General features: G+C 37.2%; 10 protein-coding genes, 3 long non-coding RNA genes and 4 other non-coding genes across 27 annotated transcripts in view; 11 read left to right on the top strand and 6 right to left on the bottom strand.

Annotated features, from left to right (window-relative positions):
• Positions 1-2146: 2146 nt before the first annotated feature.
• On the bottom strand, positions 2147-8208 carry LOC149703713 (uncharacterized). 5 transcript variants are annotated; one of them, XM_089866962.1, is made up of 9 exons: positions 8118-8202; positions 6738-6788; positions 4499-4797; positions 4304-4434; positions 4051-4236; positions 3474-3839; positions 3123-3179; positions 2596-3063; positions 2147-2535 (listed from the first exon to the last, which is right to left on the bottom strand). In XM_089866962.1, the coding sequence occupies exons 2-9, from the start codon at positions 6744-6746 to the stop codon at positions 2420-2422; spliced, it is 1632 nt and encodes a 543-aa protein (XP_089723088.1). In that variant the 5' UTR covers positions 6747-6788; positions 8118-8202; the 3' UTR covers positions 2147-2419. The 5 variants fall into 5 exon arrangements, with proteins under 5 accessions (XP_089723088.1, XP_089723091.1, XP_089723089.1 ...); XM_089866965.1 differs by having other exon boundaries at positions 6727-6788; positions 8118-8136; XM_089866963.1 differs by lacking the exon at positions 6738-6788 and having other exon boundaries at positions 8118-8208.
• A 5384-nt stretch (positions 8209-13592) lies between these two features.
• Positions 13593-47171, top strand: Myo31DF (Unconventional myosin ID). The gene is made up of 13 exons (XM_089866960.1): positions 13593-14480; positions 36649-36857; positions 36946-37039; positions 37923-38088; positions 38960-39433; positions 39540-39968; positions 40032-40177; positions 40260-40764; positions 40830-41198; positions 42247-42348; positions 42433-42546; positions 42625-42776; positions 44044-47171. Exons 1-13 carry the CDS (start codon positions 14392-14394, stop codon positions 44207-44209), a joined length of 3015 nt encoding a protein of 1004 aa, XP_089723086.1. The 5' UTR covers positions 13593-14391; the 3' UTR covers positions 44210-47171.
• On the bottom strand, positions 47079-109225 carry LOC149703710 (integrin alpha-PS2-like). Its single transcript, XM_089866959.1, has 27 exons — positions 108931-109225; positions 96813-96934; positions 96622-96728; positions 76537-76657; positions 64393-64454; positions 62918-62966; positions 61847-61933; positions 61453-61541; positions 60166-60272; positions 59979-60081; positions 58121-58223; positions 57851-58039; positions 57277-57322; positions 57100-57207; positions 56197-56398; positions 55928-56133; positions 55564-55711; positions 54009-54104; positions 53840-53925; positions 53674-53763; positions 50478-50580; positions 50242-50403; positions 50030-50182; positions 49846-49959; positions 49667-49768; positions 49477-49602; positions 47079-49068 (listed from the first exon to the last, which is right to left on the bottom strand). The coding sequence occupies exons 1-27, from the start codon at positions 109143-109145 to the stop codon at positions 48970-48972; spliced, it is 3195 nt and encodes a 1064-aa protein (XP_089723085.1). The 5' UTR covers positions 109146-109225; the 3' UTR covers positions 47079-48969.
• Positions 72606-72678, top strand: TRNAK-CUU (transfer RNA lysine (anticodon CUU)). Its single transcript has one exon. It is a non-coding gene; the product is annotated as a tRNA-Lys (tRNA).
• Positions 109226-111843: 2618 nt separating the features above from the next.
• LOC149703708 (uncharacterized) lies at positions 111844-124071 on the bottom strand. Of its 2 annotated transcripts, XM_089866968.1 has the most exons (7): positions 121817-124071; positions 121461-121705; positions 118680-118954; positions 116888-117215; positions 115382-115639; positions 112541-112853; positions 111844-111904 (listed from the first exon to the last, which is right to left on the bottom strand). In XM_089866968.1, exons 2-6 carry the CDS (start codon positions 121493-121495, stop codon positions 112589-112591), a joined length of 1161 nt encoding a protein of 386 aa, XP_089723094.1. In that variant the 5' UTR covers positions 121496-121705; positions 121817-124071; the 3' UTR covers positions 111844-111904; positions 112541-112588. The 2 variants fall into 2 exon arrangements, with proteins under 2 accessions (XP_089723094.1, XP_089723093.1); XM_089866967.1 differs by lacking the exon at positions 111844-111904 and having other exon boundaries at positions 112583-112853; positions 121461-121754.
• TRNAK-CUU (transfer RNA lysine (anticodon CUU)) lies at positions 112068-112140 on the top strand. The gene has a single exon. It is a non-coding gene; the product is annotated as a tRNA-Lys (tRNA).
• Positions 124072-131423: 7352 nt separating the features above from the next.
• LOC149703707 (uncharacterized) lies at positions 131424-139440 on the bottom strand. 2 transcript variants are annotated; one of them, XR_016381926.1, is made up of 3 exons: positions 139299-139440; positions 133439-133984; positions 131424-131819 (listed from the first exon to the last, which is right to left on the bottom strand). It is a non-coding gene; the product is annotated as an uncharacterized LOC149703707 (long non-coding RNA). The 2 variants fall into 2 exon arrangements; XR_016381925.1 differs by lacking the exon at positions 139299-139440 and having other exon boundaries at positions 133439-136632.
• Position 139441: 1 nt separating this feature from the next.
• On the top strand, positions 139442-145764 carry LOC149703706 (uncharacterized). Of its 2 annotated transcripts, XM_089866942.1 has the most exons (4): positions 139442-139584; positions 139652-139718; positions 143418-143480; positions 143952-145764. In XM_089866942.1, the coding sequence occupies exon 4, from the start codon at positions 144027-144029 to the stop codon at positions 145521-145523; it is 1497 nt and encodes a 498-aa protein (XP_089723068.1). In that variant the 5' UTR covers positions 139442-139584; positions 139652-139718; positions 143418-143480; positions 143952-144026; the 3' UTR covers positions 145524-145764. The 2 variants fall into 2 exon arrangements, with proteins under 2 accessions (XP_089723068.1, XP_089723069.1); XM_089866943.1 differs by lacking the exon at positions 139652-139718 and having other exon boundaries at positions 139499-139584.
• A 6522-nt stretch (positions 145765-152286) lies between these two features.
• LOC149703705 (uncharacterized) lies at positions 152287-159895 on the top strand. 3 transcript variants are annotated; one of them, XM_089866947.1, is made up of 3 exons: positions 152287-152468; positions 157969-158031; positions 158497-159895. In XM_089866947.1, exon 3 carries the CDS (start codon positions 158572-158574, stop codon positions 159457-159459), a length of 888 nt encoding a protein of 295 aa, XP_089723073.1. In that variant the 5' UTR covers positions 152287-152468; positions 157969-158031; positions 158497-158571; the 3' UTR covers positions 159460-159895. The 3 variants fall into 3 exon arrangements, with proteins under 3 accessions (XP_089723073.1, XP_089723074.1, XP_089723072.1); XM_089866948.1 differs by lacking the exon at positions 152287-152468 and adding an exon at positions 154856-156307; XM_089866946.1 differs by lacking the exon at positions 152287-152468 and adding an exon at positions 154856-156307 and having other exon boundaries at positions 157969-159895.
• A 5776-nt stretch (positions 159896-165671) lies between these two features.
• Positions 165672-169705, bottom strand: LOC149703704 (uncharacterized). Its single transcript, XM_089866941.1, has 2 exons — positions 166940-169705; positions 165672-165861 (listed from the first exon to the last, which is right to left on the bottom strand). Exon 1 carries the CDS (start codon positions 169648-169650, stop codon positions 168832-168834), a length of 819 nt encoding a protein of 272 aa, XP_089723067.1. The 5' UTR covers positions 169651-169705; the 3' UTR covers positions 165672-165861; positions 166940-168831.
• An 8718-nt stretch (positions 169706-178423) lies between these two features.
• Positions 178424-181290, top strand: LOC149703703 (uncharacterized). Its single transcript, XM_089866944.1, has 9 exons — positions 178424-179289; positions 179362-179401; positions 179469-179545; positions 179608-179674; positions 179756-179917; positions 179978-180137; positions 180204-180433; positions 180503-180819; positions 180888-181290. Exons 1-9 carry the CDS (start codon positions 179195-179197, stop codon positions 181183-181185), a joined length of 1446 nt encoding a protein of 481 aa, XP_089723070.1. The 5' UTR covers positions 178424-179194; the 3' UTR covers positions 181186-181290.
• A 3088-nt stretch (positions 181291-184378) lies between these two features.
• On the top strand, positions 184379-184451 carry TRNAV-CAC (transfer RNA valine (anticodon CAC)). The gene has a single exon. It is a non-coding gene; the product is annotated as a tRNA-Val (tRNA).
• Positions 184452-184516: 65 nt separating this feature from the next.
• TRNAV-CAC (transfer RNA valine (anticodon CAC)) lies at positions 184517-184589 on the top strand. Its single transcript has one exon. It is a non-coding gene; the product is annotated as a tRNA-Val (tRNA).
• An 11452-nt stretch (positions 184590-196041) lies between these two features.
• On the top strand, positions 196042-202906 carry LOC149703700 (uncharacterized). Of its 2 annotated transcripts, none has more exons than XM_089866949.1 (2): positions 196042-196141; positions 199769-202906. In XM_089866949.1, the coding sequence occupies exon 2, from the start codon at positions 200097-200099 to the stop codon at positions 200946-200948; it is 852 nt and encodes a 283-aa protein (XP_089723075.1). In that variant the 5' UTR covers positions 196042-196141; positions 199769-200096; the 3' UTR covers positions 200949-202906. The 2 variants fall into 2 exon arrangements, with proteins under 2 accessions (XP_089723075.1, XP_089723076.1); XM_089866950.1 differs by lacking the exon at positions 196042-196141 and adding an exon at positions 197114-197132.
• Positions 202907-203308: 402 nt separating this feature from the next.
• LOC149703697 (uncharacterized) overlaps positions 203309-243793 on the top strand; it is a 40855-nt gene continuing 370 nt past the window's right edge. Inside the window, exons 1-9 of the mRNA XM_089866945.1 lie at positions 203309-206170; positions 207034-210359; positions 233875-233983; positions 234309-234403; positions 234472-234517; positions 234580-234759; positions 234904-235224; positions 235483-235745; positions 242606-243793. The exon at positions 242606-243793 is cut by the window's right edge and continues 370 nt beyond it. Of these exons, the coding sequence (XP_089723071.1) occupies positions 233945-233983; positions 234309-234403; positions 234472-234517; positions 234580-234759; positions 234904-235224; positions 235483-235745; positions 242606-242870 (1209 nt within the window). The 5' untranslated portion in view covers positions 203309-206170; positions 207034-210359; positions 233875-233944 and the 3' untranslated portion in view covers positions 242871-243793. The remainder of the gene's footprint in view (positions 206171-207033; positions 210360-233874; positions 233984-234308; positions 234404-234471; positions 234518-234579; positions 234760-234903; positions 235225-235482; positions 235746-242605) is intronic.
• LOC149703699 (uncharacterized) lies at positions 217653-220506 on the top strand. The gene is made up of 2 exons (XR_016381924.1): positions 217653-218606; positions 218673-220506. It is a non-coding gene; the product is annotated as an uncharacterized LOC149703699 (long non-coding RNA).
• LOC149703698 (uncharacterized) lies at positions 224770-225564 on the bottom strand. Its single transcript, XR_016381927.1, has 3 exons — positions 225342-225564; positions 224928-225063; positions 224770-224858 (listed from the first exon to the last, which is right to left on the bottom strand). It is a non-coding gene; the product is annotated as an uncharacterized LOC149703698 (long non-coding RNA).

Raw genomic sequence — 243793 nt, 5'->3', positions numbered from 1 at the left:
TGTGGGGTGGGGTACCTCTTAATCTGTGGGGTCGGATACTTTTGAATTTTTATCTGTGGGGTCGGATACTTATGAATTTGTATGTTTGGGGTTTTTATATTTATTTCCTTTTTATTTATGTGCTAATTAAATAGATAACGATTTTCCCCGTTTCATGTGTTTCGTTCTCGTTCGGTAGCTATCGTCATCTATGTTATGTTTGACTGGAACGTTTTGGCGGTTAATTCAAATGTGCGTTTAGATAGAGCTAACATAGTGTTAAATGAGCGTTATGCGTTTGATCATTTTAGCATTGCAAAAGGTAATTCGAGGGGATAATCACTAAAATGCGTAATCACTATAACTAAACTTTCTCTTTCAAAAGTTTCTGGGCATAAGTCCTTGTTTGAAATTTATAAGATGCGATAAGTGTGCATCGGCATAAGTCTATGTTGTAAACTCATCGAGGGGATTATCACTAAAAACTATCTGTTCTTCGATTCGCCGGAATATTAGAATTACAGCATAAGTAAATTTATACGGTTATAATTTAATCACTGTTTAGACTTTAGAGTAGGGAATCGAGGGGCTATTCACTCTGATTTTATGCACGGTAAATCATTTAAGCATTGAAAAAGATAGCGCTATTCACTCATTAGGGTAAGGTATAGAGGGGTTATCCACTCATTAGGGTAGGGTATAGAGGAGCTATTCACTCGTACGATATGGCTACTATTACGAGCCCTTGGGCCGTCTTGTTCTTTTTCTTTTTACCCGTCCTCTTGGGTTTTCGGTAAGGACGTTGACGTCGGGGTTTTTATTTGCTAACATTTATTTTTGTTGAAAAGGTAACTTTCCATACAGGGGGACAGTGATTTTTGAAAAAGGGATTAGATCGGGAGTTAGGGAAGCCCTGGCCAGTAACTTTCCTAGATCTCCGGACCACCAGGGTTGACAGCAGCTAACACGTCTGAACAATGGCCAGCATTGAATAGGCGTGAAGTGGGTTTTTGAGAAGAGGAAGAATATTATTTAAATGAGAGTTTGAATTTAAATAGTTTAATTTTGAAATTTAAGAATCGAATTGGAATTTGTATAATTTAGCGTTACAAGTTGTGAATGTAGCTATGAGTACATCGGGTAAACAGCTGAAGCGTAGACAATTGGGCCTTTACAAACACATAAAGGTTATATCTCTCCAAAATTTATACACTTCATTTCCTGTTCTTTTCCCCTTTGACTGATTTCCATGTGTCCAAGATTTATCCGTATTTGATGTAAAATGTTGTCTGTTTAACTGTATATTCGCAATGCTTGGAATACTGCTTGAATAATTCGTAAATTTTTACTTAAAAAAAAAGAGAAATAATTCCATATCTAGGTAAATAAGTTTGTAGTAGTAGACCTCTTTACTCCTAGACGTAATATTTTCTTTTTTCCAACTTGTAAATAATCAGGTTTAGATTTTATAATGGAAGAAAAGATCATGGTAGCAATTAGATCAGTGAAAGGGCTAATGGTAAACGGGTAGTAGCTACGGAGTTTCCATTCTTTTTATGGTGCGAATGGACTATCAGTGCCTCTAACCACAAATCAGCTCTGGTGTTATTTAACGTTATCACTCATATTGGCAAACTAAGAATATTGTTGAGGTGAGGCGAGACGATAGCGTTTACACTGCAAACCACTTCAAAAAAAGAGAAATATTTCCATATCGAAGTTTGTAGTAGTAGACCTCTTGACTCGGAGTGGTAATATTTTGGTTTTTCCAACTTGTATAACCTACCAAGGTAGTTCCAATGTTTATTACGTAAGGGCGCGAGTTTGTAGAGTTCAACTGGTAAGGAAGTAATGGAACGAATATACTGAAACTTTTGCCATCTTGTAGTAAAAACGGAAAGAAAATAAATGTCTTTAGCTAACTTATTCTTTTCCAAAGTTTTCACGATTAATAGGTATAAAGGTGGAATAGTTTGAAGCGCTCCACACAAAAAATGGTTCTGGTCATAAAACTGGTGGAAGTCAGGGACAATAGATAAAAAACAACAGGGTATCAGCACATTATCTGCGTTGGTTAATATGTAACCACACGTAGGCAATAAAGAATGTAACGTCAAAGTAGCATTATAAGTTCAAAGGTATCGTCAAAGTAACTTTGTAACATTCCTCAATTGAAAATGAATTTATTTATTTCGTACAGTATTTGAATAAATTTAATAAGTATATTTTTACTTTTCCTGAACATTTTTGAATCATTTCTGTTTACTTTCAACAATTTTTTTCAACACTTTTTTTACGAATTTTTCAGCACTATTTTAACATTACTTTTTAAACATTACTTTTTATAACACTACTTCTTAAAATTTGGAATTAATACCGAACTTTACTTTCAACCATCCCTTTCAACTCTATTTTACCTATTTTCAACACTTTTTAAACATTACTTTTTAAAGTATGGAATTATTACCGAACTACACTCTGAGTCGGAATTTTCACTCTCCCTTACTTCATCGCTAAATTCACTAACACTATCTTCGTCCTCTATGAGATTATCCTCTATATACAAAGAAAAAAATTAGGAAATAATATTTATAGCACTAAGAATTTTACCCTTACCTTTAGACTCTTCCTTGACATTTACTTCCTTAACACTGAAATTTTCTTCCTCCTCTTGTGCTTCTTTACATTTCTCTATTTTTTCCTTTTCCTGTTTCTCAACTTTTGTCGTTTCTCCTCTTTGGCCTTTTGTCTTTTCTCCTCTTATAACTTTTCTCGTTTCTCCTCTTGTAACGTTTCTCGTTTCTCCTCTTGTAACTTTTCTCGTTTCTCCTCTTGTAACTTTTTGTCTTTCCTCCTCTTCTAACTTTTTTGTTTTCTCCTCTTTGGCCATTTCTCGTTTCTCCTCTTCTAACTTTTTTCTTTTCTCATCTTCTAACTTTTTCCTTTTCGTCTTAAACTTGGATTTTTCACTTTCATTGTAATTGTGAATTTCATTTTTTCTTTTTTTGGCGGCTTCGCAAGAAGCCGACGCTTTTCTTTTCCCTTGTATGGGCGTTGAACAGCTTGGTTCGTCAAAACATTCATCTTTAAAAAATACAATTGTTAACGTATTTTTAATTAATAATAGAAAGAAAATCACCAACCTTCGAAACGTCTTCCAGGAGTAGCTGGAGCGGACGTATCATCTTCACTTTCATTTTCTAGAAGAATAAATATAATTGAAAGAATAGAGAGATTAGAGAGTTTAAGTATCCGCTGAACGCGTACGTGTAGGTACCTTCCACAGTGCATTAGACCAATGAACTGTCTAAGCTACACGTACGCGTATAGGCAATGCTTAGTATAAAGTTTAAGCATCACCTAAAGGCGTACGTGTACCTTCAACATTCAACATTGCATTGGTCCAATGCATTGTCGAAGCTCGAACACGTACGAGTTTTGGGGATGCTTAAACCCTCTAATAACCGCCAATGTTTTTAATGTTTGATACCAACCAGATTCAATATGAACTCCTCTTTGCAAAGCTATTTTTTTTAGGGACTCGCAAACGTCTTCGTCCCCAAAATGAGTTTTTATTCGTCCTAATATGTCCAATACTTTTGATAAATTGGAAGGTGACATGGTCTGTCTCACGGCTTTCCCCAACCTCTCGTTTTCCTTTTGTTCGGCTACTTTTTGTTTTAAACGGTTAATTTTAATTACGTTCGCTTCAATTTTCTCCTCTAATAATTTTATTTCAATTAAATATTTTCTCCTGTTTTCTTCGAGAAATGCGTTTTCGATTTGTAAAGCATCAATTAAGCCTGGTAACCGGGAATAGGGGCCGGCTACGTTAATCTCATCTATTTTCTTGATTCCTCCTATTTGCGTAAAATTATTGTTAACGTTTATGAGATTTACCTGGGTTCGCAAAGGCGCTGAAAGCTGCTGAAGCTGAAAGATCAATCTCATTTTGAGGTTTCTTCTTAAGGTTAATAAACCTGAATGAATGAGGTCCATCTTTCAGCTTCGGCTTTCATTTTCAACTTTCATCGCCTTTGCGAACCCAGCAATTAATAAAGCATATCTAACCTTGAACGCCAAAACGTGGTTCCAAATGCGAGGAATCTCCGCAATTCGGGTACATTTTAAGATAGATGGATGGTATACATAATGGTTTCGTCCATAACGCCTCTTTTTTGCACGTGCTTTCAAAGCATCTGACCGCGCTTTCAGGTAAAATTTCACAAAGGTCAAACCCGTCTCCCTTGATCCCTTCTATAATTTTAGTGTAGGTAGCTCCGTACATGTTCCGTATTTATTATAAAATACTTAAAATACTTACGAAGAAGCTTTGCAATTACGGCTACGATTATGTAAATAAAGGTTTTGGGCTGGAGTTCTTGATTTTCGTTTAAAGCAAAAAGGATCGAAAATTTTTTGGCGAAGTCAGAAATGGCTTTGAAACGCAAATTCCTTTGATAAATCATATATTAAATATTTAAAAAAGTCATGAAATATTACAATAAGAAGCACTCACGGATTGTCCTGAAAAAATTCTTTTTGGGGGGAAATTGCTTTTCGAAATATGTCTTTCCAAAAAAGACAATTTCGCTCGATTTTACAATAATCTTTTTCGACGTTTTCTCTACTTAAAAATAACTTTAAGGAGCACTGTTTACTTTCATTAAACTTTTCCCCAAAAGCATCGACCAAACCGTCAATAAGATCCGAACTGGTAAAATACTTGCTCACTGGTAATGGTTTCTTGTACATCTCGACGACAATATCCTTTACGGCCGCGATTGTTAAGAATGCCATCTTGTTCCAAGTACCGTCCTGTGTGGAGCCAAATTGTATAATGAGCAGATCAAGGACAATGAGCTAGAATGTATGTATTAAGCCTAGAGTCACAAAGTGGGATCTCGAGATCGACGTTTCGCGATACACTTTTTGTCAAGCATGAATCTTTATCAAATACGGGTGGCGCCACCTACTAATCACTTGAAGAACTTTTCTATTACCGTCTGCCGCTATAATCTGTGTAACAAGCCGAGGGGTCCGTCATTGCCAAAAAATCCCGTACGCTCGGGGAAAAATCCAAAAACAAATCCAAAATTCCAGTGAAAATACAAAAAGAATTTTGTATTTTTTGAAAAATCCGAAGATCTTTCAAAAGTTTCAAAATATATAAAATTATGTAAAAAATCCAAAAATCCACCGAAAATCCAGAAAAAAATCCAAAAATCCACCGAAAATCCAGAAAAAAATCCAAAAATACCGAAAATTTTTAAGAAATCCAAAATAACATGTTAAATCCGGGAGTGTGTTCGAATTTTTTTAGAAATCCAAAATTTTGTGAAAATCCACAAAAAAATCCAAAATTTTGTGAAAATCCACAAAAAAATCCAAAATTTTGTGAAAATCCACAAAAAAATCCAAAATTTTGTGAAAATCCACAAAAAATCCAAAATTTTCAAATTCACAAATCCAGAAAGACGATAAAAATTACAGTTATAAATACAAAATCCTAAAAAAAATACGAAACCCCAAAACAAATTACGAAATCCCGAAAAAATACAAAATCCCCGAAAAAATACAAAATCCCCGAAAAAATACAAAATCCCGAAAAAAAATACAAAATCCCGAGAAAAAATACGAAATTCCATGAAAAAATTCAAAAATACAACGGTTTTTTTGAAAATCCTACTGGATTTTGGATTTTTATAAAAAATTGACAAATCCATATAAATAAAAAAAATACGTAAAAATCCATAAAAATCCCGTACGTTTTTTTTTCGAATGACGGACCCCTCGTAACAAGCTGTCAAGATAGCTTCTTAAACATGTTAAATAAAATACGCGAGTTAAATAATAAAAACTCTAGTCCTTTTTAATCTAATAAATAGATGAAATAAAAATCATATCGATGCAAATAAGCAAGTAAAAGTTGTAATTAGTTCCGCTAGAGGCTCACAGATGGCGCTGCCATGTTTTGATAAACGTGCTTGATAAAAACAATGTGTTTCGCGGTAAGCCGATTTGAATTGTAACTCGAGGTTTAATACATATATTCTATCTCATTGATCACGGATTCAACAATTTTCAAAGAATTTTCAATTCACCCAATACTGGGCGTGTCTACATCTAAACCTATTGCACAACACGTTACGTAACCCGAGAATTATACTTAATTCCCCTATGTGGACTCTGCTTCCTTCTGCATCACTCTCCCCATCAGTTTTCAACCTCTTTTGAAATCACAGATCCGACCCTATTTTCCCCCACCCTATTTATTTAAAACTTATTTTTCTCGAAACAATGGTAATACTATTGCCAAAAGTTAATAATATTACGTAGGCCTACATGTATGTAATATTATTAACTTTTGCTATTGCGAACGTATTACCTAAACACTCAAATTACATTAGGTAACGTCATTAGGTAACGTCAAAGTAACTATGATACCTTCAACTTTGTTAAGACACGACCAAAGAATTCTCTCGTTTTGGTGAAAAAGTAACTTGAAAGTAACTGGGTTACTTTCCGCTAACTCGAAGCGAAATATTTTTGTGTTTTAAGCTAGCTGAAGGTAACATAGTTACTTAGATGATACTCTTGTTCGATAAGTGCTTCCTTAAAGAAATGCTAATCAAAAGTAACGTCAAAGGCGAAAATGTCATTTTAGTCAAATAGTAAAGAAGAATCTGTGTTTTATTTTCATAGTCATTTGAGTTAAAAGGTAAGGTATGGGTAATGCAATATTACCTATATATTACCTTTTTCATCCATACTATTGGCCAAAAATGTTATTTGAGTCAAGATTGATCCTGGAAATATTACCTATATATAACCTTTTCACCCAAGCGATTCTTTCCAAAGGGATTCCTCATAGTAAAAAACTGGAACTATCTATGTTGCTATAGGGACTTGGCAATTCGGGCTTAACTCCGCCCCCAGCGCCATTACGGTATGTTTTTTTTTACAGAATGAAAGCTATATAAGCCCCTCCTCATGGTGTGTTTTTTAGCACTAGAGGAAGGTAACTTGACGTTTCATGACGTACTAATGCCAAGTCCCTATACTAGCGTTGCCCATATATATAGTAACAAGAATCCATACAGCTAAGAGGAATCTGTAGCCATTTTCTCGCTGTATGCGGGCTTCGAGGGAGGGGCAAGACGAATTTTACGTCACGAATTATCTCGCCTCGCGCTGAACCTTATAGACTAGTGGCGGTAGAGAGGGGCGTAGACAGTGTATCCCTCCATCTGGGCGCGTTATAGTGAGAGGGGATACTGTGCGCTCCCAGTAGGCGGATGACACTGAGCTAAGAGATAGAAGGGTATGACGTTTGCATACGTAGTACTGCCATTACTCTATAGTACTAAACTGAGCCCAGTCCACAAAACTCGCATAGATATTAACATGGAAGATATGGTGCTCAATGATTCAATTTAGCTGTAGGGATTCCTCATAGAGAGCTTTCAGATGGGATAGTAGTATGTCACAATAATAATAATAATGTTTATTGACGGGTAAAAAGAAAGCCAGAGGCTTATTGTGGCCCCACTCATGCCCTCCCAAGTCTTACCGCTGTTCTGGTAGCCATATTGGGTGGTCTCAGCTTCATTCCTGCTTTAAACCCACCAATATGGCAGCGTAAATTATGTCACGAGACTCAGCTCCTCCTCCAACTGAAAGCTCTCTATATATATACCACTACAGAGTGCTGTCAGAAGCGCCGGTGTGACGTCACCCATGCTGTTTTAACATAAAGAAAAAACGGTAATTGTCATGGCCGCCCATTGCTAAAGGCAGACTCGTGACGTTTAACCTTGGATCTGACGTCACAACTGACAGCACTCTACTAATGGGGAGGAGGTGATGATAAATACCATAGACATTATAATAACACTACTAATAAATACTTCTGCAGAAATTCGAATTCAAACCAAAATTTTGGAATAAAAAGAGTATAAAACAAGCGTTCAATATAAAACTATTTCATTTTTTCCCGAGGGACCGAACATTCTCAAATAAAGAAATATAGCTTACACCATAGAAAATAAATTTATTTAAATTTATTTTCTATGCTTACACCTTCATTTGAGTTTAGAACTTTAGACCATCTAAATAATAAAAAAAACCATCCTTACACAATACACAGCATGAAGTCTTAGAAGAATGTTATTAAACAACAGCCCGCGCCCTCAAACCTTCGTCTGCTACTCTGCTCTAAGTCTAAGCCAGCGTGGGAAATAAGGCGGTGGCACAGGGCAAATGACCAGTTTAAAAATTGCCCGGACCAGTTTAAAAATTAAATCGGAGGGGGGTCAGTGGTCCACAGGACCACTAAGAAAATTCAATGGTTTCCAGAATCCAGACATTAGCTTATATATTTTAATCATCCACTTCTTCAATTTAGCAGACGATGCGCCCTGGTCAGTGGTCATGGACCAGTTTATTTATTCCAGGCCAGAGGGGTCGCTGGCCCAATGCCCAGTTTAAAAAAATTCCTTATTTCCCACCCTGGTCTAAGCTGTTAAATGGCAACTTATTTCCAGCACTGGTACAAAACAAAATGGTCTGAATCTGATAATAAACCAACCTTAAAAATTATAGGTGGCAGCACATTCTCTAAATTTTTGAAGCTGGGCGGACAAGTACAACCGTTGCCTACGTTAATCAAGGCCTGTGCGCGGCGCAGATTTTTATTTTTATTTTGGCAATTTAAGTTGCCCGAGGCGCTATTATCTGGACCTAAATAATTTGAATTGTTCATTTTCTCGCGCTTGGAATTTTATTTATTTATTTTTATTTATTTGAATGTGTTGTTCGCAAAGCGTTCATTTTCTCGCGCTTAGAATTTTAAATACTCATTTTCGCGCGTGTTTCGGTCCAGCTATCAATGAAATCTCGCGGTAAAATGAGGAGAAAATAAGTCGCGTTCAGTCGCGCCGCCAGCAGTAGGCACGGGTAGGCACGCGCCTACGTTGGAAAATTTTGGCCTACTTGGAGGGCCTCCAAATTTTTAAAAACGTGCCTATAGAGGCATATTCGCTACACTACGCTTTTGTAATGTACAAGAGAGCATTTTCAAAACCCGTTTTCTTTATATTCTAAAGAACAAGATCCCCCGCTAAAGTGTTGACCATTGACCCCCAGGTTACACCTCTCTTGCATAGAAACTAGAAAGGACACTAGTCGGAAATTCCCCTCCCTACCTAAAAACGGTAGGCGGCATGCGTCGCGGAGAGGACTAAAATTTTCCAACTCTAAACTAGTATCAAGAACACCCAAGATTATACGAGAGTAACTTTTTTTTGGCTGTACCTTGTATGAGCAGTTCCCGGTAGAGCAGTTCTCGAAATACCAACCGCAATTCCAAAAAACAGCGGCGTTGTTCAAAACTGCTGTTTTAGAAAACTACGTTTTTCTGCGATCATTTAATAAGTAATGTGAACCGATCGTGTTTTTGAATTTTTTTGAAGTACACTTAAATATTGTACTATTCTTCAGGCTGTATCAGTTTACATTTCTCATACCAGGATAGAAAAATAATTCGAGAAAGCTTATTTTATTTCGAAAGTAGATAATTGTAAACAGTAAACAGTAATTTTTTGGAAAATGAATATTATTATTAGGGAAGTAAGTCAATGAAGATAAACAACAATACTTTGGAAAAAGCGTAACATTGTTACACTATTTCCAAAATATTACTAACCTGATTTAATACTGTTTAGTTGAAATAATCAACTTTAACCTAACCAAATTATCCATATCTAAACTAGTTCTATTTGAGTTCATTTAACCCAGCTGGGCCAGCTAAGCTTACACCATAATAAACAACTATCGTTTTTCGCATATCTGTTTTACTGCTCTTTAAAGAACTGCTGTAATGGTACGCTGCGTTTACGAGAACCGCTGTATCGGTAATTGTTGTAACGGAATAACTGCCATTTCGGGAAACCGCTATTTATTGAACTGCTGTTATGAGGACCGCTAATATGATATCCACTCATACGGGAATCGCTCATGTGAGAGCTTCCAGTTACGAGTATTTATTTAAAAATATTCCAAAATTATGCATGATAAATTTTCAAAACAAAAGGGAGGGGGGCCTCTAGATCATGCTGTGCCTACGCGAGAAATAATCCTGGCGGCGCTACTGGTCGCGTTTCTTAAAAGTCGCCCCCTTCGAAGCCACCGCGCACAGGCCTTGATTAACGTAGGCAACGGTACAACCGTTTCATTGATAGCTGGACCGAAACGCGCGCGAAAATGAGAATTTAAAATTCTAATCGCGAGAAAATGAACATTTCAAATTATTTAGGTCCAGCTAATAGCGCCTCAGGTGGGAGAATTTGGCAACTTAAATTGCCAAAATAAAAATAAAAATCGGCACCGCGCACAGGCCTTGATTAACGTAGGCAATGGTACAACTCCAGGGGCGCATCGCGAGCAGATTTTCGCTTTAAAACTTTCACCACTAGATAGCGCCAGTAGCACCACGCGCTTCTTAAAATTTAACCAGGGATAAGTCCTTCAAGGGATAAGTAAAAGGTTTAGCAATGATGCGTGAGTTTTGGCGTGAGAGGTGACTCAGGTGAGGTGAAAGCTTGAAGGAGAGAACGGTTATGTTACCTCTTCCAAGGTGAAAGGATACAATTTTCCGAAAAGAGTAGCAAAACACTGCGCCGTGTATTTACAATATTCAATATACTTAGTGGTGTTACCAATCCTCTCGTGAAGGCTCCTTGCTCAGCCTGGGACAGATATAAAGGGTTGTAATTGTAAAACAATTAAAGACTTGAAACAATTAACGTGTGAAAAGAGTCATGATCCAGTATCATCACGATACGCTCATCGAAACCGTTATGTTTCCTTTGTGAAAGATTTGAAAGGAAAGAAAGCAACCGTGCCCAACAAGCGTGAAAAATCCTAAATGCACGCTCCTCGTCAGAGTTTATGGTCAAGGGGTCCGCCACCAGTCTTAATTAAAAAATGAAACCTAAAAGTGAATTCAAAGTTTGGTTCTCGTGCTTTTGAATTTATGATTCGATGGAGTCAAAGAAATGTTTCAACATTCCACACACACACTATATATTTTAAGTTCTTCCTGTTTTCTCCTATAATTTCATGATAATTGCTATATTCTCCTATAATTTCATGATAATTCCTATATTCTTCTATAATTTCATGATAATCCCTATATTCTCCTATAATTTCATGATAATTGCTATATTCTCCTATAATTTCATGATAATTCCTATATTCTCCTATAATTTCATGATAATTCCTATATTCTCCAATAATTTCATGATAATTCCTATATTATCCTATAATTTCATGATAATTCCTATATCTATATGTGTTACCACGAGCTTTGTAGTGACGTCACATGCTCTTATCTCTTACCTTATTTTCAGGCGACCATATTGGAAGTCTCGAGACGTCGTCAGCTTGGGCAATACAAATTCGGGACCCAATATTGACGTCACAGTTTCCTCCCCCCCAGCTTCGCGGTAGCACACTATATCTATATAAGGCTACGTTCAGTAACTGGAAATCGGAAAAAGCCGTTACCGCTACCGATGTGATTTTATCCGAGCGCTACGTCAGAGTGACGTCAGACGTCACTGAACGTTTTTTCTCTCTCTGTTGCGTTTGATGATAGTTTCCATGATGGCGTCTGCTACAGATCTTGGATTGAGTCGAAAACGAAAACTTAACTGTTATTTTTGTTATTAAACGAACTATCTAACGACGATGAAACGGAATTAACTTTAATTCCAGTTGATTTGAAAAGATCTAAAAAGAAAAATGTGTTATTGTTTCGCTAGTGGCTTTGGACTGGATTGTTCACCATGGCGAACTTCAATTAATGACGTCATAAATACGATTCGCATCGAAAAAACCTGCTCTTCCAGCCGCTACGATCGGTGTCCCATCGATGCGTAGCGTGACGTAGAAACCGGAAGTGCGAAAAACCGTACAGTAAAATAATCGGTCTCCGATGCGCGCAGCGCTGCGTACGCTAGCAGTTACTGAACGTAGCCTAAATCAAAGTCCTGACTGACAGACTGACTGATAATCAACGCCCAGTCCAAACCGCTTGCCCTAGAAGGCTGAAAATTTGCAGGAACGTTACTAATAAGTAGTAAGCGCGTACTAAGAAAGATTTTTCCAATCCGCCGCCATCTTAAAAAATGGCGCCCAGAAATGTAAAAAAATCTTCAATATGCAACAAAGTCCTCGCGTTTCAACCGATTTCGCAAATATTTAGTACACTGACTTCCTGTAACCTATAGACGGGCTGAATGATCTTTTGGGTTCGATTTGTTGCCATCTTTTTAAAAGGCGGCCAGAAATTTAAAAACCCTTCTTTATGGAGTAATGTCCGCTTGAAAAGTAATAAAATATGTCCCGACGGGCTGACGGGAAATGCCGAGTGCCTTCGCTCCTAAGGTGCTACAAAAATATTAGTCATCAGTAAAATCTACCCATTCTTTATATCATTTTGATGGAAGTTCTTATTACACGCGAGCGACGCCGCGAGTAACAGCTAGTTCTCATACAGGGCCGTCTTAAGTGCTATATGGGCCCTTGGGCAGTGCAGTATATTGGGCCCGCTAATCCCCTATACAAAACAAATTAATCAAGAAATTAAAATATTTATTATTTCCTTCAAACAAAAGTCTACAAATTTAACAGTCAACGCAAAGTCAGAAACATTTGCGCACTTTCTTCCTTGAAAATTCCTTTACAATTGGATCGAAGTCGATCGTTTTTTAGATCGCCATTACGTAATTCACGTTTGAACACATATTTTGACAAATATCTTGTCTTGGAATACTAATGCTCTCTCCATCTGCTTTATACACTTGGCGTGTCTTGGAAAGGTCGCTCTCATGGTTCTGACAAGATGTCGGCCCATTTCGAATCCAGCAATCAACTGTGTTAGGATTGCCGATTACCCATAGCCCTGCATCTGTTTTTTGGAAGGAAGATGTTTTCGTTTCACATTTAGGCACTTTCACTGGGCACCGCTCAAAGTATTACGTTTCATTTTTGATTTGATCACTACTAATCTCTATTTATAGTTTGTCTAACATCTCAGCCATAATTTTATTCATAACAGGCATTATATTTTAAACAGAGTTGTCTACTTTCAGCAGGGAAAGAAATAGACTTGTACCCCACGTCCCACCAAACAGCGAGAATGAGCGAGAAAATTCCAGGTTTTCTCTCTGCGCATGGGCAAAATGACAGTATAGACTGAGTCTGTTTTAGGGTGAAGGTTTCAAACTAAATAATAAGCCGATGTGCGGTTTTGAAGTGAGGCCATGGGGAGGGGGGATAATGTTAAAGCCTAGGCAACGGGTGACTACCTCATAAGTCTCAGATTTTTAGTTTTACATTTTTCATGTTCGATGGCCAAATTTTTCATTGAAAAGACTGTATGACCGATGGAAAGTAGTTTCTATTTTCTAGTGGTTTTCTTATGACAAGAAATGAAAAATGAGTATTATTTGATAATTATGGGGCCCCTATTCTCAAGGGGCCCCTGGGCCAGTGCCCAACGGGCCCAATGGATAAGACGGCACTGTTCTCATATAATTTCAGTTCGATACGAAAAAGAAGATAAGCTCGTAAATTTAACCAGCCCTAATGAAGGGGGAGAACTAATTCCTTAAAAAACCAAAAACAAATAGTTAATTGTGACACTTTATTGTCACTGATAGATTTTTCGTGATTAAAAATACGGTTTCTTCGTACTTAATATATGGATATCAATTTCTCTAAAAACATTCTGCCTATTTTTCCTATATTTCAGGGATTTTCCTATATTTCCTTTAAAAGTAATTACAATTTTCAGTTGTCACCCTGCATTGGATGTATTCATTTGGGTTTAACGCGGGAAAAAGGGACCCCAGAATATTTTTTAATTCCAGTTATCAGTTTAGAAAAAAAATTGCAACACTTTTATTTACTTTTTTTTGTGCAGAAGCCGGAAGCTATCTTTTAAGAATTTTAAATAGGCTTTATTAAATTATTTCTTAAATAAACTCGTGCAAATACAGCATTGCGTACATAATATTCGACAGAAAAACGAAGTGTTGTACCCCTCATTTTTTAGAGGTAGTACGCTGCCTACGATGACTCAAAAGTTTTCGTCATAACTAATTTTACTCGAGGAGTCGCGTCCAGCGTAATGTTCTAACGGTAAGTGTTGTTCCCGTGCCCGATTCGCGAACCAACGAAACACGAAAGAGAGTTTACCACAGTTTAGAGAGAGAAAGCTTCGCGAGTGGACGGTGCTGCTGTAAACGAATGCCTGTTGAGCCGCTTCGTGTTGTTTAATCAATCAATCCACGAAAATAAAGATTTGAATTTCTGACTGGTGTTCGGTTAATTAAATAGTTAATTATGGCCGCCTTTGATGATGTCGGTATTGGTGATTTTGTGCTCTTGGAGAATATTAACATGGATTCACTCATGGATAATTTAAGAGTCAGGTAAAAACAAAGTTTATTTTGAAATTTTGACCAAGGCTTAAAAGTTTCCATTGAGTTGAGAAAAATACCACTAGAGTGGCCTTTCACCCACAAGGATATAGACCAAATGAACTTTATCACGCGCTTGTGGCGCCATCCCGGTGGAAAAAAGGGAACTAAACGAAAAGGCGGGAAATTTGACGAGTTTCAAGAATACATGTAAATGGCCGAAATTCAAGTTCGTTTTCTAGATGGCGACACCATCGTTTGATAAACTTGGTGGCTGTCCGTCCGTCCCGTTGTTTTAAAAGTGTCCCGCGTTCCCCCAATAGGCAGGTTAACGCAAAGGCCACTCTAGTGGTAATTTTCTCAACTCAATGAAAGTTTCCGCGCGTTTTATGACGGTAGTTTCGGAGAATGAGGCTTACATGGGCGTGTTATGTTCGCGGCTTTTGACTCTTACGTTATTTTAAGGGTCAAAATGAGGTCATCTACTGAAATATCGGGGTAGACATGCCACGTGTTAGGCTGCGGCATAGGTATTATATACCGTTTAGTTTTATGGCTTCTCGATGCAGGCTTTTGCACATTACCAATAAATATTTTAACTATTTTAAAATTTTATTTAGAGTATATGGGTTTTACTTCAGCCTTACTGTTGTGAGATAATTACTACAAAAGTTACATGGTAGTTATTTAATTTTGAGCTTAAGTAGGTTGATTTGTAGGCGCGGCAACTTACTTTCTGTTTAGCCTAGAGGGAATCTAAGACCTGGAGTATCTTGTTTAAAAATTAATCTCGCAAAATCATATCTGACATTGTTTTATTATTATTATTATTATCTTTGCTTATGCCATTACATCTCTTAATTACACATTGTTTTGTTGCTAGATAGACCAAATATTTAGGGAAACAAGATAGCGTCTTGAGTTAGTAAAACGGGCCTTTCTCAAACTAAACTAAAACCTCATTTTGAGTTACGCAATATTACATTAAAAAAACCTTTACGTTAGGCCTAGTTCGAATCAAAGTAGGCCTAGTTCAAAAGTCACACTGTTTAATGTAGTGCGCTTCTCGTACGGTTATTTAGCACGTATGATTTAAGTCTTGACAAGCTTTTTCGATAACATTTTGAAAAAATAGTGATAACTGAGTTTTTAGATGTTTATTTGCGATATCTGTTGTCGATAAACCTTTCAATCATTTAGTTTAAGGGGTTAATAAAAACTGGATGGAAAGCCGCTAAGTATTTCGAGGCCCGTACGGATTTAGATAAGATATTATTAAAACCTGGCTGAACTCAACAGTGCACTTTAAATGTTAAAAGGAACTTATTCATTTATAGTCAAAGTTTAAAAAACCAGTTTTTCATTGAATCTTTTATGTTTACTACTCCGGTATTGATACCAGTTTATGTATATATAGGAATGCTTTAGTCGAGTGTTTATGGAATGTCTAATATAAACCCACTTCCACATGGTTACAGACTTGGTTGGCACTTGCTCGCAATAAGATTGAAGTCTTTGACCCCATTGAGTTTTTTACTTCGAAATTTTACAATCTGGTAGAACGGGCTTTTTTTCGTTGTTACCCGGAATTTTTAGGGAATTTTCATATAATTTTTAATGGTCTGTAATTGGTCTTTTAGTAAAAATATACAGTACATTATTCATTAATTTAATATCTATTAATTTTTGAAACTGTATACAGGGTTTATACAAACCTGGAAAAATCTGGGAAATAAATTGTTGACAAAAACCTCAGGGAAATTTCGAATATTTAGTAAAATTCAGGGAAATTTTCGTCAAACAGGGACCGAGTAATTAAGTAAAATGTTCATAAACATACCCCCTCCATAGGAATAGCCTTATACTAATCTTTGAAGGCTCATAACTCTGGTTCTACTAGAGATACGGGGATGTCCTTCGAGTATGTTATAGTCATATTTCCCCCCTCTTCCTGGAAAACTAAGGGAAGTATATGGATAAAAACCTGGAAATCTCAGGGAAATATGTTTTCCAAATGTTGCATGAACCCTGTATATATTATTATACGTCTTTATTACTAGTGCTTATCGATTTTCAATTAATTTATAGGATATATTATTATGTAAATTTTAATTGGCATTAATTGCGCTGGCTATTATCATAAGTTCATAAAATATATCTTATAATGTTACTCGTATCATGCTGGACACAGTGACATCCTTAACACTTGTCACAACTTTCCAATGATCTCACCCACTTGACTTCGATTATTAAGTATTTCCATTCAGATTCATTCTATGAGCTATTTTTGTTTATTGACCTATGAACCTGAAAATTTCCCCACACCCAAATTATAAGTAGAATTTACCCTTTTTTCTCCATATTTGAGGTTTCTAACAAATTTTTCTGGAGGTCCTAAGAATGTTTTGGGGGTTTCTGGGAATTCTGTTGGGATTTTCCCCTTCAAGCGAGAGAAATATTTTTAAATTTCAAAGTTAGTTAGTTCATATTCAAATTGGTTGAATCTCTCCCCTGACTCAGACGTGTCTAGTATAGCCCCAAGCTTTATTTTATTATGTTTTAGATTAACAGAGACTAAATTAACTTTTTATCAGTATTTATCACTAAAGTGGCTATAGAAAATTACTCATCCTCGCCTGTCCTCGCAGACAAAACTTTATTGTAGTGTTGGCAGGCTCTCGGATAACCATTTTCGGTCGAGTTAGTCTAGTACTGATTTGAACTGAACTGCTAGATTTTCACTCTCATGGATAGAGAAAATTACTCATCCTCGCAGAGTAAACTTTATTGTAGTGTTGTCAGGCGCTCAGATAACCATGTTCGGTCGAGTTAGTCTAGAACTCATTTGAACTGTACGGCTAGATTTTTCACATTTCAATCTTTATCTTCACTAACTTATGAGTTTTAACGGAGGGTGTTCCAAAAAGGACTGAAGTACTTCGGGTTTCTATAGGCGATTTTATGTTCTATGACGTATTGCCATAAGGGCCAACTTGTTCGTGTTATGATTAGAATATTTTACGGATGACCCCTTAAATTTAATTAAGAAACTGATAGACAATGATTTCTAATTTAATGAAGGGGTCATAGCTAAAATACTCCAATCATAACTCGAAAACATTGACCCGGACGGCAAAATGTCATAGAACATGTTTGACTCAAAATCACCCATACTATGCTTTGGCCCTATCACTTTTTTTCTTTTTAATACCCTGTATGTTTAAATCTATATTTGTTTTTATAAAACTGTAAAGTTAAGTACTGTATGTTAAAATTAAATATAGGCTTCCACAGAATATTAAAAAACCACTACAACGGAAAGTGATACAATGGTTTTTTTCTGCTAAAAACGACTTGAAACCCAAAAAGCGGAAAAGTTGTTAGTTAAAATCGTTCAAGCGTGAAAGCTGATTGAAAAACAGCAACGATTTTAATTCTAAAGAAGTTTAACTGGTGTGGGTTATTTTTATGAAGAAAAATTTTTAAATTGATGTTTCCATAACAGTTCTGTTCCAATAATTCTGGTTTCACTCTTTTATTTAAAAAAAAAATAAGATCAATGTCTACTCTATAATTAAATGGAAAATATTTCGGGAAATGTTTAAGCGTAATTTCGTGAAAAACATTTTTTATAAATCTCCATACACTTTTATTTGCGATTTATTGATCGCACTACTAAATGAATATTTCTAACTTAATTTTTAACTGAACTAAATTCCTCATTTAAACAAATTTTTAACAACTCTAAAATCTAAATTTCTTATTTTAAGCGAATTTTAGCTATTCTAAATGAACGATTTTGTTCTAAAATTTGGCTACACTAATTTAACGGTTTTGTTCTAAAATTTGGCTACACTAATTTAACGGTTTTGTTCTAAAATTTGGCTACACTAATTTAGCGGTTTTGTTCTAAAATTTGGCTACACTAATTTAACGGTTTTGTTCTAAAATTTGGCTACACTAATTTAACGGTTTTGTTCTAAAATTTGGCTACACTAATTTAACGGTTTTGTTCTAAAATTTGGCTACACTAATTTAACGGTTTTGTTCTAAAATTTGGCTACACTAATTTAACGGTTTTGTTCTAAAATTTGGCTACACTAATTTAACGGTTTTGTTCTAAAATTTGGCTACACTAATTTAACGGTTTTGTTCTAAAATTTGGCTACACTAATTTAACGGTTTTGTTCTAAAATTTGGCTACACTAATTTAACGGTTTTGTTCTAAAATTTGGCTACACTAATTTAACGGTTTTGTTCTAAAATTTGGCTACACTAATTTAACGGTTTTGTTCTAAAATTTGGCTACACTAATTTAACGGTTTTGTTCTAAAATTTGGCTACACTAATTTAACGGTTTTGTTCTAAAATTTGGCTACACTAATTTAACGGTTTTGTTCTAAAATTTGGCTACACTAATTTAACGGTTTTGTTCTAAAATTTGGCTACACTAATTTAACGGTTTTGTTCTAAAATTTGGCTACACTAATTTAACGGTTTTGTTCTAAAATTTGGCTACACTAATTGAACGGTTTTGTTCTAAAATTTGGCTACACTAATTGAACGGTTTTGTTCTAAAATTTGGCTACACTAATTGAACGGTTTTGTTCTAAAATTTGGCTACACTAATTGAACGGTTTTGTTCTAAAATTTGGCTACACTAATTGAACGGTTTTGTTCTAAAATTTGGCTACACTAATTGAACGGTTTTGTTCTAAAATTTGGCTACACTAATTGAACGGTTTTGTTCTAAAATTTGGCTACACTAATTGAACGATTTTGTTCTAAAATTTGGCTACACTAATTGAACGATTTTGCCCGAAAATTTGGCTACACTAATTGAACGATTTTGCCCGAAAATTTGGCTACACTAATTGAACGATTTTGCCCGAAAATTTGGCTACACTAATTGAACGATTTTGCCCGAAAATTTGGCTACACTAATTGAACGATTTTGCCCGAAAATTTGGCTACACTAATTGAACGATTTTGCCCGAAAATTTGGCTACACTAATTGAACGATTTTGCCCGAAAATTTGGCTACACTAATTGAACGATTTTGCCCGAAAATTTGGCTACACTAATTGAACGATTTTGCCCGAAAATTTGGCTACACTAATTGAACGATTTTGCCCGAAAATTTGGCTACACTAATTGAACGATTTTGCCCGAAAATTTGGCTACACTAATTGAACGATTTTGCCCGAAAATTTGGCTACACTAATTGAACGATTTTGCCCGAAAATTTGGCTACACTAATTGAACGATTTTGCCCGAAAATTTGGCTACACTAATTGAACGATTTTGCCCGAAAATTTGGCTACACTAATTGAACGATTTTGCCCGAAAATTTGGCTACACTAATTGAACGATTTTGCCCGAAAATTTGGCTACACTAATTGAACGATTTTGCCCGAAAATTTGGCTACACTAATTGAACGATTTTGCCCGAAAATTTGGCTACACTAATTGAACGATTTTGCCCGAAAATTTGGCTACACTAATTGAACGATTTTGCCCGAAAATTTGGCTACACTAATTGAACGATTTTGCCCGAAAATTTGGCTACACTAATTGAACGATTTTGCCCGAAAATTTGGCTACACTAATTGAACGATTTTGCCCGAAAATTTGGCTACACTAATTGAACGATTTTGCCCGAAAATTTGGCTACACTAATTGAACGATTTTGCCCGAAAATTTGGCTACACTAATTGAACGATTTTGCCCGAAAATTTGGCTACACTAATTGAACGATTTTGCCCGAAAATTTGGCTACACTAATTGAACGATTTTGCCCGAAAATTTGGCTACACTAATTGAACGATTTTGCCCGAAAATTTGGCTACACTAATTGAACGATTTTGCCCGAAAATTTGGCTACACTAATTGAACGATTTTGCCCGAAAATTTGGCTACACTAATTGAACGATTTTGCCCGAAAATTTGGCTACACTAATTGAACGATTTTGCCCGAAAATTTGGCTACACTAATTGAACGATTTTGCCCGAAAATTTGGCTACACTAATTGAACGATTTTGCCCGAAAATTTGGCTACACTAATTGAACGATTTTGCCCGAAAATTTGGCTACACTAATTGAACGATTTTGCCCGAAAATTTGGCTACACTAATTGAACGATTTTGCCCGAAAATTTGGCTACACTAATTGAACGATTTTGCCCGAAAATTTGGCTACACTAATTGAACGATTTTGCCCGAAAATTTGGCTACACTAATTGAACGATTTTGCCCGAAAATTTGGCTACACTAATTGAACGATTTTGCCCGAAAATTTGGCTACACTAATTGAACGATTTTGCCCGAAAATTTGGCTACACTAATTGAACGATTTTGCCCGAAAATTTGGCTACACTAATTGAACGATTTTGCCCGAAAATTTGGCTACACTAATTGAACGATTTTGCCCGAAAATTTGGCTACACTAATTGAACGATTTTGCCCGAAAATTTGGCTACACTAATTGAACGATTTTGCCCGAAAATTTGGCTACACTAATTGAACGATTTTGCCCGAAAATTTGGCTACACTAATTGAACGATTTTGCCCGAAAATTTGGCTACACTAATTGAACGATTTTGCCCGAAAATTTGGCTACACTAATTGAACGATTTTGCCCGAAAATTTGGCTACACTAATTGAACGATTTTGCCCGAAAATTTGGCTACACTAATTGAACGATTTTGCCCGAAAATTTGGCTACACTAATTGAACGATTTTGCCCGAAAATTTGGCTACACTAATTGAACGATTTTGCCCGAAAATTTGGCTACACTAATTGAACGATTTTGCCCGAAAATTTGGCTACACTAATTGAACGATTTTGCCCGAAAATTTGGCTACACTAATTGAACGATTTTGCCCGAAAATTTGGCTACACTAATTGAACGATTTTGCCCGAAAATTTGGCTACACTAATTGAACGATTTTGCCCGAAAATTTGGCTACACTAATTGAACGATTTTGCCCGAAAATTTGGCTACACTAATTGAACGATTTTGCCCGAAAATTTGGCTACACTAATTGAACGATTTTGCCCGAAAATTTGGCTACACTAATTGAACGATTTTGCCCGAAAATTTGGCTACACTAATTGAACGATTTTGCCCGAAAATTTGGCTACACTAATTGAACGATTTTGCCCGAAAATTTGGCTACACTAATTGAACGATTTTGCCCGAAAATTTGGCTACACTAATTGAACGATTTTGCCCGAAAATTTGGCTACACTAATTGAACGATTTTGCCCGAAAATTTGGCTACACTAATTGAACGATTTTGCCCGAAAATTTGGCTACACTAATTGAACGATTTTGCCCGAAAATTTGGCTACACTAATTGAACGATTTTGCCCGAAAATTTGGCTACACTAATTGAACGATTTTGCCCGAAAATTTGGCTACACTAATTGAACGATTTTGCCCGAAAATTTGGCTACACTAATTGAACGATTTTGCCCGAAAATTTGGCTACACTAATTGAACGATTTTGCCCGAAAATTTGGCTACACTAATTGAACGATTTTGCCCGAAAATTTGGCTACACTAATTGAACGATTTTGCCCGAAAATTTGGCTACACTAATTGAACGATTTTGCCCGAAAATTTGGCTACACTAATTGAACGATTTTGCCCGAAAATTTGGCTACACTAATTGAACGATTTTGCCCGAAAATTTGGCTACACTAATTGAACGATTTTGCCCGAAAATTTGGCTACACTAATTGAACGATTTTGCCCGAAAATTTGGCTACACTAATTGAACGATTTTGCCCGAAAATTTGGCTACACTAATTGAACGATTTTGCCCGAAAATTTGGCTACACTAATTGAACGATTTTGCCCGAAAATTTGGCTACACTAATTGAACGATTTTGCCCGAAAATTTGGCTACACTAATTGAACGATTTTGCCCGAAAATTTGGCTACACTAATTGAACGATTTTGCCCGAAAATTTGGCTACACTAATTGAACGATTTTGCCCGAAAATTTGGCTACACTAATTGAACGATTTTGCCCGAAAATTTGGCTACACTAATTGAACGATTTTGCCCGAAAATTTGGCTACACTAATTGAACGATTTTGCCCGAAAATTTGGCTACACTAATTGAACGATTTTGCCCGAAAATTTGGCTACACTAATTGAACGATTTTGCCCGAAAATTTGGCTACACTAATTGAACGATTTTGCCCGAAAATTTGGCTACACTAATTGAACGATTTTGCCCGAAAATTTGGCTACACTAATTGAACGATTTTGCCCGAAAATTTGGCTACACTAATTGAACGATTTTGCCCGAAAATTTGGCTACACTAATTGAACGATTTTGCCCGAAAATTTGGCTACACTAATTGAACGATTTTGCCCGAAAATTTGGCTACACTAATTGAACGATTTTGCCCGAAAATTTGGCTACACTAATTGAACGATTTTGCCCGAAAATTTGGCTACACTAATTGAACGATTTTGCCCGAAAATTTGGCTACACTAATTGAACGATTTTGCCCGAAAATTTGGCTACACTAATTGAACGATTTTGCCCGAAAATTTGGCTACACTAATTGAACGATTTTGCCCGAAAATTTGGCTACACTAATTGAACGATTTTGCCCGAAAATTTGGCTACACTAATTGAACGATTTTGCCCGAAAATTTGGCTACACTAATTGAACGATTTTGCCCGAAAATTTGGCTACACTAATTGAACGATTTTGCCCGAAAATTTGGCTACACTAATTGAACGATTTTGCCCGAAAATTTGGCTACACTAATTGAACGATTTTGCCCGAAAATTTGGCTACACTAATTGAACGATTTTGCCCGAAAATTTGGCTACACTAATTGAACGATTTTGCCCGAAAATTTGGCTACACTAATTGAACGATTTTGCCCGAAAATTTGGCTACACTAATTGAACGATTTTGCCCGAAAATTTGGCTACACTAATTGAACGATTTTGCCCGAAAATTTGGCTACACTAATTGAACGATTTTGCCCGAAAATTTGGCTACACTAATTGAACGATTTTGCCCGAAAATTTGGCTACACTAATTGAACGATTTTGCCCGAAAATTTGGCTACACTAATTGAACGATTTTGCCCGAAAATTTGGCTACACTAATTGAACGATTTTGCCCGAAAATTTGGCTACACTAATTGAACGATTTTGCCCGAAAATTTGGCTACACTAATTGAACGATTTTGCCCGAAAATTTGGCTACACTAATTGAACGATTTTGCCCGAAAATTTGGCTACACTAATTGAACGATTTTGCCCGAAAATTTGGCTACACTAATTGAACGATTTTGCCCGAAAATTTGGCTACACTAATTGAACGATTTTGCCCGAAAATTTGGCTACACTAATTGAACGATTTTGCCCGAAAATTTGGCTACACTAATTGAACGATTTTGCCCGAAAATTTGGCTACACTAATTGAACGATTTTGCCCGAAAATTTGGCTACACTAATTGAACGATTTTGCCCGAAAATTTGGCTACACTAATTGAACGATTTTGCCCGAAAATTTGGCTACACTAATTGAACGATTTTGCCCGAAAATTTGGCTACACTAATTGAACGATTTTGCCCGAAAATTTGGCTACACTAATTGAACGATTTTGCCCGAAAATTTGGCTACACTAATTGAACGATTTTGCCCGAAAATTTGGCTACACTAATTGAACGATTTTGCCCGAAAATTTGGCTACACTAATTGAACGATTTTGCCCGAAAATTTGGCTACACTAATTGAACGATTTTGCCCGAAAATTTGGCTACACTAATTGAACGATTTTGCCCGAAAATTTGGCTACACTAATTGAACGATTTTGCCCGAAAATTTGGCTACACTAATTGAACGATTTTGCCCGAAAATTTGGCTACACTAATTGAACGATTTTGCCCGAAAATTTGGCTACACTAATTGAACGATTTTGCCCGAAAATTTGGCTACACTAATTGAACGATTTTGCCCGAAAATTTGGCTACACTAATTGAACGATTTTGCCCGAAAATTTGGCTACACTAATTGAACGATTTTGCCCGAAGATTTGGCTACACTAATTGAACGATTTTGCCCGAAAATTTGGCTACACTAATTGAACGATTTTGCCCGAAGATTTGGCTACACTAATTGAACGATTTTGCCCGAAGATTTGGCTACACTAATTGAACGATTTTGCCCGAAGATTTGGCTACACTAATTGAACGATTTTGCCCGAAGATTTGGCTACACTAATTGAACGATTTTGCCCGAAGATTTGGCTACACTAATTGAACGATTTTGCCCGAAGATTTGGCTACACTAATTGAACGATTTTGACCGAAGATTTGGCTACACTAATTGAACGATTTTGCCCGAAGATTTGGCTACACTAATTGAACGATTTTGCCCGAAGATTTGGCTACACTAATTGAACGATTTTGCCCGAAGATTTGGCTACACTAATTTTATGAATTTTAACTTCTGTACACTTTTAGTAACTGTGTTATTTTTCTTGGAATTATGCATATCCAAGTATGAAAAAAAATAATAATAAAAAATGCAGAAACTTTGAAAATACCTTTCCAGTAATAAGTTTGAAATTATTTTAAATTCTGACGGTTGATAGCACGGAGGGCCTCTCTAGTTTTTAACGATACACCTAAAATGCCTTAAACGGCCGTGATGACCAGTCATTAAATTTGACGGGAGTGCAGTTTTGGAATTTTGGGAAAGTACTCAGAAGGGGCAACCAGGCGTATAGTTTTTGAAAATAAGGCGACCGTGCCATTCTAGAAACACATCCCGTTAAATTTCCATATTCACCAGACGGATATCTAAATTAGTTATGATCGTTTTTAAATTTCTTAATGATATTTTTATACAAGAAGATTGCGATGCAAATCAGGCCCAGAATGTCTTCATTACGAGAGAAAAATCTATTTAATTCAAGAAACAAAGTTAAAATTTCATTTTCGTTAAGCGTGCTCTAACACATTGGTACGGTATCATCCCAAAAAATGTGCGTGCAGTTTTTTATATAACCAGGGATATATTTAATTTTAGAAGTAGGAATGGAGAACGGTTAGTATTTACTTCAGTCCGATTCATAGCCCAGTATATAGCTCCTCCCTCCAACACGTAACGAAAATTTTAAATTATTTTATTGGCTCACTTAAACTACGTTTTGATGACGTTGCTGACGGGGACGGTGAAAAATATGTAATTACTTTTTACCTCTGTCGCCATGACGCGCCTCTTCTTTCATACCCGTCCGTCCCGGAAAGGGGGTCCGGGACTTTGACGCGCGCCTAGACTACTCTGTTCTCCATTCCTACTTCAAAAAATTAAATCTATCCCTGATATAACTATTGAGATTTTCTAATGCTATTTTTAACCAGCATTTCCGAAGATTATTGAATAAAGTACTACGCCTAAAATAAGTTTATAAGAATGTTCCATAAGTATGACACTACCTATAGAGTAATTGCGGTACAGAGGGGAGGTGAACTGTGTATCCCCGATGTAGGGGGCAATTTTGTAAGAGAGAATACGTAACTATGTATCACTAAGGTTAGATAAAGAAGGTTATGGCGTTGCCATGGGAAAGAAATGACTCTATACTTCGTAATGCTAGAGGTTTCATGAGAGCTAGTTCAAGAACCACACGGGAATTGACTACACTCAGTTTTGCAGTTCATTAGTCTCTACCATAAGTTTATCATGCCTTTAAGTACACAAATACGGGTTACAACTGGGCATCTTCCGCAGGCTACTGTGACATCAGAACTCGTATAGCGCTAAGATCCGAAGAGAGACAATTTTGAAATTTCTGTCGCGGTGCAGCCACCAAGCGGTCGAGACGATTACTAAATGGGTCACATGATAAAAAATCATCCAATGGAATAAAGGAGATTTTTACGTTTCGTATAGGCAGGCACTGGGGGGGGGAACGAATTTTATTTAAGCAACCCCAAATCCCTCTGTCTCTCGTGAGATAGAGGCGGTTTCAGTCCTGAAACATTCTAAAAGGGATAAAAGAAACGCTAGGCTAGGCAGTACAATTTTGTATTGAAGTTGAGGTGATAAATGATACGGAGATAGTATAGGGTTTCATTAAAGGGAGCCAGACAAACACTATTGCCATAGGAGTAGCAGCCATTTCTCTACTTAGAGGTATTATAAACTTATGTCTCTACTAAGCCTTTGACAGCGCCTCTGACTTTTCACCTACGGCAGTTCATGACAAGCACTCGGTAATCAGTGACAAACTAATGGACCATATCTAATTAATTTATGGTACTAGTTAAAGCATTCTGTAATTTACCGATGATATTGTAGCCGTTATTCTATCTTCCATTATCATATGATAATGTACCTCTTATATTACCTGCAAAGTAATTTGTGTCAATGATTTTGTACTTTTGATGTTCGGAACCCCGAGCAAATTTAAACAAAACGGTCTTCCAAAATTTGAATCGTTAATAGACCCAAAGAGGGAAGCCGGTATAGTCTACTTGATATAGGCATATAGGTTCATAAAATATGTTCCACAAGTTTATCACTGGTTACTGAGAATTTGTCACGAAGTGACTTGAGTGAAACGTCATAGGCTCTCATAAAGCGACGCCTGGTGAGGCGCTGTCAAAGTTTTAGTACAGACTAAATAGGAAGATGGATTGCAAAATCGAATGTAGTCAATTCTCGCTTGTCGTTCTCAAACTAGCTCTCAATAAGTCCTTAGCATTACAAAGTATAGGAAGTGTCATCCTTATGGATAAAGACAACATCCGGTATGTGAATCCAGCGACCTTATTCAGGGCTTGACATTTACCGGTCCACCAAATTCCTTTTGTTTGAAGTCATATCTAACGTCTTTGGATCCACATTCTGGATGTTTAGTCTCAAGAAAACATTGTGGTCAATTACAAGTTTCAATTTTACCCTTGACTTTTGATGGGTTCCCCGTCAAGCGTTTGTCTTGGTAGTGGGAGTATTCGACTAAGTGTCATCCTACCAGACGTTTCCACTATTCATTGACACTCGGCAAAATTCGAATACTTCTTTCAGCCTTCTTGCCTTGGGTCGAATGCCACGATGAACACGGCGGCTAAGAATTAAATAGTCAGTACTTGTGTGGCGCACAGGCTTTAAATAAACAGTGACAAACTTAATCCTCACCGTGAAGGACTTGTTTCATTCATAAAAATTAAAGGATAAGTTCTAGAAACATATGATACCTTAAAATAACGGCCTTTTTTTAAATAATATTGGAAAAATATTAAAAGAAAAAATAATAAATAAATTATCTCTTATTAAAAAATAATTAAAATTTAATTTGTCTTAAAAACGAGGACTATACTGGTTTAGTGGCGTCTGCTAAATCGAACCTCTTACCCTTATGGGACTGCTTGAATTCTCACAGGCTGAGAGAGGTAAGGAAAAGGAAGGGGTAAGAAGTTCGGTCTAGCAGACGCCACTAAACCAATGGCGGTACAGTAATCCTCGTTTTTAAAACTAATTAACTTAAATGATAATTATTTTGATGTTAACTACACTTTTACTTTAAGCAGTTTTTACCTTGCCAAATCAATTATGCGAGAGGTTTGTCATCACAACTTTATTTTAATTCTACGTAATTAAATATTTACATCTCTTAATATGACGTCATTATGAACCTTGTAACCATCACAAAATGTCTGGTTAAGATGTTTTGATTCTTTGACTGAGTGTACCCTGGTCTGACGCACTTTCAACCGCGTTCTATTTTTAAGACGTTGCGTGTTTTAAGCTAACGCAATGAACAACATTTCTTAACATTGCGTGGGTTACGTATTTCAAGGTTATTTGCAATTTGAGTTTTTCCACTGAACGTAGCGGTAATCACGCTGTCAAGATAAGTTGGTTTGAGATACGATGGGAAAGAGAAAGCGACGCTCTTAAAAGATTATTTTTGTCCGCATCGCATGCTTAACTTGGTACGCAAGAAGAAGTGCTCGACGTTTTTCCGTAAAACGCCCACTCGTTTCTTGGAAAATTTATCGCGTAATGAATGTCAAGTGAATTTAGGCTTCGGAGACGAAAGTTCGATTCATACACATACGTTTTCAGATTGCGTAATAAATTAAAAAGTTTACTACTCCTTTCCGTATGTTTAGTCGCATTTTTACCTCTCAGAGTGACTATGACATCACGGAAAGGTATTACACTGGACGTTTCTGTGTGTCTGTCACCTCGCTCACAGTTGGCAAATAGGAGCAAACGTGTTCGCAGAAAGCAATGTTGGTTTCTACTCCATTATCATCGTTAGAGTTAATATTTACGCGGCGCTCGGCTAGGGTTACGAGAAACGTCTAGCCTCCCAATGGCTGGGTTTCCACCAAAGGTTCACTATAAATTATTGTGAATCAATCGCCTTGTTTACCCTAAATTTCCAAAAATGGTCAAGGAGGCATACGCTTGAATTCAAACGTCAACAGTAACTGTGTTTAAAATGATTTTGGGAATAAATTTGTTTCTTAAAACGATTTAACTAGAACTAAGGTAAATTAATGACGATTAAAATAATTAATATCAATAATATTTATTTAATTGTTTAAGAAAAACCTCTTAATTGCGTTTCGACTCGGAGAAGTTTATTTTGGTTTCCCAACTTGTTTAGATTAATGAGTGGGTGTTAAAGTAAGTCTCGGCTGTGATTTAATTTAAAACAAATGGCAGTAGATGCTTCAATAATCCAGAAGTGGAAATGACTGGTATTCTAAGCTTAGCAAAGGCTAGTAAAATTTTAACTCCGCCTTCATGGGCGAGTTCTGATTGGCTTCTGCCTTTGGCAAGGTAAACTATTTGTGTAGAAGATCAGCTAGAATGTTAGGGATGCCACAGGAGCCGACATTTGCTTTAAACAGGAATGTATGGTTTAAACTATTTTATATATGCCAGCAATTGACGTAAGTTGTGATGTAAAATGATTAGAAAATACTGCGGAAGTTTATTTTATAAAGTCTCACCTTCGTTTTTAGAGCTTCGTAATTTAATTACACGCTAGTAGATAGTGTTTAAGGGTCTATAAACAGGGAAGGGTTTCCTGTTCATGTAGATACAAAATAATCTTCCGGCCAACCTTACGAAATAACTACGTGCTGTTGTTTTATTAGAAACTAACTTTTTAAGGAGTTGGCTTTCAAATTCAACAAAACGATGCTTAAAGGGAGGGTGGAGTGGATAATCAAGTGATTTCATATCGATTAAAGACCAGTCTGCATAATGAAACATCCGGGAAATACGAGCTCCGAATGATTTTAAAATTCAAATTAGGTTCAGATTTTAAGGATAATTTGAAATAAGGACCTCTGACCAATCGCGTAACGCCCTACCTCCCTGTTAACAAAATTCCAGTAGCACGCGCAAATTTTATCAAATCTTGCGCTAAATTTCATTTGGCATGGAGCGTGCCACGAGAATTTTGTTAACAAGGAGGCAGGGCATTACGCGATTTTTCAGAGGTCCTTATTTCAAACTATCCATAAAATCTGAACCTAATTTTAATTTTAAAATCATTCGGAGATATTCCTGGATGTTTCACTACGCAGACTGGTCTTATAATACGTAGAAGAATCGATAAAAGATCACTTGATTTTCCACCTCACCCTCCCTTTAATTAGGGGCTAATCATATTTATATCATAAGTTTATAAGATATGTCCATAAGTATGACACTACCAAAAATGCTAGACACATGCTGAGAGCTAGGTCGAGAGCGACGCCAGAATTGGCTACTACGGGTTTTTGCAATCCATCTTCCTATTTAGGTTGTATTAAACCTTCGACAGCGCCTCACCACTCACCAGGCGTGGCTTTAGGCGAATTTATGAGGTTTCACCTACGGAACTTCATGACAAGCTCTCAGTAACCAGTGGCAAACTTATGGAACATATCGCATGAACTTATGCTGTAATGTTATGAAAATGATGTTCTTAGCAGGCTCCGTTTTCCTTTGGGGTCGCCTGAGAGCGCTCCGAGATCGCTCTAGCTCGGAGGACCGAATGTAGTTGCTCCCAATGAAAGACCAAAGTTTTTTGAGAGCGGTTTTTTGGCGTCATCAGGCGCTACATTTTGGTCGCTCCGTCTCTGGAGTCGGAGACTCGGAGCGGTTGGGATCAATCTGGGAGCGAACCGGGAGGGAGCGACTGGGTCTATGTAACACGCTCCACCGTCTCGGAGCAGCTCGTTTTTTCCAATGAAAGACGATTTTTTTTCTTTCGGAACGCTCTCATAGCGCTCGAATCACCTCAAGGAAAAACGCTATTATGGTTTCGCTGACCCAACCTTGAGGATCTACGCCAAAGTCCAAACCCTAAAACCTTCCCTGTAGTGTTGCCAAAAGTGGATCATCCACTTTTGGTGTTACCAGAAGTAGAATCAGGGACTAGAAGTATTGAGGTAACCAAATTCTTCACTTGGCGAAAGTGAATATTCTTGATAACACACCAACGGTTGGCCCTCGGGTAGCGGTTTCTGAGTTTTCCCTCCAAAACGTGAGACGCTCGCGGTGGTAGACGGCCGAACTAGAATCAAGCACACGCGTCCGTGTTCGGCAGCTTTAGGATGAGGGGAAGGGGATAGGTAATGTTTTTGGAACTCGACCAATTTTTTTTCTCTTTAGTGTAGGCGCGATGGAAGCGGCATAAAATCCTCAAATTTGTTCACTAGTGCCAGGATCTATTACCAATGCTAGAGCTCTTTACTTCTAGCCTCATCCTACTTCTGGTGTTACTGATAACCCTCGTGGGTTACTAACAAATAACTTATTCAATGATTCAAGCCGAGATGTTTGAGATAAATCTTTTGTGAACCTTCTTGGGGAAATTGTGGACTACAAAAGAACTGAGAAGTTATATATTTTGTCAATCTTGGGGTGGTCCAATTTTTTGGGTTTTTCGGAATACCAATGAAGGTTAGAGAAGTCATCAAGTGGCTCCCAGAGTTTTCGAGTTTGCGACATTATAATTCAATATTCTTTAGACCATTTCGATGTAACTAAGAGCGAGAGACACGAGGGTAAAACTTTGCCTTCCATGTCGCTTTGTGCGAGGCTTTGTGCCACCTGCGCTGTAGTCTTTTTGAATCGTGAGAGTGCACAGAGACGGCAATGTATCAACCCCTTGTATATCTGAGGGTTGCCTACCCCTTTTTTGCATCGAAAAGGTCGTTCTTTGTGAATTTATTTCTTAGATTTCACTAGCAGAGAAGAATATCTTTTTTCGTTTGACCGTTTGAAATGTTTGGTAAAACTAGGATTAAATTGCCTGTGTAAAACAAGGTCACTAGAAATTATATTTGTAGTCCAAAAATGACTTGAAAGTACCACGTTACGTCTGTTTTCTGTAATAATTTATGTCAATTTTGTCTATGAACTTGAGTTACGGTTTATATGATTCTAAAGTAAAAGTTGATCTGAAAATCCCGCGAGACTGTTTTCAAATGTCAGTAGACCATTCCATCAAGAGCCCATAGTTTAAAAAGAGTCTGCCTCTCTGCGGTTAGCGCGCGCCATGAAAACTAACAACATCTCCCTTAGTGCCTACCCCCCCTTGAGCTGAGGGCCATAGCACATTGAAAAATGCGTTATTCGGCCGCGAAAAGTAGTTCTGCTAGTATACTTAGATTTTTGGTCTTTGGAAGTTATGGTGTTTGGAAAGTCAAAATTTAAAAAAATTTTGCTAAGCCTCGGTATTCCACGGGTATTCCAAGCGAAAATTGCTTATGGTTCGTGGCCGTTGTGAAAGTAGGCGCGCGCGGCGCGCACTCATAACAAGCGCGTCGCTTACGCGAAGCCTGGCCTTTTCATAGGGATGGGTTAGAGAGCTGCAGAGAACAAAATATCTGTGTCCGATCCGTTTCAATTCCGTAGCCATAAGATATTTTTTTCCTTTTTCCGTTCCGTTTCCGAAACTCCTTCATTAGGTATTCCGTTTCCGTTCCGTTTCCACAAAATCGTTCATAAGCTTTTCCGTTTCCGTTCCGTTTCCATAAAATCGTTCATTAGCTTTTCCGTTTCCGTTCCGTTTCCATAAAATCGTTCATTAGCTTTTCCGTTTCCGTTCCGTTTCCATAAAATCGTTCATTAGCTTTTCCGTTTCCGTTCCGTTTCCATAAAATCGTTCATTAGCTTTTCCGTTTCCGTTCCGTTTCCATAAAATCGTTCATTAGCTTTTCCGTTTCCGTTCTGTTTCCGTTTTAATCCGGCGGAACGGAACGGACTCCGCGGAAAACGGGAAAAATTCCTTTCGGTGCAGCTCACAAGAGAGCTGCAGAGAACAAAAGATCTGTGTCCGATCCTATTCAATTCCTTAACCGTGTATAAAAAATGTGCGTGAGGAAATTTCTTTTCACGCTATAGGATAGGCAACTCCCTATCTCGAAGGACAGCTTATTCTGTACATACGCTGTTACAAGATCGGTTATCAGCACGCGCATTGCTAGGTCTCTATGTAACCTAGCTTTGTGCGCGCTGACAAGAGACGAAAAACCTCAGGCCTTAGATTCAAATACGTGCAGTTGGCTGTAGGCAATTTCACACGCATCGAAAACTAAGGCCTTGAGGTCCTTACACTCGCGCTAAAAAAAACTCGCGGATACATTAAATCCTGAAGTTTTTCGTCTCGTGACATCACATACCGAGTTAGGTTACATAGAGACCTAGCTTTGCGGTTGCTGAAAACCGATGCTGTAATAGAGTATATACAGAATAAGCTGTCGTTCGAGATAGGGAGTTGCCTATCCTGTAGAGTGAAAACTCCTCACGGGTATTCTTTATCCCTGCCTTAACCATAACACATTTTTTTTCTGTTTCCGTTCCGTTTCCATAAAATCGTTCATTAGCTCATCCGTTTCCGTTCCGTTTCCACAAATCCTTCATTAGCTCTTCCGTTTCCGATCCGTTTCCACAAAATCGTTCATTAGCTTTTCCGCTTCCGTTCCGTTTCCATAAAAACGTTCATTAGCTTTTCCGTTTCCGTTCCGTTTCCACAACTCCTTCATTAGCTCTTCCGTTTCCGATCCGTTTCCGTTATATAGATCTTTCTTTCTTCCGATTCCGTGTTAAGCCGGCGGAACGGAACGGACTCCGCGGTTAACGGAAAAAATTCCGTTCCGTGCAGCTCTCTAGGATGGGTAACAGCTAAGGGCTTGCAGGGTTGCCATATTGGGCTGGAAAGCCGCCAATTGGGCTTCTTCTCTAAAATATTGGCTGGAAATAAAAGGGTTGGCTGTTGGCTGGAAATTGGGCTTGTTGGGGTTTTTCTTTGGCTTTCTGTGCTTAAAATACCGCCAATGGGAGAAAATCATTAAAATGCCCAAAAAACTGACAAATGGTACTGTCAAACCATTTGTGTTGCCTAAAAATTCGTAAATTTATGGTTAAATAAAGTGGTTTCATTTAGTTTTGGGTGTTAAAAACGGTGTCAGTATGTAATATGCATTGAAATTTCTAAAAGAAAAACTAATTCCAAATATTCACGATAACTTTTTGGCTGGTTTTTGGGCTGGATTGTTTAGATCTTAGTCAGTTTTTGGGCTTCTTTTCGAAGTATAGATTGGCGGTTTTTTGGGCTTGTTTCAAATTTGATTTTGGCGGGTTGAAGGTTTTCAATCTGGCATCCTTGAGGGCTTGCTCAAGTTCAGGCCGTTGTGAAAAGGTGTGCCGGCGCGGATTTTCCAGCAGTCGCAAAACTTAAGCTAAGGATTACTTTACCGGGAAAGGAGAGAGTTTTTCGCCGGAGTGGTAGGAGATTTGCCGGCTTGTGAAAAAGTAGACAGGTGTGCTGGGAGTGTATGAGATAGGGGTGCTAGTATAGGAAGAGGTTGTGAAAGAAAAGACAGGTGTGATGGGATAGTACAAGAACGACTTGAGCGTAAAATAAGCGAGAAATATTAGTTTTTGGTTCCTTTACTTTGAAAAATGAGTTTGAACGATTCAAATTTGGCGTTTGAGTAAAGTGACCATTTATTTTTTACCCCAAACCGGGACGGCTTGTAAACACTAGAAACAAACTAAAATTCGGATTGAAGTAAACACAACTAAGATTTTTCTAAGGGTTGATATTGTCTTTCTTATATTTTTCTGAAGCACAGATTTGTTTATGGAGGTCTGGTGATGATTTTAAGCAGGGGCGCCGATCATTGTTTTTCTCAGGCGGGCTGGGGCCCAAGGCAACACCAGGGAGCTCAGCCAAAAATTTTAATTCCTAATAGAAAATATGAATTATGATATTATTGAAAAGAAAGTGTGTTTTTATAGGAAATATAGTACTAAAAACCCTCATAGGTAAACCTATTTTAGCTTAAACTATGTAGAAAAATCTCAAAAAAACTAATCGGATTTTACTTTGAAAAGCAAAGCCTATTGAAAATATTATGTTTAAAAATTCAGAGCGAGCGAAGCGAGCTCCGCAATTTCGCTGTCTATGAATTTGATCTCGATGAAAGAGCTAAATTTTGATAAACTTGGCGCCTAACTAACTCTTTTGAAGGTTGTCGTTAAATACGCATTTGCGTTTAGGCATTTTGAATAAAAGAAGACTCACTCGTCACTAGAAAAACTACACAAGTCACCTTGACATTGTTCACAGATTTGAAGAAATATTTAGCATAATGCATAATTACATATACCACGCGATAATCAAAACTGGGACAATTTCCAGAAAACGGGACTTTTTAGTGTCCCGAGGCATTCTTCGGGGACACCGGGACATAGTTTAACAAACCGGGACTGTCCCGGCTAAACCGGGACGTATGGTCACTTTACGTTTGAGTGTACCTTTTCCTAAGCCTTGGCACGTCGCCTTGAGTCGACGGGGAAACGAGTCCCTCCCGTACCGGTCGTGAAAAGAAGGTGTGCCGGCGCGGTCGCGGATTTCCAGCTACCGCAGCCTACCGCAAAACTTACGCTAAGCTTCGGTCTTTCTAGGAATATGATGTTTTTTTTAGGATTTTAGTAAAATAAATTCGTTCCTTCATGTTTCTGTTGATTTCATTAAAATAAGTGTGTACCGGCTGTGTTAGTTGTTTAGGCAAACAAAGCTAAGCCTAGGATTCGAAACTAAGCGCTTCATCCTACAGCCGCTTCCAAAGACCCAAATAATAAAGCAGACGATTTTTCTTGAGCTTGACAAAGATTCTACAGGCGTCGCTGATGTCGAGGTACTACTTTTCCAAAAAAATCAATATCTGTTTCCCCTTATTTGATTGGCTAGCTTATATAGGGGGTAAGGGGGTAGATAGCGAAGATGCTAGTTTTCAAGAAACCTATGGTAGAAGGTACGAAAAAGCGTTTGAGACAGACTCTTTTTAAACTATAGGCTCTTGATTCCATTAAAGGACAGTAAAGAAGGCATCGGTGGGTCGGTAAACATTATTTGAAATACGTCACAGGCACCACGTGGAGTGGACTGGAACGTAGTCCTTGTTTTCCGCGAGATTCCTGCACCATTTCTCCAAAGTGGTAGTTTTCGATATAAGGAGAGAGGATAAGACGGTATCAAGATTCCCATAGTGCGTTAAGGTTAGATTAGCTTCCTTTTGCTTAGGTTAGGATTTCATTTTAAGCTTAGGTTACGATTGCTTTTTAGGCTCAGTGGGGATCGGTTTGTTGTCTTCTTGTCCGGAAAAGTGAACAATAGACCATTCCATTATTGACATGGGTGAACAGAACTTAGAGGGCGTAGGGGTGCTTCAAAAAGCACTGCTAGAGGCAGTGCGAGTTGGCTAGCCTTCCGCGTCTAGTGAACTCTGGCTCCATCCGACGTTGCCTCTTGGCGAGTTGAAAGGAACCCCTTCGCCAATGCGCGTTCGTTTCTCAAGAAGTAGTAGGGAGCTAACAACTGGCTAGGGGGAAGACATAGTCTGACGTCACGCAGCCCCCCTCTGGTTGGCATTTTTGCTCGTAGAATACTGTTTCCAACCGTTAGGGGGGATGCAACTCCAGCTAGACTCCAGTAAGAGATAGAAGGGCGTGACGTTTCAGGGTCAGAACTGTTAGCTCCCTATTGCAGTAATGGTTTATAGGCACCAATACGTGTTGACATGCCGTACATTTTAACCATTTTAAAGTCGTTTCAAACTTACAACGCCGGGAACATTTTCTTATATCATATAATTTTTCCCTTTACAGATACAAAGGTGGAAAAATTTACACGTACATCGGGGAAGTATGTGTGTCAGTCAACCCGTATCGAACCATGAATATTTATGGACAAGAATATGTCAACGATTACAGAGGTCGGGAAATATTCGAAAGACCCCCTCACATTTTCGCTATCGCCGACGCAGCCTATAAATCCATGAAAAGGAACGCCAGGGACAGTTGTATTGTTATATCTGGTGCGTTCTCGCTTTCAATTTAAAACAAAACACGATATGGCGTGTTCAATATTGATAACTGTATTTGAATTGAAACAATAATTTATAGGCGAAAGTGGATCCGGAAAAACAGAGGCCTCGAAAATTATAATGAGGTATATCGCCGCAATAACAAATGTCAGCGGCCAACAGGAAATTGAGAGGTATGGTATAAATTATACAAAGAGTTCCAATGAGGGTGGTAGACCTTCGTGAAACACTCTTACCTTGTAGTCGGTGGCTAGTAGAGTTAAATGTCATAAAACCAAAAGTATATAGACAAAAACAAAAAGTACACTTCGTTGAAACTTGCTGGTGCCGTGTAATATGAGAAGCCCTCCTTTATATAAGAATAGTGTCGACCCCCCTATGCGACCGTGGCACAGGGAACAAGCCGTGAATAGGCTCATGAAGTAGTGGATGCTAGTTCTAGTACCGAAAATTAACGCTTGGATTGCCAGCATCATGTACTACTTTCTATAAACCTATAACATTACGTCAAGAAGCTTTTCTCTGATTGGATAGTTCATGTAGGGGGTTGAGAGTAGGGCTGTTTACTTCTCAGTTTATATGTCGTCTATAGGCAAAAGCGACGAATTGTTAATTAAGTGTACTTTTTGTTTTTAGATCTATTTACTTTTGATAGAACATACTCAACTAAAAATCGCCCATAGAACCCACTGTACCTACCAGGCTACCACCCTTTTTGAAACACCCGGTAGATACCAGTCTCATAAGTTCATAAGATATGTACCATAAGTATGACACTATACTTATACTTCGTAATGCTAGAAACTTACTGAGAGCTAGTTCGAGAACGCCGTGAGAATTGAATACACTCTGTTTGCAGTCCATCTTCCTATTTATTATGTACTAAGCCTTTTACAGCTCATAAACAGGGGTCGCTTTACGATAATTTATAATGTTTTACCTACGTCCTACGCCACTTCATGGCAAGCTCTCAGTAACAATTAACAAACTTATGGAACGTATCTTATGAACTTATGCCGGTGTGCATTAATTCAAATGAACGAAATTGAATTATAGGGTGAAAAATGTACTACTTCAGTCGAATTGTATATTGGAAGCGTTTGGTAACGCCAAAACAAATAGGAACGATAATTCTAGTCGTTTTGGCAAATACATGGATATAAATTTTGACTTTAAAGGTGAACCTCTGGGAGGTCACATTAATAATTATTTATTAGAAAAAGTAATTATTGAAAGTTTACTGATTTTATGTTAAGTGAGGGTGAAACGAAAGTGCTGAAATGTCCTTTTTTATTAATTTTTTTTGTCTATAAACAAATTTCATAAATTCAATTTGTTTTGGGATATAATTGGCCGCGATGTTACTATTGGCAAAACGAAAATGTCATGCGTAATTAATGAAGACTTCAATGAACGTTTCGTAGATTGAGTGACGCCAAGGTGACACGTTTTATGGCTTTGTCCACTCAAGAAATAATCCCACTGAAGTATTGTTCCCTTACGCAAATTTGGCAGACATCGCTTGTAACTTAGTTGATCAGCCGGAATTTGCTCACATTTTATAGTTGCCAATTGACAAAAAACCAGATAGAATAGACAAACTATTGTAAAAATACACTTATTTTATTCATGAAGGGCCTTATATTAGCAAAATTTCACAGGTATTCTCAGAGAGTCATTAGACCCTCAAAATATTCCTCATGGCTTCTTCTTTAGCATCGTTGCTTCAACCCAGTAGACGTTCTAGTAGAGTGAGGATATTTTTGAGTTGATGGGAAATTTTGGAATAGGTTTTTCGTTCTAAACTCTTGCAGTTAGGTAAAAATATTTTATTTAGAGGCGCTAAGCAGTTCATAAAAGCGGTACCCTTTACCGGTATTTAAGGTACCAAAGACCGAAAAATTGGCAACAATCTAGATGTGGTTAATGGTTACAACATATGAGGTATCCGCCCAATAAGTCACTTTAAAGGTGTTTTTCTTCGATAGTGTGTTTTTACTGCTTTAAACCTTCCTAGTACTTTACGTTTCACTCTTCCTTGAATTTCAATATATTTAAATATACTAATGATGTTTGAACATCGTCCAAATCAGTCTAGGGTTGTAGCGCAACAAAAAGGGGAAAGAAATTTCCATTCCTTTTATCAACTATTCTACGGATGTCCAGACTCTCAACTATCCAAATTTAAACTAAAGAAAGACCCCATGGCTTACAATTACACTAAACAAGGTGGTAATCCCAAAGTGGATTCCATCAATGATAAGACTGATTACAAGGCAGTCTGCGCCGCCATGAAGATCTTAGATTTTACCAGCGATCAATCTGATTCTCTGTGGAAGGTTGTAGCCGCTGTCGTGACACTGGGCAATATTGAATTCATTACTGACAATGATGAAACCAAGATAAAGGACAAAAAATTGCTTCAGAACTTAAGTCAACTTCTAGGAGTGACTGTCGATGCCCTGGAGAAGACCCTTTGTCAAAGGGTCATTGCCGCTGGTGGAGAAGTTATGGAAAAAGGGCATACGGCAGTTGAAGCCATTTATGGGCGAGACGCATTTGCAAAGGTATTTGCCCTTTACCACATAATAATAACGTATGACCATTCTGGAGCATGACGTGGGTCGTGCACATTCTGTTTTGTTTCTCTACATCGTTCCTTGAACATTATAGGCCATATATGAACACATGTTTTGTTGGATTGTCGAGCGCATTAACAAAGCAATTGAGGTACAAACAAACGGCAGAGGACCAGGGAAAAACACCGTCATCGGAGTCCTGGACATCTACGGATTTGAAATTTTCGATGACAACAGCTTCGAACAATTCTGCATCAATTACTGCAACGAGAAACTTCAACAACTCTTCATCGAGTTGGTCTTGAAGCAAGAACAAGAAGAATATCAGCGAGAGGGTATTGCCTGGCAGAAGATAGACTACTTTAACAACGCCATCATCTGTAGCCTCGTTGACGAACCACATAAGGGAATTATTTCCATTTTGGACGAAGCTTGTCTTAACGTAGGCAAGGTGACCGATGAATTATTACTAGAAACCATGAACAAGAAATTAGCCAGTCATAAACACTATACTAGTAGAATGGTGAGTTATTGTTGATGTCGTTGGGAGTCGAAGGTCGTACCTTACAATAACAAAATCTTTCAGCTCTCTCCGACTGACAAATCTATGGAACACCATAGAGACTTCCGAATTCAACATTACGCTGGCAACGTGACTTATTCCATTGTGGGCTTCCTTGACAAGAACAAAGACACACTTTTCCAAGATTTTAAACGCTTATTGTTCAATAGGTGAGATTAAATAATTGGACATGTCCAAATCCATTTGACACAGGATATTACAGCTAGTGTGCTATGAATAAACTTCTTTCAGTTCGGACCCACTTATAAGCGAAATGTGGCCTGAAGGTTCCAAACACGTTTCACAAGTGACTAAACGGCCTTTAACCGCGGGAACTCTCTTTAAAAACTCCATGGTGGCTCTTGTCCAAAACCTTTCCATTAAAGAGCCATACTATGTACGTTGTGTTAAACCTAACGAATTGAAGTCACCAGCCATGTTTGACGATGAAAGGGTTCAACACCAAGTCAGCTATTTGGGTCTCTTGGAGAATATCAGGGTTCGAAGAGCCGGTTTCGCCTACAGGCAAACGTATGATAGGTTTTTGAGAAGGTACAAAATGATTTCTAAATACACCTGGCCTAATTACCGAGGATCGGATAAAGAAGGGTGCCAAATCTTTATTGACGAAAAGGGGTTTACCGATGATGTCAAATATGGTAAAACTAAAATATTTATACGATCCCCTAAAACTGTTTCCAAGTTGGAACAGTTGAGGGCTGATTTGATACCAGGAATTACCACATTCTTGCAAAAGGTAAGATTGGCATTTAAAGTGAGAAGTTAACCTTACTGGACTTTAATGAAACCGTTTTATTGAAGATGTGGCGTGGTGCCATCGCTAGAATGAGGTACCGTAAAATGAAAGCGGTCCGCACCATTATGTACCATTACAGGCGGTACAAAATCTACTCTTATATCTGCCAACTGCAAAAACTTTTCAAAAACGCTAAGGACTCGAAAGATTTTGGAAAGTCTGTGGCTTGGCCAATTCCTCCACATGTCATGAAGAATTCCGTAGTTAACCTGAAGAAGATACATGATAGGTGGAGAGGATACATGATTCTGCGCAAGATTCCTCGTGAAGAATGGCCTCAACTTCAATTGAAAGTCACTGCGGCTGATGCTCTTAATGGTCGAAGACAGGATGTTGGTCTCAAACGCAAATGGGAAGGGAACTATTTGGCTATGGTGAGTAGAACTTTACGTTTTGTTAGAAAAATAGATGTCTCTTGCACGTCTTAAAATCTATACAAGTTTTCGCAATGGAATAAGTGGTGTGCGAGTCCCGTTTTTTTCGGTTTCGAGCAGAGTCCGAGTATCAAAACTAATTTCATATCGAGAATCAAGCCGAGTATCAAAAATTCTTTTGAGTATATTAGAGTATTTGGATAGGTCAAATTTTGGTTTTTACGAGTAATTATCTAGTCTCAAATATTTACTTGTCGAGTATTGAGTAAATTTCTTAAATAACGAACAGGGTTCGTACACGACCTGGAAAACCTGGAAAAGTCAGGGAAATTGAAAATGGGCCTAAAAAGTCAGGGAAAAGTCAAGGAAATTTAAAATGGAACTAAAAAGTCAGGGAAAAATATGTTGGAGGGAAATTTAAAGTATAAGGGTGACCAGAAAATTTTTGTCTGAGATTTGAGCAAAGCCCCAAATTTGCGGAGCTCGCTTCGCTCGCTCAGGTTATTTATGGTTTACTTTAAATTAAATTTAAACGAATTAATTAGCTAATTTTTATAACTATGACTCGTGCAAAAATTATTTGAGTGTATATAGATTGGTTTTCATATACGTTCGCCATGTACGTTATTGCAAATGGTCAGGGAAATTTGTGGCATTTAGTCAGGGAAAACCTGGAAAAGTCAGGGAATTTCATTCCAAAAATTTTGTACGAACCCTGACGAAGCTGTTCAATTATCTAATATCTAACTAGTTTAAAAGATTGTTAGTGATCAGTTAAACATTAAACGGGTTATTTTCAAAATAAAAACTCACGAGTTCATCGTCTGCTAAAGTTATAAGCCTTGGATTCGAGTATTTGTTCAGTATGTAGAAAGTATAAAAGCTACTCAAACCGTTCTTGAGTATCTTAATGTGTTGTTATCGAGTATCGAGTCAAGTACTCAGCTCGATACTCGAACCGAGTACTCGCACACCACTGAATGACATGCGATTACTGAATTTATTTGTGCTGTAGATTACTCTATTTTCTACTATATTTTCCTTTCAGAGCGCCGAAAATGACAACACTGCCCCATTCATTTCGTCCATCAATAACTTAAAATCAAAAGACAGGTTTCAGAAGGTTCATTTTTCAAGTTTTGTGAAAAAGGTATGGTGTTTTTGAAAAAGTTCCAAGAATTTTTTTTTTTTTTGTAATTGAGTTGAAACAATTTTTTTTCTTGGAACTCCTAAGGTGAACAAGTTCAACAAATGTTCCGATCGTACATTACTTGTGACCGAAAAACACATCTACAAACTAGATTCGAAATCATTTAAACCTCTCAAATCTGCCATACCAATTGCCGATGTAAGCCCGAATTTTGTTATTAATATTTTTTAAGTCGATTTGCAAATTACTTATTATTTTTGAAACGACACTCTTTAGTTGACTGGTCTTAGCGTCAGTCCAGGACCGGATGATCAGCTAGTAGTCCTACATCTTCGTGGTGGCAATGACTTGGTTTTAGCCTTAAATTCGCGTAAACAAGAAACTAGAGTGGGAGAATTGGTCGGAGTACTCATCAGGCTATGGCAAATGTAAGTATTTTTAGCCAATTACTAGAATCAGAAGTGAGATGAGACTAGAAGTACTGAGCTAACCAAATTCTTCACTCGGCGAAAGTGAATATTCTTGATAACACACTAACGGTTGGCCCTCTAGTGGCGGTTTCAGAATTTCCCCTCCGAAACGTGAGACGCTCGCGGTGGTAGACGGCCGAACTAGATTCAAGGAGCCGCGCCGGTGTTCTGCGGCTTTAGGTTGAGGGGAAGGGGGTAAGAAATTTTTTTGGAACTCGACCAATTTTTTTCTCTCTAGTGTCGGCGCGATTGAAGCGGCGTAAAATCCTCAAATTTGTTCACTAGTGCCAGGATCTATTTCCAATGCTAGAGCCCTTCACTTCTAGTCTCATCTCACTTCTGCTAGAATGATACGCGTGGTTAACAGTGGTGTGAGAGTCTAAAAAACATTTTTGTATCGATCAAGTATTGAGCCGAGTATCGAACAGTCTTTAGAGTATCAAGTATTTAGATAAGGCAGGGATCCATGTAATTTTAGAAGCGGGAATAGAGAACGGTTAGCCTTTGTAGTCCATCTCTTAGCCCAGTATTGAGCCCCTCCCTTCAACAAATAACTAAAATTTAAAAATTTTTTATTGTCTTACTAAAACTATGTTTTGATGACGTTGCTGACGGGAACGGCGAAACATACGTAGTTCCTTTTCACCTTTGTCACTATGACCCGCCTTTTCTTTTTTCTCGCCCTCTAAGCTGAGTAACGATGAAGGTTGGAGATACGAGTGTTATTTTTGCCATGAAATCAATAAAGGACTATGTTATAAGTTCCCCACCCCACATCCATGTGTCATGGATCTTTGCGGCATGTTAAGAATTCCCTGTGTCGCTTTTATCATGGATTAACTAACGCTAGGGATTGTTCACTAACTGGGTTTCCCCATGTTATACTATCGCCAACTACATGTTCCGAATTATTCCTTGATTCCCCTCTTCATTCCCCCAATTTATTGGACCAAAACGGATGTAGAATATAGCGCCATCTCTAGGCAAAATAAATCGTTTTTGCCCAATTTAGGCAGGATTTCAATTTTGACATCATCAAACACGTGATATTTGGTCCAATTTTCATCATAACTTTTGTTAGGGATGGTAGCTGCTGCTAGGGGGCGTTTGGAATATGCATGCTTTATCTTTTGGGGGGAACGAAATATCCCTAGCGTTAGTTAATCCATGCTTTTATCATTTGCTAGCATTGCAATGTAAAATGTTTCATATCTCTTTGATACAGTTCCCAAAAACGTGATTTGCGCGTCATAGTCAGTCCACAACTGCAATGTATGCTGGGTAACAAGCCAAGGCCTTTAATTGTGGAAATCAACAATAGTGCCACTTTCCCAACATTCAAGAAAAACGGTAATGTGATCAGTTTGGTATGGCCAGGAGCAAGCAGCTAATTCTGTCAGTATCTCAAATTTTTTGGAGATTTTGGAATTTTATGTGAACTGAACAAGTTTTTCAAATTAACTTGTTGAAAATGAGTCAAATGACTATGACAATTGGATTTTCAGTATTTTTACCAACTTCCAAAATATATATATTTTTATTTTTTAAAAAATACTAATACACTTTTGTAAATCATAGGAACAAATTAAAATTGATTTAATTTTAATTAAAAATTACTTACGAAGCTTGTTATAAAGTATTTTCCATCGTAATTGATTTAATTAAAAAAAAAATTACTTAAGAAACTTGATCAAAATTCAATTTTATTTTATTTAATTTGATTTCTAAAAATTACTTAAGATTTTAAGAAGCTTGATCAAAAGTATTTTGATAGTAATCAATTTAATTTTAATTAAAAATTATATTGATAAGTTTGATCAAACGGCAGTATTTTCAAACGTAATTGCATGTTCTGATTTATAAAAATTACCATTACTTAAGATGGTTGATCAAGAGTATTTCAATTGTAATTGACCTAATTTTACTTATTTAAGAAGCTTGATCAAACGGCAGTATTTCTATTTAAATTTGATTTTAATTATGATGGCAATTTTTAGTGATACTTGAAAATATCTAAAATAAAGTACCACTTTGCTAGTAATTTGATAAATTCTAAAATTTCAGCCACCAATTTTAATGAAGAGTGGTTGATTGGAATTTGGTTAGAGTTAATATTGTTAGTTTTTAGAAAGGTGTTGCCAAGTTAGTGGTTCATAAAAAGATCGTGTTTTTAAAGGGAGGGTGAAGCGGAAAATCAAGTGATTTTTTTATCGATTCTTCTTCTAATTATGAGACCAGTCTGCATAGTGAAACAATCAGGAAATACTTCCGAATGATTTTAAAATTCAAATTAGGTTCAGATTTTATGGATAACTTGAAATAAGGAGCTCTGACCAATCGCGTAACGCCCTGCCTTCCTGTTAACAAAATTCTCGTGGCACGTTCCATGTTGAATGAAATTTATCACGAGATTTGATAAAATTAGGCGCGCGACGTGTCAATCGTGGCGCGAGACATGGAGGACGTGTCAATCGTGGCGCGAGACATGGAGCACGTGCCACGAGAATTTTGTTAACAAAAAGGCCGGGCGTTACACGATTGGTTGGAGGGGCTTATTTAAAATTATCCTTAAAATCTGAACCTAATTTGAATTTTAAAATAATTCGAAAGTATTTCGTGGATGTTTGACTATGCAGACTGGTCTTGTAATTAGTAGAAGAATCGATAAAAAATCACTTGATTTTCTACTTCACCCTCCCTTTAAGGAAACTTTCTAATTTTCTATAAAAGAAAATTGCGATCTTCTGATAATTAATCCCACCCACCCCCTCCCCCTCAAATGCTAATATTAAGTTATCTTGACATATAGTTGTTATTTTTAAACGCAAACCCTAGTCAAAATGTTGAAAACTTGTGTTAGTTTTTGAGAAAATGTAATAATTGCCTGAATTTTTGTACACAAAATATTTGAAGTTATTCATTAACAATGAGGTAATGTTGAAACACTAAAGCTCTCACAATCAATTATTGCATTTAAACTTTAAAGACTTAAACATGCTATGTCCATGATGGTAGAAGAGTAGGTAAGATTTTTTAGACAAGTATTTTGAAGTCACTTTTTATACATATGCATAAATAATGATGAAAATGAGATTAATCCTTGAAATTAATATCAGGAGAAAAAATAGTGATGGGCCCAAACCGATCAGTAACCAATGTCGCAATTTTTCCGATTAATCGGTTCTACCAGAAGTATATAATACTTCTCTTCGAGAGAAGTGTACCAGCACAAAGCGGGGTAAGTGTAACGTCACTCTTCCCAACATCAGAGCATTTAGAGCAAGGTTACTAAACCGAATCACATACACGATAAATAGTTCCCTCATCATTACTCTATTAGCGTTTAAATTTTTGGCAAGACGCATGCGCTTGTGCATTTTGTCCCACATCAAGACAATCAAGGTTTGTGGGATGATTGCTGGGCATTTAGTGCCAAACAGCTGTAGAATTCACCTTACGGTGCGATGCCCATTTGTAATTTGATGAGCGGGAAAGCAAACTAAAAGGGTGAGCCAGGGAAGAATGACGTTATATAACTAAAGCATTAAGAGGATACAGAGTGTCATCCTTCTTTTTTATTATCCCCTTCTGGTTCTACTGATTTTAACCGATAAATGGACTAATCGCGGTTTCATTGGGTTAAATTAAAATAATATGTCATCTCGCTGATTTTAAATAAAGGGTTTTAATAAAATCGATATCTTTAATAGTTAAACTTTGATATCGACATTAGTTAATTTTAATTTACGATGTTGGTCATCGCCAAATAAAATTAATAAAAAAAAATACTAAAATTTTTGAGAAATTGTGCCATTTATAAAAATAAAATAAATAACTTTGTGGCCTTAAAAATAATCCACATATTCGTGTTAAGTTGAAAGTTTATTATGTGGATTTGACATATAAACTGAAGACTATGTCCATATTATCTGGCGAAATATTGCCTCTGTTACAGCAAATTTGCCAGTAAAACCTTGCCTTAAAATATGCAATAAAAATTTCATATTTTATTTGGGCATAACGTTACGTTACGTTTGGATGGTTAAGATTTCTCCGTTCTTTGTTGTTAAAATGTATTCCACTTGGTTTTCGGTTTTTTTGGTCTTCTTCTGAAATTTGTAGGTTAGGGCTTATTGTTATATTGTGTGTTAAATATTTAAACGCAAATTAATTTTATTATCTGTTCTCGTGTAAAATAATTAATTAAACGTGGTCCAACTACTAATTTTTTTTTTTTTTAATATTCCACAAAAAAAAATATTTTTTCTTTAAACAAAAACGTTTTTATTTTTATTTTTTGCTCTTGTATTTCTGTGTTTTTTATACAATAAATACAAACATGGTCGAAATTTACATTGTTTTTGACAGATATAATGATTTTTAGCAAATGTGGATGAGAGGGAAAGTATGACAAGTGCCATAGAGCCTGTGTTAAAAAACGCGGACATCAAAGTTTCGCCAATAACTATTTAGTTTACTAGTGACTGATGGACTTGCAAACTCGCGACTGAAAGCAGTTCAGACATTTATGCTCCTTGGTTTAACCATAGCCCACTCGATCACGCGCATCACGACGCAAGCTGCTTGCGCTATAGCTAAATTACCGAGATTTGTTTTAAACTATGGTTTTAAACGTATCTAGTTTTATGCGCTCTTCTATTGCTTCGATAACCTTACTTAAATCCATATTATACCTTCAAATACCTTTTAAAACATTACCAGCTACTCTGTCCTGACTATAAACACAAATTGAGGAAGTTCTAGCATACAAAATAGCAGACGACGGTAACCGCGAATTAACACAACTTACACAAGACCTATTTTAAGGTAGTGAACAGGTCCAGTATAGCTACGCCAATAGAACGGTCAACTACGGCGAAACTCTGATGACTCGCGACTTTTGGCCATTTTCATACTTTTCCTCTCATCCACTTTTGTTTTTAGTGATAGACCAATAATTAAGTTTGAATTAATAAATTTTTATAATTAAATATTGAGCAGATTTATATTATTATAATTAAAAGTTTCGTAAAAATAATTTAGGGGTGTATCATGTGTAAGTTAATGGAATATTCCTTTTTTTTTTTTTTTACCTTTTTACATTTATTTTATTTTTTTTTTCATTCAATTCAAAATTTAAAACTAAAATTTATTACTAAAATTAGGAAATAAAACCCACAAACAAGCTGTACAAATAATAATAAGACAATTGATTAATTTAAAACGTTAAAATTTAAAGTTTCAGAAAGAAATACAATTTCTTCGGTAAATTTAAAAGTGATAATTATTACCACAAGTTTATAAGATATGTTCCATAAGGATGACATTTCATATACTTCGTAATGCTAGAGACTTACAGCTCGAGCTAGTTCAAGAACCACAAGCGAGAATTGACTACAAGCGATTTTGCAGTCCATCTTCTTATTTATTCTGCACTAAGCCTTTGACAGCGCCTCACTAGGCGTCGCTTTACCTACGTCATTTCATGACAAGCTACAGTTTTTAACCAGTGACAAACTTATGGAACATATCTCATGGACTTATGTTCTTGCAAAATTTCTTCAAGTATTAATTTCAAAACGTTAGAAACCCAATTAACTATTTAACCTTAATTACTAACTTGTTATCAATACAAATATGTTAGTTTAAATGTTTTTTAAATAAATACTGAAAATGTTTTTATTTACCATAGATTTTATACGTTATAGAACCATTTTTGTTTGCGGTGTTAACAGTTGCGTACTTCAACTTCCAAAATTACTTCAAAAGTCCCACGTGTAAGGCACACCATACATAGTTCATTTTTATAACTAATTAATTTAAATCTATGTTACAGTTAGTGTTTTTTTTTTTTTCTTTACAAAATAATTTTCAAGTTTTAATTTCCCTGTGTTAAAAATCCATTGGCAGTGTCAATGAGACACGTGTTAAAAGCGTGCACTGCACCAAAATGTTGGTAACTCGTTATTTCTTGCAAAAGCAGTTAAACGCAACGCAGTTATTTTTCATTGTTTTTTTTTGATTTTCAAAATTGATTCGTTGTTTATTTATTAAGTTGTTGGTACTATCAGATCTTAGTAATTAATTAATACGTTAATTTCCGAAACATTACTACAATACGCAATGTTCAAATTGTAGTCAGTATCGTCTCCTATAATGCTTCGTCACCATTTGCCAACTTGTAACCGTTCTTTTCTGGTCTGGTTAACGGTTCCTCGTCTTGCGGACGTTTCCTCTTGAAGAAGCCCAACTGGAATTTAATTAGTGGCGTTAATTTCATTAAGGTACATATTAAACCTGAGGTTAAGATGGCACCCTGATCCCCAAGGTGTTCACAATGTATTAAGTTAGGTTTTGGTTACAATCAATTGGGATTCAGTTTGCTCTGTCTTCTAGCATAAGTTTATAAGATATGTTCTATAAGTATGACACTTTCTATACTTCGCAATGCTAGAGGCTTACTGAGAGCTAGTTCGAGAAGACGCGAGAATTGACTACATTCGCCTTTGCAGTCCATCTTTCAATTTAGTCTGTACCAGGCGTCGCTTTACGAGAATCTATGACCTACGTCACTTCATGACAAGCTCCCAGTAATCACTGATAAACTTATGTAACATATCTTATGAACTTATGCATCTAGCGATTGACAATCTTTTACCCTCCACAGAAGAAGTGCAAGAAGTCCAAGGACCAATAAGCCACCACATACTGCCAGCAAAATTATCCACAAAGGTATAGACGAATATCCTGTGTCTAGACCTTCAGGATTTACTGTAGTTGTGATCTAATAAATGGTAATTTTAACGTTTTTACTTCTATGGTGACGTTTATGATTACATGATAATTACCCCTAGAGTTAGAACTCCCAGGTAAGCTGGGCTGACGTCATAAGGAAGGGAAGTCACTTTTGCCACTAGTTTAGATGAAATTAATACTTCGCCGAGATTCATCTGAAAATTTTAGATTTTTAAACTTTTTTTTTTAAAGACGAAGTGTTATCCTATTGTACTAAAATTCGAAGACTAACTTTAGTTACAGTCTGAGGCCATAGTCTCGACCTTAACTTAAAGATTACTGGTCTCTCTTTTCTTAAATTAAGTACTGTGCATTTAATTCGGGTACATAAAGTTGGTCCACACGACTGAAAAAGGAAAAAGTTCGTTGTAGATCCCATGCGTTTTAAGAAATTTCAAATTTGGTGGGGGACTTGCCAGCTCATTCTCGAGATCTTGGTCATCGTTGGACAGGGCCCTCCTGCGTCTCAAAAGTGATTCGGCTTCTAACGTTTGTTGCGCCTCCTCCTGGTCCAATGGCGCACTTAATTCGTTGACAGCGCTTGAACCACGTGTTGGCGTGCTTCTTAACTATAAGTAGGGCTAAACTAAATACTTTTGCGACATTTTTAGGCTTAACAGTTACTAACCCTAACACGTAAAGGATTAACGGGAACTTCTTCGCATCGTGCGTTGCCCGTGATTATGGGTTGTTCCAAAAGATATAGCAAGTGTTCTTTTTCTAAGGTGTATGTCGGCCATAAAAGATAGACCACGGCTTCACGAATTACACTTAAGCCTTTGTTATCAACCTGTTGATGTGGTCATTCAAGATTGTGTAAGTTGTTGATGATGTGGTAGTGTTAAAATATTTTGTTGAAATTACTCGGTATGTATGCATAACTTCGGGACCTATGTCTGCCTCGGTATCTTTACGTTCAGGATATATGTCAGTAGCATTGTAGCTGACAACTTTAGGCTTAGAAACTCTGAAACGTCAAACGTCACTTATAACTTTAATCTACTTTCTCACAGCGTTTTCGATTTACAGCTCTTGAGTCTTGACTTTAGAAAATGGCAACGATGCTCTACGGTCTAGAGCATCGTTGCCATTTTCTAAACTCGGAATTACAGAGTTATCTCAGAATTCCTATTGTGACGTCATCCATAGGGAAAAGAGGCACCAAATATGGCCACACATTGCCAAAAAAAGGCGTGTGACGTTTTACTTTTGCCCATACGTTGCAACTGAGATAGCTCTGTACCGACCCTTCAAAATTATATTGATTTTTATTATCGTGCCCAACATGGTACCTTCATAGTGCTCGAGAACAGGGCCGGAAATATGAAAAATTTCTTAAAAAAAACATGTGTCCAGTGAACCCCCCTCCCCCCGGTTTGTTTGGGAAATTCATAAGAAATTGTCTACTGGAGTGTGCATAAATAGTGTCACATCTTCATTGTCGAGCTATCAAGGCTTCGAAAAATTATGTCCAGTGAAGTTCAGTGAACCCTATAGTTTTTAAAAAAATGATGGGACATTTTAAAATTTTATTGGAAAATTTCCTGTGTCCTATCCTTATTTCAGGCCCTCCTCGAGAGCAGTAAATGGAAAAAACCTCGCTTCGGCTCATGGGCGAAAAATTATTTGCATGCCCAATTTCCCATTTGCGATGCTGTCTTTTGTAAGTTCACCAACTCCGAGGCCTTATCACTCATGGACTCCTTATCCTGTCCGAACTAGCTATACAATAGCTTAAACTGTATAAAAGTCTCTGCCCATTCTCATTTCTAGTCCTAGTTGGGGGCTATGGTTTGGAGGGGAGGGAGGGAAACCGTGACGCAAAGTACTCGTCTTTCTGTGTGTTACCGCGAATATAGACTACTAGCTGTTACCCGCGGCGTTGCTCGCGTGTAATAAGAACTTCCATCAAAATGATACAAAGAATGGGTAGATTTTACTGATGACTAATATTTTTGTAGCGCCCTAGGAGCGAAGGCACTCGGCGTTGCCCGTCAGCCCGTCGGGACGTTTTATATTACTTTTCACGCGGACATTATTCCATAAAGAAGGGTTTTTTAGTTTTTGGCCGCCATTTAAAAAGATGGCAACAAATCGAACCCCGAAGACCATTCAGTCCGTCTATAGGTTAAAGGAAACCCGTGTACTAAATATTTGTGAAATCGGTTGAAACGCGCGGACTTTGTTGCATAGAGAAGAGATTTTACATTTCTGGGCGCCATTTTTTAAGATGACGGCGGATTGGAAAAATCTTTCTTAGTACGCGCCTACTACTTATGAGTAAAGTTCCTGCAAATTTTCAGCCTTCTAGGGCAAGCGGTTTGGGCTGGGCGTTGATTATCAGTCAGTCTGTCAGTCAGTCAGGACTTTGATTTATATAGATATAGATTTCAGTGAATTTGTTTTACAGCGAATATAGACTATTTCAGTGAAATTGTGTGTTACCGCGAATATAGACTATTTCAGTGAAATTGTGTGTTACCGCGAATATAGACTATTTCAGTGAAATTGTGTGTTACCGCGAATATAGACTATTTTAGTGAAATTGTGTGTTACCGCGAATATAGACTATTTCAGTGAAATTGTGTGTTACCGCGAATATAGACTATTTCAGTGAAATTGTGTGTTACCGCGAATATAGACTATTTCAGTGAAATTGTGTGTTACCGCGAATATAGACTATTTCAGTGAAATTGTGTGTTACCGCGAATATAGACTATTTCAGTAAAATTGTGTGTTACCACGAATATAGACTATTTCAGTGAAATACACCGCTTTTGCTATAACATATCCTAGCGGGTTTTTTTGGCGCCAGTGCTGTAGACGTTTTGTGTTATGAGAGGCGCACTACCATTGTATGTCCCATTACTGAAGGTTGCCTACCCGTTTTTTTGGGTCAAAATGGCTTATACCCTATTTCCGCTAACGCAATTCAGGACAATGGTATTTCGCCTGAAATGCATTGGTACGGTTGGCTACCTCTTTTTTGCGTCAAAATGGCCTATACCCTATTTCCGCTAACGCGAATCATGGCAATACAGGACAATGGTATTTCGCCTGAAATGCATTGGTACGGTGGGCTACCTCTTTTTTGCGTCAAAATGGCCTATACCCTATTTCCGCTAACACGAATCATGGCATGGCAATACAGGACAATGGTATTTCGTCCGAAATGCATTGGTAAGATAAAGGGTCCATGGTTTTACCAAAGATTGCTTCTCGACAGCACGCGTAACGTTCAATCAGGGATAGATTGGAGAACGGTTAGTTTTTACTTCAGTCTGACCATGAGTTAATAATATGTTAGCTCCCTATAAGTTACTCAGGCTCCATAGGCGTAATGTATCCAGCGATTTCTTCCCATTTCGCCTGCGCGGGAAAAAATCCGAATGCTGCGCTCTCTCTTGTCGAAAAAAAATCCCGCTCGTACGGCTCTTCGACCTCGAGTCGTCGGCTGTTTTTTCACCAAGGGAGTGTTTTAGTCGTGAATGTTTATGTTTTAACAATTTAACATTAAATCATGGCGTATGCGTCAGTACTGAGACAAAAAAAAATGCAGGAACTCAATGCAATTTACCGATATTGATAAAGAATGCTAAAGATAAGAGTCGTTATTGTGATTTGAAACAAGAAAATTAAACTGAGCTAAATCCAATCCACTGTTTTCTTAACCGAGGCTACTGAGCGAAATATTCGGCTGCTTAAATAGCCCCGATATCATTGGCTAGCTTCCACTACACGCGCTTCCGGGGAAAACCGGAAAGAAGAGTAAATAAGATTTTCGTTCACGTGGCGGCCGCAGAGCGTCGCATATAATTTGGAAGCCGGTGGCGCGGGAGAAAACGCTGGAGTATAAAAATGAATTGCCTGAGTAACTTATAGGGAGCTAACATATTATTAACTCATGGTCTGACTCATAGCCCAGTATAGAGCCCCTCCCTCCAAGACGCAACGAAATGTTTAAATTATCTTATTGGCTCACTTAAACTACTCCATTCCTACTTCGAAAATTAAATCTATCCCTGGTTCAGTGTATGAAAGTGCTGATAACTATACATACCCGTCTACGACCATATCAACTTCAACCCGAACTGGTAGAATAACTTCTGCACGATTATCTTCTTGCGTTGTCGCGTTTTCTGTGTTGGTACTTGTAAAGTAAAAGTATCATCACCACCCGCCATTTCAAGCTTATATCTTGACTACGTAATCAGGTTATTAATTACCTGTTTAGTTGAAATTCAAAGACGAAATTTGCCGCCCCGGAAACGGATGTGATCTTAGAAGGCGCCAGCAAAACCTTGAAGTTTAACTGTATCAATTAAAAGGGACGGTGGATTAGTATGATAATGATGAGAGACGTCCTTGAGAGGGAGGTGAAGTATTCCCAATTACCGTCTTGTTCGTTGGTAATGGATTTCCGATATCGCAGTATAGTTCGTTGACTCCCGTTCGATCGGGATCAGCTCCACTACAACTTATTGGAAAGTCCTGTGAATGTAAAACAAAACGTTTAGAACATGTAATTCCAGAATTCTTCATTTCACTATGTAGAAATAGGGTATAAAACAAATCAGCATTAGGCAGACTGTTTCGTACAGTAACAGTAACGATAAAAATATAATAACAGGGAGGAGCGACTTGAGAGGGAGTGATTGGGAGCTAACAACTGGCTAGGGGGAAGAGATTGTCTGACGTCACGCAGCCCCTCTCTGGTTTGCATTTTTCCGCGTAGAATACTGTTTCCAGCCGTTAGGGGGGATGAAACCCCAGTAAGAGATAGAAGGGTGTGACGTTTCAGGGTCAGAACTGTTAGCTCCCTATAATGGTTCGCTTCGTAGCTAAACTCGCTTCTCTCGGGCGCTGGCTCAGTGACTCAGTCACTCGCTGCGTTGTCCGCGCGCATGCGTGAAATTTAAAAACCGGCTTTAAACTGGAATTGGGAGCTGGCGGTAGTATCGAGCGACGCCACTCGCGCGTGCGCGTTAGCTAGAATCGAGGGAGAGAGAGAGATAAAAATTCGTACCCTCCCTTTATTCCCTTCCATTTATATTTAACATTAGACTAACACTTCCTCTCAAATCTCTCTTCCCTGATTACAATACAGCTCCAAAGTTATTACTGATGGATTTGTGAGTTTGATTCTCACAATCGAACGTCTTATCACGGCTGTTTCTAACAATTTTACTGCCCAACGTCAGGCCGATTGTATTGTAAGACCAATTTGAACACCTCAAACCAAGGAAAAATCAAGCCATGTTAGCTTGGTGTAAAGTTATATCTGCACTAACAGGAAGTCACACCCCTCCATGGAAGGGATAATTGGGCCAGTTTCTCAAGTGATGTCTGAGTTAAAAGAGGGATGGGCCAAATAACGTATTAAAACTCTACCTTGGAATCGTTGAAGGCAGACATTTTTTTAACGGGAAAATAAGTAAGATACTGACATCTGTAGACCCCCGCGTAGAGCGGGATTAGGCCCTTACCCTCTTTTACCCCACACATCGCAGTATATGGTGTATAGATTTTCACCCATTCCAAGAAGGGGTATGGGTTCCTGGCACTAACAAGATGCTGAAAAGTTCTTATAGAGTGCCCCGCCCCTAGCTCAACCTCGCTAAATCTATAGGTCCGCGAACGACAAGTTAAGTATAACCGTAAGTGAATAATAAAGTTGAAAGCTAAAGAATTATTTACTTATGTTATTACTCTATACGCCCAAATGACAATTATATTTTTGGCTATAAAAAAGTGAAAACATAATTCAAATGAAAAATGTATCATTTCATTTGAGGAGTGACAACCGACATATGATTAACTATGTCTAAATAGATGGTTAGCGTGAGTTTGTCGATTTATCTCTTTCAAAGTTATCACCGCCATCAATCGATCATGTTTGGAGAATAAGGAAAATGAAAGATATAAATATATATAATGTCATTAATCTTACCAGTTTACTTTTGTCGATATTGATGTAGCTGACTTCTAGGGGCATTTTCAAATACATCATCGCTTCGAAGGCGTCCTCACCTTTGTTTTTAATATGAACGTTAAGTTCTAGTCTTTGATTGGTTCCGATTAAGTACTGATCCATATTTCTAGAAAAGTGTATAAATGTTTTTGTAAGCTAGGCTTAATATCTAAAGCCGCATTTACCCTAGACATTTTGAAACCTTTTTCAGCCTTTTGAAATGTAACATTCTGCTGTTAACCAATTAACCATAGAGATTTTTAGAAAGGATTTAGACCTTTCCAAAACGATTTCAAAGTGTCTCGTGTAAAGGCGGCTAGAAAGCTATTCCCCAACAACTTACGGAGTTACTTCCAAAACTAAATTTGGAATGCAAATATTATCCTGGCCGCAATTTTTCTGTATTGTGATTTGCTTATGTAGTGAATTAGGTTCATCTAGATTTATGATAGGTTGTAGGTAATTGTAATTGTCCCTGGTTTTAGGTCTGGATACTAAGTCGTAAGTGATCTCCACGGAAATTGGACTAAGTTTGTCTCTAAAATCATTCTGTTGGAAATTATGGCAATTATTTAAACGTTTTAAAGAGATTTAGTTATAATTTGTTCATACTCTTAGGTAGGCAAAGACGCTATTGCAGTGTTTGGACTCCTTCCTTAAACGAATTGTGGAATTCTCTACACTCAAAGTCTCCCGAGTGAGAAAATATAGCCTAGGTTTGTCCTTTTTCGAATCAAGTTTGGTTTGATAGGTAAAATCCAGTTCAGTTCCAACGCCTACACCGGAATACTCCAAGCAGAAAGATACTACAATGCTAATGAAAATGGATAAATTAATTTTTTCAACCTTTTGGCTCCGTCTGATACGAAAAGGATTCGGTCTAGATAATCTTTCGCGATAGTCATAAATCCATTTCTGGATCTTATCAGGGAGAAGTAGAACAGGAGCCGTATTTTTTTGTTGAAACGCCACGAGCCTAAACTTCCACAGTGGGAGAAATAGGGTCGAAGGTAACTTGAATTGGCTCCCTCTTGTCACGTGGGTTACTGTTTGTATATTAAGTCTGCTACCACGAATTTTCTCGTGACGTCACACCCTCCTATCTCTTACCTCGGTTTTGGCGACCATATTGGAAGTCGTCAGCTTAAACCATACAATTGACGTCACGTTCCCGTAGCTCCTCCCCTCTCAGTACCACTCTATTGCGCCCTCTGTCCAACACAAAATGTTCTATTTTCAAAAACTTTTTGTACTAATTGCAAAACTACAGCCAATGAACGTTTTTATCCTTATCTAGTTTTTCACGAGAGGGCAGTTTGTAGTGCGAGTTTGAGGGAACTATTATGCCGCTTGTCACATGGTAAGTGATAACAAAGTTTACCAACATATCCCTCTATCTACCGATTTACAGTTGTTGCGCTCAATTTTTTTCTCCTTTTCTACTCGTCCCTGATATTACGGACCCTAACCCGATTCGATCTGTTCAACTATAAACCAATCATTATTGATCCTTACCATGCCACTAAAGTTCCATCCTTCAAACTACACCCTTTATTATTTTCCAAACTAATCTTCTCCGGGTCCAGTTTCAAACTTGAGGTCATTTTGACCACAGGTCGCGACCTTTATGAAAAATAAGTAGTTAAAACAGGCGTGGTGCTTTAATATTTCGACAAGAGCTTGTATACTTACTTTAAAAACACCACTCTGTCAGAAGAATACGCTCCAATGAGTAGATCTACAAGGAAAAAAATATACCAAAATGTCAGCGTGACATATCTTGCAAAAAGTTTGACCAAAAGTATATAGGAGTAAAGACAAAACTTATTTAGTACACTTCGTTGAAACTTGCTCGTGCCAAGTATTATGAGAAGCCCTCCCTTATCCCAGAATAGTGTCGACTCCTCTGCGTATGACTACCTTCCTGACCGTCGCAGAGGGAACAAGCCGTGATAAGGCTCATAAAGTAGCAGACCAAAAATTAACGCTTGGATCGCTAGCTTCATGTACTACTTTCTATAAACCTATGACATCAAGCAGCTCATCCCTAATTGGTTAGTTCCTGTAGGCGGTTGAGCGGAGGGTAGTTTGCTTCTCAGTTTGCATGTCGTCTACAGCCAAAGCCAGGGAATTGTCAATGAAATGTACTTTTTGTTTTTAAACCCATATACTTTTGGTTTGACCAGGAGATTTGCCCCGTGTTAGGTGCGTGATTGACGCATTATTGACGTGGCTACAGGGAAGTAGATTTCGGACAGTTGCCTACCTGGATATTCGTTGTTGTCGGCGTCAATACCTCCTGATAAGGAGAAACCAAACGTTCGCAAATTTTTATCGAAAGCGCTGGCTGGAATAATTTGGGAGGGCTTCGTTCGAATTCCTTTCTTGCTTCCGTGGTATATATAAACGACTCCAGCTTCGTTTTCCCCTGCGTAAGGAGCACCAACCGCGAAATCTGTCAAAAAATATTTCTCACGTCAGGCTCTTTACTTGTAGAAGTTTCGATGTTTTTACGTGAAGTAATCTTAGATAATACCTTCAAATCCGTCTCTGTTGACATCTCTCAAAGAAGCCAAGGCTAATCCGAAGCGACCTTTAGTGACCGTTCCGTCCAAAGCAGTTCGCGTTTTAAAGTCGTGCTATTGTACGAGGTAGGTAGTAATTAGGCTTAATTTGTTAAAGTTCATATACTGGTTGTACGAAACAAAATGGCGGTAGCACCAAAGTACGGTGATTAGCGATTTTGTGTCGAATTCGTTCTATGAAATTGAGCCTTAAGATTACAAGTTATGAATGTTTGATTCAGGTGTAGGAAATTGAAACACAATGATAATTTAATTAAGGGGTCATCCCTAAAACACTCTAAACATAACTTGAAAACGATGGAAATTTGGGCAAAATTAGTTAGAACATTTTCGACTCAAAATCGCCTATAGAATTCATTGTATAACAAGTAACCATTATTTTAAACAAACTGGAAAGCTTTTATGGTAAATGACGTTGTAAGGGGCTGTTCACAAATTGAGTAACTACGAGAGGGGGTGGGTTTTGAGTCAGTGGTTACAAGGGTAAAATGTTACATAACATAAAATGATATTAAGTACATGGACGTCATTAAATCATAATTTAAGTTTATTAAAGTCATTTCCGTCAACTTTCCCATGGGCCATGGTCAAACGAGATTTGACGTTTCGCCTATTTTTCAATGCTTTATAGAAATATACACTAGACTGTATTATTATTATTTAGGAGAAGAACCGGCAACGTGTTTTGAGAATAAGCAGATTATTTTTCATACCTCAGACCTTTTTGTTACGTAATTAAGAGGTGGGAGTCTTCCTGATTGTTACCATAGCACTAATAGAGTAATGGCAGTACTACGTATGCAAACGTCATACCCGTCTATCTCTTAGCTCAGTGTCATCCCCCTACTGGTCTCGTACAGTATCCCCTCTTACAAAAGCGCGTCCAGAGGGAGGGATACACAGTCTACACACCCCTCTCTACCGAAACTAGTCTATTGTCGAAATTTTTTCGTTACATAATTTGTGAATAGCCTCTGAGATGGGCAATATTATCTCTTGCAAGGAAGCACCATGTTCGACCGAAATAATTCCCATAGAAACTCAGCGTAATCATGTTCGCGCAGTCTCATTTCAAATATTGTAAGACACTGAAACGCTAAAATTGAGAATAAAGCCCAAATTTTAGGTGGATCAGCTCCTACAAATATAAGTTGTCCCATAATCATATTATTCCCATAAAACAGATAAGTTTATCATTATCTGCGTACTTCCTCGAAATCTTTAATATTTATCGGAAAACTTGCCAAAAATTAAGGTTTCACTTATTTCCAGAAAATATTTTAGTTTTAGAAGGGTAGATTTAATTTTAGAAGTAGGAATGGAGAACGGTTAGTATTTCAGTCCCGACTCATAGCCCAGTGTAGAGCCCCCTCCCTCCAATACGTAACGAAAAATTTGAATAATCGTATTGACTCACTTAAACTACGTTTTGATGACGTTGCTGACGGGGACGGCTAAAAATACGTAATTTCTTTTTACCTCTGTCGCTATGACCCGCCTCTTCTTTCATACCCCCCCCCCGTCCCAGGGAAGGGGGTCCGGGACTTTGATGCGCGCCCAGATTACTCTGTTCACCATTCCTACTTCTAAAATTAAATCTATCCCTGGTTTTATATTAAATTTTCATATTCTTACAACACCTCACTAAATTTATATTCGCAGTTGCTAATAATTTTAATGAAACTGAACTATAAGATAGTACGGGAGGAGTCGGTTTGCCGTCTTCTAGGCGTGAATTATAAACAAAAGTGGAAAAATTCCGGCCTTCTGATATTAAACTTAACTGTTTTGATCCCACGCAAATCTTACTTCTTTATTTTGGTAAATGACGTTAACTCTTCCAACTTCGTAACTGCCATCCTTAAGTTTAGGATCCGTATATAAGGGAGCACCAGCGATAATATCATCCAACCTTCAGAAAGAAAAAGAAAACCAAACACGAAGGTGCAATTTCAACTAATTATCCTTGCTAATTAACCCGCGCTTTTTTAATTACCCGTCTCCATTAACGTCTGCTACGGCTACGGAGTAACCAAAATATGACCCAATCATTTCGCCCGTTATATTATGCAAATTTGTCATAGTTGCCGTGTATAGAACAACCTGCGTAGGTTAATGGCTTTTAATGTTATACTAAAAAGGGTGTTTCTTATAAGTCTGCCATAAATAAAAGGGCGTGTTCTTAGGATCAAACTGAGTTCAAAAAAGTTCAAAGAACATTGGTCTTAAACATTAGTCTTAATTGGAGATATCGGCTTCCAAACAAGTAAATAGCCACACATGTGGAGTAATTAGCTTTACTTACCAGCATTCGCACACTTATACTTATTTAATAGCAAAAGTATATAGATATAAAAACGAAAGTACACTTCATAAACAATTCCCTGCCTCTGGCGGTAGACGATATTTAAATTGAGAAGCAAACTACCCTCCAATCAGTCTCAACCCTCTAAACGAATTAACCAATCAGGGAAGAGCTTCTTGACGTCATAGGTTTATAGAAAGTAGTACAAGATGCTGGCGATCCAAACGTTAATTTTTCGTACTAGACCTAGCATCCGCTACTTTATGAGCCTATGGGTGGGGTGGCGTACCGGTTAGCGCTTTCGCCTCGCAGCAAGAGGATCGCGGGTTCGATCCCGGACTGTGGCACCGGGTGAAAATCTGGGTACAAATCCTGCGTATAGTTTGCAAGTTCTCTCCCCTCTTGTTTTAAAGAGTTTTCCTCCGCGGTCTAACCCGGTTTCTCCTTTCCATCAAAACTTGTAGAGGTTAACGGTAATAGTTAGTATAGGGCGCTGTAGGCTATCTGTGGCATAGGGGCTAGCCACCACCCCTCTATGCATTGTAAAGGGACCCACCTGTAAACAAGCCACAGGTTTAGTGTGGAAATCCCTTCATAGAAAAAGTTTGGATTATTATTATTCAGGGCTTGTTGCCTGTACCACGATCGGGGAGGTAATCATACGCAGAGGGGGTCGACACTGTTCTGGGATAAAGGAGGGCTTCTTATTACACTGCGCGAGCAACTTTCAACGAAGTGTACTTTTGGTTTTTATAACTATATACTTTTGTTAATAGTACGTTTCTGTTAGATGAGAGATCTATAACGTTCTAAGAGTAAAGACTATTGAAGACTGATATGCCTCACACCTCGTTAGTGGCTATTTACTTGTTGTATACCCCGTGTTCTTTGACACTTTCCACTCGGTTTGACCCTAAGAACACACTCTTTAATTTACGGCAGACACCCTGTATATAGTCTAGGTAACTAGAAACCTACCTGGCCAGTTAGATTATTGCCTTTAGGATGTCCTACAACCACATCCGGTTCGTTGTCCCCAGTAAACTCGCCGGAAGCCACGGAATAGCCTGTTATTTTGTGTGGTGTTATAGACCAATTCCATTAAGTCGTACAGAGAAGTAAACACACAAGAAGTAAGGCCGCCATCTTGGGGTATATTCCTCGCGCCATAAAGCACCGCAAGAGGCAGTGCGAGCTGGATAGCCTCCCGAGTGTAGTGAGCTTAGGCTCAATCTGGGGTTGCCTCGTAGTGCTAGGGAAATGACCTAAGATGGCAACTTTCCTATTGTGCGTTGGTTTCTTTGCATGCAATTAATGGAATGGTCTATTTTTTTTGTTCCTGGATGCGGTTTCTTAATATTTGGAAGAATACCTAGGTAACTGTCGTCGTTGGTTGTCGGCGACTCCTTGGTACTTGCTAGGGACGGTCTGGACAGGAGATCTTGAGAGAATAACTGACCTGTTGAAGGATTTCCAAGAAAGTTCGGGATATTCTATTAGAAACGATGGAGGTAGCTTAAGAATTTAAAATATCGGCCGAAAATAAGGGATCTCAAAATGTTTAATAGGTTTTAATGTTAACACTAATGGATTCGTATATTCTCAGCTACTGATCTTATAAATCTTATATATATTTGAGAAAAATTTATGAACAGTCACAATTTGAAACCGAATTTTACTATACTGCATGGTTGGAATCAGTACACTATAGGGGAACGTTTTAGAAGTGGTTTGGTTGAATTGCACTAGGTTAGGCTTGCTAGCCCCTGGTCATTTAGTCCTATTCTAAACCCGCAACATATCAGCTTTATTAATAACCACTAATGAAGAATTGTTTTTTGAATTAGAAAGTTGTGAAAAATGTTTCTCTTAAAAACGAGTATCATGCAAAGACAACAGAGAGAGGAAATTCTAACTGGTATGCAAGATCGTTATTAACCCTTCTACCTCAAAATGTCTCTAAATTAAACAATGTACAAATTGGCTGTTCATGTTAAAAACATCATAATTTCATAAGATAAGTACCATAAGTTTGTCACTGGTTACTGAGAGCTTGTCATGAAGTGACGTAGGTGAAATGTCATAGATTCTCGTAAAGCGACGCATGGTGAGGCGCTTGTCAAAGTTTTAGTACAGAATAAATAGGAATATGGACTGCAAAAACCGAGTGTAGTCAATTCTCGCTTGTCGTTCTCGAACTAGCTCTCAGTAAGTCTCTAGCATTACGAAGTATAGGAAGTGTCATACTTATGGAACACATCTTATAAACTTATGGAACATTTATGAGAGATTTGGCTTCAGTGCAGAGCTCAAAAAATCACGGGAAGATATTTTAAAGTACTGGAACCTTTATTGCAACAAATTGATCATGTTTTGATTATTAAGTATGTGAGACTATGGGATTGTTTTTGAAGGTAAATTAATGAATAAAATTGAATCATACCTTGCCAATAGTAACTTCCAACAGCCCCTATGAAAAGCCGTCTCCTGTCCTAAGTGAAAAAATGTTTTATGACGAAAAATCTACTGTTGCATCGGTTTTAGTCAGATCTTAAGTTCGAGCTTGCTCTAAAAATATGCTGTGCATTTTTGTAAATGGATTGCAGTTCATTCCAAACAAGCTGGAGCTTATTTTAATTAATTTTAAAGGTAGAGAACCACGCTCTGATTTGCCATTAAAAGCGTTCTTGCTACACTTTAACCCTATTAATACATGGACCCACCCAAGAAAAACTTTGTGACACTACTGGGAAGGAATTATCCGAAGGGTTTATGGGCATTCCAAAATATGGAAAATATTCCAAGTTTGTGAATTTTTGAAAGATGGCCAAAATGTCTACCCACAGAGTGGTGAAGTTACTATGCGTTAATTATTGTTTTATCTTACGTAGAATTGAGGGATCTTAAATGGTTCAAAAACATTTAATTTGTGATAAAATAGGTTCAAAACCATTTACTTTATGATATAATAGGTTCAAAATAGTTTATTTTCTGATAAAATAGATTCTAAAACGTTTATTTTATGATAAATTGGGTTCTTAAACGTTTATTTTATGATAAATTGGGTTCTTAAACGTTTATTTTATGATGAAATAGATTCTAAAACGTTTATTTAATGATAAAATAGGTTCTTAAACATATGATATGTTCTAAAACGTTTATTTTATGATAAAATAGGTTCTAAAACGTTTATTTTATGATAAAATAGGTTCTAAAACGTTTATTTTATGATAAAATAGGTTCTAAAACGTTTATTTTATGACAAAATTGGTTCTAAAACTTTTATTTTATGATAAAATAGGTTCTAAAACGTTTATTTTATGATAAAATAGGTTCTTAAACGTTTATTTTATGATAAAATAGGTTCTAAAACGTTTATTTTATGATAAAATAGGTTCTAAAACGTTTATTTTATGATAAAAATAGGTTCTAAAACATTGTTTTTATTATGAGTTCAAAAACACATATTTTATGCTAAAATAGGTCCATAACGTTTATTTTATTATAAAAGGGTTTCAAAAACATTTTTATGATAAAATATTTTGGAAATCATTTATTTTATGATAAAATAGGTTGAGGAACTTTTATAAAACTGATCATATTATTTCCATTGATATGATTGATTGTCAATGTGATATTAGGCCTGAACGATGGGAAATGAATTGGGTCATTTTCCCGAAAACTCGGATTTAATTAAATGGTGAAATTAATTTCAGATCTCTTAAGCCCTATTTGGCCAACTTTAAAAATCAGTTAAAAAACCATCGGTAATAGTTTGTTCAGTTTTTATAACGTTTTGGAGCATATTTTACCCTTCTTAAGCTAATATTATCAACTTATTCCAACCCTTCACGCTCTCCTTAGCAAATTGTCACTTTCGACTTTAAAAATAGATTATAAAAATAACTTCAAACGTACTTTGGTCACGGCAGCCGAAAAACCAGCTTGGCAAAAACCTTGACGATGCCATCCCCATAGAGCTGCGAAAAATATTAATGAAAAACATTAGCTTCATATAAAATTAAAAACTTTGAAACATAGTCTATTTTATGGAGTTTATAAATTCACCCACTCGATAATATTGTTATTAATGCATCTTGACTCACAGAAAGCTGTGTAATTTACCGTGGTAAATTTTCACTTAATCAAAATAGTTTGCTAGCCCGTCGTATGATGGATCTTTGTTTTTATAAACGTATATTTTAAAACAAGTTGGTAAACCAAAATAAACCTCTCCGAGTCGAGACGCAATTAAGAGGTTTTTCATAAATAATTAAATAATATTTTAATCGTCATTAATTTACCTTAATTATAGTTAAATAGTTTCCTAAAATAATTTTAAATAAAGCTATTGTTGACGTTTGAATTCAAGCGTATGCCTCTTTAACAATTTTTGGAAATTTAGGGTAAATAAGGCGATTGATTCACAGGAAATGTCAATAAAAGCCGCAATTGCGTGAACCTTTTGGTGGAAGCCCTGCCATTGGGAGGCTAGACGTTTCTCGTAACCCTAGCCGATCACCGCGTACTTCTTAATCCTAGCGATTGGAGTAGAAGACAAAAATTGCTTTCTGTGAAGGCGTTTGCAACGATTTGCCAACTGCAAACGCGGTGACAGACACTAACACGAGGACGCGTCCAGTGCAATACCTCTCCGTAACGTCATCGTCACTCGGAGAAGTAATTATATTTTCCAGGACTATTCTGAATTTAAATTTTATGTCGTTGAATTTTCCATCCACACTTAATCGTCCTTGATTTTATACTTTATGGCATACTATCGAACCGACCCGGGGCATAGACCGTGTGTTTTAAAATACTGGAAATAGGGAACAGTCTCCTCCCTATGCATACTATGATACTATACACTAAATGGTCTTTGGGTTCACCAGTAGAAAACTATAAAATATCTGAATAATGTTGTGTTTAAGAAACAACTTTCAAATTCAACAAAACGATGCTTAATTAGGGGTTATTCATAAATCTAAAACGATAAGCCGTTCTTTACAGGTTTAAGATACAGGTTGTTTCTGGAAGGTCTGTCAGATAATAAGGGGAATGTTGTTTGGGCGATTTCGGGTCGAAAATGTTGTATCACATTTTTGCCGTCCGGGTTTACCGTTTTCAATCTAACATTTGAGTATTGTACGAATGTACCCTTAAATTAATTTAATTAAGAAACTGAAAAACAATGCTAATTTAATTAAGGGGTCATCCCTAAAACACTTCAGTCGTAACTCGAAAACAGTGGCTCTTACGGCAAAATGCCATAGAACATTTTCGACCCAAAATCACTTAAAGAAATCCCCCATTAATTTCTGAGAGATAACACACTGCAGGTTTGAACCTTTGAATTCGTATAAAAAGCTATTGTTACTAATGTACAAATTGTGTTTTGCAATGTTAGCTCTGTCAGACAAACAGTATGTACCGTACGTCATATTATACTTTTATAATTAGCTGTGAAAATATGTACATTTTTTTGTCTGTGAAGGAGCTCAATCAGATAATGCATTCAATAGACCCGTTTAAAAATTGGAGGCAAATAGAGTCTGGTGTTTGTCCACCTTGCAAAGACAAAAGGACTTTGGTAACGCCTTTAGATCCACACACCTTATATTTCGCCTTAACACTTTTTTGAAGCAGAAAATGGTCTATTAAATTTCAATAGGAAATTTAATTTATAAAATTTTAGGTTTCAAATAATATCAATTTAACGAAAATGTTACAAACATCAAGAAGTAATTTGTGTAAGACGAAACGGTAAAGATTAGGATCAAATTAGGGTAAGGTTAAGATTAGCGACCTACTCTTACAAGACTTTCGGTACTTCAGAATTTGTTCTTTGCTTGTAAATGAAATTTTCCGTCCATTACAACCCTCTTTGGCATGCAAGATATTTGATCTTAATCTGTTTCTAATGCCTCAAGATGGCCTCTCTTAAAAAGAACGCTAAGTCTATTTTTAAATCAGGGTAAATTATATTTATTTCAAACATTTGCTCTTTAAAGGCCCTTTCAGACTAGGGTAGAATCTCGAGTTCCACTCGGTTGCCTCGTTAATTTTGTTTCGGTCTCGTCGCTATACGTTCATTTTCCTGTTCAAACGTGAGAGCAGACGACTTAAATCTAGTCGCTTATCCCATTCCCATTACCCATATATGGTGAATTTGAAAGAAAACTTAAATTGTCGAATGAAAAATTTTCCATATACCGTCTGCTATGATCGAGTGCGCTATGGCAAAAGAAAAGCCGCAAACGCGGTGGTGCCATCTCGAAGCTGATCGACGAAATTGAAAATTTTCAAATTAAACCCGCGAATTTTTTACGTAGACGTTGCCACGTGTCTAATTAAGCGAGCAAAAGGACTTCACTGACGTGAATATAAGATTCTAGTCAAGTCTGAATGGTTCTTTACACACCGTGTGACAAAAAGTCTATTTAAAACTTTGTTTCCACAAACTAGTATGATTCAATGTTAAACATTTCGCTAAGACTAAAGTTTTTATTGGGAATGTATTGATAGGAACTTCTTAAAAGTTTATCTAGAGGGTAAGATCTATGCCCATCATTTTCATTTCTGTGGGAACCCCTATTTATTTTTCCATTCCTACTTTTGTAGGTGGGGGAGTTTTGTAACGGCAATGTGTGTGTATCTCTTTTTTAGGGATGGCGGGAACATCTTTTGAGTCATCCAAAGCATCCCAAGACGATTTCTCCTCTCTGGAAAAGAGGCGCTTGAGACTTTTCTAAAAGTAGCGTTGACAGATGAAGCCCCGTTATAACTGGCCTACTCTGTAGTACTACCCTTAGCTACATCACTGAAGAATGGAAAATGTTTTCGTGAAATAGGCGCGGAATTTTATGGACTCTTACCCCATAGCTCGTATTTACATTTATTTCCCGGGCTTTTTCCGTGAAACTTAACGGGGTTTCGAATCGTTCATAGTTCTTTATGTTTCCACAAGTAAAAGTGTTGGGCCTTTATGAAAGCACATAGAAAACTTAACTTATCACTTTTTATTTACGAAAAACTTGTTAAGCTACCAGGCGCTTCCAATTTGATTCAAGGGTCTGTAAACCGGGATGACTATCCTGTCTATGTAGACGCTAAACGCTATATGTTTTTGGGGCCACCCCTTTAAATATCCACTTGATAAAGGGTTTTTAAAATAAAAACCAAAATGCAACAAAATTGAGCTTAATTAAGGGTTGTTTATAAAGCTCAAACGAAATGAACGTTAATGCCAGGGGTTCAACCAAACCGTTTTCAAACCCTTCCATGGTGTTATCATAAGTTCATCAGATATGTTCCATAAGTTTATCACTGGTTACTGGGAGCTTGTCATGAAGTGAAGAAGGTGAAACGTCATAGATTCTAGTAAAGCGACGCCTAATGAGGCGCTGTTAAAGGCTTAGTACAGACTAAATAGGAAGCGGGACTGCAAAAACCGAGTTTAGACAATTATCACGTCGTTCTCGAACTAGCTCTTAGTAAGTCTCTAGCATTACAAAAAATAGGTAGTGTCACACTTATGGGACATCTTATAATACCAATTCGGTTAAACATTGTGACAATGCATAAAACAAACATACACTCAAAAAACCATTTTCTCAAATATTTATGAAAACTTTATAAGGTTAAGATCAGAAAATTACTAATGTTAGTATTCGTGTTTTGCAAGGTAAACGATGCCAGACAGATTAAGCTGGTTTGTTTCGAGTATAGGATTGAATACATCTTGATCTTGATTAGATTACAGATCTCATTTGGATTGTTTAAATCGAGATTATACGTAGATTGCCCTACACTAGTGTATACAAATACAGCATTTACTTCAATCGAGGTGGTAGACACTTGAGAACTCAGGTGTACAATGTCTTCGACTCAATGTACTGTCAAAGCTGAACTGTGAGTTCCGAAGGCTTTGAACTCAATGCAGTGTCAAAGCTGAACTCTTTTGAACTCAGGTGTACACAGAGATCCAAAGCGTCTACCCCCTTGACTTCAATATTTCGTAATGACACACGCTGCCATATTTGTAGTTTTATTGAAAATCACAGGTTTGTATGGTGCTTGTTCGAGAACGACAAGCGAGAATTGACTAAACTCGGTTAATTTCGCAGGACTTCCATCTTCCTATTCAGTCTATACTAAGCCTTTGATAGCGCCTCACCAGGCGTCGCTTTACGAGAATCTAGGACTTTTCACTTACGTCACTTCATGACGTGTTCTCAGTATCCAGTGACAAACTTATGGAACATATGATATCGATTAAATACTGATTATATTTATTAAAGCGTGATGCGATTGACAAAAAAGTAATTGAACCATTTTAATTATAATAAATCTTTTCTAGCGATTCTCACCGGCTGAGCTAATGACTATCAGTTTCACACTTTTAAAATCGCTCTAGGTTGATAAAGAGAGTATTGTTCCTACAGCGTGATAAATTCCTAATTTTTTTACTAGAAACCTCTGGTTGTCGACCTAATTATTTCAACATGGGTAATTAGCAAAATTATACCCCTACGCTCAAATTCTTGTAAAAATTTTGCTTTGGGACAGACATGTGGCGGCTGCACCCAAGCACCTTTTCCAAAGCATTAAAACGTGGGCTGCCACCTACCCTTGGGTAGTTGTGGGAAGAATGATAGGCCCAATGATTTACAATGACATTTTATATTGTTTTGAATTTAAGAAAACCCTCGAATGTATTTTTCGATATAACTATAAAAAAGGATGGTGGAAATTTTTCACTGCAGATTCAACTTTCATAAGCCAAAGTGCCCACCCACGTAAGTGGAACCGAGTATATCAGTAACAAAACAAGAACTCTCTTATAGAAACAAGTTAGCACGATATCGTTTTCAGCCTGGATAAAATCATAACCCTATATTCTATTATTCGCAAGTATGGGTAAAAATGTAAGTTCATAAGATATGTTACATAAGTTTGTCTCTGGTAACTGAGAGCTTTTCACGAAGTGACGTATGTGAAACATCATAGATTCTCGTAAAGTGACGCCTGGTGAGGCGCTGTGAAAGGCCTAGTACAGACTAAATAATGGACTGGAAAATTGAGTGTAGTCAATTCTCGCGTCGTTCTCAGTAAGTCTCTAGCATTACGAAGTATGGGTAGTGTCATACTCATGTCATGAAACATATCTTATAAACTTATGGTAGAAAGGTTATTTGCAAGGAGAACTCATCCTTTCTAAAACGGTAGAGTATCGTCTGATGGTGATACCTCTCGACTCTGCTAAGGAAGAACGTCGCACTAGTCTCCAATTTGTTCCGACTTGGAACATGAACTTCAATTTTGTCTCACACGCGCAATGCCAATGCTATAGGTCCCTAATATAATAAGTTTAAAATTGAGAAGTGATATTTCATATACTGAGAAACACTGGTGATACTCTTACTTATGTTTAATTATTGTAGACTAATTTTCCGAATTAACGTTCGTCTATGTAATAGACCCTTTTCAATGGGAGCCAAAACAGAAAATTCGCTAGGCCCTATATGGGTGCAAAGTATAGTTACCAGTCCAAATAAGTTCTTTTGTTTGTAGCCTTATCTAACGTCTTTGGATCCATATACATGTGTGTTCCGTTTTAGAAGAACAAGGCGGTTAAACACCAGACTTTATTTTAATCCGATCTTTGAAAAGGGTATGTTATTTTTGTGCGTAAAGAAAGTGAGGTATTTTGCTACACATTTACCCAGACTTCAATACGAAAACGTATTCTTCCTACTTTAAATAGAATCTTGCAATTTTGTTTTGCTAAATAAGATTATCCTTAAAGCCTAAAGTATCTTAAATGTTTATGAAATGGAAGCCGAGTTATGGTATCGCATTTCATAACTATTTTTTTTTTGCTAAAGCAGACGTCACTGTTTGTTTATTCTAATAAATATCCCCAAATTACGTGATACGTAATTATCGATCAGTTAGGTAGTATGATAGCATCAGATGTTTACTATATAACCTACGCTATAATGATCTTCCCAAGTGTTGAACTTCCGCAATCGTCTTTCGATGCTTCTCCCTATAAACAAGCGCTCTCAAGATTTACAAGCGCAATTTTACCTACTATTTTACTTTACTGAAATTCCTCATACCGATCACCAAATTTTTAGTCACATCGTAACTAGTGGGCTGTTTATATCACGCAATCCGTAGTTGTCGTAGAAATAGTAATAGGAAGGGAAATCAACGCCGCCATTGGAGGCTATTTCCCTCCATACGCGAAGTCCGCGTTCACTCCACGTGGAACGCTGGCAAACGCGCACTGCCTCTTGCGGTGCTTCTTGGCGCGAGGGAAATAGCCTCCGAAGGCCGCACCGCCACTGTGGTGCTTGCTTCTCTTATGGGATTAGTGGAATGGTCTGTAGCGATCACAAAGATCCAAGCGAGCTTTATATGAATTTTAATAATTTGTTACAAATAATAAAATTAAGTATAACTCTTTCACTTCATTGATATTCCTCAACTCTCGTAAGATTTTGGGTTGAAAATGTGCTGTATATTCTACCCTATGGGCCATCGTAAACAAGTTATGAAGGGAGTGTTTTACTAATGACCCCTAGAATTTAAGTAGAAAATTGAAATGAAATTGGATAGGTTTGGAATGACGTGTGGTTAAAATAAAATCTATCGTAAAACTGACATTGACTTTCGATTTCCTAAATAAATTTAATTAGTCATCAGTAAAACACACCCAGTCTCCAATCATAACTTGTTTACGGTTGCCCGGACGGCAAAATGTCATAGAACATTTTCGACTTACCCAAAGAACCCGGTTCTACCAGCCTGAATAATAACAATAAGCATGACATTTCCCATTGCCTTAAGACTAAATTTCTAAAGGATTTCCTATGGCATATATAGGGGTTGGCATGGGGCCAGTTTCGGGTTGCAACTCAACAATAATAATTGTACTCCTTCGTGTTTTAAAAGAATAATAAACTTCGAAGCTTCATCTACACCTATTGACTCTGCCTCACCAGGGGTCGCTTGTACGTTAGTTTTGAGAATTATCAAGTATGTTGCTATAAACCAATTCGTAACACACCTCCATTTAGGTATTTCTTTGAGCGTCAGACTTATTGCTGCTATCTTACTTATGAAAAGCGATTTATCAGTATCTTAAAATAATTTAATTCTGAAGGCTACTGACCCTTTATAATTCTATGGTTGCGAAGTTGAAAAGAACTGCAATGTTTCAATTAAACTCGTATAAAACTTGCGCACGAAATATAGGTTGCGGTGTTGCAGGATAAACGTCATTGGGGTGAAAAAAATAGATCAGTTCTTTTCAAGCAGGAATGTTTAGCATTGGGGTGTGGAGAACTCTAGACTTCTGGACAGTATCACTAGTAGCTGTCAAGATGAAGATGCTACCATATATTCTTGAATTCCCTCTATGGTGAGATAACTGCCTTGCCATCATAAGTTTATAAGATATGTCCCATAAGTATGACACTTCATATTCTTCGTAGTGCTATAGAGACTTACTGAGAACAAAGTTCGAGAACGACAAGCGAGAATTGACTACATTCGGTTTCGTAGTCCATCTTCCTATTTAGTCTGTACTAAACCTTTGACAGCGTCTCACCAGGCGTTCGCTTTACGAGAATCTATGACGTTTCACCTACTTCACTTCATGAAAAACTCTCAGTAACCAGTGGCAAACTTACGGAACATATCTTATGAACTTATGTTGCCATATATAGACTATTTCGGTGGAAGTCTTCAGCTATTTCAAACCTACATTGGACAATACATTTATCTAAGTGGGGATATATTTTTGAAAGCCGAAACTCATTACTGCAAGGTTCATTTCCGTGGGAACTGCACTAGAATGCCTTATCGAATGCTCCACCGACTGGTGAAAATATTAGCGCCATATTTGGTACAGTAGAACAGAGAACGTGTTAAGGAAGGCTTTAGGTCAGACCGTTCAGACGACCCCTTTTCAGCGTTTTGATACAATTCTTATCTCGTTAAAGTTATCTCCGCTTTGCAAGCATTAAAGACAACAGATGGTTGTTTTCCTGTTTTCATTGCGAGATAAAAACTACATGGGAAAATTTTGTTTTAGTTCAACTGGTGCTTATAATTTGCAAGCCCGGCTAGCTCAGTCGGTAGAGCACGAGACTCTTAATCTCGGGGTCGTGGGTTCGAGCCCCACGTTGGGCGCTAGTAATTTTTGTTGAACGAAATACGGTTAAGCGCCAATTGTTTTCTGTTCTGTAGCAAACAAGTCAAAATGAAAAGTACCGTACCATATATCGATACGTTGTAAAATAAATATGCGTAATTTGCATACCGTTATTGTATTATTTTTAGGACCATGTCAAAAATATAGAGCACGTATTAAGTGATTGGTTTGTAAATGATTGACGCGAATAAATTCTTTGTCAAATTAGCTGTATCTTTTACTAAGCTAGAGACTGAATAAATTAGTCATTGGAAATCTGAAAACCCGTTTCTTAAAGTATCTAGCGCCAATTTCCCATAACAATTGTTAATTATTATGTCAAAATGTGGTAATTAGAAGATCCAACGTAAAGTTAAAATTAAAATAAATTTTTAATGCACGTTTTGATGTAGCGATTGCAATTTTCGCTCATAAAGCGACACTTGTCGTAACCTGTGCAAAATAATTTATAAAGAGATAGAGCCACTCTTACGTTTAAAATTAGACATTTAAAACAAAGGCTTGACAACAAAGCACGTGACCATACGACAACAGATTATTCTGCTATAGATAAGTATATAAATATTTATTTTTAAAGAAAGTTGTTTGTTTTTCGATGCAATTCGTTGAGGAAATGGACCAAAACGGAAAGCTTAATAACAAAGGCACTGGTTTGGTTGAGTTCCTCTATAGACTGGGCCCGCGTACTCCTTTTCATAAGCCGTTTTAAAACGTCCTATTCTGAACCAGTAACATTTTGGCTTTAACCAGTAATTAAGCATTGTTTAATTGAATTTAAAAGTTCTAAAATGGTTAGTTTTTACAAATTCAAGCATTTATTTTCTACGGGTGTTTAGTGTCTACGAAGACAGCTAACTCTTGCCGAATTCCAGACCCTTAAAACACAGGTGACACAGGTTCAACACCGGATAGCTTAGCTATAGTTAATAATGGTAATGTTTGATCTCTTAATTACAGGAAAGTTGTGGTAGATGGTATAATAAACGTGCCTAATAAAAGGATACATTGTCACTCGCTGAGTTCGATCTTGTAGTATTTAATTACTTGCCTACCTTCCTTAGTTAAGATTTTGCGTTTATATTAACAGTTCGTGTATACAGTATGTTTCTAATAAGTCTGCCATAAATTAAAAGGTGTGTTTTAGGTTCCATTAGAGTGGAAAAAGTCAAAGAACATGGGGCCCGGGTGTACAACATTTAGTTACAGAGATTCAATCTTTGAACGTTATTTAACCATTATCTGGCAGAAATGTATAATTAAAGGGAATGCGAATTTACAATTTCATATCATATTTTACCACGAAAGTGGTATTTATGTTACACTTTCAAGTCTCTACTTTCAAAATAACAAAGTTTCTATTTTTAAAATCCATTAAAAAATCACGAAAACTCAGTTTCGATATATCAATAATTTTGTCTTGTCGAGCTTGTTCGCCCGTTTGATGACATCACTATGACGTCAGGAAAAAAATCGTGGGAATCCTATACGCGTCTCGAGCTTCACGCCAGTCTAAACTGGGTCTGATAGCAGAGAGAGTGGCACCATCTCACGTGAAAAATATATCTGTGACGTCAGCCTACGGAAACGTTTTAGCCTTTTACAAAAAGTGGATTTCAAATAATTTCGTATGAAGCATTTTCAAATGCATATTGCCTAATAACCAGAAATCGGAGAATTAAAAGCTTGATGTTTTTGAATTCACAGAAATTAATTTTATCTTTTGTTATAAAAATCAGAGGTTTTTCAAACGAAGCTTCTCATTCCCTTCAAATGGGTAGAAGAGTGTGTACGCTGGTAAAGTTAAAATAATTACTCCACATGTGTGAGTATTTTCATGTTTTTTTGGCCAATGTTCGGGAGCCCATATCTCCTTAACTCTAGCTCCACTTAACCTCTGTCGCTATGACCCGCTTCTTCTTTCATATCCCCCCAATCCCGAGGAAGGGGACCGGGACTTTGACGCGCGCCCAGATTACTCTGGTCTCCATTCCTGCTTCTAAAATTACATCTATCCCTGATATTATAAAATATAACAAACATAAAACTTTGCCTGTCTCAGTAACATAGATGGCGCGTACATCTCTATCGCGGTCTATGTATTTTCACGCGCCAGTTTGAAAAATATGACAGCAGCCATGGATTATCGAGCAATTAATTTTAACTAAATTATCAATAAAACATTTTTCGTTGGTCTCAAAACCGGGAAAGTAATAGGATATATTTGAATCAAGGATTATTTTATATAATCCTTGTTTGAATCAAGAAGGAATTTTCCTTCTTGTTGAATATAATTCTTTCTTTGCATATAGCGTTTGCATAGTGTAGAAATTATTTTCAAATAAAAGAAAAAAGCTAATAATTTTTATTGAATAAAAGGCGGCGTAATTACCCCGAACAAACGTTTATAATTTCGATTACTTTCCGCCAAGCGTACAGGTTAACACCGAGTTTTACGATGACCTTCGTTCTTTGTACATACATTACTCACTATCCCAATATCAACATGAATTGAACCGATATAAGTGTAAAGTCACAGGGGGTTCGTTTTCCAATCAACGTTTTATTTATACGTATCCCGAGGGTGGTTAGAGTATGTTTTTATATTGTAGATACTATATATTTAAAATGCTTGATAAAATACTGTAGACGGTATATCTTTAATATATAACGTAGTTTGTTTTTTATAAATAGATCCCACACTATTTAATATCTGAAAACAATGGCATCCTCTATAAAACGACTTACACCAAGCTAGGGGAAAAGGGAGGGAAAATTTTGAGTAACATTTTTGGCACAGTGTAAAACTTAAACTCCCCATTCATTCGGTTACGCGTCACTGGCATGACGAAAGGATATGACGAAGATGTATTAGTTTGCCCGGATTTGAACCCATGACCCCTTCTTCACCCCTCGTGCTAGGCTTTAACATTTAGACGTAGGATCAGGGACGAGTAAAAACGGAGCTGTTTAGTACACGCTTTGTAGACTGACAACCGTAAATCTTAGCTTTCACAACGCAAGAAAAAGGGATGTTAGAAAACTTGGTTATAACTGATCACGTGGTATGCGGCATCCAAGTTCTCGCAACTTTGCACTACGAACCGTACTGGGATGTACAGGGGAGTTGTTTTATTGCCATGTCTGCGCACTCTCTGGACTCAAAACGCCTAGAGCGCAGGCGTCGAAAAGTGAGATGGAAGGCAATGTTTTACCCTCTTGTCTTTCCCTCTTAGTTACGTCGAAGTGGCTTATTAGCGCAATAGAGCGGAAAAAATATCAGAGTTTGTTTTCAGCTAGTGAGGATCACGTGAGTCTGGCTTCTCGGCTCTGCGTCGAGGTAAGTGCGCGTGAGAGAGAGATCGGGTTGTGCCGTTATAGTTACATTCCCCCTTCAATCTTTGACTCTCTTTCGTGCCCACTGTACGAACTGCCGTCTCCTAAAAATCTTGACAAGGTTTAAATCTGTAGATGCGTAATCAGTACTAGACAGTTTTGAAAATAGTTTATTTGTTTTTGGGAGAAGACGCAAAATAGTAACTAAATATACAAACAATAGCCCACGTGTCATAAAGGAAACAAATTAACCTCCTTTCTAACACTATGGGAGTTTATGGTCGCGGGTGTATAGTTCACATGACAAAACACCTCCGTTTCAACACGTCCCTGGACGTACGATGTATTACATTTTCTCTAAAGAAAACTTTGGGCTTTTGCGATTTTCGCCTGTTTAAATTACATTAAGTCTAAATTGAATTATAAACAAACGAGGCATTTTCTAAACACACCATGTTTGGTTTGTCATGTTAGTGAAAGGTATGCGAGGTTTGCGAACTTACAGTTTTTGCAAGGAGAGTATTCTTGGAACCCAGTGAATGATGCTCTCGAAGTCCAACACGTTCCCACTGGTTCACGGCGTTTTTTGTTCGTTGAGAAATAAACGTAACGTGGTGCGCATGCCTGAAACAGAAGTGTTTTAAATTACATCATTGGTATAACTCTAAATATGACAAAAACCTATGCGAACATGACCCAACAATTCCCTGCCTTTGGCTGTAGACGACATGTAAACTGAGAAGCAAACAACCCTCCGCCCAACCACCTACAGGAACTAACAAATCAGGGAAGAGCTCCTTGACGTATAGGTTTATAGAAAGTAGTACATGATGCTTTCGATGCAAACGTTCGTTATTGGTACTAGAGCTAGTATATCTGCTACTATATGAGCCCATTCACGGTCGAGAAGGTAATCATAGGGAGAGGGGGATCGACACTATTCTGGGATAAAGAAGGGCTTCTCGTATTACACGCGAGCGAGCAAATTTCAACAAAGTATACTTTTTGTTTTTATTTCCATATACTTTTGATAATACTGCAAGTTTGTGGGAAGTAGGTTACTTAAAATGGAATAAGTGCATTTCTATTTTAGAGAAACTAATAAATATATTTTAGGAAATTATAGCTGATTCTCCAAGGCACTCTTCGCTGTTCGAACAAGCGAAATTGATCCCAGGAATCCTACCCACTCTTTTTTTTTTTTTTTTTTTTGAAACTTTTAAATTAAATGCCACCCACCAAATCGCGTTTAAATGTCGCTGTTAGATTTGTTTGTTTTGGCTTCCTTTTTGTACGATCTGAGTCAGGAAGGCTGTATGGGAAGCTAAAAAAAAATTAAACTAAACAATCCTGCGCGGCTTTTTGCTATACATACTCATTGCGTGTCAAGACTCTGCTTGCTTTCTAAAAAGAGACAGAATGACTCAAACGTTTCAGGAAGAGAATAGTCCAATATTTTCTAGGGATGAGGATGAGGATCAGGATGTTCGCTATAGCTTAAATCCCACCATCCCACCACCTGTTGATACTTTCTTGGAAAAGCTTTGAAAAAGAAAATGATTCTTGGTTTCTTTTCAAGCGAGGTTATCCCGGGACTGGAAGAGACAGACGTAGATAGATTGGTAGATAAAAATACGAGGGAGGTTTTTGCGCTCTTTAAGAGAACGTGAAACCAGGTGAAACTATATCATTATTTTATCCTTTTAAAGCTCACTTTTCCGTAAGCGTGACGCGATGAAAGCGCCCCTGTTTGAGATCCTCTGCGGGTTTCCCTGTTTCTCAAATATTTTGCAGTTATTTGAGCAACCATAGAGGCTGATATTGCAACAATATTGCATAAAATTCCCTACTCATCCTCGACTACTTTGAATGTTTTGATGGGAATGGCTTATAATTTCAAAACTCACGCTTGCCATCTATCGGCCTTATTCTCTTATATTTTGGGCTTTAAATACAGATATATGGCAAGTAAATAATAATAATAGCACATGTAATGATCATACTAAAATATTAATTTTAGTACAAAGCAAGAGAAACCACATACTTAAAGAAACTACTTTTTTAAAAAATATCAATTAAATATATTCTTAACTTTAAAACTTAATTCCACTAAATCGGGAGTTATATCGCATTGTTGACCGCTTTGTTTTTTACCACTTATGCAATTTACAAACGAATTTTTTAATCAGGAAAATAGAGATAAGAATGACATTTTTGACCATATACATGTTTTGTGGGTGGAACCAAAGTATAAGCAGACGAAGTTTCTCAGGATGGTACCAGAGGCTAAAGCTATGATCCGACGTTCTTAGTAAATAAATTCGTTTTCGCGCAAATTGAGATCTAACCAAATTCTAATATAAATCCTACACTTTGAAGATATAAATGCAGTAAGAAAGATGAAACTTTAACAAACGTTAAACGAGTATCGGAAATATAGATAACTATTGATTATAGAACTATGAAACATATAGCATGATAACTTCAAACCCATATAAAGAAGTAAAATTTCAAGAGATTAGAAGCAATTAAACCGAAATAAACACCTTTAATCCCATAGAAGGCTAAATCCCTTTATTATTAAATTTTCTAACAAAAAAAAAAGCGATGAAAGAGAAACTTTTGAAACTTGACACAGTGATAAAAGACATCAGTTTACTCATCTCATTAAAATTTCCAAAGATTTATAGCAGTGCTTTCTGAATTTAAAGGAATTATTGCCAAAAAAAGGGGGTTTCTTCCATAAACGGCCGGCTTCGATTCTCGACTTATAATGCGAAATTCGCGTATTGGAGCCAATTGGACGGGCCTGCATCATCCAAGAGACTATGGTGTGATTCAGTTAAGCCATAAGTTTATAAAACATGTACCATAAATATATCACTTCCTATACTTCGTAAAGCTAGAGAATTACTGACAGGCTGACAGCTAGTTCGAGAATGACGCTTGAATTAACTACACTCGGTTTTGTAGTCCATCTTCTTAATTAGTCTGTGCTAACGAGATTCTATGACGTTTCACCCACGTCACTTCATGACAAGCTCTCAGTAACCAGTGACAATCTTATGCAACATATCTTATGAACTTATGGTTATAAGCTTATAGAGCACTAGCGGTAACAGCATGAGTGAATCATATACTAGCTCCCTATAAGTTACTCAGTCACACTGGCCTAATGTATCCAGCATTTTCTTCCGAATAGTAGTCGAGAGGAGGGGAGACGGGTGAAAGTGATAGTAGACGGCGCCCTCTCTTAGGGCTTTGAAATTAATATATCGAGAACTTGAAAGTGACGATAGTTCCAAATGGTATTAACGGTTTTGGAGGTTTGACTTCTTGGCGTCACATTCATTCTTTTGCTTATTGAAAAATAATTTTGGTTTCACAACAGGCTTCGTTAAAAATGGGTTGGGCCTTTCTTTAAATTTTTCTATTAGTTCTTTAGACGCATTATTAAAATTGTTTAGTAAGGTTTTCGAGATGACTATTAAGTTGTTGTTTAGCTCTTGTTTTTTGATAAAGTTTGGTTCTCTCACTATAAATAGTTCCTGCCTCTGAATGTTGCCTACGGAATAAAAATTTTTATTCCGTAGGCAACGCTCTGAAGTCTGAATTTAAATGAGTTTCTATCATTTGGGCTTTGTCAAAAAATATCCAAAATTCTGCCATTTTAATGCGAAAAAAATAAAACTTCCTATTGCGCCAACCCTAACCCATTAAAATAATTTCAAAGATAAAATACGACTCTGAACCAACCGTCCGCAAACAATCACAACATTTCTAAAACGTCGTCTGCTTATACTAATTACCTTTCAGTTCAAAGTTTCATTGGTTGATCTCCTTTTCCGGTTTTTTACCGGAAATACGTAAGCGCCGGGAGAAGTGTTATTTTCTCTCACTGTAGGTCGCATATAGGTAACACTTTTTTTGGCGGGAAGAAAACGCTGGATACATTAGGCCATAATAATAATAGTAGCATCTGATCTAACGAATTTTTCTTTGCCATGATCGGGAATTTAATCGGAAGCTACTCATCCACTGCTCCAGTGGATTGCATACCAGCTTTGGTTTAAATATTACACCAAGGAAAAAAGGGCGTCGTAAAATTTTACCAAAAGTATAATTAAGAATAGTGTGAGAATATGACGCTTGAATGATGTATGGTTAAAATATAAACGTCAAAAAACAAGATCTGTTATATGATGGGCTAATTTTCTCGTATTATTATTAAAAGCTATCATTGTGGGCCAAGAATAGAAAAAGTAATAGATAAGTGAACAAAATGGAATGACTGAAGTCACAGATATGTCGTTGGTGGATCACTTATACAATAAGTTCATTCAGAAGGGGATAATAGAAGAAGGATGCCACTCTGTATCCTCTTCATACTTAAGTTATGTAACGTCATTCTTCCCAGGCTCACCCTTTTTGTTTGCTTTCACGCTCATCAAACTTCAGATGGGCATCGCACCGTAAGGTGAATTCTTTAACTGTTTGGTATACTAAATCCTCAGCAATCAACCCACAAACTTCGTCTTGGGGTGGGACAAAATCCACAAGCACGTCTTGCCAAATATTAAGCGCTTATAGAGTAATGATGAGGGAACTATTTATCGCGTATGTGATTCGGTTTAGTAACCTTGCTCCGAATGATCCGATGTTGGGAAGAATGACGTTACACTTATCCCGCTTTGTGGTATACTTCTCTCGAAGAGAAGTATTATATACTTCTGGTTCATTAGATATGTTCCATAATTTTGTCACTAGTTACAGAGAGCTAGTTGTCATGAAGTGACGTAGGTGAAACGTCATAGATTATCGTAAAGCGACGCCTGGTGAGGTTCTGTCAAAGGTTTAGTACGGATTAAGCAAATGGATAGCACAATCGACTGTAGTCAATTCTCGCTTGTCGTTCTCGAACTAGCTCTCAGGAAGTCTCTAGCGTTATGGAACACATCTTATAAACTTATGGCTATAACTGTAAATATATGGCAGACGACTTATACTTATAACTTTATTTTTTTTTACTACCAGAAGGAGATAATACAAAAAGGATGCCACTGTGTATTCTCTTAATACTTTAGTTATGTAACGTCATTCTTCCCAGGCTCACCCTTTTTGTTTGCTTTCCCGCTCATCAAACTTCAAATGGGCATCGCACCGTAAGGTGAATTTTATAATTGCTTGGCATTAAATCCCCAGCAATCAAGCCACACTGACCCTAGCATAGGTAGTGTCATACTTATGGAACTTATCTTATAAACTTATGTCATTGCTGTTTTAATCAAGCAGAATCGTATCATAGCGAACTCTTTTGAATTGTTTAGTGCCTTGTAATCCAAACTTATGTCATTTCGCGTGGAAGTTGTTATGTATGTAAATTTTTTTCTATTTTCGGTTCTTATATATTTCCTCAGGTCAAAATGGAGTTAAGAACTAGTTAGTCAAAGGCGAATTTCCCTTGATGGGAATTAAACGAAACGCTTCAAGAACCACTAGGCCTAACGCAAAATAAGATTATGTTCATAAGTTTCCACTTTATTATAGGAATTAATATATTATCGGAATGGCTGTTATTAAAACGTATTCCATAAATTAAAACGAAAATTTTTTTTGGCTAATTTTCGCAGAATCTAAAGTATATTGCCTTTGTAAGAAAATACGATAATTAATTCCACGTGAGAGCCTTAAACCAATAACTTTGTTTGATAAATCATTTCGTTACAGTTCATATTCCCTTTTAAGATTATATTTTTAAACCATTTTCTTTGGTGGTGAGAAAAACCGGAAGCCCTTCCGTGCACTAAAATAAGAAGTTGGCACCGCGTTTTATTTCTCTGTAGTCTTTAGGGAGCAAGGCAAAGCTCGAGTTGGTCCTGCCAGTGTTACACCAGAAAAATCCCTCTAGCTGCATGGTCCTAATAGAGTTAAATCGTCCGCTAAGATATAAATCCTTCCTGGATGACGATAAGCTATTTCAGACAGTCTAACGGAGAGATTTAGTGGGCTTTTGGGACCCCTTGATGAGGTCAGAAAGTCTTGCAGGAAGTAAGAGTTTTAGTTCACATTTTTCGCGCGTTTCCTGTACCTTAAAAAGGGTCCCTTGGGCGTCATATGGCATTCCGTGGGCACATGTGCGTCAAATAAAAGAAAGATTTCTCAATCTGAACTAAGAGACAAACGCGTTCCTATATAATATGAAGTTAAATTATTTAGCATGCAAAGAGCAGAAACAGTTTTCGTCGTTTCTTGATTAAACTCATGTATTTTAAATCACAGGAATTTTGAACATTAAAATATAAATAAATAATTTTTCAATCAATATTACCATGAATCTATTAATTAACGTAAATATATGCATATATTTATATCATTAGCCCTTATATCATGTTAGCTAGGGATAGGTGGTACTTTTCTAGACTTGCACGCGGTTTACGTAATTGCAGTACCCAATCAGAATCAAAACACCTGGAAGTCCAGTTTTGCAGACGACAATTTTAAGAGAGAGAGTGTGTGTGTGAACATGGATAAAGGATGCTTGGGAGGAAATTTGTTTTCTCGCTTAGAGGATAGGCAACTCCCTATATCCGACGGCAGCTTATTCGATTACAGCTTTGGCTTTCAGTACGCACAAACCTAGGTCTCTATGCTGGAACGGCTTAGCGGTAATCTACAGCGTAGGTTTGAGCGTGCTGACAAGAGACGAAAGAAATACTGATTTTCAGTATTTAAAATCTCGAGATTCTGCTTAAAAAGTCACGAAACTTGACCACATTATCCCTGAATAGGTAGTCAAACTAGTCATTTATATATTCATGATAATTAATAGATTCATGATATAACTTGAAATCTCTTATGAAATCCGACAATAAACTTTAAATCAAAGAAATTTTGAATATAGTGGAATTAAAATATAATTAAACAATTAGTAAAGAATATTACTTGATATCTCAAGCTAAAATTTTCAGAATAAAAAATTATATATATCAAGAGATAAACCAAGTAGAATATGTTTATCTAAACAAGCATAAATTTATAAGATATGTACCATAAGCATGACACTGCCTATACTTAGTAATGCAAGACGACTTCCTGAAAATTAGTATGAGAACGACAAAAGAATTGACACACTTGGTTTTGCAGTCCACCATTATATTTTGCCTGTCCTAAGCCTTTGACGGCGCCTCATCAGGCGTCACTTTACGAGAATCTATGACGTTTTACCTACGTCACTTCATGACCAGCTCTCAGTAACCAGTGACAAACTTACGGAACATATCTTATGAACTTTGATAAAAGTAAAAGTCCTGAATGACGCCCAGTTAAAACCGCTATACCTAGAGGTTTCAGGTTCCTTACTCTTAAATGGTGTCACCGGAGGCTTGTGGGTCCGGTAGCTTTTCAAGAAGTAAAAGTAAGTCCTCCGTTTGTGCATGTACGCATAGAGCTCCCGCAAGCCTGTGGTTGCGCCCTTTAAGCATTACCACGCACTTTGAAAGATTTTTCCAATCCGCTTCCACATTGAATAATAACGGCCAGAAATGTTAAATACATTTTTCAAGGAATGACTTCCAGGCTTTCGAACCGATTTAATTAAAATTAAGAACACTGGATCCATATGTTCTAGAGATGGCCGATACCAGGCTTAACCCGATACCGATCGATACCGGTACAAGCATGAACCGATACCGATCGATACCGATATTTACTCACTATGATCCAAAACCCGATACTTCAACCGATACCGATATGGTATCGGTTCATCCCTAGAGTAGTAGGCGCGTACTAAGAAAGATTTTCGCTTATTAGTTGTTAGATAAACTGAATTCCGGTACTTTTTATATAAATGAGAACTCGTCACGATTGAAATTCATAGAAATGAGATATTATCACCATCATTACGTTACTAAAAGACCTAAAAATGTCATGTAGCGCCATATAACGCATTTAAAACGATTATCGGTTTAGTATCGGTATATCGGGAAACCCCGAGTATCGGTGCCGATACCGATATGGTATCGGTACCGGTTCATCCCTAATATATTCTATAGACGGGATTTACAACTTTTGATATTCGATTGGCAATCATATATTTTTAGCAAACGCCACTAAACCAATGGCAGATGGCGCAGTAGTCCTCGTTTTTAAGACTAATTAAATGTTAATTATTTTGTAATAACAGATCAATTTAGAAAAAAGCCATTTTTAAGGTATATTGTAATGTTACCTGAACTTTAAAATATTGAATGTTATAATAATAATAAAAGAAAAAAATATTGAAATCAATTAATATTAAAAATTTAAAACATCCATAGAAAACATCATAAAAGTCAGAATATGAAATGTTGGAACTAATTTTGAAGCCCAGTACATCGTGTGCTTTTTGTCAAAAGACATAAGTAGTCTTCCGCCAGTTAGATCTTCTATGGGATGAACTTTGTGTTGTCCAAATTCGTTTGGACGACAACGTGATAAATAGACTAGCAACCAAAATATAATCCCATTTGGAACTCGTATAATAAAACCATGGTGTAACTGAATTCTTTGAAAAGGACGCGAAGAATAAGAAAATATGGCTTACAATATTTTTTCAGACAATGAAAGCTGTTGATAAGTTGGTTTCTATTTTCCCAAAATTGGGAGATAGGTCTTCTTCAGAAGGCGGCCTCTTTTACAAAAAGACTCGGACCTTTTTAAGAGTAAAGATGAGATGAATAGCTTTCTTCACTCCCAATTTTTACTGGTTTTTTATGCGCTATTATATTATTTTTTTTTTTCTTAAATAAAGTTACAGTGAAATACTTTACTCCGCTAAAATTTCCCTGCTGCTCTGGACAGTGTGGGAATTTTATATCATATTTTCTTTGCATATAATCTTAAGTTCATAAGATATGTTCCATAAGTTTGTCACTGGTTACTGAGAGCTTGTCACGAAGTGACGTAGGTGAAACGTCATAGATTCTCGTACAGCGACGCCTGGTGAGGCCTTGTCAAAGGCTTAGTACAGACTAAATAGGCAGATGGACTGCAAAACCGAGTGTCGACAATTCTCGCTTGTCGTTCTCGGATTATCTCTCAGTAAGTCAAGTATTCCAAACTATAGGTAGTGTCATACTTATGGAACATATATTATAACTTTATGATATAATCTACATTGCATTTGAGATAATTACACGTAAAGATGAGAAATTATCATGGTGTTTAAAATCAGTAATATACAGAAATGAGAAAAATTAATTATAATAAGTAAACTACACTAACTGTCGTATTTCCAAAAATACGAAAATCAATTAACTTATTGATAACTTCCCCGTAATATGTCGGGTCAATTACCACGGTAAAATACAATATGCTATAAACCGATCATTTAAAGCGTAATTTGGCAAGTAACCAGCTCACATTTCTAGTTGCACCGTTCCTTTAATCAAATGTAAATGATAATTCCAAATAAGGTTGTATTCTATTTGGATTTCGGCCTCAGTAATCAACAACGTTTTCGAGACGTTTCTAATCCAAAACCGTTTATCACTCGTAGATTGAGACATTAACTGTAACCTAGAGTTATATTAATATAAATGGACCATTGTTAACTGACGTTACGCCTTTCAGTGTTTTGCCATCATTTTGAATCCACGCCTTTTCACGTAATGACTTTAATGTCTTAATCTACTCTATACTTAACAATGAAAGTTATTGTTGTATTTATTCCCCTGAAATTTATGTCTAGATGCTTTACTCTTAAATTCGTTGAAAAACATTCCTAGTCTTACCTAAATTGTGACATTTTTACAACATAAAGTTGTTACGTATTTTACACTATAACAAACAGCCAGTCTCGTAACCAAATAAGGAGCTTGTATACTAAAGGTTTTTAAAGGAAAATTTCAGTAACATAACATTATACCTTAATAATGCCTTTTTCTAAATATAAAAGAAAAAATATTAAAAAAATACAAGATCTCTTATTACAAAATAATTATCATTTAATTAGTCTTTAAAAAGTGGACTACTGCGCCATCCGCCATTGGTTTAGTGGCGTCTGCTAGCCAGAGCCTCTTACCCCTTACCTTTCTCAGCCTGTGAGAATTCAACCAATTCCGTATAGGGGTAAAAGGTTCGGTTTAGCAGATGCCACTAAATTAACGGGGGCGCAATAGTCCTCTTTTTAAGACTAATTAAATGTTATTTATTTTGTTATAAGATATCATCATGAGTTAATAATATGTCAGCTCCCTAGGGAGTTAACATATTATTAACTCATGATATCATTTATTTTGTTTAATATTTTTCTTTTTATATTTAAAAAAAGGCCGCTCTTTTAAAGTATAATTTTATGGTACCTGAACTGTTCCTTTAAACATTTTACTGTTTGTGCTTTAATATAAGTAAATTATAATCTGATACCCAGGGAAAAATATTAGTAAGGTTCAAAAACGTGTCTATTTAATCTTAATGTAAAAATCTTGAGAATAATGTTATAGCCGAGGCCATAACCTAAACTTTAAAAAGGCCAATTTGGCTTCAACGCTGTTTTTAAAATGGGGAAGATATGTTTTCTTACATAAACCTTATCTTTGATGTTATAAATATTAGGCTTGATGGCTTTTTATCTGACACAAGAAACTAGCATGATAAATTGCCACTTTTGATAGGAATGGAGTTGAATTCATAGTTACTCGTAAAGGCTGATTTACATGGTTTCTAAAAATCTGCTTGTGCGTGAACTTTTTGCTAGTGACAGAGCTTGAGATTTTTTTATTTACGTTTTTACAGGCCCAAGCGCAAGCTTCAAGCTTTTTGATTTACATGCTTTTAAAAATATATTTTAAGATATAACTTGAAATTGTTCAGATTTTCGTTAGGCCTAATGTTTCAAACTCTTCTTAAGCCTAATGTTTCAAACTCTTCTTAAGCCTAATGTTTCAAACTCTTCTTAAGCCTAATGTTTCAAACTCTTCTTAAGCCTAATGTTTCAAACTCTTCTTAAGCCTAATGTTTCAAACTCTTCTTAAGCCTAATGTTTCAAACTCTTCTTAAGCCTAATGTTTCAAACTCTTCTTAAGCCTAATGTTTCAAACTCTTCTTAAGCCTAATGTTTCAAACTCTTCTTAAGCCTAATTTTTCAAACTTTTGCTAAGCCTAATGTTTCAAAGTTTTGCTAAGCCTAATGTTTCAAAGTTTTGCTAAGCCTAATTTTTAAAACTTTCGCTAAGCCTAATTTTATAAATATGTGTTTGGCCTAATTATTCAAATATTTGTTTGATATTCATAACGTCAATTCGGTACATTTGCCATTTCAAAGAGGCCTAATATCCAGTTAAAATTTTCTCAAAATGATTAAAAACGGAAATTTCATTGATGGCGGTAGCTTTTTTTTTGGCGCTTGCTAGAAAAAACCAAATTCGTTTTGGTTGCGGATTGAGCTTGTTAAAAACCAAACCAAGGAACAAGCGAAGCTACAAGCAGTCATGTAAATGGCCGAGCTTGAGCTTGTGCAGAAAAGATTTCAAATATTTCAAGCAAAATCCTGTTTTTACGAGCTACAAGCGTGCATGTAAATGAGCCTTAAGAGTTCTGTATGGGATAGTACATAGTTTTCAAACTAGGAGGATTCATACCATTTACACAAGGAGTCGAGGCTACTTGCAGGACAAATTAGTCTGCACTTTTAGTCCACAAGTAGCATGGTCTCCTTGTGTAAACGGTATAAATCCTCCTAGCCTAAAAACTATGTATTTTAAAATAAAATATAGTGTAAGGAAAATTCATTTGATATTGTAGAAACATGTTCTGTTATTCAGTCATGATTTATAGAATCAATAGTATTGCGTACTTTTGAAAAACATAAAATTGAGATTTCAAAAATAAGAGCAGGTTTATTTTTTCATTAAAAAGGACAGGGAAAATAGTGAATATTTAAAATAGGAAGCATTTACCAATTACAGTATTAAACAAGGTTTAAGCAATTAAGTTTTCTTAGAGAAAGCTATGCGTTAGGTGTGTCTGTGAAGCAGATGATGTTAGAGGAGCAAAGTATAGCCCACTGTATGTGGCTCTACTGTCATAATTTATCTAAAGCCATTACAGTCATCTACTCTCCATAACATAGCCTCCTTGTGCTATTCAAAGGGTGGGCAGCTTCTGTTTGACATGAAGAAGCGTAACGTGTAGGTTCATTCAAGAAAACTTAATTGCGCACCTTACGTAATATATGGTAGATGAATGCATAATTACAATTTGAAATAATCATTTAAAAGTGAGTACCATCATAAGTGTATAAGATGTGTTCCATAAGTATGACACCACCTATATTTCGTAATGGAGACTAACTGAGAATTGACTATACTGGGTTTTGGAGTCGTCTTCCTATTTAGTCTGTACGAAGCCTTTCTAAGCACCTCACCAGGCGTCGCTTTACTACAATATCTGATATTTCATCTACGTCACTTTATGACAAGCTCACATTAACCAGTAATAAACTTATGGCACATATCTTATGAACTCATAACATTAAAGAAATTTTAGCTTTCTAGATAAGCGGTTTGGACCGGGCGTCGATGAATCAGTCAGACAGAACTTTAATTTTATAGATAAAGGCCCTTCGTGTTGAAATAGATAGACCTCTTGATTAAATTAAAGTTTTTTTTTGAAATAGTGACATGAAACGAATAAAATAAATACTTTTCATGTGGTGTTTATATTGCAAAACTTTTAGTATGTACAATACATACATACTCCACGCCATTTAAATTAAGTACCATGCTTTTTAGACACCCCTTATACTTTCAGGTTAGGGCTTGCCTTGGTTCGAATAGGTCAGTTTCGTTTATAGGGATCAAGTGGGTGGTAGGGGACTGCAAATGTGTTCATAGAAAGTAAACCATTTCCAATGTTAAATATTTTAAAGGCATTTCAATTCAAACATTCAACATTTTCCAAGCGGGAAAATAATTTCGACAACCATTAGGCACCGAATACAACGATTACTGTCAATCATTTTGATTATCAATTTTAATTTAGTATTTGAGATAAAAATGTCCATTCGATACCAAACTTTGCCATGAGTGTAACACAACACACCACGAGCGGTGGTCGCCCGTTTCCGCACAGTTTTATTTTTCACACCTTAAACACCTACAGCCCGTTTCATTTTCATATCCCATTTCCGCACAGTTTAATAGCATGCCTCTATTGTAGCATAACGTAACCTAACCAAACCAAACCTAACCCTAAACGAACCGTTCGAATCTAACCTAATCAACAAAAAAAATAAAAATGTTTTATTTGAAAACTGTGCGGAAATGGGTTATGGTAAAAAATGGTGAACTAAAATTTCAATGTAAGAAATTTACGGAAATGGGCCATAAAAAGTGTGCGGAATTGGGCTATGATTCTTGAAAATTGTGCGGAAATGGGCAACATCGTTTCACCCTCAAACTTTACTAAACCACAACTAACACCAGTTTTTTTGAAATGTTAATGACCGAAAATGGTAATTTACCGATACAGATATCTGATGATTCATATCTCTTCCTAAGGCCATGGCGAACTTTAGTGACCTTTTCAGAGCCTTTTTCACTGTTTTACAACATCCGTTTTTTTCTATCTTCAAAATGGTGCAAAAAAAAGTTCCACCCTCTATTGTTCTAAGAGTACTTGTAAGTGAATCATTATCGACTCGTAGCGGAGATGAAATGATTGAAATCTTGGCGTTTAAACAAATAGATGCCATTAAAAAATCTTTTTCACTTTTGGCACGTCAAACTTTTGAAATGCCTTTTCTTGAAGAGTTGCTTTGAGATTTTGCAGACCGCTTTTCTCTCGACCTCCTCATAACAGCATCAAAAGCTTATTTCCCATAGGTTTTAATGCAGTTAATAGTATCAGGGTGTCATTAGTCTATTTTATCGTTTACACCCTTTTTAAAATGAGGGATTAAAAAGACACTTCCTTTATAAATAAAGTTTATAAATTTTGAAATCTAAAAAGTATAATCTATCACATCTATACAGGGTGTTTCTGATAAGTCTGCCTTAAAGGGAGGGTGAAGTGGAAAATTAAGTGATTTTTTATCGATTCTTCATCTAGTTCTATGATCATTCTGCATTGGGAAACATTCAGGAAATATCTCCGAATGCTTTTAAAATTAAAATTAGGTTCAGATTTTATGGGTAATTTGAAATAATGGCCTCTGACCAATCGCGTAACGCCCTGCCTTTTTGTTAACAAAATTCACGTGGAACGCTCCATGTGGCACACTCCATGTCTCGCGGCACGATTGTCACATCGCGCACAAATTTTGTCAAATCTCGCGATAAATTTCATTCGACATGGATCATGGTACAAGAATTTTGTTAACAAAAAGGTAGGCCGTTAAGCGATTGATCGGAGGTCCTTATTTCAAATAATCCCTAAAATCTGAATCTAATTTGACTTTTAAAATTCTTCGTAGGTATTTCCAGAATGTTTCACTATGCAGACTGGCCTTATAATTAGAAGAAGAATTGATAAAGAAATCACTTGATTTTCTACTTCACCCTCCCTTTAAGGAACGTGTTCTTGGAGTCAAACTGAGTGTAAAGCTTCAAAGAACATGGGGCCTACAACATTAAGTCACGGAGATATGAGCTCCCAAACATTGCCCCATAAAACAAGGAAATAGTCACAATCAGTTTACTTAGGTCTAACTTTTATCAATGCAAAAATAAATTATGGTTTTGAAATTAAGTTAGGTGGGAGATCGATTCGAAACTCTAAGCTGTGCTTTTCATGATCGTATTGCCATAAATATAATTTATGGGAAATTTCAACCTCGAAATTACGAACTTGTTGCTTTGTCAGACCAGCCTTTTTTCGCACCAGCTTAGCGCTTCATTCAATAATTGTTTTGTGTGTTTTAGTACTGGAACTTCATACGGAAGTATTCGAGACTCTTCAAAAGGTTTTCAAAACACTTGAGAATTCTCAGGCAAAACTATCAACCCCGATATAATAATAAAACCTTGTGTGGGTGTGATTTAATGGAGTCGATCTTACGCAATAAATTGGTTTACATTCGAAGGCTTAAGATTACGCATTTTTAGTGTGCTAATGAAAGCAGTGTTTCCCAAAGTTTTTCTTTCCCCTGATCATAAAAATATGTCACCAGAAGTATATAATACTCCTCTTCGAGAGAAGTGTACTGCAAAACGGGGTAATTGTAATATGATTCTTCCCAACATTATTTTACATTTGGAGCCGGGTTACTAAACCGAGTAACATACGCGATAAATAGTTACCTCATAATTACTCTATTAGTGCTCAACTATTTGCCAAAGCATTTTTGTGGATTTTTGTCACACGTCAAGACGAGGTTAGCGGGTTGATTGCTGAGGGTTTAGTACCAAACAGACACAGTTATAGAATTTCACCCCATCTGAAATTTGATAAGCGGGAGAGCAAACAAAATGGGTGAGTCTGGGAATTAAGAATCATGTAACTCAACTAAAGTATTAAGAGGATCGAAACAGGGTCTCATTCTACTTCTATTATCCCCTTCTGATGTCACATAATAATTTCCGTGTGAATTTTAATTTTTTTTTATTTCACAAAACATTATTTTGTAGAATTTCCATATTTGGCTTTGGTGAAAATGGTTTATAGCCTATGTTATACCAAGAAGTGATATCTCGTTTATAAGGGAGATGGTATAAGATGCCTAAGTATTCGCGCTCCATAGTCCCAGTCCCCCTTTCAAAATACAAGGGGGGGGGCGTAAAAGGAGGCAGGGCTATTTCGCCTCTCCTCAGTCGGAAAATACGTAATTTTCGTCATTCGCGTCGAGCTGACGTGAGTTTTCAAGAACCAATGAGATGCTGGTGGTAATTTAGAGACGGGGATTAACTCCGTACCTACGTTTGTACTGGAGATAAGCTGGAAATGTGGCGAATTTAAACCTTTTCCCTAATAAACTAGATATCACTTCTTGGTTATACAAAGATACAATGCTAGACTCCTAGAAACAGCGAGATTATTTGTAGGCCAATAATGTATTCAAACTACAACGTTGTATGCAATTTTAATATGGTCTATGAACCCAATTTAGAATTTTTTGACTCGAAATTTGAAAGCTCACAACACAGTTTTCACAAGGATTAACTAACGCTAGGGATTGTTCGTTCGCCCTAAAATTTAAAGTATGAATGTTCCAAACACCCCCTAACTGGAAGTTATAAGAAAATTGGACCAAATATCAAGTGTCCTATGACGTCAAAATTAAAATCCCGCCTAAAATTGGGCGCTGCCATCTTTAAAATCCGCAAAAACGATTTATTTTTCCTAGAGATGGCGCTATATCTTCATACATCCGTTTCGGTCCAAAAAATTAGGGGAATGAAAAGTGGAATCAAGGAATAATTCGGAACATGTAGTCGGCAATAGAAATACATGGGAAACACGGTTAGTGAACAATCCCTAGTGTTAGTTAATCCATGGTTTTCAAATCTCACGACACGCCATTTGGGAAACACTGAATACACCCTTTCGACCCGGAAAGAGGGGTAGGCAACCCTTAGTATCGGGAGATACAAGGGGGTTGCTCCAGTGCCTTATTTGCGCACTCTCAGAACCAAAACGCCTACAGCGCAGGCGCTAAAAAGCGAGATGGAAGGGAGAGTTTTATCCCCGCGTCTTTCCCTCTTAGACTCGTCGAAAGGGTGTATTAAAGAATCACCGATTTTAAAATTATATGAAATTTATATGCTAAACTGAGACATCAACGCTTTAATGTGGCTAACCATATCTGGATAAAGAAACTTCTCGCCTTAAACGTAGCGTGCCAAGTAAATATGAAACGGTTAATTCTTTTTTCTCTGGCGCATGAGGTTACAGGTGGGGGGGGGGATTGTTTATAATATATTCCTGGCGAGTTACCTAACATCTGCGTCAATTTGTTTGAAATAGAAGAAGAAGAATAATTTAAAAGCAGCGTTCCACGCCTTTTTCTAATAAAATAATTCGCGTAACAAACGCGAAATTCGTGCCTCAAGCGGCGAGAATTTAAAGAATACCGAATTTAAACTTCGTGTGGACTTTCTTTCGCCCCCTTTGATTTTTGAGCTTTAATCGTATAAGATCGTTCTAGCTTCCAGGTTCTATGACCATTCTTGCACGCTTTGAATTTATCTTCAAAGTTTGTCGTGCACCAAATCTGAGTTCTAAGTCGCGATGACTTTCATTTTAATGTTTAATATATAAAATATTTTAATTGGTATTTTTAGCAAAAAAAAAATCATGTTGTTACTTTTTTTAAAAAAAAATATCACTTGAAGCATTTGACAATGCTATTCTCAGCCACAAAAATTAAATAGCTTCGAGCTGATCGCTATCAATTTCAAAATCTTTCAAGATTTTTTGAAAGCATCAAAACTATTCTCGTACAAGAAAGATACGTATTTCGTAACACAAATCGAGTTTCTATCCAGTTTGGATAGAACAGCTCTGATATTAATTCATTAATTGACTTTATCTAAGGATATCTCTACGTGCTGATCAAAAGGTCAATTGGAAATTTACCATGGTCTCTATATAGACTGACCATTGCGACGTAAAACGGTAAGAAAGGCGGTAAGCAAATTAAAGCTACCGTCAAAGCACAGGCGACAGAAAGTGATTCAAAGGGAGGGTTTTAGCCCCTTGTTTTATCCTCTTTATTACATTGGAATTGTCTATTGTAAACAGACTTTCCAAGTATTGAAAAAATTTATATATTATTTAGTCGAAATAGTTGGTAATTGTTTGTAAACCCAAGAATTAAAAAAAGGCGTTTAAGGAAGATGGTCTAGCCCATAATTTAGCCACATCTTTTACGTACTCGCTCTATCCCTATTTCAATAAATTTACTTCTAGTGAAATATCTCTTAGCGTACTATTAGCTCTGCAATTTGTCGACCAGTGTCTGTAGCCGATACAATATGGTATCAGACTGTCAGACGAAAGTTCCTCGGTTCGAATAGCAGTGAGGGGAAGATATACGCAAATTGCATTTAAACGATTTTGGGCATTACAACCAGGAATCTAAACCATTCTGAGTACTATTTATGTGGCTGAAATGTAAAACAAATTCGAATTTTTTGCACAGAGACACGTGTGCGACGGGCTTAAGGGAATACGTTTAAGAAACACAAAGACTTCGGTTACAATTTTGAAAATAAAGCGAGATTTTAAGCACCAGAAGTTTATTGAGTATTTGAGTTTCCTTATTCGATTGCTTAATTCGAATACACCTGTTCTCTTTGTACAAAGGAATCACGACGTAATTGAATGAAGAATCTCGATTATTTTATGCGTAATTTTTAACCCAAAATGCATGATAAAATTGTTATCACGATAGTATACAGTACAACATATTGGAGAGCCATTTATACAGGCGACCAGTATCCTAACGCGTACATGCAGTTCTTCTGCGGGGGTAATTTGCACCTGATTTACAGGCGTTAATATAGAAATTAATTGAGTACAGTCGCAATACGTAGAGTCATGAATTTATTTACTAACATCAAAAATATATAATACTAGCTGTTACCCGCGGCGTCTCTCGCGTGTAATAAGAACTTCCATCAAAATTATATAAAGAATGGGTAGGTTTTACTGATGACTTATATTTTTGTAGCACCCTAGGAGCGAAGGCACTCGGCGTCGCCCGTCAGCCCGTCGGGACATTTTTTATTACTTTTCACGCGGACATTATTTCATAAAGAAGGGTTTTTAAGTTTTTGGCCGCCATTTAAAAAGATGGCAACAAATCGAACCCAAAAGACCATTCAGCCTGTCTATAGGTTAAAGGAAAACAGTGTACTAAATATTTGTGAAATCGGTTGAACCGCGTGGACTTTGTTGCATAGAGAAGATTTTTTACATTTCTGGGCGCCATTTTATAAGATGGCGGCGGATTGAAAAATCTTTCTTAGTACGCGCCTATTACTTATGAGTAACGTTCCCCGTTCCTGCAAATTTTCAGCCTTCTAGGGCAAGTGGTTTGGGTTGGCGTTGATTATCAGTCAGTCAGGACTTTGATTTATATAGATATAGATTTTTGCTAACATCAGAAGTAATATAAGAAACCTCCCTCCCGAAGGGAGGTTTCTTATATTACTTTTGCTAACATGAATTACTAACAACATAAATTGATAAGATACGTTCCATAAGTATGACACTACATATACTTCGTAGTGCTAGAGACTTAGAGCTCGAGCTAGTTCGAGAACGCCAAGCGAGAATTGACTATACACTCGGTTAATTTTGCAGTCCATCTTCCTATTTTGTTTGTACTAAGCCTTTAACAGCGCCTCACCAGGCGTCGCTTTACAAGAATCTACGACGTTTCACCTGCCTTACTTCGTACCAAGCTCTCGGTAACTAGTGACAAACTTATGGAACATATCGTACACTCTTATGGTCTTATAACTAGTAGAAGAATTGACAAAAAATTCCTTGATTTTCTTTTCCGTTCTCTTTAAGGTTTCTTAAAGGAAAATTTTAAGCTATAATATTTTATTTTTTTTAAATATAAAATAAATAATAAATAATATGTGAAATTGAAACCACATATCCATCTTTAATATTAAAGAAGATACGAGTAATTAAGTATTTTTACAGAAGCCTACGAGTTGGGCATCTCTGTAAGGCTGTGAAGCAGATAACGTCAGGGGACTAGGGTTACCAGTACAGTCTTTATAGCCCCCAGACGGATTTGCTTCACAGAGAGGCCCAACACGCAGGCTCTCGTAAGAAAAATAAATTGCTCGTATCTTCTTCAATATTATCAGGGATAGATTTAATTTTAGAAGTAGGAATTGAGAACGGTTAGTATTTACTTTAGTCCGACTCATAGCCCAATATAGAGTCCCTCCCTCCAACACGTAAGGAAAATTTTCAATTATCTTATTGGCTCACTTAAACTACGTTTTTAATACAATAGTGAAGGGGACGGCGAAAAATACGCAATTCCTTTTTACCTCTGTCGCTCTGACCTGCCTCTTCTTTCATGACCCTCCTCCGGGGAAGGGGGTCCGGGACTTTGACGCGCGCCCAGATCACACTGTTCTCCATTCCTACTTCTAAAATTAAATCTATCCCTGATATTATATAAAATACATAATTCCAATTTGAAGTGCTAATTATTTTACGTGCTGCTCTTTCGAACAAAAAATAAAACATTTTAGCCTGAAATGTTTGTTTGATTATAGGGAAAATAAAGGCTTAAAATGAATTTCTCATTTCTCACATGTAATACAAAATAGAAACATCTCAAACTTTTAAACGTACTGGCATTTGAAACCATACAACCTTGCCTATAGTTATTAGTACTTTGGAGAGAAAATAACCAATGCAGGTTTCTCAAATCATTCCATAATTTACCTCTTGTTGCATGGTATTTCACGAATTAATCTTATCTTTAGAAAACAAATGCTAATTTCCATACTGATACCTAAGGACGTTCCCAGTCAAAAAAACGCGAAAATTATGTTTCGCGGCAAATGTTTGGGTCACTGCATGCATTTACTCGTAATTCGAAACTGTACTTCTTTAAAAAATGTGTATGAACTCACCACTATGACTCCATTCTCGCCTGAACTATGAACAGTGGCGCCAAACCATTGTTCTGTCTTATTGTCAATCTGTTCTATTTCGTCTAGACTTCTTATGGTATTTGAACCTGTTGGTAACACGTAACAAACAAGAGTACTTGATTGAAGTTTTTGACATAATTTGTCATCTTTTTTATTTAACTTTTATATACCTGTTGGGTCGAAGGGTATTTGCTGACATTGATGTAAGGATTCAGCGTAGCAACGGTACACCGCTCCACCTCGAACTACACCGGGCTGCCCCGTTTCTGCAAAAGGTGCACCAACAAGTAACCTGTAAAGTTCAAATTAATTTTAGTTAAATTTGTGTTTTATAACCAGAACTAAGAACTAGTAGAGGATTTGGAGAATTTTTTTTTTGCGCTTCTTGTTTAATTTTTTCTGCTTTAGCGCCCTTCTCTTTATTTTGGCACATCGCCCTGTAGTGATCTTGAAAGATGCTAAATTAAGACACATATCCTACGCTAGCCCGCTTTCACTCTCGACTGACACTCGCTACTTCATTCACGAAAAGAAGTTCAAGCCCACTTTTACAAAAATACAAATTTTTAGGTTTAAGAGAAACTGAAACGTATGACTAAGTTTTAATTTTGAAAGTTTATTGGGATAACTCTGCCAATAGCAAGTCAGTCTCATTGCATATTACCCTATAATGAGTCAAGCCTACTTAAGAGACCAACGAAAAAGTAAACATCTCTACCAGTCAACCAATAGAGCTATCTCAGAACCCCATAGTGTGACGTCGTCACCCATGCTTTTTCTCCCTTAGAACCAAAGCGGTACCAAACATGGCTGCCCACTGCCAAAGCTAAGACCATGACGTTTTACCTAGGCACTGACGTCACAACTGAGGTAGCTCTATTTCAGATACGATCATTTCTCTGATTTCCTTTTTATGACAAATTTCATATTTATGTTTGAGTATGATTGTTCTTGAATATTTATGCTCACACTGTCTCTAGCGGTGCTAATTGGCAACTTGGGGGAGAATACACCAACGGCAGCCTCTCCCCTGGGTGTTGGTTTCTCTGTCTGTAATTTCCGTATTGGTCTATTTAGTGTTTAGAAAATTTAGTCTCGTCATTAGAAAACACTGTTTCAAGTCTCTTAATTGTAAACGCTGTATTTTAACTTTCCCATTGCTGCAATGAACTTCCGATTTGGAACCTTCCCAGTGTCGTACCCGAAGATTACTCACGTTTAATTTTATATCCCATTAAATAATTTTATGATTCATTTTAACTCTTTTCAAGTTGTTTCTAACTCCTACCCCTTCCCGAGATCGTATAACAAACACTTCAAGAGGTAATTAAGGTAACCCACGCTTTGTTTTCAAAAGCCCTAACCAATATCAAATCCAGGTACTGTACTACCAAATTTCTAGTAATTTATTTCCTGTTTAGATGCTATGAAAGAATTCAAAATAGTTTTTATCTAAGGAAAAAAAAACCTTAGAAAAAATAACATTAAAAAGTGGGCTACGAGAAAATATTCTTTTACACCTTAGAGATGGCCTCAGGGCCTTCCCCCACACCCCTAGACCTTGCTTTCGTAGTTTTTGGAGATTCTCCAAAAGATGCTGCTTCTCGATTTGGGGTATTTCCTCGCGTCCTTCTTCAACCGTAGCCAGAGCGTTCTGGAGCATCACCCTACACGCGCGGTTTTATAAATAAATGCACGTGATTCCCCGAGACCCTGGATTATTCTCTTGTACCAAGGAGTATTGAATACGGGAGAGATTGCCTTGTGTTAACCCATCTAAGGAGACGATCACAGGGAAGAAATGGCGATTTTAATGTGAGAAACATATTTGGCCACGCATGCCCTTGACCTCCGTGGTCTTGTGTTACGATAATAATGCCTGGATACGTTCAGTAACCAAAATATTGAGAGACATCGTTGTAGGGTCTTGCGATAATTTTTATGGATAATAATCTATGTTGCAAGTTGCTGTACTTTCATTTTCGGTAATCCCACAGAAATAATGAAATTACAAATTTTTAACTAATTTTCATTGATAAATATACTGTCGTTGCAAGTTGTCGGTAATTACACTGTATATAGAAATAATGATTTAACGCCATTTTTAACTTATGAGATAATTCATTAAAATATCAATATATTTTATGGGCCATGTTTCATTCGCTAAACTACCCAAAGTAACACTAATCTACGCTTTCCATAATTTCCATCACTTCCATCACAAAAGCCTTTTCATTTCTCAATGATTTTTCTGATAGGCATCAGAAGATCACCATGACGTCACGAAACACTGAAAATAGTACAGCTAGGATTTGGTAACACAATCAGTGATTTTGACCAACGTTGCTTTCACTTAAACCCCTACGATGACTAAAAACACGTTAAGTGCATGCACCCAAATCCATGGTGCATGCGGGAATATCAGGGAAAGCAATGCAGAAGGGTAAATGAAAAATAAAAACAATAAAATTAAGTTGGCCGTTTCTCTTATCTTCGTACCACTCCCGGGTATCGATACTCTTTGGTAATACTCCTAGCTAATCCGATGCAGTTTTGTAGCTATCCCAACCTCACACGCTTTCACTTACGTACATGCCTTGCACATCAAATCTAAGCGCAAACATACTAGTCTCGCTTGACATTACTAGTTTAATTTAGAATTCATTATACAAAGGGTACGTGTAACTGATGGGGCGAGCTCTACTGTAACGCTGCCAACCCACACTAGTTGATTTTGGGAATGATAAAATAGTACATCTCCTCCCCCGAATGTTATATATTAACTGCGGGTACCTCGTTGCGTGCATGCTAAAAGTCTTAGTTTTGTAACTGGGACAAGATTAGTTTAGATACAGTCTCCATCCTTACCTATCACCCGAGAATTCTGTTCGCACTACAGTGAATTGACACTAGTCTTACAGTTCCTAAGTTTGCCACAAAACGCCATTTATCTTATGTGGGCATTTTTTCTTAGTTGGACAACTTCGTGTTTCTCATAGATGCACAAAAACTAAGGCCCACATGTCGCAAAATATTTTTAAAGGCCGACTTCCAATTAACGAAAAGGGTTTTTACGAACTGAAAACCAAGCATCGGGACTAACAATGGGGCGACCGTGCTCAAGCTAATTTTTAAACTGAATTGTAACTAGAAAAGCCCATTGGTTCGGACATAGGCCTAATCAAAGGAAGGTATTTTTTTTGCTAAGTTGATGAGTTCTTGCTAACCTTACTCGGACAGGATAAACGTTGTTCTTAATCTTCTCACGGCAACACATTTATTATAATAGTCCATAAGCCTTATTTTTACTTTTGTTTCCTTTCAATATAAGCCTCTTTTGAAATTTGGCGTGCTTTAAAGGGAGGTGAAAAAGAAAAGAATCTATAACTTTTCACCTACGTCACTTCATGACAAGCTCTCAGTAACCAGTGACAGACTTATAGAACGTATCATATGAACTTATGGTAATATCTAGATGAACAATTGATTTACTTGTGATCTGCTGTATAGCGGTCATTTTCCACCGTATCAAACCAAGGGTTTTGTGTTTATCTTTAAAAACATTTAGGACTCCAGAAGGGCAATTGCTCTTTGTGTAATTATGAAATAAGCTTGAAATTAGATTGCAAATTTCTCCTGATAAAACAAATAAACAGGCGCGAATCGTCTCTAGATTTACCTAATGATAAATCGTCCACAGTTATTTAATTTCAACGAAATATTTCGTCTCCTTGGTGAGAATTAACTGTTGTTGAAAAATTTAGATGGTCAAGTTAAAATGTCTCTGAAATATTTACATGGAAAAAGAGCTATTGTATTTCATAACCATAGACAGATAATGACTTTTTATAGCCGTGTGGCGCGACCATTTATCATGGTACACCTATGAGGAAGTATGATAAATCGAGAATGTATTTCAATAACTAAACATATCAATGGTGTCTCGTACGTAGAATATTAGAAAAGAATCACTGCGAAAGCAAATGAATATTAAAAGCTAACGTCAAAATCAAATTAAAAGAGCTAGATCTAACCATTAAGCCAAAAAAGAAACCGCCGCCGCCATCAGTTAGAGGAATTTCTCCTTTTTCTTTTGCCTTAAACTATGTCGTTAGACGTTAACAATTAACATGGTGTACAATTACGAAAAGAGAGAGAGAGAGCCACGCTACCCACACGCCATTAAACCGAAAAAAATAAAAAATAAAAAATACACGTCGGAAAAATCTTTTGAGCAATTTTTCTAGCACTACTAGTAGCTGTGCCATAAGGCTCGGGTTTAGTTTCAAAAGACTTTTTTTCCTCTAATGTCGCGGGGGTTCTCTCGAAGTCATCACGATAGGGCTAGTTGCGATTTTGATAAAGAACTTGGCCAAGAAATTCGTCTCCCTTCTTATCACAGCATAAGTTCTTTAGATATGATACACAAGTTTGCCACTTGTTACTGAGAGCTTGTCATGAAGTGACGTAGGTCATAGATTCTCGTAAAGCGACGCCTGGGGAAGTGGTGTCAAAGGCTTAGTACAGACTAAATAGGAAGATGAACTGCAAAATTAACCGAGTGTAGCCAATTCTCGCTTGTCGTTCTCGAACTAGCATTACGAAGTATTGGTAGTGTCATACTTATGGAACATATCTTATAAACTTATGTTATCACCCACTCTTAAAATTAATTTTATATGACTTGGGGATTAAGTCTTCGAAGCTAAAGATTTAATTCCATAAAGATTGCTGGCCACGTGTCCGCCATATTATCAAGTTTATCAACTCTAGAGTCATATCACTACCAATACAAGTTGTATTGAAATACAGTGTTAACATCGGTGCACAGTTAAAGCATTATAGCAAACAATAAAACACGGATCTCTGTTATTGCTCCGTCTTCAACCATGTTTTTTCGACCTCACGGCGGAGACCTCCCTGAGGTTACCATGTGGCCAACATTGTAGGCCATCTCACGAGGAATGATCAACACGTTCATCTTGATGATTAACGCTGATGAGAAGTGAGGATAATCTCTAGTGTTATTCGGGTTTCTCGTTGGGATGGTTGCATTAGGGGTGGAAGGGGTCAACAAAGTCATTTCCGGAATTGTCCAAGAAATTATTCCTTATGTTTCAGCCTTAGAATACTTATTTTACTTGAGATTTTGGATAGCAAAGCAATCTTGGATAGCCAAAGCTTAAAAACGGAGTCAGTCTTAATCTACATTGAAATCAATTAAAATTAGCAGATGACGTATTGAAAAACTGATTTCGGAATAAGTAGCAATCAATAGATAGTTTGGGAGGTCTGAAAAACAGGATTAGAAGAAATTTTGTGATTTCAGTAATAATTTCAGGTGAAAACTTTTGAATCTTTAGTTATCAAGGTTCAGTTCAACATTTATTTATATTTAGAAATATTGGAATAGACCCTTAAGATTCAAAAGTCTATATAAAAAAGTCTATACGTAAAATGGCTCATAATGCTGAAACACAACACATAGGGATCCCTACGTTGTTTGGAATTACATGAAATTCTGCCCATACCATATCTAACTTGCATACCATATGTAGAATTTCTCTTAAAAGGTTTAGTTTCATGAGACTTGTCCCATGCATAGTTTGCAATAAGTATTTAAAGAAACACACCCCATTTAGGAACTAAACATTTTGCCTAGAATCTATGGTCTCCACATTGTAATTTTAAATGGAATGAACTGTTAGGTGTTTCGAGACCAAATTCTACTGGAGTGAAAAAGAGGAAGTAGGTTTTTCGGACGATGAGTCCAATAGCTTCCCGTTAAGTTTCATCTTACCATAAAAATAGCTGGTCCTTCATATACATAAAATCGGAGAAATCTGACGCCAGATTGGTTTCTTCAAGAAAACGTTTCCCTAAGTTCCAAGAGAGGAAGATCTTGAATTTTATGGACCATTGTTGGTAATAGTAACTGCAACCCTACACTCGTTTGGCCCCTCACATGTCGTAAAAACATTATAAAATGCTATCCAGGATTGCCTTCCTTCGACAATAAATTGTAAAATAAAATTTTAGGCGTTGACTTGCTTCGATAAAATCAATGGGACAGACTCTTTGCAAAAGTTGGAGGCGAAAAATGGAGCTTGTTGTTTGACCGCCTTGTGGATCAAAATACGTTAGATATGGCTTGGAACAGAACTTCGGTGGACTGGTAACTTTGAAGCCCTGTATAAGGTCTTTGGATCCTCATAGCGGATGTATTAACCCTATAATAAGTAAACGATGTTGCGACCCTTTTGGAAAATTTTGTAAAGAGATTTGACAATATTGCGTCATGCAACCTCACGCTAGCTTCCACTCTAGCTAGAAAAGATACCAAGATGGGGCGGAAGAGGGACGGAAATAGCTTCTACTAGCTCTACAGAAAGAATGGCGGCAGGGGGCGGAGCAACACCCAAATTACCAAGTCCCTAATGACAGGGCCGGAAATAAGAACAATTTCTTATATTACATATGTCCAGTGACCCCACATTTGACTGGAAAATTTACGGGACATTGTCCACTGGAGTGTGCAAAAATAGTGTCGCATCTTCACAGTCCAGCTACCAAAACTTGAAACAAATTATTGGTCAAAATGCCCAGTGATCCCCTAGTTTTCAAAAAATTATTTGGACATTTTAAAATTTTATTGGACAATGTCAAGTGTTCTGGGCTTATTTCCAGCCCTGCCTATTTATACGATCTTTGGAAGCTCCCTCTAGACTCGGGCCAAAATGATACGAATATTTAACCTCTAAAGGTTTAACTGGAAAACACAGGGGCATTAAGTTTAAATATGGTTTGAAACGGAAGTTATTTTGGTTAAAGTTCTAAATCCGAGAATATTTTGAGCTGTGGAAAAAACGCGAGGGAGTACGTGGGTGTTCGACTTTTGGTTGGTGCCAAGCAGGAGGGGGCCTTGAAGTAACTTTTGTGGGGTTTTGGAAAATATAATAGGCCATTCTTTATTCATTGACTTCAAGTACCTACTTTGGTTTGCTAATTTTTCTTCAGAGGAAAGCTGAAAAAGGCGCGAAAAAACACTACTGAAATTCAATACGAAAATATATTCCAAGAAACTGCGGGAAAACGTGTCAAAACAAAGCCAAAGGACAATGTTAAATTAGCGTCGTGATGAAATAATGTCTCAGTTTGTTTGTGAGATCTACTACTGAGTGATCAATGTATCTGGAGCACCCCTTGAAAAATACAGTGCTGTATCCAGTTTTGTAATATAGGAAAGTTGAGGGTCACTAAGATAGTTTTAAAACCATGGCCATCTTAAAAAATGGCGGTAATAAATTATTTTTTAGCATACAGTTCGAAGTACACCAACTAATTAAATGCCTGACCATGAAATGTTTATAAATTTCAATATATGACAACTCATTAAATGTGTTCGAGATTTTATAATTATCATTGACTAAATTCAGTCAGTTTTTTAATATCTTGAAAATTATTTATATCGAGAAATTTGCTATTATTATCTTTCATTCATATTTAGAAGAACTATCAGATTTTATAAAAATATTTGCCTCCGTGTTCATATTGAGAAATTCTAAAGCGTTTAGAAGTTACTTAAGATTTTTTCTTTTAATAAACCCAAATATAATCAAGAATAAACATTGTCCTTGGTCACCTGAGACGCAGAAAAATCTCAGATATCAAATGTAAAATTGTCGTTTTGCCTTGATATAGTTTGTCTGACTAGCTTGCATATCTGAATGTCTCAATAGTTAGAAAAATTATCATCTTACATCGCACCTTTGAACTATATGTTGCCGTGAGTCTTGGCCTTGATTTTTACATTTTAAGCATAGGCGTCTGATATTAAAAGACAGTAAAAATAGCCTAATGAATGAGGAGGTGTAGCTTCTACCCAGACTTAATTCACATAACCATATTAATTCAGTGGATCTGTTTATAGAAAACTGAAATAGCGTCTTTCCGGGGAGTGTTGGTCTCCCATCAAGAACCCATATAAGAACCAAGAACGTTGGAAGATGAAATTAACCTGTTTTCCTTAACTTTTTCGCGTTCTTTCATGAATCTCCGCCATACTGGCAAGCGTATAACCACAACAAACCAGTGCAAATGAACTCACGGGATCTTACGATGTATGTTCTCAAGACTTAAATGAGTTCTTGGTTCCAGCATATTTCTCGATACAAGATTAGAAATACACAGGGACCTTTGGTTTCAATACCAGGCCATAGGAGATGCACCGAAAATAAATTCATCTATCCTTAAATATTCCCGGGATGCAGGGGCTGATACGAGTTAGCTATGCCGAATGATTATGTTTCTAGTTATTTACATCCAGGTGTATATAAAAATAACTTCTAGCGCCCTTCTAACGGTATATAATTTTTGGCCCCTTTGAATAAGGGTCCCGTTTCCATCAGCGAGAGATTGGACACATACCAATATAGTCCAAAATTTTTTACCTTGAATGTTTACCTAAATTTCAATGGAGTGGACTGAAATTATTTACTTTCGCGTTATTTTTTTTAAAACGGCGGGAAAATTAAACTTTTTAAAATTTATATTATAGAAATAACTTCTTAATTTCAACAACTTTAAATGATTTTTTCTACATTGTGTCATTATATCCTATAGAAAATAGTTAATTAATACAAAATTAATGTACTGTTATTTGTTGGGTCATAGACTGCCATAAACTTGGCCCAAAGACGACTCGTTCATTAAACAAATTAATTATTGTACCCTGAATTGATATGAAGATTGGTAGCACCTTGCGCAAGATAACTTAATTGATTTTAAAAACAACGATTTTTCAAGTGGACAAGGAAAATAGTCGAGTTTTTGAATAAAGTATTTTTCTTATGCACTTGAAAAATCGTTGTTATTTCAAAAGATTCATCTGGATTCTTTAAAGGCCGACTTCCAACGAAAAGGGTTCTAGCGAACTGAAAACCGAGCATTGAGACTAACAATGAAGCGACCGTGCCGATTTTCGAAGCCCCCCTGGGTCAAAAGTTGGAAGGGTTCTAGCTAACTGAAAACCGTGCAATGTGGTTCTAGCGAACTGAAAATCAACAATAGAAATCCTTTTAAATTTATTTCCTCTCGAATTTTTGCTTTCCCCTGAAGGAAATTCTCTATTGTGTATCTTCAGTTCGCTAGAACCACATTGCATGGCTTTCAGTTAGCTAGAACCCTTCCATCTTTTACCCCAGCGGGGATTCAAAAATCGGCAAGGTCGCTCCATTGTTAGTCTCGATGCTCGGTTTTCAGTTCGCTAGAACTCTTTTCGATGGAAGTCGGCCTTTAACTTTTGATCTACCCATAATTTCATTTGCAACTGATACCGATATTAATTGATGCTTATTTATAATAGAAATACATTTTTAATATAATTTACATTGATTTACAAAACTACCAGCGAAGTGAGTGCTGCCACTTGGTGCTGCTAATTCCCTAAATTATGGACCTTTTTCAAGGAGTGGGGTGGAGAGGGTTGAAGTATCGACTGCTTGATATATGGTTAAAACGCAACATCCGGTATGTGGATCCATAGACGTTATATGGGGCTTCAAACTTACCAGTCCACTAAACTCCTTTTGTTTCAAGCCTTATCTAACGTCTTTGCATTGATTAAGGTCTTGAGAAAACGACTATTTCACAACCGACGTTTGGAATTGGTCTATTCCAATATTTCTAAATATTTTCCAATTGTCAACCAGTGTTGAACTCCTCGGATAATTAAAGATTCAAAATGTTTTTTTTTTTCGGAAATTACAACTGATATCATAGAAAAAAAATCTCTTCTTGAACTTTCTTATCCTCCAAAGTTTCCATTTTCCCAAACAACCTCGAATGCTTTCGTTTTAGAAATAAGTTTTTCCAAACGTTAACTGTCCCATCCCTCTTGTTAATTTCTTTATCCAATATCTCAGGATGCTATCAGAGTGTATTTCGAGTGCAAAGAAGTAAGTGAGTTTAAATATATCTTGTCGCAAGCAGGGGTGAATAATATTTCCTACGCAATATCCGGTTGCTTTCTCAGCTCTTCATCTCGAGTTAGTTTTTAAACGGAAAATTAGTTTTAGCTCTTTTTTTCAGTGCCCTATTAGGACAGCGCATTTTTGTTATTAATGAGAAAAGCCTGTGAAATTATTAGTCTATGCGGTTGATGTGTAGCAGCTTGACTTTCTTTCTTTTCGAGGAAGATTTTAAAGTTATATAGGAGCAGTAACATCTGGGATTCGTTTTAGACTAAGTTCTGGATTGACGCCTTTATGAAACTGTATTGAAAGTATAAAGTTAAGCCTTATGGTGGGTAACGGTGTGGTCTTTTTAATTAAAGCACCTTATGGAAATGGAGAAGATGTTGAAAGGTTTATTCTAGTTTTAGCCTTTAGGTCATTAGGTTTAGTTCAGGGTTCAAAAAACCCGGTTTTTTTAAACCCATTGGGTATTTGGGTTTTTTATCTTTGGCAGTTGCGTGCATGGTAGAAATTGTCATTCAAAAGTAACTGTTTAGTAAAAAAGTTTTAAAATGTTTCATAAAAAATAATAAATATTATTAAATAGTATTTTTGAAGTTGAAACAACAAATACCTTAAACTATCTTTGAAATGAAATTATTCTTGCATTCAAATTCATCAAAATTGAAGATCTTAGTGATGGGTTTTATTAAATGGGTTTTTTTTGGTTAAAACCCAATAAAACCCACGGGTTTTTTGGGCTGGTTTTTTTAATTCGAACCCTGGTTAAGATATTTTTGTTTAAAATAAGCTCAAAAAGTAACGTTTTAGATAAGATCAGTATAAGCTAATTTAGGGTTAGGGTTTAAAATTGTCAACCTTCTTAACATTTACGATATCCGGTTAGGAAATTTCCCGGAAATTTGCAAAATTGAAGATATTTCCACTTCTTTCATGTTTAGGGGTTTTTTTTAGGTTTTTGTAACAAATGCAAAATTTTGGGAATATTCTATTTTCTTGTTGCATCAAATATACAATAAACAGTGTACTTATGTTTAAAAATGTAATACCAATAGATGACAAGGTAGAAAAATTGAGGGTGATTAGATTTTTAGTGCAATATAGTAATGTAGCCTTCATAGTTAATATAATATTTTCCTAGCTGTTCCAAATATATTTTTTTTGGTTATATATGAATAGTAATACCAACAAATAAAGGTATTTGCCTCGATATCATAATTGTGGGTACTGGGTGGTTCGATTATTGTTGCAATATAGTAAAAAGGGAGCAAAATTTAGTGTTCATAGTTAATGACTATGTCTAACTTAATTAAGTCAAACAACTTAAGCCGCGTTTACACGAGACACTTTGGAACCGTTTTCATACGTTTTTGAAAGGCCTAATCTTTTTTGAAAAATAATTTTTGCATTTTATCGTGGAAAACCTCTGTTTCTTACAGCATGAAATTCCTTTTTGTACTTTCCAAAACGGTTTCAAAGTGTCTCGTGTAAACGACGCATAAGTTGTGTAAACAAAGGATATAAACGGTAAAAAAAAATCAACAAGCTACAGTTATTTCGTCAGGAAGTTATAAAAGTAACTTGTCCCACGAATTAAAAAAATATTTTTGAAAGTGAGCTTCTGATCACATTAATTTACAAAACTATAGCTTCAGCATTATAGAGACGTTTATCAGTAATTGAATTGATTTGACAATTATTATATATGCATAACTAGATAAAAACGACTGAAAATTGCTTCCCATTTTCCGAGGAACTGACAGTAAATTCCAAAAAACCTATGCTTCTACATACAGAGCTCATGAAGACATATTTTGTAAAAGACTTTATATGGGTATAGTATTTGATCTGAATTAGATGAAAAACTATACAGAAGACGCGAGCAGTTTAAATGCCAAAATCTGTGAATAATCCTTAATAAACTAATTATTTAATTAATTAAGTGTGCAGGTATAAGTTAAGTTTTCAAAATTGTAACGATTATTTAGATCACGATCCATGCAATCAACTATTGTTAACGCTAATTTTCAGCTTGAAATGTAATCTCTAATGATTTCCATCTAAACATAGCTACATGAGCTACCTCTCCTCAAGAGTCAATTTGCTCCTTGAAAAGGTGTTACGAGAATCAGTTTTCTTTGGTCCCATGCCAAAATAATAGACATAAATTTAAAAAGAAAGAGCTCAAAAACCTCATAAACTTTTAAAGCAACGATGTAAAAAAAAACTCAATTTTGAAAAATCCTCCCTAATCATAAAATTTAATTATAAATAACCGAATAATTTAAACTTAAACAAGATCTTAAGATCTTACCAACTGTTTCCATTATCCTTGTGTTGTGAAACCGCGAAACCGAACATACTTCCATCTGGTCCTCTGTGAATTAACGCGCTATCAATATCCATGTTAAAACCGTGACCACAACCGTAATACTGGCAAATGACCATTAATATCGCTATAATCCTGGTCAGTAATGTCCGGCTTGTAGGAGATGAACTCCGTAAGTGCACATTCATATTTTCCATCATTAGTCCACTTTGTTTGTGGATGAATTAAAATATTTTTAATAATATTAATTAATTAATAAATAAATATTGCTCAGCGACTTTTCCATTCATCTGAGATGTTCTACTCGCGAATAAACGCCGACAAATCCAAGTTAGGAGGCAAATGTAACGGTGAAACGGAGGAGTGTTCGAGAACGAACTGACTGGGAGAGAGGAGAACTGCCTCTAGTCTCTCTGTGAGGAAGAAACGTCCCGATCCCGACTTGGACCTCTTCCCAAAACTCTCTCTCCTCCTTGGATGTTACAGGATTAAACTGTCTTAACTTCGTGTCCGCGTAAAAACGGGAAATCTTTCTCAGTAGTTTTCAGTTTTTCACCCTCTTTGGTTTTATAAAACTTTGATATGTTCTCGCTGATAAAAATTAAGGATTCAAGAACCTATTTTATTTTTTATCATTCAAAAATTTCCCATGACGTATTTTATGTTTTTGGTAGAAATCTTTCGCAGCATAAAATTTGACTTTTCTTCTTTGTGTGATATTATTTTAAATTTATTTTTATTATAACAATAATACGAGTATAGTCTGGTACCATGAGTTTATAAGATATGTCCCATAAGTATGACACTACCTATATTTCGTAATGCTAAGGAGTTACTGAGAGCGAGAGCAGACCCTCGGTTAATTTTACAGTCATCATCCTATTTAGTCTGCATTACTAAGCCTTTGACGGCGCCTCACCAGGCGTCGCTTTACAAGAATCTGTGACGTTTCACCTACGTCACTTCAGGACAAGCTCTAACTATCCAGTGACAAACTTATGGGACATATCTTATAAACTTATGAGTCTAATTGCGGAAAATAGTTAAAATTCATAACAGAGGCTAATAAATACTGTCAATTAAAATGATTAAAATGTTAGCCTTTCTATTTCTCGATCTTCACTCGAAACGTTTCTAATATACTCTAATCTAAAATTGTTTCTGTCGATTGAGAATAAGATCTTGGAAAAAATAATGTACATGGAAAACCAAGTAGAGCGTTTTGTTGTTATCCGAATGAAGAGATTATTTTAATCCTAGATAGTTGAATATCAAAATGTATTTATTGTAAACTTTCAACATTTATTAACAAGAATTCACATAGGCCTAACACTGTTTTTAAGAAAATTGTGCTTAAATTTTCAGACTAATCGGTGTATTATCTTTAATTGTAAAAAAAGATAGTTTAAGGGAGTGTGAAGACGATATCAGATTATTTTTATCGCCTCTTATACTAATTCCAATTAATCAATTTCTATTACCACTTGATATATCGAGGAAAATTCAGAGAGAGATGTAAAAACAATACACTCGGCTCCGAAAGTTTTCTAAGCTGGACAGCAGCAAGGCGTTAAGCGATTGGTCAGGGGTCAGAGATCCAACTAGGATATAATTACTAGATATTTCGCCCATGGGGGGGGGCTAGGAGGGTAAAATAGAGCCTGGTGTTTGAGCACCTTGTTTTTTTAAGTTGGAACATCAGGCGTATTGTACAAAGACGTTAGATATGGCTACAAACAAGTGGACTTTGATGCGGGACTGGTAACTTTGAAGCCCCATCAAACGTCTTTGGATCCAGATAGAGGATATTACGTCATAGCCCTATTTCAAGCCGACGACACTTCGACCCCTCTTTTGAATAAGGGTTTGTTAGTAGAAAAATCGAATTTCCGGTTTCAAAATTTGTAGACCTGGTGTGTACTAAAGGGGCTAGAGAAATTACCTCCCACCCATTTGTTAACTTTAACTGCATTTCAGGGCTGCCAGTAATTTGTGAGAGCTTCTCAGGTTTGGAAGTGAATGATCACTGAATCGAACAGAACTACAAGCTTTTAAGTCTGTTAAATTGCATTTACAAATGACTGGCAACACTTGCCTACACACTATCTATATAAAACAGTTTTCAGTAGCGAGGGAGTTAGTACGTTTTGAACTCGTAGTGTATTTCGCGACCTCTTCACGGGGACTCCTAACAGAAGGATACAATTATACAAGGAATAGTCTTATTTCCTAGACTGTTTTCTGGCTTGACTGGCGACGATGAGAATTTTTTTTTACTGGTGGGGGTTCTTTTTGACTCTTTCCAAAAATTTTCGGCAGCGAAAAAAGAAATTCGTTTCCTTTTACAACCAAACTCGAAATGTCATTTCTTCCCCCGTCGCTCTCTAGTTTCCTCGCATGGCTTGTTTCCATATATGCTCTCTTTTAGTTAATTATATGGGTGACGCTTAATTGTTTTAATTTTCCAAGCTAGCAATGTACGATACGCCTATTAGGGCCCCAGATTTTGTAACATTCATAATTAGATTAAATAAGCGTTAAAGAACAATGTTTATATATTTTATGGTCATATTTAGGGCCCAAAAAAAAAAGAAAATTTTGTGTTTGAGCAGCTAGGAAGAGATTACATTAGAGGCTTCGAAACCATTTTGGAATTTCGAATAAAATTTTCAAGATAATAATTGCAATTTCAGGTCAAGGATATCAACAGATGATCTGAAACAATAGGAAGGTCAAACAAGGAATTGACAGTGACTTCAAGTTTGTTATTAGCAAAAGCACATCTGCTTTTTTTATTTTCAAATTAGGCAAGTTCTCATGAAGTTAATTAAACGTCTAGGTTTCTACGCATGCATTTTTATTAGTTTCTCATGCTCAAGTTTCCTACTCTGTTTAGAAGTGAATTTTGATCCATACCAAGTCGGCAGCGGCCAAAATAATTGTGTATTTTACCAATTTCCTAAATAAAGCAATTTGAAACATAAAGAATAATTAGCACTTAAATATAGTACACTCCTTCAATTTGAAAAGGCATCGCTAAGCCAAACACCTCCGTTACCAAATTTTGTGGTCGTCAAATAAAGGTCTTTGTTTATATTTACTAAATAGCGGCAACGAAACAAGCCCGGCTAGCTCAGTCGGTAGAGCACGAGACTCTTAATCTCGGGGTCGTGGGTTCGAGCCCCACGTTGGGCGCTAGTAATTTTTTTTAATTATTTGTTTTCATTTCAATTTTATTTAACGTTTCTTTTTTCATTAAATACAAATACCGCAAGAAGATATTTTATAATTAAATGATTATGATTTTTTTTAAGTAAATAAATTAAATATGAAAATTAAAGGGAACGGGAAGTGCTTGTTATTAGTTTAAGGGATTTAACATTAAATTATTGTAATTTTATTTTAAATCTAATTTAGTTTCCAAAAAAATAAAATTAATGTTGATTAATGCATGTAAATTATGTTATTACTCGGGAAATAAGAATAAAATTGTAGAGAATGTCAACGTCATTTGGCATTTCACTATCCCTTTAATATATAAATATAATAAATATATAAATAACGATGAAGTATTAAATATATAACTTAAGTGTACTGTTTTAATATTGTTAGGAAATGGAGCTTATTTAAAATTTTGGCTTCGTTATTTGGCGCCCGCAAGCAAGTTTTTACGTTCCTCGTCGTCGTCAGCGTCCGTCCATTGATTAGAATGATAATTAGGGTTAGCTGCCTTTTCCGATCGATTAGAATCTCGAGTAGAATTGACGCTGCTGGCTCCATCTATCGTGGCGCATCGATAACGATTTGAACACGAATTTTCGGATTGTCGACCAAATTGAACTGCATTTTTCAATCGTCTTTTAAATGAACGAGGGATGAATTCGTTGTGTAAAATGTGGCCCAGAAATCTAAATAATTAAAATTTAAATTTATATTTCACTCTGCCATAGGTGGCGCTAAATACCAGCCCAAACTGCCCTTAACTTAAAAAGTGGCGGCAATATGATTTTTGAGAATACTAGCATGGATAAAGAATGCGCTTGAGGAAATTTTTTTCACGCTATAGGATAGGCAGCTCCCTATCTCGAACGGCAGCTTATTCTGTATATACTCTGATACAACATTGGTTGTCAGCACGCGTCAAGCTAGGTCTCTATGCAACGTAGCTTTGTACGTGCTGACAAGTGACCAAAAACTTCAGGATCTTTAGGATTTAAATTAGGCGGGAGTTTTTTTAGCTCGAGTGCTCTCTAGGCTTTAGTTTCAAATACGTGTAGTAGTCTGGAGGCAATTTCACATGCATTTGAAACTAAGGCCTAGAGGTCCGTGCATTCAAGCTAAAAAACTGGCGCATATTTTAAAATCCTGAAGATCCTGAAGTTTTTTGTCTCTTGACAGCACGTACAAGGCTAGGTTATAAAGCGACCTAGCTTTGAGTGTGCTGACAACCGATGTTGTAACAGAGTATATACAGAATAAGCTGCCGTTCATGATAGGGAGTTGCCTATCCTGTAGAGCGAAAACAAATTTCCTCACGCTCATTCTTTATCCATGATACTACTGTCTAGTTGTAATACTGCACTCAGGATAGCTCTGTATTTCAGCTCAGTATTAAAACCACCAGGGAACATGCAAAGTAGGGGTATTAATTTTTCAAGGATAATAAATACATAAATAATTTTTTGTCCAAAATTTGGAATTGGTAAACTACTGCTTTAGAAACTGTCGAGACACACTGCCATTTATAAACCCACCTCAAACCTTTACAAGATAGAAATATACTGTGGTAATAAAGGACAACTTTACATTAATCCCCAATAGGGACTTGACAATTCGGCCCTAACTCCGCCCCCAGCGCCATTATGGTATGTTTTTTTTACAGAATGAAAGCTATATAAGCCCCTCCCCCTGGTATGTTTTTTAGCACTGGTTGAAGGTAGCCTGATGTTGCATGACGTAGTAGTTCCAAGTCCCTATTGCAAGTAATAAAATAATTAGGAAATAGGCTTCAGTAGATTGAGATAGAGGTCTAACGGAAGGGAAATAGAGGTTGGGCTCTATTAATTTCCATTTTAACCCTGGATGAGCAGCGTTTTAGTAATCAGAATGGCGGCTCCTCAACTTAATGCTAATTATTTTGAACAAAGAGAAAATTTATTTTTTCAATATTTTTTCTTTTATATTTAGAAAAAGCAGCCGTTCTTTTGGGTGTACCTCGTATGAGCAGTTCCCGGTAGAACAGCTCTCGAAATAGCAGCCGCGATTCCAAAAAGACAGCGGCGTTCTTCAAAACTGCTGTTTTAGAAATAGCGGCCGCTGTTTTAGAAATAGCGGCTGCTATTATGGGAAATAGCAGTGTTTGTCTTCAGTTTCGAGTATTTCTTAACAATACAGTTATATTCGTGGTTTTCGAAAACTACCTTTTTCTGTGATCATTTAGTCAGTAATGTGACCTACTAACGGATCGTGTTTTTAAAGTACACTTAAATATTACACTATTCTTCAGGCTGTATCAGTTTACAATTCTAATACCAGAATAGAAAATATTTCAAGAAAGCTTATTGTATTTCGGAAGTAGATAATTGTAAAGAGTAATTTTTTTGGAAAAGGTATATTATTATTTGGGAAGTGAAATATAACAAACAACAATATTTTGGAAAAGGCGTAAAATTGTTACACCTTTTCCAAAATATTACCAACCTAAGTCTAACCAATCAAAACAAAACCTAAAAAATCCAACCGAACCCAACCTAACCTAACCAAACCAAACCAAACCAAACCTAACCAAACATAACCTAGCCTAACCAAACTTAACCAAACCTAACCTAACCAAACCTAACCTAACCAAACCTAACCTAACCTAACCTTACCTAACCTAACCAAACCTAACCTTACCTAACCTAACCAAACCTAACCTAACACTATTGGGGGTTCAAATAATCAACTCGAAGCTAACCATATCTGACCTAGTTCTATTTAAGTTCATATAACACAGCGTACACCATAAAAAAGAGCAGTCGTTTTTCGCATTCCTGTTTTTCTGCTCTTTAGAGAACTGCTGTAATGGTACGCCGCGTTTACGAGAACCGCTGTAATGGTACGCCGCGTTTACGAGAACCGCTGTATCGGTAACTGTTGTAACGGGTAAACTGCCATTTCGGGAAACCGCTATTTAGGGAACTGCTGATATGAGGACCGCTATTATGGAATCCGCTCATACGGGAACCGCTCATCTGAGGGCTTCCCGTTCTTTTAAGGGATAATGTTATATTACCCGAACTTTTCCTTTAACACTGCTTATTCATACGCGTCATATTTCCCCCATTTTATCAAGTGCATTATTAGATCTATTTTCTATTTCTTTTTTTTTTAGAATAGAAGAAATGATGTTTTTCTTCTTTTTCAGAAGTGACCCTAAAACAATTGTTACGCTTACATGGACGTGACGGTTTTCTCTAACTCTTCGATCTTTCTCCTTTGGTCAGGTTTTTTCTTCCTGAACTCGCAAGCCAACCTTTCGAGGCAGTGTTCGTCGGACGCCAACATTCCCTGGCACTGCAAGTAATTGGCCAAAAGACGATGCTGTTGCGAGGCATCATAGCTGACCTGTCTCAAGTAATCGCCAACCAATTGCATCTCTCGGATCTTCAAAGCCCGCGCAATGTCCGGTTGTCCGTTACTGACCGCCCTTCGCCTATTAAAATCATAATGCCAGTTTTAGAAAAAGTATTACGAAAAGTAAATCATGGTTATAAGGGGTTATTGAGAGTCCTTGATCCTATAACTACTAATTTATTTCCATCAACTAATTTCATTGTTAAAAAGAATGAAAATTTCAAATTGAAACCAGCATCCATCTCTGTTACTAAAGATGATACAAGCACTTAACTTCCACGAGCCTCAGTGTGAATCAGGTGAAGTTAGCTAACAAATTCTAATGGACGACTAGTACTACTTCACGGATTTTCCGATGTCTGCATTTCAGATTAGCGTAGGCTAAATTATCTTTACTTAATTGCTCGTATATTAATTATCAATTTTTAATATTCATCTATATCTATTATGACTGACTGATAATCAACGTCTCGCCCAATCCGCTTTACCTTGGAAGTTGAAAATTTGGGGTTCGCAATAAGAGAGATGGTGGCCAGAAATTTAAAAGAGAACTAGAAATTGGCTGCTTCATTCATCATAACTTTCAAAATTATGCGACAACAGAATTACAGTTTCGGTTTGATAGTTCACGTGCTAAGGGTTGACACTTTCATTTTTCCGCTATATATCTAGCAGTAAATTTGCACTTGCTAGAGATTCATTGAAAAATATCATCGCATTATAGACTAGTGGCGGTAGAGAGGGGTGTAGAATGCATATCCCTCCCTCTGGGCGAGCTCTGGTAAGAAGGGATACTGTAATAATAATAATCTAGGCTTGGTCTATGAAGAGATTTCCACACTAAGCCTGTGGCTTGTTTACAGGTGGGTCCCTTTACATTGCATAGAGGGGTGGTGGCTAGCCCCTATGCCACAGCTAACCTACAGCGCCCTATACTAACTATTACTGTTAACCTCTGCAAGTTTTGATGGAAACGAGAAACCTGGTTAGACCGCGGAGAAAAACTTTTTTTAACAAGTGGGGAGAGAACTTGCAAACTCTACGTAAAAGGATTTGTTCCCAGATTTTCACCCGGTGCCACAGTCCGGTATCGAACCCGGGATCCTCTTGCTGCGAGGCGAAAGCGCTACCCGCTACGCCACCCCACCTATGTACATACTGTACGCGCCCAATAGGGAATGACACAGTGTATCCCTTTCCCTGGGCGCGCAAAAGGGGATCCCAGAAAGGGGATGACACAAGAGTTTGAAGGGTATGACGTAGAACTGCCATTACTCTATATGGCCTTGCCCATTATGATTCTAAACAGATTGCATTGGCCAATTACCTTCTCCCATTGGTGATAAAGTTGCTATTTAATCCACTGGATAGTCCGGCGGTCGTGATGAAACTAGTCGAACCACCACCATTGACATTGTTGATGAAACCAGTACCATCATCTATGGTTGTACCACCGTTGACGGGTACCAGTACTGGCATGGTCATTAGCATGGTGATTAAGGGCATCATGATCAGGGGGAGTCCAGCAGCCACCATGGCGGCCGGAAGAAAGGGTGGAGGGGGTGGTGGGTAGTGCTTCTTCTTTTTCTTCTTGTAGTGGTATGTACCTTTGTATTCCCAAACTTCTGGTTTCTTTTTGCTCCACTCGTCATATCCTATTTAAAGACAATATCGAAAATATTCGGCAAGTCAATATATAAAAGAGAGATTCGTGTTGAGAAAATGTAATTGATGCGTCAAAAGTAGGGACAGAATGTCTCAAATCATCAACGATAAATGTACACTCAATTTGTGCAACGTAGAAATGAGTTAAGAAAGCTAAGCTACATTAACAGTCATAAAACATCGATTAATGGTTACTTAAACTACGTTTTGATGACGTTGCTGACGGGGACGGCGAACAATACGTAATTTCATTTTACAACATGTCGCTATGACCCGCGGGATTTGACGCGCGCCCAGATTACTCTGTTCTCCATTCCTATTTCTAAAATTAAAACTATCCCTGATATAACTTAAGATCTGGTTTATTTTGCAATTTTTCGTACTCGCTTATCGAGATATTTCTTAAAATTTTCATAAAAACATTTAGCATTGGCCAAATGTTTTTATTATTAATCTATAGAAGGAGTATTCAATTTCGGCTTGAACTTACTCTTCCTAATTTTACTTTAAAAAAAGTTTCTCGATTAGGTTAGTCTTAAAGGGTCTGTAAATCATGCATCGGCGGGTGGATAAAAGTTAATTGAAATACGTCAGAGGCACGTGACCAAGGAGAGCCGTAGTTAAAAGAAGCTTAGTTCGTTTTATTTCGAAAACTAGCACTTCGAGGAAATGGCGCTGCAATCTTGCGAAAAACAAGGACTAGGTGTCCAGTCTCGCTCCATATGTGGAGCCTTTGTATCTTAAGCTCACGTGGTGCCTGTGATGTGATTTAAATAATTTTTACTCACCCGCCGACACCAACTTGACAGTCTCTTTAAAGCCAAATACCGTGTTAGAATTGTTTTTACAAAAGAACATAAAAAAATAAATAATTAAAATTGATAGGTACCATGTATCCAACAATTTACTTATTTATTATGACACCGGCAAATAAGTCTTTTGAATGAAGCCTAATATTTAGTTCTCTCCCCAAGGATAACGAAAAAGAGTTACGCAATTCCATAGGACAACCTTACCACCTTGACGAAATTTGTCCAATAGACTTTCATAGCCCTCTTTCGTCACTTACAGAGGAGTAGGTACAATAGGAAAACTTAATTGAGCGTATTTTTTAAATATAGAGAATGTTTAAATTTCAAATATTCAGAATTTTATTTGCTTTTCAAATATATATAAAATAACTAACAAGAAACTTTCCTATAGGCAATCAACAGAAGTGGATTTTAAGGCCTTTTCAGACGATACAACATTTTGACTCATTTAGATGAGTCAACTTGAGTTCAGTGAACAGAAGTTGGACAAGTTGAATCACCAAAATAAAAATTGTTCACTGTTCACTTTTTCTGACTCAACTTATTGACCTATCTAGTTGAGGCAAAAGTTGTATAGTCTGAAAAGGCCTGTAGTCGGAATAGATATTTTTTACAGCATGCAAATGTCATGAATTATCAAACCTGGTTTGTGATGTTTAACGTAATATTCCGATACGGGTACGTAGTGTCCTTTCTTGTACTTTGGATGTGGAGGATGTATAGGATAGTAATAGTCTTCGTACAGTCCTCTAGGTTTTCGAGATAGTGTCTCGTCGAAATCGTTGAATTCCTCAACAAAACCCTCAATACTATGAGGTCTAGCTAACTGATTGGTGTCATTCGATGACTGTTCGGCGGTGTCCGATAAGCTAGTCAAGGCAGTCAGGATTATAGCCCACAACAGGATATGACAAAAGCTAAAGATTTGTTAGAAAAATGAATGGTTATCAAACACTTATGTTCATGAGCTTTACTAGACTGATTGATATCTCCTTTGGCAACTGGCGTCGTTCGTATTCGTAATATAACATTAATATTTATAATTATACGACGTCTGGCATATTTTTACAGATATAACCATAAGTTGATATGATGTGTTCCATAAGTATGACACTTCCAGTACTTTGTAATGCTAGAGGCTGAGAGCTAGTTCGAGAACGACGTGAGAATTGACTACACGCAGTTTTTGCGGTCCATCTTCCTATTTAGTCTGTACTAAACTTTTGAGAGCGCCTCACCAGGAGTCGCTTTACGAGAATCTATGACGTTTCATCTACGTCACTTCATGACAAGCTCTCAGTAACCAGTGACAAACTAATGGAACATATGTTGTGAACACACGAGACAAGTTAACTTCGAACTAGCGCCATTAACTCAAGTGATTCTGGTCTTTTAAGTTATGAAATTTCTGTTTGTATACATGCTAATTCACATGTACTGTTACAATTTAAACTGAGGCGTATTTCGTAGCCTAGAATTGTTTTATTTTCCCAAGGGGCTAATCACTCTCAGATTTTCTGTACAGAATTGTTTTATCCCTATCATTATTAATACTTTCAAAGATTATGCGTTATCATTTTAAGAAACTCAAAGGTACAGCGTGTACATTGAGTGGCTGCTTCCCCCGAGTATGCCAATTACACCAGGAGGTGAGGCTACTTGGTGCTGCACTTTATCCGCCAAGTAGCCTCGCCTCCTGGTGTAAATGTTACCATAAGTTAATAATGCCTCTAAGTACACAAATACGGGTTAAAACTGGGCATCTTCTGCAGGCTTCTGTGACGTCAGAACTCGTATAGCGCTAAGATCCGAAGAGAGAAAATTTTGAAATTTCTGTCGCGGTGCACCACCAAGCGGTCGAGACGAAAAAAAATCATCCAGTGGAATAAAGGAGATTTTTACGTTTCGTATAGGCAGGCACTGGGGGGAACGAATTTTACTTGAGCAACCCCAAATCCCTTTCTCTCTCGTGAGATAGAGGTGGTTTCAGTCCTGAAACATTCTAAAAGGGATAAAAGAAACGCTAGGCTAGGCGGTACAATTTTGAATTGAAGTTGAGGTGATAAATGATACGGAGAGAGTATAGGGTTTCATTAAAGGGAGCCAGACAAACACTATTGCCATAGAAGTGGAAGCGATTTGTGTACTTAGAGGCATAATTAACTTATGATGTTACCAATTCTCCCAGTCTTAATACTATGTATTCCACCTTACCAGAAGTGGATCATATTACAGCTCCCTAGAAGTACAGGACGATATAACATCGCTGTGCATCAGCATTGTCTCCTAGCACTGAAGAGAAAAGGGTATATGCGAAACGCAGCGGCGAATTTGTGAACTAAACCAGAGGAATGATTTTGGCGCGAAAGAAATTTTTAATAAGCGGGGCAAGCAAACGGAAGTAAGTGGTAGCCAATGAGGAAAGGTTTGAGAGAAGAGCGCGGAAGAAAACAAGTTGTTCCATACAAAGTGTTGGGTTGTGAATATAATAGTAGAAGTCCACTTTATTTTTCCAATTTTAAAAAAAATTGGCAGTCTATAGGTATTTTTTAAACGCTTGTGTTGAAAACGAAATTAATATGAATTCAAATGATTAAAATAGCCTTCTTCATGCTAGAATATTTTTAAAGTATCTCTAGTACAGCACCGTTCTAAAGGTTTTTAGCGGGGACAGTTGGACCGATTTATTACTAATTAAAGGTTATGTGCGTCGACATAGAAATTTGTTTTCCTTTTTTAAGTGTACAAATTTTTTCAATGCTTTAACGTTTTCCGTTTGCGAAAGATGCTGGTCAATATTTTTCAGTTTTACAAAGCGTGTTAGTCGCTTACGGTTAAGTGCTTTTAATATCACATAGATCGTGTTCAGATGTCGCTTTAATTTGGGCATGCAACGATTGCAATTAGTTACATTGATTCTAGGCGTTTTTCCTAATTAGCAAAGAAACATAAGCCATTCTAAATCAAAATTATAACGCGATAACAAGCTTCACACTAATCACGACACTGACGGCGGTCTGACAGCTATTATTATCAACCGGAACTTCCGTAGGTTAACCTAACTCAAGATCCGGGTTAATGGGAAAACTATACTTGTAAAACTGAGCTATAGATGGCGGGCTTGGATGTCTTGGAAGAAAACGCTGTTTACAAAAGCATAACCTACGTCCAGTACTTATAGGGAGCTGTAATATGATTCACTTATGACCTTACAAATATCCCCAGTTTCAGGTAAAAAGAATCCGGAAACGTACATTGTTATGTTCCATTAAAACCTTCTGTACATATTATTAATAGCGAAAGAACAAAGTCAATTCTAAGCGACATTAAGACCAGGTACTCAATATTTTTTGATATTTTCGAAGATTAACCACCACATGTTTTAGTATAAAATTCGTAAATATTTGAAATAAAAAGACTTACTCGATTAGACTTCTAAACTTAGTCTCCATAATCATATAAGTAGTGTTAGCTGCTCAGTTGATATAATTCCCATGTTGGTCTATAGCGTTAAACATTGTCACTTGGACGAACAAATAACTCCCTTCCCGACTGGATCTCGACTTTGGAATGATTCTGTTTAGTTGTCTAAAGCGTCTTCTTAACTTGCATTTATCTTTTTGATCGAGAAAGGCGCTTGAACCGATGAAGGTCGACTTACTGACCAACTACATTCAATTACGAGTAATGGCAGGCGGTTAGAGTTAACAATACAATCTTGTATGAATAAGAAACGTTAAAGCCGTTATCTTTTGTTATAAGAAGTATTAGGTATGTACCTCTATTTTTTTAGCAGTTCCGGTCTAACGCCATTTTTGGGTACTGGGTCACTCTTGTCCACTTAACCCTCGGAAGCTGTAGTTATCATGTAGTATGGTGTCAAAATCTGGTACTAGTTTTTTGGGTAACATTTTGTCGTTTCGCAAGGAAGGTTTTTCTCGTAAATTTGTAGTAATAATAAAAGCTTGTTCATTCTTTTCAATGAAATGACCGTTGTGGAGTTAGCCATGCGTTTTATAAGACTGGTTTTCTCTACAGAAATTGTCTATTTTATTTGCATCTCTAAGCCTCTTTTAACATTAATTCTTTTTGTTTAAGATTTATGGTCAAGGTTTTTTATTGTTCTGGGTCGACGGGTTTAAGTACCGTTTGAACATGTCTTTAAATTAATCATTAACGAGCAATTTATTTCCAATGATGGTAGAAGGAAATAGTTAAATGAAAAGTACGGTAGTGGTTAAAGTTTTTTGCATTATATTAACAAATTTTTAACTATTCTATTAAAGAGTTGTTTAGGCGTCATTAGATTTTGAAATTACTTAACACCCCAGAGTATATTTGAACTACCGATCTAATGCTCTAACCATCTGAGCTACTAAGGCTAGTCACTATTGAGCCACAAAAGTAACGTCACTGAGATAACTTTCAAATTTATCATCGGCATATTTGCTCGTTATTGGCTTGTCCATTAAAGTCAACAGTTATTTAACATGGGTAGGCTTCATTAGCCGTATTTTTAAAGAACCCTGAGGTAAAAGTAATTAATATCTCAGAGTGCATTTTAACCACCGATCTTAGGTCCATGTCCCAATGCTCTAACCATCAGAGGCTCACTATTGAGCGGAAACAGTAACATAAATGATATAAGGTTATCATCTCACGTTTGTTCCGTATTGACTTGTCCATTCAAGTCAACAGTTATTTAGCATGGATACATTATAATTTTTTCTTACAGAACACTGAGGTGAAGTTACGTAACATCGCAGAGTGGATTTGAATTACCGACCTTGGATTAAAAAAGAAATATTTAACTATTTTAAAATGGTTGAAAATACGGAAATAATCCTGTCATTATGACTGAGTTACTTTTGACAATTAAACGAAAAAAAAACACACACATCGCTAGCTTAGATCATTAACCAGTTTAATGAATATCAGTTGAAGGGTTTAAAATGTAGAGATATGGTCAAGTCATGATGTGTTTGCTACTTCTCTGGCAGCCATTTTTAAAGATGGCGTACCAAAAACATACAGACCAGGGCCGGAATTAAGAAAAATTTCTTATTGGACATGTGTCCAGTGACCCCCCTGTTTGACTGGAAAATTTATAGGACATTGTCTACTGGACTGTCGCGACTTCATAGTCAAGCTCTCAAAACTTCGGAAAAATTTACTGGTCAACCGTCCAGTGACCCCCTTAGTTTTTAAAAAAAATTATGGGTCAATTTAAAATTTTATTTGACAATGTCCAGTGTCCTGTGCTTATTTCCGGCCCTGATACAGACCGTCTATAAAATTAATTAATGATCAAGTATACGAAATATCAGCCAAATCTGTTGAAATTTGAAACATACACAGGATATTTCTGGCCACCAAAATGGCCACCGATTGTAAAATAAATCTTTATTATTAAGCTAATATCGTTCAAAAAATGGCTGGACATAGCTGAATCGATCAGTCAGTCAGGCATGTAGATGTGCATCATGAAATATCGAATATTTAGATTAACGTTATTTAAATCCCGAATTTATGTTTGAGTTGCACAAATATTCGAGTTAATTCTACCATAAGTGAATCATATTACAGCTCCCTATAAGTACTGGACGTAGGTTATGCTTTTGTAAACAGCGTTTTCTTCCAAGACATCCAAGCCCGCCATCTATAGCTCAGTTTTACAAGTATAGTTTTCCCATTAACCCGGATCTTGAGTTAGGTTAACCTACGGAAGTTCCGGTTGATAATAATAGCTGTCAGACCGCCGTCAGTGTCGTGATTAGTGTGAAGCTTGTTATCGCGTTATAATTTTGACTTAGAATGGCTTATGTTTCTTTGCTAATTAGGAAAAACGCCTAGAATCAATGTAACTAATTGCAATCGTTGCATGCCCAAATTAAAGCGACATCTGAACACGATCTATGTGATATTAAAAGCACTTAACCGTAAGCGACTAACACGCTTTGTAAAACTGAAAAATATTGACCAGCATCTTTCGCAAACGGAAAACGTTAAAGCATTGAAAAAATTTGTACACTTAAAAAAGGAAAACAAATTTCTATGTCGACGTACATAACCTTTAATTAGTAATAAATCGGTCCAACTGTCCCCGCTAAAAACCTTTAGAACGGTGCTGTACTAGAGATACTTTAAAAATATTCTAGCATGAAGAAGGCTATTTTAATCATTTGAATTCATATTAATTTCGTTTTCAACACAAGCGTTTAAAAAATACCTATAGACCGCCAATTTTTTTTAAAATTGGAAAAATAAAGTGGACTTCTACTATTATATTCACAACCCAACACTTTGTATGGAACAACTTGTTTTCTTCCGCGCTCTTCTCTCAAACCTTTCCTCATTGGCTACCACTTACTTCCGTTTGCTTGCCCCGCTTATTAAAAATTTCTTTCGCGCCAAAATCATTCCTCTGGTTTAGTTCACAAATTCGCCGCTGCGTTTCGCATATACCCTTTTCTCTTCAGTGCTAGGAGACAATGCTGATGCACAGCGATGTTATATCGTCCTTCACTTCTGATTCTACAAAATGTTATTATTATACCAATATTCTTTTGTTATAATTAAAGCTATCAATCTGCTATTGAACACAGTATTGCTAGTTATTACATTTAGCAATTACCTAGCGCTATAGTAAAATTCTAGGCCTGGAATGCCTTATTTCGTCATGGTTCAACAAAAAGATTGCCTTACATTTGGTAGAACCAATGCCAATCCATTAACAAGAACTAACTCCTACCACTTCGTTTTCAAAATAAATTTGTGTCAAATGGCACGCGACCCTTAATCCATATGGAAGAAGTCAAATATACGAGGCAACGAAGTTACCTTGATGTGTGTGCCAGTCTTTTCGAAATTGTGAAAAATATCCTAGCCGATTATAAATATATGACACATTTTTCCGATTTAAGAAAATCATACGTCAACAATTTTTATACCCAATTTTGACCAATGCTTCGAAAATTGTTGGTGAATATATGTCTTTATGGTCTGTGTTAAATAAAGTCACTACACTAGACTCCTGGAGACAGTTATATGTTATTTTTAGGGCAATTATGACTTAAACTATCTCGTGGGCATACACTTTGTATGAAATATATCATACGTTAATAAGATATGTTTCATAAGTTTGTCACTGGTTACTGCGAGCTTCCGATTCCTGGTGAGGCGCTGTCAAAGGCTTAGTACAGCCTAAATAGGAAGATGGACTGCAAAACCGAGTGTAGTCAATTTTCGCTTCTTTCTCGAACTAGCTCTGAGTAAGTCTCTAAACATTACTAAGTATATTAAGTGTCATACTTATGGAACATATCTTATAAACTTATGAATATATTATGTAAGTTTTGTCAATGATCCCTAATTTGACTAAAGATTTGTTGAATTCGGAAAAACTCGCGACACACTTTTCAAATCTTACCACAGAACGTTTCGGAAGCCCTGAACTTCTAAAAAAATACGGTTTTTGAAAAGAACTGTTATTACGATCATCATAATCAGCCTAATAAGCACACTTGTATTCAAAACGATATGAAAAATCTCCTAATTCTCTTCCAGATATGCCCATGGCGTTACCCATATTCTTTCTTCACCAAGAGACACGCAATAGAGGTGATTATAGTAATTATCTTTTGAAACGTTACTCCCATCATATATTCCCTTAACATTGGGTATATCTGGTCCCCTGATTATGATCTACGAGAAAGGATGATATATCTAGCCAGCACTTCAAGCGGATAATTGCCAAATACGTTTAAATAATGAATAAGAGACTATACTAGGTTTAACACGCTTCGAATTATCTCTCTCAGCAGCAGATTAAACTAAAGTTCTTAAACTTACTCCATTCGTTGTAAGAAATTTTCATGAAAATGAAGTATTTTGCTTCGGAAAATTTAGAGGTTGGGAACGGAGCCTCCGAGATATCTAGGCCCGTGCCTATCACGAAGCGAGAATATTTTTTTTAACCAATTTAGTTCGCCGTGTTTTCTCACTTGGGGGCGCTTTTAGTATCGTAAAATAAAAATAAGTTCAGCCTCGTGACCCCGTCGACTGCTACAATATTAGGGCAAGGCATAGACGTAGAGCGGTGAAACCGAGGTCGCTGATAGTAAGAAAATGTTTTAGAAAATTTCCGAAGACCTTTATTAAACAATCATGCCAAAGAAGTAAAGGATAAAAAAGCTAAGGTTAAAAAATGAAAGTTTACGAAGGAGAAAAAAATTTCCTCTTATGGTATAATAAAACTGTGAATTAGCAACTTCAAGAAGTTTTGTTTTACTAAAAAAACAACAATGTTAAAATCTCATAATTAATTTTGTTGTCCACACAATATAACCAAAAGATGCAATGAAATGTTATTAATAGTCCCTAAAACAATTACGTTAATTTAAGGGTGAAACCTTTCTCTTTCATAAAATTTTTATAATTGGCCCCTAAAATATCAACGACAATTTATTTAAGACCCCCTTCGCAACTGTAATAAGAGCGCCATCTAGTACACATATTGGGTGAAAATATTTCCTTTATGAAACTGGATATTTCCCCACAAAAATATCGACACGCACGGGCCTAGCTATCTCGGAGGCTCTGTTGGGAAAGAAGTTTATAAGATGTGTTCCCTAAGTATGAAACTTCCTATACATCGTCCATCTTCTTATTTAGACTATACTAAGCCTTTGACAGCGCCTCACAAGGCGGTCCTTTTCGAGAATATATGATGTTTCACCTACGTCACTCCATGACAAGCTCTCAGTAACCAGTGACAAACTTATGAACTTATTATGATAGATGTAAAGGTTGCATGAAAGGCTCAAACCTGTGTTTGTAAATTTCTTTCTCCTCGTTTTCGTACGTTTTTAAGGGTTGCGGTGTAAAAATAATCGACTGAACTTAGTATTTTTTAAGGCTGAAGACTATTAAAAATACGGAACTTGGTGGTTAGCCAGTAATAGAGGTTGAATCGTTAACCCCTTTATTCAGGGGGCTTTCAATCATTAGATAGGCAATACTAATGTTGAGTCAATTTGAAAAATTGGCGGAACCTAAGACACGTAAATCAGAAATTGGTGGCCTTCTCTTTAGAGAGAGGCAATGCCAAAAAAGCCTATATAATTATGAAAATGTATATATTTAAAAGTGTGACTTTATAAAGTTTAATCACCTCAAATCTTAGGTTACCTCCCATTTCTTAAGAGACTTGCTCTGTCAAGGGTAAGGATTGCGATGCTCCGATTGGAAATGACAGTCACTAATAGAGACGCACCAATAGCTTATGGCGGCGCCCTTAGAAATACCGCTTGAAAACAACGTAAAGAAAACAAAACGCAAGACGCTTAAAATAATTACTTTGCATACCGTTGAATAATCGGGATAGATATATCTCTCTATCTCAGAATGGCAATGTTTTAATAATGCCTGTAGAACTTCAGATAATGAGGGTTTTAAATTTTCGCAGTTTAGAGGACCTAATATCTTCGGTTTAATGGTTCCGCTTCATGATCCTCTTGGGTCGTTTCACTTGGTTGGCACTTCAGTTTAGCAAATAGAACTGAGTGTGTTGAAATGGCGTTTTATTACCTCATTAATATCTTTATTTGGTATTATAGGCTATAGTTAACGCGTCTTTGCCTAATCGTACGATTTGTTTGATTGTCTAGTAGCTTCATTATCCAAGTCGTAAAGTTAGGTAGTATAATTCGCTGATTTTACTGCTGCGACCAAAAACGGATTTATGTACTAAGAACGTCGGATCGTAGCTTTAGTCTCTAGTACCATCCTCGCATACTTTATTGAGAAACTTCGTCTGCTTATATTTTGACTCCACCCACAAATTGTGTATATAGCGAGTTCTAGAGATCGAAAATGTCCTTCTTATCTCTATTTTCGTGGTTAAATATTTTTTCCGAAATTGCGCCAGTGGTAAAAAAGCAAAGGGGACAACAATGCGATACAACTCCCGATTTAGTGGAATTAAAACAAGTTGGGAAACCAAAATAAATCTCTCCGAGCCGAGACGAATTTACATTCCAATCACAGGTCCGCAAGCCAATGAGACAAACCGGAAATACATAGTTCTAATCGGCGAGATATTGCCATGATCATTTGGTTTAAAGCGTTTTAATAATTTCCTGCGTATCCACAATAATTCTAATGAGGACCTAATATCTATCACTTAAATGTGTATTTAACTTTCGGCTCACTCTGAACCGTTAAGACCTCCTATAAGAGGACATGAAACAAGGTCAATTATGGTTAAGATCTAGGTTATCTTATCTCATAGACCCAGTCGTTTCAACATGTATGTAGAGATGAAGTATTAACATCCTTATTATTTAATGAAGCTAAAAGTTACGTTTACACTATATATAAATGTAGTAAAGATGAATTAAAAAGTAAACACAAAATTTTAAATGTTAATATCAAAAGATGTTCTTGTAATATTGAGATGAAACAACTGCTAAAAGAATCGTGATGCCGAAAAATATTTAAGTATTTCCATTTAATATTCTGCAAAAAGAAAATGTTATCGTTTTGTAAGGGATCTTTTCACCCTACTCGCTTTATATTAACTTTGATATGCGTGTACTGTTTCGATTCAGATGCAATCTTCATTACTCGTTCTATATTAACTCTCACTTGTGTCAGTACATAGAAATAAGTTTATCTTAAATAATTAATTAAATATAAACGATAATAATTATTTTAATCGCCAGTAAATAACTTTAAAAATAGTTAAACCGTTTAAAATAAAGTTGTTTCTATTATCTTTCGAAACTTTGCTAATATTGACGTTTAAAGTGAAGGGTACCCCTCTTGCCCGCTTTCTTCAAATTTTGGGGTATATATACGATTCGTTTCCATTATATTAACAGATAAAAACGCATTCGCGTGAACCGATGGTGGAAGCCCTGCCATTGGGAGGCTAGACGTTTCTCGTAACCCTAGCCGATCGCCGCGTATATCTTAAAACCAAACTATAACGATGGAGAAGAAGCCGGTATGAACAAATAACTGAAGATGGTGGTGCATTGAAGCTGGTGTCAATGTGGGATTGACGAAGAACGGAAGATGGTGGTGCTAACGAGCCAGCAAGTACAGGCTAGTGTCCATGTGGGATGGACAAAGACTAGCAGATTGTGGTCCTTAGAAGCCAGTTAGTAAAGACTGGTGTTGGTAGATGAATGGCCAAATTTCCGTGAACCGCGAACGCGTTCCGGAAATCGGGTATTTGTTTGCTCCGATTTGTAAACTGCGAACGCGGTCACGTGGGGTCTGACAGACAGACAGACAGACACACACAGACAGACAGACACGACCGGTGTAATACCTCTCCGTGACATACGTCACTCGGAGAGGTAAAAACTAGATACTAAAAAAAAAAACATCAATTATTTATATTCTTAAGTTTAAAACTTAATTCCACTAAATCGGGAGTTATATCGCATTGTTGCCCACTTTGATTTTTACCACTGGCGCAATTTCGGAAAAAATCTTTAACCACGAAAATAGAGATAAGAAGGACATTTTCGATCTCTGGAAGTCGCTATATACAGAATTTGTGGGTGGAGTAAAATATAAGCAGACGAAGTTTCTCAATAAAGTATGCGAGGATGGGTAGTGAATTTGCTACGTTCAACGTTCAACGTTCTTCTTACATAAATCCGTTTTTGGTGGGATTTAATCAATTGAATGAGAGTAAACATCTTAGAAATACGATGAGCGTTTTTAATGACCATATCGCATCTAAGGAAGTCATAGCTTCTGCCGGAGAGATTTCTTGTCGCTTTAAAGGTGGTAATTCACACGTCACCCTTGAGCTATGTAGCTATTAGTGAGTGGTAACCACATCCTTTTTTTACTCCGTTCTTAGCCCTCCTTGTTATGTGACATCCATCAGTAAATAACCATTTGAGTCTAATATTAAATTAATATGGTTGAAAGAGATTACATGAAGAATTGAACAAGTTTATTGTATTCGATTTAGAATGACATATTAGAACAATTTGGCCTACGGAATTTACGTTTCTACATTTTAATTCCTTAAAGAATTACACGAAAAAATTATTTTGATTTCACTTTTCCACAATAAAATAAATTGAAAACAATTTTATTCATAACAAAGGTTTTTCACAGCTGAAAATCTAAGCAATGAAAATACTATCGAATCATATTTTAGTAAAGCAAAAAAGAAATTACATGATAGGTATCAAGTTAACCTTAAGAACTTCGTACAGGTCAGGGGCCTCTTTCAACCTAATATAATGGCACCCATCATAGTTACCCAAATTTTCAAGTTTTTCCAAAGTAACCGAACATTTTCTAAAACCATTCGAACTGTTTGATGAAGTTGGTCTTTAAAATTTAAAATAATTTTGTTGCGAATATTTGGGTTCATCAGGATCAGATTCAAAAGGAGCTTCTTTTGATTGGTCAAATTCATCAGCACAGTTATTGATGATATTTGTTGTTTGCATAGAATTAGTTGCTCTATTTTCGCTGTGAAAAGTGTTGGAGTCTGATAACTCCATTTCCATGTTTGAGTGATTTGGTTTTTGATTACATTTAACTTTTGTAGGCATTTCGAGTTCATTTTCGACACAAATGTTTTCGTGGAAATTTAAATATCCGCGAGTTTTGTAAAGATTGCCGCAAGTTCGACATTTGTAATGAAAATTCGATTTATCATATTTAGTTTTCCGTTTCGAAGAGATGGTTTTCGTAGACTTTCGTTTCGTACCTGATTGTGAAGGATGAAGGCTGGCGACGAGATTCGTTGATTCTCGCTTTATTTTGACTGAGTAATTGCAAAAAGTAGCTTTGAAAGGGCGTTCATCTCGGTGCCTCGCTACGTGTACTTTCAAACTCGCGCTATGTCGGGTACGGAATTCGCAAAAATCGCATTTGAAAGGGCGTTCCTCACTGTGAGTCGCAACGTGTATTTGTAAATGTATCCTTTCGCGGGAACGGTGTTCGCAAATATGGCATTTGAATGGGCGCTCGTCATTGTGAATCGCTACGTGTGTTTTTAAAGTTGCCCTTGAGCGGGAACGGTATTCGCAAATATGGCATTTTAATGGTCGCTCCTCACTGTGAGCCACGACGTGTATTTTTAAACGTCTAATTGTCCGGGCACGGTATTCGCAAATGTCACATTTGTAAGGACGCTCGTCACTGTGAATCGCTTCGTGTGCTTTTAAATTTCCCCGTGTTCGGGCACGGTAATCGCAAACACCGCATTTGAACGGACGCTCTTCGCTGTGAATCTTTAAGTGTTTCTTTAAATTTCCTCGAAATCGGGTATTGAAATCGCAAATATTGCATTTGTATGGTCGCTCGTCTCTGTGAGTCAAGACGTGTTGTTTTAAATTCTCTCGTGTTCATCCACAGTAATCGCAAATATCGCACTTGAATGGGCGCTCCTCACTGTGAGTCACGACGTGTGTTTTTAACTGTGCCCTTGTGCGGGTACGGTATTCGCAAAGAGCGCACTTAAATGGACGCTCATTACTTGGACGTGCTCCGTGTAATTTCAAATTTCTCTTTGTTCTGGTGCGGTATACGCAAATATCGCCTTCTTTAGACATACCTGTGTTTTAGAACGGTAATGGCAGATATTGCATTTGACCATTATATACTTGTTTGGAATTATTGTTTTTAAACATCCTTGAAGACAAATCGGTTCTTGCATTTGCTACATTGATTACTACTTATGCCCCAATGTTTTAGTTTGACTTATACCGAATACAATTCAAGATACTTGGCCACTTTTCCCTATAGTAAAGAAAAAGATTATAAAGGTTAGAGTCTGCTTGAATTAAACAGAAGAAAATGTTAATTGAGCACAATCGGAATAGCAAATATTATGTTAAACTACTGTTAGTCAATAATTATGAAGGATTTTAGCGGCCAATAACCATCGATTAAAAAAATGTGTAGTCTACGAGTAGAAAGGTGCTACTTCACTCACAAAATGTTGGACGAGACTATATGTAATATCATAATCGTAACAGCCATGAGTTTGTCTTTCACACTAGTAGCTAAAACCTATTACAACTAGATATATAGTGTTTACGAGATCAGACCTTCCTTTATGGACAAGCCCCAATACTGCCAACGGATGACGTAACCATACTAATAAATAAATTTTTGTACAAAAGAAATATTGGGAAATATTCCGATTGTTCATAGAACTTAGGCCTCAAATTCGTGTTACACCCTGTATGAGTTTTTAACTTCAACTTGAACTAGAGTCATAAAAGTCCTGGATTTTAGCTGTTTGTTTCGAAATGCCCCATTTATACCCGTTTTTGTTGTAAAATTTGGAATGAAAACAAATATTTGAAATACGCAATTAAAACCAAATTTTTCATATCGATCACAATTTAAAATCGCAATATTTATATTAAATTTTAATTTCTGGACCTTTGTGGGTTTGAAAAAATTGTTTTTGTTTCGCCAAAGACTGTTTAAAATTGCAGTTTTTTAGGACTGACAAGCAAAGCTCGAGGTAAAGCTCGTTTTTTAATTATTAGTACCAGAAGTGGTATGATACTAGAAGTATTGAGCTAACCAAATTCTTCACTCGGCATTAGTGAAAAGACTTGATAAAACACAAACGGTTGGCCCTCTAGTGGCGGTTTCAGAATTTTTCCCTCCAAAACGTGAGACGCTCGCGGTGGTAGACGGCCGAACTAGATTCAAGGAGCCGGGTCCGTGTTCTGCGGCTTTAGGTTGAGGGGAAGGGGGTAGGAAATGTTTTTGGAACTCGACCAATTTTTCTCTCTCTAGTTTTAGCGCGATGGAAGCGGCATAAAATCCTCAAATTTGTTCACTAGTGCCAGGATCTATTACCAATGCTAGAGCCCTTCACTTCTAGTCTCATACCACTTCTGTTAGTACTAATGCTCAGGTCAAATAATAACATCATATAAAAGCAGGATGTCTATTTCCCATTCAAAATTAAGAAAAATATTATGTTTTACAACGTAGTACTACACAAAAGTGCTGAACAGCCTGAACTGGTACATTATGCGCCGTTTTTATTCCAATATGCTAACACAGAGATGTGAGTCAGGCAATTCACGTATCTGTACGCTTTTCTATACTTTAGTTTTCGTTGAAGCAAATAAAATACTACATTCCAACTTGCTAACATAGTAAAATATGTCATGCTTTTCACGTTCCTATATACTTCCCAACATCATAACATGCTAGAGTTTCCATTTAGAACACAACAAAGAAGGAGGATTCCTACCATTAGCACAAGGAGACCAAGCGTCTTAGAGTGTAAAATCGTCTGCTATTTTACACTCCAAGTTGCCTTGTCTTCTTGTGCAAATGGTATGAATCCTCCTTGCGTGTAAACTATATATAAATCTTAAATTACTTACTTGAATAAGAGGTTTTAGATTTAAAATATAATACTACATAAAAAATAAAAGTATATTTTCGTTGTATTTCTTATACGAGCGTAACCGTATGTACGCAACGGTACAAGTAACAAACAACTAACAAGAATTTCAGTCCGAAGAAGAAATACGCCGTTGCCCGTTAGTAGCATGCTTGCTGCATTTGCTATAGTAAATGAATGATCGCAGCCAGGGCCGGAAATAAGAAAAATTTCTTATGGGACACGTGTCCAGTGACCCCCCCCTATTTCACTGGAAAATTTATTGGACATTGTCCACTGGCGTGTGCGTAAATAGTGTCGGATCTTCATAGTAAAGCTATCAAAACTTTGGAAAATTTATTGGTCAAAATGTCCAGTGACCCCCCTTAGTTTTTAAAAAAGTTATGGGACATTTTAATATTTTATTGGACAATGTCCAGTGTCCTGCGCTTATTTCCGGCCCTAATCCCAGCGGACGTTTCGCCATCATGTAGTAAAAACGCGCACTAAATATATCCCTTTAAAAACACCTACAGTGCCACCTTAACTAGACGGGGCACTATGATTTACGGGTAGTACTAGTTATTAATGTAAGAGAAGTGCAACGCTATACGGAGCCTAAGTTGCTAGTAGATTAAGCCTTCTTCTATTCACGAATACCAGTTATCAGTTTACGCCAAATTTCTGCTCTTTTTCATACATTTATAGGCAAACTGCCCTCTCGTGAGAATATCAAATATTGATAAGGTAAAAAAACGTCCGTTGGCTGTAGTTGCGCAATCACTAAGAGACGTTTTTCATAATAGTACATATGTGTTCGAGAGAGGGCGCAAATTAATAGCTCAATACCTGATGAGAAGGAGCAATTTAACCAGGGCTCTACATAAGGATATTTTTTTTAGTAGTCAGCCTGACTAGTGAGCCCCCCTATTCCATTTTTTTTTAGTAGTCACTGACTAGTGAGACGCATGGTTTACGAATATTTGGGACATTTTTTTTACTAGTCAAGTTGACTAGTGAACCCCCAGATTTCGATTTATTTTAGTAGTCAAGGCATTTTTTTTAGTAGTCAAATGCCTTGACTAGTGCCTTATGTCATGCCCTGAATTTAACACCCTTTCTCCCACTATAGGCTTAGGCCTATAGGCCATTCCATCAATTGCAGAAGGGAAGCAAACACCACAAGTAATTAATGGAATGCTTTATTGGAATTTCCCAAAAAAGAGAAGAATACCGGCCCTGTAGATATTCTCTTTAATACCTGACACTCTCCCGTATTGTTAAACTAAAAAAAAATTATATTTTAATAGCGTTCACTTTTTGTCTATAAGAAAAAAAAACCTTTAAATTTTTTAAAATATTTTCATTCTCAAATTTATGCAGAAAAATAAAATAGCCAATAAAACTCTGTCTTGTGTTTCCCTAATTTTAGATCACTCCAGAACCAAATGAATACACATACTGTTATTGTGTCTTCGTTGGTCACCCCGTTTGTGAGGATAAACATGCACACTTAACTTTACTCACATTTATGCAAAATAGTTGGTGGATTACCAGTTTTAGGCTTGCCCATTGGTTTGAGCCTTGTTGAACAGTTGACACGAACCAAATTACAGTACGCACAAATCAGTCAGAATGTTCACATGACTAAGATTAAATTTAACAGTTTAAAATTAAATATTTTGCTAAATACCATTAAATTAAACAGAATAATGCGTGCGGTAAACATCAATGCGCTTCGTTGAAAATCGGGTGGAAAAATGACTTCTCAGTTTGAACTTTGGAATGGTTTCCCTGATGACCCACCACTAAAAACATTATAGGTACATGTGTAGAATTTCTTATCTTTTCTAAACAATTAGGCCTACTAATTTTGGTTGGATATTGGGAACAAAAAAAAAAAACAGTACCGGAATAGAAACTATCCATCTACTTGGGTTAAGCCTGGTTTTCACTGGCCCAAAACGCAGGAAAAACGGTGTTCGGCGCCGCTTTTTCAGAGGTAACATGCCGCAAAATTTCCCGTTTCCTGGGCGGCAAACACGGAATTGGTTTTCTATTTTTCCGATAATTTTTACGGAAAGGAAAGCGGTGGCCAATAGGAATCGCCGAATGCGTGATGTCATAGGCTTGTTTTTGGTCAGCTCGCGAGGTTTTTTTTTGACGACATTTTTTTTAAATTGAAGGTGTTGTGTTGTGGAGTTAAATTTATAAAAATGTGTAGTCAACGATTTGTTAAAGAAGATTGGCTTAATCGTTATTTAGATGATAAAAATGAACGTTTTTACAAAAACAATAAATTCTATTTAAAATAAATAGGTTGCTATTGGTGCATTTTCAACATAACTGGTAAGCCTTGGTCTCGACGAGCTCGCGCTCCATATTACAAGTTTTAGTGAAAACGTTTTTCCGCCGGTTTTTTAAGAAATTTTGCGGATTTTTTTTTACTGTTCCGTGAAATTTTCGGCAGTGAAAACCAGGCTTTATGAAGTCGCAAAGAGCCAATTCTAAATGCCAACCAAGCAGAGTCATCCGGTAAGGAGAGCCATGCTCGAACAATGGCAGGAAACGTTTTCTCTAATTAATGTAAATGATGATTCCACTAAATCGGGAGTTATATCGCATTGTTGTCCACTTTGCTTTTTTACCACTGGCGCAATTTCGGAAAAAAATATTTAACCACGAAAATAGAGATAAGAAGGACATTTTCGATCTCTGGAAGTCGCTATATACAGAATTTGTGGGTGGAGTCAAAATATAAGCAGACGAAGTTTCTCAATAAAGTATGCGAGGATGGGACTAGAGGCTAAAGCTACGATCCGACGTTCTTAGTACATAAATCCGTTTTTGATCCCACCTTATCATAGCCACACCATGTAGATGCCACAGCATCAGAAATACATGAACCGTGTTCGCTTAACCTTTTTCCCCTAAAATGTCTAGATTTGAGATTCTCTGCTTGGTGTCGTTTAGGTTTCAGGTTTAAGAATGAAGACGTTCCAATTCGAATGTGATATTTTAGCAAAAGAACCAAGATATTCAGCGATTACAAAGGCTAGGAAACGATTTAAACCCCGAAGAATGGGGATGGGTTCAACAAAATGTTAGAGATTCTAATCTTTAACAACACTAGATTGTATAAACACCATAATAAATTATATTCCCTTATCAACATGTTGAGAATTTCAGCTTTGAATAATTTTCTTTCTTTATAAAGATGGCGTCGATAATTTGGACTTGTAAATAGGTATTTTTTGTGTTTACTTATTACGTTAATGAAAATCATCTACTCAATATAAGAATTTCGAAAAAAAATTGTATATTTGAAATATATTGCTATTTCCGCAGTCATTTTCTAAGATGGCGCCCAAACTATCAGTAGCATATCTTCAATATTTTAGTATGCTGTTCAGATTTTCTTAAACATAATATTTACCTATTTTCATAACTTCTGAAGAATATACTCTTTCTAAATGACATTCCCGGAGGTAATTTTCCAACATGGCGGCCAAAATATCTGATGAATGTCTTCATGAGTGAATCATATACTAGCTCCCTATAAGTTACTCAGCCACACAGGCCTAATGTATCCAGCATTTTCTTCCCGCCAAAAATGTGTTACCTATATAAGACCCCCAGTGAGAGAAAATAACACTACTCTCGGCGCTTACGTATTTCCGGTAAAAAACCGGAAAAGGGGATCAACCAATGAAACTTTGAACTGGAAGGTAGTTAGTATAAGCAGACGACGTTTTAGAAATGTTGTGATTGCTTGCGGACGGTTCACAGTCGTATTTTATCTTTGAAATTATTTTAATGGGTTAAGGTTTGCGCAATAGGAAGTTTCATTTTTTCGCATTAAAATGGCAGAATTTTGGATATTTTTGACAAAGCCTAAATGAAAGAAACTCATTTAAATTCAGAGCGTTGCCTACGGAATAAGAATTTTTATTCCGTAGGCATCGTTCAGAGGCAGGAACTATTTATGGTGAGAAAACCATACTTTATCAAAAAATAAGAAAACCTTAATAAACTTTTTAATAATGCGTCTAAAGAACTAATAGAAAAACTTGAAGAAAGGCCCAAATTATTTTTAAATAAGCAAAAGAATGAATGTGACACACAGAATCCAAAACCGTTAATACCATTTGGAACTATTATACATTAATTTCAAAGCCCTGAGAGAGGGCGCCGTCTACTATCACTTTCACCCGCCTCTCCTCCTCTCGAGTACTATTCGGAAGAAAATGCTGGATACATTAGGCCAGTGTGACTGAGTAACTTATAGGGCGCTAGTATATGATTCACTCATGATGTCTTCAATATTTTACTAAAAGATTCACACAACTCTCTTATAATATCTATCAATATTCATTATTTTCCAACAACATGGTGAAATATACTGTACCTAGCATATGCGGCGTCCATTTTCCAATATGGCGACCAAACTATCAAACACAGAGCTGTAAAATTTTACTTTACATGTGGTTCCAATCATAATCTGCACCAATTTTATAATTTTTGAAGAAGAGTGTGCAATACACTGTAGTTAACATTCCCGGAGCTCGCGCTCTACTAGGGGACTTTTAGTATATTTTTTGTTGTGTCAAAAGCAAACCATGTACCAATTTTCATGTTATGTTCAGATGTTCTAAGTCAAACCTATAAGACATCTCGGAGCACAGCTTAGAAGTAATTGTTGTCGTTATAAATCAAAATCTTAAATTGGATTATTTTAAAATATCATGTTCAGCGTTTCTTGAGCGATGGAAGCGAGGCCCACGATTCTGGGGTTAAATCAAATGCGATCTCGCTATTTTTACGTTTAAATCGTCATCCAGCTGTGCGATTGAAATGCATGGCGATTTACGTTTTGGCGGAGAAAATAAGTAAGACGGAAAGACCCCAAAATTAAAAAAAAAAAATACTTTCAGTAGAGAAGTTTTAAAAAACTGATTTTTAGTGAAAAAATATGACTTAGTATCAGCCCTGCGGATTGATCTATGCACGTGTACTGTTTTGGCGATTCGGTAGGGAGTGGCAAGGTTGGCCACATAGATACAGAAGGCCTCGTGGATAAACTACCAAAAATCAACCTTTGACCTCGAACTGCTTTCAGGCTCCTGGTGTTCTTATTTGTAAAATTGTAAAAGCCACCTTTCTTATATCAGGGAGGAGTAGGACCCCTGTGGATGGACGAAAGCATCGAAAGACAGTGAATAAACAGAATATGTACGTTTGCTCATGGATACTTTAAAGTTAGCGCGGACGGGTAAAAATTAATATTTTTAAAATTGTGTCACGGTTATGAAGTTCAGCGTATAGCTTGGGTTTTAAAAGGAATTGTAAAACGTATCTAAGTAGGGTCATGTAGAAGAGTGGAGTCATTTTTAAATTCTTACTGGAAATGATGAATTTGGCATTGTTTGTTAGTCCCCTACCGCGATGTAGAGTCCCTGAGGCCGCTTGTCCTTGTTGAAATAACTTGAAACTAGTTTTTTGCCGGGAGTGTGGCGCACTCCTGTAAGCCAAGCGTCTGGGCGGCAAAGTTTGAGGGAATAAGACACATGTCGGCGATCCTACCCTAAAGGTGCCGACTGCCCCGTGTCCGCCGGAGGTGACTTGACCCCCACACCCCGTCCGTCACCTCCCAAGTAAACCTCATTTCCTTCCCCTGCTTACACACATACTGAACCCTGAATAATCGCATCCTTGCCGCGGACGTAAGAGCCCAATTCGCATTGAAACCTCAAAAAAAAAAAAAAAAAAAACTAGTTTTTTTGTGAACTGAGGAAATGTTTCAATCAACTAGCAACTTCGGCTCTCGTATAGAGTTGCTCTTCTCTTGCATTATTAACTACTATTGAAGCCGTAAATCCTAGTGCTTGGTCTAGTTAAGGTGGCATTTCAGACTTTTTAAACGGCTGTATTTGCTGCGCGTTTTTACTACATGATGGCTAAACTTCCACTGGCATTATTCAGTTTCTTCATTTCGCCAACGAGCAACGGATCGTCTCTTCTGGAGTACTTGTACTTGTACTGTTGACTTCAAAGTTTACTAGTTGGGTTATAAGTGAAGATAAACACCACCAACATAGTTTTTACTTTCTTATATGGTATTTTATTTTCAGTCTAAAACTTGTTCAAGTGAGTAGATTTATTCTAAATATAAATGTATTTGCGATATATATAGTAGTAGCGATATATTTTGTAGTGATGGATAAAGATACAAATTCATATGGTAAATCCTGGTGAAATAAATCTTGGCACGATCGTAACATGTAAGTTAAAGTTTGACTATTTATCTATTGTAATATGTGTTAAATCATTAAGCCTTGGTGTAAACTTTGAAGAGGGAGCCATCACATTACTAGGGTAGCAGACGAAACCTTTATGTATATTTACAGTTACTCAGAAGTCTGACTCAGACCATAGCCGACTTGTATTAAATTAACATTAAGCTAATTTAAAATTTTCGTAAGCTATCCTACAATATATTTGGTGAAATAAAATCAATTCCTAATACATATATTTATATAGAGTAATGGCATAACTACGTATGCAAACGTCATACCCTTCTATCTCTTAGCTCAGTGTCATCCGCCTACTGGGAGCGCACAGTATCCCCTCTTACAAGAACGCTCCCAGATGGAGGGATACACAGTCTACGCCCCTCTCTACCGCCACTAGTCTATAGAAGAAAGCTTATTTTTATTTTGAGGTTGGGGGGGGGGGGGTTGAATAAAGTAAGGCAGTTTTTTTAGGAGTAATACATTTACTTGATAACAATATATTTGTCTTTATCTCATTTAAAATGCGTTTAGTAAAGTATGTTCTCTACTTTTCTATCATAGTACAAAGTAATATTTTCAAAATAAGTGTTTTGATTGGTACATAACGTATGAAATATTTTGAATCACATTACAACGTAGCATATTTTCGGGGTAAGGGTTTTAGTTTGTACGTTTTGACTTTTTCTTTAACGTCACTAATATCTTTGGCATAGTTGATCATTAGGGGTTTGACAAGCTTATCTAACATAATATCACATAAGTTAATATATGTATCACTGTATGATTGAAAAAGTTTAGTAACTTATGGCGTTATTGCATACTTTAAAATAGCTAAAGTATTTTGGCGAGGTAGAAACGTTAAAGCCTGGTTCCCACTTGGCGAAAATAGGGCGAAACTTCAACGCGAAATGATCAGCGCGATAAAATTGAGCGAATTTTTGATATTCGCCGGCAAAAAATCGTATTCGCGGAACTGAGCGACTTGTTCTATTTTTTTAATCGAGGCGAAAAGGGGAAACAAATTCGCCCTAAAAGCAACCAATCAAAACCCAGATTCAGAATTTTGTAATGGCTCCTCTCTTTTGCTTAGAATTATCTGTCGATCACTTAAGTTTTATTTTAAGCCTACTACTGTTTCATGTTTTAGCACAACACAAATACACAATCGGGGAACATCGGTTACAATATATAAGTGAAAACTACATTGATAGAATCTAAATTAAAGTTCTGATAATTCAATATTTCTTTACCTGAAGAAACTCGTGGTCACCTCTCATTTCCCGAAAGACATTTTTGAAACGTTAAATTTAAACAAAGGCCATTTTCATTATTTATTTTGTTTAGGTTTTCCATTTTTAATCCGCAAGAAAATAATTAGGCTTAACGTGAAAGAAAATCTCGCGCGCGATCTCTTCTAATTTCGCGCTAAATGGGAACGCCGGCTCTGGCGAATAAATAATCGTCAAGAAGTTTCAGCCGGCGAATACACATTTCGCGTGCTTTTTTTCGCCAAGTGGGAACCAGGCTTTAGGCTTCTTTAACAAAATCAGTTACGAATCCTACGATGATGAATTTATTAAAAAATTACTGGGGTGTTTTAGGGCACCACGGTCTAGTAAATTTATATGAATTAAAATTTTCGAGCTATTCTTTGGCTGAAAAATTCTCTCAAGACAAGATTTACATATTTCAAGCACAGAGTTAAAATATTCTAACTAATTAAATTTTAAATACAAGCATTAATTAGGAGTCTAACTACATTACAAACCTTTGTCAAATTTCTGTACAATTTATATTTTGATACGCAATATACCATATACACTTATCACAGTATATGAAAACTTGGCAGAATTTATATATTTATATATATACACAGGTAATTTGAAATTTTAAATACCATGCCAATGAAACCAAATTCAATTTCAAGCCTCGAGGGTTTAGAGCAGACGGCTCTATCAGAATTTTCCCTCCAAAGTAGACATCTAGCGGCGGCAGATGACGACAGGAATTGCCAATATCAGAAAGAAAACCGAGGATCCCCTATAGTTCTTTATTAATACAAGTCGGCTATGCTCAGACACCATAGATAATAATAGATAGATTATTATCTATGCAAATTCACTTACTTATCGAGCTTCTCAGTCAGTGGGACTTCTGGGAAACATGATCTTGGCTAAGAAAACTTGGGACAAAAAAGGCCGCACTGCGTCGCATATACCTAACTTGTATAGGATGCAGATAAAAATGCCGGGTACATTTGTCCAACGAGCGTGTTTTGGTTATCAGGGGTAATTATGGTAGCTATGGTTTTACATAACATTTCCTCTTTCCTATTACGATTGTGCTCTATAGACACATGCTGTTTAATTGAAGTAGGCTCTGACCTTTACTATCTTTTTCTTTACCGAATCCCACAATTTCAATTGCATAAGAATACCTATTGGCAAAAAGAGAGAGATGTTAGATAATAGGAGAGAAAACTCACTTCAAATCAATATAAAAGCAAAAATATTGAAGCTAGGGGGATGTCATCTGATTTGGAAATAAGACCGAACCTACCGGTATGCGGATCCAAAGTTATCAGTCAAAGTCTTTTTGCTTGAGGCTATATCTAACGTATCCACATTGTCGTAAGAAAACAAGGCAGGCAGACTCTACTTTGCCCCCAGTTTTCAAGAGAGTCTATTGGATAGTTTTTGTTCTATCAAAGTGCGGCACTACGGTGCCACTACCCGTGTCCCATCTTGACTCAGGGTTGGCAAAAATCCGGATTTTTCTTGAAAAAGCCACTGGTATGGTTTTTTGCTGGTTTAAACCGGATTTTATTGGATTTATCTGGCTTTTTTTAAACTACTCTCTAGTGCTTAATTTTAGCACTTCTTTTTACATTTAGTGCGCTAGTTGTCTTCTGCTAGGCCGTCTTATTGAGAATCATTTCTATTGTACATAAAAGTTGATAAAACTATAGACATTTCGCTTAGACATGAGTAGGGCTCTTGATTTTCAATCCAACCCGACCCATATCGGGTCGGAAAATCCTAGGTCGGGTTGGTTGAGAAAATTACTTAAAATATTTTGCTGGTTGGGTCGCGTAGGGTTATCATACCTTCTACCCGGGTAGACATTTTTATTATCTTCAATAGGGCAGGGTTGGGCCCGGGTAGGCTTTTTTGTGATCTTCAATAGGGCAGGGTCGGGCCCGGGTAGGCTTTTTGTGATCTTCAATAGGGCAGGGTCTAATAAAGATTTTTCTAAATGCGCGGTCCGACCCAACAATATAGCGTTGCGAAAAATTCAACTCAGTCTCACGAGTTTCGGGTGGGTCAGTGGGAGGAGGGCGCGTCAAACTAACCCACAATGTGTGGGAATCGTCCATTTCGATGAAATAAAGAGGTAAAGACATGTGGGTCAAACGTTTCCTTCCATCTCACTTTATGGTGCCTGCGCTGTACTCTATTATTATATTTTTTGAATAATACACTGGATTTTTCATCGTGGTTTAAACCGGTTTAATCCAAGTGGATAAAACCGGACTGGATACCAGCGTGCCAACCCTGCATCTTGTGACCATTCTTTGTTTCGAATTCATTCCATTGTTACGTTATGGGAGGGCTTGCGAAAAGAGCGATCATAACAGCCAAAGCCGTATATACAGATGCTTTTATTAATTTCGTTAACATATTTTAGATGGTGTAACCTTGAAATTGACTTGAAAATATCAAGTGAATACAAGAACTTCAAAGCAGTTGGGTAATGAAATGGAAGCATGGTTTATTCTCATTCCTACAAACATTCAGAAATAAGGAAACGTGTCTTAACTTGCATTCCGAATCAAGCTGAAACCATGGACGAACCAATACTGAAGGACGGATGGCAGAGGGAGAAAGTTGAAAAATGCCTGTTAATTCGCCTTCTAGCGGTAGTAGCAAACCGGATAGTGGGGGGCGTATGGGGGAATCAACGTTCTGAAGAGGGAAGAATCTAACGTCTTATTTTGTCTAGATGGCGCTAGCTTTTTCCGGGATTTGACTCAGTATTTTTCATAACTCCCCTGCATTTTTGGGGCTGAAAAGGGGGAAGTAAGCTTAACATTGGTTGTTTAGTCGCTTAGTATTGGGCTCTATGGGCTGCCATCGGTCCTTCAGTATTGGTTCGTCCATGCTGAAACATTGGGGCATAAATTGATATCAATTAAGTGCTAGTACCGATTTTGTCTTCAAGGGTGTATACTAAAATCATAGTTCAACGCAAAAATAACACATTCAAATGCATTATCTCCGATCACCGTTCTAAAACATGGATATGTCTAAAGAAGCACGTCCGTTCAAATGCGATATTTGCGAATTCCGTACCCGAACAAAGGAACATATGAAAATACACAAATCAACTCACAGTAATGAGCGTCCATTTAAGTGCGATCTGTGCGAATACCGTGCCCGCACAAGGACACATTTAAAACAACACGTCGTGAGTCACAGTGACGAGCGTCAGTTTAAATGCGATATTTGCGATTACTGTGGTCGAACACGAGGGAATTTAAAACAACACGTCTTGACTCACAGTGAGGAGCGCCCATTCAAGTGCGATATTTGCGAATTCCGTACACGCACAAGGTCAGACTTAAAAAAACACGTCGTGATTCACAGTGACGAGCGACCATTCAAATGCGATATTTGCGAATACCGTGCCCGTACAAGGGCGCATTTAAAAACGCACGTCGTGACTCACAGTGAGGAGCGCCCATTCAAGTGCGATATTTGCGAATTCCGTACACGCACAAGGTCAGATTTAAAAAAACACGTTGTGACTCACAGTGATGAGCGCCCATTCAAGTGCGATATTTGCGAATTCCGTACACGCACAAGGTCAGACTTAAAAAAACACGTCGTGACTCACAGTGACGAGCGGCCATTCAAATGCGATATTTGCGAATACCGTGCCCGTACAAGGGCGCATTTAAAAACGCACGTCGTGACTCACGGTGACGAGCGCCCATTCAAATGCAATATTTGCGAATATCGTGCCCGTACAAGGGCGTGTTTAAAAACACACGTCATGACTCACAGTGAGGAACGCCCATTCAAATGCAATATTTGCGAATTTCGTACCAGACATAGTGTGTATTTGAAAATACACGTAGCGAGGCACCGAGATGAACGCCCCTTCAAATCTACATTTTGCAATTACTCAGTCAAAATAAAGCGAGAATCAACGAATCTCGTCGCCAGCCTTCATCCTTCGCAATCAGGTACGAAACGAAAATCTACGAAAACCATCTCTTCGAAACGGAAAACTAAATATGATAAATCGAATTTTCATTACAAATGTCGAACTTGCGGCAATCTTTACAAAACTCGCGCATATTTAAATTTCCACGAAAACATTTGTGTCAAAAATGAACTCGAAATGCCTACAAAAGTTAAATGTAATCAAAAACCAAATCACTCAAATATGGAATTGGAGTTATCAGACTCCAACACTATTCACAGCGAAAATAGAGCAACTAATACTATCGTAACAACAAATATCATCAATAACTGTGCTAATGAATTTGAACAATCAAAAGAAGCTCCTTTTGAATCTGATCCTGATGAACCCAAATATTCGCAACAAAATTATTTTAAATTGGAAAGACCAACTTCATCAAACAGTTCGAATGGTTTTAGAAAATGTTCGGTTACTTTGGAAAAACTTGAAAATTTGGGTAACTATCATGGGTGCCATTATATTAGGTTGAAAGAGGCCCCTGACCTGTACGAAGTTCTTAAGGTTAACTTGATACCTATCATGTAATTTCTTTTTTGCTTTACTAAAATATTTTTCGATAGTATTTTCATTGCTTAGATTTTCAGCTGTGAAAAACCTTTGTTATGAATTAATTTATTTTCAATTTATTTTTTTGTGGAAAAGTGAAACCAAAATTACTTTTTCGTGTAATTCTTTGAGGAATCAGAATGTAGAAACGTAAATTTCGTCGGCCAAATTGTTCTAATATGTCATTCTAAAGCGAATACAATAAACTTGTTTAATTCTCCATCTAGTCTCTTTCAACCATATTAATTTCATAAAAGACTCAAATGGTTATTTAGTGATGGATGTCATATAACAAGGAAGATTAAGAACGAAGTAAAAAAAGATGTTGTTACCGCTCACTTATATCTACATAGTTCAAGGGTGACGGGTGAATTACCACCCTTAAATGCGACAAGAAATCTCTCTGGCAGAAGCTATGACTTCCAAAGATGCGATATGGTCATTAAACGCTCATCGTATTTCTAAGATGTTGATTATCTTTCAATTTATAAACCCCGCCTTATCATAACCACAACCAGTTACAGCATGTAGACGCAAGAAGCGTTCTCTTCTCTTACCTTTTTCCCCAAATTGAATTTGATAGTCTAGCAAAAGAACCAAGATATTCCGCGATTGCAATGGCTATGAAACGATTTAAACCCCGAAGAATGGGGATGGGCTCGCGATCGTGAAAGCACTGCCTTCTCTAATACTAGGCCTTGCGATAGGAATAAAAGGGGGTGGAAGTTAGGATTTCACAAATGGCACTAGATGTCGCTTTTCTGAGGTTTTAAACTGGCGGCAAATTCAAAACTATGGGAAATTTTTAGTAACGACGAAGTGTAATCTGCTAAGTTCGTCTCGCAAAAGAAAGCAAAAAAACCGGTCAATAAACTGGTTCATGATGCTGAACGGTTTCCGAGTTCGAAAAATACTAATTTAAATTTGGTGTATGTTTTGACACGTGTCAATGGCATCTGCATGGAAACTTCAACCCATTATAGCCCTTAAGTTTTTCCCAAAAACTGCCACTGCCAATGAAATACCTTAAGTTTGATTTGGATTGCCCAATGAGCGAGCTTAGGAGAGGTAGGAGGAGATTTCTTTGGCAGCTGAATTCGGACACAGACTATCTCCAATATTTTAATTCTCCACTTCTCTAGTTTAGCAGACGATGTGCCCTGGCCAAAGGTCATGAACCAGGTTATTTAGTCCAGTTTAAAAAATCCTTATTTCCCTTCCTGGTCCGCCATAAGCGAAAGACGTGACGTCATGCGAGACTGCGCAGTACGAATTTACTATCGTCATCGCGAAAATTCGCCTCAGAAAAGAGCCATTTAACGGTTACTAAGCGCAAATTCAAAATTTCACATAACAATTGCTTCTGTTGTACATTTCAAGGCCTAGTATTAGAGAAGGCAGTGCCCTTATCAACATGTTGAGAATTACAGCTTTGAATAACCTTAATTTGTTTCAGAATTTCGGGTGGCCATTTTTAAAGATGGCGTCGATAATTTTGTGTGCAAATAGGTAATTTCATCTACTAAATATAGGAATTTCGAAAAGATTTATATTTGAAATATATTGGCATTTCCGTAGTAATTTTCTAAGTTGGTGCCCAAACAATCAGTAGAATGTCGTCAATATTTTAGTATGATGGTCTTGAACATCGTATTTCCCATTTTTCATAATTTTCGAAGAATATACTGTATCTAAATAACATTCCCGGAAGCCATGTTCCAACATGGCGGCCAAACTATCTGATATTCAATATTTTACTATGAGGTTCATTATAATATCTATCAATTTTCATAATTTTCGAACAACATTGTGAAATATACTGTACCTAGCATTCACGGCGGCCATTTTCCAATGTGGCCATAAAACTATCGAACACAGGGCTGTAAAATTTAATTTCCATGTGGGTGCTATCATAATGTAAAGGCGTTAGATAAGTGGCAATAAGTCGCAAGATGACTTGGTCCAATTAGCTAGCTAGCTGAACTTAAAAAAAAATGTTCATCAATTTTCATGATTTTTGAAGAGTGTGGAATACATTGTCGTTGGCATTCCCGGCGGCCATTTTCCAAGATGGCGGCGAAAGCTCACGCTCTATAGCAGTAGACTTTTAGTATATTTTTGATGGGTCAAAAGCAACCCATGTACCAACTTTCATCTCTATTTTCAAATATTCTAGGTCAAACTTTAAAAGTCCTGGTCTAAAGCCTTCTTGGAGTACAGCTTAGAATGCAAAGTAATTGTTGACGTTATAAATCAAAACTTTAAATTGGATTATTTTAAAATACTAAGTATAATAATAATAATAAAGTTTATTGACGGGTAAAAAAGAAAGCCAGAGGCTTATTGTGGCCCGACTCAGGTACAAACAAATTGGAAAAATATATACGATGTGGCCAGGGGTAAATAACGAAAGGAGTTAGAGACGCTAGCTTCCGTAGTGTAGAATACAGTGGGACCTTGAAACGTCATAGAATTTGTAACTAACGTAGTGCCATCTTTGGAACTGTATTGTAAATAAGAGCAGAACCTTAAAAGTTTTGCCTTAAAATCTCGCGCCGCAAGGTATTCTGGGTAAAGTAAAATGGCGGGTGTCGATGTTGTGAAGTCGTCTCATAAATCAACCCAATATAATTAAACAGCGATTTAAAGAAGAAAGATATGTCAACAATTTGCAATTTGAAGCCGGGGAAATCCTCAAAATGTGATCAAACTTGTTTTGCCGTAAGTGCGCGGTTACAGAGTCGGCCCAGTGAGCCAAGGCTTAGTGGGAACTGTGGGATCAGGATCATCGACTGTATCTGTGACTAAAGAAATTAAAACAACTAAAACTGTATTGAAGGATGCCAAAACGACATTTAATTCCATTTCATTATCGAATAAGGAATTTACCAACTTTAAAGTTGCATGTTTCTAATTCAAGTGCACCTTAATGAATAAACTTTACTCTAACCCTAATTGTCACTCAGTCGTAAGAAGACGAACACTAGCAGACGAATACTAGCAGACAGGCGAAAATCGATATCCCAGCATGCCTTTCGAATCTTTGCTGCCACGCTATTGGTTGCAAAATATCATACTTATTTTGAATTATAGGCGGCGCAACCGAGGCGTTTTCTCTTTTCTGTGTCTACGTTTGAAAGTCCCACTGCCTTCTACACTACGGAAGCTAGCATCTCTAACTCCTTTCGTTATTTACCCCTGATGTGGCTAAAAAAGTAATAATAATAATAATAATAATAAATTAGAACGGAGCAAATGGGTTAAACAAATGAAATAAAAAAAACCAAATTAAATTTAAAAACAAAACAAAAACCAGAAAAAAACAGAACAAAATAAAACAAGAAAACAAAACACAAAAAAAAGCAATGACGCGACTCAATGGACGAATTTGTCCAACCGAGCCTTGAACGCATGGACGGAAAACAAAACACAAAAAAAGCAATGACGCGACTCAATGGACGAATTTGTCCAACCGAGCCTTGAACGCATGGACGGACGAGTCCCTCTTCACCTCACTAGGAAGACCATTCCACGAGTTAATAACCCGTTGCGTGAAAAAGACACGCCGAGGCAGGGACGTACAGCGGAACTTGGAAAGAGTGGGCGCACTCCTCCCAGTCCAGCGAACGGTAAAAAACGCGGTGGCATCCACGTCGTAGTGGCCACTGACCAATTTGAAGGTTTCCACCAAATCCTGACGCAGCCGCCTATCAGCTAGGGACATAAGGCCCAGCCGTCTGAGGCGCTCCGGATAGGGCAAAGTTCGTAGGCCAGAAACAAGTTTTGTGGCCCTGCGCTGGACCCGCTCAACATTCTCAATGTCCCTGACGAGGTGGGGAGACCATATGTTTGAACAGTAGTCAAGATGAGGGCGGATGTAAGTTCTATACAGGACGCCAAATGACCTGACGCAAAAATGCGAAAAGGAGCGCTTTAAAATGTAAAGAGCACGGGAGCCACGGGCCGCCGCCAATGGGTATCCCCCAGCATTCCACCAGCCAACATAACCCCGAGGTCCCTCACAACAGACTGAGCCTCAATAGGCCTACCCGCCAAACGGTACTGAAAGCGAGGGTTATCTTTTCCGCAATGCAGGACCACGGATTTGGTGGGGTTGAAGCTCATGCCGTTTGAGCTGGCCCACACCTCGAGAGCATCCACGTCCCGCTGCAGTGCGAGAGAGTCAGCGGGCGTGCGAATGCCGCGCCCAACCTTGGAATCGTCCGCAAACAGGCTCACAAACGAGTGTCGGATAGCACGCGGGAGGTCGTTGATGTAGACAATAAAGAGCGTGGGCCCCAGTACCGAACCCTGAGGCACACCACTGGCCACTTCACACCACGAGGAGTAAACACCCCGAAGTGCCACGCGCTGAAGCCGATTTCGGAGAAAGGCCGCAATCCAGGTCACAAGCGTGAAGGGCACGCCAAGCCATTCTAGTTTCCGAAGTAACAACGAATGCGGGACCGTATCAAAAGCCTTGCGCAAATCAAGGTAGATTAAGTCTACCGAGGCTCCCGAATCGAGGCAACGGGAGGCGTTCTCAAGGGTGCTCAACAAGTTTGTGAAACACGACCGTTTCATCAAAAAACCGTGTTGGTCAGGCGTAAAGAAATTCCGGGCTGTTAGGAAGGAGACAAGAGCATCCCGGACATAGAGCTCCAATTGTTTACACGGTAAACAGGTCAAGCTAATGCCTCGAAAATTCGTGACCGAGCAGGAAGAGGGTGACTTCTTGATAGCCGTAATGTTCGCCCTCCTCCAAATAGCAGGAACGACACCCGACAAAATTGACCGTTGAAATATGGCCAACAGGGGCGCAGCCAAAATCGTGGCACCCTCGCGCAAGAGCCGCGGATGAAGATCATCCGGGCCAGGAGGTTTGTCGAGCCGCAAACGTCGCAAGTAGCGGCGAACCTCCACATAGGACAAACCAAAATCCGAGGGCTCCATTTCTACTTGGAGCGCGGTCTCGTCAGAAGCGACGCGTGACATAAAGTCCCCAAGATAAACCGCCTCCTCGTGGGGTTCCGGATTAAAGACCGACTGGAAATAAACGTTGAGGGCCTCAACAATCTCAGCGGGGTCCCGAAGCGTAACGCCAGCAGGGTCGTTGACAACCGACAGATGAGCTCATGGGTTCAGCGAACGCGAGACGTGGGAGTAAAGAGCCTTGGGATTGACGGGAATCTCAGCGACCAGTCGAGATTCATACCGGAACTTAGCGGAACGTATATGACGCGTAAGAACATTACGCGCGCGTGCAAGCACATGACGTTAAGCGTTTCAAGAGCGAGGGAAGCGAGCTCCACTGTTCTGGGGTTTAATCAAATGTGATCTCGCTATTTTATACGTTTAAATCGTATTGAAATGCATGACGATTTACGTTGTGGTTGAGAAAATAAATAAGACCGAAAGACTCCAAAATTAAAACCACAAAAAAATGGAGCACAGCTTAGAATGCAAAGTAATTGTTGTCGTTATAAATCAAAACATTAAATTGGATTATTTTAAAGTATCATGTTAAGCATTTATTGAGCGATGGAAGCGAGCTCCACGATTCTGGAGTATAATCCTTTGGTATAGTCAAATGTGATCGCGCTATTTTTAGGTTTAAATCGTCATCCAGCTGTGCGATTTAAATACATGACGATTTACGTTGTGGTCGAGAAAATAAATAAGACCGAAAGACTCCAAAATTAGAAGAAAAAAATATTTTTAGTAGCCAAATTTGAAAAAACTGACTTTTAGTGAAAAAATGTGACTCGGCATCAACCCTACGGGTTGGTCTATGCACGTGTACTGTTTTGGCGATTCGGTAGGGAAGTGGAAAGGCCTCGTGGATAAACTACCAAAAATCCACCTTTTACCTCGAATTGCCTTCAGGCTCCTGGTCATGGATAAAGAATGCGCGTGAGGGAATTTGTTTTCACTCTACAGGATAGGCAACTCCCTATCTCGGGCGACAGCTTATTCTGTATATACTCTGTTACAACATCGGTTGTCAGCACGCGTAAACCTAGGCCTCTATGTAACGTAGCTTTGCACGTGCTGTCAAGAGACAAAAAACTTCAGGATCTTCAGGATTTAAAATATCCGCGAGTTTTTAAGCTCGAGTGCACTGACCTCTAGGCCTTAGTTTCAAATACGTGTGAAATTGCCTACACGTATTTGAAACTAAGGCCATATTTCTCCTGGTGTTCTTATTTGCAAAGTGTAAAAGCCACCATTCTTATATCAGGGAGGAGTAGGACACCTGTGGATGGACAAAAACATCGAAAGACTGTGAACAAATGAAAAATGTACGTTTGCTCTAGGATATTAGAGAGCGGACGGGTAAAAGTGAATATTTCTAAAATTGTGTCTCGGTTGTAAAGTTCAGCTTGGAATTGTAAAAGGTATCTAGGAAGTGTTATGTAGAAGAGTAGAGTCATTTTTAAATTCTTACTGGAAATAATGAATTTCGCATTGTTTGTAAGTCCCGTACCGCGATGTAGAGTCCCTGAGGCCGATTGTCCCTGTTTTACAACGTTGAAAAAACTTGAAACAAGTTTTTTTTTGTGAACTGAAGAAGTCTTTCTACTAGCAACTTCGGCACTAGTATGGAGTTGCCCTTTTCATACATTAATAACTACTATTGAAGCCGTAAATCCCAGTGCTTGGTCTAGTTAAGGTGGCACTGCAGATTTTTTAAAGGGCCATATTTAATGCGCGTTTTTAATACCTGATGGCGAAACGTCCACTGGTATCATTCAGTTTCTTCAATTCACCAACAAGCAACGGATCGTCTCTTCTGGAGTGCTTGTACTGTTGACTTCAAAGTTTTCTAGTTGGGTTACGCTCATTATAAGTGAAGATAAACACCACTAATATAGTTTTTACTTTCTTATATGGTATTTTATTTTCAGTCTAAAACTTGTTCAAGTGAGTAAAGTAGATTTATTTTAAAAATAAATTTATTTGCTTTAACGATGTATATGGAAACTTTAGCATGTTGGAAAGGGAGAAACATGAAAAGCATGATAGAGATGAGTCAGACCCCCGATTTAATCGGGTATTTCATCGAATTTCCCCCGTTATTTATCTAGTTTTAAATTGGTTATAAATTTTAATATCTAGTGTAACATTTTGTGACGGAAGTTGCACCTACCTACTCGTTGATTACATATTTTTTTAGTCGATTATTATTGACCGCTTAAAACCTTCATAAATATTGACTATCCGCAGTTTGATAAGTAAATCACGCCCGTTTTTCTAACGTAACCGGCATTTCAACAAATAAACCTAAAGAGGCGGCCTCTTGTAGCCATTTGAACCTGTAAATCGTCCGCCGGAGCTCATATTCAGACCTCCCCAGGCTCCCCTAAAGATATCTTGTAGGCCATGGACCACTATTCTAGAGGGCCGGTAGGCCCTTCTAGATAAGAACCCACACCCTCCCGTAATGTTAAAGAAATAATTCACAGATTTTAGGCTTAGAGTCCCATAGAAAAAGCATGGGATTTTTGGTGGTCCACTCCATCGAATAACTCAGAAACTACTGCGAAGTTAAGGTTCGGAACACTTTTGAATTATCAAGCAACTATTGAATGTTGAACTTCTGAAGTTTGATTAAGAACAATTAAGTCTAAGTATTTTATTTAATTTAATTTATGAATCATGGTAAAACCGTTACATATATTACACTGTTTGCATAGCATTTTATTCAGCCTTTATCGGGTTTGTGGCGCATAGGATAACGCGTGTGCCTATGGAGCAGAAGATTGCAGGTTCGAGTCCTGGCAAGATCGGTGTTTATTTTTACAGATCTTTTATTCAACATAAATGAAACAGTCCTATAAATTCAATGCTTGGATAATTTTTTTGTGACGAAGTACGGGCTTGTGGCGTAATGGTTAACGCGTTTGTATTCGAATCAAAACATTGCAGGTTCGAGTCTTGGAATGCTCGTTGTCAAATTTTGATGAAGAATCTTAGTATATATAAGGGAAAATTCTTAAAAAACAAACTTTCAATGAAATGTGCGCGTGCTGGCGCGTGGTTTAGAAATAACCTTTTTTTTTAAATCTATACAAAAAGGTCAACTAAACTTAATTGCGTCACCAACCGCCTTTTTATATGAAATAAGTTACCACCCGCCTATCTATGGTGAATTAATTTACCACCCGCCTACCAATTGTGAATTAATTTACCACTCCCATGCCAAATGATTTAAAATTTTTATCTTTCCCATAAAATAATGAGAGTCACTTGGAGTGAGCCAATATGCTCACGAACATCTTACTGGAACAACGAATTAATGACGTTTGACAAGCATATTATTATTTTTATAATAGATTAATACAAATTAAGGCTGAAGGAACAGATATTATATAAAAAAGACTTGGTTTGCCCAAGCCTAAAAAACAAAACGATAAGAGTTTTTCCAGTTGACTGAAGCGCGGATATTTTATTTTTCTATATAATTTTAAAGACAATCCGTATTTTACTACTCTTTAGAATTTAATTCAATCACCTGATTTTACTGCTAATGGATTAGTTTCCTATAAATTAATTGAAATAAAAAATTACTTATCTCAGATTTTTCAACAACAATTCCATTTTCCTGAAACATTTTATCATGCATTTATTATTTTGAGGGATATCGTGTAAATTTAATCTAGTTGACTCTTTCTTTTTTAATTTCCGAGAATTTTCCTTTCAAAAGGTTTTAAACACATCAAGTTTTCATAATGTTGTCAACTAAATAGCAACTCAACCAACACTTCTAAAATCTTCCTCACAAGTACTGATATAGACAGTTCAATAATTGTGACTGTGCTAAAAGAGGAAACGAACCCCTTTATCAAATATAAGAAAGGTGATAACAGTCCCTTTTTTATTCGAAAAGACCGCTTATAATACATTATTAATTATTAATGAGAGTATGATTTGAAAATTAAACTACGTTCTTCATTGAAAAGAAAAAATTTCATGATAAAATATTTCAGGAAAATGGAATTGTTGTTGAAAAATCTGAGATAAGTAATTTTTTATTTCAATTAATTTATAGGAAACTAATCCATTAGCAGTAAAATCAGGTGATTGAATTAAATTCTAAAGAGTAGTAAAATACGGATTGTCTTTAAAATTATATAGAAAAATAAAATATCCGCGCTTCAGTCAACTGGAAAAACTCTTATCGTTTTGTTTTTTAGGCTTGGGCAAACCAAGTCTTTTTTATATAATTTGTGTAATGGGCTAATGGCGGCCTTCAAGCGCAAATGTTTAGGTTGTAAATGTTATTTATTTATTTATTTATTTATTTATTTATTTATTTATTTATTTATTTATTTATTTATTTATTTCCGTGCGTTGTCCACAAAGTCAACAATGTGACGTATGTGTGAACATCGTAAGTGTAGTACATAGCCATGTTACTGAAAGACACTACAGGAGTACATTAATATGAGAACTAACAAACGGTTAATAATGTAAATATTAAAGAAAAAAAAATAATAATAATAAGTATAACAATAATAATACTAATTTTACAATTAAATAATAATACTGATAACAATTAAAACAATATCAGAAAAGTTAGAAAATTGAAGTCGCTGCACAATAATGTAATTTTTATAAAATCATTAGTGGAGGGTTGAAGAAGTAGAGAGCTCACAAGTTAACACGAAAAATGTCTAATAATTTACGACGAAAATGGGATTTAGTAGTTAGAGTGACAACATCATTGGGCAACGAATTCCAATCGTCGATAACAGCATACGCAAAGTGCGTTTGTCGGAATGTAGTTAGCACCCTAGGTTTGACTAGTTTGTGTGAGTGACCACGGGTTCTTGCATTAATATGGCGGGTGAAAAATAACGAAAAATCTAAATCAAGGTTGTTATTTATAATGTCAAAAACTAAGCATAGGTTATTAATTTTATGTCGCAGAGTGATAGAATCAATATTTAATAAGGAGAGTCGTTGGGGAGCCGGAAGCTTACTAATTTTGTGTGGGAGTTTCGAATATGCGTTTTGAGCTTTTTGCAAAGCCTGTAGATCAGTCAAGAAATGGGGGGACCAAATTGGCGAACAGTAATCAATTATAGGGAGGACCAAGGAGTTGTACAGAGTTTTAATGAGAGGTATAGAGTTAAAATTTAAATTACGACGAATTATACCTGTTAAGCTCCTAATACGTTTGGCAATCTAGTGGGGTGGCGTAGCGGTTAGCGCTTTCGCCTCGCAGCAAGAGGATCCCGGGTTCGATCCCGGACTGTGGCACCGGGTGAAAATCTGGGAACAAATCCTTCTGCGTAGAGTTTGCAAGTTCTCTCCCCACTTGGTAAAAGGAGTTTTCCTCCGCGGTCTAACCCGGTTTCTCCTTTCCATCAAAACTTGCTGAGGTTAACGGTAATAGTTAGTATAGGGCGCTGAAGGTTAGCTGTGGCATAGGGGCTAGCCACCACCCCTCTATGCATTGTAAAGGGACCCACCTGTAAATAAGTCGCGAGTTGACTTAGTGTGACATCCCTTCCTAGACCAAGCTTAGATTATTATTATTATTATTATTATTAATCTTATTGGATTGGGCTGTATATTTGAGAAGGGGATCTATAAGGACACCTAAGTCCCTCTCACAAGTGGACGTAGTTAAAGTAGTGTTATTAATTGTGTAATCAAACAACAATTTTGTTGCGATTATATTTAGTAGTGATGGATAACGATACAAATTCATATAGTAAATCCTGGTGAAATAAATCTTGGCACGATCGTAACATGTAAGTTAAAGTTTGACTATTTATCTACAGGGACTTGGCAGTATATACTACGTCATGCAACGTCAGGCTACCTTCCACTAGTGCTAAAAAACATACCAGGAGGAGGGGCTTATATAGCTTTCATTCTGTTAAAAAAACATACCATAATGGCGCTGGGGGCGGAGTAAAGCCCGAATTGGCAGGTCCCTATTGTAATATGTGTTAAATCACTAAACCTTGGTCCAAACGGTAGGATTGCACTTTAGGACGTAAAGTACAATGCTACCGTGTAAACTTTGAAGAGGGAGCCCATTATCAGCAAGGAAATATTACGTCTTTTTCCAAAATATTGTGGTTTATCTTCATTTACTTTCCAAATAATATTACGCCTTTTCCAAAATATTGTGGTTTATCTTCTTTTATTTCCCAAATAATGTTACGCCTTTTCCAAAATATTATTGTTTATCTTCATTTACTTCCGAAATAATCTACGCAATTTAGCAAAATATCGTTGTTTATTTTTAAAATTGGAGCTTGCTTCAATTATTTTTCTATCCTGGTATGAGAATTGTAAATGTTTCAGCGGGTGTTTAAAATTTCATAGCTATATTTCCGCAGTGTGTGCTCCCTGATTTCCGTCGCGAGTCCTTGTTATTATATTTACCCCGCCCCCCGAGTAGTTTTTCAAGATTAAGGGCAGAATGCGTTTAGGCGCGAAGCGGTCTTAATGGCGGTAAGTACATGCAATTTTCAAATTTTCAAAAACATTTTTGACCAACTTGCGGCGGGTTTAGAATTTTTTCACTATTTTTTTCGAACTCCCCGTGGTCTAATTAATCAGAATCAACTGTTGTTGGGTTAGTTAAATAACATTAACACTTATTTATGCTAAGGTACCTTCATTACTAGGGTAGCAGACGAAACCTTTATGTATATGACTCATACACTAAAATTCACCTACTTATCGAGCTTCTCAGTCAGTCGGACATTGGCCAAGAAAAGTTAGGACAAAAAAGGCCGCACGCCGTCTTATATACCTAAATGTATAGGACGCAGATGAAAATTCCGGGTACATTTGTCCAACGGGCGTGTTTTGGTTATCATGGGTAATTATGGTAGCTATGGTTTAACATAACATTTCCTCTTTCCTATTCCGATTGTGCTCTCTAGACACATGCTGTTTAATTGAAGTAGGCTCTGACCTTTACTATCTTTTTCTTTACCAAATCCCACAATTTCAATTGCATAAGAATGCTTAGTGGCAAAAAGTGAGAGTTGTTAGATATAGGAGAGAAAACTCACTTTAAGTCAATATAAAAGCAAAAATATTGTAGCTAGGGGGATGTCATCTGATTTGGAAATAAGACCGAACCTACCGGTATGCGGATCCAAAGTTATCAGTCAAAGTGTTTTTTCTTGAGGCTATATCTAACGTCTTCGAATCCACATTGTCGTAAGAAAACAAGGCAGCCAGACTCCACCTTGCCCCCAGTTTTCAAGAGAGTCTATTGGATAGTTTTTGTTCTATCAAAGTGCGGCACTACCCGTGTCCCATCTTGTGACCATTCTTTGTTTCGACTTCATTCCATTGTTACGTTATGGGAGGGCTTAAGAAAAGAGCGATCATAACGGCCAAATCCGTATATACACATGCTTTTATTAATTTCGTTAACTTATTTTAGACGGTGTAACCTTGAAATTGACTTGAAAATATCAAGTGAATACAAGAACTTCAAAGCAGTTGGGTAATGAAATCGAAGCATGGTTTTTTCTCATTCCTACAAACATTCAAAAATATGGAAACGTGGCCAAGTGTCTTAACTTGCATTCCGAATCAAGCTGAAACCATGGACGAACCAATACTGAAGGACGGATGGCAGAGGGAGAAAGTTGAAAAATACTTGATAATTCGCCTTCTAGCGGTAGTTAGTAGCAAACCGGATAGTGGGGGGCGTATGGAGGAATCAACGTTCTGAAGAGGGAAGCATCTAATGCTAGCTTTTTCCGGGATTTGACTCAGCATTTTTCATAACCCTCCTCCATTTTGGGGCTGAAAAGGGGGAAGTAAACTTAACATTGGTTGTTTAGTCGCTTAGTACGGGGCTCTATGGGCTCCCATCGGTCCTTCAGTATTGGTTCGTCCATGCTGAAACATTGGGGCATAAATCGATATCAATTAAGCAAGTGCTAGTACCGATTTTGTCTTCAAGGGTGTATACTAAAATCATAGTTCAACGCAAAAATAACACGTTCAAATGCATTATCTCCGATCACCGTTCTAAAACATGGATATGTCTAAAGAAGCACGTCCGTTCAAATGCGATATTTGCGAATTCCGTACCCGAACAAAGGAACATATGAAAATACACAAATCAACTCACAGTAATGAGCGTCCATTTAAGTGCGATCTGTGCGAATACCGTGCCCGCACAAGGACACATTTAAAACAACACGTCGTGACTCACAGTCACGAGCGTCAGTTTAAATGCGATATTTGCGATTACTGCGGTCGAACACGAGGGAATTTAAAAAAAAAACACGGTTTGACTCACAGTGACGAGCGAAAATTCAAATGCCATATTTGCGAATACCGTGCCCGCACAAGGGCAAATTTAAAAACACACTTCGTGACTCACAGTGACGAGCGCCCGTTCAAATGCGATATTTGCGAATACCGTACCCGACATAGCGCGAGTTTGAAAGCACACATAGCGAGGCACCGAGATGAACGTCCCTTCAAATGTACTTTTTGTAATTACTCAGCCAAAATAAAGCGAGAATTAACGAAGCACGTTACCAGAATTCATCCTTCACCATTGAGCACGAAACGAAAGTCTACGAAAACAATCTCATGGCAACGGAAAACTAAATATGATAAATCGAATTTTCATTACAAATGTCGAACTTGCGGCAATCTTTACAAAACTCGCGGATATTTAAATTTCCACGAAAACATTTGTGTCAAAAATAAACCCGAACCGCCTACAAAAGTTAAATGTAATAGAAAACAAAGTCATTCAAACATGGAATTGGAGTTATCAGACTCCAACACTATTCACAGCGAAAATAGAGCAACTAATTCTATGCAAACAACAAATATCATCAATAACTGTGCTGATGAATTTGGCCAATCAAAAGAAGCTCCTTTTGAATCTGATCCTGATGAACCCTAATATTCGCAACAAAATTATTTTAAATTGGAAAGGCCAACTTCATCAAACAGTTCGAATGGTGTTAGAAAATGTTCGGTTATTTTGGAAAAACTTGAAAATTTGGGTAACTATGATGGGTGCCATTATATTAGGTTGAAAGAGGCCCCTGACCTGTACGAAGTTCTTAAGGTTAACTTGATACCTATCATGTAATTTATTTTTTGCTCTTGTAAAATATGCCTCGATAGTATTTTCATTGCTTAGATTTTCAGCTGTGAAAAACCTTTGTTATGAATTAATTTGTTTTCAATTTATTTTTTTGTGGAAAAGTGAAACCAAAATTATTTTTTCGTGTAATTCTTTGAGGAATCAGAATGTAGAAACGTAAATTCTTTAGGCCAAATTGTACTAATTTGCCATTCTAAAGCGAATACAATAAACTTGTTTACTTGTTCAATTGTACATGTAATTTCTTTCAACCGTATTAATTTCATAGAAGATTCAAATGGTTATTTAGTGATGGATGTCATATATCAAGCAGGGGCGTTCCGAAGGAGGGGGAGCCCTCTGAATTTTGCCAACTAGAAACCAAAATTTGCCAAGTGACACGATGTAATGTAGTATCATGTTACTCAGGGTTCGTAAAATAGTTTCGGAATGAAATTCCCTGGCTTTTCCAGGTATTCGATGACTAAATTCCACAAATTTCCCTGACTAAATTCCACAAATCTTACTATGTTGCTAACACTCTTTCAAAGCAAATCACTTCACTGATTTCCGTAATTCGGACTTCTGCTTGTATTTAAAGACGTTATAAAATGTGTCCCGTAATAAATAACAGTCTATGGGTTGAGATAATTAGGTCAAATGCTCCTTCCTACAATGAATATTGATAAAATCACTCGAATCATTTTGACAAGAGTTATTATTGTTATAGATATAAGCAAACTATTTTGTTTCAGCTCCAAACCATTATGAAGACTAACTAAAACTGGGCTTAGTCCATTAATTAAGTAAAAAGTTTCAAAAGTTGAGGTGTTAAACTTTGTTCTCATAATATCACGATCTTTCGACTGTTATAACGTCAAGACCTATTTAGTTTTTTAGCTCAATTTTCCACAAATTCAGTTTTATGATTATGATGAGAAATGATAACGGTGTGATTACGATGAGTACGAAATGGTTACGGTATGATTACGATGAGTACGCAATTATAAGGGTAAGAGTACGAATTGAACACAGTATACGAAAGGATGACGATGAGTACTTTGACAATAGAGTTGAAGTCAAGTGATTACGATGAGTATATAGTACAGGTGTAGTCAAGTGATTACGATGAGTACAGTGACTATATAGTACAGGTGTAGTGAAGTGATTACGATGAGTACAGTGACTATATAGTACAGGTGTAGTGAAGTGATTACGATGAGTACAGTGACTATATAGTACAGGTGTAGTGAAGTGATTACGATGAGTACAGTGACTATATAGTACAGGTGTAGTGAAGTGATTACGATGAGTACAGTGACTATATAGTACAGGTGTAGTGAAGTGATTACGATGAGTACAGTGACTATATAGTACAGGTGTAGTCAAGTGATTACACAATGATTACAGATGATTACGGTTTATAACAGAATTAGGAATGAGTACGAAGGATTACAGACTGATTTGGTAATTATTACGACAAGTGGCTGGCCCATCGTCGCGTCCCCGCTCGTATCGCACCTATCTTTTCTGGCTCCTTCAGCGTGCAACCCGCTGTAGGCTACCAAGCGTAAAATCAGGCTTTCAAGCCAAAGGTCCCGGTTCGATTCCCGATGGAGGAAAAATTAATACTTCAAGTCGTTAAATAATATGTTTTTATTACAGTTAGGAAACGAAACATCATTATCTCTTTCTACTCAGCATTTCAAACTAATAGCCCATTGTATGTATATATATACGATATGGCTAAAAAGTACAAATACATTTGGTGGAAAATATTGTGACACTAATCGATTGACTAAAGAACTTTTTTACATGAGTGAATTTTCGAAAATAGATCCGAAAATTTTACAATAATAAGCCTAATATTACCAGAACTCATTTATAACTTGATAATATTGAAAATTAAGCCATCTTAGGCTGCTATCAGCTCTTAGGTATAAGCAAGCTCGTTATAAGCTTGCCAATATCAATTAGCGGCCAATACTGTGAGAAAACCGAAATCTAGCATCATGAACTTTAGCCCATTATATCTGTTAAGATTCTCATGTCTTAAAGTAACAGGCGGCTCCATTATCACCCCTAGCATGCTGGCTAATCTTCTGGACACGAATTTTACCTTGCCAAAGGCAGGAACCAATCAGACCTAATGCACTAGGTCCCATTGGTTCCTGCCTTTGGCTTAACTAGCCTTTACCAAGCCTAGCCACTGTGTAGTACAAAAGCCATCTTTAAGGGGCATCAACGGAGCCGCCCTTTGCTTTAAATGGATTCTTCATATTGCTTATAATATCTATAGGTTTGTAGAAAGAATTACTCTCGGCTCGGAGAGGTATTATTTTGGTTTCACCAACTTGTTTGATTCGTCATTGACTTTGTTCTAGCCTTTATAGATGTATAACGTTCTAGACGTTCTTCATTTTCCAACAAACTCTATGGTTTATAAATATTTGAAAGTGTACAAAAGATGCTGTTATTTCGGCTCAATAATCGTTACTAACAATTTTGTTACTAAATGCAAGTTTGTAAGATATGTTCCATAAGTATGGCATTTCCCATTCTTTGTAATGCCTTACTGAGAGCGAGGCGAGAATTCACAACACTCTGTTTTGCAGTCCATCTTCCTATTTAGTCTGTACTAAGCCTTTGACGATAATCTATGACGTTTCACCTTAGTCACTTCATGTCAAGCTCCCAGTAACCAGTGACAAACTTATGGAACATATTGCGAATATTTATATGATCCGTGTCAATCAAAGTGGATTAACAACGAAGTTAAGAATATAGTTCATATTCACTTCAAATTCCAAGTCAACGGGGGTTCCTCGAAAATTTGCATAAGAGAAACCAATTCTGTAGAAAAAACAATAATTCAAACAGAACCTGCACCTAAACCCAATTCAACAATAAGCATCTCTAGGCAAAACAAACCAGAAATACCCGAGGCCTAATGTACTTCAAACAAACAAAAACAGAGATTAATTTAATTTTTATACAGACTTAAGCCTTGGGTGTAGAATTTTACTTCCCACTTTAGAGAAAGAACAACGATAGAAAAACCTTTACCTAATAACAAAAACGAATCTAGAGAAGAGACGAAAATATTTTATTTTCTATAGGAAGAGGATAATTATCGCAAAGCCATTCGTCTTTCAAGTTTACCCGCTACTACACTGGCATTATGATCTAAACTACCCAATGAGCACTAACTTGCGTCTGTTAACCAATAAGCGTGACTTTCTAGTAGATTTTTATAGCTTCTACATTCCATTTTCAGCGTTAAAGGTCTTTCAAAAGCAGGTTCGAGTATTTATCGAGCCTTGGTTTGATACTCGAAAATTTTTCGAATATCAGAAAACGTCTTATTGAGTATCGAGTCGAGTACTCGAACAGCACTAGTTTACCGAAATTTTTGCCAAGAGGTCAGACACTGCGTACTATTAATCTTCTCTCACATACTGAGGTATGATTTAAAATATAACCTTTGCCGGTTAAATAGCTAGCTGATACCCAAAACAACGTTCGACTACCGCTTCTTATTAATTGTAACCATCTTAACTCAAAAATCGGATTAAATTTACAATTAATCTTTAAATTAATAACAAAATGTCTTAAATGAACACTATAAAGATAATAGTAGCCCTTTAAACTTAAACCTATCCCTTTAAAATAAACTGAAAAGAAATTCTTTCATACAATAGAAAAGGAACTAGCCCATAAATGTTGACACAGAACGTTCTAGAACTACCCTATACCCCTATATCCACAGTGAAAAAGTGAAATACCTAGCAACGAAAACTTTTTCCAAGAAACCAGAGAAATACTACGCTTATTTAGACCCCCAAGCAACAAGACCTTGAGTCACTATCCTGGTACCTGGCCCGAGAAACTTCTAGAACGTTTTTTTTAACCCATAAACTGACCAATCCCCATTTGGTCCCAGATTTAAAAGTTTTGCCTATTCGTTGATAACATGAATCCGCCCGGCTACGTAATAAATATGGCCCACTATTCGCCAAACCGAAGTCAATCAACAAACGTCATTGTCCCAGAGATCCTCGCGAAAACTAGAAGTTATATATACGAAGTCCCACCTGTCCCACCCTCAGTCGATACCTGAACCCCTTAACGAGACCCTGTCGGCTCACCCTTAAGAAACCCTTAGAAGTCCGGAGTATTATCTTATATCGAAACTTTTATTTTATTCATTTTGATACCTTTATTTTTCATCAATTTGAATCCTTAATTTTTTTGGAGAAAACTCGGAGATATTTTTTAACCCCTAAAAAGAAGAGAAGGAGCGCGAGTGCGCGAAATATTAAAAGAAAAAATAATAATTAACCCTTAAATCGCGAGAAAAGAAAAAATTCATAATTATCTCTTAACTCGAGAAAGAAGAAAAAAAAACCCTTAACCCTTAAGAAGAATATGGAAGAGGAGCAACTAGTCGTAAGAAATTAAAAACTTGAAACTATTTTGATAAACTGACTTGGAACTATTTTTATAAACTGACTTGAAACTATGGTTAAAGAACTTAGATTATGGTTGACGGATTGATTCATTTTTTTAAAAAAATCTTAACTCTCTATTTTTGAACATTATTATTTTAGTGCATAACTGCACGATTTTAACCTAAACACCCCTAAAATTTAAATTTGAAATTAAAGGAGACATTCCATAGAGGTTATAAATTGCAAACCTCTCTTAGATATAAATTTGATTTTTTGTTTAATTTTTTATTTTGACCCTTATAAGAGTTTGTGAAAATTTATGAACAAGATTGAATATTATGTTGAATATTAAAAATTGGATTAGAATCTATTTTGACTCTCGATTGACACATACCATCAAAAACGCGGTCACTTTTGATTCAGAAATTTTATTAGCCCCTCGTTCCCGTTAAAAGGCTTTAACTCTCCACAACTGACTGCATTCTAACATCTTGTCTAGCGTTAGCGAGGTTGAATCATAAGTGAAAAGAGGTAGGTGTTTGTCTTTCATCTTAACCCCTCTCGTAAGACGTCGAACACCCAACCCCACCCCCATAAACAATAAATGAAGAAAGGCAGGTAAAGGCTTATGTAATCTGGGAAATGCGAATATTTTTTATGCTAGTCCTTGGGACCAGTGACCCCCCTAGCGTCCAAAATAATAAGCTCGTGTCAGTACTGGTCCCCCCCCCCTTAGTTTTCCTACAGATTTGCAATTTTACACTGGTCCAGAGCACCAGAATTTACCTCCTATAAGCTAAGAAAGATTTGCAATGACGTAAAATGCGGTGATTTTTGTTCTAGTATAACTACATTTAGAAGTAGAAATGTAGAATAATTTGGTTTCGTGACGTCTTTAAATTCTGATCGTTTAAGCGAATTGGTTGAAGATTATTTCGGTGGTGACAACGGCTACGGTGGCTGACAACAGCATGAGAAGAAAGTAGAAAGGAGCGCTGACGCTACTCAGGTTTAAGGCAACCGTGCTTTTCAAGGGTTTCTTCCAAGTGATACGTTCAATCGTGTATTGGTATTGAAAATCCAGATATTTGAAAACTTGCGTTTCTAATAACGGTGCCACGCTGCGATAGAGCATTCGTCAAACCCGCTACTGATTTTAACATACAATTCTTACAAACCTCAGTTGAAGGGACTCTCCCAGTTGCGGAGTGCTTCTCAACCAAGAGGTGTTGAACATGGTGTGTACGTAATCGAAGGTATCTTCTTGTGGCGAAAGATAAAATCCTTTTTTCATCGCGTAAAAATTTTTGAATATGTCCAAGCAGAAATTCAGAAATTCGATAGTCGTGATCGCGGCTTTCCTCCCGGATATAATGGGAATGAATTGATCTTTAAGAATTCCATCAAAATCGTCCCGAAGTTTCTTCTCATCGAGTGAGCCTAGCCATTCCTTAACAACAGGGTCCTGAGCGGCTGCCTGTAGATACGCATCAAAGACATACGTCAGCAAAATAGAGAAACTTAACATATATATATGAAGATATTCACCAAAACTTGTAGGTGTTTGTACGTTTCCTCGCTCATTACTGCTGGAATTTCCAATTTGATCAAGTCCGAGAGGGTGTCGATGCGATTGTAACTTTCCGTCGTGAACTCCGTCCGCAAGAAACAACCCAAGAAAAACAGAATGAAAGTCACTCCGATCCGATCAGCCACGATGAAGCTAGCAGACGACAAGTAATGTGGGGCAAAATGGAGGGAATCGCTGCAAGGAAAGTAATTATGTTCCATTAAAGCGCTAGTCATCCCTTCGTTATCGGGAAATTAATCACTGGTCATTGAATCGGTATGCTAACGATTGGGCGTGTTATCAAAACAGCATTGTCCAAAACGGCTTTTTCATAAACGCGTTTGCCATTATAGCCATTTCTCGTTTTAGCGCATTTTGATTACAGCGTTTATATCTTGAGCGTTGTTTCGTATTGTTGAAGGTAAAAGTATTAGAGATCGGCATTATCTATCCATTATCCACGTTATTTTATCATTATCCATAATCCAGAATTATCAACAGAAGTTGTATGTTAAATCGAATTATGTCCACAACATTTATCTATAAATTATCGATTATTCACTAATTTACGGATAACGGATGGATAATGCCGAGCTCTAATTAGTATTGATTTCAGCTTTAAGTTTGAATTTTAATGATTGTCCAACAAACAGTTTCGTGGTCTAGTGTGTTAATGCGTTTTAATGTTTGGTTGGGATGGGTTATTTGAACTCCAATAGTATTCGGTTTGGTTGGGTGATTTGAGCCTAAATGTATAATGTCAGGTTTAATTGTTTAAAGCCCAATAGTATTAGGTCAGGTTAGGTTAAATTAGGTTAGCTTAGGTTAGGTTAGGTTAGGTTAGGTTAGGTTAGCTTAGGTTAGCTAAGGTTATGGGACGAGATAACCGGAAACTATGGGAGAACTATTTGATGTTTGTTCGCCCATAACGACTATCGTTCCGACCCTACTTTCTATTACACTAGCATTTTCTAGGATTATTGTAAAAAATTTGCAACTTATTTTAGACAAGTTGGGAAAATAGCGCTATATTGACAAACGCGGAAACAGCAACCGCTGTTTTGGGAAATAGCGCTGCATTGAGAAACGCGTAAACAGCAACCGCGGTTTTTCTTCCACGCGGTTTTGAAAACCGCTGCTTTGGGAACCGCTTTATTCCAAAACGCTCTTTTGAAAACCGCTCAACTGCCCGTGAACCATTGAATCCCTTATTGAAAATTGGCTGGCGCTAGGGAGTCGAGGGTGAATTGTTATCAAATGGTAGCGAGCTTACGTTCGGCGCACAAGAGCGACGCGTTCTCCCAGACATTTTCCATGGTTTCTCGAGCCATTTTCTTGGCTGCCTTTCTGGTGGACAACGATTTGTATTTGTTGGTTACGATGGAGTGAATGGCGAGTAAAAGCGACAGAAGGACCAAGGTTGACACCATTAAAATCAGCACCTAATTATTCAACCAAGATTCTAACTCAATAAATTGGGTAATGAGTTGCTGTTATGTTTACTGGAGTGTCCATATTTAAGGACAATGACGTGGACACGACTCTCTTCGGGGCAGCCGAAAGGATATTAGTTTTGAGTGTTCCATCGGGAGAGGACGGAGTGAAATATTCCAGTCGGGTATCGAAATATGAGCGTGGTATATCTAACGTGAAGATATGAGATTCCTAAAATCACCGCGTTAAGGATTAAATTTTTATACCAAGCTATTCGGTATTTAATCAAAACCTTTCAATATTAGTCTTAAAATCACACACTTTAAAATATTTAGGTTCGGTATATATTTTAATATACTCAGAAGTGCCAACTGGTTTCCAGATAACCCTGCGAGCAATTGATGAAATGAAATTATAAAATTATGTTAATGCCATATTGTAATAAGTATTCGTAAGTTGGCTGATACTCGTTTCTGAGAGATATCACAATTAAGGTACTCTTCGTATATATTTGTTTCTAAAATAAAAGTTCCAAATATGAAATTTACTTCATGTTGAGGGATCGTTTTAAATATTCCTTCGTGATTCTGTATCGGGTGTATATGCTTTTTATCAGCCACGACATCTGACAAGAAGTGAAGGTGCAATTGTCATCAATATTAATTGCCATAAAAAATTATTAATTATTGTCGCTTGAACAAAGCGAACTAACTGTAGGTGTCGCGTAGTTGATAACAGTCTCATTTGCGTACCTATAACAATTGACGCCAGGATAAATAACATTTATTACTTAAAAAGGCAAACTGTATACCTGTATTTAAAATATCTATTATTTCCAAGAATTTCCATTTCATTCAGCGCAATTTTGGGGTCTAATAAAAGGTTGCAAACAGGACTGTTCACGAGTATAGCTCAAGCTGAGCGAGCTTTTTATAGCCTCGGCTGAGCTTGGGCTGAAAAACCGGCGGCTCGATTCGAGCCGAGCTGACTCGGTTAACATGTATGTGTTTAAGAAAAATTGCTTTTACCTACGTAGAACTAAAGAAGGGTTCGATGTTCTATCCCGTGTTTTGGAATGTAGTGGTTCAGTTAAAACTGTTCGGTAAAATGTTAAGAAATCGTTATATTGCCACGGTTAGAGGCTAGAGAAAGCAAATTTTCCAACGCTTTCGTGTAAAAGTATAACGGAACGGTATTGGTCAGCTCGAACTCGACTTACTCGGCACGAGTGCGAGCTGGCTCGAGCTCAAGAACAGTCCTAGCATGCGTTTACTCTGTCTCTCTGTACGGTTGCGAGGGTACAGGCTATCACATTATTTTCGGCACCCTTTATTTTGCTATGATGAACAACATTCTCTGTGTGAGTATAGGTATGTAGATAGAACGTTTGCCTGGTGATATTTTTACCTCGGTTCGAATCCAGATCATCGCACGATTTTTTTTTTCACGATTCTATCTGCAATGACAGTGACAACTCAAGTAGATAGCATAACAGTATTTATTTATTAAACTATGATTAATTCATTACTAGAGGACTAAGACAAGAGAGAGGCTGAAAGTTGAACAAGATAAAATATACATAATGCGAGTAGGCCAAAAAGCTATACCACTTAAAGTTCTTTGTTTGTAACATGCAGTTTAACCCGGTTAGATCTATTAGGCTATTGGCGAATACAGCAGTAATGGTGAACTTGCTCATGCTTACACTTTTGCCTGAATGGAATTTTCGCGCTAAACCGCTATCGCTTCGTGTTCATCCCTATTGGCAGCGTCAAGCACGGCTCTTAATAGATTGTCCGTGGGATATTTCACAGTTTCTTGGTGGCGGGCATATCCAAAATACCATAGAACACTTGCAACGTGGGCGCAGACTCCCAGTGTGCGAGCACCTGCCTTGCAAGTGCAATACGTTTGGAGGATTGGTTCTGGTTGCGGACCTTCTATTAGTTGCGGCTGTTGTTGTTCAATGTAGGATATATATGTGTGCTTCACAGCTTGTGTGAAACGTGAATATATTTTTCCGCGTATCAATCCAGCTTCAAACTCTTGTGTTTCTAAATGAAACTCGTTGGCGATATCTCGCTGAGTACGATCCTGAATATATGAAGGAGCTAGTTTTACCTGGTGTGCGCCAAATGTTTTATCTCGAATGTATTCTAAGGGTAAAACCGGAAATCCCTCTAACTGATTTTCATCCATTGGAATCCAACGACCGTTCCCTGGTCGCAAGTGGAGTCTTTCGTTTATCACCCGTTCTTGTAACGTATTTGGTCGCTGTGCTAGTTCAAGCATTCTACGCGCAAGGTCATCATCGGCACCTTGCATGAGTATTGGTGGATGAAACCTGTTAATTATAGCGCAAGCAATCCTTAAGAAATCACCAAGACGTTCGCAGTGCTGCATTGGAATCATGTCCCGAAACATTTTGAAAATGCTCTTTAGGTGTCCGTTCCGACTCTCCACAATCCAACGGGTTTTGGTGATTTTTCTCGATTGATTTGCCTCTAATGTCGTGAACTGCCGTTGACCCCTTGGCAACAAAGCTGGCATTTCATGGTTTAATCCCAACCCATCCAGGAAATGGAGAGCATCTCTATACCCTCTGTCAACAACAAAAATGTCGTTTTCACGGAGCCATTCACGAATAGCACCCCTATCCCTTTCTATATCAGGGTTCATGTCGTGCATTAGGATCGCTGCATCGCTGTGTCTGGCATCTGAAAAATATGAACCATGTACATCCAAGATGTAGCCATCGGGGGCTACAACGAGTCCGGCCTTGAGCAACGTGTATTTTTTATGCATAGAGTATGATTGCCTTGCTACTCGGAAATGGGAACTCTTCGGAGCTTTAAGGTAGGTACAATCAGGGTACAGAATTGCCACCCGTTCATCGGGGTTTAGATTGTACAAGCGGTTAGCAAAATCGGTGACATGTGCTTGAATAAATGCGTCACGGTTTCTAGCTTCCATAGAATCGACACCAAGGTTCTGCGGCCAAATGTTTCCATCAAGCTCGTCCGAATTATTGACACATCTAAACTTACTGCCTGACGAGACGAATAAGTCATTTCGGCTTTTAGAAAATCATCAGAAAGCCCTTGCCGAAGTTTCATGAAAAACATCATCATGTCTTTTTTGGTTGGCAAACGTCTGTCACCGTACATTTCAACCGGTCCGCAAGATCTGAATACTACCCCGAATTCTTTGGTTAATGATGTTAATGCCTTAAAATCATTTTCTGAGAAGTTATCTTCGTCGTTGTATTTGTCCCTCTGAGAACGCATTGTCGCTTCTCTGAGTGCTTCAAACCAATCAGAAACCGCCCTGCCCAACAGTTTAACGCCACGTTTCACATAAATATGATTTTCCACAAACTGTAGCTGCAGGCAACCTATATTCGTTAAATGCTGAGCACAGCATCTAGAACCAGTAGGAATATATATGTCGGTCTTTACGTAAAAATCGCACCTCATCAGCAGAGAGGATCTGGTGCCACAGATTTCATTGCATACAAAACATAGGCGTGTAGACCTTTGAACTAACACTTTAAGTATTATTGCCCAAGGGTCATTTTCATCAGCCATAATTGTGACAATTTTATTATCACAGTTAATACAAAGGCGGTCATCGTCATTGGGATCTCGCACATTGTGCAAACGTGCATCACGATGATCTCTGGCCAGCTCGAATCGACGCTGAACAATATTTTCGTCGGCGTTTATACCATCAACTCGGCGGTTAGCGTTTCTGAGATTGCATACAAAGCAATTAACCATTTTGTCTGTTGCCAAGTAGAAACTTCAACAAAAGTTATGAATAAAGGTACTTCGTTACTGCAATATAACATAAAAAACTAACTTTATGGCCATTTTTTGACCTATTCCATACCTATAAACTAACACGTAAATAAAAAATAATGTTCTTTAGCATACAATAACATCAATTGTTTGCTCTGTCATTTTAAATATATAAAGAATTCCGATTTATTATTTTGAGATATAAGACTTGTTACCTTATTTTGAGATCTAAGACTTGTTACCTTATTTTGAGATCTAAGACTTGTTACCTTATTTTGAGATCTAAGACTTGTTACCTTATTTTGAGATCTAAGACTTGTTACGTTATTTTGAGATCCAAGACTTGTTACCTTATTTTGAGATCCAAGACTTGTTACCTTATTTTGAGATCCAAGACTTGTTACCTTATTTTGAGATCCAAGACTTGTTACCTTATTTTGAGATCCAAGACTTGTTACCTTATTTTGAGATCTAAGACTTGTTACCTTATTTTGAGATCTAAGACTTGTTACCTTATTTTGAAATCTACGACTTGTTACTTTATTTTGAAATCTAAGACTTGTTATCTTATTTTGAAATCTAAGACTTGTTAATCTAGATTTTTAGGCCCTGATGTGTTCACGTAGAGGTTAAAGAATTAAAGTTTGTATACTCTATCAATTAACTTTATTATTACTTTATAAGTTCAAGAAGTAGTGCTTCGCGTTTACATTGGACGTGATATTTTGTACAGTTAAAAGAAAATATGACCATTACATGTCTGCAGAATTACCGGAACGAGAGTGCCTATAGTTTACTACCAACATCTATTTATATTTAGTTATTGTATGCTAAAGAACATTATTTTTACCTCTCCGTGTGACGTAGTCCAGGAGAGGTTCTGTAACGGCCGTGTCTGTCTGTCTGTCTGTCTGTCCGTTGTTACACCCACGTGACCGCGTTCGCAGTTTGCGTATCGGAGCAAACGTGTTCGCCATTTCCGAACTGCTTTCACAGTCACGGAAATGCCTCCTCTACTTGAGTTCTCACACCACCATCTTCTGGTCTTTGTCCATCTCACACGGACACCAGTCTGTTCTTTCTGGCTTCTAACACCACCATCCACTGGTCTTCCGTCTATTCCACATAGACACCAATCTACTCCATTATCATCGTTTGGTTTTAGGATATACGCGGCGATCAGCTAGGGTTACGAGAAACGTCTAGCCTCCCTAAGGTGGGATCGGCCACCAAAGGTTTTCGCAATTGCGCTTTTTCCTTACTATTCTTGAGGGCCGGTAGGCCCTTCTAGATAAGATCCCACACCCTCCCGTAATGTTAAATGAAAATTCACAGATTTTCGCCGATTTTCCCATAGGAATAACATGGGGTTTTTGGTGCTCCTGTACATCGAATCATTTAAAAACTAAAGCGAAGTTACGTTTCGGAATACTTTCAAATTAACAAGTAACTATTCAAGGTGTGCCTTTTTCAAGTTTCATCAAAATTAATTAAGTCTAAGTATGTTAATTTAATTAAAAATATAAGTACCTCAAAAGATTATTCTACAGCAGACGACGCTAATTGTTCATTACTCTACAGTAGACGACGCTAATTTGCCATTTCACCGCCTTGAAACTTTAACTTGATATTTTTCAATAAAAATAACACTATATTTATTAAACATTTCTCTGGCGGGTCTATTTTTCGTTTAATTATGTGTCTCGGTTTAAATTCTATACTTAAGATACCTTTTTAATTTATATTTTAGATGTTAGTTTCGACCAAGGCTTATGTTGCCTTACTTAGGCCATGGATTTATAATAGAAGCTTACGCTTCATGGATATTTCACTGTTGCCTTCAGTAAGGCATAAGGATAGATGGATCAGTGTTGGAAATAAGGATTGTTTTAAAACTGGCCCTGTGGCCTAGGTATTTTAATTAAAATAACTGGCCACGGTGCCACTCACTGTAAACGTACAAGGGCAGTGAACGCAATGTCATGGATAATTGTAATTGTAGAGTGGACTGTAAAAGATACGGATTTGATAGTTTAAAAATCGTGGCAGGATGTTGGTTTTGAAGTTGACTATAAAGCTTGGGTTCTAAAACGAATTGTGAGCCGTATCTTATAAGAATTAGTAGAAGTGTAGAACCATTTTTAACCTCGTCCTAGAAGTGAAAAATTTCGCATTTCAGGCAAAAAATTGTTTTATAATAGATTAATACAAATGCAGACTGAAGGAACAGATATTATACAAAAAGGACTTGGTTTGCCCAAGCCTAAAAAACAAAACGATAAGAGTTTTTTCCAGTTGACTGAAGCGCGGATATTTTATTTTTCTATATAATTTTAAAGACAATCCGTATTTTACTACTCTTTAGAATTTAATTCAATCTCCTGATTTTACTGGTAATGGATTTATTTCCTATAAATTAATTGAAATAAAAAATTACTTATCTCAGATTTTTCATGATAAAAGTTTACGAAAATGGAATTGTTGAAAAATCTGAGATAAGTAATTTTTTATTTCAATTAATTTATAGGAAATAAATCCTTTACCAGTAAAATCAGGAGATTGAATTAAATTCTAAAGAGTAGTAAAATACGGATTGTCTTTAAAATTATATAGAAAAATAAAATATCCGCGCTTCAGTCAACTGGAAAAAACTCTTATCGTTTTGTTTTTTAGGCTTGGGCAAACCAAGTCCTTTTTGTATAATTATAATGGAAACGAATCGTATATATACCCCAAAGTTTGAAGAAAGCGGGCAAGACTTTAAACGTCAATATTAGCAAAGTTTGAGATGATAATAGGTATAACTTAATATTAAACGATTTAACTATTATTAATGTTAATTATTGAAGATTAAAATAATTAAAAATAATTATATTTATTTAAATATTAAAGATAAACCTCTCGTGCAAAGAGAGAGATTATCATCGCCTCCTATATCTACCAAGGCCCGTGCATGAGATATATTTCCTTCATTGCCTCCTATATCTATCAAGGCCCGTGCATTGTGATATATTTCATTCATTCCCTCCTATATCTATCAAGGCCCGTGCATTGCGATATACTTTTCAAAACAACACTTTTCTCTGTATGGATAATATTACGCTCCTTCTTTAATGGTTTGAATCCTTGCCTGTCTAGTAATATTTTACGTAGGAGTAATACGTTTTTAGCGAAGTCTAGAGAGGATAAACATAAGCGACATTGTTTCGAAAAAAACATACTGCTTCCACTAATGGGTTTATACTCCTTGTTACAGTTGTATAGAGTAATCATGATAAAAGCTTAAAAAATTACGAGAGTACACACCTTTTTTATCCTCTTGTTTTATTCTTAATAAGAATATAAAACATTTATTTTGTATCAAAAAATATTTTTTGGTGCTGAGATTGCTTTAGAAAAATCCAAACGGTTAGGCATTGGTAAAAAAGACATGTGTAAGCTATTTGCAGAGATGATAATTGTTTTACATGTTTTAAATAAGACTGAATCTTCCACTATTGTGTTTATGCTCCTTGTTTGTTTCACTGAAAACTATCTAGGTGTAGATAACAGCCAGACCAAAAATTTCAAAAATATATATTTTAAATCTAATCAGATACGCCCACCTAGTTGAAAATAGACCTATTAAATTTGCGGGAGCCATTCTTGAGAATTTTTCTTTGCTTGTAGGTTGTTAATTTATCTACCAGAAAATATTTGTATTTGGAAGTTGGATATTAAGTCAAATTAAGTGGTTGTAAGGAGCCAGCAGGTTTTTGCCGCTTCTTTTAGTGAGTGTTCGATTTTTGTATGTAAAATGGAGGAAGATAATGTTGAGAGTAAGGATGAAATGCGGAAGCACAAAGCGCGGGAAAGGATGAGGGCAAAAAGGTCGACGTTTTCATTGGATACTTATGTTTATATAATCATCTCGACACGGAGAGGTAATATTTTGGTTTTCCCAACTTGTTTTATTTACGCGTTAGTTTATAGGTATGGAATAGGTCAAAAAATGGCCAAAAAGTTAGTTTTTTATGTTATATTGCAGTAACGAAGTACCTTTATTCATAACTTTTGTTGAAGTTTCTACTTTGCAACAGACAAAATGGTTAATTGCTTTGTATGCAATCTCAGAAACGCTAGCCGCCGAGTTAATGGTATAAACGCCGACGAAAATATTGTTCAGCGTCGATTCGAGCTGGCCAGAGATCATCGTGATGCACGTTTGCACAATGTGCGAGATCCCAATGACGATGACCGCCTTTGTATTAACTGTGATAGAAGAATTGTCACAATTATGGCTGATGAAAATTACCCTTCGGCAATAATACTTAAAGTGTTAGTTCAAAGGTCTACACGCCTATGTTTTGTATGCAATGAAATCTGTGGCACCAGATCCTCTCTGCTGATGAGGTGCGATTTTTACGTAAAGACCGACATATATATTCCTACTGGTTCTAGATGCTGTGCTCAGCATTTAACGAATATAGGTTGCCTGCAGCTACTGTTTGTGGAAAATCATATTTATGTGAAACGTGGCGTTAAACTGTTGGGCAGGGCGGTTTCTGATTGGTTTGAAGCACTCAGAGAAGCGACAATGCGTTCTCAGAGGGACAAATACAACGACGAAGATAACTTCTCAGAAAAGGATTTAAGACATTAACATCATTAACCAAAGAAGATCAGTTCGGGGTAGTATTCAGATCTTGCGGACCGGTTGAAATGTACGGTAACAGACGTTTGCCAACCAAAAAAGACATGATGATGTTTTTCATGAAACTTCGGCAAGGGCTTTCTGATGATTTTCTAAAAGCCGAAATGACTTATTCGTCTCGTCAGGCAGTAAGTTTAGCTGTGTCAATAATTCGGACGAGCTTGATGGAAACATTTGGTCGCAGAACCTTGGTGTCGATTCAATGGAAGCTAGAAACCGTGACGCATTTATTCAAGCACATGTCACCGATTTTGCTAACCGCTTGTACAATCTAAACCCCGATGAACGGGTGGCAATTCTGTACCCTGATTGTACCTACCTTAAAGCTCCGAAGAGTTCCCATTTCCGAGTAGCAAGGCAATCATACTCTATGCATAAAAAATACACGTTGCTCAAGGCCGGACTCGTTGTAGCCCCCGATGGCTACATCTTGGATGAACATGGTCCATATTTTTCAGACGCCAGACACAACGATGCAGCGATCCTAATGCACGACCTTCATATATTCAGGATCGTACTCAGCGAGATATCGCCAACGAGTTTCATTTAGAAACACAAGAGTTTGAAGCTGGATTGATACGCGGAAAAATATATTCACGTTTCACACAAGCTGTGAAGCATACATTATATATATCCTACACTGAACAACAACAGCCGCAACTAATAGAAGGTCCGCAACCAGAAACAATCCTCCAAACGTATTGCACTTGCAAGGCAGGTGCTCGCACACTGGGAGTCTGCGCCCACGTTGCAATTGTTCTATGGTATTTTGGATATGCCCGCCACCAAGAAACTGTGAAATATCCCACGGACAATCTATTAAGAGCCGTGCTTGACGCTGCCAATAGGGATGAACACGGAGCGATAGCGGTTTAGCGCGACAATTCCATTCAGGTAAAAGTATAAGCATGAGCAAGTTCACCATTACTGCTGTATTCGCCAATAGCCTAATAGATCTAACCGGGTTAAACTGCATGTTACAAACAAAGAACTTTAGTTGGTATAGCTTTTTGGCCTACTCGCATTATGTATATTTTATCTTGTTCAACTTTCAGCCTCTCTCTAGTAATGAATTAATCATAGTTTAATAAATAAATACTGTTATGCTATCTACTTGAGTTGTCACTGTCATTGCAGATAGTATCGTGAAAAAAAAAATCGTGCGATGATCTGGATTCGAACCGAGGTAAAAATATCACCAGGCAAACGTTCTATCTACATACCTATACTCACACAGAGAACGTTGTTCATCATAACAAAATAAAGTTTAGCGAAAATAATGTGATAGCCTGTAAAACACTACACTAAGTAATGTCCAACTTCAAGTTCAATTACTGATCAAACTATCGTAGCTAGGGAAAAACGCCCACGGAAACTTTTGATCAGCTGACAAAGCTTATCAACATACTTAAATTTTAAAAAAATCCGTAGAAAGCCATTTTTCATAGAAAAAGTGCCATGTCCAATGAACTAAAATATTTTGAATTGAAAACAAATAAACCAAGATTGAAAATGTCGAGCGCGTTAGGTTTATTATGGAAAAATATTTATCTTTTCAAAACCGAGTTAACAAAAACACGCAATTCAACCATGAAGAAGAAACATAACAGTTGGTAATTTGTTCTTTCATTAAAGAGCGAGTCTTATTCAAATCGTATAATTTTAAATCCGCAATTAATCACGTCTATAGAGCTATCTCAGAAGCCTTAGTGTGACGTCACCCATAGAACCAAAGCGGTACCAAACATGGCTGCCCACTGCCAAAGCTAAGCCCGGGACGTTTTAAATAGGCACTGACGTCACAACTGAGATAGCTCTATTGCCAACCTAGTCGTTATAAACACAAAAATAATATTTCAATAATTTAGAAATTTTACCTTATAAAACCTTAGATATTCCGAAAAGATATTTCGGCCCCTAAAAACAAAATCTTCGAAATTTCACGCTATCCGAAGTTGATGTCAGTTCCTCGTAACGTAGAAGGTGAAAAGTAGTGCGCCAAGTTTGAGCAAGCCTCTTACGTAATCATGACTCGCTGAAAAGGGGCAAGGAAATAGTTCCCTTGCATTTCAAATATTAGTAAATGTTTGGATGAAGCTGGTTTTTAAATTATTTCAAAAATTTGTATCTCGGTGAAAGGTTAACAGATTTTAACGAAATTTGTCTTATATTAAAGAGAAAAACTGGATCCAAAAAGTGCATTTGAAATTAGACTTGTCCTTTAAGGAATGTTTGTTGCGATGACAACGCACACGGATTTTGCAATCTCGAGCTATGAAGTAACAGTCCGTTGCACAGACGGCTAAGGCGTCAAGTATGGGTTAAAAGGTCCCATGATCGGATCCCGGTGTGGGAGAAAAATTACAGGGTAGGAACAATCGTTTTCCAGCTCTAAAGAGAGAAAAACTAGGCGCAATGTATAGTATATGAACGTTTAAATAGCTCACTTAACGTCCAATGTAAATTAGATCATCTTCAATTAAAATATGTTATTAACTTAAGTCCATAAACTTAGTTAACATTACAAATCATACGAAGAGCGGGACTTTTGTGTAAACTTTATTATGAACTAAAGGTATTAGTCAAGGCATTCTGTTGGCGGTTGCGCGAATAGTGGTTTTTGATGACGATTAATCGATATTTCAAGATTAATAAACCAAACTCCTCTTTTAATCGATCAAAATATCGAATAATGACCAGTTTCTTACATTCAAAATTATTCGAGTCCAAAAAGTCGAATAATACTAAATTCCGGAATATTCGCTCACCCATTTGACCGAACGAGTGAGAACTTGGGTTAAGAGTGATTTCAAGTGGAAGTTGATTATCAGTCAGGCAGAGATATGGGGAGCTGTATCTGTATCTCAAATATAGCGCCGTTATTTTCTGTCGTCTATTGCGTAGTTTAGATCCAAACAAGTTGGGAAAACCAAAATTTTGCCTCTCGGAGTCAAGAGGAGGACTACCTTTAAACTTATTTACCTAGATACGCAATTATTTCTCTTTATTGATAAACAATTGCAGAGCTTAAATTTAATGAATTCTTAAGGCAGTGTTCAAAGCAAAGAGAATAAACAGTAAACAGACGACATTTTTCATCCAATAGGGATATGTTTTGTACAGGAGGCAATCAGCCAATGGGAAAGAACAGGCAGTGAATTATTGGCGAGATATTCCCTTATGTAAAGGCTCAACTGTCTAAATTCCTCAAGTGGTTCCTCTATGTTCAAAGCTACATTTACAACTGGGTTGGCGTTTAAACCCAATCCACTCGATTTACCTCAACGACATCACAAATATAGCGCTGTTATTTTATGCCGTCTAAAGAGTAGTTTAGATCCAAAAACGGAAAAAATCAAGAAATAAGAACTCTGGAAATTTAAACGCTAAGCTAGTTTGTAATTTGCAAAAAAAATCCCTTCTGAAAAATGGCGTACGAAGTACTTAACTGCGATTATACTTCTATCAAAATTAACCTTTTTCCCCCACTCGCGTTTTCCGAACAATAATCAACTTTTCGAACTCCTTTTGTCTCCCAGAGGAAATCAACGTAAATAGTTAGGAAAAATTCATTTGTTCGAGTAAACTTCACGAAGGTTGAATGGCGAGCGGGTCATTGCGTCGCGGAATATTAAGAATGTCGCTCGCCACTGCTAAGTACGAAAAAGTCTTTCCCGATAGATTTTACAAGTATAAGTGCGTGAATTGTGTCAATTGGAAATAAACGAAAATATGAGATCCTTTATTCATTATTTTTTCTTACAACAGATTTACAGAACCATATGTTATGAATTTTGGAGTCCTCGAAGTATTTATTAAATATCAAATTAGGATTCAAATAATGTTTTTTTTACAATAATTATTATCCTTCCCAGGAGATTGATCTTTTGCCGCAACAAAAGAGAAAACTTTACGATGGCATCGAATTCGGACAGAAACTTCATAATTACACGTAAATGGCTCACAGGGTTTGAAAAAGGGTTGATGTTTTCAAGCAAAATTTTCTTTCAATAGCATTGATTGCAGAATGATAAGTTACACGGACTTCATAGACGTTTCCAAAGGTGGACAATTTGGAACAGTAAGCTACAGACTTTTAACATTCGCGAGGGAGAAAACGCCCTGTCATTAGTTGACGTTAATTTTTTGAGGGGTTTTTCAGAGTTTGGACGTCGTTGTTGCTCCAATGGATATTTCCATTTTGGAAAACGTTAAAGGATTCATTTCCAGTGGTTTTTTTGACGCCACCGAGACGATCATATTGTCGGCAGCACCAAAACTGACTCTGTCAACTTCGCTCTCATTCTTGTCAATGGATTTGATGGTACATCTTGTTGAGATGACGGTCGTGTAATACCAAACTTTTAATTGTTAATATTTTCAGTCTGCTGTGGGCATTTGTCTTTTCGCCGTTGTTGTTTCATTATTATTGACTCGCAAATTGTGGCACTCAATCGTAAAAAAGAAATCAAGTAAATTGAGTAAAGTAATGACGCGATATCTAAGAGTTTTATGGGATGTCTTTTCCGTATTTTTCTTCGAACGTAAGTAATTTCATCTTCTCAAAATAGCAGTCTCTTTAGAAACACATTTCGTCTCTCGTCTCGTAGCGTACCCTGGGCAATTGGAGGGTATTTCCGAGCGTCTCGCGTACGCGTTTTGGGTAATCGGCGTCACCTTTATCGGGTTTCTCATGAGTTGTTTTCTCAAATCTGAGTTTTTCAACGAGAAATATTTCTTCATCGAAACTTTTGAAGATCTTCAATACGCGCAGAGACAGGCCAATGTCCAACCACTTATGCTCAAAGACGGAATGGTTCACAACTATCTTATCAATAGAGTTAGCGTTCGTTCGTTTGTTATCGTTCCAGTTCGGTGGTGCCTTATATGTTCAATTTTCCCCATTTAGGCCAAGCAAGATGAACAGCTCAATAACTGGATGAAGAACAATTTGAATGAGGAGAATTTTTTTGAATCTTTCGATATGGCCACGACATATATTTACGGGGGAATTCTGGATGGCCACAAAGCCTTGATTATAAACAAACAATTTTTGTCTTTCGCTTTTGGTTTCGTTCTTTCGGACAACATGGACGTGATGAGGGAATGGAAATCCAAATTCGATGGATTTTACTTTTCAAAAGCACTTAAGTGTGATTACGTTGTCTTGCCCGTCAATTCATCTTTTCTCAGCAACCCTCTTTTTCGTGAGAATTTCGACAGAGGGTACGAGAATACAAATCCTTCGAATTGATAAGTTCTTCAACGGAAAAAAATTGGTTTTTATATTTCAGGCTGCTCATTTTTTTCGAGACGAAAGCGACGAGTTATTATGATTTCCAAAGCGATTACGCTTTGGATTTTGTCAAATGGGAACGTCCAATGAAGATGGTGTCTGATTTGAGCATATTTGCCGTGGCTGGTGTCTTTTACATCGCATTATTGGCGCTAATGATGTGCGTCGCCATGTTTTTCATAGAATTAATAATCGGATGGAAGACCTTTCGATACCATGTTAAAGAAAAGTTCATCAAGACGCTTGAAAGCTTATTACACACACTCACACGCAAGCAGCGATGTCTCCATCTTTGAAACCAAAGCCGCTATATTATTAGATTTGAGCTATTTTTATCATGCGAAATTCTTGTATTTTACACACGTTGAAAAAAATAAAGAAAATCAACATTGTGAAAGTTTCGTGCTAGAGTTATTAGTAAAATGTAAGAAGGTTCCACCAATGAAAGCTAACTCCAATCTATTGTTTCGCTTAATCAGTTGGTAGAGGCATTTCGTTCCGGGCAAGTTAATGATTTCCCAAGTTAGAAAAGTTTTGCTTTCGTTCAGGACAGGTGCTATTAACGGTAATAGTTATTAACGGTATAGGGTGCGGTTGGTAATTTTAATTAATATTAAGACAGAAGTTAGAGATATTAATAAAGACGGGAAAGTGTAAAAGATAAGTGTAGAAAATTAATTGCCAGAAGTACAGATATTCAAATTTTCACCTTTGAAGACACGATCATAAAACATCGATTATTTGAAAAAAAACTTTATCTTAGATTCTTTTACCAAATTTTCATTTGCTCAAAATAATTTTCTACATTATTTACACAAGAAATTTGCTCTAAATTGTAGTTCCGGAAAAAATGGCATCTTCAAGTATTTTTTAATTACTTACCTTGATAATAGGTTTTACTTTTGACTAACATTTGCTTTTTAAAGGTTCAAATACTCGAGTATTCATATTTTAAAACTGGAAATATTGTGAAGCAGAAAATTACAAAGGCCGTTTGACTGTAATGTGGTTTTTAGCGTCGGAAGGAACTTTAGATAGATAGTGATCTTTTGGGAGCTACACATTACGTTAATTTCGATACCTGTGAAACTTTAAAATTAACGAACTCGATTTGGTAAGTTTCATACGGTTTTTAGCCACATCGTAGTATACGATGAGGCTCTTAGTTTGACCCGAGCCGTAGTAGTAATAGTAGTAGTAGTACTAGTAGTAGTTGTGGCCGGAGTTCACAACCCACCCATAGAGGTAACTGCGCTCGGTTAGAGATTTAATTTCAATTAAAAACTTTTTCGGATCGCAACCGGGAATCGAACCCGGATCGCTCACGCAGTAGACAGACATTCTACCACTGTGCCATAGAGACTTGATAGAAACTCCCAGTTTTTATCCTTAAGTTTCATCTCTAAAATGTCGGGGTGATGTGGGGTGGGGTACCTCTTAATCTCTGGGGTCGGATACTTTTTAATTTTTATCTGTGGGGTCGGATACTTATGAATTTGTATGTTTGGGGTTTTTATATTTATTTTCTTTTTATTTATGTGCTAATTAAATAGATAACGATTTTCCCCGTTTCCAACCGCGCTCCTAAGTGTTTCGTTCTCGTTCGGTAGCTATCGCCATCTATGTTATGTTTGACTGGAACGTTTTGGCGGTTAATTCAAATGTGGGTTTAGATAGAGCTAACATAGTGTTAAATGAGCGTTATGCGTTTGATCATTTTAGCATTGCTAAAGGTAATTCGAAGGGATAATCACTAAAATGGGTAATCACTATAATTAAACTTTCTCTTTCAAAGGTTTCTGGTCATAAGTCTCTGTTAGAAATTAATAAGATGCGATAAGTGTGCATCGGCATAAGTCTATGTTGTAAACTCATCGAGGGGATTATCACTAAAGCCATCTGTTCTTCGATTCGCCGGAATATTAGAATTACAGCATAAGTAAATTTATACGGTTATAATTTTATCACTGTTTAGAGTAATGCATCGAGGGGCTACTAACTCTGATTTTATACACGGTAAATCATTTAAGCATTGAAAATTCACTCATTAGGGTAAGGTATAGAGGGGTTATCCACTCTTTAGGGTAGGGTATAGAGGGGTTATCCACTCATTAGGGTAGGGTATAGAGGGGTTATCCACTCATTAGGGGAGGGCATAGAGGGTTTATCCACTCATTAGGGTAGGGTATAGAGGGGCTATTCACTCGTACGATGTGGCTACTATTACGAGCCCTTGGGTCGTCTTGTTTTAAACAGCTATCAACCATTTTCTGTCCATTTTATTCTTCTTATAGGGCCGAATACTCAGGGCCGTCGAGAGAGGGGGCAAATCGGTCCATTTTCCCGGGGCCCGTACCTTTCGGGGTCCCGGCCTGGTCTCGACCTTTGTTTATTCTAGTGGATTATCGTTGTGAAAATATAAATATAGAACTTAAAAAATGTTTTATTTGACTGAGTTTAAAGGGGGACTTTAAAGTCGTTGGTGGACAATCAGGCAGGTATACATATTGTCAAATATATCATAAGCCAAAAAGGCATATACCAACAGTGAGTGGTATCTTAATTCACCATTGGTAGGCGTGTGGTAACTTAATTCACCATTGGTAGGTGGTTGGTAATTTATTTCACCATCGGTAAACTCATAGCAACTCAATTCACCATTTTTAGGCGGATGGTAACTTAATTCACCATTGGTAGGCGGATGGTAACTTAATTCACCATTGGTAGGCGGATGGTAACTTAATTCACCATGGGTAGGCGGATGGTAACTTAATTCACCATGGGTACGCGGGTGGTAACTTAATTCACCATTGGTAGGCGGTTGGTAATTTAAAGCAAAGCGCGGGTCCAGCGTGTCCCCTACAAGTTGACTTTCCTTACGAACTCCAGTTTTGGCTTGGCAAAGGCTAGTGGGCGGGGTTTATAAGTGCACTTATAAATCCCGCCCACAAATGCCTCCTGCCTTCTAGAGGGTGGGGATTCTTATCTAGAAGGGCCTACCGGACCTCTAGAATATAAAACTTATTTATTGCTAGGTTATTAACAAGTCGTTTATGGTTATGGAAACAGGTTGACACTCTTTTTAATCCTGGAATCGTCTCACTTTCACTATTGGGGTGAGCGATTGGTACGTTATTAATTAGTCAAAAATGTCTTGATTTCTACAGGGCCGGTAGGCCCTTGTAGATATGACTTGATACCGTTTTGTAACGTTAAAGTAATATTCACCCGCTTTTGCTAATTTCCTATGGAGATTAACATGGGTTTTTCGTGATTTTTCCCCACCGCTAACTTAAAAACAACATCGAAGTTACTTTTCGGAATTATCTTAAATTAACAATTAAGTATTCAGGGTGTGCTATCAGCCAGTTTGATCAAAACAATTAAGTCTAAGTATGTTAATTTTAGTTAATTACAGAAGTAGGGCTTTGACCATCGTGATTGGACATAATAATTAGCTAGATCTCTTGGAAAACTCAGTCCTACTACGTATCTGTAGTGTGGTGGTTATCACGTCCGCTTCACACGCGGAAGGTCCCAGGTTCGAGGCCTGGTAGATACATGTATTGACCATCGTGATTGGACATAAGAATTAGCTAGATCTCTTGGAAAACTCAGTGCTACCACGTATCTATGGTGCAGTGGTTATCACGTCCGCTTCACACGCGGAAGGTCCCAGGTTCAAGCCCTGGTAGATACATGTTTTGACCATCGTGATTGGGCGCTTTAATTAGCTAGATCTCTTGGAAAACTCAGTATTACCATGTATCTATGGTGTAGTGGTTATCACGTCCGCCTCACACATGGAAAGTCCCAGGTTCGAGCCCAGGTAGATACATGTTTTAACCATTGTGATGTACCGAATGTTAACTTATACCATAAACTTGTACCATATACTTATGATACCGAATGTACCGAATGTAAACTTATACCATAAACTTGTACCATATACTTATGATACCGAATGTAAACTTGTACCATATACTTACGATACCGAATGTAAACTTATATCATATACTTATGATACCGAATTTAAACTTATACCATAAACTTGTACCATATACTTATGATACCGAATGTAAACTTGTACCATATACTTATGATACCGAATGTACCGAATGTTAACTTATACCATAAACTTGTACCATATACTTATGATACCGAATGTTAACTTATACCATAAACTTGTACCATATACTTATGATACCGAATGTACCGAATGTAAACTTGTACCATATACTTACGATACCGAATGTACCGAATGTAAACTTATACCATATACTTATGATACCGAATGTAAACTTGTATCACATACTTATGATACCGAATGTAAACTTATACCATATACTTATGATACCGAACGTAAACTTCTATCACATACTTATGATACCGAATGTAAACTTATACCATAAACTTGTACCATATACTTATGATTCCGAATGTACCGAATGTAAACTTATACCATAAACTTGTACCATATACTTATGATTCCGAATGTACCGAATGTAAACTTATACCATAAACTTGTACCATATACTTATGATACCGAATGTACCGAATGTTAACTTATACCATAAACTTGTACCATATACTTATGATACCGAATGTACCGAATGTAAACTTATACCATAAACTTGTACCATATACTTATGATACCGAATGTAAACTTATACCATAAACTTGTACCATATACTTATGATACCGAATGTAAACTTATACCATAAACTTGTACCATATACTTATGATACTGAATGTAAATTTATACCATACACTGCTCCATATACTTATGGTACCGAAGAACTGGTTTCTCTCCATTTCTTCACCCATTCCTTCCGTTAACGAAAAATCTTGTATATCATACGAAAGCTTCTTGGCTATTTGGATAGCGTGCTTGCATTGTGGGCGGTTGGGCCGGGGTTCAAATCCTGACCCGGCCTCGAAAGAGATTTCTCCATTAAATTAAATTTAGAAGTAGAGATGGCCGATACCAGGCTTAACACGATACCGATCGATACCGGTACCAACATGAACCGATACCGATATGGTATCGGTTCATCCCTACAGGCGCGTACTAAGAAAGATTTTCGCTTATTAGTTGTTAGATAAACTGAATTCAGGTACTTTTTATATAAATGAGAACTCGTCACGATTGAAATTCATAGAAATGAGATTTTATCACCATCATTACGTTACGAAAACACCTAAAAATGTCATGTAGCGACATAAAACTCATTTTAAACGAGTATCGGTTTAGTATCGGTATCGAACCAACCGATCCGATACTATCGGGAAACCCTGAGTATCGGTGCCGATACCGATATGGTATCGGTACCGGTTCATCCCTATTTAGAAGTCCACCTGGGAATTGAATAGTCGACTATAAGGAAGAAAATCTTTTCTAGCGTCGTTCAAAAATGACGAACGATACTGCCAAAGGTGGGACTATGGCACTACTACCAGGGAGTAAGGAACGTTAGAGGGAGTTTTGATCTAATGCTAAAAAAACCGTCATACAGTGGCAAATGGTAAAGAAAGTGGGGGGTAGGAATTTTTATCTCCGTTCCTCAATTTTTGCTAACGCGCAGGCGCGAGTGACGTCGTTTACTACCGCCAGCAGAGAGAATTTAAAAATTCTCTCTGCAGCCAGCGCCAGCTTCCGCTTCCATCGACTGCTGCCCCACTCACTCTGTTCGACCCGCCGTCGAGATAACCGGGAAGCCCGGAAGGCGAATTTGCGGTAACGTTCGGTAGGCGTTATAAAATATTCAACGTTTTAAAGCTCAAGTTTCGAAATTTTTTGAGACATTTACCAAGTCTTCAACTAAATATTATAACATTTTCTTTAAATTTCAACATAAATATAGCTCTGAGAATAAAATTAGACACGAAAACTACACTAAGCCTTGGTTAGATATCATCGGCTGAGGCCGAGCGGCGCATCTCGAGCCGCCGGCGGCCGGGCTTGCCGTAACGGCGAGAACAGAAAAATACCTCGTTAAAAAACAGATGCACGACGGTTTTTAAATTTGACGCATGCGCGCGGACACCGCGTTGAGTCCCCGAGTCAGCGCCAGAGAGAGACGATTTTAGCCACAAATCTAACGAACGCGCCTATTCACTTTAATACTCCCTCTAACGTTCCTTACTCCCTGCTACTACTACGGCCCCAGTGAAACTAATAGCCTCGTCGTATATATACGATGTGGCTAAAAACGTGTCAACCGTCGATACTCCGTGTAAAAATGGTCGGTTTTGTGATCAAAGATGGTTGGGTTTGCGTTCAAAAAGGTTCTGTTTTCCAAAAATTAAGTTGCTAAGGGTGGTTTTCATTTCAATAAAATTAATCACACCTTTTTACCAAAAACTGGAAATTTTTTCAAACATAGGAACTTTTGAAAAAAAAAAAAAAACAAATTGAATACTTGTGTTTTAGAAAAACTATAAGTTTGTTAATTTTGAAAGCGGTCTTAAATGAAAGGTACAACATTGTAGTAGACGCTAAGGGAGTTTCATTGATTTTATTTAAGTTTAAGTGTGTTTAATTTTAAATTTTCAAAACCATTCCAATCTGCGATATTTCAGTATGGATATTCGCTGTACAAAGTCAGTTTATGATGTAAGCACGTTCAAAGCTATTTCTCCAATTCTCGTGGCGGTTCCACCAAGGGGACCTAGGCTTTGTGTGCTGACAGGTTAAGTTGACAAAGGACTCCCTTACCAATATATTAAGTTGACAAAGGACTCCCTTACTAATATATTAAGTTGACAAAGGACTCCCTTACTAATATATTAAGTTGACAAAGGACTCCCTCACTAAAATATTAAGTTGACAAAGGACTCCCTTACTAAAATATTAAGTTACCAGCCGGCTACCGATGGTGAATTAAGTTACCAGCCGCCTACCGATGGTGAATTAAGTTACCAGCCGCCTACCGATGGTGAATTAAGTTACCAGCCACCTACCGATGGTGAATTAAGTTACCAGCCGCCTACCGATGGTGAATTAAGCTACCAACCGCTTACCAATTGCAAACTAGATTATCGATTAAAGGAAATTAACTAGATTACCCATTAAAGGAATTTAAATTAGATTACCAATTACAGGAAAGTAAACTATATTACCGATAACAGGTAATTAATATAAATTAATTATTACAGGTAATTTTGCAAGGTTACTGATTGCAGGTAATAAAACTACATTAAAAATTATACTTAATTAAAGTAGATTACGGATTATAGGTAACTAAACTAGATTACCTATTGCTGGTAATTAACATAGATTGCCGATTACTAGTAATTCACCCGGATTGCCGATTACTGGTAATTAACCCAGATTATCTATTAAAGGAAGTTAAACTAGATTACCGATTAAAGGAAATTAAAATAGATTACCGATGGCGGGAAATTTTGCTAGATTACCGATGGTGGGTAACTAAGCTAGATTAATGATTAAAGGAAATTAAGCAAGATTACCGATGGCAGGTAATTAAGCTAGATTACCGATGGCTGGTAATCAAGCTAAATTACCTATGGCTGCTAATCAAGCTAAATTACCTATGGCTGGTAATTAAGCTATATTACCGATGGCTGGTAATTAAGCTAGATTACCGACCGATTAAAGGAAATTAAGCTAGATTACCGATTAAAGGAAATTAAGCTAGATTACCGATTAAAGGAAAATAAGCCAGATAACCGATGGCGGGTAATTTAGCCAGATTAACGATTATAGAAATTTAAGTTATATTACGGATGGCGGGTAATTAAGCTAGATTATCAATTAAAGGAAATTAAGCTAGATTACCGATCAAAGGAAATTAAGCTAGATTACCGATCAAAGGAAATTAAGCTAGATTACCGATGGCGGCTTATTAAGCTAGATTACCGTTGGCTGGTGATCAAGCCAGATTACCGATGGAAGATAATTAAGTTAGATTTCCGATGGCTGGTAATTAAACTATATAAGTATATGACATGTGTTGGTGCACAAGTTTATGACATGTGTTGGTGCACAAGTTTATGTCATGTGTTGGTGCACAAGTTTGTGGCATGCGTTGGTGCAAAGGTGTACGGAATCTGTTTGTGATATAACTAACTACAGCTTCCTCTATGATTTGCATGAAAATGAGGGGAAAGCAATTTGAGTTTGACTGGACGTTCATAGTCAAGTCAAGCACTCAGGACTGACAGTTTTATAATAGGCTAGTGAACACTAATCTTAACTTCCTCGCTCATGCATACCGTACAGTTATTATATATTTTTAATCGACAAAGTGTTTGCTCTCCCAGTTTTACCATCAACTGTATAGATTGAGAGTCACGCTACCTGGTACGTCCTAAAATAATTGAACAATAAAACCAAGCTGCGGGCAGAAATGAAACGAAAGAGGTACATTTTAATCAAATGCATTCTACCCTTACTTATTGTTTAGGTATCGTTCCTTTCAACAGAATTCCCAATGGACCGAAATCCCATTCGACCGCATATCCCGCAATGATTTTAGATTTCCAGCCCAATGGCTATATTCCCGATGGACCGAAATCCCAATCGTCCGAATATGCCCCTAAAAAATACATGAATATAACTTGAAACACTGAAGACGTCAGCGATTCGCTGGTGTAGTGGATACGATGTTGAACTGCGAAGCGATAGGTTGTTGGTTCGAATCTCCGAAAGGTATGTTAATAATATTAAAAGTGAATGTTTCGTGATACTAATTAAATCGCTCACTTTCTTTCCTTTCAATGCAAAAGATATATAGAATTGATAAAGAAATTGTGCTTAAAATGAAGTACAGTCTTAATGGTAGTTTCATCAATGTCTTTAAGTTTTAAATTAAAATTTTAATATTTTGGTTTCGGGTGGGTTAGGTTAGGTTAGGTTAGGTTGGGTTAGGTTAGGTTAGGTCAGGTCAGGTCAGGTCAGGTCAGGTCAGGTTAGGTCAGGTCAGGTCAGGTTAGGTCAGGTTAGGTTTGGTTAGGCTATGTTAGTTTCTGTTAGGTTAAGTTAGGTTGGGTTAGGTTGGGTTAGGATAGGTTAGGTTGGGTTAGGTTAGGTTAGGTTGGGTTAGGTTAGGTCAGGTCAGGTTAGGTTAGGTCAGGTCAGGTCAGGTTAGGTTAGGTCAGGTTAGGTTAGGTTAGGTTAGGTTAGGTCAGGTTTGGATTGGTTCCAATAATTCGTTGACACCTTTTCCAAAATATGCTCCTTTTAGTTAACTACCACCTTTTCCAAAATATTCTCCCTTTAAATAGCTACCACCTTTTCCAAAACATTCTCGTATTAATTAGCTGCCACCTTTTCCAAAAGATTTTCCTATTAATTAGCTGCCACCTTTTCCAAAATCTTCTACTATTAATTTTGCTGCAACCTTTTCCAAAACATTCTCCTGCTAATTAGCTGCCACATTTTCCAAAATATTCTCCTTTTAATTAGCTACCACCTTTTCCAAAATATTCTCTTTTTAATTAGCTACCACCTTTTTCAAAACATTCTCCTGCTAATTAGCTGCCACATTTTCCAAAATATTCTCCTTTTAATTAGCTACCACCTTTTCCAAAATATTCTCTTTTTAATTAGCTACCACCTTTTTCAAAACATTCTCCTACTAATTAGCTGCCACATTTTCCAAAATATTCTCCTTTTAATTAGCTACCACCTTTTCTAAAATATTCTCCTATTAATTAGCTGCCACCTTTTCGAAAAGATTTTCCTATTAATTAAAAATATATTTAATGCAAAGCCACACAGGATGTCTTCTTCCAGTTCAATAGAATTTCGGTCCAATGGGACTATAATAAAATCGCACCTTTTGGCTACGTTCGGTCGAATGGGACACCACAAAAAAGGCGTTCCGTCGAATGGGAATTCGGTTCAATGGGACCAAAGCATTGTTTAGGCCGTCGTGATATTTAGGGCTATATATTCTTTCGCGTTAATTTTCTCTGAAGCGTTGTTTAAACTTTCTAGTCAATGTTAAGATGTCACGTATTTACTTCGTGACTGTAATAGTCTGCTATTGATTTTTTTAATCATTCTCTATGGCTTATATAAACGCGATTATACTTCTATCAAAATTAACTTTCTCCCCGCTTGCATTTTCCGAACAATAATTAACTTTTCGAACTCCTTTTGTCTCCCAGAGGAAATCAACGTAAATAAATAGGAAAAATTCATTTGTTCGAGTAAACTTCACGAAGGTTGATTAGCGAGCGGGTCATTGCGTCACGGAATATTAAGAATGTCGCTCGCCACTGCTAAGTACGAAAAAGTCTTTCCCGATAGATTTTACAAGTATAAGTGAATTGTGTCTATTGGAAATAAACGAAAATATCAGATCCTTTATTCATTATTATCTCTTACAACAGATTTACGGAACCATTTATTATGAATTTTGGAGTCCTGGGCTGGGCTTTACCTTTCCCCACTCGGTCTATATCCCACTCTAGTTGAATCAAGACGTCGCGAGAGAGAAAGTTTTTAATTGCGGCGACTGTACCAATTTCCACCTTTATGTTCAAATGTTCTAGGTCAATCTTTTTAAGTCTTGGTCTATAAGCCTTCTTGGAGCACAACTTAGAATGCAAAGTAATTGTTGTCGTTATAAATCAAAACATTAAATTGGATTATTTTAAAGTATCATGTTAAGCATTTATTGAGCGATGGAAGCGAGCTCCACGATTCTGGAGTATAATCAAATGTGATCTCGCTATTTTTAGGTTTAAATCGTCATCCAGCTGTGCGATTTAAATACATGACGATTTACGTAGTGGTCGAGAAAATAAATAAGACCGAAAGACTCCAAAATTAGAAAAAAAATATTTTTAGTAGCCAAATTTGAAAAAAAAACAGATTTTTAGTGAAAAAATGTGACTCGGTATCAGCCCTACGGATTGATCTCTGCACGTGTACTGTTTTGGCGATTCGGTAGGGAAGTGGAAAGTTTGGCCACATAGCTTACAAAAGGCCTCGTGGATAAACTACCAAAAATCCACCTTTGACCTCGAACTGCTTTCAGGCTCCTGGTGTTCTTATTTGTAAAAGTTTGAAAAGGCACCTTTCTTATATCAGGGAGGAGTAGGACCCCTGTGGATGGACAAAAACATCGAAAGACCGTGAATAAATAGAAAATGTACGTTTGCTCATGGATACTTTGAAGTTAGAGGGGACGGGTAAAAGTGAATATTTCTAAAATTGCGTCACGGTTATGAAGTTCAGCATATAGCTTGGCTTTTAAAGGGATTGTAAAGCGTATCGAAGAAGGGTTATGTAGAGGAATGCAGTCATTTTTAAATTCTTACTGGAAATAATGAATTTCGCCTTGTTTGTAAGTCCCGTACCGCGATGTAGAGCCCCAGGGCCTGAGGCCAATTGTCCCTGTTTTACAACGTTGAAACCAGTTTTTTTATTGTGAACTGAAGGAGTCTTTTAACTAACAGCTTCGGCTCTCGTATAGAGTTGCACTTCTATTACATTAATAACTACTATTGAAGCTGTAAATCCTAGTGCTTGGTCTAGCTAAGGTGGCACTGCAGATTTTATAAAGGGATATATTTACCACGCGTTTTTACTACATTATGGCGAAACGTCCACTGGCATCATTCAGTTTCTTCATTTCACCAACGAGCAACGGCTCGTCTCTTCTGGAGTACTTGTACTGTTGCCTTCAAAAGTTTACTAGTGGGTTTTACTGTTGTTCAAGTGAGTAAAGTAGATTTATTCTAAATAGAAATTTATTTGCTTTAACGACGTACATGGAAACTTTAACTTGTTTGAAAGGGCATAGAAACGTGAGAAGCATTATAGAGATGAGTCTGGCCCCCGATTTAATATGGGTTTTCCGACCCGACCCTACCCGGGTATTCTCATCGGATTTTCCCGGTTATTTATCTAGTTTTAAATTGGTCATAAATTTTAATATCTAGTATAACATTTTCCTACTCGCGGATTACACAATTTTTTAGTCGATTCTTATTGACCGCTTAAAACGTTCATAATTATTGGCTAATAGCAGTTTAACCATAAGTACACCATAGTTACCTCTGATAAGTAAATCACGCCCGTTAGGCCAGTGATTAGGCTAATGTAACCGGCATTTTCACCCAAAAACCGAAAGAGGCGGCCTCTTGTAGCCATTTGAAACTGCTAATCGTCCGCTGAATCTCATATTCAGACCTCCCTAAAGATATCTTGTAGGCCATGGACCACAGGACCACTGTTTGTGTAATGGCGGCCTTCAAGCGCATGTGTTTAGGTTGTAAATTTAAACCAAAATTTTGTTGCGATTTTTTTATTGTTCCTTTCAGTTAACGAGCCCGGACGGGAAGGATTGCACTTTGCGATACCCCATCAACTAACAATGGTTTCTGACTAATTAGACCACGGGGAGTTCGAAAAAAATAGCGCCTAAACGCGTTCTGCACTCAATCTTTAATAATTACGGGGGGGATAAACATTATAACAAGGACTCGCGACGGAAATATAGCTATGCAATTTTGAACACCCGCTGAATTTACAATTCTCATACCAGGATAGAAAATATTTGAAGAAAACTCCAATTTTAAAATAAACAACGATATTTTGGTAAAGTGCGTAAATTATTCCCGGAAGGAAATGAAGATAAACAAAAAGATTTTGGAAAAGGCGTAATATTATTTGGGAAACAAAATAAATGTATACATCAATATTTTGGATAAGGTATAATATTACTTGGGAAGTAAATAAATGAAGATAAACAATAATATTTTGGAAAAGGCGTAATATTATTTGGGAGGTAAATGAAGATAAACATAAATATTTTGGAAAAGGTAAAATATTAGTTGGGAAGTAAATGAAGCTAAAGAACAATATTATGGAAAAGGTTTAATATTATTTCGGATCGTACATGAAGATAAATAATAAAATTTTGGAAAGGCGTAATATTATTTGGGAAGTAAATAAAGAAAAACATCAAAAATTTGGAAAAGGCGTAATTGTATTTGGGAAAAATATTTCAGAAAAATGCTTCATTTACTTCCCAAACACTATTATACCTTTCCAAAATATTGTATACATTTATTTAGTTTTTCAAATAATATCACACCTTTTCCAAAATATTGTTGTTTATCTTCATTTACTTTCCAACTAATATTTTACCTTTTCCAAAATATTGTTGTTTATCTTTATTTACTTCCAAAATAATACTGTGCCTTGTCCAAAATATTGTCGTTTATCTTCCTTTACCTCCCAAATAATATTACGCCTTTTCCAAAATAATGTTGTTTATCTTCATTTAACTCCCAAATAATATTACGCCTTGTCCAAAATATTGTCGTTTATCTTCCTTTACCTCCCAAATAATATTACGCCTTTTCCAAAATTTTGTTGTTTATCTTCATTTACTTCCCAAATAATATTATGAATTTTCCTAAATACTGATGTTTACATTTAGTAAGTTTCCCAAATAATATTACGCCTTCTCCAAAATAATGTTTTTTATCTCCATTTCCTTCTGAAATAATTTACGCATTTTACCAAAATATCGTTGTTTATTTTTAAAATTGGAGTTTTCTTGAAATATTTTTCTATCCTGGTATGAGAATTGTAAATGTTTCAGTGGGTGTTTAAAATTGCATAGCTGTATTTCCGTCACGAGTAGGGTTTGAAAATTACGGTAATTTTGGAAAATGGTAAATTACGCCTTAATTTACCGCGTAAATTACAGTTCATGGTAATTTACGAAAATTCAAAAATAAATTATATTGATCGTTTTTAAGCTAAATAATGAAAAATAAAAATGTCACTTGAACACAGCTATAATTTTTATAGCGTAGTATCGTACATTGTTTAAACACCGAGTTTCGATGTTTGCAACTCAAAATTCTTTTGAACAGCAACATCCACTTTCTTCTTATAGACGAGAAAATAAAACTTCATTTCCTTTATCAAAATTTTCCCACGCTTGCCGTTCGATCTTGTTTGACTTACTCATGCCTCATGAGAAGAAATATGTGTGCATGCGCGGATAGAGCAAAATATGGAGCTTTTAGATAATTTTCCAAGAGAAAGAAATGAGAATTCGGTGGTAAATTACCATCGTGGTAATCACGGTAATGACCAGGGTAATTACCGTTATCGTAATTTACCAGAGAAAATCGTAAATTACAGTTACCCTGGTAAATTACCGTGTAAATTACCATGGTAATTTACCGATTTAGAACCCTAGTCGCGAGTCCTTGTTATTATGTTTACCCCCTAGTAATGTTTCAAGATTGAGTGCAGAACGCGTCTAGGCGCGCAGCGGTCTTAATGGTGGTAAGTACATGCAATTTCAAATTTTTCCAGAAATTTTGAACAACTTGCGGCGGGTTTAGAATTTTTTCACTATATTTTTCGAACTCCCCGTGGTCTAATTAGTCAGAAACCATTGTTAGTTTATGGGGTATCGCAAAGTGCAATCCTACCCCTAGGGTAAAACAGCCTTACAGCTCCAAATATGTTAACAGTTGATAATGAATTTTTGGGCGACAATATAAATTAATTTTAGGATTATTGAAGGTAAACGCGACAATATAAGTTAATTTTAGTATACGCGACAATGTAAGTTAATTTTAGTGTACGCGACAATGTTAAGTTAATTTTAGTGTACGCGACAATGCTAAGTTAATTTTAGTGTACGCGACAATGTTAAGTTAATTTTAGTGTACGCGACAATGTTAAGTTAATTTTAGTGTACGCGACAATGTTAAGTTAATTTTAGTGTACGCGACAATGTTAAGTTAATTTTAGTGTACGCGACAATGTTAAGTTAATTTTAGTATACGCGACAATGTTAAGTTAATTTTAGTGTACGCGACAATGTTAAGTTAATTTTAGTATACGCGACAATGTTAAGTTAATTTTAGTATACGCGACTATGTTAAGTTAATTTTAGTATACGCGACTATGTTAAGTTAATTTTAGTATACGCGACTATGTTAAGTTAATTTTAGTATACGCGACTCTGTTAAGTTAATTTTAGTATACGCGACTATGTTAAGTTAATTTTAGTATACGCGACTATGTTAAGTTAATTTTAGTATACGCGACTATGTTAAGTTAATTTCAGTATACGCGACTATGTTAAGTTAATTTCAGTATACGCGACTATGTTAAGTTAATTTTAGTATATTTTTGCCCCAACTTTTCTAAGCTAATGGGAGAAGTCTAGTAGTGATGGATAACGATACAAATTCATATGGTAAATCCTGGTGAAATAAATATTGACACGATTGTAACATGTAAGTTAAAGTTTGACTATTTATCTGTTGTAATCTGTTGTTAACAAGAAGGGATATTTTCTAACCTACTCAGTAAAGTCTTCCTAAAGCTAGATTCCGACTCGACGGAAAACACGACGGAAACCCGGCAGAAAGGGGTTCGACCGAAAAATCTTTACGCCGAGCCCGACGGAATTTTCGTTCAGTCGGGCGTAAGTTGTGTTCTATTTTTTCGGTCGTGTTCGGCGCTACGCCGGTGTCTCAGCCAATGAAATTATCCCACTGACAACGTCATAAATTTCAAGAGGGCACGCACACGCGAGATCGATTGATAGCCGCCATTTTTTTTGTGGTTGACCAAGGCTTATCGGAAACATACCACCAAGAAAGAAAAATGAACTAACGGAAGTAAAAAGTAAAAGTAAGATAAGGACGACTTTACTGACGAGGTTAGAAAATATCCCTTTCTGTACGATCTAAGCGACAAGGGGACAAAGATACCAATTCCGAGTTTAAAATAGATGTTATGGAAACAACTCAAATCTGTCACGTGACCCAAAAATATCTACCGCCAAACTCAAAATTCAGTCGTAGTGTGAACGGTCTCCCGCCGAACGCCGGTGTAAGTTAAAATTTCTACCGTTGGCAGTGTGATTTCCGCCGGGTTTTTTCGGTCGAGTGGGAATCTAGCTTAATTAACATCTTATCTCTGTTTACTTCTGTTAGTTTAATTTTTGTTTCTTGGTGGTATGTTTCCCATAAGCCTTGGTCAACCACAAAAAAATGGCGGCTATCAATCGATCTTGAAATTTATGACTTATACAGTGGGGTAATTTCATTGGTTGAGACACCGACGTAACGCCGAACACAACTTACGCCCGACCGAACGGAAATTCCGTCGGGCTCGACGTAAAGATTTTTCGGTCGAACCCCTTTCTGCTAAGTTTCCGTCGTGTTTTCCGTCGAGTGGGAATCTAGCTGTAGTGTGAACGGTCTACCGCCGGACGCCAGCGTAAGTTAAAATTTCCGCCTGTTTTTTTTCGGTCGAGTGGGAATCTAGCTTAAATTGCTTTGACTGAAATAATGAAGAAACTCCCAGATGCAGTTTCTTCATTTGAAGCCCCCAAACCAACCGATGCATTCACATTATCTATGTCTGAGATGAATAAAAGAATGAACAAAGGAAATGCATAATAAGTTTGGATTTAATAACATCCCTTGCTTGTTTGCCATCAGAGTTGTTTTTGTTATTTATTGAGGTTAATTCCAGGATGAGGAGAGAAGTCTTTGTAAAGTGCGGGCAGGGCCGAATTAAGGGGGGGGAGGGCAAGGGGGCACTGGCCCTCGGGAGCAAGGCTTGTTGGGGTTGCATTGAGTTACAATATTCTCCCTTAGCAACATTTGCTGTTCCGTTTTTAACAAAATCAAATGTAACAAATATTCAGTCTATTTCATTATTGTGATTATTTACAATTTTGGTAGCTAAATTGGCTCCAGGGGTCGCTCTCAACTAAGAATACTATCCTTATCCTGGAACTAAGTGCAGAAATTCAAGAAAAAATGTACCTTCAAACCGGAGAGAATTTTACACATGTGTAAAATTTTCTCTGTTCAAACAAAGTAGCTATTAGAAAACTGATAGTCTTTCTTTAAAAAAAAAACAAGACATGACCTCGCAAAGACGAAAGTGCAGGTATTTTCCAATTAAAACATCATCGCTCGGTCTACCAATAATTTAAACCATTTTCCCTAACGTAGGGATTAATAATAATGAATGTAAATCCTTTATTGTTTAGTAATAAACAATGTGTACGTGGTATGAAATATACATATAACTTAAATATTCACCTTTTCATTAAGATTTAAACTAACATTATCATAAGTCTATTATGTAAGGCCCCCATAGGTCAGAAACAAAGTCAATTTAAGTCATTAGCAAATGCCTCTAATGAAGGAAGCAGGTAAGGAAATTTCATCGCCCCCTGTCGGACTCTGGAGGTACCACAAAGCGGAGCTGACGTAATCGAATTTCGTATTGCGCATGTCTTAGTCTTAAAGATTGAATCGTAGCAGAGAGAATTTAGAAGGGGAGTGGAAGGCCCCCCTTTGACTCTATTAAACGTGATGACGCCCAAACAAGATGTCGCGTTGAGCTTTTTGGGGTAGGCGAGTTTCCGGTCACGTGTTCTAAAATCTCTCTGTTACAAACGCATCATACCGGAAATCGACCTGCCTGGATAACGTTTAGCAGACGACGTTGCGCTACATTGCAAACAACACCTTCCACTCCCCTTCTAAATTCTCTCTGATCGTAGCCTCGTAGGTAGGTTTAAAAATGGCGGCGGCCAGGAATGGAGCTGGGAGGTATTAGCCTAAACTAAAGTAGTATTTAAATGAAGAGGTGCATTTAATTAACACATAAAGAGGTAGAATGTATTCAAGGTTAGTAGAAAACAATTTGCACGAAAAGTATCTAGTGTTACTATTAGATTATCTTCTTAACACCGTTAAAGATGTTCAATCTGAAGTTAAGCCTTGCCATTTAAAGTCTTATCAAGAAAACTGCCAGATCCATTACTTCAGTCAGTTAATTGAAAGTGTAGCTTGTTTTCATCTTAATCCTCCACGTAAAGATGACAATGACCGCTTTTATTTGTCTCCGCCATTATATTTAAAGTATGTGACATGATTTTACTAAATAAACAGCAATGTAAACGGTACCCGCCGCCATTCCCCAATTGGTGAAAAAGTTGAAAGTCCTATCCTAACTTCCGGTATAAGCCAACAGCCTAGGAATTATAGATGGCGCTTTTATCGTACCCGCCAAATTTTCAAAATGTTAATACGAGTACAATGCCGGTAGTATAGGACCTAATTGGGGACTCGTACTTATGGGGACCTTACATAATAGACTTATGACATCATCTATAGCAACACCAATGATTTAAAACTAAGCATTTTAAATTTCGCGCTAAAGAGTAGATTTTCTCGACATCTACCTGTTGCTGTTCGAAGTAAAACATCCAGTGGTTATTGTCAATGGACGGTGCTTTACATTTTCCCACTCGGTCTATATCCCACTCTAATCAGGTGTAATTATTGTATGGTTTAACATAACATTTACGCTTTGCTATCATGATTGTGCTCTATTAACACATGCTGTTTAATACAAGTAGGCCCTAACCTGTACTAAAATTTTCTTTAACGAATCTCACAATTTCAATTGTATAAGAATGCCTATTGGCAAAAAGAGAGAGTTGTTAGATATAGGAAAACTAACTTCAAATCAATATTAAAGCAAAAATATAGAAGCTAGGGGGGGGAATGTCATATGCTTGATATGGAAATAAGACCGAACATACAGGTATGCGGTCTTTGGATCCACATACACAATCAATGTTCCGTCGTAAGAAAACAAGGCTGGCATACTCTACTTTACCTTCTACCTTTCAAAGGGGTCTATTGGATATTTTTTGTTCTATCAAAGTACGGTACTACCCTTCTCCCATCTTGTGACCATTCGCAAAGAAACCTTTGTTTCGACTTCAATCCATTGTTACGTTATGGGAGGGCTAGCGAAAACCTTTCGCCGAAAAGAGCTTACATAAGCATTTACATGCAGTTATTAATTTCTTTAACTTATTTTAGATGGTTTAACCCTGAAATTGAAATCTGTTTCATTGAAAAAAACATTCTTGAAAATATCAAGTGAATTCAAGAACTTCAACGCAGTTGGGCAATGAAATCGAAGCACATGTGGTTTATTCCTACATCATTCAGAAATAAGGAAACGTGGTCAAGTGTCTTAACTTGCATTCCGAATGAGTCAAGCTGAATCATTGGGGCATAAATCGATATCAATTAAGCAAATGCTAGTAACGATTTTATCTTCAAGAATGAATACTAAAATCATAGTTCTACACTAGAATAACACGTTCAAATGCATTAGCTCCGATCACCGTTCTAAAACACGGGTATGTCTAAAGAAACACGTCCGTTCAAATGCGATATTTGCGAATTCCGTACCCGCACGATGTCAGATTTAAAAAAACAAGTCGTAACTCACAGTGAGGAGCGCCCATTCAAATGCGATATTTGCGATTACTGTGGTCGAACACGACGGAGTTTAAAACAACACGCCTTGACTCATATCGACGAGCGACCATTCAAATGCGATATTTGCGAATTCCGTACCCGCACGATGTCAGATTTAAAAAAACAAGTCGTAACTCACAGTGAGGAGCGCCCATTCAAATGCGATATTTGTGATTACTGTGGTCGAACACTACGGAGTTTAAAACAACACGCCTTGACTCATATCGACGAGCGACCATTCAAATGCGATATTTGCGAATTCCGTAGCCGCACGATGTCAGATTTAAAAAAACACGTCGTAACTCACAGTGAGGAGCGCCCATTCAAATGCGATATTTGCGATTACTGTGGTCGAACACGAGGGAATTTAAAACAACACGTCTTGATTCATAGTGACGAGCGACCATTCAAATGCGATATTTGCGAATTCCACGCCCGCAGGAAGTCAGACTTAAAAAAACACGTCGTGTCTCACAGTGACGAGCGTCCATTCAAATGCGAAATTTGCGATTACTGTAGTCGAACACGAAAGACTTTAAAAAAACACGTCTTGACTCACAGTGACGAGCGCCCATTCAAATGCGATATTTGCGAATACCGTGCTCGCAAAAGGACACATTTAAACACACACGTTGTGACTCACAGTGAGGAGCGCACATTCAAATGCGATATTGGCGAATACCGTTCCCGCACAAGGGCAAATTTAAAAAAAACACGTCTTGACTCACAGTGACGAGCGCCCATTCAAATGCGATATTTGCGAATACCGTGCTCGCAAAAGGACACATTTAAACACACACGTTGTGACTCACAGTGAGGAGCGCACATTCAAATGCGATATTGGCGAATACCGTTCCCGCACAAGGGCAAATTTAAAAAAAACACGTCGTGACTCACAGTGACGAACGACCATTCAAATGCGATATTTGCGATTACTGTGGACGAACACGAAATAATTTAAAACAACACATCGTGACTCACAGTGACAAGCGATCATTTAAATGCGATATTTGCGGATTCCGTACCCGACATAGCGTGTGTTTGACAATGCACAACGCGAGGCACAGTGATGAACGTCCGTTGAAATGTTCTTTTTCTAACTACGCAACCAAAATAAAGCGAGAATTAAAGAAGCACGTTACCAGGATTCATCCTTCACAATCTGGTACGAAACGAAAGTCTACGAAAACAATCTCATGGCAACAGAAAACTAAATATGATAAATCGAATTTTCCTTACAAATGTGGAATTTGCGGCAATCTTTTCAAAACTCGCGGATATTTAAATTTCCACAAAAACATTTGTGTCAAAAATACACTCGAACTGCCTACAAAAGTTAAATGTAATAGAAAAGCAAATCATTCAAACATGGAATTGGAATTATGAGACTCCAACACTATTCACAGCGAAAATAGATCAACTATTTCTATGCAAACTACAAATATCATCAATAACTCTACCAAAGAATTTGAACAATCAAAAGAAGCTAACTTTAAATCAGATCCTGATGAACCCAAATATTCGCAACAAAATCATATTAAATTGGATAGACTAACTTCATCAATCAGTTCGAATGGTGTTAGAAAATGTTCGGTTAATTTGGAAAATTATTAATGGGTCCCATTATATTAAGTTGAAAAAGGCCCCTGACCTGTTCTTAGGGTTAACTTGATACCTATCGTGTAATTTCTTTTTTGCTTTACTAAAATATGATTCGATAGTATCAGGGTTGGCAAAAATCCGGATTTTTCTTGAAAAAGCCACTGGTATGGTTTTTTGCTGGTTTAAACCGGATTTTATTGGATTTATCTGGCTTTTTTTAAACTACTCTCTAGTGCTTAATTTTAGCACTTCTTTTTACATTTAGTGCGCTAGTTGTCTTCTGCTAGGCCGTCTTATTGAGAATCATTTCTATTGTACATAAAAGTTGATAAAACTATAGACATTTCGCTTAGACATGAGTAGGGCTCTTGATTTTCAATCCAACCCGACCCATATCGGGTCGGAAAATCCTAGGTCGGGTTGGTTGAGAAAATTACTTAAAATATTTTGCTGGTTGGGTCGCGTAGGGTTATCATACCTTCTACCCGGGTAGACATTTTTATTATCTTCAATAGGGCAGGGTTGGGCCCGGGTAGGCTTTTTTGTGATCTTCAATAGGGCAGGGTCGGGCCCGGGTAGGCTTTTTGTGATCTTCAATAGGGCAGGGTCTAATAAAGATTTTTCTAAATGCGCGGTCCGACCCAACAATATAGCGTTGCGAAAAATTCAACTCAGTCTCACGAGTTTCGGGTGGGTCAGTGGGAGGAGGGCGCGTCAAACTAACCCACAATGTGTGGGAATCGTCCATTTCGATGAAATAAAGAGGTAAAGACATGTGGGTCAAACGTTTCCTTCCATCTCACTTTATGGTGCCTGCGCTGTACTCTATTATTATATTTTTTGAATAATACACTGGATTTTTCATCGTGGTTTAAACCGGTTTAATCCAAGTGGATAAAACCGGACTGGATACCAGCGTGCCAACCCTGGATAGTATTTTCAATGCTTAGATTTTCAGCTTTGAAAAACCTTTGTTATGAATTAATTTGTTTTCCATTTATTTTATTGTGGAAAAGTGAAATCGAAATAATTTTTTCGTGTAATTCTTTAAGGAATTAAAATGTAGAAACGTAAATTCCGTCGGCCAAATTCTTCTAATTTGTCATTCTTAATCGAATACAATAAACTTGTTCAATTCTTCATGTAATCTCTTTCAACCATATTAATTTTATATTAGTCTCAAATGGTTATTTACTGATGGATGTCACATAACAAGGAGGGCTAAGAACGGAGTAAAAATGATGTTACCACTCACTAATATCTACATAGTTCAAGGGTGGCACTTGAATTACCACCCTTAAAAGCGACTTTATAATCTCTATCAATTTTCACAATTTTCCAACAACATGGTGAAATATACTGTACCTAGCATTCACGGCGGCCCTTTTACAATATGACGATCAAACTATCGAACACAGCAGTGGCGTCGCTAGGCATTTTTGGGGGGGGGGGGGCTATAGCCCCCCCAAATTCCAAACTTAGCCCCCCCCCCCCAAAATAATTCGTAAACCCTACCAAAAGTTGCTGTTAGCAACCTAAAATTCTGTAGCAATATAAAAAAAATTATAATGATAGATTTGTTAAGTTTCATCTCTGCATAGATGAATTTCAATATCAATTTTGAAGAAAAGAACAGATGGAGACAACTAAAATGTTTCATGTTCTTTCGAAGGGAGCGCCAATAGTGTGGACTAAAAGCTAACCAAAACTAAAAGTAAACCTAAGACGAGCGAAATTCCTTCATAATCGGTTCCGTAGTTTTTATCAATAAAGGGTTGTATATTTTTAAAATACGAATAATTTGACGTTGACACAAATTTACAGATAGTTTTAAAGGTCTACACATTTTCCAATGAACCCATTATCCAATTTTTTATTAAGTTCTTATAATATCTAGTTTGCCTAGATTTAGCCCCCCAAATTTCAAACCCTAGCGACGCTACTGGCTCTCGTATCGATCAGGCCCGGAACGTCCATAATAAGGCAGACCGGGCAGCTGCCCAGGGCCCCGCTAAATATCAAAGGCCCCCCGGGCCGTTTCAGAATTGCAAAATTTTTCCTTTCAATTTATTTTAATAAATCGAACTGTTGTGTGGGAAATCTATAAAATTCATCATCTTATAGATTATTCCAAAACTTTTCATTTGTTTTGCAAATTAAAATCCAACATTATGTTGAATGGCCAAAAAAGACCCTTAAAACTTTATTGCAAAAATATATTGATTAAATTCCACATGATATTTTCAATTATATTGAGTATATTTTTGGCACAATAAAACTGTTGATGTTGAGTCCATAGACCGGGTACAATTTTATTGTCCAAACATTACATATGAGGTGTCAAAAACGCAGACTTTAATGTTATTCTAATGCGAAATATCGTTCAATTGTTTAAATAACAGTGAGCATCAAAAATATCATACAAAATGTGTTTTCATTTTTTATGGAAATATTGTGCAAAATTTATTGCAAATGATGTTCCATTTCATAAAAAATATTGTGGGGCTGAACTTTGCACAAATGTTAGTGTGGATAACGTTTATTTATACTTTTTAACTAAAACAACGGGCCCCACGTTTTTTGTGCAAATTATTGAGCGTGTACACGGTAAAAAATTGTGGTGTCTAAATAGTGCCATAATGGTGTTAAAACAATGTGCACTATTTGTACACCTTGACAAGGTGCTGAAATAGTACGAAAATAGTGCGATATTTTAAAAACACCATTAGCTTAAACCAATGGTGTAGAAATGGGTTTATAAAACATAACTCTTTAAAAGGTTTGCAAATGTTACCTTAATGATATAAATAACCCTATCGAATACCCCATTAAAAATGGCACAGAATTAGCGCGATCTTTTTAAACACTTTTCGCTTAAATAAACGGTGTAAAAATGGGTTGAAAAAGCCTCATTCATTAAAAGGCGCACAAATGATACCGAAACGATATAAAATATTACCTTCGCAAGGCCCACATAAAGGGTGTTGAAATAATTCTTAAATAGAGTTATGGTTTGAACACCATTCGCTTAAATAGAAGGTGTAAAAATGGACTGAAAAAACCTCATCCTCGAAAAGGTTCGCAATTGATATAAAATAACACCTTCGAAAGGCCAATATAAAAGGTGTTGAAATAATATGAAAATGAAGTTATGTTTTAAACACCATTCGCTTAAATAAAATAACACCTTCGCAAGGCCAATATAAAAGGTGTTGAAATAATGCTAAAATAGAGTTGTGTTTTGAACACCATTCGCTTAAATAGAAGGTGTAAAAAAGGGCTGAAAAAACCTCATTCTCGAAAAGGTGCGTAACTTATATATAATAACACCTTCGCAAGACCCATATAAAAGATGGTGAAACAAGTTGGGAAAACCAAAATATTACCTCTCCGTGTCGAGAAGATTATATAAACAAAATTATCCAATGAAAACACTTTTGGCCTCATCCTTTATATAAATAGGAGGCAATGAATGAAATATATCACAATTCACGGGCCTTGATAGATCTGGAGGCAATGAAGGAAATATATCGCATGCACGGGCCTTGGTAGATATAGGAGGCAATGAAGGAAATATATCGCATGCACGGGCCTTGGTTGATACAGGAGGCAGTGATAATCTCTCTTTGTACGAGAGGTTTATCTTTAATATTTAAATAAATATAATTATTTTTAATTATTTTAATCTTCAATAATTAACATTAATAATAGTTAAATCGTTTAAAATAAAGTTTACCTATTATCATCTCAAACTTTGCTAATATTGACGTTTAAAGTGAAGGGTACCCCTCTTGCCCGCTTTCTTCAAATTTTGGGGTATATATACGATTCGATACCATTATAATAGTAAGGAAAAAGCGCAATTGCGAAAACCTTTGGTGGCCGATCCCACCTTAGGGAGGCTAGACGTTTCTCGTAACCCTAGCTGATCGCCGCGTATATCCTAAAACCAAACGATGATAATGGAGTAGAAGCCAATGATACAGATTGGTGTCTATGTGGAATAGACGGAAGACCAGTGGATGGTGGTATTAGAAGCCAGTGTAAGTGCAGACTGGTGTCAATGTGGGATTGACAAAGAACAGAAGATGATGGTGTTGGAAGCCAGAAAAGTACCAGACTGGTGTTCATGTGGGATTGACAAAGATCAGAAGATGGTGGTGTGAGAACTCAAGTAGAGGAGCCATTTCCGTGACTGTGAAAGCAGTTCGGAAATGGCGAATACGTTTGCTCCGTTACGCAAACTGCGAACGCGGTCACGTGGGTGTAACAACGGACAGACAGACACACAGACAGACAGTCAGACAGACACGGCCGTTACAGAACCTCTCCTGGACTACGTCACACGGAGAGGTAATAATGTAAAAATGGAGCTAAGCACTCTAAATTAAGGTACCTAAATAATGTTGTAAAATTTATTCTGCACTACTTGTACACCTTGACAAGGTGTTGAAATGGTATGAAAATAGTGCGATATTTTATTAACACCATTAGTGAAAATGCATGGTGCAAAAAAGTATTCAAAAAACATCGTTCGATAAAAGGTGCTCAAATTATACCTAAATGGATTAAAATAACACCTTCGATTATACCATTAAATGGTGTTACAATAATATGAAAATGGAGCTAATTTCTTAAAAAAACTTTGCAAACCCCTACCTACGGGATCCGCTGTGTAGGGAACAGCCGTAATGGGTAACGGGAAAACGGTATTTAGATAACCACGGTTATGAGAACCGCTATGATAGGGGTTCAAATAACCATAACTATATACACTATCGTTTTCACATCTCGTAATTGTGGTGCACTCCATTCTGTGTGACGTCCTATCATTTGAGGATGTTGATATTGACGTGTTGATTAAAAGTGTGGGTATTAGTTACGCGAGGCAGGTGGTGGTCGTTTAGTATATTGTGGTCGCTAGCTGTTTTTAATCCCTCTGAGGATTCATAACGTCTATGTTGGCATGTTCGGCAGGAGTATTTATTTGGACCTGCCGTGTGGCTTTCAACATGCCAGTTTTTATGCTTGAGGTTTCCTCTGCTTGACACTGTCCCACTGTTGTCTCCATAGATAAGTTGGATGTAGTTTCCCATTATTTTTCACTACCACTAATAGCTGGTCTGTGAGGGGCGCGAAATGGGATTCTTATCCTTGGCCTAGAGATCGGTAAAGTAACTATGGAACGTTTGATTCTCTTGTTGTTTATTTGATAGAAAAATATTCCCCGAGTACCAACGCAGACACTCTCTGCCGTCTGCCCCTCTAAACACGCGAGACGGAACCGCCACTTTTTACGGAACTAAATAGATCTGCTTCGGGCCGGTCTAGAAGGCCACATCGACACTAGAGATGTGGGATCTGCCACAGAAGAAGACCTCATTCTTGCTCGTGATCAAGTACGGGTGCACGGGACGGGTGGCCAAGGAAGAATATGCAACTCTCTATCATGATTTATCACAATCGTGCCACAGAACTCTCAATGAGATTCAAGGTCTTATTGGCCGAAAACGAAGTCGTCGTCCCGGAAGAAGTGTACCCGAAAATAATGAACTAGCTTCACAGTACCTTTCAATGCCAAACATCCATGAAAGCAGTGGCGAGATCAACGTTATGGTGGCCCGGCATCGACCATTATCCGGTAACCGAAATCCGAGCATGCCAGGCTTGCAGGAAACACGCGCCTCTGCCACCGCAACAATACTGACCGTGGCCAATAGAATCCGAACCATGGCAAAATGTGCACATGGACTTCGCTGGACCAATTGAGGTTTAATACCTGCTCATCACAGTCGGCGCTCACTCCAAATGGATGGAAATCGACGTCACGAACTCTACATCATCAACCACGGTCATACGATGCCCATGTCAATACATGACACGTTGCCGTATAATGCGGAAGCTAGGTTCCGACATCGCGACCGGCTTCACTAGTAAAAAATATAAGTCATTCATTGGAAACAATGGAGTTGAGCGTCCGCGCAACACAGTTGTGCGGTTCGTTACTTTCTTAAAGAACAATACCCTGGACGCGTTCTGTAGAGTTAAATCTACTGGTTTTTTCTTGTGGGAACCATGAAAGCTGTGGTTTATTTTTCACCCGTGACAACCAGAGACGTTCTTTGGGAGAGCATTAAACATGCTGCGGCGAACATTCGATCCAAAGTGGAAATACTTAACTGTGTTCAAGGGTCGGGCTCAGGCATGCATCAACGCTAATGGTGCTCATTTTGACCAACTTCTTTAATATGACGTTGAAGACCTTTTTAAAATTGAATTTTTTGTTACACCAAAATAAATGTATCCATAAATTATGGTTTTTTATTGAAAATAAATCTTGCACGTTCGGCCTCTTAATTTCATCCTCACAAAATAGCATCTCGACTTAATTCTGACGTACTGGAGTTCTTTTTGAGCTTCTTCTGAAGAGAGTGGAAAGTTCTAGCTGCCTATCAGCGGAGGCTTGGAGGCAAAAATGAGAATTTGTAATAACTTCTTAATTTGGCAATCACCGATGACATCTCATTTAAACTTTTCTTTACCTCTTGTTTAATACCTCTTTAGACGGCATGTGAAAATCAAAACTTGTTTGAGAAAATTAGTGAGAGGCATTGTTTGATATCGTGAGTTTCATCAGACAACCTGATATTCGTTTACATAAAATCGCTTTACAATCCGTTTTCTTTTCAAAAGTAACAAAAGTATTAAACAAGCTATGTCTTATTAAACCAAGATTTTATGCGTGGTCAGAAGAGGATATTAGGGCCAAAATGGGCCCGGAGTTTAAGGGCTTGTGACTCTGTAACGGTTCGATTTAGACCAAAACTGCTCTGCAAATTTTGCAAGGAATCTACTGTTACAAGGAACGCGTACGCCTCGGAATCACCCAGTATAATAGTAGATCACTCTTTCAAGAAGTCAGACTTATTCTGACTAGCTGTCATGCAACACAGACGGCAATAAACAGCGTTACTTTTTAACTAGTAGAGCCTTTTATTGATGCAAAGTACCAACCTTAACAGGCCTAAAGCAATAGATACTGTCTTGCCTAAGTGTTCAATTCTTTTTATATAAACATTTGGTCTGAATGAAACGTACGGTAAATAAACCGAAACAATGGTTTTCGTACAGAGTTAATTATGATGAAAAACTCGATATTTCTTTGTAGTCAAGTCAAAACTACACGCAAGTTAGACGTGATGAGATAAGATTTAAAAAATAAATTGACCAGAATTTTGAACTCTAACAGAGGAATTTAAACGTCACACGAAACTCCTATACACTTTATTTGATCCTATAATATATCTGATTAAATGTTTTGACTTAAAAGGGATTCCGTTTCAAAGCCTAGCAAAACCAAGGCTGTAACAACTACATAATCTGCATTAATCATAAACTTCATAGAAGTAAGTAATATCGATGATGGGGAGGGTACTCGAAAACTCCGCCCACTCACTTGGTTAAAATGAAAGAAAAGTTGATGAAGAGGGACTTGAAGAATAAGCCAGAGGGAGTTGGTGAGGTGAAGGAAGAATTGTCACGTCGTGTTAATATACTTCAGTCGTTTTCGAATAACAATAAAAGCTTTTAACTAAAAGGGTTAATTTAACTATTTTTGCATTTGGTAATTTAAGAGCTACGCAAACTTTCTAGTAGATAAAATGTAAGAGTTAAAATGTCGATAATGCTACTTTGTTACTTGCGCAAAACCTTTTTGTAACTATCTCGAGTATTAAACGGCTCCTTGCTTAACTATCTTAAACCCTTTAGTCGATAAAAGTAGAAATAAACTTCAGTACGCAATTTACGTTCAACCGCCTTAGATTTCACCAGAGGTTTATGACTTCTTATCCTGGGAAGTATTCGACTCTAACCATATCCGGAACCATCTCTGTTAGCCAACTTCTTATTAGGTCCGATCACCGCGCCACCTACGGCGTTTCCCTCATTTTGAGTTGGCAGGCTGATTTGCGCGCCAGCAGTGGGCAAGAAACGAAACTTTAAGGTGTGTCCTATGGTTTGAGGTAACGAATCAGAAACGGTGACAAGAACAGCTGTTTTAATAGACTGCTAGAAATTCCGTCAAACCAGTGTGGGGTCCTAGGCCCACGGATTGTAATGGATTTTCATAGAGTTCTAGCCAGACGGCTTTTCAACGATTGGCGCTGAAGAAGTTTTGAACACGCCCCACAGTTTGAGTGCCACAGCCTCTCGGCGTGGGATTTTTTTCAGTAGATTAGATAGTTTTCCTAGTGGGGAGGAAACGTTCGACCCTCTTTTACGATTGCCATTGGCAATTTTGACTTGCAGGGATGGATACTATATAATGCCTTAGTGTCCAATACTTCCCAGGATAAGAAGTCATCAACTTCTGATTTCACGTATCGTACTATTAAAATATTATTGGATATAGGGAATGAAAGACCTGAAGCGTATTTAGGGAGAGAATCTCGGCTCAGAGATGATTTAATTTGCTGTTGCTCTGACTTATCTTGCTGTCGCTGAACCACTTCAGGAGACCACGACTGAGAGTTTTAAAAAGGTTAGTACTTAAAATTTCAGTTTATTTTTCATTGATAACGACATTACATTATTATGTCACAACATGTATTTTGAGATATTGAATAGAAAGTAATCTATTAGTTACAGTCAAACGTGGAAGTATAACCAACAAGTAATCGATTATTGAACCATTTATAATATATCTGAAATTACGTTTGGCCAAATCTGTTTACCGCATAGTTTTATAAATACTTCCAAATCAATCCTGATGAAATATTAATCCTCACGAATTGCTTGATGAGTGCCAAATTAAAGAGGTCAATAAGAAATTAACACACTCAAGGCATTTCCCCTCGAAAATGTAGGATCGTAATGGGTATGCTATCGAAAACACCATAGCTAAGCATTTGAATGTTGAAGTTGCTGTGTCAAACTGCCATAATGGGTAAACTGCGCTTTCGGGAAAACGGTATTTAGATAACCACGGTTATGAGAACCGCTATGATTGGGGTTCAAATAACCATAACTATATACACTATGGCTTTTCACATCTCGTAATTGTGGCACTCCATTCTGTGTGACGTCCTATCATTTGAGGATGTTGATATTGACGTGTTGATTACAAGTGTGGGTATTAGTTACGCGAGGCAGGTGGTGGTTGTAAAGTATATTGTGGTCGCTGTTTTCGATCCCCCTGAGGACTCATAACGCCTATGTTGGCATGTTCGGCAGGAGTATTTATTTGGACCTACCGTGTGGCTCCCAACATGCCGGTTTTTACGCTTGAGATTTCCTCTGCTTGACACCGTGCCACTGTTGTCTCTGTTACATTCTTTAGCTAAGAAAATAAAGGAACGACTCTCACTCTAGAACGCTAGGAACGGAATGATTCTTTATTGGGGGTTGTATCCAGTTCTGAGAAGCAAGGGAACATGTATAAAGTTCAGGGGGGGAACTTACATAAAGTAACTTAGGAAATATATCACATGCCCTTTTTTTATAGAAATTAACAAGTGTGAATTTTGTTTTATTTTAATGTATGTAAGTCTGTATTTAAAGGTAACGAGCAGGTTTCTTGATAACTCGTCCAACGCGAGTTCTGTTAGCGTCTGCAATGTTATGATTAGTGTCCGTGACATCAGATTGGAGATGTAGGTCATCTGGTATTGATGTGGCGGTGAGTACTGGCTTGGTTGTGACGTTTTGTATTCTACTGTCAGCTGACTTAGTACGTAATCGAGAGTTTGAGGGTTGCTGCGGTACCTGTTGGTGTATTGGTAGGGAATGAGGAGCTTGACGTTGTTAATTGAGGTTTTGGTTGTACGGGAGCGCCAAGAGGATAAAAATCCTCAACCTTCCTTTCATCTTGTGGTAGGCGAGATGTTGTTTTATCTAGGCGAATATGGAAGCGGTTTCTAGTGTAGACGCGTCCGTCTTCCGATTGTATACCATAGGATCTTGGTCCTGGACCAATTGCTATGATTAGTCCTTTCTTCCATTTTTCGTCCGGAGTTCGTCGAAACCAAACGCGGGTATTTTCCGTTAAGGGAAGGAGTGGTTTAGTGCCGATGTTCGCATAGTTCCGTTGAGATTCTTGTCGACGGTGGAGCGCTTGTGTTGCTGATTTTGTAGGAAAGTTGGGTTTTAAAATGTTCGGATGAGTCGGTAACAGGGTTGGCAAAAATCCGGATTTTTCTTGAAAAAGCCACTGGTATGGTTTTTTGCTGGTTTAAACCGGATTTTATTGGATTTATCTGGCTTTTTTTTAAACTACTCTATAGTGCTTAATTTTAGCACTTCTTTTTACATTAGCGCGCTAGTTGTCTTCTGCTAGGCCGTCTAATTGAGAATCATTTTTATTGTACATAAAAGTTGATAAAACTATAGACATTTCCTTTAGAGATGAGTAGGGCCCCTGATTTAATCAGGATTTTTCTATCCAACCCGACCCATATCGGGTCGGAAAATCCTAGGTCGGGTTGGGTGAGAAAATTACTGTTTTGCTGGTCGGGTCGGGTAGGGTTATCATTCTGTCTACCCGGGTAGACATTTTTATTATCTTCAATAGGGCAGGGTTGGGCCCGGGTAGGTTTTTTGTGATCTTCAATAGGGCAGCTAGGGTCGGGCCCGGGTAGGCTTTTTTGTGATCTTCAATAGGGCAGCTAGGGTCGGGCCCGGGTAGGCTTTTTGTGATCTTCAATAGGGCAGCTAGGGTCGGGCCCGGGTAGGCTTTTTTGTGATCTTTAATAGGGCAGCTAGGGTCGGGCCCGGGTAGGCTTTTTTGTGATCTTCAATAGGGCAGCTAGGGTCGGGCCCGGGTAGGCTTTTTTGTGATCTTCAATAGGGCAGCTAGGGTCGGGCCCGGGTAGGCTTTTTTGTGATCTTCAATAGGGCAGCTAGGGTCGGGCCCGGGTAGGCTTTTTTGTGATCTTCAATAGGGCAGCTAGGGTCGGGCCCGGGTAGGCTTTTTTGTGATCTTCAATAGGGCAGCTAGGGTCGGGCCCTGGTAGGCTTTTTTGTGATCTTCAATAGGGCAGCTAGGGTCGGGCCCTGGTAGGCTTTTTTGTGATCTTCAATAGGGCAGGGTCTGATAAAGATTTTTCTAAATGCGGGGTCCGACCCAACAATATAGCGTTGCGAAAAATTCAACTCAGTCTCAAGAGTTTCAGGTAGGCAGTGGGAGGAGGGCGCGTCAAACTAACCCACAACATATGGGAATCGACCATTTCGATGAAATAAAGAGGTAAAGACATGTGGGTCAAACGTTTCCTTCCATCTCACTTTATGGTGCCTGAGCTGTACTCCTTTATTATATGTTTTGAAAAATCCACTGGATTTTTCATCGTGGTTTAAACCGGTTTAATCCAGGTGGATAAAACCGGACTGGATACCAGCGTGCCAACCCTGGTCGGTAAGAAAGATCGTATACGCCGACCCATAAGTAGTTCAGCTGGCGATTGCATACCATAGGTGGGAGTAATTCTATAATCGAGTAGTACCGAATGAAGATCGCCACCGTCTTCCAACGCTTTCCGGAGGGAATTCTTCAAGGTCTGGACAGCACGCTCGACTTTTCCATTAGAACGAGGGTAGCGCGGGGAGGAGGCGTTATGAGTGATACTCCAAGTCGAAAAAAAGTCCTTCATGGCTTCGGATGTGAAGGGAGGTCCTTGATCGGAAACCAACTCTTCAGGTATACCAAATCTCGCAAAAATTGTTTTCATAGCATTAATAACGGCAGGAGCGGTTGTGCCATGCATAAGTTGCAATTCTACGAATTTGGAAAAATAGTCAATCATCAGCATGTAATGTGCACCATTAAGTTCAAAGAAATCGCAGGCGACTTTCTGCCATGGTCGAGATGGTAATGGGCGATCTAAAAGAGGTTCGTGTTGATTCGCTCTCTGATGTTCTTGACACAAGTGGCATCGAGAAAGGTAGACTTCGATATCTTGACTCATGTTAGGCCAATAGACGTATTCTCGGGCCTTTCTTTTAGTCGCAACGATGCATCTGTGCCCCATGTGTAGCGTCGATAGCAAATCTGGCCTAAATTGTTCCGGTACGACTAATCGTTGGCCTCTGCATAAAAGTCCATCTTTGGTATCTCCAAGTGGAAGATCGAAAGTGGTATTAGGAAGTTGCGCACGGGACAAAGCATCTGCTATTACCAAATCCTTGCCAGGAACATAAGTTAATTTAACTTCGTAACGATGCAAGTTGAGGAGCATTCTCTGTAGTCGTGGAGAGATTGTATCATAAGGTTTGTTGCTAAGTCCGAGTAGCGGCTTATGATCGGTTAGGACTTCTACAGGTCTTCCATATGTGTAGTAGTTAAAATGTTGTAAACCGAAAATGACAGCTAAAAGCTCTTTTTCGATCTGCGCGTAGCGCTGCTGCGTATCGTTGAGAGCGGCAGATCCATATGCAACTGCTTGATCATCTTGCAGCAAAACTGCGCCGATGCCGAATTTGCTAGCGTCGACAGCGACAGTTACTGCTTTTAAAGGATCGAAAAGCTTCAAACATGGAGGGTGAGCTAGGCTGGTTTTGAGCGTTTGGAAAGCTTGATCCATGTTTTCGTCCCATACCCAGGCATTGCCCTTTTTCAGTAACTGACGTAAAGCATGTGTTTTGCCTGATAGAGCAGGAGTGTACTTAGCTTGATAGGTCACCATGCCAAGGAACCGCAGTAGGTCTTCAGGGCTTTGAGGTTGTGGGTACTCGAGAATAGCTTGGACCTTCGATGGATCTGGGGTAATGCCATCTTTAGTGAGAATTTGGCCGAGGTATTTGATAGAAGGTTTAGCAAGTTGGAGCTTAGCGGCATTAAACTTGAGATTAGCTCGGCGAGCTATGGTAAATACCCGTCTCAATAATTGATAATGTTCATCCTTGTCTTTTGAGCCCAAGGCAGAGTCATCATAAAAGGGATTCATGGTAGGCTCATCTTCAAAAAGATCATCCATGGCCCTCTGAAATTCTTCTGGCGCGTTATTTAGTCCAAACGGCAGGACTAGGAAACGATACCGTCCCCAAGGAGTAGCGAATGTGGTCAAGTAAGACGGCTCTTCCTCCAGAGGTAATTGCCAGAATCCGTTTTTTGCATCTAGCAAAGTAAATATTGAGCAACCGTGGAGATTGGTAAGAAGTTTATCCGGATTTGGAATCGGATAATGAGGTCTTTTGATTGCGTTATTAAGTGGCCTTGGATCGAGACAGAGGCGGACATTTGGCCCTGGTTTGGTAGTAGAGTCAATGTTTAGACCATCCAAGGGATTGGCCTTTTTCTCTACGACCGTGATGGAACTAACCCAATCAGTGGGTCGCTCAACCTTTGTAATTATTCCACTATCAAGCATCCGTTGTAGTTCGGCTTGAACTACCCCATGGAGCGCCAAGGGTATTTCGCGGGGTGCTGAGACGTGTGGTACAGCATCATCCTTTAAATGAATTTTAACCAGACGGTTTAGGCGACCTTGCCCAGGAAAAACATCTTTAAATTCATCCACGACAGACTCAGGCGTGTCATTCGACGGCTGGGGTCGTGCACCGTGTGTTGAGTTAGTAACAGACATGATACCAGAAACGGTCCGTTCTTGAGGTGTAGAGGGATTGTTTCTGGAGAGTAGGTGCAGTTGCAAACTAGCATGCAGTCCTAAAATTGGTACAGTGTTCAAGGACGTGACCAAGAATTGGAGCGGAATGGGCGGAGCTTCGGAGGAAGGTATTTGAGCTTGAAATACGCAGGATCCAAGTATCGGCAAGTTAGTTCCGTTGTAGGTCTGTACATCTTGTGTGGTTACGCTGAGCTGTGGCTGAGGACGCCATTTCTGTAACTCACGTGCCGGTAGTACATTTACCTGTGCACCAGTATCAACCTTCAAGCGTACTGTAGTACCATCGAGAGATATGTCTTGAAACCAGTCAGCTTCTAAATCCTTCAAATTAGTAGGTACATGGAGAGCACCAATATAAAGAGTTTCTTCCGTTTTATCATCCACTGTTTCCTCGTTTGGGCCATTTATAGTGTTTAGTTCATGAATCCGACGTAGGGGCAGCTTGTTTTTGAATTTAGGCTTAGCCAGCGTGTTACACTGACTCGCCCAATGATTCTTGAAGCCACATGTAGTACAAATTTGTCCAAAGGCGGGACAGACATTTCTACCGAATACATGAGTACGGCCGCAGAATTTACAGTCTCTTGGCTTTGCCCCTTCATGCGAAGCGTTCTTGCCCCCGAAAACGGGTTGCAAAACAGTTGAGTCATTCTTGTGGAATTGTGGCCCGTTCTTTCGACGGGAGAGTGCATTTACGGAGGAGGGGGTTTCGCACATTGCGTCTGGGTGTACGCGCGAGTGTTCAGCAGCTTTGCATGCTGTTATGACATCTTGAAGAGTTATAGCCTTTCTACTGTGGTCACGGAGTAGCCGTTCTCGTAAAGCGTTATCTCTCAAACCTTGAATTAATTTGTCGCGGAGCATGCGATCTTCCAAGGCGCCATAATTACAGTCCACAATTGCTTGTCGCAAGCGTGTAGAAAATTCTTGAAAAGTCTCACCTTGTTTCTGATGTATTTCCAAGAAGATGAAAGCAGCATATATTATATAAAAAAGACTTGGTTTGCCCAAGCCTTAAAAACAAAACGATAAGAGTTTTTCCAGTTGTCTGAAGCGCGGATATTATTTTTTTCTATTGAATTTTACAGACAATCCGTATTTTACTACTCTGTAGAATTTAATTCAATCACCTGATTTTACTGCTAATGGATTAGTTTCCGATAAATTAATTGAAAAAAAAAATTACTTATCTCAGATTTTTCAAGAACAATTCCATTTTCCTGAAACATTTTATCATGAAATTTTTTCTTTTCAATGGAAAACGTACTATAATTTTCAAATAATACTCTCATTAATAATGTATTATATGCGGTCTTTTCGAATACAAAAGGGGGCTGTTATCACCTTTCTTATATTTGATAAAGGGGTTCGTTTCTTCTTTTAAACACATTCACAATTGTTGAACTGTGTATATCAGTACTTGTGGGGAAGATTTTAGAAGTGTTGGTTGAGTTGCTATTTAGTTGACAACATTATGAAAACTTGATGTGTTTAAAACCTTTTGAAAGGAAAATTCTCGGAAATTAAAAAAGAAAGAGTCAATTTGATTAAATTTACACGAGATTCCTCAAAATAATAAATGCATGATAAAATGTTTCAGGAAAATGGAATTGTTCTTGAAAAATCTGAGATAAGTAATTTTTTTTTCAATTAATTTATCGGAAACTAATCCATTAGCAGTAAAATCAGGTGATTGAATTAAATTCTACAGAGTAGTAAAATACGGATTGTCTGTAAAATTCAATAGAAAAAAATAATATCCGCGCTTCAGACAACTGGAAAAACTCTTATCGTTTTGTTTTTAAGGCTTGGGCAAACCAAGTCTTTTTTATATAATATCTGTTCCTTCAGCCTTAATTTGTATTAATCTATTATAAAAATAATATGCTTGTCAAACGTCATTAACTCGATGTTCCAGTAAGATGTTCGTGAGCATATTGGCTCACTCCAAGTGCCTCTCATTATTTTATGGGAAAGATTAAAATTTTAAAACATTTGGCAGGAGAGTGGTAAAATAATTCACAATTGGTAGGCGGGTGGTAAATTAATTCACCATAGATTGGCGGGTGGTAACTTATTTCATATAAAAAGGCGGTTGGCGACTCAATTAAGTTTAGTTGACGTTTTTGTATAGATTTAAAAAAAATTATTTCTAAACCACGCGCACATTTCATTGAAAGATTGTTATTTAAGAATTTTCCCTTATACGAGGGGGAAACCACTAAGAAAATTTTGTACACCTGATTTCAGATTTCAAATGACTTCAATTGAACTATCAAAGACTTCATTCGACTTCAAAGACTTCACTAACTGTATTTGATTTCAGATGACTTCAATAAAATTTATAAAGACTTCAAGGGACTTCAATATAATTTATAAAGACTTCAAGTGACTTCAATACAATTTATAAAGACTTCAAGTGACTTCAATACAATTTATGAAGACTTCAAGTGACTTCAATATAATTTAGAGACTTCAAGTGACTTCATTACATTTTATAGACTTCAAGTGACTTCAATAGAATTTGTAAAGACTTCTAGTGACTTCAACATAATTTAAAGACTTCTAGTGACTTCAACATAATTTAAAGACTTCAAGTGACTTCAATAGAATTTATAGACTAAAGCCGATTTCTATTTTTTTCTCAAGACTTCATTAAATTGTAATAATTAAAAAATATCTATGTACTTCGCTATTAAGTACTAAGGTGCAGAGCAACCGAAAGCAATTATCTATGCAGAATTATATCAAGAATTAATTTACTATAAGAATGCCTAAGTCACTAGATTTTACGCTTCTACTCTTACGCCGGTGTTAGTGGACAAGTAAGCCCCACCCCTTTCATGTCCCTCATTGCTCTGCGCTTTCCTATTGGATCCCGCGGGAATAGGTCATACAGACGCGATTGACGTATTCCGAATAGAGAAAGACAACGTCTAGCAAAGTAAGCAGAAAATGGAGGCTGCCAGCGGTGCTGAAACGGTTAGGGAATGGTTTTTAATTGCCATTAACAAGTTAGTTAAAGGTTTTGAACCTAACTTAATGGATTTTGAATACTTGTCTCTACGTGAAAATCGTTCGTTCTATAATTGTTTCTAAATCGAATCAAGTGTACTATACTTATGATTTCGTGAGTTCCAAAAACCAAACCAAGGCTTAACGAGAAGGTAAAAGAGATAGATGGTGGAAAACATAGAGTAAGATAAAATATTAAGTCCCGCCTTCTTTTCCAGCCTCCCCCCACCCATGAGGGGGGATTGTCGACTATCACGCGCGCACCGGACGCCTTTTAGGCCTTCTTATAGTAAATTCCTTCTTGATTATATGGCGCAGATACAAGCCCGGATAGTATACTGATCCATTTGATCGTCGCTTATGTCTCAAGAATTCTGCGACGTTTCACGCGGGTGCATATGATCACGTGATCGGCCGCTATTTACGGAAAGAAGTTTTTGTCGTGGCATAGCTAACTCAATCACGCCAGTGAGCGCTTGGGCAGTAGTTTTTGCAAGGGGTCGGTCATTCATGAAATCCCGTACGCTACCCGCGAAATCCAACTTAAAAAATCTCATAAAAAATCCGAAATCAATAAAGAAATAACAAAACAGTAAAGAAATCACAAAATCAGTAGAGAAATCACAAAATCAGTAGAGAAATCACAAAATCAGTAGAGAAATCACAAAATCAGTAGAGAAATTACAAAATCAGTAAAGATACCACAAAATCAACAAAGAAATCACAAAATCAGTAACGAAATCGCGAAATCCATTACAAAATTCACGAAATCCAAACTCAAAAGAAATCACAAAATCCAACGAAATCAATTGAAATATCCCAAAATCTGCCGAAATCATGGAAAAAATCCGAGGAAATCACGGGAAAAATTGCAAAATCCGTTGGATTTTATCGAATTTTGAAATCAAACAAAATCCGACGAAATCAAACGAAATCCGAAGAAATCAAATTGGATTTCGAAATCCCGTACACTTTTTCCAAAACGTCCGACCCCTCAGGTTTTTGAAACTGATTATCGTCTGATTCATACTCGAATTCATAGTTCAGAGAACTAGAAGACACAATTTTTAAATTGGCTGCTTGTATGCTGTATTTCGAAGGTTCCCAATTTAGTTAAATAGTAGTTTAAATTAAGCCAATTAAACTTCGCCACAAACAAAAATATATCGTTTTTACGAATATTCCTTGAAAACGGAATGATTAGCAGCCGAAAAATTTCTGGGGAAGAGTGTCTGGCACAAGAGTCTGGTAGCATTGCACCTCCGAAAACGGCCGAAAATTGAGGGATAGAGACCAGCCCCCCCCCCTGTTTGACTGGAAAATTTATAGGACATTGTCCACTGTAGTGTGCAGAAATAGTATCACATCTCCATAGTCAAGCTATCAAAACTTCCAAAATTTTATTGGTCAAACTGTCCAGTGACCCCCTTAGTTTTTAACAAAACTATGGCACATTTTAAAATTCCAGTGTCCTGTGCTTATTTCCGGCCCTGATCAAGACAATTGAAGATAAAATTTGAAGAAAAGGAAATTTCCACTTATGAAAGACGGAATTTCAATAGACTTCAAGGGATTTTTCTACCACTTCATTTGACTTCAAGAGATTTCCAACGGACTTCGTATGACTTCTGAGAGACTTCAAGAGATTTCCGAGAGACTTCAAGAGATTTCCGAGAGACTTCAAGAGATTTCCGAGAGACTTCAAGAGATTTCCGAGAGTTTTCAAGAGATTTCCAAGAGACTTCAAGAGATTTCCAAGAGACTTCAAGAGATTTCAAAGGGACTTCGTATGACTTCTCTTGACTTCAGAGAGACTTCAAGAGATTTCAAAGGGATTTCGTATGACTTCAAGAGACTTCCGAGAGACTTCGACTGACTTCAAGCGATTTCCAAGGACTTCGCATGACTTCAAGGGATTCTCTAGGGACTTCCAAAGATTTCCGAGATTTCAACTAAACTTTGCGATTTATAGAGACTTCAAAAACAATTTATGGACTTCAATTGTGATTTCAAAAATTTTGTACACCTGATTTCACAAGTGGTTTCCCCCTCGCCCTTATATATACTAAGATTCTTCATCAAAAATAGACAACGAGCTTTCCAAGACTCGAACCTGCAATGTTTTGCCTCGAATGCAAACGCGTTATCCTTTACGCCACAAGCCCGTACTTCGTAACAAAAAAATTATACAAACATTGTATTTATAGGATTATTTAATTTATGTTGAATAAAAGATCTGTAAAAATAAACACCGAGCTTGCCAGGACTCGAACCTGCAATCTTCTGCTCCATAGGCAGACGCGTTATCCTATGCGCCACAAACCCGATGGAGGCTTAACAAAATGCTATGCAAACAGTGTAATATATGTAACGGTTTTACCATGATTTATAAATTAATTAAAATAAAATACTTAGACTTAATTGTTCTTAATCAAACTTCATAAGTTCAACATTCAATAGTTGTTTGATAATTCAAAAGTGTTCCGAACCTTAACTTCGCAGTAGTTTCTGAGTTATTCGAAGGAGTGGACCACCAAAAATCCCATGCTTTTTCTATGGGACGCTAAGCCTAAAATCTGTTAATTATTTCTTTAACATTACGGGAGGGTGTGGGTTCTTATCTAGAAGGGCCTACCGGCCCTCTAGAATTTCATTTTGATAATCTTTAAAATGTTTATCAAATTCGTCTAGTATTTGCTTCAGAGTTACCGACGTTGCAGGAGCTATCGGTTGTAGCGTAAACGATCGGTATTGTGTCTTAAGTTCTTCCCCACAAATATGACGAAATAAAGCAGTGCGGGTATCCTCAGTTTCAGTACTGTATTTCAAAGCTTGGACGTAATCTTCAAAATCTTGACGCCAGTAACGCCATGATTCAGCAGGGTTATTTCCCGCCACAAAAGGCTTAATCGCAGGGAGATTTGAAGCCATAGTGAATAGCGATCGGGAAACTAGGGGGTCCGATAGGTAAAGCCTACTCGTAAAACAATGAAAACAATAACGAAAGCACGAGAGTAAATCAGGGAACCCGAAAAACTAAGAGAAAGCGCGAGTTCGATAGCGCGATTCTGACACCATGTTTCATTCTTTAGCTAAGTAAATAAAGGAACGACTCTCACTCTAGAACGCTAGGTACGGAATGATTCTTTATTGGGGGTTGTATCCAGTTCTGAGAAGCAAGGGAACATGCATAAAGTTCAGGGGGGGAACTTACATAAAGTAACTTAGGAAATATATCACAGTCTCCATAGATAAGTTGGATGTAGTTTCCCATTATTTTTCACTACCACTAATAGCTGGTCTGTGAGGGGCGTGAAATGGCATTCTTATCCTTGGCCTAGAGATCGTTAAGCAACTATGGAACGTTTGATTCTCTTGTTGTTTATTTGTTAGAAAAATATTCCAAGAGTACAGTAGAATCTGGTAGGGTAAATACGAGTCAAAAGTACTTACCGGAACTATTCTTGCATCACATAATGTGCATAAATGTCCCTCGCTGGTGGGGGCAGTTTCCGTGTTGAGTTTGGCCGCTACGGCATTTATTTCATAAACTTCTCTATATTCGCGCCACGCTGTGGCAGGGTCTGAGCCAGGTAGAAATTGTGCTGTGCTTTGAACGACGTCAATATGATCGTTACTGGCTGGCCTTTGCTTTGATATTCTAATCATGCAAAGGTTTTAAAATCGTAGGGTGTTCTGTGTAATGTCACTACTAAGTACAAAAGCGCCAAAAAATTATACAATTTACCACTGCTCTCGTTGGCGATTTTGAGATTAATATTTTAGGAGATTTTAAAATTACAATTTCAAATAAAGGGACATAGACTTTCAATTTCCCTTTTTTCGCTCTTTAAGATTAATTCAAGCTAGCAAAATAGCATGGTACAACATTGATATAATTTCCCAAACCATTAACTAATTATAAAAAAACGTCTTGGTTTGGACCAAGGCCGAAAAAACAAACGATATGTGTGAGGTTTATCAATTGACTGAAGTTCAGATATTGCAATTTTTTTAGTTATTTTTATCCATTTAATCCTTAATCAATATTAAATTCAATCAACTGATTTTACTGTTAAACGATCTATTCCCTCTAAATTAATTGAAAAAATTACATATCTACGCTTTTTCAAGAACAATTACATTTTCCGAAAACATTTTATCATGAAATTAATTATTTTGAAGGGAGTACGTGTTGAGAGCTCAGTATTGAATATTTGAAACACTCTGTCTAAAAAGACCAAGCGAACTTTGACATAATTCGAAAGGAAAATGTAAATATTCAATAGTGGATGCCAAACCAGGGTGTTGCACGAATTCATACATTTAATTTCGTACATCGAAATGCTACATTTCTAATGTCGCGACTATGAAACAAAGGTTGCACTGCAATTTCCCTCTTCGTACTTTAGACTTTCTTGGGGGGAGGGTAAGTTAAGTGTGACCTTCTTCGTTTAACTGGTAATGAATGGAAATGAATATAACAAGCCATTGGTACTGAAACGTATTTCTTTTTATGTAATCTTTACCTATACCTTTGGTTATATTTATACCTATATCATATATTTCCAGTGCTACAGATAGCTACCTACTAACAAAAACCACACAGGATAAACGATGTTGCTTTGTCTTAAGTATACGGCATTCGTTTATTAACTAGTCTGAACAAAATAAATTGCAATTATCATATTTTTTTTGAACATCAGTCTTCTTAGCAACTTACCGTTTAAGTTTTTTTTTTGATGCAAACTTGAAAATTTGTCAAGCCAGCAACAATTAAAACTATGTCCGTCAAGGTGCTTACACGAAATCTCTTCAAAATAATTAATTTCATGATAAAATTTTTTCGGAAAATGTAATTGTTCTTGAAAAAGCGTAGATATGTAATTTTTTCAATTAATTTAGAGGGAATAGATCGTTTAACAGTAAAATCAGTTGATTGAATTTAATATTGATTAAGGATTAAATGGATAAAAATAACTAAAAAAATTGCAATATCTGAAACTTCAGTCAATTGATAAACCTCACACATATCGTTTGTTTTTTCGGCCTTGGTCCAAACCAAGACGTTTTTTTATAATATCTGTCACTTCAGTCTTAATGTAATTAAATTTTGAATAATTTTATTTTTGCTTTACCGTCATACATTTGGGGTTGATCTATTTCTAATTGCTTAAAGAAGTACTTAAGTATCGTTAATTACATTTAACTTATATCCAATAACATTGATTTCGATAAGCATATAATGTTGCACTTTATTGATGAAAGAAGCTTAAAAACGACAGTATTTGAAATATGGAAGATTAATAATTAGGTATCCATGATTTTACCAAAAACATTCGTGTTTTGGGTTAATTTCACATTAATTATACTTGATTAAGTTTAATTTAACGGTTTATCTAGTGTGGATTTAGTTTATAATACAAGTTTCAATGAAATATTAACTTTAATTGCAATTACTCTAAACTTTTGAATTTCGCGCCAATTAATGTACTTTAAACATAGTTGAAATTAACTGAAGTGTGAAATAGAAAACATTGGGATTTACCAACGGCTTGGGTAGTTTTAATCTTAATTAAACAGTTTATTTAAAAGTTATTTGAGCTTTTAATCCAAAAAATTAATATTTTTGGTTTAATTTCACGTTAATTATATTTAATTGATTTAAAATTAACGTAGGATTGTGTTTCGGCAGTGTACATTTAGGTTATAAATGACTTTCAATATATACTTAACCTTAATTGCAATTTCTAGTGGGTTTTGAATCTTATTTTTCCTTAAACTTTCGAATTTCGCGCCTATTAATGTACTTTAAAGATAATTTAAATTAACTAAGTATGAGATAGAAAACATGGGGCTATACTAACAGCTTGTGCAGTTTTAATCTTAATTAAGCATTTTATTTCAAAGTTACTCTAGTTCTCATCCAAATATGTATATTTCATGTTTAAATTCACGTTAATTATACTTAATTAAGTTGAAATTAATGAAGGATTGAGGTTTGGCAGTGTTGATTTAGCTTATAAAATGAGTTTCAATCACCTTAATTGTAAAGTTTAGAAGAGTTTTTCATTCTTGCCAACACAATGTGTTAAATTTTTATCATACCACGTGCTAAATTTGCAGTAACATAAAGATCATCTATAACATATGTTAATGAATGATGTGATTCTATAGTTTAGCAACTTTGGCTTCAATAACAGTAATTAAATTAAATACCTAAACAATCCATAGCAATTTAGACAAATGAACAAACGGCAATGTGAACTGTGGAGATAGCGAACAACGTAACCCTCCGTTGCTGACGTGGTTACGTTGGAAAAATCTGCGGTGATGTAAACATGGAAATTATTTGACTAATTAAATTACATAACGACACTTTCCTCCTGGATTAATCAGCACCACTGTAAGGTAAACACCGCGACTCTTTTAACTGCCGTAAGGAATACATTTTAAACTTTTTGTCATCTTACCAGTAGTATTTGAAGTTTTCGATCTTTTCACAGGGTGAAAAGCACTATCTTTATTTCAACACGTTAATAATTTGAATAGGTATGCCATTTTTTACATCAAATTGCAAGCGCACACGGTAAATACAGCATAAAAAACCTAGGGTTAACCCGGTTAGGCCATGTTTCTAGCATAAAATTGAGCAGACTTTACACAGGATTCCAAAACAAATGAGAGCTGGAAATCAGCCTTTTAAATAATCTTTAAAGAGTAACTAAAATAGGGTAATGGCAGCCCTCTGCCTTCGACTGTATTAAGCTCTATGGGGAAATAACATGGGGTGCTATTACTCTATACAACTTAAGCCTTGGCCGTAAAGAACGTCGAAAAACTTACTTTAAAAGATATAAAAACCTCTATTAACTGTAATAATTTACCTGAATTACTTTTCTAGACGAAAATTCGACCTGATAACGACCTATTTCTTATTAAGGGTGCTACAGTTAATTAGAAAATACATATAAAGGTGCTCAAGCTCGGACGAAATACCAAAGTAATTTGTTAGAGTCTACTACTCTACTGCTAAGAAATTAGGAAAATCAGCAAGAAAGCCAACATTTACAATTAGTCAACGTAACTTGTTAGCACCCACAAACCTAGGACCTTCTAGTTGTCAACGAGAAAGAAATGAAGAAAATAGGTTTAAGCGCGCTATAAGGTTAGGCTGACCTCTGACCCAAAAGTAATTTTTTGACGTACTATCTTAATTAGTTAAATTACAAAAATTAGAATTCATTAATTAAAAATCGAAACAGGTAAGTTTCCCATTTAATAAATGCTTGTTAATTTAGAAGTATTCCGAAAACTAACTTCGCTATACTTTTTCCGTATGGCCTGCCACAATTGCCTTAAAAAACCGAAAAATGTTTAATGCTTTTTCTATGGGACGCTAACCCTAAAAGGTGTGACTTTTTCTTTAACATTACGGAAGGGTGTCATGTCATTCTGAGAGAGCGGTAGCTCTCTTAGATATGACTTCATACTGCTCTTAATGTATAAAGAGGGTTTTTTGTTTGGATGTAGATTTTTTTGTATTGCATTAACTGTTTTGAAAAAATTCCACAGAACTACAATTCTGGCCCACAATATGTGGTTAAAATTTCAAAGAGATCGATTAATTAGTTAATTTTATAAAAAATAAAGTTGCTAAGGGTGGTTTTCATTTCCATAAAATTTATCACACCTTTTTATGAAAAACAGGAATTTTTCCCATAGAAATAACATGGGAAATTTTAATGAAAAAAACATTCCGGTTAATCCGATTTTAGAAAAACTATACGTTTGTTAGACTTGAAAACGGTTTTAAATGGAAGGTACAACACTTAACATGGCGCTAAGCAATTTTCATTGACTATAATTAAGTCTAAGTATGTTTAAATTTAAATCTTCAAAACCATTCCAATCTGCGATATTTAAGCAGTGTAAAGAGTCAGTTTATGATGTTAGCACTTTTAAAGCTATTTGGTTCATATTTCGTGGTCGTTGAAAAACAGAGGGACCTAGCTTTGTGTGAGCTAACAAGTTAAGTTGGAAAAGGTCCCCCACACTAATAAATTATGTAACCAACTGCCTTTGGTACTTATGGGTACTTGTAGGTACTTGTGGGTGCTTGTAGGTACTTGTGGGTGCTTGTAGGTACTTGTGGGTGCTTGTAGGTACTTTTGGATGATTGTAGGTACTTGTGGGTGCTTGTAGGTACTTGTAGGTGCTTGTAGGTACTTGTGGATGCTTGTGGGTGCTTGTGGGCACTTGTGGGTGCTTGTAGGTACTTGTGGGTGCTTGTAGGTACTTGTGGGTGCTTGTAGGAACTTATGGATGCTTGAAGGTACTTGTGGGTGATTGTAGGTGCTTGTAGGTACTTGTGGGTGCTTGTAGGTACTTGTGGGTACTTATGGGTACTTGTGGGTACTTATGAGAGCGGTAGCTCTCTTAGATATGACTTCATACTGCTCTTAATGTATAAGGAGGGTTTTTTGTTTGGATGTAGATTTTTTTGTATTGCATTAACTGTTTTGAAAAAATTCCACAGAACTACAATTCTGGCCCACAATATGTGGTTAAAATTTCAAAGAGATCCATTAATTAGTTAATTTTATAAAAAATAAAGTTGCTAAGGGTGGTTTTCATTTCCATAAAATTTTTCACACCTTTTTATGAAAAACAGGAATTTTTCCCATAGAAATAACATGGGAAATTTTAAGAAAAAAACATTCCGGTTAATCCGATTTTAGAAAAACTATACGTTTGTTAGACTTGAAAACGGTTTTAAATGGAAGGTACAACACTTAACATGGCGCTAAGCAATTTTCATTGACTATAATTAAGTCTAAGTATGTTTAAATTTAAATCTTCAAAACCATTCCAATCTGCGATATTTAAGCAGTGTAAAGAGTCAGTTTATGATGTTAGCACTTTTAAAGCTATTTGGTTCATATTTCGTGGTGGTTGAAAAACAGAGGGACCTAGCTTTGTGTGAGCTAACAAGTTAAGTTGGAAAAGGTCCCCCACACTAATAAATTATGTAACCAACTGCCTTTGGTACTTATGGGTACTTGTAGGTACTTGTGGGTGCTTGTAGGTACTTGTGGGTGCTTGTAGGTACTTGTGGGTACTTATGGGTACTTGTGGGTACTTATGAGAGCGGTAGCTCTCTTAGATATGACTTCATACTGCTCTTAATGTATAAGGAGGGTTTTTTGTTTGGATGTAGATTTTTTTGTATTGCATTAACTGTTTTGAAAAAATTCCACAGAACTACAATTCTGGCCCACAATATGTGGTTAAAATTTCAAAGAGATCCATTAATTAGTTAATTTTATAAAAAATAAAGTTGCTAAGGGTGGTTTTCATTTCCATAAAATTTCTCACACCTTTTTATGAAAAACAGGAATTTTTCCCATAGAAATAACATGGGAAATTTTAAGAAAAAAACATTCCGGTTAATCCGATTTTAGAAAAACTATACGTTTGTTAGACTTGAAAACGGTTTTAAATGGAAGGTACAACACTTAACATGGCGCTAAGCAATTTTCATTGACTATAATTAAGTCTAAGTATGTTTAAATTTAAATCTTCAAAACCATTCCAATCTGCGATATTTAAGCAGTGTAAAGAGTCAGTTTATGATGTTAGCACTTTTAAAGCTATTTGGTTCATATTTCGTGGTGGTTGAAAAACAGAGGGACCTAGCTTTGTGTGAGCTAACAAGTTAAGTTGGAAAAGGTCCCCCACACTAATAAATTATGTTACCAACTGCCTTTGGTACTTATGGGTACTTGTAGGTACTTGTGGGTGCTTGTAGGTACTTGTGGGTGCTTGTAGGTACTTGTGGGTGCTTGTAGGTACTTGTGGGTGCTTGTAGGTACTTTTGGATGATTGTAGGTACTTGTGGGTGCTTGTAGGTACTTGTAGGTGCTTGTAGGTACTTGTGGGTGCTTGTGGGTGCTTGTGGGCACTTGTGGGTGCTTGTAGGTACTTGTGGGTGCTTGTAGGTACTAGTGGGTGCTTGTAGGTACTTGTGGGTGCTTGTAGGAACTTATGGATGCTTGAAGGTACTTGTGGGTGATTGTAGGTGCTTGTAGGTACTTGTGGGTGCTTGTAGGTACTTGTGGGTACTTATGGGTACTTGTGGGTACTTATGAGAGCGGTAGCTCTCTTAGATATGACTTCATACTGCTCTTAATGTATAAGGAGGGTTTTTTGTTTGGATGTAGATTTTTTTGTATTGCATTAACTGTTTTGAAAAAATTCCACAGAACTACAATTCTGGCCCACAATATGTGGTTAAAATTTCAAAGAGATCCATTAATTAGTTAATTTTATAAAAAATAAAGTTGCTAAGGGTGGTTTTCATTTCCATAAAATTTCTCACACCTTTTTATGAAAAACAGGAATTTTTCCCATAGAAATAACATGGGAAATTTTAAGAAAAAAACATTCCGGTTAATCCGATTTTAGAAAAACTATACGTTTGTTAGACTTGAAAACGGTTTTAAATGGAAGGTACAACACTTAACATGGCGCTAAGCAATTTTCATTGACTATAATTAAGTCTAAGTATGTTTAAATTTAAATCTTCAAAACCATTCCAATCTGCGATATTTAAGCAGTGTAAAGAGTCAGTTTATGATGTTAGCACTTTTAAAGCTATTTGGTTCATATTTCGTGGTGGTTGTAAAACAGAGGGACCTAGCTTTGTGTGAGCTAACAAGTTAAGTTGGAAAAGGTCCCCCACACTAATAAATTATGTAACCAAATGCCTTTGGTACTTATGGGTACTTGTAGGTACTTGTGGGTGCTTGTAGGTACTTGTGGGTGCTTGTAGGTACTTGTGGGTGCTTGTAGGTACTTTTGGATGATTGTAGGTACTTGTGGGTGCTTGTAGGTACTTGTAGGTGCTTGTAGGTACTTGTGGGTGCTTGTGGGTGCTTGTGGGCACTTGTGGGTGCTTGTAGGTACTTGTGGGTGCTTGTAGGTACTAGTGGGTGCTTGTAGGTACTTGTGGGTGCTTGTAGGTACTTGTGGGTGCTTGTAGGAACTTATGGGTGATTGTAGGTGCTTGTAGGTACTTGTGGGTGCTTGTAGGTACTTGTGGGTACTTATGGGTACTTGTGGGTACTTATGAGAGCGGTAGCTCTCTTAGATATGACTTCATACTGCTCTTAATGTATAAGGAGGGTTTTTTGTTTGGATGTAGATTTTTTTGTATTGCATTAACTGTTTTGAAAAAATTCCACAGAACTACAATTCTGGCCCACAATATGTGGTTAAAATTTCAAAGAGATCCATTAATTAGTTAATTTTATAAAAAATAAAGTTGCTAAGGGTGGTTTTCATTTCCATAAAATTTCTCACACCTTTTTATGAAAAACAGGAATTTTTCCCATAGAAATAACATGGGAAATTTTAAGAAAAAAACATTCCGGTTAATCCGATTTTAGAAAAACTATACGTTTGTTAGACTTGAAAACGGTTTTAAATGGAAGGTACAACACTTAACATGGCGCTAAGCAATTTTCATTGACTATAATTAAGTCTAAGTATGTTTAAATTTAAATCTTCAAAACCATTCCAATCTGCGATATTTAAGCAGTGTAAAGAGTCAGTTTATGATGTTAGCACTTTTAAAGCTATTTGGTTCATATTTCGTGGTGGTTGAAAAACAGAGGGACCTAGCTTTGTGTGAGCTAACAAGTTAAGTTGGAAAAGGTCCCCCACACTAATAAATTATGTAACCAACTGCCTTTGGTACTTGTGGGTACTTGTAGGTACTTGTGGGTGCTTGTAGGTGCTTGTGGATGATTGTAGGTACTTTTGGATGATTGTAGGTACTTTTGGATGATTGTAGGTACTTGTGGATGCTTGTAGGTACTTGTGGGTGCTTGTAGGTACTTGTGGGTGCTTGTAGGTACTTGTGGGTGCTTGTGGGTGCTTGTGGGCACTTGTGGGTGCTTGTAGGTACTTGTGGGTGCTTAAAGGTACTTGTGGGTGCTTGTAGGTACTTGTGGGTGCTTGTAGGAACTTATGGATGCTTGAAGGTACTTGTGGGTGATTATAGGTACTTGTGGGTGCTTGTAGGTACTAGTGGGTGCTTGTAGGTACTAGTGGGTGCTTGTAGGTACTTGTGGGTGCTTGTAGGTACTTGTGGGTGCTTGTAGGTACTAGTGGGTGCTTGTAGGTACTTGTGGGTACTTGTGGGCACTTGTGGGTGCTTGTGGGTACTTGTGGGCACTTGTGGGTACTTGTGGGTGCTTGTGGGTACTTGTAGGTACTTGTGGGTGCTTGTAGGTACTTGTGGGTGCTTGTGGGTACTTGTGTGTGCTTGTGGGTGCTTGTGGGTACTTGTGGGTGCTTGTGGGTGCTTGTGGGTACTTGTGGGTGCTTTTAGGTACTTGTGGCTGCTTGTAAGTACTTGTGGGTGCTTGTAGGTACTTGTGGGTACTTATGGGTACTTGCCCCGGGTGCTTCTAGGTACTTGTGGGTGCTTGTAGGTACTTGTGGGTGCTTGTAGGTACTTGTGGGTGCATGTAGGTACTTGTGGGTGCTTATGGGTACTTGTGGGTGCTTATGGGTACTTGTGGGTGCTTGTGGGTACTTGTGGGTGCTTGTGGGAACTTATGGATGCTTGAAGGTACTTGTGGGTGATTGTAGGTGCTTGTAGGTACTTGTGGGTGCTTGTAGGTACTAGTGGGTGCTTGTAGGTACTTGTGGGTGCTTGTAGGTACTAGTGGGTGCTTGTAGGTACTTGTGGGTGCTTGTGGTTGCTTATGGGTACTTGTGGGTGCTTGTGGGTACTTGTGGGTGCTTGTAGGCACTTGTGGGTACTTGTGGGTGCTTGTAGGTACTTGTGGGTGCTTGTAGGTACTTGTGGGTGCTTGTAGGTACTTGTGGGTGCTTGTGGGTGCTTGTGGGTACTTGTGGGTGCTTGTGGGTTTTTGTGGGTGCTTGTAGGTACTTGTGGCTGCTTGTAAGTACTTGTGGGTGCTTGTAGGTACTTGTGGGTACTTATGGGTACTTGCCCCGGGTGCTTCTAGGTACTTGTGGGTGCTTCTAGGTACTTGTGGGTGCTTGTAGGTACTTGTGGGTGCTTGTAGGTACTTGAGGGTGCTTGTAGGTACTTGTGGTTACTTGTGGGTGCCTCTAGGTACTTGTGGGTGCTTCTAGGTACTTGTGGGTGCTTCTAGGTACTTGTGGGTGCTTCTAGGTACTTGTGGGTGCTTGTAGGTACTTGTGGGTGCTTGTAGGTACTTGTGGGTGCTTGTAGGTACTTGTGGTTACTTGTGGGTGCTTCTAGGTACTTGTGGGTGCTTCTAGGTACTTGTGGGTGCTTCTAGGTACTTGTGGGTGCTTCTAGGTACTTGTGGGTGCTTGTAGGTACTTGTGGGTGCTTGTAGGTGCTTGTAGGTACTTGTGGGTACTTGTGGTTGCTTGTGGGTACTTGTGGGTGCTTGTAGGTACTTGTGGGGGCTTGTGGGTGGTTGTAGGTACTTGCCCCGGGTGCTTGTAGGTACTTTTGGGTGCTTGTGGGTACTTGCCCCGGGTGCTTGTAGGTACCTGCTCCGGGTGCTTGTAGGTACTTGCTCCGGGTGTTTGTAGGTACTTTTGCTACATAAAAGTTTGAAATTGACAATCTCGGATCGTCTTTGTGAAGTTTTAAGGATATCCGAATTTCATATTGGCCTTATGACAATTTTGAGCTAAATGTTAAACGGACATAAATCAGCATTTTTAAAATTTTTGTAAAATTGTCAATTTGGTCCTATTTCTGGGGTAAAAAATGTATTATGTTAATTACAATAAGAATACAAAGTTTTATTGATTTACGTTTTTTTAAGTATCATTATAAATAAATGTCTGATTGAGCTAAATTTATGGTCCCCTTTATATATGTTTCTGCTTAGTGCAGATTTTGAAAATGTAAAACAGTTTCTTAACATTCTTAATTAAAATGAAGACTGAAGGAACAGATATTAATCAAAAATGTCTTGATTAGAATCAAGACCTAAAAAGTATCGATAAGACTGAGGTTATCACTTGTCTGAAGGATCAGATATTAATTTTTCTTTTTAATTGAAACTTAAATGCATGCTTAAGAAAAAACAACGTTCCATTACCGTTTTCCGTTGAAATAAATTATTTTACTGGTAATCAATTTCAAAAATTTACTTATCTCGGCTTTTCGACCACAATTCCATTCCCCGAAAACATTTTATCATTACATTAATTACTTTTGGGAGATAACGTGTCAAAATAACCTATAAAACAATAAAAAACTGTAATAGCGGTCTGTTTAGCCATGACAAGAACCTTTTAAAAGTTTCAAGCACTATATAACCCTTTCGAGACTAACAGGACCTGAGCAAACTATAGCTTAACCTGCTACTAGTACGACCAGGGAGAATTGATGTAAACTGGAGTTGAAATTTCATCATGTGCGACCTCGGCCTTGAAATTCCCCCATAGTCCCAGTGTGTGTAAAACATAATTTTTTCGCTGTTATCTGCCAAAATCAATCTTTCTTGGTAGTGCCGCCTCGACCTCACTTGAATTTTTCATGATATATTAAGGTTTGAACGAACAAAATTCTAGATTACCATTTTCACTACCATGTCCCTCTGCTAACTTGAACCAAACTTTCCTCTCTTTTTGCTGCTCATTACCGGTGCCATTCCCTTGACTTTCTGTTCGTTATAACTACTATCATGAGTTTATTTAATTCAAACCAAAATATAAAAAAAATCGGATTTTTTTCCTTTTGTGCTACTTAGAATTTACAAATGTATATAACGTTGTCCGTGCCATATCAAATAGTCTCTAACCATTGTTAGAAACTAGAGAGAGAAATTGGGCAGTAACACTGATCATGCCCTGAACTATGAGAAAGAACAATACGACGGTTGACTAAAGTACACTTGATATTACATCATTTTGCAAAACCGCGAGTAAAAATCTTACTGTCCCTATTGAATTTGGCGCCATTGGTTTTAGAATAATTAAAATGTTCCACTGCGAAGTGTGCCGGTCACGAATGGGGATGTAACGTCTTTAGGAACCTTTTAAAATGCAAAACCATACACGTACTCTCCCAAAAGTAATTAATGTAATGATAAAATGTTTTCGGGGAATGGAATTGTGGTCGAAAAGCCGAGATAAGTAAATTTTTGAAATTGATTACCAGTAAAATAATTTATTTCAACGGAAAACGGTAATGGAACGTTGTTTTTTCTTAAGCATGCATTTAAGTTTCAATTAAAAAGAAAAATTAATATCTGATCCTTCAGACAAGTGATAACCTCAGTCTTATCGATACTTTTTAGGTCTTGATTCTAATCAAGACATTTTTGATTAATTGTTTATGGTTCGCTGTAAATACTGATTGTTTATCTTTCAATTTCTACTTTACAAATCCAGCGTGTCCGTCACATATTGATTGTATGGTGTTGGTTTCGAGACGTTTGATATATATAAAATAGCCTACATTATGGATAATAGAACTTCAATGAATGTCGTAGTGAGAGTCGTAAGTAACCTATATTTTACTCAAGTTTTAAGTTTGTTTTCGCAATATACTTAAAGTTTGTGTTGAGGATAATTGTTTGGTCAACAATAAATAGACAATTTTCTACCTTTAAGTCAGATTCAATGGTACCCAACTAGGCTGTTGATTTAAAGATTCCAGTTAAAGTTGGAATAGCGCATTCCTTCAAGAATTGGCATGACGAGTGTAAAACTAATCGCGTAAACGTATTTTCGACTCCGGTGTTTCACATATAAACACGGAATGTTCTCCCCAGGAAAGTGATAAGATAAACCTGGTTTTTAGTCTGATTTATTTGTTTCCGTAGGATCTATACAACTTTTTTACCAGAACATTCGATTTCGATAGCTATCATCCTGGGGAAAGACTTATCCTTGAATTTCTTTTGTTAGCGACAAAGAAGTAAATTTTTCAGCGTTTACATAAATAATTTTACCGTAAGACATAATTTTTGGTTTTCTCTATTTCAGGGTAAATATTACGTTCATTCCTGTCGCCGAAAGAAGCTACAAGCAGGTATTGTTTTTCTACATGCCACACTTTGGGGAAAATTATATATATTTTATATTTCCTTTTAGTACACCGATCTAGACTTTCAGTTTCGTAAACTAAATATTCAGAGGTTTGATTTAGTGGAGAAACTTAACCAAACTCTAACGCACCCATATTGGTACACAGAGCACAACATGCTTACGCGTTTCCGCGAACCCGAATACCAAATATCATTAACCGGGGTCCTTCAAGTCTTTCATCCTCTGGTATGTCTCTTCTCCAATTTTTTGTCACTGGTCAGCAGCTGAATGAATATGGCTAGAACTCGGTGTTCCAGAATTTCACATTTTATATAACAACGGGCAGAAGCGAACTGTTTTACATTTAAGGGTGTACTTTGACTTTTTTAGGTGTGGGTTTTTATCAATATTTTCCTCATCTTGTTCAGTTTCAAACTTTGGAAACTCTTGTTTGCCTATACCAATCGATTCGTGCCCGGACTGCGACTGGTTTCTTTTATCTTGGCCAACAAATGCGAAACTACCAAGAAGTTAATTTTTGCGATCTATTTCGTCGGTTGTTTTTTCTTGGTAGAAAACTTCAAGGCCAACCTGTCAACTAAATTGACGGTGCACATTGATCGTAACATAAATTACTTAGACGATATCTTCAAATACTCAGACTTGCGTATTATTTTACATGAACGGATGCCCAGCTACGATTTTATAAAGGTATAAAGTGGCTTCAAGTTAAGTTCGATGTTGAAGTCTTTGTTTCTCTGAAGTAAAGCCTGATAGGTATCATAATCTCTGTTATCCAAATTTTTATTTTCGGCAATAGTAAGGCTTTAGAGGTAGAGGAATTTCTCGATTTCGTAGTACTAGAAGGAAGCATAGACCGACCCCACGAAAATATTAACATGTCAACCTAGCTTAAAATTAACTTGGTATTTATATATGTCGAGTACAAACAAAAATCTCGATTAACAGGACACCCGTCAGGATATCTTTAAAGAATACGAAAAAAGACTGAAGAAATTCCCGCCGAAGAACAAAGATGACTTGGATGCTATCTTCAACAAAGGAAACGCAATTTTTATCAGCAGTCTAACTCATTTGGAATATTTTTGTCATCGTGCTTACACCTTGGAAAAGGCATTACATTACGGGAAAGATTCTTTCTTACTGACCTTTAAAAGTGTTTCAATGTCAAATAACGCATCAATTTTCATCAAAAACGTCATAAACATGAGGTAAAATATTCCACTGGTTATATTATAAGTTGCGCACTTCAGTCTCTAATTTTAGAAATGAGTTTTTTCGACCTAAACGTGAAACAGTATGCACTGTTATTCGACAGCGTTAAAATTAGACAAAATATCGATCCCTTCCAAAAGTCAAGCGTAAACAGATTCTGTTCTTTGACCCACTTGTTTTTTTTAAGACGGGTCATCCGGTATGTGGATCCAAAGACCTTAGATATGCCTTAAATCGAAATTCAAAAGATCGTGGGTGGACTGTTAACTTTGAAGCTCTAGCTAACGTTTATGCATCTAGCTAAGTTTCTTGGGAAATATCTTTTGAACTTTCTTGGGAAATAAATTCAAAAAATTATGGGAAAAATTAATTTAGCCAAGGCTCCCTAGATAAAATTTTATCTAGGGAGCCTTGATTTAGCCCTCTAGCAACGAGGATAGTTCTCAAATGGAGATCAAAATCCCAATAAAAGGAGGCCAGTTCTTACATGCAGAACTACACCCCTTATAGTTCTAACATGCAGTGTGAAACTGCACATAAAGTCAGTCATTTTATCCACTTTAAAACATCCGAAAACGGCAGAAAGTTTCAACTTTTTACTAGTGTGTGGGGTACTAAGTGGGCTTTGGAGGCTACAATGTTCAGGTAGTTGATACAGACGTTATCTATCTATGCATTTAATAATGTATTTTCACTGAGAGACAAAACGCGTTTAACCTAATTTTCTCTTTCAATATTTTCAAAAATATTTTTGGACACTAATTACGCTCAAAATAAAGATAAAACATGTCAAAAGGGAATTAATTTTGTGTTAAATTTACTTCTTAAAAGCTAAAGTTCGTATAAGCAAAAGTACCCACTTTCAGCTTATAATCCCGGTAAATCTAAACCTTACGATTTTAATTACGCGTATTTTTCTTTTAATCTAATTTATACTTTGCATAAAAACCTCTTGGATCATTAAAGGCAAAAAAGTAGGTAAATATAACAAACCATTTCAGCACTTGCTGAGCCTTAGCTACGGGACAAGACTTCGTGAAAAGTTTTTAATTTTTTTAATCATCGAGTCAATGTCTATTAAGGAAAAATTTAGCTAAACAATTTCGGTAAAAATAGTTTGAGATATTTATATGTAAAGCATAACTGCAAATACATCTGGTCCTTTGAAATTTATCTTTGAATTCCTAACGAATTTCTTTAGAAAATGAACCTTAGATCCTCTTTGAACATTTATCTCAATAATTCCTAACGAATTTCATTAGAAAATTATACCCTAGATCTTCTTTGGAAATTTACCTGAAAAATTCCTAAAGAACTTCATTAGAAAATAATCGTAAACCATCTTTGGAAATTGATCTCAAGAATTCCTTACGAATTTCGTTGAAAAATATTCCTTAGACCTTCTTTGGACATTTAATCTCAACAAAGTTCAGACATTCTAGCCCAAAAAAAGGGTGAACCCGGAACAAATTAGATCGGTTACGAAAATTTCCATACTTATAGAACTGAATGCGCTCTTTTACGTGGTGAGGTCTCCCAATCTCGCAACCGTGTGTAAAATTCGCCATCTTGGAAAATGGCCGCCAAAACTACTAAAACTGTTCTTTACTTTGTTTGTAATTGTCGGATTGGGTCAGTGCAGCTTTGGACACTGTACACGTACATGATTTATGTATATGCAGTTTTAGCGGTTATCAAACCGGAAGCTGGCAACCATGCATTAAATCATTGAAAATCAAATAATTTCGTGAAATACAAAGTGCAGCGACAAATATTAGAATATTTTGTTAAAATTTGGAGTTTTATATAGATGTGAGCGTTTTTGTAAGAACTGTTGTCTATCATACATCTAAATAAGACAACAAATGACCGCCATTTTGGAAAATGGAGAACAGAATTATAATAGCTACCTAACATAACCAGATAAACTTTAAAATGATGTTTATTATAGTGGAAACCGTTTTTTATATGCATGTTTAAAGTTAATGACATTGGAAGCTGGCTAACATGCATTGATAAAGATTCCAAAACAAAATCATGCTTAAAAATAAAACAATATAAAATTCTTTTAGTTAACAATTCTAAAACATTTATTTATATTTACAGCTTTTATATACATCTAAGTAAATCTTTCTAAATGTCCAAGTTGTTCACATGGCCGTCTAGTTCCAAATGTCTGCAGTCGTTGGTGCAAGAAATACCGTGACATTTCGTACACCTTGCGGAACACATTAGACCCGTTTTTCGGCAATCGCATTTTTCGTCGCAATTGCCCTTACACTTGCACGAAATAATTTTTTAAATTTCCCACGGGGCAGGTAGACGAGTTGTTATTAGTGGGCCACTCTTTTTCACGCCAATCTCCAGCATTTATGTCATTGCCAAGCCACGTTTGAACCTGGTGGTAGACCATTTTGCATGTGTTGGCTAGAAGCTGCGCTTGTGGGTTTGGTCACTCTCACGATTAAGTTAGCATCCTCGCCTGATTAATCTGATTACAAAAGTTATCCCAGCCTTTCACTATGTGAAGTGAACTGCCTTCGATTTAAAACTAGTTACAACTGAACCAGGGGTAAATAACGAAAGGAGTTAGAGACGCTAGCTTCCGCAGTGTAGAATACAGTGGGACCTTGAAACGTCATAGAATTTGTAACTAACGAAGTGCCATCTTTGGAACTGTATTGTAAATAAGACCAGAACCTTAAAAGTTTTGCCTTAAAATCTCGCTACGCAAGGTATTCTGGGTAAAGTAAAATGGCGGGTGTCGATGTTGTGAAGTCGTCTCATAAATCAACCCAATATAATTATTATATTCAATCGCGAGAAAACAGCGATTTAAAGAAGAAAAATAAGTCAACAATTTGCAATTTGAAGCCGGGGAAATCCTCACAATGTGTTCCAACTTGTTTTGCCGTAAGTGCGCGGTCACAGAGTCGGCCCAGTGAGCCAAGGCTTAGTGATTTTTCCGAGTCAGTGCCAGTGGGAACTGTGGGATCAGGATCATCGACTGTATCTGTGACTAAAGAAATTAAAACAACTAAAACTGTATTGAAGGATGCAAAAACGACATTTAATTCCATTTCATTATCGAATAAGGAATTTACCAACTTTAAAGTTGCACGTTTCTAATTCAAGTGCACCTTATGAATAAACTTAATTGTCACTCAGTCGTAAGCAGACGAACATTAGCAGACGAACATTAGCAGACAAACACTAGCAGACGAACATTAGCAGACGAACACTAGCAGACAGGAGAAAATCGATATCCCAGCATGACTTTCGAAACTTTGCTGCCACGCTATTGGTTGGAAAATATCATACTTATTTTGAATTATAGACGGCGTGACCGAGGCGTTTTCTCTTTTCTGTGTCTACGTTTGAAAGTCCCACTGTATTCTACACTACGGAAGCTAGCGTCTCTAACTCCTTTCGTTATTTACCCCTGACTGAACTTAATAAATTACATAATTGAAAATAGTATCTACTGTATATAAAATTGTAATTATTTCTATAATTTTAGACTAAATGGTGTATTTTAAGGCTAATTCATGTCAATATCTAATATTGTATGTAACGTTTTTATATTTTAAAGATTATCTGGTTATGCTAGGTGGCGTTTTATAATTTTGATCACCATTTTCCAAAATGGCGGTAATATTTTGTCTTCTTTAAACGTATGATATACAACAATTCTTAAAAGAACGCTCGCATCTATTTAAACCTCGAAATTTTAACGAAATATTGTAATAGCTTACGCGGAAACTTTGTATTTCAATAAATGGTTCGATTTACAATGTTTTAATGCACGATTGCCAGCTTCCGGTTTGATAACCGCTAAAAAAGCACAGAACATAAATCATTGGCCGTGCCCGAAGCTTCATTTTAAGATTTTTTTATGACCAAATCTGATAATTACATACAAAGTTAAGTAATTTTGGTAATTTTTGGCGGCCATTTTCCAAGATGGCGGATTTTACCCACGGTTGCGAGATTGGGAGACCTCACCACGTTAAATAGAGCATTGGTTTCTATAAGTATAGATATTTTCGTAACCGTTGTAATTTGTTCCGGGTGAAACCCTAGAATACCTGTACTATCTAGAATTCCTAAAGAATTTCTATGCAAAGTAATCCCAAGACATTCTTTGGAAATTTATCTCAAGAATTCTTTTGGAAATTTCAAGGGATGCTTTGGAAATTGTTCCTTTAGAAAATGATCCCAAAGGCTCCGTAGGGTTCTCCTTTGGAAGATTTTTGAAAGGATGCGGCATATCTGAGGCAAAAGTATATATTAGAAGGAAAGGTCTCGATCAAGCGGGCGAAAGGGTACCAGGTCATTTCCGTTCCATTAATTTCCTACCTATTTTTAAGAAGACCTACTTCAAGACCGTAGGGCCGGCGTTAAGGGGTATGCGAGGCGAAAGTACCCTGGGCTTGTCACGTTCATTCTAGGGGGCGTTAATGATGTCTCGACGAGGCCACAATTTCTTCAATTTCCCGGGAGCCCTAAAACTCTATGGCCCTGCGAGTCCCAAAACAATTACGAGAGCTACGCCTAAGCCTAGTTACTCTGTCTGCTGTTTCTAGTATTTTTCGCGTACTGATGACGAAAGCACTAATATTGTTCGCTGAATTGTGGTGAAATTCCGAAATAAAACTGTTTAATATTAAAAATCCAATTATACGGGTTTAAGAGTTAGTTGGTTTTTCAAATAGAGTTTTACAATGACGAACCATGGAACTAACTAACGCTAGGGACGGTCCGCACCGATAGAACTTACATTAGTCTCTCTGAAAAACATTCGTTGATAAACCCTCCCGCTTTTAACTCCCCCCTCCTGGTGATTCAAAACGGAAGTGAGCTAGATTCTTAACGCCATCTATAATTTAGTTTTAGTACTAATATGTGGAATCTGCTGTAGAAGTCGTATGCTATGTTAGGCGTGGCGTTACCATGGCGTAACCTTTGTGTAAATTGTGCTACTAAGGAACTAATTTACGCTTAGAAATTCATTTTATCCCTAACCTTGAAACATAATTTATTTACGGAACTAAGTTTTTAACATTTAAAAGGTTGTACCGTTGTTTTTAAAATAATTATAAATATAGATTTGTGTGTATAATGGTTGTAGAAGTGACAATCGCCAGGCTCATAAACAGCACATGAAATATGCAGAGCTTATCGCCTTTCCTAAACCTATGCGTAATTATGAAATAGCAGACTGCTTTGAAGGCTTTTTGCTACCCCCTCCTTTTAAAAAAATTGAATCACTTTTCCGGTTCGCACCAAATGCTCGCTAGGGTGAGTTGTCACCGAACATTTCTCAGATATTCACGCTTGCGGACCCTCCCTAGCGTTAGTTAGTTCCATGGACGAACCTTTTTAAAAGACATTAAAGGTCCTAAAAATCATGTAATCAAATAAATTCATATCGAGTTTGCATGGTGGTGTAAGGGTTATAGTCCCATTGGACCGAATCCCATTCGACCGCAACCGCTTTTTGGTTTTTTATGGAGAATATATTTAAATTTCCAGCCCAATGGCGGGTTTATGCTGAATGGGAATTTATTTGAAATAATTAGTTGATTAAATGTCTGTGTGGATTTCGAATCTCCGCAGCAGCATGGTAGAATATCAGGCTTTTAATTCAGAGGCTCGGGTTCAAACCCAGAGAAGGAAATTGTAGGTTTGGTTAGGTTAGGTTAGGTTAAGTTAGTTGCGCGTTTCAACGATAAATAATGTTAACCAATTCGTCAGTGCTGTGTTTATATCCAAAACATAAGTTACAATACTCTTCATTATCAATCACTCTTAAAATTAAATTTTGCATTTCAAACATCAATATATATATACAACGAAAACTGTAGGGTAAAAAAAATCCTTAAAAAAGTGAACACGTTTGCTTTTTAAATTTTGATATATTTTTTCCCAAAACCGCACATTTGGGCTGTTTTTGGTTGAATGGGAAACGCGTTCGGTCGAATGGGACACAAGGGTGTAAGAAGCCAGTAAGTACAGATTGGTGTCCAGGTGGGATGCATAAAGACCGGGAAGATGGTGGTGTTCAGATGCCAGTAAGGACAGACTGGTGTCCAAGTGGCATTGACAAAGACCAAAAGATGGTGGTGTTAAGAAGGATCTAAGTACTGACTGGTGTCTAAGTTGCATTGACAAAGACCAGAATATGATTTTGTTTAGAGTAGAGTATGCAAAGACTGTTGTCTATTTGGGATATATACAAAGACCGTAAGTTGGTGGTGTTAGACTGAATGGTGATGTCAGATAATGGAATAGTGGCCAGTATGTTTCATTAGGCTAAAGTGGAATGAAATATTCCAGATTTCTTTGAACTGTGAATGCAGTCCGGAAATTGGAAACACGTTTGCTCCGATTTGCAAACTGTGAACGCGTTCCCCCGGGGTGTAACAACACTAATGACGTCTTGCGACTCCCCTCTCAGTTAGATGTTAATCAATGCCAAGGATCTGGTTGATGGTATTCACCCTATTCTTCTTAAGACCCTTGCACCTTTCTTAGCGTCACCCCTCTACCTCCTCATATCGGGTTTCTTTTCTTTGTGTTTGGTACCTTCGGCCTAGCAGGAAGCGAACTTAACGACTATCCATGAAAAGGGTTACCGCAGTCCATATACAAAGGTGGGAAACCGAAACATTGACTATCGAAAATTGATCGGTTCTTTTGCTCGACAATATTGCTCGTAGGAGGGAGGGGTGAAATTATTGTAAAATGTTGTGATTGGAAAGCACTCTTGAAAGCGATTTCAATGAGACGCCAGTAACTTGACACTCTTTCGATCTGCCTCATTGGTACTGTAAGTCTTTAATTTTGATTGCAGAATTATGCATTATTGGGAAACTGGACATCAAATCCGAGCGAATACCCTTCTGAACTCTCAAAGGTGCTCGAGATATCTGATTGAAAAAAGAAATATGGAGTTTTCAAAGACCTCCTTCCATGATCTTAGCGTCATGTTTATTGTATTCGCGGCTTTGACCATGCTGTCAATCTTGGTCTTGATCGGTGAAATCCTGTACGCTTCGAAGAATTCAAGCATTGAGTGGACTCTCAGAAAAATGGAATTGGATATGTATTCCGGTTAAATCATGATAATTGCTTTTCCTGTAATTACATTTTACTCAAGTTTTTTTTTTTCATATTTATTCAAGTTTATACTTTTCAAAGACTGGACTGTGTCTTAAACTTTTCACTTCTTGATTGATTCACTTGATTTTGTGTAACTAACTAAACTTACCATTTTTATTGTGGCAAGAAGATCTAATTATAGTTCACTTTCCTTTTTGGCCATCAAAAGAAAACAACTCCCACGTATATCTGACCACTAGCTGTTACCCGTGGCGTCGCTCGCTTGTAATAAGAACTTCCATCAAAATGATATAAAGAATGGGTAGATTTTACTGATGACTAATATTTTGTAGCACCCTAGGAGAAAAGGCACTCGGCGTTGCCGGTCAGCCCGTCGGGACATTTTTAATTTCTTTTTACTCGGACATTATTCCATATAGAAGGGTTTTAAATTTTTGGCCGCCATTTAAAAAGATGACAACAAATCAAACCCAAAAGACCATTCAGCCCGCCGATAGGTTTTACATTTCTGGGCGCCATTTTTTAAGATGGCGGCGGATTGGAAAAATCTTTCTTAGTGCGCGCTTACTAAGAGTAACGTTCCTGCAAATTTTCAGCCTTCTAGGGCAAGCAGTTTGGGCTGGGCGTTGATTATCAGTCAGTCTGTCAGTCAATCAGTCAGTCAGGACTTTGATTTATATAGATATAGATTAGAGTAGTAAATTTGAATTTGATAGAAGCTATTAAAGGTAATTTCCTCACAAAAATAATCAAATGTTTATCTTGAATATTACGTTCGGTATAAACGTTTTCACATAAGTTGAAAACTGAGGCGGGTGTCCAGCAAATCAACTTAGGAATTCAGGTTTTCCGCTGTTTCTTTTTCATCAATAGAGAATTTTCGCATATTAAATCTGATATTGACTCTTAGGCTTAAAGA

Source organism: Phalangium opilio, unplaced genomic scaffold (assembly GCF_054372755.1).
Source record: "Phalangium opilio isolate 3A_F unplaced genomic scaffold, DU_Popi_V2 ptg000017l_1, whole genome shotgun sequence".
Taxonomy (NCBI): Eukaryota; Metazoa; Arthropoda; class Arachnida; order Opiliones; family Phalangiidae; genus Phalangium; species Phalangium opilio.
This window is presented reverse-complemented; position numbering and strand designations above follow the sequence as displayed.

Coding starts and splice junctions, on each gene's coding strand:
- LOC149703713 (XM_089866961.1), bottom strand. CDS start 6,851: ATGAGGAATCCCTTTGGAAAGAATCGCTTGGGTGAAAAG. Junction 3,840..4,050: donor ACCACGTTTTGGCGTTCAAG/GTTAGATATGCT, acceptor TTACGCAAATAG/GAGGAATCAAGAAAATAGAT. Junction 2,536..2,595: donor TGTCAAGGAAGAGTCTAAAG/GTAAGGGTAAAA, acceptor CTTTGTATATAG/AGGATAATCTCATAGAGGAC.
- Myo31DF (XM_089866960.1), top strand. CDS start 14,392: ATGGCCGCCTTTGATGATGTCGGTATTGGTGATTTTGTGCTCTTGGAG. Junction 14,481..36,648: donor ATGGATAATTTAAGAGTCAG/GTAAAAACAAAG, acceptor TTCCCTTTACAG/ATACAAAGGTGGAAAAATTT. Junction 40,765..40,829: donor TTACCACATTCTTGCAAAAG/GTAAGATTGGCA, acceptor GTTTTATTGAAG/ATGTGGCGTGGTGCCATCGC.
- LOC149703710 (XM_089866959.1), bottom strand. CDS start 109,145: ATGATGGAAAATATGAATGTGCACTTACGGAGTTCATCTCCTACAAGC. Junction 61,934..62,917: donor TGGAAGTTACTATTGGCAAG/GTATGATTCAAT, acceptor ATCCTTCAACAG/GTCAGTTATTCTCTCAAGAT. Junction 58,040..58,120: donor CAACAGAGACGGATTTGAAG/GTATTATCTAAG, acceptor ATTTTTTGACAG/ATTTCGCGGTTGGTGCTCCT.
- LOC149703708 (XM_089866968.1), bottom strand. CDS start 121,495: ATGATTATGGAGACTAAGTTTAGAAGTCTAATCGA. Junction 118,955..121,460: donor AAGTTTAGAAGTCTAATCGA/GTAAGTCTTTTT, acceptor ACAAATCTTTAG/CTTTTGTCATATCCTGTTGT. Junction 117,216..118,679: donor CGTTAAACATCACAAACCAG/GTTTGATAATTC, acceptor GTCTTTAAATAG/GATATGACGAGTGGAGCAAA.
- LOC149703706 (XM_089866942.1), top strand. CDS start 144,027: ATGGATATGTCTAAAGAAGCACGTCCGTTCAAATGCGATATTTGCGAA.
- LOC149703705 (XM_089866947.1), top strand. CDS start 158,572: ATGGATATGTCTAAAGAAGCACGTCCGTTCAAATGCGATATTTGCGAA.
- LOC149703704 (XM_089866941.1), bottom strand. CDS start 169,650: ATGCCAGCTTTGTTGCCAAGGGGTCAACGGCAGTTCACGACATTAGAG.
- LOC149703703 (XM_089866944.1), top strand. CDS start 179,195: ATGGCGAGCGGGTCATTGCGTCGCGGAATATTAAGAATGTCGCTCGCC. Junction 180,138..180,203: donor TTCCGTATTTTTCTTCGAAC/GTAAGTAATTTC, acceptor CTCGTCTCGTAG/CGTACCCTGGGCAATTGGAG. Junction 180,434..180,502: donor ACAACTATCTTATCAATAGA/GTTAGCGTTCGT, acceptor TTCCCCATTTAG/GCCAAGCAAGATGAACAGCT.
- LOC149703700 (XM_089866949.1), top strand. CDS start 200,097: ATGTCTAAAGAAACACGTCCGTTCAAATGCGATATTTGCGAATTCCGT.